This window comes from Pelodiscus sinensis, chromosome 13, assembly GCF_052426305.1.
Source record: "Pelodiscus sinensis isolate ZL-2025 chromosome 13, ASM5242630v1, whole genome shotgun sequence".
Lineage (NCBI taxonomy): Eukaryota > Metazoa > Chordata > Testudines > Trionychidae > Pelodiscus > Pelodiscus sinensis.
Genome location: NC_143064.1, coordinates 49,511,806 through 49,799,570, shown reverse-complemented (window position 1 = coordinate 49,799,570; position 287,765 = coordinate 49,511,806). Strand labels below are relative to the sequence as shown.

The window sequence follows — 287,765 nt, the reverse complement described above, 5'->3', positions numbered from 1 at the left end:
CCGACACTTATCTCCGTGACAGCGATGGCTGCTCCGCTCCCAGCCGGACGGTTCTCGCCTCGCTTCGACCAAGCTCCCGAGCTCGCTGTTCTCCTTTTCGTTCCATCCCCAGACGGGAGGACATCGGGACGACTGACTTCTTATCGCTTGCTACCGAACCCAGCAAAGAGGGAAAAAACAAACTTAGCCCTTCATTCCGCAAGGACGCGGCATCGCTTTTCCTCCCCTATATCCCACCACAGCCACCCCCTCCTGCTGCAACTGTAGAAACACGGAGAGAAAGGAGGCCTTGAATCTCTATCCACGCTCTGTTGAACCGACTACTGCCCCTTCCCCAGTCCCCAAACCACCAGGCTCCGTGCCCCAGCAGGAAGCTCTCTGCCTCAGAAGAAACCTACTGCCAGGACGCTTGAAGATTTCAAAGCACCCATCTCCTACTCACGCAGAGCCATGGGAAGGCCGAACGCTGAGAACCCCTCCTGTGTCCCAAAAATCACGTCCAGGCAGCTCCAGTCCATCTCGGACGGTCTCTTCTCCGGACACGGACCCGCGCAGATTCGTCTGCAAGCGCGGAAGAAAAACCCCAGCGTGAGCTCTCACTCACTAAGGTCTCTGGCTGCGGGACTTCTATCCTTTAGACCTTGCCCCTCCCTCCCCTCTCTATCGGGACCGCTACAAGAACACTGAGGCAGTCACCCCTGATGCACCACCACTTTCCCTTGCTCTACCTTGCGTACCTGCATGATTCCCGTTGGCTCCGGAGCCCTTAACCCGTGGAGATGCTCACCTGGAATGCCTGCAAGTGTCCCGTAGAAGGACACGGAAGAAGCAGAGCAAGGACAGAGACACAGACAGAAACAGACAGACAGAACGTATTGGCCAATACGGGAGAGCAACAAGAGAGAAACACACGAGAGGCAGCCAGAAACCTTACCACCTTGCGTCTCCCTCCTCGAGCCGAGCGTCTGCTGAGAAGGACGCCGTGGTCCAGAGAAACCAGCACCCCTGACAAACGGGAGACCTCTTTCTCCCACAACCAAGGCAGCACCTCGGAAACCTCCGCTCGGACTCGCTGTCTCAGAAAACGTGACTTCCCTTCCTAGAACCGAGCGGGCCGTAAGCCGAGAGATTTCCAGACCCGAAACTTATCTCCGTGACAGCGATGGCTGCTCCGCTCCCAGCTGGACGGTTCTCGCCTCGCTTCGACCAAGCTCCCGAGCTCGCTGTTCTCCTTTTCGTTCCATCCCCAGACGGGAGGACACCGGGACGACTGACTTCTTATCGCTTGCTACCGAACCCAGCAAAGAGGGAAAAAACAAACCTAGCCCTTCAGTCCGCAAGGACGCGGCATCGCTTTTCCTCCCCTATAGCCCACCGCAGCCACCCCCTCCCGCTGCAACTGTAGAAACACGGAGAGAAAGGAGGCCTTGAATCTCTATCCACGCTCTGTTGAACCGACTACTGCCCCTTCCCCAGTCCCCAAGCCACCAGGCTCCGTGCCCCAGCAGGAAGCTCTCTGCCTCAGAAGAAACCTACTGCCAGGACGCTTGAAGATTTCAAAGCACCCATCTGCTACTCACGCAGAGCCATGGGAAGGCCGAACGCTGAGAACCCCTCCTGTGTCCCAAAAATCACGTCCAGGCAGCTCCAGTCCATCTCGGACGGTCTCTTCTCCGGACACGGCCCCGCGCCGACTCGTCTGCAAGCGCGGAAGAAAAACCCCAGCGTGAGCTCTCACTCACTAAGGTCTCTGGCTGCGGGACTTCTATCCTTTAGACCTTGCCCCTCCCTCCCCTCTCTATCGGGACCGCTACAAGAACACTGAGTCAGTCACCCCTGATGCACCACCACTTTCCCTTGCTCTACCTTGCGTACCTGCATGATTCCCGTTGGCTCCGGAGCCCTTAACCCGTGGAGATGCTCACCTGGAATGCCTGCAAGTGTCCCGTAGAAGGACACGGCAGAAGCAGAGCAAGGACAGAGACACAGACAGAAACAGACAGACAGAACGTATTGGCCAATACGAGAGAGCAACAAGAGAGAAACACACGAGAGGCAGCCAGAAACCTTACCACCTTGCGTCTCCCTCCTCGAGCCGAGCGTCTGCTGACAAGGACACCGTGGTCCAGAGAAACCAGCACCACTGACAAACGGGAGACCTCTTTCTCCCACAACCAAGGCAGCACCTCGGAAACCTCCGCTCGGACTCGCTGTCTCAGAAAACGCGACTTCCCTTCCTAGAACCGAGCGGGCCGTAAGCCGAGAGATTTCCAGACCCGACACTTATCTCCGTGACAGCGATGGCTGCTCCGCTCCCAGCCGGACGGTTCTCGCCTCGCTTCGACCAAGCTCCCGAGCTCGCTGTTCTCCTTTTCGTTCCATCCCCAGATGGGAAGACATCGGGACGACTGACTTCTTATCGCTTGCTACCGAACCCAGCAAAGAGGGAAAAAACAAACCTAGCCCTTCATTCCGCAAGGACGCGGCATCGCTTTTCCTCCCCTATAACCCACCGCAGCCACCCCCTCCCGCTGCAACTGTAGAAACACGGAGAGAAAGGAGGCCTTGAATCTCTATCCACGCTCTGTTGAACCGACTACTGCCCCTTCCCCAGTCCCCAAACCACCAGGCTCCGTGCCCCAGCAGGAAGCTCTCTGCCTCACAAGAAACCTACTGCCAGGACGCTTGAAGATTTCAAAGCACCCATCTCCTACTCACGCAGAGCCATGGGAAGGCCGAACGCTGAGAACCCCTCCTGTGTCCCAAAAATCACGTCCAGGCAGCTCCAGTCCATCTCGGACGGTCTCTTCTCCGGACACGGACCCGCGCAGATTCGTCTGCAAGCGCGGAAGAAAAACCCCAGCGTGAGCTCTCACTCACTAAGGTCTCTGGCTGCGGGACTTCTATCCTTTAGACCTTGCCCCTCCCTCCCCTCTCTATCGGGACCGCTACAAGAACACGGAGGCAGTCACCCCTGATGCACCACCACTTTCCCTTGCTCTACCTTGCGTACCTGCATGATTCCCGTTGGCTCCGGAGCCCTTAACCCGTGGAGATGCTCACCTGGAATGCCTGCAAGTGTCCCGTAGAAGGACACGGAAGAAGCAGAGCAAGGACAGAGACACAGACAGAAACAGACAGACAGAACGTATTGGCCAATACGAGAGAGCAACAAGAGAGAAACACACGAGAGGCAGCCAGAAACCTTACCACCTTGCGTCTCCCTCCTCGAGCCGAGCGTCTGCTGAGAAGGACACCGTGGTCCAGAGAAACCAGCACCACTGACAAACGGGAGACCTCTTTCTCCCACAACCAAGGCAGCACCTCGGAAACCTCCGCTCGGACTCGCTGTCTCAGAAAACGTGACTTCCCTTCCTAGAACCGAGCGGGCCGTAAGCCGAGAGATTTCCAGACCCGACACTTATCTCCGTGACAGCGATGGCTGCTCCGCTCCCAGGCGGACGGTTCTCGCCTCGCTTCGACCAAGCTCCCGAGCTCGCTGTTCTCCTTTTCGTTCCATCCCCAGACGGGAGGACACCGGGACGACTGACTTCTTATCGCTTGCTACCGAACCCAGCAAAGAGGGAAAAAACAAACTTAGCCCTTCAGTCCGCAAGGACGCGGCATCGCTTTTCCTCCCCTATAACCTACCGCAGCCACCCCCTCCCGCTGCAACTGTAGAAACACGGAGAGAAAGGAGGCCTTGAATCTCTATCCACGCTCTGTTGAACCGACTACTGCCCCTTCCCCAGTCCCCAAGCCACCAGGCTCCGGGCCCCAGCAGGAAGCTCTCTGCCTCAGAAGAAACCTACTGCCAGGACGCTTGAAGATTTCAAAGCACCCATCTCCTACTCACGCAGAGCCATGGGAAGGCCGAACGCTGAGAACCCCTCCTGTGTCCCAAAAATCAAGTCCAGGCAGCTCCAGTCCATCTCGGACGGTCTCTTCTCCGGACACGGCCCCGCGCCGATTCGTCTGCAAGCGCGGAAGAAAAACCCCAGCGTGAGCTCTCACTCACTAAGGTCTCTGGCTGCGGGACTTCTATCCTTTAGACCTTACCCCTCCCTCCCCTCTCTATCGGGACCGCTACAAGAACACTGAGTCAGTCACCCCTGATGCACCACCACTTTCCCTTGCTCTACCTTGCGTACCTGAATGATTCCCGTTGGCTCCGGAGCCCTTAACCCGTGGAGATGCTCACCTGGAATGCCTGCAAGTGTCCCGTAGAAGGACACGGAAGAAGCAGAGCAAGGACAGAGACACAGACAGAAACAGACAGACAGAACGTATTGGCCAATACGAGAGAGCAACAAGAGAGAAACACACGAGAGGCAGCCAGAAACCTTACCACCTTGCGTCTCCCTCCTCGAGCCGAGCGTCTGCTGAGAAGGACACCGTGGTCCAGAGAAACCAGCACCACTGACAAACGGGAGACCTCTTTCTCCCACAACCAAGGCAGCACCTCGGAAACCTCCGCTCGGACTCGCTGTCTCAGAAAACGTGACTTCCCTTCCTAGAACCGAGCGGGCCGTAAGCCGAGAGATTTCCAGACCCGACACTTATCTCCGTGACAGCGATGGCTGCTCCGCCCCCAGACGGACGGTTCTCGCCTCGCTTCGACCAAGCTCCCGAGCTCGCTGTTCTCCTTTTCGTTCCATCCCCAGACGGTAGGACATCGGGACGACTGACTTCTTATCGCTTGCTACCGAACCCAGCAAAGAGGGAAAAAACAAACCTAGCCCTTCAGTCCGCAAGGACGCGGCATCGCTTTTCCTCCCCTATAACCCACCGCAGCCACCCCCTCCCGCTGCAACTGTAGAAACACGGAGAGAAAGGAGGCCTTGAATCTCTATCCACGCTCTGTTGAACCGACTACTGCCCCTTCCCCAGTCCCCAAGCCACCAGGCTCCGTGCCCCAGCAGGAAGCTCTCTGCCTCACAAGAAACCTACTGCCAGGACGCTTGAAGATTTCAAAGCACCCATCTCCTACTCACGCAGAGCCATGGGAAGGCCGAACGCTGAGAACCCCTCCTGTGTCCCAAAAATCACGTCCAGGCAGCTCCAGTCCATCTCGGACGGTCTCTTCTCCGGACACGGCCCCGCGCCGAGTCGTCTGCAAGCGCGGAAGAAAAACCCCAGCGTGAGCTCTCACTCACTAAGGTCTCTGGCTGCGGGACTTCTATCCTTTAGACCTTGCCCCTCCCTCCCCTCTCTATCGGGACCGCTACAAGAACACTGAGTCAGTCACCCCTGATGCACCACCACTTTCCCTTGCTCTACCTTGCGTACCTGCATGATTCCCGTTGGCTCCGGAGCCCTTAACCCGTGGAGATGCTCACCTGGAATGCCTGCAAGTGTCCCGTAGAAGGACACGGCAGAAGCAGAGCAAGGACAGAGACACAGACAGAAACAGACAGACAGAATGTATTGGCCAATACGAGAGAGCAACAAGAGAGAAACACACGAGAGGCAGCCAGAAACCTTACCACCTTGCGTCTCCCTCCTCGAGCCGAGCGTCTGCTAACAAGGACACCGTGGTCCAGAGAAACCAGCACCACTGACAAACGGGAGACCTCTTTCTCCCACAACCAAGGCAGCACCTCGGAAACCTCCGCTCGGACTCGCTGTCTCAGAAAACGCGACTTCCCTTCCTAGAACCGAGCGGGCCGTAAGCCGAGAGATTTCCAGACCCGACACTTATCTCCGTGACAGCGATGGCTGCTCCGCTCCCAGCCGGACGGTTCTCGCCTCGCTTCGACCAAGCTCCCGAGCTCGCTGTTCTCCTTTTCGTTCCATCCCCAGACGGGAGGACATCGGGACGACTGACTTCTTATCGCTTGCTACCGAACCCAGCAAAGAGGGAAAAAACAAACTTAGCCCTTCATTCCGCAAGGACGCGGCATCGCTTTTCCTCCCCTATATCCCACCACAGCCACCCCCTCCTGCTGCAACTGTAGAAACACGGAGAGAAAGGAGGCCTTGAATCTCTATCCACGCTCTGTTGAACCGACTACTGCCCCTTCCCCAGTCCCCAAGCCACCAGGCTCCGTGCCCCAGCAGGAAGCTCTCTGCCTCAGAAGAAACCTACTGCCAGGACGCTTTAAGATTTCAAAGCACCCATCTGCTACTCACGCAGAGCCATGGGAAGGCCGAACGCTGAGAACCCCTCCTGTGTCCCAAAAATCACGTCCAGGCAGCTCCAGTCCATCTCGGACGGTCTCTTCTCCGGACACGGCCCCGCGCCGACTCGTCTGCAAGCGCGGAAGAAAAACCCCAGCGTGAGCTCTCACTCACTAAGGTCTCTGGCTGCGGGACTTCTATCCTTTAGACCTTGCCCCTCCCTCCCCTCTCTATCGGGACCGCTACAAGAACACTGAGTCAGTCACCCCTGATGCACCACCACTTTCCCTTGCTCTACCTTGCGTACCTGCATGATTCCCGTTGGCTCCGGAGCCCTTAACCCGTGGAGATGCTCACCTGGAATGCCTGCAAGTGTCCCGTAGAAGGACACGGCAGAAGCAGAGCAAGGACAGAGACACAGACAGAAACAGACAGACAGAACGTATTGGCCAATACGAGAGAGCAACAAGAGAGAAACACACGAGAGGCAGCCAGAAACCTTACCACCTTGCGTCTCCTTCCTCGAGCCGAGCGTCTGCTGAGAAGGACACCGTGGTCCAGAGAAACCAGCACCACTGACAAACGGGAGACCTCTTTCTCCCACAACCAAGGCAGCACCTCGGAAACCTCCGCTCGGACTCGCTGTCTCAGAAAACGCGACTTCCCTTCCTAGAACCGAGCGGGCCGTAAGCCGAGAGATTTCCAGACCCGACACTTATCTCCGTGACAGCGATGGCTGCTCCGCTCCCAGCCGGACGGTTCTCGCCTCGCTTCGACCAAGCTCCCGAGCTCGCTGTTCTCCTTTTCGTTCCATCCCCAGACGGGAGGACATCGGGACGACTGACTTCTTATCGCTTGCTACCGAACCCAGCAAAGAGGGAAAAAACAAACCTAGCCCTTCATTCCGCAAGGACGCGGCATCGCTTTTCCTCCCCTATAGCCCACCGCAGCCACCCCCTCCCGCTGCAACTGTAGAAACACGGAGAGAAAGGAGGCCTTGAATCTCTATCCACGCTCTGTTGAACCGACTACTGCCCCTTCCCCAGTCCCCAAACCACCAGGCTCCGTGCCCCAGCAGGAAGCTCTCTGCCTCACAAGAAACCTACTGCCAGGACGCTTGAAGATTTCAAAGCACCCATCTCCTACTCACGCAGAGCCATGGGAAGGGCGAACGCTGAGAACCCCTCCTGTGTCCCAAAAATCACGTCCAGGCAGCTCCAGTCCATCTCGGACGGTCTCTTCTCCGGACACGGCCCCGCGCCGACTCGTCTGCAAGCGCGGAAGAAAAACCCCAGCGTGAGCTCTCACTCACTAAGGTCTCTGGCTGCGGGACTTCTATCCTTTAGACCTTGCCCCTCCCTCCCCTCTCTATCGGGACCGCTACAAGAACACTGAGTCAGTCACCCCTGATGCACCACCACTTTCCCTTGCTCTACCTTGCGTACCTGCATGATTCCCGTTGGCTCCGGAGCCCTTAACCCGTGGAGATGCTCACCTGGAATGCCTGCAAGTGTCCCGTAGAAGGACACGGAAGAAGCAGAGCAAGGACAGAGACACAGACAGAAACAGACAGACAGAACGTATTGGCCAATACGAGAGAGCAACAAGAGAGAAACACACGAGAGGCAGCCAGAAACCTTACCACCTTGCGTTTCCCTCCTCGAGCCGAGCGTCTGCTGAGAAGGACACCGTGGTCCAGAGAAACCAGCACCACTGACAAACGGGAGACCTCTTTCTCCCACAACCAAGGCAGCACCTCGGAAACCTCCGCTCGGACTCGCTGTCTCAGAAAACGTGACTTCCCTTCCTAGAACCGAGCGGGCCGTAAGCCGAGAGATTTCCAGACCCGACACTTATCTCCGTGACAGCGATGGCTGCTCCGCTCCCAGCCGGACGGTTCTCGCCTCGCTTCGACCAAGCTCCCGAGCTCGCTGTTCTCCTTTTCGTTCCATCCCCAGACGGGAGGACACCGGGACGACTGACTTCTTATCGCTTGCTACCGAACCCAGCAAAGAGGGAAAAAACAAACTTAGCCCTTCAGTCCGCAAGGACGCGGCATCGCTTTTCCTCCCCTATAACCCACCGCAGCCACCCCCTCCCGCTGCAACTGTAGAAACACGGAGAGAAAGGAGGCCTTGAATCTCTATCCACGCTCTGTTGAACCGACTACTGCCCCTTCCCCAGTCCCCAAGCCACCAGGCTCCGTGCCCCAGCAGGAAGCTCTCTGCCTCAGAAGAAACCTACTGCCAGGACGCTTGAAGATTTCAAAGCACCCATCTCCTACTCACGCAGAGCCATGGGAAGGCCAAACGCTAAGAACCCCTCCTGTGTCCCAAAAATCAAGTCCAGGCAGCTCCAGTCCATCTCGGACGGTCTCTTCTCCGGACACGGCCCCGCGCCGATTCGTCTGCAAGCACGGAAGTAAAACCCCAGCGTGAGCTCTCAGTCACTAAGGTCTCTGGCTGCGGGACTTCTATCCTTTAGACCTTGCCCCTCCCTCCCCTCTCTATCGGGACCGCTACAAGAACACTGAGTCAGTCACCCCTGATGCCCCACCACTTTCCCTTGCTCTACCTTGCGTACCTGCATGATTCCCGTTGGCTCCGGAGCCCTTAACCCGTGGAGATGCTCACCTGGAATGCCTGCAAGTGTCCCGTAGAAGAACACGGCAGAAGCAGAACAAGGACAGAGTCACAGACAGAAACAGACAGACAGAACGTATTGGCCAATACGGGAGAGCAACAAGAGAGAAACACACGAGAGGCAGCCAGAAACCTTACCACCTTGCGTCTCCCTCCTCGAGCCGAGCGTCTGCTGAGAAGGACACCGTGGTCCAGAGAAACCAGCACCACTGACAAACGGGAGACCTCTTTCTCCCACAACCAAGGCAGCACCTCGGAAACCTCCGCTCGGACTCGCTGTCTCAGAAAACGTGACTTCCCTTCCTAGAACCGAGCGGGCCGTAAGCCGAGAGATTTCCAGACCCGACACTTATCTCCGTGACAGCGATGGCTGCTCCGCTCCCAGCCGGACGGTTCTCGCCTCGCTTCGACCAAGCTCCCGAGCTCGCTGTTCTCCTTTTCGTTCCATCCCCAGACGGGAGGACACCGGGACGACTGACTTCTTATCGCTTGCTACCGAACCCAGCAAAGAGGGAAAAAACAAACTTAGCCCTTCAGTCCGCAAGGACGCGGCATCGCTTTTCCTCCCCTATAACCCACCGCAGCCACCCCCTCCCGCTGCAACTGTAGAAACACGGAGAGAAAGGAGGCCTTGAATCTCTATCCACGCTCTGTTGAACCGACTACTGCCCCTTCCCCAGTCCCCAAGCCACCAGGCTCCGGGCCCCAGCAGGAAGCTCTCTGCCTCAGAAGAAACCTACTGCCAGGACGCTTGAAGATTTCAAAGCACCCATCTCCTACTCACGCAGAGCCATGGGAAGGCCGAACGCTGAGAACCCCTCCTGTGTCCCAAAAATCAAGTCCAGGCAGCTCCAGTCCATCTCGGACGGTCTCTTCTCCGGACACGGCCCCGCGCCGATTCGTCTGCAAGCGCGGAAGTAAAACCCCAGCGTGAGCTCTCACTCACTAAGGTCTCTGGCTGCGGGACTTCTATCCTTTAGACCTTGCCCCTCCCTCCCCTCTCTATCGGGACCGCTACAAGAACACTGAGGCAGTCACCCCTGATGCACCACCACTTTCCCTTGCTCTACCTTGCGTACCTGCATGATTCCCGTTGGCTCCGGAGCCCTTAACCCGTGGAGATGCTCACCTGGAATGCCTGCAAGTGTCCCGTAGAAGGACACGGAAGAAGCAGAGCAAGGACAGAGACACAGACAGAAACAGACAGACAGAACGTATTGGCCAATACGGGAGAGCAACAAGAGAGAAACACACGAGAGGCAGCCAGAAACCTTACCACCTTGCGTCTCCCTCCTCGAGCCGAGCGTCTGCTGAGAAGGACGCCGTGGTCCAGAGAAACCAGCACCCCTGACAAACGGGAGACCTCTTTCTCCCACAACCAAGGCAGCACCTCGGAAACCTCCGCTCGGACTCGCTGTCTCAGAAAACGTGACTTCCCTTCCTAGAACCGAGCGGGCCGTAAGCCGAGAGATTTCCAGACCCGAAACTTATCTCCGTGACAGCGATGGCTGCTCCGCTCTCAGCCGGACGGTTCTCGCCTCGCTTCGACCAAGCTCCCGAGCTCGCTGTTCTCCTTTTCGTTCCATCCCCAGACGGGAGGACACCGGGACGACTGACTTCTTATCGTTTGCTACCGAACCCAGCAAAGAGGGAAAAAACAAACTTAGCCCTTCAGTCCGCAAGGACGCGGCATCGCTTTTCCTCCCCTATACCCCACCGCAGCCACCCCCTCCCGCTGCAACTGTAGAAACACGGAGAGAAAGGAGGCCTTGAATCTCTATCCACGCTCTGTTGAACCGACTACTGCCCCTTCCCCAGTCCCCAAGCCACCAGGCTCCGTGCCCCAGCAGGAAGCTCTCTGCCTCAGAAGAAACCTACTGCCAGGACGCTTGAAGATTTCAAAGCACCCATCTCCTACTCACGCAGAGCCATGGGAAGGCCGAACGCTAAGAACCCCTCCTGTGTCCCAAAAATCACGTCCAGGCAGCTCCAGTCCATCTCGGACGGTCTCTTCTCCGGACACGGCCCCGCGCCGACTCGTCTGCAAGCGCGGAAGAAAAACCCCAGCGTGAGCTCTCACTCACTAAGGTCTCTGGCTGCGGGACTTCTATCCTTTAGACCTTACCCCTCCCTCCCCTCTCTATCGGGACCGCTACAAGAACACTGAGTCAGTCACCCCTGATGCACCACCACTTTCCCTTGCTCTACCTTGCGTACCTGCATGATTCCCGTTGGCTCCGGAGCCCTTAACCCGTGGAGATGCTCACCTGGAATGCCTGCAAGTGTCCCGTAGAAGGACACGGCAGAAGCAGAGCAAGGACAGAGACACAGACAGAAACAGACAGACAGAACGTATTGGCCAATACGAGAGAGCAACAAGAGAGAAACACACGAGAGGCAGCCAGAAACCTTACCACCTTGCGTCTCCCTCCTCGAGCCGAGCGTCTGCTGACAAGGACACCGTGGTCCAGAGAAACCAGCACCACTGACAAACGGGAGACCTCTTTCTCCCACAACCAAGGCAGCACCTCGGAAACCTCCGCTCGGACTCGCTGTCTCAGAAAACGCGACTTCCCTTCCTAGAACCGAGCGGGCCGTAAGCCGAGAGATTTCCAGACCCGACACTTATCTCCGTGACAGCGATGGCTGCTCCGCTCCCAGCCGGACGGTTCTCGCCTCGCTTCGACCAAGCTCCCGAGCTCGCTGTTCTCCTTTTCGTTCCATCCCCAGACGGGAGGACATCGGGACGACTGACTTCTTATGGCTTGCTACCGAACCCAGCAAAGAGGGAAAAAACAAACCTAGCCCTTCATTCCGCAAGGACGCGGCATCGCTTTTCCTCCCCTATATCCCACCACAGCCACCCCCTCCTGCTGCAACTGTAGAAACACGGAGAGAAAGGAGGCCTTGAATCTCTATCCACGCTCTGTTGAACCGACTACTGCCCCTTCCCCAGTCCCCAAGCCACCAGGCTCCGGGCCCCAGCAGGAAGCTCTCTGCCTCAGAAGAAACCTACTGCCAGGACGCTTGAAGATTTCAAAGCACCCATCTCCTACTCACGCAGAGCCATGGGAAGGCCGAACACTGAGAACCCCTCCTGTGTCCCAAAAATCAAGTCCAGGCAGCTCCAGTCCATCTCGGACGGTCTCTTCTCCGGACACGGCCCCGCGCCGATTCGTCTGCAAGCGCGGAAGAAAAACCCCAGCGTGAGCTCTCACTCACTAAGGTCTCTGGCTGCGGGACTTCTATCCTTTAGACCTTGCCCCTCCCTCCCCTCTCTATCGGGACCGCTACAAGAACACTGAGTCAGTCACCCCTGATGCACCACCACTTTCCCTTGCTCTACCTTGCGTACCTGCATGATTCCCGTTGGCTCCGGAGCCCTTAACCCGTGGAGATGCTCACCTGGAATGCCTGCAAGTGTCCCGTAGAAGGACACGGAAGAAGCAGAGCAAGGACAGAGACACAGACAGAAACAGACAGACAGAACGTATTGGCCAATACGGGAGAGCAACAAGAGAGAAACACACGAGAGGCAGCCAGAAACCTTACCACCTTGCGTCTCCCTCCTCGAGCCGAGCGTCTGCTGAGAAGGACACCGTGGTCCAGAGAAACCAGCACCACTGACAAACGGGAGACCTCTTTCTCCCACAACCAAGGCAGCACCTCGGAAACCTCCGCTCGGACTCGCTGTCTCAGAAAACGTGACTTCCCTTCCTAGAACCGAGCGGGCCGTAAGCCGAGAGATTTCCAGACCCGACACTTATCTCCGTGACAGCCATGGCTGCTCCGCTCCCAGCCGGACGGTTCTCGCCTCGCTTCGACCAAGCTCCCGAGCTCGCTGTTCTCCTTTTCGTTCCATCCCCAGACGGGAGGACACCGGGACGACTGACTTCTTATCGCTTGCTACCGAACCCAGCAAAGAGGGAAAAAACAAACTTAGCCCTTCAGTCCTTCAGTCCGCGGCATCGCTTTTCCTCCCATATAACCCACCGCAGCCACCCCATCCCACTGCAACTGTAGAAACACGGAGAGAAAGGAGGCCTTGAATCTCTATCCACGCTCTGTTGAACAGACTACTGCCCCTTCCCCAGTCCCCAAGCCACCAGGCTCCGTGCCCCAGCAGGAAGCTCTTGCCTCAGAAGAAACCTACTGCCAGGACGCTTGAAGATTTCAAAGCACCCATCTCCTACTCACGCAGAGCCATGGGAAGGCCGAACGCTGAGAACCCCTCCTGTGTCCCAAAAATCACGTCCAGGCAGCGGCAGTCCATCTCGGACGGTCTCTTCTCCGGACACGGCCCCGCGCCGATTCGTCTGCAAACGCGGAAGAAAAACCCCAGCGTGAGCTCTCACTCACTAAAGTCTCTGGCTGCGGGACTTCTATCCTTTAGACCTTGCCCCTCCCTCCCCTCTCTATCGGGACCGCTACAAGAACACTGAGTCAGTCACCCCTGATGCACCACCACTTTCCCTTGCTCTACCTTGCGTACCTGCATGATTCCCGTTGGCTCCGGAGCCCTTAACCCGTGGAGATGCTCACCTGGAATGCCTGCAAGTGTCCCGTAGAAGGACACGGAAGAAGCAGAGCAAGGACAGAGACACAGACAGAAACAGACAGACAGAACGTATTGGCCAATACGGGAGAGCAACAAGAGAGAAACACACGAGAGGCAGCCAGAAACCTTACCACCTTGTGTCTCCCTCCTCGAGCCGAGCGTCTGCTGAGAAGGACACCGTGGTCCAGACAAACCAGCACCACTGACAAACGGGAGACCTCTTTCTCCCACAACCAAGGCAGCACCTCGGAAACCTCCGCTCGGACTCGCTGTCTCAGAAAACGTGACTTCCCTTCCTAGAACCGAGCGGGCCGTAAGCCGAGAGATTTCCAGACCCGACACTTATCTCCGTGACAGCGATGGCTGCTCCGCTCCCAGCCGGACGGTTCTCGCCTCGCTTCGACCAAGCTCCCGAGCTCGCTGTTCTCCTTTTCGTTCCATCCCCAGACGGGAGGACACCGGGACGACTGACTTCTTATCGCTTGCTACCGAACCCAGCAAAGAGGGAAAAAACAAACCTAGCCCTTCAGTCCGCAAGGACGCGGCATCGCTTTTCCTCCCCTATAGCCCACCGCAGCCACCCCCTCCCGCTGCAACTGTAGAAACACGGAGAGAAAGGAGGCCTTGAATCTCTATCCACGCTCTGTTGAACCGACTACTGCCCCTTCCCCAGTCCCCAAGCCACCAGGCTCCGTGCCCCAGCAGGAAGCTCTCTGCCTCAGAAGAAACCTACTGCCAGGACGCTTGAAGATTTCAAAGCACCCATCTGCTACTCACGCAGAGCCATGGGAAGGCCGAACGCTGAGAACCCCTCCTGTGTCCCAAAAATCACGTCCAGGCAGCTCCAGTCCATCTCGGACGGTCTCTTCTCCGGACACGGCCCCGCGCCGACTCGTCTGCAAGCGCGGAAGAAAAACCCCAGCGTGAGCTCTCACTCACTAAGGTCTCTGGCTGCGGGACTTCTATCCTTTAGACCTTGCCCCTCCCTCCCCTCTCTATCGGGACCGCTACAAGAACACTGAGTCAGTCACCCCTGATGCACCACCACTTTCCCTTGCTCTACCTTGCGTACCTGCATGATTCCCGTTGGCTCCGGAGCCCTTAACCCGTGGAGATGCTCACCTGGAATGCCTGCAAGTGTCCCGTAGAAGGACACGGCAGAAGCAGAGCAAGGACAGAGACACAGACAGAAACAGACAGACAGAACGTATTGGCCAATACGAGAGAGCAACAAGAGAGAAACACACGAGAGGCAGCCAGAAACCTTACCACCTTGCGTCTCCCTCCTCGAGCCGAGCGTCTGCTGAGAAGGACACCGTGGTCCAGAGAAACCAGCACCACTGACAAACGGGAGACCTCTTTCTCCCACAACCAAGGCAGCACCTCGGAAACCTCCGCTCGGACTCGCTGTCTCAGAAAACGTGACTTCCCTTCCTAGAACCGAGCGGGCCGTAAGCCGAGAGATTTCCAGACCCGACACTTATCTCCGTGACAGCGATGGCTGCTCCGCTCCCAGCCGGACGGTTCTCGCCTCGCTTCGACCAAGCTCCCGAGCTCGCTGTTCTCCTTTTCGTTCCATCCCCAGACGGGAGGACACCGGGACGACTGACTTCTTATCGCTTGCTACCGAACCCAGCAAAGAGGGAAAAAAACAAACTTAGCCCTTCAGTCCGCAAGGACGCGGCATCGCTTTTCCTCCCCTATAACCTACCGCAGCCACCCCCTCCCGCTGCAACTGTAGAAACACGGAGAGAAAGGAGGCCTTGAATCTCTATCCATGCTCTGTTGAACCGACTACTGCCCCTTCCCCAGTCCCCAAGCCACCAGGCTCCGGGCCCCAGCAGGAAGCTCTCTGCCTCAGAAGAAACCTACTGCCAGGACGCTTGAAGATTTCAAAGCACCCATCTCCTACTCACGCAGAGCCATGGGAAGGCCGAACACTGAGAACCCCTCCTGTGTCCCAAAAATCAAGTCCAGGCAGCTCCAGTCCATCTCGGACGGTCTCTTCTCCGGACACGGCCCCGCGCCGATTCGTCTGCAAACGCGGAAGAAAAACCCCAGCGTGAGCTCTCACTCACTAAAGTCTCTGGCTGCGGGACTTCTATCCTTTAGACCTTGCCCCTCCCTCCCCTCTCTATCGGGACCGCTACAAGAACACTGAGTCAGTCACCCCTGATGCACCACCACTTTCCCTTGCTCTACCTTGCGTACCTGCATGATTCCCGTTGGCTCCGGAGCCCTTAACCCGTGGAGATGCTCACCTGGAATGCCTGCAAGTGTCCCGTAGAAGGACACGGCAGAAGCAGAGCAAGGACAGAGACACAGACAGAAACAGACAGACAGAACGTATTGGCCAATACGAGAGAGCAACAAGAGAGAAACACACGAGAGGCAGCCAGAAACCTTACCACCTTGCGTCTCCCTCCTCGAGCCGAGCGTCTGCTGAGAAGGACACCGTGGTCCAGAGAAACCAGCACCACTGACAAACGGGAGACCTCTTTCTCCCACAACCAAGGCAGCACCTCGGAAACCTCCGCTCGGACTCGCTGTCTCAGAAAACGTGACTTCCCTTCCTAGAACCGAGCGGGCCGTAAGCCGAGAGATTTCCAGACCCGACACTTATCTCCGTGACAGCGATGGCTGCTCCGCTCCCAGCCGGACGGTTCTCGCCTCGCTTCGACCAAGCTCCCGAGCTCGCTGTTCTCCTTTTCGTTCCATCCCCAGACGGGAGGACACCGGGACGACTGACTTCTTATCGCTTGCTACCGAACCCAGCAAAGAGGGAAAAAACAAACTTAGCCCTTCAGTCCGCAAGGACGCGGCATCGCTTTTCCTCCCCTATAACCTACCGCAGCCACCCTCTCCCGCTGCAACTGTAGAAACATGGAGAGAAAGGAGGCCTTGAATCTCTATCCACGCTCTGTTGAACCGACTACTGCCCCTTCCCCAGTCCCCAAGCCACCAGGTTTCCGGGCCCCAGCAGGAAGCTCTCTGCCTCAGAAGAAACCTACTGCCAGGACGCTTGAAGATTTCAAAGCACCCATCTCCTACTCACGCAGAGCCATGGGAAGGCCGAACGCTGAGAACCCCTCCTGTGTCCCAAAAATCAAGTCCAGGCAGCTCCAGTCCATCTCGGACGGTCTCTTCTCCGGACACGGCCCCGCGCCGATTCGTCTGCAAGCGCGGAAGAAAAACCCCAGCGTGAGCTCTCACTCACTAAGGTCTCTGGCTGCGGGACTTCTATCCTTTAGACCTTGCCCCTCCCTCCCCTCTCTATCGGGACCGCTACAAGAACACTGAGTCAGTCACCCCTGATGCACCACCACTTTCCCTTGCTCTACCTTGCGTACCTGCATGATTCCCGTTGGCTCCGGAGCCCTTAACCCGTGGAGATGCTCACCTGGAATGCCTGCAAGTGTCCCGTAGAAGAACACGGCAGAAGCAGAGCAAGGACAGAGTCACAGACAGAAACAGACAGACAGAACGTATTGGCCAATACGGGAGAGCAACAAGAGAGAAACACACGAGAGGCAGCCAGAAACCTTACCACCTTGCGTCTCCCTCCTCGAGCCGAGCGTCTGCTGAGAAGGACACCGTGGTCCAGAGAAACCAGCACCACTGACAAACGGGAGACCTCTTTCTCCCACAACCAAGGCAGCACCTCGGAAACCTCCGCTCGGACTCGCTGTCTCAGAAAACGTGACTTCCCTTCCTAGAACCGAGCGGGCCGTAAGCCGAGAGATTTCCAGACCCGACACTTATCTCCGTGACAGCGATGGCTGCTCCGCTCCCAGCCGGACGGTTCTCGCCTCGCTTCGACCAAGCTCCCGAACTCGCTGTTCTCCTTTTCGTTCCATCCCCAGACGGGAGGACACCGGGACGACTGACTTCTTATCGCTTGCTACCGAACCCAGCAAAGAGGGAAAAAACAAACTTAGCCCTTCAGTCCGCAAGGACGCGGCATCGCTTTTCCTCCCCTATAACCCACCGCAGCCACCCCCTCCCGCTGCAACTGTAGAAACACGGAGAGAAAGGAGGCCTTGAATCTCTATCCACGCTCTGTTGAACCGACTACTGCCCCTTCCCCAGTCCCCAAGCCACCAGGCTCCGTGCCCCAGCAGGAAGCTCTCTGCCTCAGAAGAAACCTACTGCCAGGACGCTTGAAGATTTCAAAGCACCCATCTCCTACTCACGCAGAGCCATGGGAAGGCCGAACGCTAAGAACCCCTCCTGTGTCCCAAAAATCACGTCCAGGCAGCTCCAGTCCATCTCGGACGGTCTCTTCTCCGGACACGGCCCCGCGCCGACTCGTCTGCAAGCGCGGAAGAAAAACCCCAGCGTGAGCTCTCACTCACTAAGGTCTCTGGCTGCGGGACTTCTATCCTTTAGACCTTGCCCCTCCCTCCCCTCTCTATCGGGACCGCTACAAGAACACTGAGTCAGTCACCCCTGATGCACCACCACTTTCCCTTGCTCTACCTTGCGTACCTGCATGATTCCCGTTGGCTCCGGAGCCCTTAACCCGTGGAGATGCTCACCTGGAATGCCTGCAAGTGTCCCGTAGAAGGACACGGCAGAAGCAGAGCAAGGACAGAGACACAGACAGAAACAGACAGACAGAACGTATTGGCCAATACGAGAGAGCAACAAGAGAGAAACACACGAGAGGCAGCCAGAAACCTTACCACCTTGCGTCTCCCTCCTCGAGCCGAGCGTCTGCTGAGAAGGACGCCGTGGTCCAGAGAAACCAGCACCCCTGACAAACGGGAGACCTCTTTCTCTCACAACCAAGGCAGCACCTCGGAAACCTCCGCTCGGACTCGCTGTCTCAGAAAACGTGACTTCCCTTCCTAGAACCGTGCGGGCCGTAAGCCGAGAGATTTCCAGACCCGAAACTTATCTCCGTGACAGCGATGGCTGCCCCGCTCCCAGCCGGACGGTTCTCGCCTCGCTTCGACCAAGCTCCCGAGCTCGCTGTTCTCCTTTTCGTTCCATCCCCAGACGGGAGGACACCGGGACGACTGACTTCTTATTGCTTGCTACCGAACCCAGCAAAGAGGGAAAAAACAAACCTAGCCCTTCAGTCCGCAAGGACGCGGCATCGCTTTTCCTCCCCTATAGCCCACCGCAGCCACCCCCTCCTGCTGCAACTGTAGAAACACGGAGAGAAAGGAGGCCTTGAATCTCTATCCACGCTCTGTTGAACCGACTACTGCCCCTTCCCCAGTCCCCAAGCCACCAGGCTCCGTGCCCCAGCAGGAAGCTCTCTGCCTCAGAAGAAACCTACTGCCAGGACGCTTGAAGATTTCAAAGCACCCATCTCCTACTCACGCAGAGCCATGGGAAGGCCGAACGCTGAGAACCCCTCCTGTGTCCCAAAAATCACGTCCAGGCAGCTCCAGTCCATCTCGGACGGTCTCTTCTCCGGACACGGCCCCGCGCCGAGTCGTCTGCAAGCGCGGAAGAAAAACCCCAGCGTGAGCTCTCACTCACTAAGGTCTCTGGCTGTGGGACTTCTATCCTTTAGACCTTGCCCCTCCCTCCCCTCTCTATCGGGACCGCTACAAGAACACTGAGTCAGTCACCCCTGATGCACCACCACTTTCCCTTGCTCTACCTTGCGTACCTGCATGATTCCCGTTGGCTCCGGAGCCCTTAACCCGTGGAGATGCTCACCTGGAATGCCTGCAAGTGTCCCGTAGAAGGACACGGCAGAAGCAGAGCAAGGACAGAGACACAGACAGAAACAGACAGACAGAACGTATTGGCCAATACGAGAGAGCAACAAGAGAGAAACACACGAGAGGCAGCCAGAAACCTTACCACCTTGCGTCTCCCTCCTCGAGCCGAGCGTCTGCTGACAAGGACACCGTGGTCCAGAGAAACCAGCACCACTGACAAACGGGAGACCTCTTTCTCCCACAACCAAGGCAGCACCTCGGAAACCTCCGCTCGGACTCGCTGTCTCAGAAAACGCGACTTCCCTTCCTAGAACCGAGCGGGCCGTAAGCCGAGAGATTTCCAGACCCGACACTTATCTCCGTGACAGCGATGGCTGCTCCGCTCCCAGCCGGACGGTTCTCGCCTCGCTTCGACCAAGCTCCCGAGCTCGCTGTTCTCCTTTTCGTTCCATCCCCAGACGGGAGGACATCGGGACGACTGACTTCTTATGGCTTGCTACCGAACCCAGCAAAGAGGGAAAAAACAAACCTAGCCCTTCATTCCGCAAGGACGCGGCATCGCTTTTCCTCCCCTATATCCCACCACAGCCACCCCCTCCTGCTGCAACTGTAGAAACACGGAGAGAAAGGAGGCCTTGAATCTCTATCCACGCTCTGTTGAACCGACTACTGCCCCTTCCCCAGTCCCCAAGCCACCAGGCTCCGTGCCCCAGCAGGAAGCTCTCTGCCTCAGAAGAAACCTACTGCCAGGACGCTTGAAGATTTCAAAGCACCCATCTCCTACTCACGCATAGCCATGGGAAGGCCGAACACTGAGAACCCCTCCTGTGTCCCAAAAATCAAGTCCAGGCAGCTCCAGTCCATCTCGGACGGTCTCTTCTCCGGACACGGCCCCGTGCCGATTCGTCTGCAAGCGCGGAAGAAAAACCCCAGCGTGAGCTCTCACTCACTAAGGTCTCTGGCTGCGGGACTTCTATCCTTTAGACCTTGCCCCTCCCTCCCCTCTCTATCGGGACCGCTACAAGAACACTGAGTCAGTCACCCCTGATGCACCACCACTTTCCCTTGCTCTACCTTGCGTACCTGCATGATTCCCGTTGGCTCCGGAGCCCTTAACCCGTGGAGATGCTCACCTGGAATGCCTGCAAGTGTCCCGTAGAAGGACACGGAAGAAGCAGAGCAAGGACAGAGACACAGACAGAAACAGACAGACAGAACGTATTGGCCAATACGGGAGAGCAACAAGAGAGAAACACACGAGAGGCAGCCAGAAACCTTACCACCTTGCGTCTCCCTCCTCGAGCCGAGCGTCTGCTGAGAAGGACACCGTGGTCCAGAGAAACCAGCACCACTGACAAACGGGAGACCTCTTTCTCCCACAACCAAGGCAGCACCTCGGAAACCTCCGCTCGGACTCGCTGTCTCAGAAAACGTGACTTCCCTTCCTAGAACCGAGCGGGCCGTAAGCCGAGAGATTTCCAGACCCGACACTTATCTCCGTGACAGCCATGGCTGCTCCGCTCCCAGCCGGACGGTTCTCGCCTCGCTTCGACCAAGCTCCCGAGCTCGCTGTTCTCCTTTTCGTTCCATCCCCAGACGGGAGGACACCGGGACGACTGACTTCTTATCGCTTGCTACCGAACCCAGCAAAGAGGGAAAAAACAAACTTAGCCCTTCAGTCCGCAAGGACGCGGCATCGCTTTTCCTCCCCTATAACCTACCGCAGCCACCCCCTCCCGCTGCAACTGTAGAAACACGGAGAGAAAGGAGGCCTTGAATCTCTATCCACGCTCTGTTGAACCGACTACTGCCCCTTCCCCAGTCCCCAAGCCACCAGGTTTCCGGGCCCCAGCAGGAAGCTCTCTGCCTCAGAAGAAACCTACTGCCAGGACGCTTGAAGATTTCAAAGCACCCATCTCCTACTCACGCAGAGCCATGGGAAGGCCGAACGCTGAGAACCCCTCCTGTGTCCCAAAAATCAAGTCCAGGCAGCTCCAGTCCATCTCGGACGGTCTCTTCTCCGGACACGGCCCCGCGCCGATTCGTCTGCAAGCGCGGAAGAAAAACCCCAGCGTGAGCTCTCACTCACTAAGGTCTCTGGCTGCGGGACTTCTATCCTTTAGACCTTGCCCCTCCCTCCCCTCTCTATCGGGACCGCTACAAGAACACTGAGTCAGTCACCCCTGATGCACCACCACTTTCCCTTGCTCTACCTTGCGTACCTGCATGATTCCCGTTGGCTCCGGAGCCCTTAACCCGTGGAGATGCTCACCTGGAATGCCTGCAAGTGTCCCGTAGAAGGACACGGAAGAAGCAGAGCAAGGACAGAGACACAGACAGAAACAGACAGACAGAACGTATTGGCCAATACGGGAGAGCAACAAGAGAGAAACACACGAGAGGCAGCCAGAAACCTTACCACCTTGCGTCTCCCTCCTCGAGCCGAGCGTCTGCTGAGAAGGACACCGTGGTCCAGAGAAACCAGCACCACTGACAAACGGGAGACCTCTTTCTCCCACAACCAAGGCAGCACCTCGGAAACCTCCGCTCGGACTCGCTGTCTCAGAAAACGTGACTTCCCTTCCTAGAACCGAGCGGGCCGTAAGCCGAGAGATTTCCAGACCCGACACTTATCTCTGTGACAGCGATGGCTGCTCCGCTCCCAGCCGGACGGTTCTCGCCTCGCTTCGACCAAGCTCCCGAGCTCGCTGTTCTCCTTTTCGTTCCATCCCCAGACGGGAGGACACCGGGACGACTGACTTCTTATCGCTTGCTACCGAACCCAGCAAAGAGGGAAAAAACAAACTTAGCCCTTCAGTCCGCAAGGACGCGGCATCGCTTTTCCTCCCCTATAACCCACCGCAGCCACCCCCTCCCGCTGCAACTGTAGAAACACGGAGAGAAAGGAGGCCTTGAATCTCTATCCACGCTCTGTTGAACCGACTACTGCCCCTTCCCCAGTCCCCAAGCCACCAGGCTCCGTGCCCCAGCAGGAAGCTCTCTGCCTCAGAAGAAACCTACTGCCAGGACGCTTGAAGATTTCAAAGCACCCATCTCCTACTCACGCAGAGCCATGGGAAGGCCGAACGCTAAGAACCCCTCCTGTGTCCCAAAAATCACGTCCAGGCAGCTCCAGTCCATCTCGGACGGTCTCTTCTCCGGACACGGCCCCGCGCCGACTCGTCTGCAAGCGCGGAAGAAAAACCCCAGCGTGAGCTCTCACTCACTAAGGTCTCTGGCTGCGGGACTTCTATCCTTTAGACCTTGCCCCTCCCTCCCCTCTCTATCGGGACCGCTACGAGAACACTGAGTCAGTCACCCCTGATGCACCACCACTTTCCCTTGCTCTACCTTGCGTACCTGCATGATTCCCGTTGGCTCCGGAGCCCTTAACCCGTGGAGATGCTCACCTGGAATGCCTGCAAGTGTCCCGTAGAAGGACACGGAAGAAGCAGAGCAAGGACAGAGACACAGACAGAAACAGACAGACAGAACGTATTGGCCAATACGGGAGAGCAACAAGAGAGAAACACACGAGAGGCAGCCAGAAACCTTACCACCTTGCGTCTCCCTCCTCGAGCCGAGCGTCTGCTGAGAAGGACACCGTGGTCCAGAGAAACCAGCACCACTGACAAACGGGAGACCTCTTTCTCCCACAACCAAGGCAGCACCTCGGAAACCTCCGCTCGGACTCGCTGTCTCAGAAAACGTGACTTCCCTTCCTAGAACCGAGCGGGCCGTAAGCCGAGAGATTTCCAGACCCGACACTTATCTCCGTGACAGCGATGGCTGCTCCGCTCCCAGCCGGACGGTTCTCGCCTCGCTTCGACCAAGCTCCCGAGCTCGCTGTTCTCCTTTTCGTTCCATCCCCAGGCGGGAGGACATCGGGACGACTGACTTCTTATCGCTTGCTACCGAACCCAGCAAAGAGGGAAAAAACAAACCTAGCCCTTCATTCCGCAAGGACGCGGCATCGCTTTTCCTCCCCTATATCCCACCACAGCGACCCCCTCCTGCTGCAACTGTAGAAACACGGAGAGAAAGGAGGCCTTGAATCTCTATCCACGCTCTGTTGAACCGACTACTGCCCCTTCCCCAGTCCCCAAACCACCAGGCTCCGTGCCCCAGCAGGAAGCTCTCTGCCTCACAAGAAACCTACTGCCAGGACGCTTGAAGATTTCAAAGCACCCATCTCCTACTCACGCAGAGCCATGGGAAGGCCGAACGCTGAGAACCCCTCCTGTGTCCCAAAAATCACGTCCAGGCAGCTCCAGTCCATCTCGGACGGTCTCTTCTCCGGACACGGCCCCGCGCCGATTCGTCTGCAAGCGCGGAAGAAAAACCCCAGCGTGAGCTCTCACTCACTAAGGTCTCTGGCTGCGGGACTTCTATCCTTTAGACCTTGCCCCTCCCTCCCCTCTCTATCGGGACCGCTACAAGAACACTGAGTCAGTCACCCCTGATGCACCACCACTTTCCCTTGCTCTACCTTGCGTACCTGCATGATTCCCGTTGGCTCCGGAGCCCTTAACCCGTGGAGATGCTCACCTGGAATGCCTGCAAGTGTCCCGTAGAAGGACACGGAAGAAGCAGAGCAAGGACAGAGACACAGACAGAAACAGACAGACAGAACGTATTGGCCAATACGGGAGAGCAACAAGAGAGAAACACACGAGAGGCAGCCAGAAACCTTACCACCTTGCGTCTCCCTCCTCGAGCCGAGCGTCTGCTGAGAAGGACGCCGTGGTCCAGAGAAACCAGCACCCCTGACAAACGGGAGACCTCTTTCTCCCACAACCAAGGCAGCACCTCGGAAACCTCCGCTCGGACTCGCTGTCTCAGAAAACGTGACTTCCCTTCCTAGAACCGAGCGGGCCGTAAGCCGAGAGATTTCCAGACCCGAAACTTATCTCCGTGACAGCGATGGCTGCTCCGCTCCCAGCTGGACGGTTCTCGCCTCGCTTCGACCAAGCTCCCGAGCTCGCTGTTCTCCTTTTCGTTCCATCCCCAGACGGGAGGACACCGGGACGACTGACTTCTTATCGCTTGCTACCGAACCCAGCAAAGAGGGAAAAAACAAACCTAGCCCTTCAGTCCGCAAGGACGCGGCATCGCTTTTCCTCCCCTATAGCCCACCGCAGCCACCCCCTCCCGCTGCAACTGTAGAAACACGGAGAGAAAGGAGGCCTTGAATCTCTATCCACGCTCTGTTGAACCGACTACTGCCCCTTCCCCAGTCCCCAAGCCACCAGGCTCCGTGCCCCAGCAGGAAGCTCTCTGCCTCAGAAGAAACCTACTGCCAGGACGCTTGAAGATTTCAAAGCACCCATCTCCTACTCACGCAGAGCCATGGGAAGGCCGAACGCTGAGAACCCCTCCTGTGTCCCAAAAATCACGTCCAGGCAGCGGCAGTTCATCTCGGACGGTCTCTTCTCCGGACACGGCCCCGCGCCGATTCGTCTGCAAACGCGGAAGAAAAACCCCAGCGTGAGCTCTCACTCACTAAAGTCTCTGGCTGCGGGACTTCTATCCTTTAGACCTTGCCCCTCCCTCCCCTCTCTATCGGGACCGCTACAAGAACACTGAGTCAGTCACCCCTGATGCACCACCACTTTCCCTTGCTCTACCTTGCGTACCTGCATGATTCCCGTTGGCTCCGGAGCCCTTAACCCGTGGAGATGCTCACCTGGAATGCCTGCAAGTGTCCCGTAGAAGGACACGGCAGAAGCAGAGCAAGGACAGAGACACAGACAGAAACAGACAGACAGAACGTATTGGCCAATACGGGAGAGCAACAAGAGAGAAACACACGAGAGGCAGCCAGAAACCTTACCACCTTGCGTCTCCCTCCTCGAGCCGAGCGTCTGCTGAGAAGGACACCGTGGTCCAGAGAAACCAGCACCACTGACAAAAGGGAGACCTCTTTCTCCCACAACCAAGGCAGCACCTCGGAAACCTCCGCTCGGACTCGCTGTCTCAGAAAACGTGACTTCCCTTCCTAGAACCGAGCGGGCCGTAAGCCGAGAGATTTCCAGACCCGACACTTATCTCCGTGACAGCGATGGCTGCTCCGCTCCCAGCCGGACGGTTCTCGCCTCGCTTCGACCAAGCTCCCGAGCTCGCTGTTCTCCTTTTCGTTCCATCCCCAGACGGGAGGACACCGGGACGACTGACTTCTTATCGCTTGCTACCGAACCCAGCAAAGAGGGAAAAAACAAACTTAGCCCTTCAGTCCGCAAGGACGCGGCATCGCTTTTCCTCCCCTATAACCCACCGCAGCCACCCCCTCCCGCTGCAACTGTAGAAACACGGAGAGAAAGGAGGCCTTGAATCTCTATCCACGCTCTGTTGAACCGACTACTGCCCCTTCCCCAGTCCCCAAGCCACCAGGCTCCGTGCCCCAGCAGGAAGCTCTCTGCCTCAGAAGAAACCTACTGCCAGGACGCTTGAAGATTTCAAAGCACCCATCTCCTACTCACGCAGAGCCATGGGAAGGCCGAACGCTAAGAACCCCTCCTGTGTCCCAAAAATCACGTCCAGGCAGCTCCAGTCCATCTCGGACGGTCTCTTCTCCGGACACGGCCCCGCGCCGATTCGTCTGCAAGCACGGAAGAAAAACCCCAGCGTGAGCTCTCACTCACTAAGGTCTCTGGCTGCGGGACTTCTATCCTTTAGACCTTGCCCCTCCCTCCCCTCTCTATCGGGACCGCTACAAGAACACTGAGTCAGTCACCCCTGATGCACCACCACTTTCCCTTGCTCTACCTTGCGTACCTGCATGATTCCTGTTGGCTCCGGAGCCCTAAACCCGTGGAGATGCTCACCTGGAATGCCTGCAAGTGTCCCGTAGAAGGACACGGCAGAAGCAGAACAAGGACAGAGTCACAGACAGAAACAGACAGACAGAACGTATTGGCCAATACGGGAGAGCAACAAGAGAGAAACACACGAGAGGCAGCCAGAAACCTTACCACCTTGCGTCTCCCTCCTCGAGCCGAGCGTCTGCTGAGAAGGACACCGTGGTCCAGAGAAACCAGCACCACTGACAAACGGGAGACCTCTTTCTCCCACAACCAAGGCAGCACCTCGGAAACCTCCGCTCGGACTCGCTGTCTCAGAAAACGTGACTTCCCTTCCTAGAACCGAGCGGGCCGTAAGCCGAGAGATTTCCAGACCCGACACTTATCTCCGTGACAGCGATGGCTGCTCCGCTCCCAGCCGGACGGTTCTCGCCTCGCTTCGACCAAGCTCCCGAGCTCGCTGTTCTCCTTTTCGTTCCATCCCCAGACGGGAGGACACCGGGACGACTGACTTCTTATCGCTTGCTACCGAACCCAGCAAAGAGGGAAAAAACAAACTTAGCCCTTCAGTCCGCAAGGACGCGGCATCGCTTTTCCTCCCCTATAACCCACCGCAGCCACCCCCTCCCGCTGCAACTGTAGAAACACGGAGAGAAAGGAGGCCTTGAATCTCTATCCACGCTCTGTTGAACCGACTACTGCCCCTTCCCCAGTCCCCAAGCCACCAGGCTCCGTGCCCCAGCAGGAAGCTCTCTGCCTCAGAAGAAACCTACTGCCAGGACGCTTGAAGATTTCAAAGCACCCATCTCCTACTCACGCAGAGCCATGGGAAGGCCGAACGCTAAGAACCCCTCCTGTGTCCCAAAAATCACGTCCAGGCAGATCCAGTCCATCTCGGACGGTCTCTTCTCCGGACACGGCCCCGCGCCGACTCGTCTGCAAGCGCGGAAGAAAAACCCCAGCGTGAGCTCTCACTCACTAAGGTCTCTGGCTGCGGGACTTCTATCCTTTAGACCTTGCCCCTCCCTCCCCTCTCTATCGGGACCGCTACAAGAACACTGAGTCAGTCACCCCTGATGCACCACCACTTTCCCTTGCTCTACCTTGCGTACCTGCATGATTCCCGTTGGCTCCGGAGCCCTTAACCCGTGGAGATGCTCACCTGGAATGCCTGCAAGTGTCCCGTAGAAGGACACGGAAGAAGCAGAGCAAGGACAGAGACACAGACAGAAACAGACAGACAGAACGTATTGGCCAATACGGGAGAGCAACAAGAGAGAAACACACGAGAGGCAGCCAGAAACCTTACCACCTTGCGTCTCCCTCCTCGAGCCGAGCGTCTGCTGAGAAGGACACCGTGGTCCAGAGAAACCAGCACCACTGACAAACGGGAGACCTCTTTCTCCCACAACCAAGGCAGCACCTCGGAAACCTCCGCTCGGACTCGCTGTCTCAGAAAACGTGACTTCCCTTCCTAGAACCGAGCGGGCCGTAAGCCGAGAGATTTCCAGACCCGACACTTATCTCCGTGACAGCCATGGCTGCTCCGCTCCCAGCCGGACGGTTCTCGCCTCGCTTCGACCAAGCTCCCGAGCTCGCTGTTCTCCTTTTCGTTCCATCCCCAGATGGGAGGACACCGGGACGACTGACTTCTTATCGCTTGCTACCGAACCCAGCAAAGAGGGAAAAAACAAACCTAGCCCTTCAGTCCTTGGCATCGCTTTTCCTCCCCTATAACCCACCGCAGCCACCCCCTCCCGCTGCAACTGTAGAAACACGGAGAGAAAGGAGGCCTTGAATCTCTATCCACGCTCTGTTGAACAGACTACTGCCCCTTCCCCAGTCCCCAAGCCACCAGGCTCCGTGCCCCAGCAGGAAGCTCTTGCCTCAGAAGAAACCTACTGCCAGGACGCTTGAAGATTTCAAAGCACCCATCTCCTACTCACGCAGAGCCATGGGAAGGCCGAACGCTGAGAACCCCTCCTGTGTCCCAAAAATCACGTCCAGGCAGCGGCAGTTCATCTCGGACGGTCTCTTCTCCGGACACGGCCCCGCGCCGATTCGTCTGCAAACGCGGAAGAAAAACCCCAGCGTGAGCTCTCACTCACTAAAGTCTCTGGCTGCGGGACTTCTATCCTTTAGACCTTGCCCCTCCCTCCCCTCTCTATCGGGACCGCTACAAGAACACTGAGTCAGTCACCCCTGATGCACCACCACTTTCCCTTGCTCTACCTTGCGTACCTGCATGATTCCCGTTGGCTCCGGAGCCCTTAACCCGTGGAGATGCTCACCTGGAATGCCTGCAAGTGTCCCGTAGAAGGACACGGAAGAAGCAGAGCAAGGACAGAGACACAGACAGAAACAGACAGACAGAACGTATTGGCCAATACGGGAGAGCAACAAGAGAGAAACACACGAGAGGCAGCCAGAAACCTTACCACCTTGCGTCTCCCTCCTCGAGCCGAGCGTCTGCTGAGAAGGACACCGTGGTCCAGAGAAACCAGCACCACTGACAAACGGGAGACCTCTTTCTCCCACAACCAAGGCAGCACCTCGGAAACCTCCGCTCGGACTCGCTGTCTCAGAAAACGTGACTTCCCTTCCTAGAACCGAGCGGGCCGTAAGCCGAGAGATTTCCAGACCCGACACTTATCTCCGTGACAGCGATGGCTGCTCCGCTCCCAGCTGGACGGTTCTCGCCTCGCTTCGACCAAGCTCCCGAGCTCGCTGTTCTCCTTTTCGTTCCATCCCCAGACGGGAGGACACCGGGACGACTGACTTCTTATCGCTTGCTACCGAACCCAGCAAAGAGGGAAAAAACAAACTTAGCCCTTCAGTCCGCAAGGACGCGGCATCGCTTTTCCTCCCCTATAACCCACCGCAGCCACCCCCTCCCGCTGCAACTGTAGAAACACGGAGAGAAAGGAGGCCTTGAATCTCTATCCACGCTCTGTTGAACAGACTACTGCCCCTTCCCCAGTCCCCAAGCCACCAGGCTCTGTGCCCCAGCAGGAAGCTCTTGCCTCAGAAGAAACCTACTGCCAGGACGCTTGAAGATTTCAAAGCACCCATCTCCTACTCACGCAGAGCCATGGGAAGGCCGAACGCTGAGAACCCCTCCTGTGTCCCAAAAATCACGTCCAGGCAGCGGCAGTTCATCTCGGACGGTCTCTTCTCCGGACACGGCCCCGCGCCGATTCGTCTGCAAACGCGGAAGAAAAACCCCAGCGTGAGCTCTCACTCACTAAAGTCTCTGGCTGCGGGACTTCTATCCTTTAGACCTTGCCCCTCCCTCCCCTCTCTATCGGGACCGCTACAAGAACACTGAGTCAGTCACCCCTGATGCACCACCACTTTCCCTTGCTCTACCTTGCGTACCTGCATGATTCCCGTTGGCTCCGGAGCCCTTAACCCGTGGAGATGCTCACCTGGAATGCCTGCAAGTGTCCCGTAGAAGGACACGGAAGAAGCAGAGCAAGGACAGAGACACAGACAGAAACAGACAGACAGAACGTATTGGCCAATACGGGAGAGCAACAAGAGAGAAACACACGAGAGGCAGCCAGAAACCTTACCACCTTGCGTCTCCCTCCTCGAGCCGAGCGTCTGCTGAGAAGGACACCGTGGTCCAGAGAAACCAGCACCACTGACAAACGGGAGACCTCTTTCTCCCACAACCAAGGCAGCACCTCGGAAACCTCCGCTCGGACTCGCTGTCTCAGAAAACGTGACTTCCCTTCCTAGAACCGAGCGGGCCGTAAGCCGAGAGATTTCCAGACCCGACACTTATCTCCGTGACAGCGATGGCTGCTCCGCTCCCAGCCGGACGGTTCTCGCCTCGCTTCGACCAAGCTCCCGAGCTCGCTGTTCTCCTTTTCGTTCCATCCCCAGACGGGAGGACACCGGGACGACTGACTTCTTATCGCTTGCTACCGAACCCAGCAAAGAGGGAAAAAACAAACTTAGCCCTTCAGTCCGCAAGGACGCGGCATCGCTTTTCCTCCCCTATAACCCACCGCAGCCACCCCCTCCCGCTGCAACTGTAGAAACACGGAGAGAAAGGAGGCCTTGAATCTCTATCCACGCTCTGTTGAACCGACTACTGCCCCTTCCCCAGTCCCCAAGCCACCAGGCTCCGTGCCCCAGCAGGAAGCTCTCTGCCTCAGAAGAAACCTACTGCCAGGACGCTTGAAGATTTCAAAGCACCCATCTCCTACTCACGCAGAGCCATGGGAAGGCCGAACGCTAAGAACCCCTCCTGTGTCCCAAAAATCACGTCCAGGCAGCTCCAGTCCATCTCGGACGGTCTCTTCTCCGGACACGGCCCCGCGCCGACTCGTCTGCAAGCGCGGAAGAAAAACCCCAGCGTGAGCTCTCACTCACTAAGGTCTCTGGCTGCGGGACTTCTATCCTTTAGACCTTGCCCCTCCCTCCCCTCTCTATCGGGACCGCTACAAGAACACTGAGTCAGTCACCCCTGATGCACCACCACTTTCCCTTGCTCTACCTTGCGTACCTGCATGATTCCCGTTGGCTCCGGAGCCCTTAACCCGTGGAGATGCTCACCTGGAATGCCTGCAAGTGTCCCGTAGAAGGACACGGAAGAAGCAGAGCAAGGACAGAGACACAGACAGAAACAGACAGACAGAACGTATTGGCCAATACGGGAGAGCAACAAGAGAGAAACACACGAGAGGCAGCCAGAAACCTTACCACCTTGCGTCTCCCTCCTCGAGCCGAGCGTCTGCTGAGAAGGACACCGTGGTCCAGAGAAACCAGCACCACTGACAAACGGGAGACCTCTTTCTCCCACAACCAAGGCAGCACCTCGGAAACCTCCGCTCGGACTCGCTGTCTCAGAAAACGTGACTTCCCTTCCTAGAACCGAGCGGGCCGTAAGCCGAGAGATTTCCAGACCCGACACTTATCTCCGTGACAGCGATGGCTGCTCCGCTCCCAGCCGGACGGTTCTCGCCTCGCTTCGACCAAGCTCCAGAGCTCGCTGTTCTCCTTTTCGTTCCATCCCCAGACGGGAGGACACCGGGACGACTGACTTCTTATCGCTTGCTACCGAACCCAGCAAAGAGGGAAAAAACAAACCTAGCCCTTCAGTCCGCAAGGACGCGGCATCGCTTTTCCTCCCCTATAGCCCACCGCAGCCACCCCCTCCCGCTGCAACTGTAGAAACACGGAGAGAAAGGAGGCCTTGAATCTCTATCCACGCTCTGTTGAACCGACTACTGCCCCTTCCCCAGTCCCCAAGCCACCAGGCTCCGTGCCCCAGCAGGAAGCTCTCTGCCTCAGAAGAAACCTACTGCCAGGACGCTTGAAGATTTCAAAGCACCCATCTGCTACTCACGCAGAGCCATGGGAAGGCCGAACGCTGAGAACCCCTCCTGTGTCCCAAAAATCACGTCCAGGCAGCTCCAGTCCATCTCGGACGGTCTCTTCTCCGGACACGGCCCCGCGCCGAGTCGTCTGCAAGCGCGGAAGAAAAACCCCAGCGTGAGCTCTCACTCACTAAGGTCTCTGGCTGCGGGACTTCTATCCTTTAGACCTTGCCCCTCCCTCCCCTCTCTATCGGGACCGCTACAAGAACACTGAGTCAGTCACCCCTGATGCACCACCACTTTCCCTTGCTCTACCTTGCGTACCTGCATGATTCCCGTTGGCTCCGGAGCCCTTAACCCGTGGAGATGCTCACCTGGAATGCCTGCAAGTGTCCCGTAGAAGGACACGGCAGAAGCAGAGCAAGGACAGAGACACAGACAGAAACAGACAGACAGAACGTATTGGCCAATACGAGAGAGCAACAAGAGAGAAACACACGAGAGGCAGCCAGAAACCTTACCACCTTGCGTCTCCCTCCTCGAGCCAAGCGTCTGCTGAGAAGGACACCGTGGTCCACAGAAACCAGCACCACTGACAAACGGGAGACCTCTTTCTCCCACAACCAAGGCAGCACCTCGGAAACCTCCGCTCGGACTCGCTGTCTCAGAAAACGTGACTTCCCTTCCTAGAACCGAGCGGGCCGTAAGCCGAGAGATTTCCAGACCCGACACTTATCTCCGTGACAGCCATGGCTGCTCCGCTCCCAGCCGGACGGTTCTCGCCTCGCTTCGACCAAGCTCCCGAGCTCGCTGTTCTCCTTTTCGTTCCATCCCCAGATGGGAGGACACCGGGACGACTGACTTCTTATCGCTTGCTACCGAACCCAGCAAAGAGGGAAAAAACAAACCTAGCCCTTCAGTCCTTCAGTCCGCGGCATCGCTTTTCCTCCCCTATAACCCACCGCAGCCACCCCCTCCCGCTGCAACTGTAGAAACACGGAGAGAAAGGAGGCCTTGAATCTCTATCCACGCTCTGTTGAACAGACTACTGCCCCTTCCCCAGTCCCCAAGCCACCAGGCTCCGTGCCCCAGCAGGAAGCTCTTGCCTCAGAAGAAACCTACTGCCAGGACGCTTGAAGATTTCAAAGCACCCATCTCCTACTCACGCAGAGCCATGGGAAGGCCGAACGCTGAGAACCCCTCCTGTGTCCCAAAAATCACGTCCAGGCAGCGGCAGTTCATCTCGGACGGTCTCTTCTCCGGACACGGCCCCGCGCCGATTCGTCTGCAAACGCGGAAGAAAAACCCCAGCGTGAGCTCTCACTCACTAAAGTCTCTGGCTGCGGGACTTCTATCCTTTAGACCTTGCCCCTCCCTCCCCTCTCTATCGGGACCGCTACAAGAACACTGAGTCAGTCACCCCTGATGCACCACCACTTTCCCTTGCTCTACCTTGCGTACCTGCATGATTCCCGTTGGCTCCGGAGCCCTTAACCCGTGGAGATGCTCACCTGGAATGCCTGCAAGTGTCCCGTAGAAGGACACGGAAGAAGCAGAGCAAGGACAGAGACACAGACAGAAACAGACAGACAGAACGTATTGGCCAATACGGGAGAGCAACAAGAGAGAAACACACGAGAGGCAGCCAGAAACCTTACCACCTTGCGTCTCCCTCCTCGAGCCGAGCGTCTGCTGAGAAGGACACCGTGGTCCAGAGAAACCAGCACCACTGACAAACGGGAGACCTCTTTCTCCCACAACCAAGGCAGCACCTCGGAAACCTCCGCTCGGACTCGCTGTCTCAGAAAACGTGACTTCCCTTCCTAGAACCGAGCGGGCCGTAAGCCGAGAGATTTCCAGACCCGACACTTATCTCCGTGACAGCGATGGCTGCTCCGCTCCCAGCCGGACGGTTCTCGCCTCGCTTCGACCAAGCTCCCGAGCTCGCTGTTCTCCTTTTCGTTCCATCCCCAGACGGGAGGACACCGGGACGACTGACTTCTTATCGCTTGCTACCAAACCCAGCAAAGAGGGAAAAAACAAACTTAGCCCTTCAGTCCGCAAGGACGCGGCATCGCTTTTCCTCCCCTATAACCCACCGCAGCCACCCCCTCCCGCTGCAACTGTAGAAACACGGAGAGAAAGGAGGCCTTGAATCTCTATCCACGCTCTGTTGAACAGACTACTGCCCCTTCCCCAGTCCCCAAGCCACCAGGCTCTGTGCCCCAGCAGGAAGCTCTTGCCTCAGAAGAAACCTACTGCCAGGACGCTTGAAGATTTCAAAGCACCCATCTCCTACTCACGCAGAGCCATGGGAAGGCCGAACGCTGAGAACCCCTCCTGTGTCCCAAAAATCACGTCCAGGCAGCGGCAGTTCATCTCGGACGGTCTCTTCTCCGGACACGGCCCCGCGCCGATTCGTCTGCAAACGCGGAAGAAAAACCCCAGCGTGAGCTCTCACTCACTAAAGTCTCTGGCTGCGGGACTTCTATCCTTTAGACCTTGCCCCTCCCTCCCCTCTCTATCGGGACCGCTACAAGAACACTGAGTCAGTCACCCCTGATGCACCACCACTTTCCCTTGCTCTACCTTGCGTACCTGCATGATTCCCGTTGGCTCCGGAGCCCTTAACCCGTGGAGATGCTCACCTGGAATGCCTGCAAGTGTCCCGTAGAAGGACACGGCAGAAGCAGAGCAAGGACAGAGACACAGACAGAAACAGACAGACAGAACGTATTGGCCAATACGGGAGAGCAACAAGAGAGAAACACACGAGAGGCAGCCAGAAACCTTACCACCTTGCGTCTCCCTCCTCGAGCCGAGCGTCTGCTGAGAAGGACACCGTGGTCCAGAGAAACCAGCACCACTGACAAACGGGAGACCTCTTTCTCCCACAACCAAGGCAGCACCTCGGAAACCTCCGCTCGGACTCGCTGTCTCAGAAAACGTGACTTCCCTTCCTAGAACCGAGCGGGCCGTAAGCCGAGAGATTTCCAGACCCGACACTTATCTCCGTGACAGCGATGGCTGCTCCGCTCCCAGCCGGACGGTTCTCGCCTCGCTTCGACCAAGCTCCCGAGCTCGCTGTTCTCCTTTTCGTTCCATCCCCAGACGGGAGGACACCGGGACGACTGACTTCTTATCGCTTGCTACCGAACCCAGCAAAGAGGGAAAAAACAAACTTAGCCCTTCAGTCCGCAAGGACGCGGCATCGCTTTTCCTCCCCTATAACCCACCGCAGCCACCCCCTCCCGCTGCAACTGTAGAAACACGGAGAGAAAGGAGGCCTTGAATCTCTATCCACGCTCTGTTGAACCGACTACTGCCCCTTCCCCAGTCCCCAAGCCACCAGGCTCCGTGCCCCAGCAGGAAGCTCTCTGCCTCAGAAGAAAACTACTGCCAGGACGCTTGAAGATTTCAAAGCACCCATCTCCTACTCACGCAGAGCCATGGGAAGGCCGAACGCTAAGAACCCCTCCTGTGTCCCAAAAATCACGTCCAGGCAGCTCCAGTCCATCTCGGACGGTCTCTTCTCCGGACACGGCCCCGCGCCGATTCGTCTGCAAGCACGGAAGAAAAACCCCAGCGTGAGCTCTCACTCACTAAGGTCTCTGGCTGCGGGACTTCTATCCTTTAGACCTTGCCCCTCCCTCCCCTCTCTATCGGGACCGCTACAAGAACACTGAGTCAGTCACCCCTGATGCACCACCACTTTCCCTTGCTCTACCTTGCGTACCTGCATGATTCCTGTTGGCTCCGGAGCCCTTAACCCGTGGAGATGCTCACCTGGAATGCCTGCAAGTGTCCCGTAGAAGGACACGGCAGAAGCAGAACAAGGACAGAGTCACAGACAGAAACAGACAGACAGAACGTATTGGCCAATACGGGAGAGCAACAAGAGAGAAACACACGAGAGGCAGCCAGAAACCTTACCACCTTGCGTCTCCCTCCTCGAGCCGAGCGTCTGCTGAGAAGGACACCGTGGTCCAGAGAAACCAGCACCACTGACAAACGGGAGACCTCTTTCTCCCACAACCAAGGCAGCACCTCGGAAACCTCCGCTCGGACTCGCTGTCTCAGAAAACGTGACTTCCCTTCCTAGAACCGAGCGGGCCGTAAGCCGAGAGATTTCCAGACCCGACACTTATCTCCGTGACAGCGATGGCTGCTCCGCTCCCAGCCGGACGGTTCTCGCCTCGCTTCGACCAAGCTCCCGAGCTCGCTGTTCTCCTTTTCGTTCCATCCCCAGACGGGAGGACACCGGGACGACTGACTTCTTATCGCTTGCTACCGAACCCAGCAAAGAGGGAAAAAACAAACTTAGCCCTTCAGTCCGCAAGGACGCGGCATCGCTTTTCCTCCCCTATAACCCACCGCAGCCACCCCCTCCCGCTGCAACTGTAGAAACACGGAGAGAAAGGAGGCCTTGAATCTCTATCCACGCTCTGTTGAACCGACTACTGCCCCTTCCCCAGTCCCCAAACCACCAGGCTCCGTGCCCCAGCAGGAAGCTCTCTGCCTCACAAGAAACCTACTGCCAGGACGCTTGAAGATTTCAAAGCACCCATCTCCTACTCACGCAGAGCCATGGGAAGGCCGAACGCTGAGAACCCCTCCTGTGTCCCAAAAATCACGTCCAGGCAGCTCCAGTCCATCTCGGACGGTCTCTTCTCCAGACACGGCCCCGCGCCGAGTCGTCTGCAAGCGCGGAAGAAAAACCCCAGCGTGAGCTCTCACTCACTAAGGTCTCTGGCTGCGGGACTTCTATCCTTTAGACCTTGCCCCTCCCTCCCCTCTCTATCAGGACCGCTACAAGAACACTGAGTCAGTCACCCCTGATGCACCACCACTTTCCCTTGCTCTACCTTGCGTACCTGCATGATTCCCGTTGGCTCCGGAGCCCTTAACCCGTGGAGATGCTCACCTGGAATGCCTGCAAGTGTCCCGTAGAAGGACACGGCAGAAGCAGAGCAAGGACAGAGACACAGACAGAAACAGACAGACAGAACGTATTGGCCAATACGGGAGAGCAACAAGAGAGAAACACACGAGAGGCAGCCAGAAACCTTACCACCTTGCGTCTCCCTCCTCGAGCCGAGCGTCTGCTGACAAGGACACCGTGGTCCAGAGAAACCAGCACCACTGACAAACGGGAGACCTCTTTCTCCCACAACCAAGGCAGCACCTCGGAAACCTCCGCTCGGACTCGCTGTCTCAGAAAACGTGACTTCCCTTCCTAGAACCGAGCGGGCCGTAAGCCGAGAGATTTCCAGACCCGACACTTATCTCCGTGACAGCGATGGCTGCTCCGCTCCCAGCCGGACGGTTCTCGCCTCGCTTCGACCAAGCTCCCGAGCTCGCTGTTCTCCTTTTCGTTCCATCCCCAGACGGGAGGACACCGGGACGACTGACTTCTTATCGCTTGCTACCGAACCCAGCAAAGAGGGAAAAAACAAACTTAGCCCTTCAGTCCGCAAGGACGCGGCATCGCTTTTCCTCCCCTATAACCCACCGCAGCCACCCCCTCCCGCTGCAACTGTAGAAACATGGAGAGAAAGGAGGCCTTGAATCTCTATCCACGCTCTGTTGAACCGACTACTGCCCCTTCCCCAGTCCCCAAGCCACCAGGCTCCGTGCCCCAGCAGGAAGCTCTCTGCCTCAGAAGAAACCTACTGCCAGGACGCTTGAAGATTTCAAAGCACCCATCTCCTACTCACGCAGAGCCATGGGAAGGCCGAACGCTAAGAACCCCTCCTGTGTCCCAAAAATCACGTCCAGGCAGCTCCAGTCCATCTCGGACGGTCTCTTCTCCGGACACGGCCCCGCGCCGATTCGTCTGCAAGCACGGAAGAAAAACCCCAGCGTGAGCTCTCACTCACTAAGGTCTCTGGCTGCGGGACTTCTATCCTTTAGACCAGGGGTCTCCAAACTTTTCAGCCCGAGGGCCGCATTAACTATCAAACAGCAGTTCGGGGGCCGACTACACACTTGAGGTCCAAATAAAAAACAATCAAAACATGGATGTTGTTTTTAATTATTTATTTAATATTATTTTATTCAGTTATTATTTAATAACACATTGATACACTACACATGAACACCTGTATTAGTGTGAATGGTGAAATTGTTTCCTGGATGCCAAAATAGCAGACATTTCTGGCTTTAGATTTGTTGTCCCTAACATCAACAGTGACCTGAGATTATCATCGGACAAGTTTGTTCTCAAATTGTTCTTCACATATTTCATTCTTGAAAATGTTTGTTCACACAGGTATGTTGTTCCAAAGATTGAAAGGTACCTTGATGCAAAAGTTTTGACATTAGGAAAGTCTTCCTTGGGCAAAAACTGGTAAAAACCCACCAGTCCTATTTTGAACTTGTCCCTAAGGAGGTCATTTGCTTGCAATTCAATGACTTCCAGCTGCAGTTCATCTGGGCAACTGGCCACATCTGCTTCAAATGGGTTTTGAAACAATCTCACTTCTTCTGCCTTTGAATCCAAGTCAGAAAACCGCTGCTGAAACTGCAGCTGGAGGTCTTTGATGATCTCACATGCAAATGACGTGGGGAACTCAGCTGTTGCTTCAGCCATGAAGACCTTGCACTGCTGAAAGTGCGTCAAGTTGTTGGCCTGTACTTGTTCCAAAAACAAGACAAGTTTGGATCTGAAGGCCTTTAGGTGGGTGTATAGATCAGAAACTAGATTTTGCTCTCCTTGTAGTTTTAGGTTCAGAAAATTTAAATGACTAGTTATGTCTGCAGCAAAAGCCAATTTCCATACCCACTCTTCATCAGACAGTAATGGCTGTGGCTTGCCTTTACTTTCCAGGAAGTCACCTATTTCCTTTCTTAACTTAAATACTCTGCTCAGAACTTTCTCACAACTTAGCCATCTTACTGCTGTGTAATATGGTAAATCTTGTGATTCTGTGTCTGTATCTTTCAACATGTCTCTGAACTGTCTATGGTTGAGCCCATGTGACCTTATTAAATTCACCATCTTCACCACAGGATTCAGTACACTGCTAATGTCCACATATTTAGCACACAAAGCTTGCTGGTGAATAATACAGTGCAGGAACATTGGTTGTATAATGTTTTTCTCATTACACATCTGCTTCACTTGTCCAACCAAGCCTTTCTTTATGCCACTCATGTTCTTTCCTCCATCAACAGTCAGGCAACTGAGGTTAGTCCAGTCCAAGTTATAATCAGCAAATGTTTTTTTCAACTCATTGAATATATCCTCTCCGGTAACAGTGCCATACATGCTATGTAGGGAAGCCAGCTCTTGTGTTATGTTCATGTCTTCATCCACACCTCTAATGAACACAAGCAGTTGAGAGGTGGAGCAGCTGTCCAGCGATTCATCCATTGCAATTGAAAAATGGCGAAACTTGCTTGCATTTTTCGCTATTTGAGTCACAATGTTTTCACCCATGTCTGCAACACGGCGGGCAATGGTATTCGCACCCAAAGCTACGTTTTCAAATTGTTTTGACTTTTCTGGGCAAAGTTCCTCAGCCACTTCCAACAAACATTCCTTCACTACTTCACCATCTGTAAAGGGTTTGCCACTTTTAGCCAGGACGTAGGCAACTTTATAACTGGCCTTAGTTAAGGATTCATTTTCATTTGAGGATTTACTGAACAATGTCCTCTGAGATGTGAGTTGATTTTGTAATTTAGAAAAATTTTCGGCACGGACTTTACCCTTCAACTGTACATATTTCTCCTGATGTTTGCTTTGATGATGACGGTGCAGGTTGTATTCTTTCATCACAGCCACGGTTTCGTTGCAAATCACACACAATGCTTTCTCGCCAGATTTGATGAAGAAGTATTTCAAACTCCATTCTTCTTGAAATTGCCGACACTCATCGTCTATTTTTCTTTTCCTCTTCTCGGCCATCGCTGGGCACTAAAATAAAGTGAATTCAACATGAATAAATAATGAAACTGAAAGTATCTTGCACACAATATCGCTCAAAAAACCTGATTATGCGAACTAATTTTGTCGCAATAATAGCTGCAAATGACCCGAAACAATTTTTAAAAATTCTTATGATTTCTTAAGTTAAACTTACCTGAATATAGTGTGCAAATATATCCACTTAAGGTAGAGAGATTGTTGCTTTTAATGTTTCCTCTTCAGAATATTCGCCTGCGAATCCGTTTCTCCTGGAAGGGGGGGGCTTTTCCCCCTGCTCTCCCCTTCCTCTGCACGCTGTCCTCCCCTCCTGCTTGCCACCGCTCACTCCTTCCCCCCCCCGGGCGGAAGGGGTCACCTTTTTAAAGTTCCCGCCGGGGTTCACGTTCCCCCGCACGTCGCCGGGCGGGCGTTACCACCACCGCCCATCCTGCCCCCTGATTGGCCGGCTGCCCTGTCAGTCTGGGCGGGGGAACGCCGCCCGTGCTAACCCCCGCCCCTGCGCCGTTTGCCGCCGCGCGGCCGCTTGTCAGAGGAGCGGCCCGCTTCTCATGCCCCCTGATTGGCCGGCTGCCCTGTCAGTCTGGGCGGGGGAACGCAGCCCGTGCTAACCCCCGCCCCCTGCGCCGTTTGCCGCCGCGCGGCCGCTTGTCAGAGGAGCGGCCCGCTTCTCCTGCCCCCTGATTGGCCGGCTGCCCTGTCAGTCTGGGCGGGGGAACGCAGCCCGTGCTAACCCCCGCCCCCTGCGCCGTTTGCCGCCGCGCGGCCGCTTGTCAGAGGAGCGGCCCGCTTCTCCTGCCCCCTGATTGGCCGGCTGCCCTGTCAGTCTGGGCGGGGGAACGCCGCCCGTGCTAACCCCCGCCCCCTGCGCCGTTTGCCGCCGCGTGGCCGCTTGTCAGCGGAGCGGCCCGCTTCTCCTGCCCCGGCGCGGCGTGAGTACACGCCGCACAACCCCTAACAGGGCAAGAAGGGCCCGTTCGGCGGCACCCCAGGGACGGTCTCCACGGGCCGGATGAGAGGGCCCCGCGGGCCGTAGTTTGGAGACCCCTGCTTTAGACCTTGCCCCTCCCTCCCCTCTCTATCGGGACCGCTACAAGAACACTGAGTCAGTCACCCCTGATGCACCACCACTTTCCCTTGCTCTACCTTGCGTACCTGCATGATTCCCGTTGGCTCCGGAGCCCTTAACCCGTGGAGATGCTCACCTGGAATGCCTGCAAGTGTCCCGTAGAAGGACACGGCAGAAGCAGAACAAGGACAGAGTCACACACAGAAACAGACAGACAGAACGTATTGGCCAATACGGGAGAGCAACAAGAGAGAAACACACGAGAGGCAGCCAGAAACCTTACCACCTTGCGTCTCCCTCCTCGAGCCGAGCGTCTGCTGAGAAGGACACCGTGGTCCAGAGAAACCAGCACCACTGACAAACGGGAGACCTCTTTCTCCCACAACCAAGGCAGCACCTCGGAAACCTCCGCTCGGACTCGCAGTCTCAGAAAACGTGACTTCCCTTCCTAGAACCGAGCGGGCCGTAAGCCGAGAGATTTCCAGACCCGACACTTATCTCCGTGACAGCCATGGCTGCTCCGCTCCCAGCCGGACGGTTCTCGCCTCGCTTCGACCAAGCTCCCGAGCTCGCTGTTCTCCTTTTCGTTCCATCCCCAGACGGGAGGACACCGGGACGACTGACTTCTTATCGCTTGCTACCGAACCCAGCAAAGAGGGAAAAAACAAACTTAGCCCTTCAGTCCGCAAGGACGCGGCATCGCTTTTCCTCCCCTATAACCCACCGCAGCCACCCCCTCCCGCTGCAACTGTAGAAACACGGAGAGAAAGGAGGCCTTGAATCTCTATCCACGCTCTGTTGAACCGACTACTGCCCCTTCCCCAGTCCCCAAGCCACCAGGCTCCGTGCCCCAGCAGGAAGCTCTCTGCCTCACAAGAAACCTACTGCCAGGACGCTTGAAGATTTCAAAGCACCCATCTCCTACTCACGCAGAGCCATGGGAAGGCCGAACGCTAAGAACCCCTCCTGTGTCCCAAAAATCACGTCCAGGCAGCTCCAGTCCATCTCGGATGGTCTCTTCTCCGGACACGGCCCCGCGCCGACTCGTCTGCAAGCGCGGAAGAAAAACCCCAGCGTGAGCTCTCACTCACTAAGGTCTCTGGCTGCGGGACTTCTATCCTTTAGACCTTGCCCCTCCCTCCCCTCTCTATCGGGACCGCTACAAGAACACTGAGTCAGTCACCCCTGATGCACCACCACTTTCCCTTGCTCTACCTTGCGTACCTGCATGATTCCCGTTGGCTCCGGAGCCCTTAACCCGTGGAGATGCTCACCTGGAATGCCTGCAAGTGTCCCGTAGAAGGACACGGAAGAAGCAGAGCAAGGACAGAGACACAGACAGAAACAGACAGACAGAACGTATTGGCCAATACGGGAGAGCAACAAGAGAGAAACACACGAGAGGCAGCCAGAAACCTTACCACCTTGCGTCTCCCTCCTCGAGCCGAGCGTCTGCTGAGAAGGACACCGTGGTCCACAGAAACCAGCACCACTGACAAACGGGAGACCTCTTTCTCCCACAACCAAGGCAGCACCTCGGAAACCTCCGCTCGGACTCGCTGTCTCAGAAAACGTGACTTCCCTTCCTAGAACCGAGCGGGCCGTAAGCCGAGAGATTTCCAGACCCGACACTTATCTCCGTGACAGCGATGGCTGCTCCGCTCCCAGCTGGACGGTTCTCGCCTCGCTTCGACCAAGCTCCCGAGCTCGCTGTTCTCCTTTTCGTTCCATCCCCAGATGGGAGGACACCGGGACGACTGACTTCTTATCGCTTGCTACCGAACCCAGCAAAGAGGGAAAAAACAAACTTAGCCCTTCAGTCCGCAAGGACGCGGCATCGCTTTTCCTCCCCTATAACCCACCGCAGCCACCCCCTCCCGCTGCAACTGTAGAAACACGGAGAGAAAGGAGGCCTTGAATCTCTATCCACGCTCTGTTGAACCGACTACTGCCCCTTCCCCAGTCCCCAAGCCACCAGGCTCCGTGCCCCAGCAGGAAGCTCTCTGCCTCAGAAGAAACCTACTGCCAGGACGCTTGAAGATTTCAAAGCACCCATCTCCTACTCACGCAGAGCCATGGGAAGGCCGAACGCTAAGAACCCCTCCTGTGTCCCAAAAATCACGTCCAGGCAGCTCCAGTCCATCTCGGACGGTCTCTTCTCCGGACACGGCCCCGCGCCGACTCGTCTGCAAGCGCGGAAGAAAAACCCCAGCGTGACCTCTCACTCACTAAGGTCTCTGGCTGCGGGACTTCTATCCTTTAGACCTTGCCCCTCCCTCCCCTCTCTATCGGGACCGCTACAAGAACACTGAGTCAGTCACCCCTGATGCACCACCACTTTCCCTTGCTCTACCTTGCGTACCTGCATGATTCCCGTTGGCTCCGGAGCCCTTAACCCGTGGAGATGCTCACCTGGAATGCCTGCAAGTGTCCCGTAGAAGGACACGGAAGAAGCAGAGCAAGGACAGAGACACAGACAGAAACAGACAGACAGAACGTATTGGCCAATACGGGAGAGCAACAAGAGAGAAACACACGAGAGGCAGCCAGAAACCTTACCACCTTGCGTCTCCCTCCTCGAGCCGAGCGTCTGCTGAGAAGGACGCCGTGGTCCAGAGAAACCAGCACCACTGACAAACGGGAGACCTCTTTCTCCCACAACCAAGGCAGCACCTCGGAAACCTCCGCTCGGACTCGCTGTCTCAGAAAACGTGACTTCCCTTCCTAGAACCGAGCGGGCCGTAAGCCGAGAGATTTCCAGACCCGACACTTATCTCCGTGACAGCCATGGCTGCTCCGCTCCCAGCCGGACGGTTCTCACCTCGCTTCGACCAAGCTCCCGAGCTCGCTGTTCTCCTTTTCGTTCCATCCCCAGATGGGAGGACACCGGGACGACTGACTTCTTATCGCTTGCTACCGAACCCAGCAAAGAGGGAAAAAACAAACCTAGCCCTTCAGTCCTTCAGTCCGCGGCATCGCTTTTCCTCCCCTATAACCCACCGCAGCCACCCCCTCCCGCTGCAACTGTAGAAACACGGAGAGAAAGGAGGCCTTGAATCTCTATCCACGCTCTGTTGAACAGACTACTGCCCCTTCCCCAGTCCCCAAGCCACCAGGCTCCGTGCCCCAGCAGGAAGCTCTTGCCTCAGAAGAAACCTACTGCCAGGACGCTTGAAGATTTCAAAGCACCCATCTCCTACTCACGCAGAGCCATGGGAAGGCCGAACGCTGAGAACCCCTCCTGTGTCCCAAAAATCACGTCCAGGCAGCGGCAGTCCATCTCGGACGGTCTCTTCTCCGGACACGGCCCCGCGCCGATTCGTCTGCAAACGCGGAAGAAAAACCCCAGCGTGAGCTCTCACTCACTAAAGTCTCTGGCTGCGGGACTTCTATCCTTTAGACCTTGCCCCTCCCTCCCCTCTCTATCGGGACCGCTACAAGAACACTGAGTCAGTCACCCCTGATGCACCACCACTTTCCCTTGCTCTACCTTGCGTACCTGAATGATTCCCGTTGGCTCCGGAGCCCTTAACCCGTGGAGATGCTCACCTGGAATGCCTGCAAGTGTCCCGTAGAAGGACACGGAAGAAGCAGAGCAAGGACAGAGACACAGACAGAAACAGACAGACAGAACGTATTGGCCAATACGGGAGAGCAACAAGAGAGAAACACACGAGAGGCAGCCAGAAACCTTACCACCTTGCGTCTCCCTCCTCGAGCCGAGCGTCTGCTGAGAAGGACACCGTGGTCCAGAGAAACCAGCACCACTGACAAACGGGAGACCTCTTTCTCCCACAACCAAGGCAGCACCTCGGAAACCTCCGCTCGGACTCGCTGTCTCAGAAAACGTGACTTCCCTTCCTAGAACCGAGCGGGCCGTAAGCCGAGAGATTTCCAGACCCGACACTTATCTCCGTGACAGCGATGGCTGCTCCGCTCCCAGCTGGACGGTTCTCGCCTCGCTTCGACCAAGCTCCCGAGCTCGCTGTTCTCCTTTTCGTTCCATCCCCAGATGGGAGGACACCGGGACGACTGACTTCTTATCGCTTGCTACCGAACCCAGCAAAGAGGGAAAAAACAAACTTAGCCCTTCAGTCCGCAAGGACGCGGCATCGCTTTTCCTCCCCTATAACCCACCGCAGCCACCCCCTCCCGCTGCAACTGTAGAAACACGGAGAGAAAGGAGGCCTTGAATCTCTATCCACGCTCTGTTGAACCGACTACTGCCCCTTCCCCAGTCCCCAAGCCACCAGGCTCCGTGCCCCAGCAGGAAGCTCTCTGCCTCACAAGAAACCTACTGCCAGGACGCTTGAAGATTTCAAAGCACCCATCTCCTACTCACGCAGAGCCATGGGAAGGCCGAACGCTGAGAACCCCTCCTGTGTCCCAAAAATCACGTCCAGGCAGCTCCAGTCCATCTCGGACGGTCTCTTCTCCGGACACGGCCCCGCGCCGATTCGTCTGCAAGCGCGGAAGAAAAACCCCAGCGTGAGCTCTCACTCACTAAGGTCTCTGGCTGCGGGACTTCTATCCTTTAGACCTTGCCCCTCCCTCCCCTCTCTATTGGGACCGCTACAAGAACACTGAGTCAGTCACCCCTGATGCACCACCACTTTCCCTTGCTCTACCTTGCGTACCTGCATGATTCCCGTTGGCTCCGGAGCCCTTAACCCGTGGAGATGCTCACCTGGAATGCCTGCAAGTGTCCCGTAGAAGGACACGGCAGAAGCAGAACAAGGACAGAGTCACAGACAGAAACAGACAGACAGAACGTATTGGCCAATACGGGAGAGCAACAAGAGAGAAACACACGAGAGGCAGCCAGAAACCTTACCACCTTGCGTCTCCCTCCTCGAGCCGAGCGTCTGCTGAGAAGGACGCCGTGGTCCAGAGAAACCAGCACCACTGACAAACGGGAGACCTCTTTCTCCCACAACCAAGGCAGCACCTCGGAAACCTCCGCTCGGACTCGCTGTCTCAGAAAACGCGACTTCCCTTCCTAGAACCGAGCGGGCCGTAAGCCGAGAGATTTCCAGACCCGACACTTATCTCCGTGACAGCGATGGCTGCTCCGCTCCCAGCCGGACGGTTCTCGCCTCGCTTCGACCAAGCTCCCGAGCTCGCTGTTCTCCTTTTCGTTCCATCCCCAGACGGGAGGACACCGGGACGACTGACTTCTTATCGCTTGCTACCGAACCCAGCAAAGAGGGAAAAAACAAACTTAGCCCTTCAGTCCGCAAGGACGCGGCATCGCTTTTCCTCCCCTATAACCCACCGCAGCCACCCCCTCCCGCTGCAACTGTAGAAACACGGAGAGAAAGGAGGCCTTGAATCTCTATCCACGCTCTGTTGAACCGACTACTGCCCCTTCCCCAGTCCCCAAGCCACCAGGCTCCGTGCCCCAGCAGGAAGCTCTCTGCCTCACAAGAAACCTACTGCCAGGACGCTTGAAGATTTCAAAGCACCCATCTCCTACTCACGCAGAGCCATGGGAAGGCCGAACGCTGAGAACCCCTCCTGTGTCCCAAAAATCACGTCCAGGCAGCTCCAGTCCATCTCGGACGGTCTCTTCTCCGGACACGGCCCCGCGCCGACTCGTCTGCAAGCGCGGATGAAAAACCCCAGCGTGAGCTCTCACTCACTAAGGTCTCTGGCTGCGGGACTTCTATCCTTTAGACCTTGCCCCTCCCTCCCCTCTCTATCGGGACCGCTACAAGAACACTGAGTCAGTCACCCCTGATGCACCACCACTTTCCCTTGCTCTGCCTTGCGTACCTGCATGATTCCCGTTGGCTCCGGAGCCCTTAACCCGTGGAGATGCTCACCTGGAATGCCTGCAAGTGTCCCGTAGAAGGACACGGAAGAAGCAGAGCAAGGACAGAGACACAGACAGAAACAGACAGACAGAACGTATTGGCCAATACGGGAGAGCAACAAGAGAGAAACACACGAGAGGCAGCCAGAAACCTTACCACCTTGCGTCTCCCTCCTCGAGCCGAGCGTCTGCTGAGAAGGACACCGTGGTCCAGAGAAACCAGCACCACTGACAAACGGGAGACCTCTTTCTCCCACAACCAAGGCAGCACCTCGGAAACCTCCGCTCGGACTCGCTGTCTCAGAAAACGTGACTTCCCTTCCTAGAACCGAGCGGGCCGTAAGCCGAGAGATTTCCAGACCCGACACTTATCTCCGTGACAGCGATGGCTGCTCCGCTCCCAGCTGGACGGTTCTCGCCTCGCTTCGACCAAGCTCCCGAGCTCGCTGTTCTCCTTTTCGTTCCATCCCCAGATGGGAGGACACCGGGACGACTGACTTCTTATCGCTTGCTACCGAACCCAGCAAAGAGGGAAAAAACAAACTTAGCCCTTCAGTCCGCAAGGACGCGGCATCGCTTTTCCTCCCCTATAACCCACCGCAGCCACCCCCTCCCGCTGCAACTGTAGAAACACGGAGAGAAAGGAGGCCTTGAATCTCTATCCACGCTCTGTTGAACCGACTACTGCCCCTTCCCCAGTCCCCAAGCCACCAGGCTCCGTGCCCCAGCAGGAAGCTCTCTGCCTCACAAGAAACCTACTGCCAGGACGCTTGAAGATTTCAAAGCACCCATCTCCTACTCACGCAGAGCCATGGGAAGGCCGAACGCTGAGAACCCCTCCTGTGTCCCAAAAATCACGTCCAGGCAGCTCCAGTCCATCTCGGACGGTCTCTTCTCCGGACACGGCCCCGCGCCGATTCGTCTGCAAGCGCGGAAGAAAAACCCCAGCGTGAGCTCTCACTCACTAAGGTCTCTGGCTGCGGGACTTCTATCCTTTAGACCTTGCCCCTCCCTCCCCTCTCTATTGGGACCGCTACAAGAACACTGAGTCAGTCACCCCTGATGCACCACCACTTTCCCTTGCTCTACCTTGCGTACCTGCATGATTCCCGTTGGCTCCGGAGCCCTTAACCCGTGGAGATGCTCACCTGGAATGCCTGCAAGTGTCCCGTAGAAGGACACGGCAGAAGCAGAACAAGGACAGAGTCACAGACAGAAACAGACAGACAGAACGTATTGGCCAATACGGGAGAGCAACAAGAGAGAAACACACGAGAGGCAGCCAGAAACCTTACCACCTTGCGTCTCCCTCCTCGAGCCGAGCGTCTGCTGAGAAGGACGCCGTGGTCCAGAGAAACCAGCACCACTGACAAACGGGAGACCTCTTTCTCCCACAACCAAGGCAGCACCTCGGAAACCTCCGCTCGGACTCGCTGTCTCAGAAAACGCGACTTCCCTTCCTAGAACCGAGCGGGCCGTAAGCCGAGAGATTTCCAGACCCGACACTTATCTCCGTGACAGCGATGGCTGCTCCGCTCCCAGCCGGACGGTTCTCGCCTCGCTTCGACCAAGCTCCCGAGCTCGCTGTTCTCCTTTTCGTTCCATCCCCAGACGGGAGGACACCGGGACGACTGACTTCTTATCGCTTGCTACCGAACCCAGCAAAGAGGGAAAAAACAAACTTAGCCCTTCAGTCCGCAAGGACGCGGCATCGCTTTTCCTCCCCTATAACCCACCGCAGCCACCCCCTCCCGCTGCAACTGTAGAAACACGGAGAGAAAGGAGGCCTTGAATCTCTATCCACGCTCTGTTGAACCGACTACTGCCCCTTCCCCAGTCCCCAAGCCACCAGGCTCCGTGCCCCAGCAGGAAGCTCTCTGCCTCAGAAGAAACCTACTGCCAGGACGCTTGAAGATTTCAAAGCACCCATCTCCTACTCACGCAGAGCCATGGGAAGGCCGAACGCTAAGAACCCCTCCTGTGTCCCAAAAATCACGTCCAGGCAGCTCCAGTCCATCTCGGACGGTCTCTTCTCCGGACACGGCCCCGCGCCGACTCGTCTGCAAGCGCGGAAGAAAAACCCCAGCGTGAGCTCTCACTCACTAAGGTCTCTGGCTGCGGGACTTCTATCCTTTAGACCTTGCCCCTCCCTCCCCTCTCTATCGGGACCGCTACAAGAACACTGAGTCAGTCACCCCTGATGCACCACCACTTTCCCTTGCTCTACCTTGCGTACCTGCATGATTCCCGTTGGCTCCGGAGCCCTTAACCCGTGGAGATGCTCACCTGGAATGCCTGCAAGTGTCCCGTAGAAGGACACGGAAGAAGCAGAGCAAGGACAGAGACACAGACAGAAACAGACAGACAGAACGTATTGGCCAATACGGGAGAGCAACAAGAGAGAAACACACGAGAGGCAGCCAGAAACCTTACCACCTTGCGTCTCCCTCCTCGAGCCGAGCGTCTGCTGAGAAGGACACCGTGGTCCAGAGAAACCAGCACCACTGACAAACGGGAGACCTCTTTCTCCCACAACCAAGGCAGCACCTCGGAAACCTCCGCTCGGACTCGCTGTCTCAGAAAACGTGACTTCCCTTCCTAGAACCGAGCGGGCCGTAAGCCGAGAGATTTCCAGACCCGACACTTATCTCCGTGACAGCGATGGCTGCTCCGCTCCCAGCCGGACGGTTCTCGCCTCGCTTCGACCAAGCTCCAGAGCTCGCTGTTCTCCTTTTCGTTCCATCCCCAGACGGGAGGACACCGGGACGACTGACTTCTTATCGCTTGCTACCGAACCCAGCAAAGAGGGAAAAAACAAACCTAGCCCTTCAGTCCGCAAGGACGCGGCATCGCTTTTCCTCCCCTATAGCCCACCGCAGCCACCCCCTCCCGCTGCAACTGTAGAAACACGGAGAGAAAGGAGGCCTTGAATCTCTATCCACGCTCTGTTGAACCGACTACTGCCCCTTCCCCAGTCCCCAAGCCACCAGGCTCCGTGCCCCAGCAGGAAGCTCTCTGCCTCAGAAGAAACCTACTGCCAGGACGCTTGAAGATTTCAAAGCACCCATCTGCTACTCACGCAGAGCCATGGGAAGGCCGAACGCTGAGAACCCCTCCTGTGTCCCAAAAATCACGTCCAGGCAGCTCCAGTCCATCTCGGACGGTCTCTTCTCCGGACACGGCCCCGCGCCGAGTCGTCTGCAAGCGCGGAAGAAAAACCCCAGCGTGAGCTCTCACTCACTAAGGTCTCTGGCTGCGGGACTTCTATCCTTTAGACCTTGCCCCTCCCTCCCCTCTCTATCGGGACCGCTACAAGAACACTGAGTCAGTCACCCCTGATGCACCACCACTTTCCCTTGCTCTACCTTGCGTACCTGCATGATTCCCGTTGGCTCCGGAGCCCTTAACCCGTGGAGATGCTCACCTGGAATGCCTGCAAGTGTCCCGTAGAAGGACACGGCAGAAGCAGAGCAAGGACAGAGACACAGACAGAAACAGACAGACAGAACGTATTGGCCAATACGAGAGAGCAACAAGAGAGAAACACACGAGAGGCAGCCAGAAACCTTACCACCTTGCGTCTCCCTCCTCGAGCCAAGCGTCTGCTGAGAAGGACACCGTGGTCCACAGAAACCAGCACCACTGACAAACGGGAGACCTCTTTCTCCCACAACCAAGGCAGCACCTCGGAAACCTCCGCTCGGACTCGCTGTCTCAGAAAACGTGACTTCCCTTCCTAGAACCGAGCGGGCCGTAAGCCGAGAGATTTCCAGACCCGACACTTATCTCCGTGACAGCCATGGCTGCTCCGCTCCCAGCCGGATGGTTCTCACCTCGCTTCGACCAAGCTCCCGAGCTCGCTGTTCTCCTTTTCGTTCCATCCCCAGATGGGAGGACACCGGGACGACTGACTTCTTATCGCTTGCTACCGAACCCAGCAAAGAGGGAAAAAACAAACCTAGCCCTTCAGTCCTTCAGTCCGCGGCATCGCTTTTCCTCCCCTATAACCCACCGCAGCCACCCCCTCCCGCTGCAACTGTAGAAACACGGAGAGAAAGGAGGCCTTGAATCTCTATCCACGCTCTGTTGAACAGACTACTGCCCCTTCCCCAGTCCCCAAGCCACCAGGCTCCGTGCCCCAGCAGGAAGCTCTTGCCTCAGAAGAAACCTACTGCCAGGACGCTTGAAGATTTCAAAGCACCCATCTCCTACTCACGCAGAGCCATGGGAAGGCCGAACGCTGAGAACCCCTCCTGTGTCCCAAAAATCACGTCCAGGCAGCGGCAGTTCATCTCGGACGGTCTCTTCTCCGGACACGGCCCCGCGCCGATTCGTCTGCAAACGCGGAAGAAAAACCCCAGCGTGAGCTCTCACTCACTAAAGTCTCTGGCTGCGGGACTTCTATCCTTTAGACCTTGCCCCTCCCTCCCCTCTCTATCGGGACCGCTACAAGAACACTGAGTCAGTCACCCCTGATGCACCACCACTTTCCCTTGCTCTACCTTGCGTACCTGCATGATTCCCGTTGGCTCCGGAGCCCTTAACCCGTGGAGATGCTCACCTGGAATGCCTGCAAGTGTCCCGTAGAAGGACACGGAAGAAGCAGAGCAAGGACAGAGACACAGACAGAAACAGACAGACAGAACGTATTGGCCAATACGGGAGAGCAACAAGAGAGAAACACACGAGAGGCAGCCAGAAACCTTACCACCTTGCGTCTCCCTCCTCGAGCCGAGCGTCTGCTGAGAAGGACACCGTGGTCCAGAGAAACCAGCACCACTGACAAAAGGGAGACCTCTTTCTCCCACAACCAAGGCAGCACCTCGGAAACCTCCGCTCGGACTCGCTGTCTCAGAAAACGTGACTTCCCTTCCTAGAACCGAGCGGGCCGTAAGCCGAGAGATTTCCAGACCCGACACTTATCTCCGTGACAGCGATGGCTGCTCCGCTCCCAGCCGGACGGTTCTCGCCTCGCTTCGACCAAGCTCCCGAGCTCGCTGTTCTCCTTTTCGTTCCATCCCCAGACGGGAGGACACCGGGACGACTGACTTCTTATCGCTTGCTACCGAACCCAGCAAAGAGGGAAAAAACAAACTTAGCCCTTCAGTCCGCAAGGACGCGGCATCGCTTTTCCTCCCCTATAACCCACCGCAGCCACCCCCTCCCGCTGCAACTGTAGAAACACGGAGAGAAAGGAGGCCTTGAATCTCTATCCACGCTCTGTTGAACCGACTACTGCCCCTTCCCCAGTCCCCAAGCCACCAGGCTCCGTGCCCCAGCAGGAAGCTCTCTGCCTCAGAAGAAACCTACTGCCAGGACGCTTGAAGATTTCAAAGCACCCATCTCCTACTCACGCAGAGCCATGGGAAGGCCGAACGCTAAGAACCCCTCCTGTGTCCCAAAAATCACGTCCAGGCAGCTCCAGTCCATCTCGGACGGTCTCTTCTCCGGACACGGCCCCGCGCCGATTCGTCTGCAAGCACGGAAGAAAAACCCCAGCGTGAGCTCTCACTCACTAAGGTCTCTGGCTGCGGGACTTCTATCCTTTAGACCTTGCCCCTCCCTCCCCTCTCTATCGGGACCGCTACAAGAACACTGAGTCAGTCACCCCTGATGCACCACCACTTTCCCTTGCTCTACCTTGCGTACCTGCATGATTCCCGTTGGCTCCGGAGCCCTTAACCCGTGGAGATGCTCACCTGGAATGCCTGCAAGTGTCCCGTAGAAGGACACGGCAGAAGCAGAACAAGGACAGAGACACAGACAGAAACAGACAGACAGAACGTATTGGCCAATACGGGAGAGCAACAAGAGAGAAACACACGAGAGGCAGCCAGAAACCTTACCACCTTGCGTCTCCCTCCTCGAGCCGAGCGTCTGCTGAGAAGGACACCGTGGTCCAGAGAAACCAGCACCCCTGACAAACGGGAGACCTCTTTCTCCCACAACCAAGGCAGCACCTCGGAAACCTCCGCTCGGACTCGCTGTCTCAGAAAACGTGACTTCCCTTCCTAGAACCGAGCGGGCCGTAAGCCGAGAGATTTCCAGACCCGGCACTTATCTCCGTGACAGCGATGGCTGCTCCGCTCCCAGCCGGACGGTTCTCGCCTCGCTTCGACCAAGCTCCCGAGCTCGCTGTTCTCCTTTTCGTTCCATCCCCAGACAGGAGGACACCGGGACGACTGACTTCTTATCGTTTGCTACCGAACCCAGCAAAGAGGGAAAAAACAAACTTAGCCCTTCAGTCCGCAAGGACGCGGCATCGCTTTTCCTCCCCTATAACCCACCGCAGCCACCCCCTCCCGCTGCAACTGTAGAAACACGGAGAGAAAGGAGGCCTTGAATCTCTATCCACGCTCTGTTGAACCGACTACTGCCCCTTCCCCAGTCCCCAAGCCACCAGGCTCCGTGCCCCAGCAGGAAGCTCTCTGCCTCAGAAGAAACCTACTGCCAGGACGCTTGAAGATTTCAAAGCACCCATCTCCTACTCACGCAGAGCCATGGGAAGGCCGAACGCTAAGAACCCCTCTTGTGTCCCAAAAATCACGTCCAGGCAGCTCCAGTCCATCTCGGACGGTCTCTTCTCCGGACACGGCCCCGCGCCGATTCGTCTGCAAGCGCGGAAGAAAAACCCCAGCGTGAGCTCTCACTCACTAAGGTCTCTGGCTGCGGGACTTCTATCCTTGAGACCTTGCCCCTCCCTCCCCTCTCTATCGGGACCGCTACAAGAACACTGAGTCAGTCACCCCTGATGCACCACCACTTTCCCTTGCTCTACCTTGTGTACCTGCATGATTCCCGTTGGCTCCGGAGCCCTTAACCCGTGGAGATGCTCACCTGGAATGCCTGCAAGTGTCCCGTAGAAGGACACGGAAGAAGCAGAGCAAGGACAGAGACACAGACAGAAACAGACAGACAGAACGTATTGGCCAATACGGGAGAGCAACAAGAGAGAAACACACGAGAGGCAGGTAGGACCGGGGGCTGTTAGGGGGTGGAGGGGCATGGACAGCGGTGAGGGAAGGGGTGTGCAGGTTGCGTGGGGGGAGTGTTGACTGGACTGTGGATGGAGAAGGGGGTGGAGGTTGGGCAGGGGATGTTGAATGGACTGGGGGTGGGGGAAGAGGAGTGCAGGTTGGACAAGGGGCGTTGAATGAACTGGGAGTGGGGGAACAGGGTGCAGGTTGGGCGGGGGATGTTGAATGGGCTGGGAGCGGGGGAACGGGGTGCAGGTTGGGCGGGGGGTGTTGAATGGGCTGGGAGCGGGGGAACGGGGTGCAGGTTGGGCGGGGGGTGTTGAATGGGCTGGGAGCGGGGGAACGGGGTGCAGGTTGGGCGGGGGATGTTGAATGGGCTGGGAGCGGGGGAACGGGGTGCAGGTTGTGCGGGGGGTGTTGAATGGGCTGGGAGCGGGGGAACGGGGTGCAGGTTGGGCGGGGGATGTTGAATGGGCTGGGAGCGGGGGAACGGGGTGCAGGTTGTGCGGGGGGTGTTGAATGGGCTGGGAGCGGGGGAACGGGGTGCAGGTCGGGCGGGGGATGTTGAATGGGCTGGGAGCGGGGGAACGGGGTGCAGGTTGGGCGGGGGATGTTGAATGGGCTGGGAGCGGGGGAACGGGGTGCAGGTTGGGCGGGGGATGTTGAATGGGCTGAGAGCGGGGGAACGGGGTGCAGGTTGGGCGGGGGGTGTTGAATGGGCTGGGAGCGGGGGAACGGGGTGCAGGTTGGGCGGGGGATGTTGAATGGGCTGGGAGCGGGGGAACGGGGTGCAGGTTGGGCGGGGGATGTTGAATGGGCTGAGAGCGGGGGAACGGGGTGCAGGTTGGGCGGGGGATGTTGAATGGGCTGGGAGCGGGGGAACGGGGTGCAGGTTGGGCGGGGGGTGTTGAATGGGCTGGGAGCGGGGGAACGGGGTGCAGGTTGGGCAGGGGATGTTGAATGGGCTGGGAGCGGGGGAACGGGGTGCAGGTTGGGCGGGGGGTGTTGAATGGGCTGGGAGCGGGGGAACGGGGTGCAGGTTGGGCAGGGGGTGTTGAATGGGCTGGGAGCGGGGGAACGGGGTGCAGGTTGGGCGGGGGGTGTTGAATGGGCTGGGAGCGGGGGAACGGGGTGCAGGTTGGGCGGGGGATGTTGAATGGGCTGGGAGCGGGGGAACGGGGTGCAGGTTGGGCGGGGATGTTGAATGGGCTGGGAGCGGGGGAACGGGGTGCAGGTTGGGCGGGGGGTGTTGAATGGGCTGGGAGCGGGGGAATGGGGTGCAGGTTGGGCGGGGGATGTTGAATGGGCTGGGAGCGGGGGAACGGGGTGCAGGTTGGGCAGGGGGTGTTGAATGGGCTGGGAGCGGGGGAACGGGGTGCAGGTTGGGCAGGGGATGTTGAATGGGCTGGGAGCGGGGGAACGGGGTGCAGGTTGGGCGGGGGGTGTTGAATGGGCTGGGAGCGGGGGAACGGGGTGCAGGTTGGGCAGGGGGTGTTGAATGGGCTGGGAGCGGGGGAACGGGGTGCAGGTTGGGCAGGGGGTGTTGAATGGGCTGGGAGCGGGGGAACGGGGTGCAGGTCGGGCAGGGGGTGTTGAATGGGCTGGGAGTGGGGGAACGGGGTGCAGGTTGGGCAGGGGGTGTTGAATGGGCTGGGAGAGGGGGAACGGGGTGCAGGTTGGGCAGGGGGTGTTGAATGGGCTGGGAGCGGGGGAACGGGGTGCAGGTCGGGCGGGGGATGTTGAATGGGCTGGGAGCGGGGGAACGGGGTGCAGGTTGGGCGGGGATGTTGAATGGGCTGGGAGCGGGGGAACGGGGTGCAGGTTGGGCGGGGGATGTTGAATGGGCTGGGAGCGGGGGAACGGGGTGCAGGTCGGGCGGGGGATGTTGAATGGGCTGGGAGCGGGGGAACGGGGTGCAGGTTGGGCGGGGGATGTTGAATGGGCTGGGAGCGGGGGAACGGGGTGCAGGTCGGGCGGGGGATGTTGAATGGGCTGGGAGCGGGGGAACGGGGTGCAGGTTGGGCGGGGATGTTGAATGGGCTGGGAGCGGGGGAACGGGGTGCAGGTTGGGCGGGGGATGTTGAATGGGCTGGGAGCGGGGGAACGGGGTGCAGGTCGGGCGGGGGATGTTGAATGGGCTGGGAGCGGGGGAACGGGGTGCAGGTCGGGCGGGGGATGTTGAATGGGCTGGGAGCGGGGGAACGGGGTGCAGGTCGGGCGGGGGATGTTGAATGGGCTGGGAGCGGGGGAACGGGGTGCAGGTTGGGCGGGGATGTTGAATGGGCTGGGAGCGGGGGAACGGGGTGCAGGTTGGGCGGGGGATGTTGAATGGGCTGGGAGCGGGGGAACGGGGTGCAGGTCGGGCGGGGGATGTTGAATGGGCTGGGAGCGGGGGAACGGGGTGCAGGTTGGGCAGGGGGTGTTGAATGGGCTGGGAGCGGGGGAACGGGGTGCAGGTTGGGCAGGGGGTGTTGAATGGGCTGGGAGCGGGGGAACGGGGTGCAGGTTGGGCAGGGGGTGTTGAATGGGCTGGGAGCGGGGGAACGGGGTGCAGGTTGGGCAGGGGGTGTTGAATGGGCTGGGAGCGGGGGAACGGGGTGCAGGTTGGGCGGGGGATGTTGAATGGGCTGGGAGCGGGAGAACGGGGTGCAGGTTGGGCAGGGGGTGTTGCATGGGCTGGGAGCGGGGGAACGGGGTGCAGGTCGGGCGGGGGATGTTGCATGGGCTGGGAGCAGGGGAACGGGGTGCAGGTTGGGCGGGGGGTGTTGAATGGGCTGGGAGCGGGGGAACGGGGTGCAGGTCGGGCGGGGGATGTTGAATGGGCTGGGAGCGGGGGAACGGGGTGCAGGTTGGGCGGGGATGTTGAATGGGCTGGGAGCGGGGGAACGGGGTGCAGGTTGGGCGGGGGATGTTGAATGGGCTGGGAGCGGGGGAACGGGGTGCAGGTCGGGCGGGGGATGTTGAATGGGCTGGGAGCGGGGGAACGGGGTGCAGGTTGGGCGGGGGATGTTGAATGGGCTGGGAGCGGGGGAACGGGGTGCAGGTCGGGCGGGGGATGTTGAATGGGCTGGGAGCGGGGGAACGGGGTGCAGGTCGGGCGGGGGATGTTGAATGGGCTGGGAGCGGGGGAACGGGGTGCAGGTCGGGCGGGGGATGTTGAATGGGCTGGGAGCGGGGGAACGGGGTGCAGGTTGGGCGGGGATGTTGAATGGGCTGGGAGCGGGGGAACGGGGTGCAGGTTGGGCGGGGGATGTTGAATGGGCTGGGAGCGGGGGAACGGGGTGCAGGTCGGGCGGGGGATGTTGAATGGGCTGGGAGCGGGGGAACGGGGTGCAGGTTGGGCAGGGGGTGTTGAATGGGCTGGGAGCGGGGGAACGGGGTGCAGGTTGGGCAGGGGGTGTTGAATGGGCTGGGAGCGGGGGAACGGGGTGCAGGTTGGGCAGGGGGTGTTGAATGGGCTGGGAGCGGGGGAACGGGGTGCAGGTTGGGCAGGGGGTGTTGAATGGGCTGGGAGCGGGGGAACGGGGTGCAGGTTGGGCGGGGGATGTTGAATGGGCTGGGAGCGGGAGAACGGGGTGCAGGTTGGGCAGGGGGTGTTGCATGGGCTGGGAGCGGGGGAACGGGGTGCAGGTCGGGCGGGGGATGTTGCATGGGCTGGGAGCGGGGGAACGGGGTGCAGGTTGGGCGGGGGGTGTTGAATGGGCTGGGAGCGGGGGAACGGGGTGCAGGTCGGGCGGGGGATGTTGAATGGGCTGGGAGCGGGGGAACGGGGTGCAGGTTGGGCGGGGATGTTGAATGGGCTGGGAGCGGGGGAACGGGGTGCAGGTTGGGCGGGGGATGTTGAATGGGCTGGGAGCGGGGGAACGGGGTGCAGGTCGGGCGGGGGATGTTGAATGGGCTGGGAGCGGGGGAACGGGGTGCAGGTTGGGCGGGGGATGTTGAATGGGCTGGGAGCGGGGGAACGGGGTGCAGGTCGGGCGGGGGATGTTGAATGGGCTGGGAGCGGGGGAACGGGGTGCAGGTTGGGCGGGGATGTTGAATGGGCTGGGAGCGGGGGAACGGGGTGCAGGTTGGGCGGGGGATGTTGAATGGGCTGGGAGCGGGGGAACGGGGTGCAGGTCGGGCGGGGGATGTTGAATGGGCTGGGAGCGGGGGAACGGGGTGCAGGTCGGGCGGGGGATGTTGAATGGGCTGGGAGCGGGGGAACGGGGTGCAGGTCGGGCGGGGGATGTTGAATGGGCTGGGAGCGGGGGAACGGGGTGCAGGTTGGGCGGGGGATGTTGAATGGGCTGGGAGCGGGGGAACGGGGTGCAGGTCGGGCGGGGGATGTTGAATGGGCTGGGAGCGGGGGAACGGGGTGCAGGTTGGGCGGGGGGTGTTGAATGGGCTGGGAGCGGGGGAACGGGGTGCAGGTCGGGCGGGGGATGTTGAATGGGCTGGGAGCGGGGGAACGGGGTGCAGGTTGGGCAGGGGGTGTTGAATGGGCTGGGAGCGGGGGAACGGGGTGCAGGTTGGGCGGGGGGTGTTGAATGGGCTGGGAGCGGGGAACTGAGACACGCCCCGGGAGGCAGCACTATGAGAACTACAAGTCCCAGGATGCATCTCTAACTCTGAGCGTGACACACGCGCGAGAGCAAACCCGTCGCCGCCGCGGTCAGTGATGTCACTTCCGCTCCGCCCGCCCGCCCATGCGAACAGCGCCGGCAAGCCCTGGCCCTGCAATGGCCGATGGGAGCGGCGGACTGGGGCACGCAACGTTTCCCACAAGCCACTGCGGCTACTTTCCCTGCTCCCTCTGAGCCCCGGGTAGCTGGGCGGGGCTCCTGCCTCAGAGACGGGAGCGTCCGCCGCTGAAACCCCGCCCCCACTCGGGAGAGGAGACCCCGCGGCAACCCCTCCCCCCCAAACTCCTCCCCGCCCCGTGCAGTCTGATCCCCTCCCCCAAACTCCTCTCCGCCCCGTGCAGTCTGATCCCCTCCCCCAAACTCCTCCCCGCCCCGTGCAGTCTGAACCCCCCCACCAAACTCCTCTCCGCCCCGTGCAGTCTGAACCCCCCCCACCAAACTCCTCTCCGCCCCGTGCAGTCTGAACCCCCCCACCAAACTCCTCCCCGCCCCGTGCAGTCTGCTCCCCTCCCCAAACTCCTCCCCGCCCCGTACAGTCTGATCCCCCCAAACTCCTCCCCGCCCCGTGCAGTCTGATCCCCCCCCAAACTCCTCTCCGCCCCCTGCAGTCTGATCCCCCCAAACTCCTCCCCGCCCCATGCAGTCTGATCCCCACCACCAAACTCCTCCCCGCCCCGTGCAGTCTGATCCCCTCCCCCAAACTCCTCTCCGCCCCGTGCAGTCTGCTCCCCCCCACCAAACTCCTCTCCGCCCCCTGCAGTCTGCTCCCCCCCCACCAAACTCCTCTCCGCCCCCTGCAGTCTGCTCTCCCCCACACCAAACTCCTCTCCGCCCCGTGCAGTCTGCTCTCCCCCCACACCAAACTCCTCTCCGCCCCGTGCAGTCTAATCCCTCCCAAACTCCTCTCCGCCCCGTGCAGTCTGAACCCCCCCACCAAACTCCTCTCCGCCCCGTGCAGTGTGATGCCCCCCCAAACTCCTCTCCGCCCCGTGCAGTCTGAACCCCCCCCCAAACTCCTCTCCGCCCCGTGCAGTCTGATCCCCCCCCACCAAACTCCTCTCCGCCCCGTGCAGTCTGCTCCCCCCCCAAACTCCTCTCCGCCCCGTGCAGTCTGAACCCCCCCCACCAAACCCCTCTCCGCCCCGTGCAGTCTGCTCCCCCCCAAACTCCTCCCCGCCCCGTGCAGTCTGCTCCCCCCCCAAACTCCTCCCCGCCCCGTGCAGTCTGCTCCCCCCCCCAAACTCCTCCCCCCCGTGCAGTCTGATCCCCCCCCCCAAACTCCTCCCCGCCCCATGCAGTCTGATCCCCCACCACCCCCAAACTCCTCCCCCCGTGCAGTCTGATCCCCCCCCCAAACTCCTCCCCGCCCCGTGCAGTCTGCTTCCCCCCAAACTCCTCCCCGCCCCGTGCAGTCTGCTCCCCCCCCCCAAACTCCTCCCCCCCGTGCAGTCTGATCCCCCCCCCCAAACTCCTCCCCGCCCCGTGCAGTCTGCTTCCCCCCCAAACTCCTCCCCGCCCCGTGCAGTCTGCTCCCCCCCCAAACTCCTCCCCCCCGTGCAGTCTGATCCCCCCCCAAACTCCTCCCCGCCCCATGCAGTCTGATCCCCCACCACCCCCAAACTCCTCCCCCCCGTGCAGTCTGCTCCCCCCCCCAAACTCCTCCCCCCCGTGCAGTCTGATCCCCCCCCAAACTCCTCCCCGCCCCATGCAGTCTGATCCCCCACCACCCCCAAACTCCTCTCCCCCCCGTGCAGTCTGCTCCCCCCAACACCAAATTTCCCAGCCGGCTTGTGTGGGGACTGGCAGCGGGACAGGCTGATGCTGCTGTTGCCTTCGAAAGTGCAGCGGGGAGCGTGAGGCGGGTGGGGGGGGAGGGGGGCTGCTGCCTCTGCTGCGTCTCGTTCACAAGCCCAGAAGGGCCGCGCGAGGATTTTCCGGAGACCCCGAGGAGTTTTCTGCCGCTCACTTCTGTGTCCCAGCTGAGTTCCTGCCGGTCGGTGGCCCCGCCCCCAGATCAGGCCCCGCCCCTGCCATTAATGACGGAGCCTGGGTCCCGTCTGTGTGCCCCAGAAACCCACGTGTCACTCGCCCGGGAGCCGATAGAACGTGCCCCGCGTTCCATCATTTGCATGCACCGCGCCAGGGCAATGACGTCACTAGCAGTGCGCTGCTGTTCGTAGCCGGCAGTGGCAGCTTCGCACCGAGCCGGGCCACGAGGCAGCGGGCGCAGCGCTGGGGGCGGAGCTACAGGGGAGCGGCCCGGCCGGGCGGGGCTCAGCGCTGGGGGCGGAGCTACAGGGGAGCGGCCCGGCCGGGCGGGGCGCAGCGCTGGGGGCGGAGCTACAGGGGAGCGGCCCGGCCGGGCGGGGCTCAGCGCTGGGGGCGGAGCTACAGGGGAGCGGCCCGGCCGGGCGGGGCGCAGCGCTGGGGGCGGAGCTACAGGGGAGCGGCCCGGCCGGGCGGGGCTCAGCGCTGGGGGCGGAGCTACAGGGGAGCGGCCCGGCCGGGCGGGGCTCAGCGCTGGGGGCGGAGCTACAGGGGAGCGGCCCGGCTGGGCGGGGTGCTGGGGGCGGAGCTACAGGGGAGCGGCCCGGCCGGGCGGGGTGCTGGGGGCGGAGCTACAGGGGAGCGGCCCGGCTGGGCGGGGTGCTGGGGGCGGAGCTACAGGGGAGCGGCCCGGCTGGGCGGGGTGCACACTGGGGCGCCCAAGGGCCGAGATCCGGGCGGGGCAGCGTCACGCTCTGACCTCGCTGCCGCTCCCTTGGGGCCGGGTGGCGCAGTGGCCGGGGGAGGCTCTCCCGTCTCCCGGCATGCACTGCGTCATCGCTTCTCCTCCGCCCGCCCAGGGTGGGATTTCCTGGGGATCCCGCTCCCTGTGACGTCAGGGCCTGCCCCAGAGGCAGGGCGCCCCCCTCGCAAGGAGCCGAGCCCGGCTGCCAGCTGGTGTCAATAGAAGTATCGGCCCCACGTGACGTGACATCCTATCTGCACTCCCTCCGATTTAGAGCGCACCGGACATTTCTATTGGCTCAATTTGTTTCCTCAAGAAAAAGCTGAAATACGGGACCGTCCAGTTCAAAACCGGACACCTGGCAACCCTAAGCAGAGTGGTGCCTTGTCGGAGCGGTTCCAGTTACGGTCTCTGCTGTCCCTCCTCTGCCCGGCTACCGCTGGAGGGCTACACTGGCTGCACCGCTGCGGGAAGCTCCCGGCCCCAGTCTCTGTACCAGATGGTGCATGAAGATCTTGCAGATGAACCACGCTGATTTCCCTGACATTGATGTGCAGGGAGAGTTCTGCCTAAGACCATGACTGCTGCATACATTACTCGCACCCATGCACTCTCTTACCCATCTGCAAAGTATTCATCTCCACAGGGGGAGGGTGGGGGGCTGGTGAAGGGACTTCCCCCACATCTGCTGGGGCTGCAGCCACCAGTCTAGGGAGCAGAGAACTGATGTGAGGAGAATGACCAGACCATCCAATAGATCCCTGTTGGTCTGTGCACAGTGGTGAACCTGGTCTGAAGAGGCCAGAGGCAAAACTTGGCATGCCATACCATGAATATGCAGGCTGCCATATGCCCCAGGAGCCTCATACAGTTCTTCGCTGTAGTGGTAGGGAACCTTTGAAGACTGCGAATGAGGTCTGAGCGTCCAAAAGTGAGATTTGCAGGGAGACTCTTGCACGTGTAGAGTCTAGGAGTGCCCTAGAGAACTTGATTTGTTAAGCTGGGACCAGTTTTTACTTGGAAACATTGAGAATGAGCCCCAGTGCAGCAAAGGTTGCTTGCACCAGTTCCATGTGCTGGTGGACATGTTCCTGGGACTGGCCCTTGATGAGCCAGTCAAGGTACAGGAAGACCTATACCTGATGTTTGTGTAGAAAGGAAGCCACCACCATGCCTTAGAAAGGCCCAACAGAAAGACGGGTGAATGATAGTGCCAGCTGCTGCTAACAGACCCAAGAAACCCCCTGTGTACGGGAATGATGGAGATACAGCCAAGGAAACCATGCGCAACCTGAACTGTCTTATGAACACGTTCACGTTTCAAAGATCCATGATAAGCCTGAGCCTGCCCTTGGAGATGAGGAAATACCAGAAATAATAATCCCCATCCCTCAAGATCTCCTCTACTTCCCCTAAAACAATAAGGGACCGAACCTCCTGACTTGAGGACTGCTTGTGAGATGGGATCCCTGAAGAGGAACAGGGAAGGCAGAGAGTGAGTGGGTGGAAGGGTAGAGAACTAGATGGAATATCCCACTGCTATTCTGCTCAGGACCCAATGTTCAGCTTGACCTTCTGCTCACAAACAGGGAGGAACTAATAGGGGAAGTAGAGGTGGGTGACAACCTGGGAAGCAGTGATCATGAGATGGTAGATTTCAGGATCCTGACCAAAGGAAGAAAAAAGAGTAGTAAAATACACAACTTGGACTTCAAAAAAGCAGATTGACTCCCTCCGAGACCTGATGGGCAGAATCCCCTGGGATGCTAACATGAAGGGGAAAGGAGTCCAGGACTGCTGGCAGTATTTTAAAGATGACTTATTGAAGGCACAGAAAGAAACCATCCAGACGTGTAGCAAGAGAGGCAAACATGGTAGGAGACCGGATTGGCTTACAGGGGAAATCCTTGGTGAACTTAAGCACAAAAAGGAAGCTTACAGAAAGTGGAAACTTGGACAAATGACCATGGAGGGGTTTAAATGTACAGCCCGTGAGAATGCCAGGAGGTTATCAGGAAGGCAAAAGCGCAAATGGAATTGCGACTGGCTAAGGATGTGAAGGATAACAAGAAAGGTTTCTACAGGCACGTCAACAAGAAGAAGGTGATCAGAGAGGGTGTGCGGCCCCTACTGAATGAAGGAGTAACTTAGTGATAGACAATGCGGGGAAAGCTGAAGTACTCAATGCTTTCTTTGCTTCTGTATTCACGGACAAGGTGGGCTCCCGGACTAATGTGCTAAGTGACGCAAGATGGGATGATGATGGACAGCCCTTGGTGGGTAAATAACAGGTTAGAAACTATTTAGAAAAGCTAAACGTACACAAATCCATGGGTCCGGACTTAATGCATCCGATGGTACTGAGGGAGTTGGCAAATGTCATTGAGGAGTCTTTGGCCATTATCTTTGAAAAGTCGTGGGGATTGGGAGAAATCCCGGATGACTGGAAAAAGGCAAATGTAGTGCCCATCTTCAAAAAAGGGAAGAAGGACGATCCAGGGAACTATAGGCCCGTCAGTCTTACCTCGGTTCCTGGAAAAATCATGGAAGGGATCCTTAAGGAATCCATTTTGAGGCACTTGGAAGAGAGGAAAGTGATTAGGAAAAGTCAGCATGGATTCACAAACGGCAAGTCGTGCCTGACCAATCTGATTAGCTTCTATGATGAGGTAACTGGCTCTGTGAACGTGGGAAAGTCAGTGGATGTGACCTTAGCAAGGCTTTTGATACGGTTTCCCACAATATTCTTGCCAGCAAGTTAAGGGACTGTGGATTGGATAAATGGACGGTAAGATGGATAGAAAGATGGCTAGAAGGCCGGGCCAATCAGGTAGTGATCAATGGCTCGATGTCAGGATGGCAGTTGATTTCTAGCAGAGTGCCCCAAGGTTCGGTTCTAGGACCGGTTTTGTTCAATATCTTTATTAATGACCTGGATGAAGGGATGGATTGCACCCTCAGCAAGTTTGCGGATGACACTAAGCTGGGGGAGAGGTAGATATGCTTGAGGGCAGAGATAGGGTCCAGAGTGACTTAGACAAATTGAAGGATTGGGCCACAAGAAATCTGATGAGGTTCAACAAGGACAAGTGCAGAGTCCTGCACTTGGGACGGAAGAATCCCAAGCATAGTTACAAGCTGGGGACCAACCAGCTAAGTAGTAGTTCTGCAGAAAAGGATTTGAGGGTTACAGTGGATGAGAAGCTGGATATGAATCAACAGTGTGCCCTTGTAGCCAAGAAGGCTAATGGCATATTAGGTTGCAGTAAGAGGAGCATTGCCAGCAGATCCAGAGGTGTCCTTATTCCCCTTGATTTGGCTTTGGTGAGGCCACATCTGGAGTACTGTGTCCAGTTCCGGGCCCCCCACTACAGAAAGGATGTGGACGCACTGGAGAGAGTCCAGCGGAGGGCAACCAAAATGATTAGGGGGCTGGAGCACATGACTTATGAGGAGAGGCTAATGGAGTTGGGTCTGTTTAGCCTGCAGAAGCGAAGAATGAGGGGGGATTTGATAGCAGCCTTCAACTTCCTGAAGGGAGGTTCCAAAGAGGATGGAGAGAGGCTGTTCTCAGTAGTGACAGATGGCAGAACAAGGAGCAATGGTCTCAAGTTGAGGTGGGAGAGGTCCAGGTTGGATATTAGGAAAAACTATTTCACTAGGAGGGCAGTGAAGCACTGGAATGGGTTACCTAGGGAAGCAGTGGAGTCTCCATCCCTAGAGGTGTTTAAGTCTCGGCTTGACAAAGTCCTGGCCGGGTTGATTTAGTTGGGACTGGTCCTGCCTAGAGCAGGGGGCTGGACTTGATGACCTCCTGAGGTCTCTTCCAGCTCTATGGTTCTATGATTCTATGAATACTGACACGGTAGGAGTGGGATACATGATTGCCAAATGAGGGGCGGGGGAGAAGGAAGAGGGAAGAGATCCAGGAACTAAACTGGTGTTCTATTCTTGGCACACCCTCAAAAGTTGTGTTTTGGGCCCATAGGGTAGCTTGGAGTGGCCTTGGCCCTGGCCTGAGGAAGAGTGTGAAGGCAGCTTGTGGTGGTTATTCCTGCCCCACCTGTGGGAGTGGTCCTGGTGGGTAGGACCCAGGAAAAAAGCACAAGGGTGTTGCTGCCTAAACGGTTTGTGCTGAGGTGCTGGCACGTGTATGCTGAGTGACTTGAGGGTTGCTTAGGAGTTCTTGAGATTGTGTGGTTTGGCATCTGTTTTGTCCAAGAACAGACCTGTACAGTCAAAAGGGAGGTCCTGGATGATAGTCTGGGTCTCTGAGGGGAGCCCAGACACCTGGAGCCATGTGATGCACTGCATAGCGATAGCCGGGGCCATCGATCTAGTGGATGAATCAGCTGAGTCTAGTGTCAGGTGGAGGGAGGTCTGGGTCACCATCTTACCCTTTTCTGGGACTGCCATGAATTCCTGGTGCAAATCTGCAGAGAGCAGCTCCTGGAACTAGGTCAATGTGTTCCAGAAATTGTATGCATTGTGGCTCAACAGCACCTGTTAGTTCAATATAGGAAGCTGAAGCCCCCCAGTTGAATAGACCTTATAGCCAAAGAGGTCCAGCTTCTTGGCATACTGGCTCTTAGGGGCAGGTCCTGGCTGGCCCTGCTGCTCCTTGTGACATCAATCACAAGTAATTCTGGTGCGAGGTGAGTAAACAGATGTTCATACCTCTGCTGGGGCCTCTCAACTTCCTTAGCAATTGGTGGGAGGAAGGCCAGGGTTTGCCATAGCACCTTAGTGGTGAACTGCGTAGTTCTGATCAGGGATAATGCCATGGGGTCCACATCCTCTACCACCTCCTCTGTAGTAATATTAAGGCCACCTGCTGCAAAAGGTCCTGATGTGCCTTAGCAACCATCTCTTCAAGAGAGAGGAAGAGGATGCTCTGGGAACAGAGTCCACCTGACCCTCAGGCTTCCTGATGTTCCCAGAGATAATGGGCAGGTGAGACACTGGTGACTCAGAGCAGGTGTGGCACTTGCATTGGAACAGGCTCAAGGTCCCTATAAGGATCTGGAGCAACAATAGTGGCCAAATATGGCTTGTGAGATGAGGTCACAAGAAGCCAACTGTGATGCTGGGCCCTGAGCTTGATGGTAGGCCCAGGGAGTTCAGAATGGCCACTACACAGGAGCATGCCATTGTGGTAGCAAGGATGGCCTGTGATGCTAAGGGAGCATCCCAATGGCAGTGCTGGGAACAGGAGCAGGAGTGGTACTGCCTACTGCAAGAAACAAATGACTCTGTCTCTGACCCCGATGGATACTTGGAATCAGACCACAGAGGTGCAGTGTCTGATGGTGCCAGAGAACAGCAACACTGCAATGGAGTCAGCTTGCTGCAGTGCAACTGGTGCTGGAAGCGTTGGTGCTAGGAGAGGAGGCCGTGCCATTGACAGTGCTATTGGTGGGTTCAGTGCCAAGGTAGGCATTGCTTAATGCCCCACACTTGGTGCCAGTGCTTGCAGTGAGGCCGGAACTGGAGCTGCGTGCTCTATCATCTGAATGAACTTCCTTGTGGCCCCGAAAGTGTCTGGCATGGAAGGAAGGTCCAGGTCCTACTCCAGGATATCCCACACTAGTGAGACTGGACTTGATGGCCTTGCCCTCGAGGCCACCGTTGACAACGTCAGGAGTGCAGTACCATCTTGAAGGTGTGCTGCCAAAGGATACACAGATGCGGTAACCACCCATCTTTTTGGCCAGAGACGAGGCTTTTTTGTGTGGCACAGGAGACAAGTGGTGCTGAGCAGAGGAGCTCACATTATGGATTGGGTACTGGTGCCAGTGGTCCTTAGGCCCCTCTTTATGCAGTGGTGATGAGTCCCAAATCAAAGCTGGCACACTATGCACCTAGGACAGCACACTGCATACAGAAAATGTCAATACCACACCTAGCATTGAGGGTCAAAGTGCCAACTCCATAAATAGGAATTTCAATTATTGGTCTGTCTGTCATTTAGTCCTGGCCTTGAAAATCCTACACATACTGCACTTATCTGTGTTCTTCACCCAAACACCTGAGGCAAGCCATAAGCAGGTCACCTCTGAGCACAGGCTTGCCACAAGCAATGAAGTTCTTAAACTCCCACTGCACACCCTAGGAGAAAAACTAACAAAAATACAAAAGGAACAAAAGGTGGGGGGAATACCCCCAAAATGAGTACTATCAATTAACTACTACTTACCAAACAATAGCTAACTAACTGTAAACAGGAAAAAAGCAGCTAGAGTTGCACTACAACAACCATCACGGATGGTAAGAAGGACATGAAGGGATAGAGGGTCATCTGGGCTCTATATACCATACCATGCAGGCACCACTCCAGGGGCCTCCACAGCCAAGCCCAATGGGTACCGCTAGGGGAAAAGCTTCCTACTATCATGAACACAGCACGCACACACCCACTGGAATGCCTAGGAGCAGTTCTTCGAAAAATCATCTATGAATATATGCTCCTGCAGTTTACCACAGTCACCACACTCTGCCATTAGAGTTGATTCCTATGGTAAGGATAGTAGAGAATGATTCCAGACCCCCGTTGTTAACTCTTCCCTTACAAATAACAAGGATTCATTTGTTTCTCTGAAGTATTTCTGAAAGTAAATGAGCCCTGAGATCTATAAAATTGTCCCTCTCCGCAATCATTTTTATAAAAATACTACCACAAAGTTAATTAATTAAGGCATATCTAGTTTCAGCATCTTAACTTTTTTTTATTAAATTACGATATCAAATCACACTGATGGTTGGAAGAACATCACTGAGCATATTTCAGAAACTAGGATTGGGTCAGTGGCCTCCATAGTTTGCTGAGGACAGGGACACAGTTTCAACAGATTCCTTTGTATGGAAAGAAAAAAAAGGCAGTAGAAAAATGTCTTATACAAAACCAGTAAAAGGCAATTGTTACCAACTGGGAATGAGTAAAGTAGACTATGGCAAGAAGCACCTCAAGTGCAATAATTTCTCCCCAATATACAGTAGTGGTACTGTTTAGAAACAGGGTCACCTGCAGTAGTTTAGTTGACCAATGTTTGGTACTTCCTACCAAAGCTATGGAACACAGCAAATACTGCAATGTGATAGTTTTTAAATAGCACCCACTTAAGTTTGACTGCCTGCTCATATACCCACACAAATATTGTGTACTACTCCTTCATTTGTGAACTTACACTAGGTGACTGCACACACACACTAATACAAAATGTCTTTTTTAACTGTACTACTGAGTTATAAAAAGTTGTTTCATCTTCTAGAACAAATATTAATAAAAAGCATAAGAGAAGAAACACATTCTATACAAGAACAAGTTAAAAAAAATCTTTGAGCTTCAGGCAAAACTTACAGCAGGTGAATTAAAAAAATCCCTAAACTTCATTTTCTAACACCTATACAACTATTTATCTAATCTTCAAATCACTGCTTTGCAGCAAGGAAGCACAGTGGGTTGAAATTTCTTGCTGGCTTAAACACAACCACCCGTGCTCTTCCAAGCGCACTTCCCCATGAACAAATCATATTGAATTTTAGCCAACATCTTTTCCATTAACACACTGCAGGTAGAAGTTTGTACCAGAGATACAAAGGTGAAAGTCAAACAGTCTTCATGTAATGTTTTTCTGACTTTAGTAGTATACTCTGTACAGTAGGAACACAGTAAAGAAAAAATTGTCCATTTCTACTACTAAGAGGCCAATCTCTTGGCAAAATAAATGAAAGCAAGGAGTAATTTGCACTCAAAAGATGCAGAAAACATACAAGTCAATCCTATGTGATGAGTCAGGGGCAAGGTATATTTTAAAATAAAGTTCTCATGCCCAGCCAGCTGGGGTTGAGCGTCATACAGATGTCTGCCAGTTTTATCAGCTTCTTTGGGTTAGCTTAGTAACACCCATCCTTCCAGGAATCATCAGCAGTTGTCTGGTTAGTCTTTGCTGTCTGAGGAAATCTATTTTTAAAAACACAAAAAAGCCAACATATCAGACAAATGGATGCATTAGGATACATTTAAAAACAGAAAGAAATGAAATGTTCATTAAAGCATCTATTGGTAGAAAAACATATTAATGCACCAAGCCTTGAGACTGAATGCCAATATTTTTGCTTTTACCAAATCCATCTGTTACCACAGAATTTCAGCACCTGTCCTACAGTCATGTCTTAGTCAATTCCCTGTTATACTCACATCCAAGAATATGAACTATATTCAAGACAGTCCTGTTTTCTGTGGCTTGCTGATACAGAGAAAGCAAATTTTGCAGCAGTCTCAGGTAATATTGAAAAAAGGATTTAAGTTGGACATAATAAGAATGGTCAAACTGTTTCAGGCCAATAGCTCAGCTAACCAAGTATCTTGTTTTTCAAGAGTGACCAATGCCATATGCTTCAGAGGGAATGAACAGAACAGGCAACCGAGTGAGTCCCCTCTCATCAAGTCCTAACTTCTGAAAGTTAGAGGCTTAGGACAATCAGAACATGGGGCTGCATCTCTAATCATCTTAGCTAACATCAATTGCTGGTTTTATCTTTCATTATTTGTTGATCTTCACAATACCCACAGCAAAGAGTTCCATAGTTTGGCTGCACAAGCAGTGCTTTCTTTTGTTTGTTTAACCTATTGTCTATTAATTTCATTGAGTGACCCCTGGTTCTTCTGTTATATGAAGGGGAAAATAACGCTACCTTATTCATTTTTTCCTTTATCAAAGCCAAAATTCAGACAATTGTGGGTTAAATGTATTACTTGTAACATCCAATATCACTAGTTAAAAGATAGAGAAAAATATTTCTTTCCTATTTTACTCTGTGCATGTGCACATGCATGAGATAATTTTGTGCGTGATTAATTTTTTTTTAAAATCATTGATGGGAATTTCCTCCACAGGAGAAGAAATAAGCCTATTTTTTAGACTTTTCAAAAAAATTGCATGTCTTAATTAGTCAAGAGGGATTTGAGGGCTGGCATAGTACCTAGGAAACTGAGGGGGGGAGGGGAAGGAAGGAGGGGAGGGGCACTTAGCACTGGATACTGTGGAAGAAGAATTAGACCAATAGTAAATTTCCCAAGTGAGCATTTAAGTCTGGTGTGAGGAACCTTTTTTGGGTTGAGGGCAAATGACCCACAAAAAAATTAATTGGGGACAGCACACAAGTGAGAAATGGGAAAAAAAACCCATGCCAATTGAGGAGAAAGACATTCCCCACATTCCCCCCCCACCAGAGCCTGGGGGGCCAGACTAGTAGATTTTGTGCGCTACAGGCCCCAGGAAGGCTCACCAATGCGGGGAGGAGGGGGCGGAAGGAGAAGAACCCTGAGCCTCAGGGGCTATAATCCATGCAAGCTGCATCAGGCCCCCAGGCTTAAGGTACCCCACTCCTGCTTTAAGGATATGCATGAATAATATAATCAGTACAGTATCACCTATAGGGTATGTCTACACTACCACCCTAGTTCGAACTAGGGTGGTTAATGTAAGGCATTCGAAGTTGCAAATGAAGCCCGGGATTTAAATATCCCAGGCTTCATTTGCATCTTGCCGAGCGTCGCCATTTTTAAATCCCCGTTAGTGCGGACTCCGTGACTGCGGCACGGAGTAGGTAGTTCGAATTTGGCTTTCTAATTCGAACTACCTACTCCATGCCGCGTGTAGCCGCGGGCACGGAGTCCGCACTAACGGGGATTTAAAAATGGCAGCGCCCGGCAAGATGCAAATGAAGCCTGGGATATTTAAATCCCGGGCTTCATTTGCAACTTCGAATGCCTACATTAACCACCCTAGTTCGAACTAGGGTGGTAGTGTAGACATACCCAAAGTTATTTATTTTGATAATTTCAGTTTATTTTACTCAGACCCTATATTTTCAATGTGCCACAGATTTACATTGACAAAGCATAACCTACACAGTGGATGACAAGATATGAGGTTTTGGCAACTGTTTTAAGAGGACAATTGAAGATGCAAAGATTTCCTGCTAAAATTATAATCTGTGAGTAGCTGTAACTGTCCTGTTGGCAGTTGTCATAATTAAGTTTCACGACCATCATAAAAGACAGTTACCTATTCTGTAACTGATGTTTCTCAATATATGATATTCATATCCATGCCAAAAGTTTCTCCTGCACAGTTGCTGGGGGGAAGCAGCTCTGGCGACCCCTGAATGGCAATTTCAAGGTCACAGTATAAGGGGTACCGCATGCTCCCCCCACCTTGAGTTTCTTTTTGACCAAAACTCTGACAGTGAAAAAGGAGGGCGGGTTATGGAATGGACATGAGCAACACATCTCTAAAAACACCAGTTATGGAACCAGTAACTCTTTTCTTTGAGTGCTTGCTCATGTCCATTCCACATTATGGGTATGTCTAGACTATATCCCTCTATGGCAGAGGGATGCAGATTAGGCAGGTCGACATTGCAAATGAGGAAGGCATTTAAATATCCCGTGCCTAAGTTGCATAAAATAGGCCACCGTTCTTGCTGACTCAGCACTTTGTTGGCAAAAAGCGGCAGTCTAGAAGGGGATTTGTTGAGAAAAAGCCTTTTCCGACAGATCCTGTAAACCTCCTTGCAGGAGGCATAAGGGATCTGTGGAAAAAGGCTTTCTTCTCCACAGATCCCCCTCTAGACTGCCACTTTTTGCCAGCAAAGTGCTGAGTGGGCAAAATGGCAGCCATTTTTATGCAAATTAAGCACGGGATATTTAAATCCCTGCCTCATTTGCAATGTCGACCTGCCTAATCTGCATCCCTCTGCCGACAGAGGGATGCAGTCTAGACATACCCTAAGGGATTTCAAGCAGTAGCCATGGAGGCAGGTAGGAGTTCACGGCTGTGTCACTTCCAGCCTGCTGAGTCATGTCATAAAGAAATGTGAATGTATGGACGTAGGGTCACGTTGCAGCCCTATAGATGTCCCACGATAAGTGCCAGGAAGACTACTGACAATGCCTGAGCTCTGGTCGAATGGTTTCAGACATTCTGGTAGCAGTGGGACTTTTGCCAGGTTATAACAGTGATCCAGTTGGAAATCCTCTGTGAAGATACCAAAAGGCCCTTCGTCCATTCAGCCCATAGTGACAAAGAGCTGTGTTGACTTACAGAAGGCGCTGATATATTCCAAGTGCAAAAATGCCTGTCCTTTGCCACATTATGTGGCTTGGGACAGAACATAGGCAGGAATATGTCCCAGTTCACGTGGAAAGATGACACCACCTTTGGTAGGAATACTGGATGAGGCTAGACCTCATCCTCATAAAAAACATGCAAAGCAGTTCCAGGACAAGGCCTCCATCTCCAATACTCATCTCACTGGACATCACCAGAAAAGCGACCTCCGGTACAAGTGGAAAACGGAGCAAGAGGCCAGCAGCTCAAAAGGCAGGTCATCAAGCCCAGAGAGAGGACCAAGTCAATTTCCTACTGTGGAATAGAGTCCTGTAACTGGCAGGTAGAGTCTCTTGAGGGCTCTCAGGAACCTGTCATGTTAGGAGAGAGGAATGTCTGACCTTGAATTCGCTGGTGGGATGCAGAGATAGCCACAAAATGAACCTTTATAGAAGAATGCTCTTGAGCTGCAGTAAGTAGTTCAAGATAGCCTACACTGAGGAATGTGAAGGAGATATGCCACGCTCCGACATAAAGCAGGAAAACCTCATCCGCTTGGCCAGATAAGTTTGTCCCAGGAGAATCTGCTGAACTTCCCTCCTTCAAGCAGGTTTGCTCCTCCAGGTTGCTGGGGCAATCTTGATAACCCATTCTCTGTCCCTTTTAATCTTCACCAGGACTCAGCTGAGGAGAGGCTGAGGGAGTTGGGTCTGTGTAGTCTGCAGAAGCGAAGAGTGAGGGGGGATTTGATAGCAGCCTTCAACTTCCTGAAGGGAGGATCCAAAGAGGATGGAGAGAGGCTGTTCTCAGTAGTGACGGACAGCAGAACAAGGAGCAATGGTCTCAAGTTGTGGTGGGAGAGGTCCAGGTTGGATATTAGGAAGAAATTTTTCACTAGGAGAGTGGTGAAGCACTGGAATGGTTATCTAGGGAGGTAGTGGAGTCTCCATCCCTAGAGGTGTTTAAGTCTCGGCTTGACAAAGCCCTGGCTGGGTTGATTTAGTTGGGACTAGTCCTGCCTACAGCAGGGGGCTGGACTTCATGACCTTCTGAGGTCTCTTCCAGCTCTATGGTTCTATGATTCTATAACAAGAGGGACTGGAGGAAACATATACATCAGACCCCCAGCCCATTACAGGAGGAAGGCATCAGAGAGAGAGCCCTCATGCAGTCCCTGCCAAGAGCAAAGCTTATGGCACTTGCTGTTTTACCTAGTGGCACACAGATCTAGTTGGGGATATTCCCACCTCAGGAAGAGCATGGAGGCTCTTCTGGGTAGAACTACTCATGGTGAGAGGAAAAGTCCCTGCTGAGGTAATCAGCCAAAGCAATCCCCATAGTGGGAAGGTGACAACCTTCCAAGATGGATGCCAGGACCAATGCAGAAATCCCAGAGACAGAGGACCAAAGAACATGCTGCCCCTTTCCTGCCATATTGTCCATTGGGACTGTCATGGTCACGAGGGATGGCCAGCAGCCTGGGGACTAAGTGATAACTGTACCTAGCCAGGTAGCAGTCGGCCAATAGAAATGCAGATAGGGATTTCAAACATACAGAGGAATTTTTGGATTTTCCCTCCTCTGTCTCTGGGCCAGTTTGCTCTAGATACTAAGGAAGACGGAACATAACATAAGAACGGCCGTACTGGTTCAGACCAAAGGTCCATCTAGCCCAGTATCCTGTCTGCCGACAGTGGCCAGTACCAGGTGCCCCAGAAAGGGTGCACCAAAGACAATGATCAAGCGATTTGTCTCCTGTCATCCCTCTCCAGCCTCTGACAAACAGAGGCCAGGGACACCATTTCTATCCCCTGGCTAAGAGCCTTTTATGGACCTAACCTCCAAGAAATTATCTAGCTTCTCTTTAAACTGTTATAGTCCTAGCCTTCACAGCCTCTTCTGGCAAGGAGTTCCACAGGTTGACTACACACTGTGTGAAGAAGAACTTTATTTTATTAGTTTTAAACCTGCTACCCATTAATTTCATTTGGTGACCTCTAGTTCTTCTATTATGGGAACTAATAAATAACTTTTCTTTGTCAGCCCTCTCCACACCACTCATGATTTTATAGACCTCTATCATATCCCCCCTCAGTCTCCTCTTTTCTAAACTGAAAACTCCCAGTCGCTTTAACCTCTCTTCATATGGGACCCCTTCGAAACCCCTAATCATTTTAGTTGCCCTTTTCTGAATCCTTTCCAAGGTCAAAATATCTTTTTTGAGGTGAGGAGACCACATCTGTACACAGTATTCAAGATGTGGGCGTACCACGGTTTTATACAGGGGCAGTAAGATATTCTGGGTCTTATTTTCTATCTCTTTCTTAATAATTCCTAGCATCCTATTTGCGTTTTTGACTACCGCTGCACACTGTGTGGAAGTTTTCAGAGAACTATCCACAATAAGTCCAAGATCTCTTTCCTGATTTGTCATAGTCAAATTAGCCCCATCATACTGTACCTATAGGTGGGGTTATTATTCCCCCGATGTGCATTACTTTGCACTTATCCACATTAAATTTCATTTGCCATTTTGTTGCCCAATCGCTCAGTTTGATGGGATCTTGTTGGAATCCCTCACAGTCTGTTTCTGTCTTCACTATCCTAAACAGTTTGGTATCATCTGCAAACTTTACTACCTCACTGCTTACCCCTTTCTCCAGATCATTTATGAATAAGTTGAAAAGGATTGGTCCCAGGACTGACCCTTGGGGGACACCACTAGTTACCCCTCTCCATTCTGAAAATTTACCATTTATTCCTACCCTTCGCTTCCTGTCTTTTAACCAGTTCTCAATCCAAGAAAGGACCTTCCCTCTTATCCCATGGCCATGTAATTTACACCAGAGCCTTTGATGAGGGACCTTGTCAAAGGCTTTCTGAAAATCCAAGTATACTATATCTACTGGATCCCCCTTGTCTGCATGTTTGTTAACCCCTTCAAAGAACTCTAACAGATTAGTAAGACAGGATTTCCCTTTACAGAAACCACGTTGACTTTTGTCCAAAAAATTATGTTCTTCTACATGCCTCACAATTTTATTCTTTACTATTGTTTCGACTAATTTGCCTGGTACTGAGGCTAGACTAACCGGTCTGTAATTGCCAGGATCGCCTCTAGAGCCCTTTTTAAATATTGGTGTCACGTTGGCTACCGTCCAGTCATTAGGTATGGAAGCCGATTTAAAGGATAGGTTACAAACCACAGATAATAGCTCAGCAATTTCCCATTTGAGTTCTTTTAGAACCCTTGGATGAATGCCATCCGGTCCTGGAGATCTGTTAACATTAAGTTTTTCTATTTGTTCCAAAACCTCCTCTAATGACACTTCAATCTGGGACAGTTCCTCAGATTCATCACCCACAAAGGACGGTGCAGATTTGGGAAGACCGAAACAAAGAAATTATTTAGTTTATCCGCAATGGCTTTATCGTCCTTGATTGCTCCTTTTATAGCTCGATCATCTAGGGGACCCACAGGTTTTTTAGCAGGCTTCCTGCTTCTAATGTACTTAAACATTTTGTTGTTCCTTTTTGAGTTTTTGGCTAGCTGTTCCTCAAAATCTTTTTTTGCTTTTCTCATTACATTTTTACACTTGATTTGACAGTGTTTATGTTCCTTTCTATTTAATCTCACTAGGATTGGACTTCCACTTCTTAAAAGATACCTTTTTGTCCCTCACTGCTTCTTTTACATGGTGGTTAAGCCATGGTGACTATTTTTTAGGTCTCTTGCTATGTTTTTTAATTTGGGGTATACATTTAAGTTGGGCCTCTATTATGGTGTCTTTAAAAAGTTTCCATGCAGCTTGCAGGGATTTGGCTCTAGTCACTGTGCCTTTTAATTTCCGTTTAACTAACCCCCTCCTTTTTGTGTAATTCCCTTTTTTGAAATTAAATGCCAGAGTGCTGTACTGCTGGTGTGTTTTTCCCACCACAGGAATGTTAAATGTTATTATATTATGGTCACTATTCCCAAGTGGTCCTGTAACAGTTATCTCCTGGACTTGATCCTGCACTCCACTCCGGACTAAATCGAGAATTGCCTCTCCCCTTGTGGGTTCCTGCACCAGCTGCTCCAAGAAGCAGTCATTTAAGCCATTGAGAAATTTTATCTCTGGTTCTCTTCCTGAGGTGACTGACACGTATCCAGTCAATATGGGGATAATTAAAATCCCCCATTATTATAGAGTTCTTTATTTTGGTAACCTCTCTATTCTCCCTCAGCATTTCAATATCAGTATCGCTGTCCTGGTCAGGTGGTCAGTAATATATCCCTACTGCTAATTTCTTATTATTGGAGCATGGAATTACTATCCATAGCAATTCTACTGAACATGTTGATTCACTTAATATTTTTATTTCATTTGATTCTACATTATCTTTCACATACAGTGCCACTCCGCCACCCACCTGGCCTGCTCTATCCTTTTGATATATTTTATATCCCGGTATGCTTGTGTCCCACAGATTTTCCTCATTCCATCAGGTTTCAGTGATGCCTATTATGTCAATGTCCTCCTTTAATACGAGGTACTCTAGTTCACCCATCTTATTAGTCAGACTCCTAGCATTTGTGTAGAAGCACTTTAAAAATTTGCCACTGCTTATCTGTCTGCCCTTCCCTGATGCACTGGATTCCTTTATATGCAGTTGTTTGTCTGCTCTGGCCCATGGTTTGTCTTCTCCCCTCCTCTCTTTCTGACTAAAGCTTAGAGAATCTCTATCAATGGATTCTTCTCTAAGAATCCACTCTCTCTCTCTATCTAATCCAATCTCTATCAATGGATTCTTCTCTATCCATCCGATTTATGTGCATCTCCGCACCAATTGGCTTTCCCCCAGAAGACATGTCTCTCCAAGAAAGAGAGTCTTCATAATGTGTAAGTAGGGTAAAGTTTATATAAATCTGTTTTGGGACTTTGGATTGGATGTCCGGGCTGTTAGAAATGGGGGTTTCCTCCCATTCGTAACTAAGTCTTGAGCCCATGGGAATATTCCCCATGAGTTTATTAATTGGTGGCTCTTACCATTTAGCCCAGGAGTTCCCAAACTTTTTGACACGGAGACCAGTAAATCCATTCACGAGCTTTTGGAGGACCGGTAACATTCATTTGCATATTCATTAAGCAAATGACGAATATGCAAATAAGTTGTTTCTGGTCCTCCCAAAGCCTCCAGTGCCAGCTTTAGCAAAGCTTTTGATATGGTCACCCACAATATTCTTGCCAGCAAGTTAAGGGAACGTGGATTGGATAAATGGACTGTAAGATGGATAGAAAGCTGGCTAGACCAGCATTTTGCAAACTTTTTACTTTAGTTGGCACCCATTGTTTTCAGTACTGTTTTTGCAGCCCAAAAATATAAACACATATTAAAAAAAATGAAAAATGAATAAATGTTCACTGTTTCACCCAGCTGAATACTCTGCCCAGCCCAGGCCAGGGCTTGGAGGACCTGGTGCCACAAGGGCACTCTGGGAGGCAGGAGCAGGAGCAGATTGGGGGTAGGGTATCTGGCTAGGAGGGAGGGTGCATGGAGGGGACTTGGGTAGGTGTTGGACCTCCCTGGTCTGGCACCCTCTGGACCTGACTGGTTCCAGAAGAGGGATTTTTTTGGACCAGGAGAGATCATTTCAGGGCTCCTGGTTCGCCCTCCCCACTAGGCTTCTTTGCACCTCCCTCCCCTGCAACTGAGCTGAGCTGCCCACCCGTGCTGGTTCCCTGCACCTCCCCCAAAACCATCCCCACAATCCAAGGGAGTGCAGCACCAGTTCCTTGCAGCACCTCACAGCCCAGCTGAGCTGCCTTTTTGTTCCCTATGCCTTCCCACATCCACCTCAGCCCAGTTGAGCCCCACACTGGTTCCTTGCATGCCTCTCCCAGACCACAGCTGAGCCCCGTTTCCCTGCACCTCCCCCCAAACCAGCAAAACTGCTGAGCCTAGCTCTGATTTCCTGCCCCTCGAGTCTAGCCCCGGTTCCCAGCACCTCCCTCCTGCAGCCAAACTGAGCTCCGAGCTCTGCACCTCCCCACTCCCGCAGCCCAGCTCAGCCCAGCACCCTGTACCTCTTCACTCTCGCAGCCCAGCTGAGATCCGTTTCATAAGAACGGCCGTACTGGGTCAGACCAAAGGGCCATCTAGCCCAGTGGCCTGCCTGCCGACAGTGGCCAACACCAGGTGCTCCAGAGGGGGTGGACCGAAGACAATGATCAATCGATTTGTCTCGTGCCATCTGTCTCCAGCCTCTGACAAACAGAGGCCAGGGACACCATTCCTACCCCCTGGCTAAGAGCCTTTTATGGACCTAATCTCCATGAAATTATCTAGCTTCTCTTTAAACTCTGTTACAGTTCTAGCCTTCACAGCCTCCTCTGGCAAGGAGTTCCACAGGTTGACTACGCGCTGTGTGAAGAACTTTTGCTTATTAGTTTTAAACCTGCTACCCATTAATTTTATTTGGTGTCCTCTAGTCCTTATATTATGGGAACTAATGAATATACCTCTATCATATCCCCCCTCAGTCTCCTCTTTTCCAAACTGAAAAGTCCCAGTCGCTTTAGTCTCTCCTCATATGGGACCCGTTCCAAACCCCTGATCATTTTAGTTGCCCTTTTCTGAACCCTTTCCAAGGCCAAAATATCTTTTTTGAGCTGAGGAGGATCACATCTGTACACAGTACTCAAGATGTGGGCGTACCATAGTTTTATACAGGGGCAGTAAGATATTCTGGGTCTTATTTTCTATTCCCTGCACCTCCCCGCAAGCCACACAGACCTACTGAGCCCAGCGCTGATTCCCTGCCCCTCCCTCCCTCTGCTTGAGTCCAGCACCAGGTTCCCAGCACCCCCACCCCCGGCAGTCCAGCCCGGTGCCCCCGCCATCCTTTGCTCTCCCCTCGCTACACCTCTGCCACGAGCCCGGAACACCCAGCTGCATCCTCTGCTTGGGGGACCCTGTGCCGCACGGTCACTCCGGGAGCCCGGAACACCCCGGCATCCATGCAGAGGCCCACAGTTTGGGAAACACTGATCTAGCCAATCCAACTGTGCTTGTAACAGGAGTATTGTTTGGATAATCAAAGTTCTCCTTTTTTTTTTTTTTAATTAACCTGGCATTGGTTAATTTTTGTGTCCTGGTTTTACTTTAGGGCTGAGATTTCCCAAGTGATTTCTTCCCTGGTTTTCTTACCATTTCTTGGGTGGTGGCAGCGGTTTTTATTCTCCAAAGTCTGATATTAAGATTTTGTGGGAAGTTTCTGTACCAAAGCCTGTAGAAATTTGGGTTTTGGGGTGCTTTTGCGGGCCCCCACTTCTGCATTCAGCGTGCCAGAGTGGGGAATCAGCCTTGACAGGGACTCACCATCCTGCCCAACAGCTGAGGCAGGAAGAATCCACACTAGTTAAACTTCCCTTAGGTCTTTGACCTTTACGTGGGGATCACATTCCTTGGAATGAGACCTCTGAGATGCACGCCCCAGTCAAGGTCAGAGGAACCCAATCCCCACACTGCCCAGGTTCCATGTCCCTAAAGCATGGAACTCAAAGTGACTGCCTCAAACTGTCCAATCTATAGGGTGGCTTTGGATGAAGCCATGCATTACTATACTGAGGACCCAGTGGTCTGAAGTTACCTCCAATAATGCAGGAAGGAAATGGGAAAGGTAGTTGCCAAAAACTGGGGAGACTGGGTCCAGGGAATAGTCTGGTATGTCCTTTGTCGTACTCTCAAATTGACTTAGCCCCTTGTTTGAAGCAGGTCAAGTCTAATTGGGCAGAAGTTGAAAGTGGGTGGCTCCACCCTTAGGATTTTTGTGCAGCAGGTCCTGACAGTACACAGTCCTCAAGCATCCCATCAAAAGTCTGGCTTGGAGCCGGACTGAGATTTCTAGGGGGTCTTGAATCTGGCCTAATGACCTGGATGGACTCCTGTGCCTGTTATTTCTGTCCCTGCTCTGGTCGGAGTCCTGACAAGGAGGTGTACACCTTTTGCCCAATGGAGAGGTTATTTTTCTTCACTGTTTTAAACAAATGGGAGGACAACCCTTGACTGCCTCTCCAGAGCCAGAATATTGACCATGGACTCCTCTATCTCTGCCATGGGCTTGGATGCCTATTATGCAGACTATTCGACAAAGTAGGTCCCGATTGGCCCTGTGATCAATAGAAGGAGACCCTGAAAAGGAGGACCATGCCACCGTTTCATCCAGAGATGACGAGGAAACCATCGCAGGGACTGGGTACGCCTGGTCTTCAAATAGGTCTGCTTCCTGCACATTCGTAGGGCCCTGTGGTTGAGGAGGTTGTTGGGGGGCCTTCCCAGACATTGAGTTCCCTGAACTGTGAGGTTTCAATAGCATAGTTTTTGAAGTATGGAGTATTGCTACTGACTATGAGGCCATGGTGGGGGTACCTGTGACCTGGTGGCATGCCCCGGGAATCCAAAAAGGCCACTTTTCATGGCTTCATGAGGAAAACCCACAATAATGAGGGAGATGCTCTCCTTCCCTGGATTGGCACCAAGCTCCATACCGATCTGCCTCGCTGGAGCCCCTACTAGGGATGTTAAAAAAGTAGTGGACTGTCCGAACTGATAAGACTAATCTTGTCAACTACTCGCATTCCTGCCCCTTTGCTGCCTCCTTATTAGAGGCAACAAGTATGCAGGAGGGGGAGAAGCAGGAGCCAGTGCTGGAGTGACCTCTGATAGAGGCAGCAGCACATAAGAACATAACATAACATAAGAACATAAGAACGGCCGTACTGGGTCAGACCAAAGGTCCATCTAGCCCAGTATCCTGTCTACCGACAGTGGCCAGCACCAGGTGCCCCAGAGAGGGTGGACCAAAGACAATGATCAAGCGATTTGTCTCCTGCCATCCCTCTCCAGCCTCTGACAAACAGAGGCCAAGGACACCATTTTATCCCCTGGCTAATAGCCTTTTATGGACCTAACCTCCATGAATTTATCCAGCATCTCTTTAAACTCTATTATAGTCCTAGCCTTCACCGCCTCCTCTGGCAAGGAGATCCACAGGTTGACAACACAGTGTGTGAAGAAAAACTTCCTTTTATTAGTTTTAAACCTGCTACCCATTAATTTCATTTGGTGTCCTCTAGTTCTTCTATTATGGGAACTAATAAATAACTTTTCTTTGTCAGCCCTCTCCACACCACTCATGATTTTATAGACCTCTATCATATCCCCCCTCAGTCTCCTCATGGGGTGGGGGATGCAGCACCATGTAGCTGGAGCTGGGGGGGAACCAGCTTTTAAGCCGGGTCCCTCAGCAACGGCTCCTGCTTCCCCCTCACACTTGCTGCCTCTCATACAGAGGCAGCTGGGGGAAGGGGAGGGGAGGGAAGAAACAGGTTGCAAGTAGTTGATAAGATTAACCAATAAGCCTACTCATGGTCCACTACTCATGGACATCCCTAACAGGGCCTCCAGCGAGACAGATGTGTGTGGCACCTGGTGCCAATCCCGGGAAGAAGAGCATCTTCCTCATTATTGCAGGCTTTCTTCATGAAGTGAATTGTATTGGCTATGCTGGAGATTTTGGTGTCCCAACTAAAACTGAGGTTCTGTGAGCTCAGTGAGGTCTCTGGCAGCCTCAATGGTATTGAGCATTGAAGGCTCAAGCAGGTCCACCACTTTGTGCTTAACTCAATGGTGCCTGGGTTAACGGAGTCAGTGGTACCACTTCCTTCTATTTCAAGGGTCTCTGACTGGAAATCGACTTAGTGTCCCTAAGAGGGGAATGCCTCTTGTGCTTCTTGGGTGCTGGGGAGGTTGTATGGTGCCATGACTGAGTTTCTTGCTATAATGCCAGGGAATTACAATGCTGGGGTTCTTTGATGGAATCTTTTACCTGGACTGTGTCACATTGTGGTGAGGCAGAGTGGCTGCCCACTGACCCAGAGAGGGAAGAGTCCCTCCTTGAGCCCCACTGGGCAGTCTGGCCCCACCCAATCACCTAACCTGAAGTCAGGGGGTGGGTTTAGCAGTATAAAAGGCCAGCCCAGGAGCTCAGTCCGGCCCTTCCTACCAGAGGAACCAGATGCCTGTCCCGTGCTCCCCAAGCTGGGAGGCTGCTAAGAACCTACAGGAGGCTGAGGACTGGCTTGGGCCACTAGGAACCCAGATGGACTTTGACCTGGAGTAACTACAAATCCTGCCAGGTGGTCCAGCCCCCAGTATCCCAGAAGACCTCTCCAATGTCCATGTGGAGCCATGTATGCGCAGAAGGGGAGAATGAAGGAGCCCAGGGATAGCTGACCTTAGTCTGGCTGCACCAGAGCCTGTGAATCAGCATGTTGCGGTCAGGATCCCCGCTGAACCAGCAGCAGACTGATCTACTGCTGTAAGGGCCCTGGGCTGGGACACAGTGGAGTGGGTGGGCCTGCGTGCCCCCTACCACCCAATCTACGATTGGCAGTCTCCCCTCTCTGCTGTTCCGGGCCAATTGCCTGTGCTCGTTGGATCTCTGACAGAATAAGGAGACCCAACTGTTTGTTTGTCTCAATCTGAACTTTCCATGTGTGCTGACAGCCCCACCCTGAACCAGGGCCTGGGCGTACAAACTGCTGCTTAGTCTGGGCATAGGCCTGAGCCCCTAAATTGCCTCAATGTGTGCTCTACACCTGGGCCTAAAGACTGTTACCTGTTTGTCACCCCACCCTGAACCATGGCTTGAACTTATAGACTACTATTTGTTTCTTGCCTAGCCCTGATCCTGGGCCATACCCTATAGAGCATTATTGGCGCAGCCTGAGAATTGGCCCAAATCCCAAGATTAATGTTACCTGCCCTGAGCTTTGACTTTCAACTTGGTCTGACCACAGGCCCAAGAGCAAGGATTACAGGGATTCACTGGACTGAGGTGGAGTGGCTTCCCACTGACTCAGAGGGGAAAAAGCCCCTTCTTAAGCCCTGAAGGGCTACATGCATTGATGCCACAGTTCTACACACTGAAGAGCTCAGGCCCAGACTATCAGATGCTGCTGGTTTGAGCGCTGCCTCTATTAATTGCCTCAAGTCAAAATGTCTCTCTTTTTTTTTTGTTCTTGGCTTGAACGATTTGTAAATTTTGTAATCATCAGCCTGATAAGCTTCTCCCAAACAGTGGAAACAGAAGTCATGAAGGTCACTGTTAGACATAGCTTACAGTACGAATCGCAAGCCTAAACCCTTGGGCTGTTGCTACACTTCAAAGGTGAAGGCATCCTATCGACTAATTGAATAGGTCGATACAAAATGCATCAACTATTCAATTAGTCAGTCAATATTTAACATCCTTAGCCCAACGTGGGCAATAGTAAAACTAACACCCTAATAACTAAATTTAACATAACTACTAACAACGAAGAAAACAGTAGAACAAGCAACAAACAAGAGTAAGCTGGCTACGGCACACTTACATAGCAAGTGAACAGTGTTTCAATACTGCCATGGATGATAAGAAGGAACTGAGGGAGAGGCAGGTTAGCCAGGTCATTTATAGGATGGCATACCAGCACCACTCGAGGGGACTCCCTGGCTGACCTGATGGATGTTGCTAGGGGAAAAAAAAAGTTTTTGATGTCCGTGCATGCACACCTAAGCTGGAACCCACATGAACAAGCACTTGAAGTATTCTTCTAACTCACAAATGAAGCAATCTCCCAGAAAGATTCTTGGAAACTGTGCTGCTGGTGTAGTTCTTGAGGAATCACACAAGACCTGTAGATGGTCAGGATCATTAGAGATCTCAATGCATTTTTTGATAGAGAAGTAGTGTTAACACCAGTGTCTTGGAACAACTTTAAAAATGAAATTTGTTCACCTATCTGAATTCTTTTATTACTGTGTGACTAGATTTTGCCTTTTGGCATGGCCCTGATTAATAGGTGGCACATAAGCAGTCCTACTCCAGTAGCAGTGTTGGACGATACTACTTCTGACAACTCCCTCTCAGCATCCCCCTTGCTAGAGGCATGGGAGGAGCTGGGTATAGATATGATAGTCTATGCCACAAACAAAATTATGGTTCACCATGCTGGCCCAGCTGTGCTGGCCAGTAAGATGAGAGCAGAGGCAAGGTCTTCACTCTTTTCTTTCCAACCTGTAAATGTATGGCTATGTCTAGACTACACAGGTAAGTCGGAAAAAGATATGCAAATTGCAAACTGCAATTTGCGTATCTTTTTCTGCTTTTCTGTCAAAAGAAGCTCTCTCCAAATTTGGTGCAGCTACACGGCGCCAAATTTTGGAAAAACCTGCTCTTTCGATGCAGCTCTTCTTCCTTGTAAAACGAGGTTTACAGGGATGGCAAAAGAGCGCATCCACTTTTTCAAAAAATTTTCAGAAGAGCGGATGCATTCCTTGGACATGGCATTGCTTTTCCGGGATACCTCCGGTATCCTAGAAAAGTCCTACAGTCTAGATGTAGCCTATGAGGGGATTCTTATTTCCCTGCACAGGTACATATGCCTACTCAAAAGCTAGCTATTACCTTTATTCAAATTACCATATTCCTTTGCTTCTTACCTGGCATCAGCTATCTGAGGTACTTTGAGAGCCCCCATTTTCACCCCACAATGTACCTGTGAGTTAAAGCATTCAGGGAAATCAGAAAATAGACATTCTAATTTTAAAAGACGGTGAACTGTGACAAACTTAATGACTTATGAGAGGTTATACAGGAAACCTGTGACAGAACAGGGAATTGAGTCAATGTTTCTCAACTGCCTGGCTTGTCCCTTAACTACTGAACCAATCTCTCCTTGCCAGAGAACTGTATTTTGTGATATTTGAAGCAATTCCTATCTCAAAGGAGTTTGTGACCCTGGAAAAAATCACTTAATCTCACCGGGTCTGTTTTCCCTACTGCTCGCAGTTAAGTGTTTTGCAATTTTGTAGTGCCTTTTACTTAAAGCACTCAAAGTATTAGAACTTAATTCTGTACAGCACTATGATGAGTATCGAAGGCACTATATTCATCAATAAATATATAGGGTTTTTTCCTCCAAGACACAAGTATTTAATGACCAACTTACATATTCCAGCTGTAATTAAATTAAAATGGCTTCAAGGAGAAGCTGTAATTAGTGTTTCTCACTCAGATAATTTTGTTTTCAATTTACAAATGGGAGTTTTTCTAAGCTCAGTCTGGGACTTGGAAGTCAAGCTATGTTTTCTGTTTTTTAAAGTCATTTTGACCCAAATGAGGAGTTTAATAAGTACTGTTAAAATGCAACTGAGGTGAGCACCATTTTAGAGTCTGAAACACTTTAAGCACCATGACATCAGCAGTGTTGGCAAAATCAATTAAAGGTACATTTAAATTGTTTATGCTCATTTCAATGTGTTACCTTTTGGATTGCTGTATCAGCTTGCTCTTCGGAGTAGAGATTCCTCCAACAGATGTTCGTACTTTAACAGATGAATTTTTGGTTCCAGAGGCGATACTATTGCTTCTGGTAGTGGATGAACTGCTACTAAAAGATCCTGGACTGAGAGATGAAGATGGTAGCTTTCGGATTCCACTTGCAGGAGTGCTGTAAGTGGAGGCTTTTAGTGGCTGCCTCAGTGTTAAAAGAGAACTTGTGCATGACCCTGCTTTCACTGGCTGTCTAACTGTTAAGGAGGACTGCCCAGCACTAGAGGAAAACCTGAGCTTATTGGGAGTCAAACCTAAATGTGAAATGGGAGGGGGGGGAGAAGGGGGGAATCAAGCAGGAGGAGAGAGAAAAAAATTAGTTAGTAATAGAGCACCAAGAATATTTTAGGATGCTGGGCCTTTTAAAAGCCTCAGCTACTGTCAGGGAAATTAAATTTAACAAAGAACAAAATATCATCATTTTGTCATTTCAGTTGTAAAATGATAAAGTAAACTGACTTGTCGATGGTTGCTGAATTCTGGAAAGACGGCTGCTGGGCACCTGCAGATCCGATTCCAGACTCCGACTGCTTCTTACTGATTCAAGAGAACGAAGGCTCGTCCTAGCCAGATTAGGCATACTGTGGCGCATTTCCTCTGAAATATGAATTTCAAATAGAATGTAGACTGTACAATAATCAACTTGCCATCACTATTTAGTCTATTCCTAGAAAACTGTACACAATCATTTTAATTCAAGATAACAGAGAAAACAAGCAATGTAACTGACTACAGAAATAGTTTCCATGAAACAGCTACCCTTTCCCTAAATAAATTCTAAGCTATTTTAATACATAATATTAATAAAGTTTATAGCCAGCATACCTTCATTATTTGTGAATTTTAGCTGGTCTTGCATTGGACTTTGCACAGCTCTCCTTGGGGGTCGAATTCGAGAGGTTGTCCTGCCATAATCTGTACCTGAAGAAGGGGACTGGCAACGGGGAGAGCTGAGAGGAGATGGCGAGTACCTGTGAGCACTATGATAGGATAGTGAACAATCATAATCATCCTCATCCTCCAGACTGTATGTATCAAACTCCTGGTCACTATAGGTGCCTCTCCTGAGAGAGTGAAGAGAAGCACTGGAACTGCGACGAGACACTGAAGCAGAACTTGAGGCACAGTCCTGGCGCAGACCTAGAAATGTGACGTGTGTTAGATTCTCAATAGTTTATTACAAACTATTTCCCTGTCAAATGATGGTAGGGATTAACAAGTGCTACTTTGACCACTAATTAATTTGGGTTTGCACATGGAACCATTTTTATGAAAATCAGTCACAACTTAGAATGTACTGCTCTAAGAGAAAAATAATATGATATAGATGAGACACATAATAGTATAGTTAACCAATAAGCAAAAGCTTATAAGGCTAATGCTATAAGACTACATGCATATCCCTTTCCCCCTCACTCTGCCAGTAAATTGTTTAGCAGGCTGGCCAGCAGCCTGGCTCAGTCCTGGCTTGCGACAAGTCCAGGACCTACCCCTTTTGCGGCTCTGCATTTAAAGTGTATTAGGAGGCAGGCAGGCAGCCTGGCTTAGTTCTGGCTCATGCTGGGTCCACGACCTACCCCCATTTCAGCTCGATATTTCAAGTATATTAAGAGCCGGGCAGGAAGGCAGTCCAGCTCAGTTTTGGCTTGCGCCAGGTCCGGGAGCTCAGACCCGCCTAGACAGAGACTGATGCCACTCCACGCTGTTACCTTTCTCTTAGAAGCATGTAGTTGTGATGGCAATTTTTATAATAAGCAGTATAAGTACATATTTAACATGAAGTAAGAGACAACATATTCAACTGCATATTTAAATTAGTTTTCATATGTAATTTTGTACCTATCAGATTTTCCAATAGGTTCAAGGAAAGATTTGTATGCTCTTCATTACTAATCCTCATTTGCAACATTCTCTCCCCCCATTCACTGTAAGTATCTATAAAAGTCTTCTGAACTGAGAAATCTTTTCATATTTTTTGCAATAACATTTTAATTTGGAGCTCTAAGACAACTATGATAAACAGGCATTTGGGAAGGTTACTCACCAGGTGCAGTAACTAGAGTTCTTCACCTTCAGGTTCATCAGTGCCACTGCGCTCTTGATCAAAGATTTGTGATACTAGTGCCCTGTGGCCAGCTGCGTGTGTGGTGTGTGCAATCTGGAGCAGCTACTGAACACGCGCAGCAGGCTACCTCCTCGGTTCCTTCTCTGAGCCAGACGTGCTGGAGTCTGAAGCAGAGGGGAGGGAGGGTGGATGATGGAGCACCTACGGGGACAACCATCTCCAAGAACTTCAGTTACTGCACCTGGTGAGTAATCGTCCCTTCGAGGCGTATACCCATTGGTATGCCACCTTCAGGTGATTACAAAGCAGTAGCTGTAGATGTAGGAGGGAGCTTTGGCAGGTGAAAGTCTGTGACAGAGTATTATGTGGCCAAATCTTGTGTCTGCATCATAATGCTGCGTGAAGGTGTGTGTGGACATGCATGTGGCGGTCTTGCAGATGTGTTCTGTGGGTATACCATGAAGGAAAACAGCAGTAGTTGCCTTTAGCCCTTGTGGAGTGGGCCCTGACACAGGGTGGTGGCTGTCTCCCTGCTAAGGTGTACGCTAGGTGGATGCCGCTAGATAACCATTTTGACATTCTTTCTTTTGATATGGGTAATCCTTGTGACCTCTCCGCGGATTAAACAAACAGTCGTGGTGTTTTGTGAAAGTGATTTGTGTGCTGTAAGTAAAAAGCTAATGCTCTGCAGACATCCAAGGTATGGAGTGTTTCCTCTGTTGTCCTTATGCGGCTTTGGGAAGAAGATGGGTAAGTATATGGGAAGAAGATGGGTAAGTACACTTTTTAAAATGGGGCAAGACAGGCATATCACAGAGAGGAGAGGTTTTTAGTGGAATGGCAGTTAAGAAGGAACTGAGGAGGTGGCCGGCTGCGTATGTGCAGTAGCCACTCCAGATTGCACATGCCGGTGCTCTGCACGCACAGCTGGCCACAGGGTACTATCTCCAATCAAGAGCGCAGCGGCGCTGATGCACTGAAGGTGGAGCATCCAGGGGGACACTCCTTGAAGAAGAATATTAAGTTATTACACTCAGACCTAAAGGCCTGAAGGAATGTTTGTGATCATCTAGTCTGACCTCCTGCATATCACAGGCCACAGAAACTCCTGTAACAAACCCATAACCTCTGGCTGAGTTACTGAAGTACTCAAATCTTGACTTAAAGACTTCCAGGTACACAGAATCTGCCATGTACTGTAGTTCACACTAGCTGCAGAGGAGAGCCAATCCCTCTTTGAGGATCTTTGCCAATCTGATCTGGAGGAAAATTGCTTCCTGACTGCAACCAGTTACACGCTGAGCATATAGGTGAGCCTCATCATCCAGACACCTAGTAAAGAATTCATGATAGTAACTCAGAACTCTTTGTCATCTAGTGTCCCATCCCTGGCCACTGGAAATACTTGTTTCCAGCCGCTGCTGATGGGCCACATGCTATTGTAAGCAGTCTCTTCATACCATCCTTTCCATAAATGTTTCAAACCCAGTCTTGAAAACAGTTAGTTTTTGGCACCCATTGTGTCTCTGGGGATACTGTTTCAGAACTTCAACTCCTCCGACACTTAGAAACCTTCCTCTAACTCTGGGATGGGCCACTCTAACTTCCTCTAACATTTGGTGAGGGGCCACTCCAAGATTTTGAAAAGTGGTCAAGGGCCACACTTTTTGTGAAGGAGGTGTGGGGTCTAGGATGGAAGTTGGGTGCAGAAGGGCACACAGGATAAGGGACTGGAGCTCAGGAGACAGTGTGAGATCTAAGAGGGCTTTTGAGTGAAGGAGGGGGTTGTGACCTGGGGCAGGGGATTGGGGTGCAGGGTCTGAGAGGGGGTATATGGGTGCAGGAGAGGACTCTGGCCTGGAGGAAGGGTGTAGGAAAGGGTATACGGTCTGGGAGTGAATTTTGACTTGGAATAGGAGGATGCAGAGGGTTTGGATGGTGACCTTGGGGGAGGGAGTTAGGCTGTGGGAGGGGCAGGGGTGCCCGAGGCAGGGTTTGGCTGGGAGGTGCTTACCTAAACATCTCCTGGTCAGCAACCCTGCAGCACCCAAATGCGGATGGGGCTCTGCCTGCTATGGCCCCAGATTGCATAAAACAGCAGGCAGCTCCTTCCATATGGCTCTCAACTCTGGGTGTGAGGAAAGGCTCAGCTCCTATTGACTGGTTGTTTTGGGCCAATAGGAACTAAGAGATTGGCTGGGATCAGTTCCTACTGGTCAATTGGTTCCGGCCAATAGGAGCTGAGAATTGAGCTGGGGATGGAGAGATCACATGAAGCCTCCCCCTCTGTCCAGAGCAGGTAGCCACATGGCTGCTGCGTGACTGAGGGTCCTGGCAGGCTGGTTGTGGGCCAGATGCAGCTCACAAGAAGTATCTTGCCTACTCTGCTCTAATTCATACATAAACAAATGGTCATAAACTGGCTAGGTACCAATTAGGGATGTTAAAATGTGTTTGTTTAGGTAAATGTGTATCAGAGGCAGCAGTGTTGGGGGGGGGGGGGAGGAAAGGCAGCTCTGCAGGAGACAGTATGCGTGGGGAGTCTGCCTTTTCCCCCTGCCCATGCTGCTGCCTCTGATTCAGAGGCAGAAGTGCGGGGTAGGGGACTGCATGTAACCATGCACGTTAATCGATGAGCTCAGGCTCATAGGGTTAACCGTGTACACATTCACACTCTTTGTGCCAACAGTGATTCCTAAGTAACTTCTTCCCTGATGCTTATCCCTCTGATGTTTTTACAGAGGGTACGTCTACACTTGCTCCCTAGTTCGAACTAGGGATGCAAATGTAGGCAACCGAAATTGCTAATGAAGCGGGGATTTAAATATTTAAAATTTTTTGAGGAGTAATGTTAGTTCGAACCAAGGCGTTTGGTTTGAACCAACACATCCTGGCATGCACTTTCACTTTTGAATCAGCTGTTGAGTGGAGTAACATGCCAGCGAGATCATGCTAATGAAGCACAGGATATTTAAATCCCCACTTCATTAGCAATTTCAATCGCCTACATTTGCATCCCTAGTCTGAACTAGGGAGGAAGTGTAGACGTACCCAGAGAGCAATCATCTACCCATAGCATTTGTTTAGTTAGGCTAAACAAGCCAAAGTCCTTAAGTCTCCTCTCTTAAGTTGGTTCTCTCTAGGCTGATCATCCTTTAGAACTTCTCAGCACTGGTTCCAGTTTGAATTCATCTCTCAAACATGTTGCACAGAGCATTTCCAATGAGGTCTTAGTGCCCTGTATAATGGGAATAATTTAATCTCTACTGGATATACCATATATGATACATCAGGTTTGTGACAGATTTTGATGCCTTTAATCCCACTGTGGAGCACCTTCCTTCACAAGCATAGAGTTGGAGTATTGTGTCCAGTTCTAGGCACCGCATTCCAAGAAAGATGTGGAGAAATTGGAGAGGATCCAGAGAAGAGCAACGAGAATGATTAAAGGTCTAGAGAACATGACCTATGAGGGAAGGCTGAACGAATTGGGTTTGTTTAGTTTAGAAAAGAGAAGATTGAGGGGGGACATGATAGCAGTTTTCAGCTATCTAAAAGGGTGTCATAAGGAGGAGGAAGAAAACTTGTTCATCTTGGCCTCTGGGGATAGAACAAGAAGCAATGGGCTTAAACTGCAGCAAGGGAGGTTTAGGTTGGACATTAGGAAAAAGTTCCTAACTGTCAGGGTGGTCAAACACTGGAATAAATTGCCCAGGGAGGTTGTGGAATCTCCATCTCTGGTGATATATAAAGAGTAGGTTAGATAAATGTCTATCAGGGATGGTCTAGACAGTATTTGGTCCTGCCATGAGGGTAGGGGACTGGACTGGCAGATGATACCAAACTGTTTAGGATAGTCAAGACAGAAGCAGACTGTGAGGGACTCCAAGAAGATCTCACCAAACTGAGTGATTGGGCAACAAAATGGCAAATGAAATTTAATGTGGATAAGTGTAAAGTAATGTACATCGGGAAAAATAACCCCAACTATACGTACAGTATGAAGGGGGCTAATTTGGCTACGACAAATCAGGAAAGAGATCTTGGAGTTATCGTGGACAGTTCTCTGAAAACTTCCACACAGAGTGCAGCAGCGGTTAAAAAGGCAAATAGGATGCTAGGAATTATTAGGAAAGGGACAGAAAATAAGACCCAGAATATCTTACTGCCCCTGTATAAAACTATGGTACGCCCACATCTTGAATACTGTGTACAGATGTGGTCTCCTCACCTCAAAAAAGATGTTTTGGCCTTGGAAAGGGTTCAGAAAAGGGCAACTAAAATGATTAGGGGTTTGGAACGGGTCCCATATGAGGAGAGGCTAAAGAGACTGGGAGTTTTCAGTTTAGACAAGAGGAGACTGAGGGGGGATATGATAGAGGTCTATAAAATCATGAGTGATGTGGAGAGGGCTGATAAAGAAAAGTTATTTATTAGTTCCCATAATAGAAGAACTAGAGGACACCAAATGAAATTAATGGGTAGCAGGTTTAAAACTAATAAAAGGAAGTTCTTCTTCACACAGCGTGTTGTCAACCTGTGGAACTCCTTGCCAGAGGAGGCTGTGAAGGCTAGGACTATAATAGAGTTTAAAGAGAAGCTGGATAAATTCATGGAGGTTAGGTCCATAAAAGGCTATTAGCCAGGGGATAAAATGGTGTCCTTGGCCTCTGTTTCAGAGGCTGGAGAGGGATGGCAGGAGATAAATCGCTTGATCATTGTCTTCGGTCCACCCTCTCTGGGGCACCTGGTGCTGGCCACTGTCGGTAGACAGGATACTGGGCTAGATGGACCTTTGGTCTGACCCAGTATGGCCGTTCTTATGTTCTTATGACTTGATGACCTCTCAAGGTCCCTTCCAGTCCTAGTATTCTATGATTCTATGAATCAAATACTAATCAATGCAAAGGGATCATATTCTGACCCCTGATTTGTGCTTTTTGATCTCCTGTTCCAATTATTATTTGTTGTTAGTAGTTTTAGCTTTTTAAAACAACAATACAAAGGAAGTAAATATTTTCCAGAAGGTTTACATAAGAACCTAAACATCACCTTGCAGCAATCTGATTTACAGAAAGTGAAAAACTGAATTATTAGATAGCCCAAATGCTACACATTACTTTGCTCCTCCTCTGCAACTCTATTCAAGGGAATGAATAGAATTCTCTCCTAATGAAGTCAATGGAAAAATTGCTATTGACTCCTAAGGAAATCTTTCTATTGACTTCCATGTGAGTTGGTTCAGGTCCTCAAAATCCAAACAAGAGGCAATGGGTATATTTGCCCTCTGCAACATGTGTAGTGGATTGAGCATAAGGCCAGAGCTAGAAATCTGAGTTTTAATTGCAGTCTTTCAATTTGGCACTCTGCTTTTTGACTCAGGCTCTGGTCTACACATGAAATGTTATTGCATGAAAGGTGCAAGCAAATTTTAAAACATGGCTCTCTAGAAAAATGCTAATATGGTTTTAAACCTCAGTGCAGAGATACCCTGTGCCCAAATAAAATTAAGATTTTATGTTTAAATGTCATGAATTGAAAATGTTCTCATTTCCCAGGTTCAGATGGACATCTTAAAGCTGCAGAATTTAAATGCAACATATAAAAGAAAATGTAGTAAATGTATGTCTGGATAGTTGAAATCTATCTGCATTTCCCTACAATGCCAATTGCAAGACTAACATAGAAAGGAAATTGCTGTCACATACTTTCTTCCTGTAGGCGTGCCATAACCTGGACATCAGTCAAGTCCTGCAGCTTGTATCCCATAGAGATGGAGTCATCAGATGTACTAAGCTCACTGTCTACAGAGGACTGAGAACTCAGTGCAGAATGCATGCTCAAGTAACCTTCAAGAAAAAAGAAAAGGAGACAAACAGAACATAAAATGCTTTAGACACCCACACAGAACCAATGATAAACTGCATAATTTTATTCTAATTCCAGTTCCAATCAAGACGCAAAGAGATAAAGTTCAGAGCTGAGGTAGCCCAGCTTATTTGCTAAGAATAATTTACAAGTCAAAAATGGTTGGAAGAGGAAGTTACTCACCTAGGTGCAGTAACGAAGGTTCTTCGAGATGTGTCCCCCCGTGGGCGCTCCATTGTTGAGTGTCAGGTTGTTCTGGCGCCGCAGATCAGAGTTTTCATGAGCAGCTGTCAGCCAGACCGCGCATGCACGGCATGCACCTTGCGCTGTTTGCACCATATGATCTCTCATGCAGTCCAGCTCCTGCCAGTTCCTCAAGTCTGCCCCAGTACCTGCAAGATATAATAAGAGTCTCCAAAGCGGGGAGGAGGGCAGGGAGTGGAGCACCCACAGGGGGACACATCTCGAAGAACTGTTGTTACTGCACCAAGGTTGAGTAACTTCCTCTTCTTCAAATAGTGTCCCCGTGGGTGCTCCACTGTTGGTGACTGTGTAGCAGTACCTGAGTATAAGGAATGCAGGTAATGGAGTCACTGCTTATTGACAATCGAGAGCACTGCAGATGCTACCGCAGTGTCAGCAGATAACTTATGAGAAATTGCATAGTGTTTCATGAAGGTATCGTTAGTGTACCATGTGGCTTCTCGACAAATATCTCTAAGAGGAACTCCATGAAGGAAGACCATGAAAGCTGCTACAGCTCTCATAGAATGAGCTCTTAGCATCTCTTGCAGTGGCTTATTCCGTATAGCATAGCACTTTTTAATACAAGTGACAATAATGTTTGATATCCGTTGTGATGAGAGAGGTTGGCCCCTGCAGTGTTCCACTACTGAAATTAGTAGATGGTCTGTTTTGCAAAAGGTTCAAGTTCTCTCTAAATAGAAGGCAAATGATCGATGCACATCTAGCGAATGAAGCAAAGCCTCACGAGCACTCACATGTGGCTTTGGGTAGAAAGATGGAAGTACTATTGGCTCGTTTATGTGGAAATTTGAGCAAGTCTTTGGAATGAAAGATGGATGTGGACTCAGCGTGACTTTTTCCTTGCTGAAAATGATATATGGTGGCACTGCCATTAGGGCTGCTATTTCTCCAACTCTGTGGGGGGAGGTGATGGCTAGCAGAAATGTAACTTGGAGTATCATCATTGAAAGTGGAGTGGTTGCTGTTGGCACAAAGGGAGCACGGGTTAAGAGTGTCAAGAACCAGCCCCAGGTTCCACGCAGGTGGTGGTAACCTGTGTGGGGGATACAGACTGGAGAAGCGTTTGAGGAACCTCCTGGTGGTAGGATGTGCAAACACTGAAGAACCATCAACTGAGCTGTGGAACGCAGTGATCGCTGCTAAGTATACTTTCAAAGACACTAGGGCTAACCCTGTTTCTTTCAACTGTAGGATATAGTCTAAAATAAGGTGTAAGGGTGCTGTACATGGATCCAGTTCTTTGGCGGAGCACCAAGATAGACTTACCTTCACAAATGGTGCAGATTCCTACCGAGCGGATTGTTTCCTATTATGCAATAGGACATCTCACTTTGTCTGAACAGCGGAGTTCGCCTTCTTGGAACCAACAATGAGCCAGGATATCAACTGTAGTGTATGGGGTTGAGGATGCATTACGGTCCTGTTGTTCTGGGTTAGGAGATTGGGATACGTGGGAAGGTGATAAGGCAGTTGAGGAGACATCTGATAAAGATAGGGAAACCACGTTTGTTGCGCCCAGGATGGGGCTATGAGAATCACTATTGCACCATCTCAGTTGATTTTCTCAAGAATGAGTGGAGTAGGAGGAATGAGTGGTGTAGGAGGAAAGGCATAAAAGAGGGGGCCCCTCCAATGGAGGAGAAAGGCATCCTAGATCCGTGGCCTATGCCAGCCCTGGGACAGTATTGGTGGCATTTTGTAAAGTAAAGAGATCTATTTGTCTGCTGAGACAGTCCGCTAACACGTTGTTGACCCCAGATAAGCAGGAAACTGTCAGGGTAACTGCATTGAGGATGCCCAGTTCCAGTCGAATCGACTTGACACACAGGGAGTGAGAATGCGTGCCGCCCTGTTGATTTATAATACATTGTGGAGACATTGTGGGTAAGTATCCTCACTGTGGTTCCTTGGATGTGTGGCAGAAAATGCCTTCATGCATTTGCAACTGCCCTGAGTTCCAACAGACTGATATGCAAAATAGATTCCTTGGTCATCCATAGACCTTGGATGGACATGTCTCCCACATAGCCTCCACATCTGATGAGGGAGGTGTCGGCAGTAAACTGTATGGTAGGTTGATCCCGAAGGAATGAGACTCCTGCAAGTAAGTTGTTTGGACTGGTCCACCACTTTAGAGACATTATAATGTTGGTAGGTAGGGATACTTGCCAGCGTACATCCCTCTTCTGATGAATGTGAACAGAGGACAGCTAGAGTTGAAGACAGCAAAAATGAAGCCTCACATGAGCAACCACAAGTTGTAGCTGCCATATGACCCATGAGCTGAAGACAGGTAAGTACTGGTGCTCTGGGGCTGTTTGTGAGAGTAAATACGAGGTCTTGGATAACTTTGAATCACTGAAGTGGTACGTACACCCTTGCCATAGTGGAATCTAGGTGGGCTCCAATGAACTCTAAGGTTTTTGTAGGCAGAAGCATTGATTTTTGTTCATTAAGGCCTAAGAGGTCGAATGTGCATCTGATTATGGATATCAAATGGAGAGTGTCCGCATCTATTAGCCCTTTTATTAGACAGTCATCTAGGTAGGGAAAAATCATATTTGGTTGTCGACATAAGTATGCCACCACAACTGCAAGTGTCTTGGAAAACACCCTGGGCACCAATGACAGACCAAAAGGTAGGTCACGGTACTGTTAGTGTTCCAATCTGACCACAAAGCACTGAAATCAACTGTGTGCTGGATGTATGGTAACATGAAAGTAGGTGTCTTGTAGGTCGAGGGCCGCAAACCAGTCTCTCTGATTTAATGCTGGAATAATGGATGCTAGGGTCATCATCTGGAATCATTGCTTTTGTTGGTATCAGTTCAGTCTGCGAAGGTCTAGAATAGGTCTCCAGCCACCTGTCTTTTTTGTTGTGAGAAAGTAATGGGAACAGAAACCCTTGCCCTTGAACTCTTCTGGAACCTTCTCTACTGCTCCAATGTCTAAGAGATGGAGGACCTCCTTTTTGAGCAGATTCTCGTGAGAAGGGTCCCTGAAGAGGGACAGGGATGGTGGGGAGGTGGGACATAGTGTTAGGAAGGGTATGGTGTAGCCTGATGACACAATTTCTAGGACCCAGCGATCTGATGTGATGGCAGCCCAGCGGTGGTAAAATGGTCTCAGCCAATGATGAAAGATTGGGGTAGCTCAATCATGGTGATCCTACAGGGGGAAGTCTTGCAAATCCTCAACCTGGAAGTCAAACTTGCTGTTTGCTTGTCTGCTGAGTCTGGTTACAGTTGTTCTGAGGTCATCGCCTCTGCAGCCGTTGCCTTGGTCTGGGTCGATCAAATCCCCGTTGTTGGTATCTAGAGTATGAAAAGTCTCGGTGCCATTGGTATGGTGTGTATCGTCTGCATCGGTACAGTGGGGTATACATACCCAAGGTACGAAGGGTGGTTCTTGAATCCTTACTGGAACGTAAGGCCTCATCTGTCTTTCCTGAAAATAATTTGTTTTTATCAAAAGGGAGGTCTTCCACTTTTGTCTGCTGTTCACAAGGAACTGCAGCAGTCTGAAGCCAGGAAACCCTTTTCATGACCACGGAAGTTGCCAAAGCGCAGGCTGCTGTGTCGTCCATATCCAAGGCTATTTGGAGAGAGGTTCCCAATTAAGCACAGCCCTCTTGTACTATTGATTTCAGTATAGATAAGGAGGCAAGTTTAGTATAATTATCGAAATTATGGTTGAAAAGCAACGCTTCACAATTAGCTATTTTAAAGAGAAGGGTCGATGATGAGTACATCTTACGCCCAAAGATGTCAAGGCGCTTACTATCCTTACCCATAGAATTATTCTTGTGTTGCAGAAGTTTTGACCTCTGCTGAGCTGCATCTACCACTAACAAATTAGGTTGTGGGTGGGAAAAGAGAAATTCTGCGTCTTTGGATGGGACAAAGTACTTCTTTTCTGCCTGCCTATTGGTTGAAGTTATTGATGTGGGAGTCTGCCAGATCTCGGCCACAGTCTCTATAATAGCCTCATCTATAGGGATTGCTATTTTTGTGTGTTGAGACAGTTGGAGATTTTTAAGGAGTCCGTGTTGTTTGTCTTGGACCTCGGTAAGATGTATCTCTCGGCTGGCAGCCACTCTCTTAAAAAGTTCCTGAAACTGTTGCAGGTCATCAGGTGGCAACTGGTCACCGGGAATAACCACCTCATTGGGAGAAGACGATGACTGATCTGTTGGCAAAACATCAAGTTGCAGTTCCTCTGTCTCAGAAATCTGTCCCTCCTCGGGTTCAGAGTGCTGATGTATTGGTTGGGGGTTTGAAGAGGATGTTGTAGGCTCCGGTCTGTGCGGTGCCAGAGACAGTGAATATCCATGTGCGCGCAGATGTTCCAGGCAGCAGGATGGATGATATATCTGTCGTTGGTAGTGATATTGTGATGACCAATGAGATGAGTAGCCACAGTGATGTGAGTGCCTGTGTTATGGATATTCCCATCTATCAGGAGAGTGATATTGTGGTACGCAAACACTCAATCCGCATTCATGATGGTATGTAGGAGGCAAGAGAGTTGGAGAGTGGAATAATCTGATGGAACTCCTTGAGGATGGAGGTGGTGATAAGGAACTGTATCTTCAGTATGGTTGTGGCTCAGGAGAGAGATTGGCTCCCGGTCTGTAATGTGTGTCATGTGCAAGAATGGGCCTCTGCATCTGCAGTGACCATAGAAAAATGACAGTAATGAAGGAGCAGGTGAAAAGGTGAGAGGCTCTGGGCTAGGATCCTGTGTTCTGTGGGATATAGGAGTTCCCTTTTCCATTCTGCGGGGCTAACAGTCTCCTCCAGTGCCAGGCTAAATCATGCCTCAATGTCGGTGCCGGTGTCTGTACCATTTGGGTTAGTGCTGCTGTCTGCAAGCCATGAGTTGGTGCCGCTGTCTGCACTGCTTGGGGTGCCAAGCATCTTGCTGGTGCCGAAGCTACCAGTTCCGCAGATATTCCGTGCCGAGTTGTCGGCTGAGAGACCACATTAAGCCATGACTTAGCAGCACCAGGTGTTCTCAGCTTCTCCCCATTGCCTAGTCTAGTTGTGTAGGTCAGTGGTAGGAAACGGGCCAGTGACGCCCTTTTATGAGCAGGAGCCACTGTAGAAGAAGCAGCTCTGCGTTATTCTTTTCTCTGCGAGTCTGATTCTGAGGGCTGCAAGGCTCTGTCGAATAAAAACATCTCTCTATTGTGCCATGCTCTCACCATGAGTTTTGCACTGTGCGCGCACTTTTGAGGCACATGGGATTCGCCCAAACATTTTATGCAGTCTCCATGACCATCAGAAACTGGCATAGGGTCCCAACATGTGGTGCAGTTCTTAAATCCCAGCAAACTGGGCATGGTTAGAGAGCCTGTCACTGCAGAGTAGATAAACGGATAAGCAGTCTCTGACTTACTTTTCCAGTCTTTGGTTATTCATTCTCTTTTCTGTTATTATTATTATTATTCCTTCCCTTTCTTCTTTTTTTTTGGGAAGGGGAGCGGGAAGGAAACAGTTAACACAGAAAATCCTGTGTGTTTTTTTTTTTAAACAAATGAAACAGAACTGTAACTATGACCAACAATTGAAAAACTGACTGAACCATACAGAAAAACAAACAAACAAACAAACAAACAAACAAACACCCTTATTCTAAAACTAAAGTCCCTTCTCTGACTAGAGCCGTCTTGCACCGTCTGCAACTTGGGGTGGTGAAGAAGGAACTGGCGGGAGCTGGACCGCATGAGAGATTAAAAGGTGCAAATAGCGCGAGGCGCATGCTGCGTATGTGCGGTCCTGCTGACCCACTGCTCATGAAAACTCCAATCTGCAGCGCCAGGATGACCCAACACCCAACAGAGGAGCACCCACAGGGACACTAGGGCTGTGTCTAGACTGGCCAGTTTTTCCGGAAAATCAGCCGCTTTTCTGGAAAAAACTAGCCAGCTGTCTACACTGGCAGCTTGAATTTCCTCAAAAGCACTGACTTCCTACTGCAAGAGATCAGTGCTTCCTGCAGAAATACTATGCTGCTCCCGTTCAGGCAAAAGTCCTTTTGCGCAAAAGGGCCAGTGTAGACAGCTCAGATTTGTTTTCCGCAAAAAAGCCCCAATTGAGAAAATGGCAATCAGGGCTTTTTTGCGGAAAAGCACATCTAGATTGGCATGGACGCTTTTCCACAAAAAGTGCTTTTGGGGAAAAGCGTCCATGCCTATCTAGACGCTCTTTTCCGCAAATGCTTTTAACGGAAAACTTTTCCGTTAAAAGCATTTGCGGAAAATCATGCAGTGTAGATGTAGCCTACTAGTAGTAGAAGAGTATTCCACATGTATCTATAAATTTTATGAAGTAGAGACTGGCCTATTGCTTTGTGTCCCTCTCATAAAGAGGAAAACAAATACTCATTGTTTATTACAGAATTGAAACCAGAAACAGTTATCAGAAGATCTCTTTCAGTATTTACTGTTTTTGTACTTTTTAGAGAAAGGTAGTGCTAATGGCTCAATATGAAATCCTAGAACTTCTTATGGCATTTATATCTTGCCATAGGAATGCTAATATCTGAATCTCTCAGATTTGCTGATTGAATGAAAAGTCATTCAGTTTAATCTTAGTCACCCAATGGAAGGCAAAAATCCCTCCTGTACAATTCAAATTAAGAGTTACAACAGTTCCACGTGAGACAAGCGGATCACATAATATCATTATGCAATGGTAGTCTTTATCCTAGGTACTTGCTATCTCCATCCTCTGTTTTTCTGTTTCAACCACCTTTTCTGTCTTGTCAAACTAAAACTGTGAAACTCTTTAGGGAAGGGACTGTCCTGTTATCTATTTGTACAATGAAACCTTGGATTGGCACTTTCACATAACTGTAATATAAATAATGAAAATTTACAAGTTCTTACTCTGATTAAAGAGAAAAGTTTCTACAACAGGCACATACATGAATGAAAAAAAATACATAATTTTCGTTAAAATGAAAGCCTTCACACTTTTGAAATTTGAAAGATTGTATAATATTTGTTTAATGATGCAAGTTTGGAAAGTCAGTATTTTCCCATACTACAGGAGGCCCTTTTTGCGACCGCCCGAGTTCCAACACCTCGCACTTACAACCATTTTTGTAAGTGCGCAAGGGGCCGAAAACCCCCAACTTACGTCCTCGGCCCGCATTTACGATGGCGCACGGTGCCTATTGTAAATGAGGGTTCGAGTTATGACACCCCCGACTTGCAACACTTCCCCAGGAACCACTCGTGTCGCAAGTTGGGGGCCTCCTGTACATTTATGAGATATTCCAAAAGTTTACAACAGAATATGATACACGAATACAGAGTAGTTTATTGGAATATATTTGCTGGCAAAAGACATTTTCTTTACCTAACAGGTGTTTTTGGTAAACAGATTACACCAGTATTCATCCTCTGATTTTAGACAAATGGCAGTCAATCCAACACAGAATTTTTTTTGTACTCTGGCCCTTCTTCCCTTCCATTTTCTCTTCCTGCTTAGCAGCAGTTATAACTGCTAAAGATTAGCCTCTTATCTCACTTTATTAACCTAGCAGCTTAATTAGCGTATCTCCAGCCTCTTTTTTCATTTAATAAAAACTGGATAAATATAGCACTAAATACTTTTCAGTTACTTCACTTGAAAAAAGTGTCACCAGAAAATTTTTTTTTGAGGAGTGAAGGAATCCAAAGGTACGTGAAGATATCCACATGGCAGTTGCTTGCCTCCTTACTAATTCACACGACAAATTACCATGGTATGCACAAGAAACAACCAAGTGATAGAATACAGAGATATAGATGGGATATAGATCCCATTACTTGTACAAGCTTCAGAGGGGTAGCCATGTTAGTCTGTATCTGCAAAAACAACAAGGAATCTTGTGGCACCTTAAAGACTAACTGATTTTTTTGGGCATCTGACAAAGTGGTTTTTACTTATGAAAGCTTATGCCCCCAAAAAATCTGTTAATCTTTAAGGTGTCATAGAACTCCTCATTATTACTTATGTGGTTATTTTAGGGCTGAAAAGAGAGAGAAACGAATTCCAAACTAACAATACCTGTCCCTGTATAGTGGTAGAAATGTAGCCATCTTAGTCTGGTGTAGCTGAAACAAAATACAGGACTATGTAGCACTTTAAAGACTAATAAGATGGTTTATTAGATGATGAGCTTTCGTGGGCCAGACCCACTTCCTCAGATCAAATAGTGGAAGAAAATAGTCACAACCACATATACCAAAAGGGTACATAGTCCTGTATTTTGTCCCTATATAATGGTTTGGACTGAGGAAGAAAACCAGCAAAAGAGAAGAGCCTTAAAAATTGCAAATACACATTTGCAAGATTCTATGCCTGCGTTACAGAAATTGGCATCACCGCCATCTAAAGTGGGGTGAAGAGTGCAGCTTCCTGCTCAGAGTTAGGGATTAGAGATCATTAGCTGTAATGGGGAAAACAAAACCATGGGTCCTGAACTCAAACTATTGCCAGACAAGTGAAAATCCAATTACAAGTCTATCATGAGGCTTCTGATACACCATTTGTAGCCTCTCTCACTCTCATATGCCTTGGGACACAGGCCAATCCTCACCTACAGACAACCCCCCAATCTAAAACAAATACTTTCCAACAGCCATACACTACACCTTATATACACTCACCCAGAAACCTATCTGCACAACAAACCCTGTTGCCAATTCTGCCCACATATCGCTACAAAAACAATGAGTAGTCCTATGGCACCTTAGAGGTAAAGATATCTCTACAAGTTACACCACCACAGGACCTAGCCATATAAGCCACAACATCAGGGGCTCATACAATTGCAAGTCCTCTAATGTGATATATGCCATCAAGTGCCAGCAATGCCCCTCTGCCACATCTCTATGACAGTCTCTACAAATCAGACAGTCTCTATGACAAAGGATAAATGGACACAAATCAGACATCAGGAATGGTAACCTAAGCCTGTAGAGGAATATTTTAACCTACCCAGTCACTCACTCATGGATTTAAAGTAGCCATTCTTCTACAAAGGAATTTCACCACCCAATTACAGAGCAAGACTGCAGAACTGGAATTCATCTACAAATTTTATATTGTTACCCTAGGCTTGAATAAAGACATTTACTAGTTGGCTTATTACAAAGCCAATTTCCCCTGCTTTTGACACCTGCATTTTCACATCAAAAGCTATGAAAGGGACACATCCAGCCCACTTAATTAGCTTCATTATCATGGGTCCTACAATTGACAGGTACTACTTCTGCTGGTCCCAGAACCTGCCCCTAATCAGCCAGATATGGGCAAACGTGAACCCCTTGCTTCCTGAGGAAGGCCACCATGAATTTTGTGAATACCCAGGGAGCCATGGAAAGACCACCGTGATAGTAGCAGTCTTTGACAAGAAACCTGAGAAACTGCCTGCGAGATGGAATGATAGAAACATGGAAGTACGTGTCCTTCAAATCCACGGTTCAAGGAGGGTATGATGGCAGCTAGAGAGACCATGCGAAACTTGAGACTCCTAATAAAGGTGTTTAGGTTTCCTAGATCCAGAATGGGCTTGAGCTCACCCTTGGCCTTGGGAATAAGCAAATATTGGGAGTAAAATCCTTTGCCCATGAACTCCTTGGGAACCTCCTCTACAGTGCCCAGAGCTAGGCATGCATTCACCTCCTGCATGAGAAGGGTCTCTGATGAAGGATGGGGAAGGGGGGTGGAGGGGAATGATGTTCTGTCCTTGAGCACACCCTTAAAAGTTGGGTTTTGAGTCCAGGAGTTGCTTAAGGCCTCCCTGGCCCTAGTTTTGTCTTGAGTTGGAATGCGGCTGGCGTGACTTCTGATTCTAGCCTCCGTAGCTGGACAAGTCCTGTCTGTGTTGGCCAGAACAGAAGCGGACATGGACCTGCAGTCTAAAGGATTTACTGGGATGCAGGGGTATGGATCCCCAGGGATCTGAGAGTCACCTAGAGTCCCTCAGGCTGTTCTAGTAATAATCTGCATTCTCTGTGAATAGCCCAGAGCAGTCAAAGAGGAGGTCTTGCAAGGCTGTCTGGAGTAGTGCCAGTGGTCCTTTGGGGCCTCCTTATATGGCACCCGGGCATCCTATACCGAGGTCAGGGAACTGCTCACCTTCAGAGCTAGCATCAACTCCATATAGTTTGAGGATGCAGAGCTGCCTCCGTGAGTAGGAGTCTCAGGTGGTGGTCCCCTTTCTTTTTTAGTGCAAGGCCTATCTGTTTGATAGTACTCACAAGGCAGGAAAAATGTGAATTGCCCTTGGATATAGGATTCCCGTAGTCCTTGCACACCTGAGACTACAGCAAGTTATCAGATACAGATCTTATTGTACAATTAAGAACCCATTTCTCCAGAAACATGTGAAGGGTTTTCTGGAACAAAAAAATCATTTCCCAAACTATTAATTCTAATACTAATAGGTCGCTACAGTAGTCGTTGAAGATATATTGTTAGAAGTGTTTATCACAATAAATACGTCACAGTTTAAAAACACTCGTCTGGTCAAATTACCACTGACTATTTTTAACAACACTAAACACCACTACCCACCTTATAAATTCTCCACCCTATCCAACAATTCTACAAATATTTATTTTTAAGCATGCTAGTAAATGTGTTCCAAGAAGTGAGTAAATCTTGCAAACATTTATGCAAATACGAAGGAAGAAAATAGCAAGAAAGAATAATTTCTGACTGTCCTACTAGGAATGTAATAGTATAGTTGATTCACCGATAAGCAAAAGCTTATCGGTTAATACTATAGACTACACGCATTTCCGCCCCTCCCCAGTAAATTTTTTAGCAGGCTGGCCAGCAGCCCAGCTCAGTCCCAACTTGTGCTGGATCTGGGACCTACCCCCACTGTGGCTCTGCATTTAAAGTGTATTAGGAGCCAGGTGGTCAGGTGAGTTCAGACCCCCCCGTGGACAGGGGCTGCTGCCACCCCACGCTACTGCCTCTGTATCAGAGGCAACAGCACAGAGCGACATGCAGCCAGTCCATGAGGGGGGTCTGAACTGGATCCCCTCACAGACCCGCTCCTGTCTAATACCCCATACTGCTGCCTCTGATAAAGAGGCAGCAGCATGGAGTGGAAGGGGGCTCCTTGGGGCCGGGACCAGAGAGCACTGGCTGCTGACTTCACCCCTGGTGACTACAGAATAGTCGAGTAACCAATAAGAATTCATGAGGTTACTTGACTATGCAGTTAATTGGTATTTAACATCCCTCTGTCCTACTAAATTAGCTGAGTGTGATGTAACTTTTTTTTTAAAACCACAACACAAGTGCTACATATAAAAATATGAGATTTGTTTTCAAAATTTAGTGTAGCATGCTTCATTGTACATCACACAAGTTCGAGGAAGACATTATCTTCAAAAACTGTTGGTTCTTTTGAAACAAAAGTGACAAAAATGTTATTTGCCGATTACTACTTCCAATCATGTGTAGGTGTCACTTTCAAATAGTGCTTGTTTAGTTTATTTAAATTTTAGGAGGCGTGTCAGTCTAAAATTTACATTAAAATTTGAAGTTTATTTTTAAAAAGTTTATTTTTAAGTTAATCCATTTATGCTATTTTAAAAATCAAGCACTTGTTTTTGACAATAAAACATCTACTGGTCACTTTAACACAATACAATTTTCAATATTTTAGTGTTCATGATAGAGGTGTCAGATAATTGGGAAGTTTTATTTCTTAGAAATTAAAAAAGGCAGGCTTATGTTAGTTGACAACATCCATTAAAGATATGTTAGTGCTCATGTAAAGTTATAAGTTTTACATAACTGTAGGCGTAGGTAGGGACACACAGAAAAAGTGCAGTATAAACAGCAATACAAAGTTCTACGCATCAATCACTGCAAGAGTGGACAATTCAGGCTTCTCATTAATTAGTGCTTTATATTTGGCACAGGGATGTAAGCGCCTAGTGGACTATTCGATAAGCAAATGCTTATCGGAGAGTCAACTAGTGACTTGGCTAGTCACCTCGCCCTTCTTTCTCCCCCAGCCGCCTCTATCAGAGAGGGGCAAAAACCGGGGGGGGGGGGGGGGGAAGGGGGCGGGAGAAGAGCAGGATCCAGTGCTGGGGGTAGCTGGCTTAAAAGCTGGTTCCCCTCAGCATGGTCTCTGTGGGGAGACGGAGCAGGGACGCAGCGTGACGGCACTTCCGCCTTTGAAAAGTAGTAAGAGCAGAGCTCATACTACATTTCAAAAGCAAAGCACCTCTGCGAGTGTGGGGCCAGCAGGGGACTCAAACAGTCCACCATGTTAGGCATGCAATTTTTTTAACATGCAAATGAGGATGCAGTAAGTCTGCACAAAAATTAAGCAAAAGAAATTGTTTTGATAGGAAACCAAAGAGCATTGCTGCAACAGCAAACTAGGCATGGGCTGCATCTAGAGGGTTAAATACTATCCCTGAAAGACTGCATGTACAAATTTAATTAAGAGCAGATAATATGCCTGCAAAGAGCAGACTCTCATGTGGAGGTTACTCCCCTTGTGCAGTAATTGGAGATCTTCGAGATGGTGTCCCTGTGGATGCCCCATGTTGGGTCTTGGTGCCATCCCAGTACATAGATTGGAGATTTTGAAGCAGTCCATGCAGGGGCCACACGTGTGCAGCACCAACTGGTGTGTGCTTTCCAGTGGGCACCTCACATGCACGGCCTATGCCCTTCAGTTCCTTCTCTACCCCAGAGGACTTATAGGTCTGAAGCAGAGGAGAGGAGGGCAGGTTGTGGAGCATCCACGGGGACACCATCTCAAAGAACTCCAGTTACTACAGAAGGTGAGTAACCTCCGCTTCTTCTGAGAGAGGTCCCCATGGATGTTCCACACTGGGTGATTAGCAAGCAATATCGACATTCAGCGGCTGGGGCTTTGGAGTATAGCGGAAAGCTGATGATAAAATTGCAGAGCCCATGTAAGTTTCCTGCACCTGTAAGGAGAGCACATAGTGCTTAGTAAAGGTAAGTTGTAACATCCAGGTGGCTCCCGTGCAAATGTCTGAAAGTGGGACATTGCATAGGTATGCAGTGGTAGAGGATATGGCCCTAGGAGAATGAGCCGTCAGAGTTAAGGGTGGTAGTAGGCCCTTAAGGGAGTAAGAAAGCTTTATGCAGTCGGTTATCCATTTGGACAATCTCTGTTTCGATATGGGTTGCCCTTTAACCCATTTGTCAAACACCAAGAAAAGCTGAGGAGATTGCCTAAAGGGTTTAGTTCTCTGCAAGTAGAAAGTTAGCACACACATGATGTCGAGAGTGTGCATGGAAGCCTCAAATGCATTGCCATGTGGTTTTGGAAAGAATACAGGTAAGTTTAGAGGGTCATTTATATGAATCTGTCGTGAGGCAGGTAGGCTCTTACCGCCATGGACTTTAGGCAGGCTCCGATGAATTCAATCATCTGAGAAAGGTGGATAGATGACTTTTCCTAGTTTCTGCGAAAGCCCAACTTTTGAAAACAATGTATAGTTGTTGCTGTGACACGGACTGCCTCAGAGCGTGATGTGGCTTTGAGGAGGCAGTCATCAAGGTAAGGAAATATGATTATTCCCAAAGAGTGAAGGTGTGCTGAGGCAACAGTGAGCACTTTGGAGAAAATGTGAGGGGCCACTGACAGGCCAAACGGAAGGACCCAATATTGGTAGCAATGTGGGCCTACCGTGAACCTTAAGAACCTTCTGAGAGCCGGGTGTATGAGAATATGGAAATGTGGGTCCTGGAGGTCGTCTGAAAACCAGTCCCCTGGTTGCAATGCCGGGATAATCGTGGATAGAGTGACCATGCAAAAGTGTTGCATTTTGACTAACTTGTTGAGGTGGTAGAGCTCTAATATTGGTCTCCATTCCCCAGACTTCTTTTGAGTAAAAAGTAATAGAAATAGAAACCTGATCCCCTGTGTTGTTCTGGGACCGGTTCTATGGCTCCAAGATCTAGCAAATGTATCACCTCTTGATGCAAGAGACTCTCATGACAGGAGTCCCTGAAGAGAGACTGGATGAGAGGGTGGAAAGGGGGCTTGGAGAGGAAGGGAATGGTGGTGTATCCTGATAGGATGATGTCAAGCACTCATCTCTCTGTGGTGCTATCAGCCCATTGGTGATAGAACAGGCAGAGAGGATTTTGGAACATGCACATGGTCACTGGTAGCACTGAAACTTCAAGGAGGTCTTTGAAGCCCTCGACCAAGGCCTCAAATTTGCCTGTTGGCTGGTGGCAGTTAAGGGGCCGAACCCAATGACTGTTAGCGATTCTGGGGCCAAGGTCAGTTTCTTCTTGGATTGGAATCCGAGCGTTGGTTGAGGTAAGCAGGGTAACGAGGTCTTGATAAGGTTGGTAGCAGTACTGCCTAAGTCTGTTAGTGGACGTATGGATGCCGAGGGTGAGGAGGGTGACACGCGAGTCCTTCACTGTATTAAGGACCTCATTGGTTTTCTTGGTAAAGAGATTTTACCCATCAAAAGGGCAAATCCTCAATGGTGGCTTGTATTTTACGAGGAAATGTGGCCAGGGAGAACCATGATGAGCTGTGCATCACAACCGCAGTGGTTCCAGCTGCTGTGTCTGTGGCATATAGCGTGGCCTGGAGAGCTGCCCGTGAAATAACGCATCCCTTAGCCACAATAGCTGTAAATTGGAGTCTCTTTGCCTCAGGGATGTTGTCCTCAAAGTCCAGCAGTTCAGAATAATTCCTAAAATCATATTTTGCCAGCATGGATGAGTAATTCGAGGTCTTAAACTGTAAAGTTGCCAAAGTATAGGTCTTTTGACTCAAGAGGTCTAATCTCTTGCTGTCCTTATCTAGTGGAGTGGTACAGATGCTGTTTGGCTCGATGTGCCACCTCCTCCACTAAAGAGTTCAGTGTTGGACGAGTGAATAAATACTCCAAACTCCTAGTGGGCACTTAATGCATGGTGTATAGGAAGTAGGCAGTTTGTAAGGGCTGGGTTGGGCGCTGTAGTGTCTAGTATAGAAACCCCAAGGGCTCCGGTAAGGCCATTGAGAAAGGTGTGGCACCGGTAGGGGCATCCAGTGGTGGCCATCCAATGGAGGGGGTGCGTATGGGTCATAACATGGCTTGTAGTAATGGCGTGGAGGGCTGCATTGTGGGGAAAAGAATGCCGGTATCCCATCATCTTTATCGCTGGAGAATTGCAATGGTACCGGAGCCAGTGTCTGAGGAATGGCTGGTTTCAGAAATGTATCTGTACCGAACATTGGTGACCGAGGTGCAGATACGACTGCCAGATCCACACTGTGCATATATGGAAGTGGCACTACCAGGATCAGTGCTGGAGTCTGCAGTGTCAGCTTGTACAGTGCCAACAGCATGCTCGGTGTGGATGGTAGTGATCGTCGATATGTTGGCAATACCGAATATATAGTTGGTGCCACAAGTCTGGTCGGTGCCAGCGATGCCAACAAGAAGGCTGGTGCCATCAGTATCGAGACAGATGCCGTTGGTGCCAACATGGCTGATGGTGTCATTTGTATAGAGGCTATGGGTGTTGCTATCAGTGCTGATACCTTGGTTTTCTCGGTCAGTGCTGAATTTGACATCCATGGTTTATCCAATGGTGCCAGGGTATTCATCAATACCGCAGAGGTTACCGGTACGACACTACAGCATTGTTTCAAGCCTTTGTGGTTAGAAGCGGCAATGACCGGTGGTGCCATGATGCCTAGGTACTGGGGTGTAATACGTGCTGACGCAAGACCTGTGAGCCGATTGCCTGGAGGAGGACCATTTCTTACTGGCCCTCTCCTGCTGAGGCACTGAGGAACTTCTCCTCTTTGGTGCCATCATGCCATGAGGAAAGCCTGGAGGTGAATGTACCACCCTAGGTTGAACTCCCAGATCCGAGGCAGAATGTAGGCTCTTTTCCATTAAGATCAGCTTTAGTCAAAGATCTCTCTCTTTGCGTGTCCTGGCCTTAAGATTGGCACAGTGATGGCAACTCTGAGTTAAGTACTGTTCCCTGAGACATCTGACGCATTGCGTGTGACCATCTAAGATGGACATTGCCTCTCTGCAGGAGGCACGACATGTAAAGCCTGGCGAACCCGGCATAATGGAAAGTTTTTTGTTGTTTTTAACTATTAACAACAAACTCACTAAACAATACCAAGAAACTATAAACTATCTAAACTACTGCAGAATCATCAAAAAAGTAGGGAACTGTGGAGCTCTGTCTCAGGCCAAGGGCAGTTGAGAAGGAACAGGAGGGTGTGGGCACTGGTTGGTGCCATGCATGCATGGCCCCCACAGGGACCACTTCAAAATTTCCGATTCACATGCTGGAATGGCACCAAGACCCAGCATGGAGCATCCATGGGGACCTCACAAAGAAGAGCTAAAGTGTTCAGAAGAAACACTAGTAGCTCAACTATGATCATTTGACACAAATTAGAAGTTTTCAGTTCCAAATTCCAATGAGAACAGATATTCTGACAAAAACATGATATATATTTTACATATATATGTATGTGTGTATAAAATTCCTGTTAGAGACCTTGGTCATCTTCCAATTTAAAAGTAATACAAATATTATTCCAACAAATCAACCAAAAGCTTTCCATCAGACTTTACTATTCCATGTTTATTTAGCTACTCAATTAGTTCACCATCTCTTTGAAAGGGGCATCTACAAACAGCTTGGTGTTTAAAAACAATTTGCATAATTTTCAACAGCACCTAAATCATTTACAAGCTTGCAATAAGACTTCCTAAGTCCCTTTAACTTTTTTAGCCAGTATCAATCAAGTGTTTTTTGTATGGCTAACTTTTTATTGTTTTATACTGGGCTATTTAAGGAGCAATGCTATTTTGTTTGAACCTAAACAGCTGTTTCATATTTTTGTTTTACACCACCCCCCCCCCCCCAACTATTTAGGATACAAAGAGGTTCCTTCAAAAGATTCCCAGTGGTTTCATGCATATAGACTAGCAATATAAACCAAATTAAATTACATCCATTGGATATAATTCTCCTTTTCTTCACACCCCAAGATATCTGTTCATGGCTCCCCCCACCAAAAAAATAGTCTGCAACAATCCTTCTTGCATAGCTTTCCAAGCTTCACTCTGCATTATTGACATGCCATACCTGAGCTGCCACATGTTAGTAGTGGTTTGTTAGTTGATTTGAGATGCCCAGGAGAGTTTAGTGCATTGCTACAGGAGCTTGTCTCTGTATTCAAGTTATGTGCACTTGGTGATGCCAGTGGACTGCAATACAGGTTTTTCCACTTACTGGCTAGAAGGAAAATACAAGAAAGCCATATATATTACCAAATTAGCTTTGAAAATGAATGAAATGAGGGAGAAAAAAAGGCAGTAATAAAACAGGAACAAGCATTATCAGCATTTAGAATCATTCATCATGAATGATTACTTCATCATAGTACGTGAAAAGCCACACAATATTTCTTCTCTTCTCTGCCACCTGCCCCCCCTTACCTTACTATCCAAAGAGCAGCTTCTTCACCAAGTCTGAGATTTTCCAATGATGAATGACTCAAGGTGGGCAAAGGGAAGAATCTCAGCCTTGGTCTCCTAAAAAGACTTTAAAATTTTGAAGCAGAACAATGAAAATGTGATGCAGAATTTAACTGATCTTGAAAATAACTTCACTGGTCTTTACACTCAGATATGCACATTCTTTTGGATTTTTATTCTTCATAATGACAAAGTATTAAACTATTTTGATATCAATTTGGCTCAAAACGTCAAACAAAGATGTCTGACATACCTATGTGCGAAATCAATAAACAGAATACTGAAGATTAAAAACAGATATATGATGCTCTATTCAAAATGGTTTGTCGGAAATACAAAACTTGATCAGCGAGAAGCTCACCAAAAGAGAGCACTTTAATGGATAAATCTGAATGAGAAATTGAATGGTTAATAGAATAAGAACACCTTCATCCATTATCTGGGTCACAGAAAGTTCACCAAAACAGATTCAGTTTTTAAACAAACCTACAACCTACATTCAGTTGTCACACACCATCCCTTTCTAAAGACAAAATCATTCTGATAATATATTTTGCTGAGCATACAGTTAACACAAATAAAAATACACCTTCCTATAAGGGCATAGGCCATTGATGGTCAACCTAAGCTAATGAGCAGGCAGCATGAGTGGCCCTCAGAAGGCTACAAGATTGTTGCAACCATGACAGAGTCCCAGGTTAAGGATGTTAAATTTAGACTAATCAGCTAATTGAATAGTTGATGTAATTTGCAACGACTATTCGATTAGTTGATAAGGGCACCTCCACCTTTGAAATGTAGCAAAGGCCAGCTCTTGCTACATTTCAAAGGCGGAAGCCCTGCAGGAAGCACGGCCGAGAGTGGGGAGGACAGGGGACTGTTTGAGTCCCCCACTGGCCCCGCGCTCGCAGCGGCGCTTTGCTTTTGAAATGTACAAGAGCCCTCTCAGGACACTTGTACATTTCAAAAGCAAGGAGGGCGGGGCCAGTGGGGGACTGAATCCCCAGTTTGCCCCAGGCTCCCCACAGCACTTCTGCATTTGAAATGTAGCAAGAGCCTTGCTACATTTCAAAGGCGGAAGCACCACCAGTTGCCCACTGCACCCTTGCCCCTTTTCCCCACAAAGACAGTGCTGGTGGGGGATCCCTTAGCCAGCTCCCCCCAGCACCAGCTCCTGCTTATCGGATCCTGCATTTGCTTATCGGATAGTCGACTAGTTGCTTACATCCCTATCCCAGGATAGGGTAGTTTTGCTAACTGCACTTTCATACCTAGAATTTGTGGGGTGTGCCAACTGACCATAGCAACAACACATACCTCACTTCATGTGCCCTTGTTTTACATGTGTATCAGTTTAATAATACTGGCAGGAAAAAAAACTGTGTGACTGGAAACTAACAGAATTACAACCCCGCACCTAAGCAATGGTAAACAAAATGTTGCAGGTTGCTCACCACTGACATAGGCCCACTATTTCATGGCTGAATCAAGGCAAATGTTACAGTTTTCACACAGAAGAGAATACCATCCAATTTAAAAGTAGACAGTAATGCTGGATTCATATGAAAATTATTAAGTGATTCATTCAACAGGACTATCAACACTATTTTGTGTTTCCAGGACTGTGGTGAACAGAGGTCAGGAAAATGATGGCTAAGGGCTCTACCAGGATATTCATTTGTACCCGAAACATCAATATTAGCTGGCATAAGGGATAAATACTAGCGATGTAAGTATCATATTAAAAGATAACCATTTAAACTATTAAAACGATAGTTTAACCACTTAAAGGGTCAGAGGCTTCAGGTACCTAGTTTGTCCTACTGTGGACTCCGCAGACGCTCCATGCCACCTCAGCAGCTTCTTCCCTTCATAGATCAGTGTGCTGTGTGCCTCCACAGCCACAAGGGAAACTGAGGGGCCACAGCCCCTGCTTCCCTAACCTAAATGAGTTTTCCCCCACCCAGCTGGCTGCCCCCTGTAAAGACCCTGGGGCCCAGAAACTAGGGCCAAAGACAGGAAAAATTATTTGTGGCCTGAATTCAGGCACTTATAGTTAGGGTGGATGGTGGGTTATCAATAAGACTAATATTTAACAATAAATTGCTTAATATTTTATCCCTAAGAAATACGGAAGTACAAATATACCAATGTTACACTAAAGGTCAACTGTGCATCTATTCTTTCAAAAAAATTGTGTATAGGATATTCACAACACTGAATGGTAAGTTCTCTCTCAAACTGCATTAAAAAAATTCTGAATTTAGAAACCAGCATGTGACCACAGAAAGAGAATGTTTCATAAGGTTTTGTGCTTCGGTTCCTTTCTGAGCCAGTTAACTATAAATTGTCAGTTAAAGCACGAAAGTAGAAACCTTTGCTGAAATACTTTAAGTGAAATAATCACCATGGAATTTATCTGGGTAATGTTAAAAATTTAATTTTTTCCTAGAAACTAGGCATACCGCAACTTACAAAGATGGAAGATCAGAAGTTTTCATGCAGTGCAACTAAGTTTTTAGCACTAACCATGACTAGAAATTAGGGATGTTAATTGAAAAAAATCAAATAACCTCATGAATTCTTATCGGTTAGTCAACTATTATATAGTACCTGGGGGTGGGGCCAGCAGACAGTGCACTCCGGTCTTACTCCTGGGGAACCTCCCTGCCATTCTGCACTGCTGTCTCTAATATAGAGGCAGTGGCGTGGGGTGCCAGGCGGGAGCTAGTTTAAAATCCAGCTCCCCTCGCAGACCAGCTGTCTGTTGCCCTATGCTGCTGCCTCTGATAAAGCAGTGCGGGGGTGGCAGCAGCCCCTGTCTAGGGGGGATCTGAGCTCCTAGACCTGGCACAAGCTAGAACTGAGCTGGGCTGCCCGCCCGCCTGGCTCCTAATACACTTTAAACGCAGCGCCATGGTGGGGGTAGGTCCTGGACCTGGCCTGAGCCAGGACTGAGCTAGGCAACTGGCCAGCCTGCTAAAAAATGTACTGGCAAGGGAGGGTGGAGGAAAATGAGTATAGTCTATAACATTAACCTGTAAGCTTTTGCTCATCAGTTAATCGACTACACTATTACATTCCTACTAGAAATAATGCATGAAAGAATCACTAAGGAGGAGGAGGATGAACAGAATTGCTAAGCATTTTTTCCATTGAGAGAAACTACAGAAGAGTTTTATTTTCTAAAAGTACTTTACTTTGATTGTATATTTTAATACAAACATTTAGAGTTATACCTTCCACATAAAAAAGCTTAAATTAACACTTTTGTAAATACAATACAGGCAGTCCCCGGGTTACGTACAAGATAGGGACTGTAGGTTTGTTCTTAAGTTGAATCTGTATGTAAGTCGGAACTGGCGTCAGCCGCTGCTGAAACTGATCAGTTTCAACCGCGGCTGAATCTGGATGCCAGTTCTGACTTACATACAGATTCAACTTAAGAAACCCAGGCATCCCCAAGTCAGCTGCTGCTGAAACTGATCAGCGGCTGATTCCAGGAAGCCTGGGGCAGAGCAACTCTGCCTCGGGCTTCCTGTAGTCAGCCGCTGGTCAGTTTCAGCAGCGGCTGACTTGGGGACGCCTGGGGCAGAGCAGCTGGGGTGCTGCCGGGTTGGTCCGGAGTGGCGCTGCGGGACCAACCCGGCAGCCCCCAGCTCCTCTACCCCAGGGGTAGGCAAGAAAAGCCTGGTCTGCTGGGGGTGAGAGGGGGGGAGGGGCACTAGATGCATGCCCCCACCCCCCACGCAGCAGACCAGGGAGACAGGGGTGGCAGGACTGCCCAAGTCCTCCACGGCTTATTCCGTCTCCCTGGTCTGCTGACCTGGGAGACGCGGAGCAAAGCCGCAGAGCATGCGGGCAGCGGGACAGTCCAGGCGGGCCGCGGCTGTCCCACTGCTGGCGTGTTCCGAGGCTTTGCTCCCCATCTCCCTGGTCTGCTGGTCAGACCAGGGAGACGGGGAGCAAAGCCTTGGAGCACACCCGCAGCGGGACAGACCAGGGAGACGGGGAGCAAAGCCTTGGAGCACATCCGCAGCGGGACAGCCCAGGCACACCCGGGCTGTCCCGCTGCGGGCGTGCTCCGTGGCTTTGCTCCTGTCCCCCTGGTCTGCTGGGGGGGGTCTAGCGGCTTTGCTGGACCCCCCCAGAAGACCAGGCAGACCGGGAGAAGCTTTTCTCACCCCGGAAGACACGGGTGGCGACCCGCCGCCCGTGAGCTCTGGGGCGAGAAAAGCCCCGTTCGTAGTATACAGGCAGTCCCCGGGTTACGTACAAGATAGGGACTGTAGGTTTGTTCTTAAGTTGAATCTGTATGTAAGTTGGAACTGGCGTCCAGATTCAGCTGCTGCTGAAACTGATCAGTTTCAACAGCGGCTGAATCTGGACGCCAGTTCTGACTTACATACAGATTCAACTTAAGAACCCCAGGCATCCCCAAGTCAGCTTCCTGTAGTCAGCCACTGGTCAGTTTCAGCAGCGGCTGACTTGGGGACGCCTGGGGCAGAGCAGCTGGGGTGCTGCTGGGTTGGTCCAGTAGCGCCGCCGCTCCTCGTCGCTACTGGACCAACCCAGCAGCACCCAAGCTGCTCTGCCCCAGGCGTCCTGATTCAGCCGCTGCTGAAACTGACCAGCAGCGGCTGAATCAGGACACCTGGGGAAGAGCAGCTGGGGTGCTGCCGGGTTGGTCCCGTAGCGCCCAGAGCGGTGCTACGGGACCAACCGGCAGCGCCCCAGCTGCTGTACCACAGGCGTCCGGAGCAAAGCCGCGGAGCACGGGGGCAGCGGGATAACCCATTCGCGTCGTGGCTGTCCTGCTCAGGCTCTGCGGCTTTGCTCTGCTTTGCTCCCCGTCCCCCTGGTCTGGAGACCAGGGGGACGGGGGCAAAGCGGCGGAACACGCGGGTAGCAGACAGCCCTGATGCATCTGGGCTGTCCGCTGCCCATGTGTTCCGCCGCTTTGCTTCCTCTCCCTGGTCTGCCGGAGACCAGGGAGAGGTAGGGCCCCGTTCGTAACTGCGGATCCGACATAAGTCGGATCCGCGTAACTCGGGGACTGCCTGTAGTATAGATAAAAATTAATGAGATTATCTACTTAGCACTAGGTCAGAAGCACTTATATTAGTTTTAATCCATTTTAATTAAACAAAATGAATGCAAAAAGTTCTAATGATCAGAGTTAAAGCTAAGTTTGCTTGATCTATTGCTTTTAATCTATATCCAATTTGCAGACATATTTCAATGCCAATTACATTATCTGGTTTACAGGTGTTTTCCTTAAGAAAGCACTTGAGTTTTAAATAATGACAAGTACACTTTAAAAGTGATCTGATATATTTTTGAATATGTTCTTTATTTACTTTAAGATTACAATACATAATATTCCCGTTTCAACTATCACTTCAATAATAATACAAGATATATCTATTTCTAAGTACTCAAGATAGATTTCACATAAATACCTTGGTCAAGTCTATTTATAAGGGCTCGGCAGGCTACTTCTGTTTCAGGACTTGGGTTATCCAACACCTGTCGACACCACTTTATAGGAGATTCTGTTTTTTGATGTGCAGTGGATTTTCTTGGAGAGACATATAGCCTTAAAAAAAGGAATTGAAAAAGTTATTCTGAGTAAATGTTCATTAATTCAAGAAAGAAGAGGAAGAAAGCCATCCAAACAAGATTTATGTATTACATCTTTGATCCCATGTGAGAGGACTAAGCAGAACTACATTTAAGGTTACAATAACTTAGTCTACTTCAGTGAAGATCCACTCAAATACACTGCAGTGCCTACATACAGTAAACTGTATAACTGGAGAGTGTATAAATACATACAGAATATAAGACTAACAGAGGTTTCTAGGTTCAAGTACCATTTCTCCTCCATATTTTCCACAGATGTATTAATTGGTTCGAAGAATCTGAGAGCATCTTTCTAATGTCATGACAGAAAAATGGACTGAATTTGATAAGTGTGACTATACTTCGAGCAAACATGGAGTATCACAAGGCCCAGGAAGCAGTAGAATTCCAGACTCCAGATGCAAAAGTTATGACATTTATTGCACAAATAAGTCATTCAAAATTATATACATGTCCTTTTATATTCACAGCATTTTTTATTAAAACATTTCAGCTTGAAGTCCACATTACCCAATGGATAAAACAAAATTTGCCACGTGGAGAAATTAGTGCTACATCAGGTGTGCATTTATTTAGAGACTGTGTGTGTTCAAGAAAGGTTTAAAATTGATTTGCCAGTAATTTCTTACTTCCAAATCCCATTACAGGCAGACCCCGACTTACGCGGATCCGACTTATGTCGGATCCGCACTTACGAACGGGGCTCTCTCGCCCCGGAGCTCACAGGCAGCAGTCAGCCACCTCGAGCTCCGGGGCGAGAAAAGCTGCTCCCGGTGCCCCTGGTCTGCTGGGGACCCTCTCCAGCAGACCAGGGGCACCGGGAGCAAACCGGTTTGCTCGTGGTGTCCCTGGTCTGCTGAAGACAGTCCCCAGCAGACCAGGGGCACCGGGAGCAGCTTTTCTCGCCCCGGAGCTCGAGGTGGCTGACCGCTGCCTGTGAGCTCCGGGGCGAGAAAGCCCCGTTCGTAAGTGCTCTGGCAAAGCCTCAGAAGCGCGGGGACCCCGCCGCGGCTGCGTGTTTGCTTCCTGTGTCCCTGGTCTGCTGGGGGGGGCGCAGCTAGTGTGCCCCCCCCCCAGCAGACCAGGCTTTTGTTGTGGACCCTGGGGCAGAGCAGCTGGGGCGCTGCCGGTTGGTCCCGCAGTGCCGCTCTGGGCACTACTGGACCAACCCGACAGCATCCCAACTGCTCTGCCCCAGGCGTCCTGATTCAGCCGCTGCTGGTCAGTTTCAGCAGCGGCTGAATCAGGACTCCTGGGGCAGAGCAGCTGGGGTGCTGCTGGGTTGGTCCAGTAGCGCCGAGGAGCGGTGCTACTGGAGCAACCCAGCAGCACCCCAGCTGCTCTGCCCCAGACGTCCCCAAGTCAGCCGTTGCTGAAACTGACCAGCGCTGACTACAGGAAGCCCAAGGCACAGTTGCTCTGCCCCGGGCTTCCTGGAATCAGCTGCTGATCAGTTTCAGCAGCAGCTGACTTGGGGTTCTTAAGTTGAATCTGTATATAAGTCAGAACTGGCAGTCAGTTTCAGCAGCGGCTGAATCTGGACGCCAGTTCCGACTTACATACAGATTCAACTTAAGAACAAACCTACAGTCCCTATCTTGTACGTAACCCGGGGACTGCCTGTATAGTTGAACCAGCTCACTATATCAAAAGCTTGTTTTTTTAAATCTGACTGTGCAACAAGTTAACTTCTTCTCCAGCCCCTAAAATCTGAACACATGGTAATCAGGTGAGCCATAGCTTTCTATATAAACAAAGGAGGATTTTTTATATACAACTTTAGTTACCAATTTTATAAACTGTTTTAGATATCGGTACATGGACACAGGATTTTGCCAACTGTATGTACAAAATAGTGTATTAATATAGGTGTAACAACAGTAAAAGCAGATTTAGTGAGAGACTTTAGTTACAACTGATGAAGGGGTACAATAGCATTCCAATTGTATTTTATGATCAAGTATTTCTTTATTAGGAAAGGACAGAGCATACCAGAATCAATTTAAAAGGGGACACACAGTATTCTTTTTCAGAAATTAAAAATGGATATGGGGGACTTAAGCTACAAATTGGTCCTGAACATGTAAGAAAATATGTAGATATTTAAAATTTATAAATTTGATTAACATTTCCCTTCTGTCCAGAAAACCTCACGAAAAAGGCCAACCATTATTATATAATTTTGAAGTTGAAGACATTTCAAATCCTGTAAATGTTCAATACTGAATGGAAATACATTGGCTTTATACATATATATCCCATTTATTTGTCCATACAGTTATTGATCAATAACTAATGCTTCTCAGAAACAATACTTATTTTAAAAAATTATAAATCTTCATTTATAAAAAGAAAAGGATCAGATGCTTCCTCTTACAGCACACATTTTATGTTTAAAAATTTTAAATGGTAAAAGTCCTTTTTATTTAGAATTCCATCTTCCTGTTATGCTGTTGATATACTCTTTTCAGAAGCCAGTAAATATAGTATTTTGCCTGAAATATTCAAATCTTTACAAATTTAATATAAACACTTTCATCTTATCACACATGTGGTGCCTTTGCTGACTGACATTAGTATTTTTTGAAGGGAAGAGGCTTGAGGATACTGAAAACTCCTTGCAACCATTGTCAACCTCAAATTCTTAATCCGTACTTCTGAAAATTCAGTGAAGACATAACTAAGGCTTTGTCTACAAATGCAATTGATTGACAAAATTTTTTTTGTCATTAATAGGTGTCTCTCTCACACGCTGCCACCACCCCCAAATGGCAAAATATTTTGTAGCGGGCAAGTGCAAATGTTGCCTTGTCAGCAAGAGCACTCTCCGGCTGACAAACTAAAAGCCAATCATGAGGGCTAGAAATATTTTGTTGGGAACAGCATTCACACATGCCAACTTTCAGCAACAGGGCTATGTCAACATAGCCTTGTCACTAAAAGCTGGAATTTAGGGATGTTAAATATCAGTTAATTGAATAGTTGATTAACCTCATGAATTCTTATTGGTTACTCGACTATTCTATAGTTCCTGGGGGTAGGGCCAGGAGCCAGTGCACTCTGGCCCCACTTCGAAGAGCTCCCTGCCACTCCGCGCTGCTATGTTGTGGGAGCTGGTCCGTGAGGGGAGCCAGTTTAAAAACCAGCTCCCCTCACAGACCAACTGCCTGTTGCCCCATGCTGCTGCCTCTGATACATAGTCTTAATGTATAGCACCATTCTGTATAGTCTTCAAGCTAATTCCCAAGAAGACTGCCATTTATAACAGTTGTTTACACTATTGTACATACATTGAGAGAGATTCTGTGCCACACATTCAGGCTATTACAAAAACTTGTATGGGCTACAGTGAAGGGGTAAATTCCTCCAATTAAAAAGTAATTCATTAGGTATCTCATTGGTTTTTTTTTCCCCAGAATTTTTTCCCTCCCTACCTTCACTTTGTCCTCTAAGTCCAGGTCTACACTACAGGAGAAGGTCAAAATTAAGATACACAACTCCAGCTACGTTAATTACATAGCTGTAGTCAACGTACCTTAATTTGAATTTTCACTCTCTCTCCACAATGGAAGTATTCCTTATGAGCAGGAGGCGTATCAGCACCCTATGAGTTTGATTTAGCAGTTCTTATGCTAAATTGAACTCCGGATGATCAAATACGTCAGCCTCAATCTTCTACATAGGTGAAGACAAGCCCCAACAGATTACACTGCAGCTTTTCCCTATGGTATCCCGGTGTTTTGCTTCTTTCTTTCTCCCTACTTCCCATCTACTACCTTCCCCTATAGCCAGCTCACCCACCAACTCTCACACACATTCTCTCGGGGAAAAAAAAGTGCAACAGAAAATTTGCTCCTGGATCTCAAGCTCTGTAGTTTATAAATCAAGTTTCCTGCTTGTTCATTTACCAAATCAGTGATTTAAAACAATTTTTTTATTTTTAAAACTAGATGTAAAATAACAAGGAATGACCAAAAAAGGACTGGATTGAGGGGTTGTGGGAAGAGATACAGAAGATAATGAGCTAAATTCTAGTTACATACACAGCTAGTTAATTTCTTTGTTTGTAAATTGCTTTTTTACATAGCTAAGTACAGAAATGGACTTCTTTGAAGGGCAATCCTTCAACAAGTAAAAGGTAATGACTGTTACTTTATATAGATTTATTTAGAAAGTTTCTTGCAAGTTTGATAAACACACATGGCAGGAAGCCAGGTTTCTCAGACTAATTATTTCTGGTACAAGCAGATAGACCACTTTGAGAAGCTGTTTACGAGAGAGACCCAAAAAAATGAAAACAAAGAGACACGATGCAAACCTCAAAACTATTCAAAGTGAAGACTGTTAAATTTCACATAGTAACTCATCTCTGAGCAGGATGTATAATATGGATCTCTGATCAATGTGATTTTTTTGAGACAATGTAACTGGTTTAGAAGCTGGGTGGAAGAGCTCCCTCAGGACATCAGTGGGTTCCTGTAGAACTAGACCTTTACTAAGAGGATATCTTCAGAAGAGAGTTGAAGTCAAAAATAACTTTAATATTCCATTTCTGTCTAACCAAACTTCATGACTTTTTAGCATTTAAATGTCCAGAAATAACCTTTAACTCTGTCCCTTCATTTCAATCACTCTTTATATTGGCCCTGAGCTTTCAAATATCTACACGTTTAAACTTGTCATTTATACTGACAAGGTTGTAAGTCTCAATTAAAAATGTCTGACAAAATAATCACAAATAATCACAATGTTAGGTCAACAAAATGTTTTAAGAAATGTAAGTCCAAAGCAGAAGCTACCAACCAAAAATCTGATCTCCAAACTCTTACTAATCATGCAGAAGACCAAACTGATGATTTTTTCTGCACATGCAATACAAACTTAAAGGAGGAAACAACTTCTAATTTAACCCATTTTGGTTACTACTTATAGGCAAGGCTGCTCCACACTTTCTATTATAAGACTATTTTAAATGGTTTTAACTGCCCAACTTCAGTTGAAATTTGCATATGTTCAGTAAAGACTGGCTTTTAGCAGCTATTTCCAAAGATTCCATTCGCACTGCATGTTCCATCCCCTCACACTTCTCCACATGTGACTGCACTGCATATGGACCATCTCTAGAGAGTGTCCAAGTAGAAACATGCCCTGGACTACAGGGACTCAAGACTCTTCCCTGTAATAGCTACTCTAAAGTGGGACCAGGCACTTGAACTGAGTTCAGGAACCCAGTATCTTCTATCCTCTCAATAACTTCCCAGCTGGCATACAGGCAGTATGGAGACAGATGCAATCTGATTCAAATGCACAGACGAAAAGCCAATTCAAAGGGGGAGAGAAAGAACAGGCTGGAACAAATTGTCCGATGAGAGTTGGAATTCCACAAAAGGGATGAAGAGAGGGAAATCAACAATGGGAGTTGCAACAGGGCAGGATATAATTGTTTAGGTAACACTCAAGGAAGAGAGGGAGACTAGAACTGAGGCCCAGGTGGGGGAAGAATGAGTTAAGGAGGGGAGGAAAGAAATGACAAGAACTAGGAGGGGAAAAAAAGTCAGGCTGGCTGGGTAAAGAGACGGCACAAGAAGTGGCGAGGAGTCCTGTGGCACCTTATAGACTAACCGAAGTGTTGGAGCATAAGCTTTCGTGGGCAAAGACCCACTTCGTCAGATGCACGTAGTGGAAATTTCCAGAGGCAGGTATAAATATGCAGGCCAGAATCAGGCTAGAGATGACGAGGTGGATCCAATCAGGGATGATGAGGCTCACTTCTAGAAGCTGATCTCAAGGTGTGAATACCAAGAAAGGAGAAGCTGCTTTTGTAGTTAGCTAGCCATTCACAGTCTTTGTTTAACCCTGAGTTGATTGTGCTAAACTTGAAGATGAACTGTATCTCAGCAGTTTCTCTTTGAAGTCTGGTCCTGAAGTTTTTTTTGCTGCAGGATGGCTAACTTTAGATCTGCAATTGTGAGTCCAGGGAGCCTGAAGTGTTCCCCTACAGGTTTTTGTATGTTGCCATTCCTAATATCATATTTGTGTCCATTGATTCTTTTACGTAGGGACTGTCCAGTTTGGCCAATGTATATAGCAGAGGGGCATTGTTGGCACATGATGGCATATATTACGTTAGTAGACGTGCAGGAGAATGAACCAGTGACGGTATGGCTGATCTGGTTAGGCCCTGTGATGGTGTTACTGGTGTATATATGTGGGCAGAGTTGGCACCGAGGTTTGATGCATGGATTGGTTCCTGAGTTAGAGTTATCATGGTGCGGTGTATAGTTGCTGGTGAGAATATGCTTCAGGTTGGCGGGTTGTCTGTGGGCGAGGACTGGCCTGCCTCCCAAGGCCTGTGAAAGTGAGGGATCATTGTCCAGGATGGGTTCTCCTCTCTTGGTATTCACACCTCCAGATCAGCTACTAGAAGTGGGCCTCATCCTCCCTGATTGGATCCACCTCGTCATCTCTAGCCTGATTCTGGCCTGCATATTTATACCTGCCTCTGGAAATTTCCACTACATGCATCTGATGAAGTGGGTCTTTGCCCACAAAAGCTTACACTTTGGTTACTCTATAAGGTGCCACAGGACTCCTCGCTGCTTTTGCGGATTCAGACTAACACGGCTACCCCTCTGATACCTCCACAAGAAGGATATCCCTTTCTCCTCCCACCCAAGATAGGAACCTTGGGCAAAGAGACAGAGGTCTGTGGTGTTGGAGAAGACAGACTGGATGAGGAGCCAGGAGGGCAGTGGAACTGAGACTAGGCAAGCAAGACAGATTGGGATTAGAAGCCTTAGCGATAGAGACTAAGATGGCAAGAATGAGACTGAAACAAGGAACCAGGAGTGGAGAAGACACAGGCCTAGTATAAGGAAAGTTTGGAGTGGACAGGGAAGAAGAATTTGCCCCAATAGAGCACAATCCCTTCCAGATCTTGGACTAGAGCTTGAGCACCACCATTACACCATTGTCAACAACTGTCTGTGAAACCCACCAGCAAAACTGATCATCTTTCTCTAGTGCTTTTCTCCAGAGAGGATGATCACCTACTATTGCTACTTCTTCAGCTCAAGCAGTGGAGAACTGTAGAGCTAAAGGTTCCAACCCTACTAATGAACTATAAGTATGTAAAGATAATGCTAAAAGAACATTACAGTTGCTGAGTCCAGCACTCAAAAGTTTAAAAATATCAGGATTAAAGTTGCCTTTGCAATCTTGATTTGGCCCCCTGGTGTCATAGATTAGAACAGGGTGGCCAACCCATTAAACAAAGAGAGCCGAAACAGTGGCGGAAAAAATGCAAGGAGCCGCACCGGAATTGTTGAGGAAAAAAAGACGCTGCCCCTTTAAAAAACATGGTCTTAGGCTTTTTGGTCATATCAGGCTCCCATTGGCCGCCGCCATCTTGCGGATGCCATTCTGAATCACCACCGGACAGCTCCTCCGCCCTGGTGAGCACAGGATGCTGTGGGTCGTTTGGAGGGGCAGCTTTGCGAGCCACGGGGGAGGCTTTGCAAGCTGCACTTTTTTGGGGGATAGGGGGGAAGATTAGGTTAGGATCTATCTTTAATCACATGATCATGGTTTTTTTCCCCCTCACAGGACCCGTCTCATTCAGTGGAGAAGATGGACAACGTTCATTTAAAAGCCCAAACAGAACCACAGCACTAGTACAATGCAGTAAGACTTGCATCCCAAAACAATTGCAAGGACATTAAATTTCCAACAAAAAAATAAAATCACCGGCAATCTAAGAATTTGCATAGAAATAGCAGTCTTAGATTTTGATAAAACAAGAATTTGAGCAGTTCCGGATGAGGGATTTTGACAGACATGAGGAGGTCATTTCTGGCCCCTGTTACCACCAGCTCCCTCCAGTCCTGGCCCCACCGCCAGCCTCCGAGCCACCTCCCGCCTCTTGCTGGCCGCTGCTGCCCTGCAGCCCCCACCGCCTCCGCGTGCACCGGGCTCTTGCTACTGCACTGGGCTCTCTGCAGCGCCCAGCTACTGTTGTCATGCTGGGCACCCCACAGCCACTACATGCCCACCCTACTGGACAGCCCCACTAAAGATAGTTTCAAACTGTACCACATTATAAAGTTACTATAGAGAAGGCAAATTCATCTCTATAGAAAATTCAGCACACACTCTAGTAAAACAGGTTACTAAAACTGAGAGAGCCTAACATTTTTCTTTTAACTTGTAAAATGTTCGCTATAGATTTAATAGAAATAAGCTTCTACTGAATGACTAAACATCAGACTAGATTAAGAAACTGCTTTATGAAACATTTATTAGCAGAGCTCTACTCTGAATTTACATCTGTTCTACAAATGAACTGGTTAATGAAACAGCCACCTTAAACAGTAGTTTACAGTGTAGTAATACCGATGTTGGTCCCAAAACCTACTTCTCACACCAAAGGAAGTTGATCCAACAAAAAGATACCACTTCACCCATCTTGACTCTCAAAAAGACAGCTTGAAATAACCACAAATAAGTCAAAGTATACAAAAAGTAGCACTACATGACTATATTGTACAAATGCTATTATATTTTTAACTCACCCTGTTGATTTTAAACCAGAGATGATCTAAATCACAGTGTTTTAAATAACTGACCACCAGGCCTTCATTTTTAACCAACTTTTTTATTTATATTTGTAACTCAATGCTTTATAAAACAGTGCGATTCACTAATTATGTTTAGGTCAGCCTGTGAACATTTTAAAATATGCCTCAGTGTAAGCTGGCAAGCACTTAAGTTCATACTCGCTTAAGTCTTTTGAAAATGTATCAGTCTCCTAACTTACTTATGGCACAATAGGGCAGCCTATTTATAAAGCTTGACCTGGAAAGTTAGTCAGGGGAAAAATATCTTTTTTAAACAGAAAAGCAACCTCTAATTCAGTTTTGTATATATATTTAAAGAGTTATTGTAAGTAGTTTAGGCCTTAGCATGCTTTGTGTTCAATTCTGATGTAATTAATATCATTTTTAAAAAGAAAGTTATTTGTTCTTAATTCACCCAGTTTTTGCAAGCGAAGTCAGATCTGTTAAGGGACTTTAGATGTAGTATTGTAATGGTACTTCTTCCTTTATTGTACTTGAAAGAAGCACACTTAATATGCTTTTGAAGACACAATGACACTGTTTACAGACAAAAAGTTAGACACCTCTGTTGTTTAAGTCCATAACCACACATCAAGATGTGCAAGTTAGTTTTGTTTTGAAAATGATGGACTAGGATTCTGGAAGTCTGGTTTCAGTTTATTACAGACAGGGGCGGCCCGTGAGCCTAGGCAAGTTAGGCGGCCCGGGCGCCCGATAATGAAGTCATGGGGCGCCAGGATGCCCCGTGATACGTCATGGTCATTGACGGCCGTGCAGGCAGGGGCGCCACAGTCGGCGCCCCGCCTAGGGCGCCAGCTGCTGCAGCCGGCCTCGGGCCGCTCCTGATTACAGACAATATGCAACCTTGGAAAAGTCATTTAATTCTCTGTTTCTGTTCCCCAATGCTAATAATACTTCCCTCCCTCACAGGAGCACAGGAGGAAAACAATTGTTAAAGTTTGCAAGGCAAGTTCTACAGCAGGGGTCGGCAACCAATGGCTCACAAGCCAGATATGGCTCTCCTGGAGCTCTTACTGCCCTGCAGCAGGGAGCCAGCACTGGCGCTACGGCCTTTATCTCTCCCTCTCCCCTCCACCCAAGGCTGAAGCGTGAGTGCCAGCTTCCTGGAGGGGGCGGTGGGAGGACAGAAGGAGAAAGCACTGAGGCCCTCTGCCAGATCCAACCTGGGGGGAAGAAGCGAAGCAAAAAATGTCTCGGTGAGACAGCTTTTCCTTCCCTCCACATGCATGAAACAAGCAGCCAAAATGGCTCCATGCGCATCACCCTTTTTCGTCCTCCGGGAAACACTTTCCAAGAAGGATTTGCAGGGGACGCTTCCAGGGAACAGGAGCAGAAGGAGGTGTGTTACACAGTGGCTGCCACGTGGCACGCAAACAAGTGCCCCCCCCCCCCACATCCTCATGCTCAGACCCCCATCCGCTCACACACCCCCCACCAGCCAAACAGCCAGCTTCCAGCCCCCTGGCCAAACTCACCACTGCCCAAAATCCCCACGGCTTCCAGCCCCCTGGCCAGATGCCCAGGCCAAAATCCCCCGTCCCAAGCCCCCTGACCAGACACCTCCTGCCTTCCCCCCGACCCCAATCTCCCCCCCCCCCCGCTCTCTGGCCAGAATTCCCCCAGACACACCTGCCCTCTGTCCAGGCAGCCAGCTACCTGCCCCCTTGTCAGGTAGCCTGCCTGCCCCCTGGATAAACCTCCCACCTTCACCACTTCCTACACTCCACCTCCTCCCACCCAGATCCTGCACTCTCACCCCTATCCCATTCACTGGCAGCTCTGTCCCGCACACTTAATCCCTCATTTTTGGCCCCACCCCAGAGCCTAGGGGGGCCCACAAAATCCACTAACCCTGGAACCCCAGAAGAATAAATCTGGCCTGAGGCCTTGAAACTTAGTCTCCTCCCTCCCCCACTATGGGTCTGGAGCACCAGGAGAGTGAGGTATTTCAGTTGGCGGTCACATCAGTGAGGGTCGGGTGGCTTTGGAGGGTTGGTTTTGGGGATTTTTTTGTTTTGTTTTTGCTTCTCACTTGTGTGGCCCCCCAACTGATTTTTCTGTGGGTCAGTGGCTCCCGACCCAAAAAAGTTTCCCCACCTCTGCCATAAATAAAAACAACGTTGAAACCTTTCGTGTTTGACATTATATATTATAAATGAAGCCTGGCCAACAAGCCCCTAACTAGGGCTTAGCCCCCACCATCTGGCCAAAGCATCATAACATTCCTGCACACACCAACCCTGAGTCCATCATATACCTGAACCTCTCATCCTCCCACATCCCCAGACTTCTGCATCCCCAGTCCCATGTCATAACACTCCTGCACCTCCACACTACAACTTTGTGCCGAGTCCATCATACACCACAATCTCCTGCCCTAAGCCCCTCATATTCCAGCCCAGACTCCTGCATCCCCATATCACGAGCCCACTACTATAAGATTGACAGAAGACAGCCTGAATGCGTGCATGAAGTTGGATTTGATCGATTATGATGTAAACTTCAACTAAATGTGCAAAAGATACAGCAGCAGAAATCCTATTAAATAAAGTCTGTGAATACAGATAATCGTCATGTCAATTATCAATAATATTACATTGTATATTTTCAGTCATGCAAATTCCGGGCATTCTTATACAGCTCTTTGTCGACCACTTGCTCTGAATTTTGATGTAGTTTGGCTCTTTGGTTTGAAAAGGTTGCCGACCCACATTTTAGAGTGAGGAGGACAAAAAATATACTAAGTAGAAAAAGGTCATCCACATAATTGCATTTTCCACAGATTGGCAGCATTCCTAAAAATGAATAAAACCCTTCATTTTCAGTTTAATTTGATTTTTACCAAAAAATCTCAGGTCTTATTTTTGCCAATTTTCACTGTACTTTTGTACCACTCAGATATATAAAAAATAAGTTGTTTTATTAGGAAAATACAGTACCAGGCAAGAGATATGTTTTCAGATATAGCATTAGTCTGTGTATGTTAAGCTGCCTGTTGAAGCAAGGCTATGCATTAATCTAGAAAATCAACACAACAAGCTCTGAAATACATGCACATGCTAACAGACTGAAGAGCCTCACTCTCACCAAGTACATATTCCAAGCTATTAGTGGACAATGGTTTAAAGATCTGACACACTAAAATGGGAACAGAATAAAAATCTGTATCAGAATATAGGTTTTAAAACACAAGGAAGTATTGGAGAGAAGGATTAAAAAACAAACTGGAAAAAGGATTAAGTTTAGTATATGCACTGCAAACGCCATGGTCCAATTATTAAATGTAAATATTTATAGACTAATAGATCTAAATCTAACTAGTAAAGTGTGTATTCAAATAGAGTTTATTTGGGAATTAGAGATATATTATTTTCTTAAACTCAGAAGTAACACTATTTTGTGGTTTATTGCAGAACTAAAACCACTCATTAAATTCCATTCAAAGCATTAATCTACTAAATACATTTTCCCCATCCTTCCATCTGCCAAAATGAACCCTGATATTTACCCAGAAAAAATAATAGTTTTTGAACCTATTTTTACCTATTTTTTTTGAAGTAACAAGCATTGATAAATTTCCAGGAAAATTCAGGTTGGATTTCCACCCTCAGAACCTAAGTGGTCCCGAATAAGGGAGTTTGCCAGACCAGGGGAGATCAGGCGTTGGGCTCTCCTGGGCTACGTCTAGACTGCAAGCCTCTTTCAAAAGAGGCTTTTTCAAAAGATACTTTCGAAAAAGCCTCTTTCGAAAAAGAGCGTCTAGACTGCAAGCAGTACTTTCGAAAAAGCAAGCCGCTTTTTCGAAAGAGAACACCCAGGCAGTCTGGATGCTCTCTTTCGAAAAAGCCCTGTTTGCATTCAAGAACACCTTTTTTCGAAAGAGCACTTTCGAAAAAAGGCGTTCTTCCTCGTGAAATGAGGTTTTCCGCCGTCGAAAGAAAAGCCGCATTTTCGATTTAATTTCGAAAGAACGCGGCTGTAGTCTAGATGCAGGTGAAGTTTTTTCGAAAAAAGGCTACTTTTTAAAAAAAAAAAAACTCGAGTCTGGACACAGCCCTGGAGATCTTCTCCTGGCTGTGGCCTGGCCAATGTGCTGCCCCAGACCGCCTGCTGGGCTCTTCTTCTCCCAGCCTGATGATGGCACCCTCCACCGGCCAGCTGCCCCCCAGAATGCCCTCCCCCACAGGCCGCTGGCAACCTCTGCAGCTGGGGGTCTCTGGTCAAGCAACATCCATAATCTAGCACAGGGCTCGTCAACAAACGGCCTGTAGGCCACAAGCGGCCCATTTGTCTGTGGTCCATGGTGCGGTTTTGGTTTATGCGGGGCTCAACACATGGCCCGTGGGTAGGAGCCAAAACAAAAAAGCAGTCAATATAATGGTCTTCTGTTGATATGCGTTTTAGTAGTTAAAATCCTGAACTGTCATTGCTCATTAAAAGTGCTGTCATATGGATGAAAATAAGGTAAATATTGCATTTTATTAATATCAGCAGAACAGACTTAAATGGGGCCTGCGTGTTGTGTAGTCTTTCCCGTCAGTGTCAAAGAAGCTACAGGCAGTCCCCGGGTTACGCGGATCCGACTTATGTAGGATCCGTACTTACGAACGGGGCTTTTCTCGCCCCGGAGGATGCGGGCGGCGGGACCCCCCCGACGCGTTGCGGTCCCGCCACCCGCGTCCTCCGGGGCGAGAAAAGGTGCTCCGCGTCTCCCCGGTCTGCTGAGGGGGGCCCAGGAGACCAGGGAGACACGGAGCAAAGCCGCGGAGGACCCGGGCGGCGGGACCGCGGCGCGTCTCAGTCCCGCTGCCCGCGTCTCCCTGGTCTGCTGGGGGGTCGGGTCTGCATCTGTTTTGGTGAACCTTGATAACACAAATCATCTACTGTACTAAGAAAAAGTGAACATATTTCTCCCAGGCATAACTAACATTATCACTGGACTTCACTAGGTTCATTTATTAAAATTTTAACATTGGCGCATGTATATTAGGGATGTCAATAGTTAACCAGTGGCCCAACCCAGCCAGAACAACCTTCAACCACAGTGGGCCTGGCCTGAGCATCCCTCCCCTGTTTAAGTGGTTAACTGGTTAAACATATAATTTAACCAGTTAACTTATTAAACAGAATTTTACATCCCTAGTATGTACACAGATATCTGTAATGCCTTTTCATTTTGCATGTGGAGCCTGACCTGTATTGTCCAGGTGAAGAAATCAACCAAAATTTTGTATCTCTCACATTTGTCTTGACTTCAAAGTGCCATTGCTATACACGGTCCTTATTAAACACTTGCTGAAAGTGTCACAAAAAACAAACTTTAATAGTTTTATAGTCCAGTAAGTGTTACTCATTTTTAAGCATTCTGAAGGTGCCAACAGTTGCATTTTAAAGCGATAATCAAATCTGGCTCAAAGTTAGGCTTCATAAAATATACTTTTCACAGATGGCAAGAATAAGAAGTAAGAATGACCATAATGAGTCAGACAAAAGGTCCATCTAGCCCAGTAGCCTGCCTTCTAACACTGGCCAATGCCAGATGCCCCAGAGGCAGTGAACAGAAGAGGTAATCATCAGGTGATCCTTCTCCTGTCATCCATTTCCAGCCTTTAGCAAACAGAAGCTAGGGACACCATAACTTCCCATTCTACCAAAAATATTTTCAATGGGGAGATAAACCAGTGGAAACAAATTTTAAAAAATAAAAAAGACATTTTGCTGAAATGTCTGCAAGCAAGATGCTACAAGTACTGCAACTAGTACACATAGTAGGGACGTAAAAGTGTAAATGTGTACACAGTTAACCAATGAGCTGGGTTCATAACCTTCACAGTTACATGCAGTCCTCCCACACTGCTGCCTCTGTATCAGAGGTAACAGTGAGGGGTGGGGGCAGGCAGGAGCCAGTAGGCATGGTAGGGATGTTAAACCTCGGTTAATTGAACAGTCAAGTAACCTCATGAATTCTTATCAATTAGTTGACTATTCTATAGTCCCCGGGGGTGGAGCCAACAGCTAGTGTGCTCTGACTTCACTCTCAAGGAGGCCCCTTCCACTCCGCAATGCTGCCTCTGATACAGACTCAGCAGCATGGGTTACCAGGCAGGAACTGGTCAGCAAGGGGAACCAGTTTAAAAACCAGCTCCCTTTCCAGACAGGCTGCCTGTCGCCCAGTGCTGCTGCCTCTGATAAAAAAGCGGGAGTGAGGGGTGGCAGCAGCTCCTGTCTAGGGGCCATCTGAGGTCCCAGACCCAGCATGAGCTGGAAACGAGCTTGGCTGCCTGCCCATGCGATTCCTAATATACTTCAAATGTAGAGCCACAGTGCAGAAAGGTCCAGGACCCAGCATGAGCCAGGACTGAGTCAGGCTGCCTGCCTGTCTGGCTACTAATACACTTTAAAAGCAGAGCAGCAGCAGAGTAGGTCCCAGACCTGTCACAAGCCAGGAGTGAGCCAGGCTGTTGGCCAGCTTGCTAAAAGATGTACTGGCGGGGGGAGGGAAATGCATGTAGTCTACAGCATTAACCTATAAACTTTTGCTTATCGGTTAATTGACTGAACTTTTACATCCCTAATGTGTGGGGAGCCGAATTAAAAGCTGGCTCCCCACCCTATGTGTAAATGTTTGCCTAAATAAACACATTTTAACACCCCTAACACAGAGACCTTAAACATGCATGAAGAAATTAGATTAGAAGTATTTTTAACTGGATGGAGTCTCATCTGTTCCATAAGCTAACTAGAAGAGACAGTTGCACCATGTCATTTGAAAGATAATTGTTTCCCTGTATATTTATAATACAATCTCAGATTTTAATTGTAACTAATGTCAAAGATATTTGTCCCCATATTAGTGATATGCAAACAAAAATGTTTATCTATTTCTTAAATGCAATATAAACCCAGTTTATAACCCATTTATTTCTAAGGTTTGTTTGTCCAGAGCAATTACTCTGGAATACAGGAAGCCCCCGACTTGCAACATGATCAGTTCCTGGGGAAGCGTCACAAGTCGGGGTGTCATAACTCGAACCCACATTTACAATAGGTGCCGTGTGCCGTCGTAAATGTGGGCCGAGGAGGTGAGTCGGGGGACTCCAAAAATGGTCGTAAGTGCAGGGGGTCACAACTCGGGCTGTTGTAACCCGGGGATTTTCTTTAGATATTTTCACTACCGTACAGGGTTGATGTCTGGTCGATTTGCAGATACATAACTGTAAGAAAACCACATTAAACATATCTAGAAGTCTTTGACTGCAATGACATCTTAAGATACTTACAATGTGCTCTACTTCTAGTCAAGCTACAAGTCTAGTCTAGCCAACGCTACTCCTGAAGAGTTGAAATTAGTTCTCAATGCCATCTTCTTAGCAAGCAAAAGTGAAACTGGTAACACACACACACACACACACACACACACACACACACCACCCCCCCTAGAAGTAGAGCAGAACAATTACCTTTCTAGCCATTACAGAGAACTCTTCTGTAAGTACATCATGTTGTTGACTCAGATTTAATTTGAGATTCATTATATTCCCCAGATCCTTGTGCCCATTACAGTAAAACTCCATTGGTCCGGCATCCAATGCTCCGGCACTCCTGATGGTCCGGCACCATCGGGAACCCGGAAGTGCTCCGGGCAGCCGGACAATTGGAGCTGCTCTGCGCCCGGCTTCCCCGATTCAGCTGTTGCTGAAACTGACCAGCAGCTGAATCAGGGAAGCCGGGGGCAGAGCAGCTGGGGTGCTAATGGGTTGGTCCCGTAGTGCCGCCCCTCAGAGCTGCGGGAACAACACGGCAGCACCCCAGCTGCTCTGCCCCAGGCATCCCCAAGAGCAGCTGGGATGCTGCCGGGTTGCTCTCGCAGCGCTGAGGGGCGGCGCTACCGGACCAACCCAGCAGCACCCCAGCTGCTCTGCCACAGGCTTCCCCAATTCAGCCACTACTGAAACTGACCAGCAGCAGCTGAATCAGGGACGTTTGGGACAGAGCCAGACAATCGGAAGGGGGGGCTATGAAGGGTCTGGGTGGCATCCCACCCCACCCCACCCCAGACCCCTCATAGCCCCCCCTTCCGATAGTCCGGCATATCTGATAATCCGGCACTCCTTGGGTCCTAAAGGTGCCGGATTATCAGAAGTGTACCGTATTTCCCATTTTGTAGCTATGCTTTATTTCCTTCCTAAGTGAAGTATTTTACATTTGTCTTTACTGAATTTCATTTTGTTGATTTCAGACCAATTCTCCAGTTACAGTTAATCTGTTTATCCTCAATCATTTAAACTATTTCTGTCCTAATTTCACAGGACTCTTGTGAACCAATAGTAATATTAACAATTCAATACTTGCTCCAAAATGAAAATAATATACACTGTTCCATGCTACAATGGAATCAGATTGGAGAATGTTTAACATGGAAATTCCCACTGTAGTTTGTATCACAGAATGTTTGTAATACTCAAGAGCACTAACATACATACCAGCTGTCCTCTTCTTCACTGCAGTTCTCAAGTTCTAGCACTTCCACTTCATCCAGACCAGTGTGATTCAAGAGGCTTCCTAAATCTCCACTCTCTTCATTTGGATTCTGTTCACTTGTTTTAAATGATGGGTGAATTCCTATGTTGAGTAAATCTTCTACAAGTTCTGTGCTGCTACTTCTATTCAGATTCAGTATTAATGTCCGCTGTTCTTCATTCTGTATTTCTGCATCATTCATGTGTTTTGAGTTGGGAGAGACTCTCTCAGTAATTCTAGGGCAGCTATAATGTATTTGTGTATCCATACCTTTCTTTAAGCAGTCACTCTCTTTCACCTCTGTTCTTATTTTACTTGGTTTGTCATGTACATCAGCCATTATCTGTAGTTCTTGTTTCTCTGTTATTGTGTTGATGCTATTGTTAATTTCCATTCCATTGAGCTCTAGGTTATTATCCACACCGGTATTTGTCCCTAGAACATTTCTGCGACTCCTAGTTCTCAACTGCTCATTTTGGATCTCAAGTCTTCTCACTAGCTCCTGCAGCTTTCGCACCTCCTCCAATTCTGGATGCACATGATCAGTACCTGGTTGTATCTCAGGTCCCACTGCAGAATTCTCTGTTGAGTCCCGTCCCAAGTCAGGTTCAATGGCATGGTCCTGGTGTATGACAGGAGCACTCCCAGGAATTACCATTTTCAAGACACACTCAGCCTCACTGAAGGACATAAAAAAGAAACAGATGTTTAATTGCATGATGATATGCTAGAGATTAGCTCTGCCACCATCAGTTTAAGTACATTAATCCAACATCGGCTTCAAACATTTTCCAACCACAACACGATATTACTCAATAATTTAATACACTTATATCACAGAGTTTCAGAAGCAATGTCTTTGATAGTTATATTAAGGTGAACTTGTATTTTGAAGAAAGTTTGGTCCCACATGTGTCAGTATATGTATTAAATGTATCCTTTTCAAGTTGTTGGTCTATGCAACCATTTACGGAAATTAAACTATTGTAAATGACTACATGCAAGGAAACTGGTTCAATTTCATGTCTGTTTACATACAACTACACTGGAAAAAATAATCATTGACTGAAGGAAGCCAAGAAACAGCAAGTTGCTCATCTCAGACAATGCAAAACATTAAGAAAAATAGTAAAATATTTTGTGCAATAAATAGAATTAACACTTGGAAAACATTTCAGAAAATATTTCTATTGGCTTTGGTAAAAGGTGATGCACTAACTATATTAAATCAGTAATAATAGCATCTTTATTGTGGAACACCAGTAAGTAATCATTAAGTAATGTTTTTATTAGCATGCTTTTTCTTGCTGCAGAGTTAAAATTTGAGGTAAGCTCTCCGAGCAAGGAATAAATTATCAGACCTCATATTACAGACTCCAATATACAATAATTCCTCATTTAACACGTGCCCGCTTAACACGTTTTTGCAATAGCACAATCTCTTTTTTAGGGAATGTTTTTTGAATTACATGACCGTCCCCAGAATAACACTATTTCTCCAGCTGGCCCATTCCCAGCAGCTGCGCAGGGTTTCCCCTGCCTCGCTGAGAAGTGGCAGAGGGTTTGCCGCTTGCCACACCGTTCCCCGCTGACTCCCCCTCACCAGATGCTTTGCCCCCTCTCCTCCACCCCCACTTGCAGGCCAGTGGCTGGGTTTCCCCAGTCGGCCCATCGCCAGCAGCTGTGCAGGGCTTCCCCCGCCTCCCTGCAAAGCGGCGGAGGGTTTGGTGCTCGCCGCGCTGTTCCCCGGCAACCCCCCCCAGCTGGATGCAGTGCGGGTCCCGGCAGACCCATCAAAGGGGCATACTTCCAACCCAATCCCCCTCCCCTCTTCTCTCCTTCCCTTCCCCAGAGCCAAACACCTCCCCTCCCTGCTGTAACCCAGTCCCCTTTCTCCCCCAACCTTATGTCCCGGTTCCAACAGACACCACCTTTTCCATTATTTTCAATGGGAAAATTGACCCCACATAACACGTTTTCACTTTATACGATCATTTTCTGAAACATATCTATAGTGTTAAATGAGGAATTACTGTATTTTGTCTTCAAGCAATTATGGTGGTTGTATTGACTAAGAAAAGGGTAAGTATATAACCATTTCTCTCAGTCGACACCTAAATTGCACACATGCACACTAGAAAAACATGCATCCTGCACTTTCATTATTCCTATTCACTATCTCATACTTCTTAACCAGTCAATTATAACTGGGTCCCCCACTCCAAAAAGGATGCTTGGAGAGGGTCCAGTGGAGGGCAACCAAAATGATTAGGGGATTGGAACATATGACCTATGAGGAGAGGCTGCGGGAGTTGGGTCTGTTTAGTCTGCAGAAGTGAAGAGTGAGGGGGGATTTGATAGCAGCCTTCAACTTCCTGAAGGGAGGTTCCAAAGAGGATGGAGAAATGCTGTTCTCAGTAGTGACAGATGGAAGAACAAAGAGCAATGGTCTCAAGTTGAGGTGGGAGAGGTCCAGGTTGAATATTAGGAAAAACTATTTCACTAGGAGGGTAGTGAAGCACTGGAATGGGTTACCTAGGGAAGTAGTGGAGTCCCCATCCCTAGAGGTATTTAAGTCTCGGCTTGACAAAGCCCTGGCCGAGTTGATTTAGTTGGGATTGGTCCTGCCTAGAGCAGGGGGCTGGACTTGATGAACTTCTGAGGTCTCTTCCAGCTCTATGGTTTTATGATTCTATGAACTATACAAAAATGATACAAAAAGATATTTGAGCTGCATATTTACTTACAGAGATTATCCAGAAAGACTTCTGATTTTTCCCTACTTAAATAATTTACAGATTTTGAAATATAAAAAGAACAGCCAATTTAGTCCCAAAACTGAACTTTCATTTAGAAGCTTCCCTTGTAATTTCCAATTAGTGTCCCATACAACACATACACAGAGAGGACAATTCTGGCCACATCTATTTTATGATGAAGAAGGGAAAAAACAACAGAAGTTACAAGGACACAGTCCACTTGAATTCCAATTAAAACAGACTGACACCATTTCAGGTACTACACGTTAGAATCCATGCCCGTTTCTGTGGTTTTATAGTCAAGCTCTCGCATCACTCTTCGCGGGGGGGAGGGGGGCGGACACTAACTTGAGAGAGAAAAAGACTGTAGAGGGCTGTCAAACACGTACGTAAAGCTGAAAGAAACGGAATATTGTTTTCCCACTAACATCTCCGTTACCGCATGTTATCTGTAGCGCCAGTACTCAGCCCCCAGGACAAGGGGCGGGTTTAAGCTGCTGGTGCTATCCCCTTGATGAGCAGTCAGACGGAGGCTGTTTGTGAAGGCTTTGAACAGGAGGCGCTGAACTGACCCCACTTCAAGTGGCGCGGAGGCCGGTCCGGCCGGGGAACGCGGACTTGCTGGAGCCACAACCCGTAAGTGCAGCGTCCCCCTCCCTCGACCCCCGGCTCCGAGCAGCGGCCAAGCGATGTGAGGGGCGCGCGGGAGGGTTTCAGGGCTTCGCTCGCGCGGGGCCCCCCCGCAGACACGGGCACTGGAGCGGTTTGTGCGCGCAGGTGAGCCCCGCCCCGCCCCGCCCCGCCCCGAGCTCGGCGGCCGCGGCCGAGGCGCCGGGCGCGGCGCTTCCGAGAAGCGGCCCCGGACTCGCTGCGGGACAAGGGGCCAGGACGCCGCCGCTGCCCAGCCCGCCCCTCCCCCACGGTACCTCCTGCGCCGCCGGCCCCAGCTGCCGCCTTCCCCGGCTGCCGTTGGAGCCTCATTAGCTCCAGGAGGGGGAAGGGCCAGTTGCCGCGCGCGCATTCAAACCCCGCCCCCCACGGCCGATAAGGCCCTACCTTGCCGTGCGCGCGCGCCCCCGGCCGACGAGGCCCTAGCGCCCAGGCGGCGCGCGCGCAGTTCGCTTGGGCTGTTGCTGGAGACGCTTTGCGGCTCGGGATGGCGCCCAGCAAAGCAGCATGCAAATTATGCAAATCAGCCTGCAGATATTATGCAAATCGTGGAGTGAAATTTGCTTACATCATGCATGTCCATGTGCATGCATATGCACTCCAGGGTTGCCAACTTCCTAATTTCAGAAGAGCTAATACCCTTTTGCCCTGCCCCACTCCTGGCCAAGGCCCCGCCCACCGCTCCATCCCATGTGTGAGGCCTCACCCCTGCTCACTCTGTTCTCCTTCCCCTCGCTCATTTTCATTGGAATGGGGCAAGGATTTGGGTTGTAGAAGAGTGTAGGGGCTCCTGCTGGGGGTTTCAGAGGAGGAGTCATGTTAGTCTGTAACTGGAAAAAACTTAAACAGCAAATAGTCATGCAGCACCTTGGAGACTAACAAAACAATGCAGATAGTAGCTGGTTGAGATTAGTTCTGCTTTTGCCAGGGTCGATGACCTCTTGAGGTCTCTTTCAGCCCTATGATTAGCTTTCATGGGCACAACCTACTTCTTCAGGTTGCAACCTGGACCCCTTATCTCAGAGATGTGGAACCTTTTTTTGAGTTGGGGGTTGCTTACCTATAGAGACCTGGGAGTTTGGTCAGAAATGGGAGGGAATATTGGCTAGAATAGAAAAAAAAAGAGAAGGGATTAGGCAGAACTGGGAAGCAAATCAAATCAGTATCTTAGATACCCATACTTCTTGCATTTGTATATAGGCAATAAGCAGGAAGAACTTGAAGTCCTAATAAACACAACTATGACATAGTGGGTATCACAGACACTTGGTGCGATAATACACATGGTATAGAAGGGTAGAGCTTCCTCAGGAAGGATAGGCAAGACGAACAGGCAGGAGATGTTATCTTATATATTAAGAATGTACACACTAGGACTGAGATGGAGAGGGATGTAGGAGACAGATATGTTGAGAGTCTCTGGGTTAGGTAAAATGGAGTAAAAAACAAGGATGATGTCATGTTAGGGGTCTACTATAGCCCACCTACCCAGGTAGAAGAGCTGGATGAGGCTTTTTCTAAACAACAAAATCATCCAAAGCACAGGATTTGGCGGTGATGGGGGACTTCCAACTATCGAGCCAAATGTTGGGAAACTAACACAGCAAGGCACAAACTGTCCAATAAATTCTTGGACTGCATTGGAAACCATTTTTTATTTCAGAAGGTTGAAAAAGCTACTGGAGGGAAGCTGTTCTGTATTTGATTTTAATAGATAGGGAGGAACTGGTTGAGACTTTGAAAGTGGAAGGCAACTTGGGTGAAAGTGTTCATGAAATCATAGAGTTCATCTTTCTAAGGAACGGTAGACGGGAGAACTGGAGAACTGCAAAACAGAGAATAGATTTCAGGAAGGCAGATTTTGGTAATCTGAGTGAACTGGTAGGTAAGGTCCCATTGGAAGTAAGACTAAGAGGAAAAACAACGGACGAGTTGGCAGTTTTTCAATGGGACATTATTAAGGGCTCAAAAGCAAGTTATTCCATTGCATAGGAAAGAAAGTATGGCAAGAGACAACCTACGCTTAAGCAGGAGATCCAAGAGGGGTCATATAAAAAGTGGAAACTAGGTCAAATTACAAAGGATGAATATAAGGAAATAATGCAAGTATGCAGGGCAAGATTAGAAAGGCAAAGGCACAAAAAGAGCCAAATCTGTCTAGAAACATAAAGGATAACAAGAAAACAGTCTACAAATCTATTAAAAACAAGAGGAAGACCAAGGACAGGGTAGGCCCATTGCTCAGTTGAAGAGGCAGAAACAGTAACAGGAAATTTGGAAATGGGAGAGGTGCTTAATGATGTCTTCGTTTTGGTTTTTACCAAGAAGATTGATGGTGACAGGATGCTTATCATGGTGAATGCTAGTGGAAATGGGGTAGGTTTAGAAGTTAAAATAAATAAAAGGATATGTTAAATGTTACTAAGAAAACTAGATGTCTGAAAGTCACCAAGACCAGATTAAATGCATCCTTGAGTACTCCAGGAGCTGACAAAGGAAGTATCTGAGCCTTTAGCTATCATCTTTGAAAAATTCTGAAAAATGGGAGAGATTCCAGAAGACTGGAAAAAGGCAAATATAGTGCCCATCTATAAAAAGGGAAATACAAGCAATCCAGAAAACTACAGACCAGTCAGTTTAACTTCTGTGCCAGGAAAGATAATGAAGCAGGTAATTATGGAATTCATCTGCAAATATCTGGAAAAAAATAAGGTGATAGGTAACAGCCAGCATGGATTTATAAAGAGCAAATCATGTCAAACCAATCTGATAGATTTATTTGATAAGATAACAAGTCTTGTGGACATGGTATACCTAGACCTTAGAAAGGCATTTGATACAGTCTCACATGATCTTCTTATCACTAAACTTGGTAAATACAACTTAGATGAGGCTACTATAAAGTGGGTGCATAACTGGCCGGATAACTATTCTCAGAGAGTAGTTATTAATGGCTCATAATCGCACTGGAAAGACATAACAAGTGGGGTTTTGCAGGAGTCTATTTTCGAACCGGTTCTGTTCAATATCTTCATCAATGATTTAGCTATTGGCATAGAGAGTATGCTTATTAAGTTTGCAGATAATGCCAAGATGGAAAGGGTTGCAAGTGCTTTGGAGGATAAGGTCATAATTCAAAATGATCTGGACAAAATGGAGAAATTGTTTGAGGTAAACAGGACAAAGTTGAATAAGGACAAATGCAAAGTACTCCGCTTTGGAAGGAATAATCAGTTTCACACAGTGTCTACGTCTAGACTGCAAACCTCTTTCAAAAGAGGCTTTTGCGAAAGATATTTTTGAAAAAGCCTCTTTTGAAAAAGAGTATCTAGACTACAACCAGTACTTTCGAAAAAGCAAGTTGCTTTTTTGAAAGAGAGCAGCCAGGCAGTCTAGATGCCCGGTTTTGAAAAAGCACAGTTTGCATTCAATAGTGCCTTTTTTTGAAAGAGCACTTTCGAAAAAAGGTGTTATTCCTTGTAAAACGAGGTTTTCCACAGTCAAAAAAACTGCCACGTATTTTCGAAAGAATGCAGCAGTGGTCTAGGTGCAGGGGAAGTGTTTTCAAAAAAAGGCCTTTTTTTTTTTTCTAAAAAAACCTCTGTAGTCTAGACACATCCATACAGAATGGGAAGTGACTGTCTAGGAAGGTGTACTACAGAAAGGGATCTAAGGGTCATAGTGGACCACAAGCTAAATATGAGGCAACAGTGTGATGCTGTTGCACAAATAGCAAACATAATTCTTGGATGCCTTAATAGGAGTGTTGTAAGCAAGACATGGGAAGGCATTCTTCTACTCTCCTCTGCACGATTAGGCTTCAGTTGGAGTATTGTGTCCCGTTCTAAGCACCACTTTTCTAGAAAGCTGTAGAGAAATTGGAGAAGGTCCAGAGAAGAGCAACAGGAATGATTAAAGAGCTAGAGAACATGGGTATGTCTACACTACAGAGTTTTGTCGGAAAAACAGCCGCTTTTTCCGACAAAACTTGAGTTACGTCCACACTGCAATCGCGTTCTTCCGAAAGTAAATTGAAAGAACAGAGAGGTTTTTCCAGAGTTAGTAATCCTCTTTCTATGAAGAAGAAGCCTTTTTTCTGAAAGAACTCGTTCAGAAAAAGGCATGTGTGGACAGGGACGAGGGAGTTCTTTCAAAAAAGGAAAGGGGAAAAGGCACAGGTGCCCAGGTGGCCACTCTGGCCTTAGTACTCACAGCTTAAATGCGAGATAGCATCCATTCAGTGTGGACACTATCTTTTGAAAAAGCAGATGTGCTTTTGTGTGTGGAAGGTCTCTTTTTGTGTGGAATTTTTTTTAGAAGATCTCTTCCAAAGAAAGGTTTTTCCAAAAGAAGCCTGCAGTCTAAGCAGAGCCCATGAGCTATGAGGGAAGACTGAATGAATTGGGCTTGTTTAGTTTGGAAAAGAGAAGACTGAGAGGGGACATGCTAGCGGTTTTCAAGTATCTAAAAGGGTGTCACAAGGAGGAGGGAGACAAATAGTTCTCCTTTGCCTCTAAGGATAGGACAAGAAGCAATGGGCTTAAACTGCAGCAAAGGAGGTTTAGGTTGGACATTAGGAAAAACTTCCTGTCAGGGTGGTTAGACTCTGGCATAAATTGCCTAGGGAGGCTGTGGAATCTCCAGCTCTGGGGGTATTTAAGAGGTGGTTAGATAGGCATCTATTAGGAATGGTCTAGACCAGGAGTTCCCAACCTGGGGTACGTGTACCCCCAGAGGGTACAAGAAGCTTGTCAAGAGGGTACGGGGAATATTTGGTAAATAACTAGATTATCCTAATTGAAATATTCCAAAAGTAGTAGTGTTAGTGAAAAAAGTTGTGGATTCTAGAGTCTAGAATTTATTTCCTTTCATATTGAATAGGGGGTACGGGAAAATTTACTAAGAGCCAAGGGAGTATGGGGACCAAAAAAGGTTGGGAACCCCTGGTCTAGACAGTGCTTGGTCCTCTATGAAGGCAGGAGCCTGGACTCAATGACCTCTCAAGGTCCCTTCCAGTTCTAGTGTTCTATGATTCATATCTGAGCCCTTGAAAGTGTCAGAGGAAAGCATTTGCTAACATATTCCATGCCGGACTACCTGCATCATGCTGGGCCTGGAGGTAGAAAACGTGGACTTGCGTGCACAAGCATGTCAAGCCCTGCCTTGCCCTCCTTCCTTCATGTCAGAAGTCACCAGTGTGGTGTCCTGACAGATTTTGCTTTGTTGAATGCTGATAATAACCATGCAGACACATGCATTTGCCCCCTATCTGTGCTGCCCTGGCTTTGCACAAGTAGCCAACATAGCAGACCCTGAGAGAACCTCCAATGACCACAAAATCTGGGATGGAGGCAGGTAGTCCAGGACTGGACAATCAATGGGGGCTCTTTAGGGTCAGAAGAACGTTAAAGTTTGACTTAGTATCCGCATGGGAGAGGAGAAATGCACATGCAGAGGGTCTCTTCTGCCTGCAGATCAGGTAGCATGACCCCCAAAACAATCAGAAATAGAATCCAGGTCTTCTAACTCCGATTTCTCCTGCTTTAACTAGAAAGCCTCCTGATCTGTCAGCTGTGTTCCCCACTCCCTCCCTATGTGAAATGCTTCTCTGTAATTTATTCCTGACATGGGGAGTGAATGTACTTTGCTAAATGGACCTCCAGGTCATCCAGATACAATGTCACTTACAACAGTGTCTCTTTGGGTCTTTTGTTTTGGCAAAATGCTTTTTGGTGAGAATTTACAGCAGCTCTCAGTGTATCAATACATAACATGCATTCATGTTTTCAGTTACCACTCCCAAGCAGAGCACACACCAATGAAGAGCTCGGTCCTGCTAACCAGCATGTCCCTGAAAATGCAGAAGCCATATCTGATGGAACATGCTGGGAACTAATGAGTAGAGTTAACTGAAAAAGCAGTTTAAAATAATTTTTTTGACATTTTATACTGTTTTAAAAAATTTTTGATGAATTTTTAGGAAAACAAATTCTATCAGCTATAGTATCTAGTATCTAGCTGGCTGAAAATGTTTTGGTGAAAATAGGTGAGATTTTATTTTTATAAAAAAATTAGGGCAGGGAAATAGAAAAAAAACTAAAACTGGAAAATTCTGAGCAGCTCTACACATAAGCACCATCTCATGGAAAGCTCCCAGGACCACAGAAGCATGCTTGGTTGTGCCCGAGTGTGAGGGCTGAACTGGATGGCTTTTTGAAGTCCCTTAGTGCTCTACACATCTATGATTTATAATTGTCCCAGGCAGGGGTAGTCTGTGGCCAAATCCAGACCACAGACACTTTTGTACAGACTCAGAATATTTTATTTATCATCATCATCATAATCATCTCTGGACCTTGGCAAAAGAAAAAGAAGAAGAAGAAAAAGAGAGAGAGAGAGAGAGAGAGAGAAAGGATCACCGTTGGTCTCAGGGAACTCTTCAGAGAGCAAATAAGCAGTGTCTGCAGGGCCTCATGGAGAACGTCATGTGAGAAGACACATTGGTGCTCATTTCTAAATGCTGGAGAATTTTTCAAATGAAGAATCTCTCACCCTCTTGAAATAACTGGAACAGGAGCTTCTAATTTAGACTCCCTTCTCATATGCAGCAGCAGTTGGTTTGGACAGCAGTAGCCCATCCAGCTTTAAGCTGTTTGCAAGGCTTTTGCCCCCAGTTCTCACCAGTCTGCCTTTTCCCCAAACCCTAATCCATTAGAAAGTATCTAGCGTCTTTACTGATGTTAATAGCCTAAGGCCATCAGGAAAAAACAATCACACAGTCTACCAAACCAAATGACTCCAGTTGGCAATAAGAACATGTTTACAGTATGACACTTGTAATGCCTCGGTATTTATTAGAATTGTACATAGTGGTTAAATAGGTGCTACAGAGCAATCAACAACAATGAAGCAAAAAATATAATGAATTGAAGCTTATTCTGCAATGCTTTGCAAGAGCATATCCAACGGCAGAGAACTATTGAATATAGTTAACAATTATCTGTGTGTATCTTCTGCAAAAGTGCACAAATAGTAGTGTAATGGTGGTGTATTTTAAATAATCCCTTGAGGCTGGGAGTGCCAGACTTGCAACAGCAGTCTTGCAACAAATAGTGCCCCAAAGATATCTATCTTGTCCTAACAAAATACAGGGCTATGTAGCAGTTTAAAGACTAACAAGATGGTTTATTAGATGATGAGCTTTCGTGGGCCAGACCCACTTCCTCAAATCAAATTGTGGAAGAAAAGAGTCACAACCATATATACCAAAGGATACAATTAAAAAAAAGAACACATATGAAAAGGACAAATCAAATTTCGGAACAGAAGGGGGATGCGCGGGGAGAGGAGGGGAGGAGGTAAAGATGATTCTTACCAACAACCGCAGGACACACCACACTAATACCAACCCCGGTACCTTCCCTTGCAACAAACCCCGTTGCCAGCTTTGTCCACATATTCACTCTGCTGATACCATTATTGGACCTAACCAAGAGAGTTATAAGATCAAGAACACATATTCCTGCGCATCCAGAAATATAATTTATGCTATCATGTGCTGAAAGTGTCCGTCTGCTTTGTACACTGGACAAATGTCTCAGACACTTCGCCAAAGGATCAATGCCCACAAAACAGATATTAGACAGGATCACAAAGAAAAAACAGTTTCTTGCCATTTCAACCAGAAAGGACACTGTCAACGACTTAACTACCTGCATCCTGCTTCCGAAGCCTTTTAAATCTGCACTTGAAAGGGAATCCTCTGAACTGTCATTCATGCTAAAATTCGACACTCTACGCCGGGGTCTCAACAAAGACCCCAGTTATCTTACCCATTACAAAGATAGCTTCCCCAATTATCACCTCTAATACCATTAGCTCACAGACATTTACCTTCCTCCCCCCCCCCCCCCGCATCCCCCTTCTGTTCTGAAATTTGATTTGTTCTTTTCATGTGTGTTCTTTTTTTTAACTGTATCCTTTGGTATATATGGTTGTGACTATTTTCCTCCACTATTTGATCTGAGGAAGTGGGTCTGGCCCACGAAAGCTCATCTTCTAATAAACCATCTTGTTAGTCTTTAAAGTGCTACATATTCCTGTATTTTGTTTCAGCTACACCAGACTAACACAGCTACATTTCTATCACTATCTTGTCCTAGCTACTCTTCCAGTGATTCCCAAGGTTCTTCAAGCCAAGATTTTCAAAAGTGATCAGTGATTTGGGGTACCTCAATTTTGAGGTGTCCAACATGAGACACCTCATGTTCAGCTGTGCCTGCTCAAATCCTCATTGTTGCCTTGGTTCCCCAAGCCACAGATACAGCCACAATTTTAAGGTCAGAACTTACATGCGTTCCAGGGGCAGAACTCTTACTGATTTCAATGGGAGTTCTACTTAGGGAGTGCTCCTAGGATCATGCCCTCATGCCTGATTAATAAGCACGACTGCTAGAAGAGGTTGTGAAGCACTGTGCTCTAGAAAAGGTTACGTTGCTGGGCTTTTGCATGCATGTCAGCCCCTATCACAGGGCACATAAAGCGTTTCATAGGTAATTATTGTCTCCGTATTAGCTCTATTGCTTTCTAAGATAATACAATATATTTTCCTCCATACTTGGAGCTATATTTTAAAGTAAGATGGCTAAGTATTCAGGGTTTGCTGATCAACAATTTTAATGGCATAATTCTCAAAGTCTGAATATGGGAGCTAAAAATTACTTGAGATCCCTATTTTTAGTTATGTACAACTCTTGTTACCACCTCAGTTTGTGATTGTGTACATCAGTCACTGCACTCAAAGTTAAACTAGAATTCCAAGTGAAAAAATGTGCAAGTTCTTCAAAACATGCAGCAGACATGTGTGCTGCTAAAGGAAACCCCAAAAGAACAGGAAAAGAAGGGAAACTGAACCTGACATGCAATTAAGGCAAAGCCAGTCTCCAGGTTCTTCAGAAAATCCATTGCAGACAAGAGGGAAGCAATTGTTATTTTCCCTCAGAATATGGAGATGAAGCCTCTCCTACAGCTAGATTCAGCCTGGATACATTTCCATGGCCCTAAGCTTGGGCTTTCACACCTCTATTACCTATTGGCAGCCTGACTGATGGCATCAGATGCAGATGTGTGCCTACTATAAAAATCAAATAAAAGCGAAGATAAAAGAGAATCCTAGCACATCAGCCTCAGAGATATGCTTCTGATTTCCTGGTTGCTGAGTACCCACAAATTCCACTGAAGTTAATGGTAGCTGGAGTACTCAGAAGCTTTGAAAAATCAGGACATTTCTTTTTTGCAGAGGACACTGCCTTTTCTTCTTAATGTTGGCACGTCTCTTGTGTGCTGATGACAAAATAAACTAGTGGATGTTAAACTCATCCATTGTGATGAGATGGTGAGAGGAAAATAACTCCAGGAAAGGGGGAGCAGGAGATTTGGTATCTTAGTCAGCCAGTCATGCACTGCTGGATGCAATCCCATACATATTGCTGAAGAAGTCTTCCAACAGACTGGCTCCTTCAGTTTTTCAAGACCTAAGATCAAAGAAGAGAAGTTGAGTGCAAGAACAGGGTGCTACACAGAAAATGGCTTTACAGAGCTAAAGCAGATATAAGCCTAGGAGGAGTGAGATGCTTAGTTTTATCTAAGCAAAAGTGACAGTACAGCAGTCATGTGTGCAGTGAAGCATGTATACAGATAATCAGAGAGAGAACCATTTCTGAGCTTATTGTAGTGTCAGACGCCACTCGTTTTATCTTATGTTTGCTCCTTTTATTTCAAGCTAGCAACTACCAAACAAAATCAATCTATTTCCTTTAGGGTTGGCAAAAACTATAGCACAGTTTCTTAGATTTAGACTTTTTCATACTATTTTGAACCCCCCCCCCCAAATCTTCACAAGCAGGAATCATTTCACCTACCACTGCAGTGCTGCCACATCTAAGTGGGAATTGGGCAGCTCTTTAACAGTGCACAGCAACACTGCACCCCAGGTTATTACAGGAAAGCAGGAGGAATATTATGTCCAGCTGATACTGAAGAAGAGATCCATGTGCAAATGTCATTTTGTTCACTAATCAAGCCAGGTTTCTGCTTGATTTGGCCACCTGAGATCAAGAATTCTTCATTTCTAGAGAATATGTCTGAAGTGACTTGCCCAGTTATGCAGATCCTTTGAACTAGCAATATATTTCTGTAAATCAGGGACTTGCAATAACAATGCAATGGCTGGGGCTTAGTGCCTTCCATCGTGGGTCAAGAAGATTCTTGTGCACATGAGATGTGCAGAACTGTTGACCACCCTATAACTGCCAGTGTACTCGCCATTCTTTATGCTCTCCATGAACTAGTGTCCATCCAGTCATGCCACCACTGGAAAACATGGCACTCACCTAGAAAAGCTTCTCATAGCACTGGTCACAGTGGACAATGTCACGATGAATAAATATTTTATCCAGGAGGTCACCCATTGCCTTATGGCAAATCCCACACTATGGAAACAAAACCAGTGGATTGGATGGTTACTACTATAGAACTCTACTTAGATGCATATATAGGAAGAGAATTGAGAAATGGATGGCAATTTCTGTATTTTTTAAATGAACTTAAAGCTGGTGAAAGTTGCTGGATTAATGGCCCTGGAAACTAAAAACCTCTGCTTCTGTACAGTACAGAACAAGCTATATCACAACAAGCTCCATTTATGCACCTTCCCACCTCAATGTGTGTCAACCCAGAGGAATGCATATCAACTTCAGGAAGAAAGCGACTGTCAGTCTCCATAACACACCCAAAATTCAACCTCTCTCCTTGGGTTGCTAATTGTGGGGATTGACTTTTTGATGCAAACAACAGTCAATTGTGAATTAAGGCCACCAACTAAATTCACATTACTCACCTGATATCAACAAGTTTCAGTCACTATTGGCTATAAAACATTTCGACTGTTATAAACCCTCTGAGCCACCTAGTGCTTGACAATCACTGCTTGTATGGTCAATTTGGTGTTTAATTTCACTGGATTATAAAATCAGTTAAATCACCATGATAACAAAAGGATCTTCTAGTTCAACAATTAGTTTATACAGTGGCTGGAGATAATTTTTGTGAGCACTTTCAAAATCTGCGGTCACATGACTTCCTACTCCAAGATGAAGTATCACTTAATTTTTTTCATATCAAAATTTGAACAAATATTACCCTATGATCCCTTTCCCAGCCCACAATCAGTTTCCCACAAGACTCCCGCTCCAGCTCCATTACATAAAAACATGTAGAGAATGACCTTTAGTAATAATGTCCCTTACCCTAAAGCAGTATTCATGGCAGTAAACATTGAGATGTTCTATCATTATTTTAGGGCAATCTCGGATCTCACGGCCACAGTAAGTGCAGACTCCTTCACATGACCTGTGGGTTGGACAAGAAAGGACCCATGAATCACACCACCTCAAGAACACAAACCGTTCCTGTCCCAGACTACCACACAGTATGAAAGAAGACGACTATCCACATGTCTTGTCTGTGCCAGAAGTCAATACAAACGCATGTGTGAGGTAGCAGGTTTGCCAGAGTTGAAACACAAAGAGTCCTATGTAAATATCCCAACGCAGCATGGCAGCAGGAAGCGGTTTCAACACCACCCCCAGTTACTCTGTGGCTGATGCGCTTTATTCTTCTTGGACATTTCTAACTTTTTTTTACAAAGAAGCCAAACAAAAGAGCCTTATTTTTCTGAACACCTGCATATGATCTAAAAGAGCGTATATAGGAACGCCTGAAAGAACGTTTCTGTATAATGTGCCTTTGGGAACATTCTGCTGCAAGGAATTGTTTTACCTTGGGGCAGCACTGCTGTGCAGGTAGCTGGCATTACTGTAGCTTGCTCTCTCTTTCTCAGACAAATCAACCAGACTGCCACTGCAGAACAGAGGGAGGGAGGGACCATTACTTAGACAGTCATGTATAGGAGTGGAAACATTAATCAGTGCAGAGCATCCAAAAATTCTAACTGGGTCACAGTGCTGCAGACCAACTTCCCAGGTGCCTCTTCTCCAACAGGAGGGTCACCCCTAGCCTATTAAATAACAACTGACATTTTCTGAAAAGTGAGTTCCTACTAAGTATGATAACAAGGCTGCTAACCAAGGTATATGCTTTTGTGAACTGGGCAGAGGGAATGTCTACAGTAGAAGCTGCGCACAGGCTGGCTTACCCAGCTAGCTTGAATCCAACGAGGTGGATAACTATAGAAAAGACTGCACAGTGTGGGCCTCAGAATGGGCAAGCACGAAGGCTGGTGCCAAGCCAATATGACCCACACTGAAGCTCATACTGTGCTGCCTTCACTTCTATTGTTACTTACCGTAACTGGAATCAGCATAGCTCAGACAGGCTGGCTTGGGCACAGTTTTTGCTGGATAGATACATTCTGAGACCACTAACTCATTTGCATAGGCCCTGGGCAGGTGAAATTCTGGCTCCACTGAAGCCCATGAAAAAACTCCCACTGATATCAGTGGAGCCACAATTTCACACATGGCATCCTAATAACACTTTAGGTTAGGATATCATTACTACTGATTATAGTATATCTGCCAATACCAATGCTATGAGATCAGCACTCCACAGACAAAAGATTCAATTCTTGCCCCAGTGACCTTCACATTTGTTTACTTTCTTAAATGCAATTGAATTAGAACTACAAATAGAAATACAGATATTCCAAATATAAAAGCACATCTTGAAGTTACTAAGGCCTGCTTTTGAGATCAGAATAGCTAGAAACTGACAAAAGTAACATTGCTGTGGACAGGGAGTTATACATTCTAGTGCTGTCCTGAGTGAGGACAAAAGCACATAGGAACAGCCGTACTGGGTCAGACCAAAGGTCCAACTAGCCCAGTAGCCTGTCTACTGACAGTGGCCAGCACCAGGTGCCCCAGAGAGGGTGGACCGAAGACAATTATCAAGCAATTTGTCTCCTGCCATTCTTCTCCAGCCTCTGACAAACAGAGGCCAGGGACACCATTTCTATCCCCTGGCTAATAGCCTTTTATGGACCTAACCTCCATGAAATTATCTAGCTTCTCTTTAAACTCTGTTATAGTCCTAGCCTTCACAGCCTCCTCTGGCAAGGAGTTCCACAGATTAACTACATACTGTGTGAAGAACTTTCTTTTATTAGTTTTAAACCTGCTACCCATTAATTTCATTTGGTGTCCTCTAGTTCTTCTATTATGGGAACTAATAAATAACTTTTCTTTATCCGCCCTCTCCACACCACTCTTGATTTTAAATACCTCTATCATGTCCCCCCTCAGTCTCGTCTTTTCTAAACTGAAAAGTCCCAGTCGCTTTAACCTCTCTTCATATGGGACCCGTTCCAAACCCCTAATCATTTTAGTTGCCCTTCTCTGAACCCTTTCCAAGGCCAAAATATCTTTTTTGAGGTGAGCATGGCACGTATGCATTTTAGCAAGGTGTTAATGTTTACCAGATGAACATGAACAGAAAGCAAAGAAAGTCAAATGCTGCTCTCAATTATAGTGGTGAGAATCTGGAATAACTTCACCAACTTTAAACAAAATTTAAAACACACTGGGCTACGTCTAGACTGGAATGATTTTCTGCAAATGCTTTTAATGGAAACGTTTTTCGTTAAAAGCATTTGCAGAAAAGAGCGTCTAGATTGGCACGGACGCTTTTCTGCAAAAGCACTTTTATGGACCATTTTCGCGATCGGGGCTTTTTTGCGCAAAACAAATCTGAGCTGTCTACACTGGCCCCTTTTGCGCAAAAGGGACTTTTGCCCGAACGGGAGCAGCATAGTATTTCCGTAAGAAGCACGGATTTCAGACAGTAGGAAGTCAGTGTTCTTGTGGAAATTCAAGGGGCCAATGTAGACAGCTGGCAAGTTTTTCCACAAAAGCACTTGCTTTTGTGGAAAAACTTGCCAGTCTAGACACAGCCACTGTGAGTTTTGTCTTGAACATAGATAATTTTCAATCAAAATACGCATATTTTTGACAGAAAACCCACAAAAATATTTTCTCACCAAATACAACCACTTTTGCAAACATGCAATGAAGCCCAACAGCATCACACACTGAGGTTTGGGAATTTCAGTGTGACTGTTTCTTTCCTCTAACCCTAATAGACTCAGTTCTGCATCTTCACTGTGGAGTGAGCCATACCTGCTGTAGTGTGGAGTGGAAGATAATTCACGGCTGTTCACATATTCCTTCACAAAGAGGATCCCTTTGCTAGAGAAGGATGGAGACAGTAACAGAAACATTCACATTAGAGGAACTAATGGAAGTGTGGAAAAGTGAGAGAGACTGTTGGTACAGCTACACTGTGGGGTTTTTTCTGAAGAAGGTATGCAAATTGCGCTTGCCCCCTTATTCCTCCTAAAACGATGTTTACAAGCTTTCGAAAGAGGAGTTCCCCCCCCCCCCCCCCCCACATTTTGGAAAATACTCTTCCGGAAAAAAAAAAGAAGGTGGTATGCAAATGCAAGCACAATTTGCATACCTTCTTTGAGCCCCCCTCCCGCAGTGTAGCCGTATCCTCTGTGTGTGTGTGTATATATATGTGTGGGTAGGTGCGCACACACGCATGTGCATTAGAGAGAGAAAGTGGGATGCAAGTGCTATTGGATTATCACTGAATCTTAATTTATATTCAGTTTGACCATTTCCAATAATCTCAGGATGTAATAATCATTACCTATCTCTCATTCTCTTTGTCCTGCAACATTAAAACCCTTCTATAGTGATACTCAGTGACCTTGCCAATTGATTGTTATCCTTTGTGCTGTTTTTCCTTGAAGATCAGGAAGCTGAATCTCCTTGCACTTGTCCCGCCTCCCACTTTGTAATGCTTTCTTCAAAGTGACCTGCCCCCCATCTGTCTGCACCTGTCACAAGCCACCCCTGCACAAGTCACCTTGCTTGCCAGCACACTGTCAGAGCCTGTGAGAACGAGCTCCTCTGAAGCCAAGTTTATGCAACTCTTCTTTCTCCACAATTCATTTTCATAGCTATCTTTGCGGCTATGACTAACCCTTTCTTCGATCATCAAATTAAGCTAAGGAAAGACAAACAGAGCCTTTTTCTTTTTCATAGACTTTCCAGAGCAAGCACCTCAGATGAGCAGTCTCTGCTTGCCCAGCAATTGTCATAGACAGTGTGGCAGTGAGTACAGGGCACTGCCACACTAGTGAACAGACGCCCAATTTGACAACTTAGCAAGGAGCTTGAAAGCTACAGCTAATTTGCATCAAATGGACCAATTACAGCTTTAAGATGCAGCCTGTGGAGACTAAGTGCCAGCATGCAATACCCCATTTATCTGACTAGGGCACCGTGGTCCTTGCAGGCCAACCAGCTTCCACAGTGAAGCTAAGGTGGTCTATATGCTTCAGTGCTCCACTGTGGGTGTATTTTGGTCTTGCCTAGGCTATGCTATGTCTTTTTAGAATTACCCCTCCTCAGAAATGAGTCCAGCTTGTCAGATGGCCTGTGACCCAAATGGAATCAGAGCCTTCCAATCTGGGGCTAAAAGAACAGGGCAGAAAAGTTTGCAAGCTGCATGATGTCATTCCATATTCCAGAGCTCATAAGGTATTCATCAGCTACATGAAACAGAACAGGGGAAGTCTACTCAGTGAGCCAAATTCTAGCTTTATCTTCTGTCTCTATGATGCCTAGCACCACAACACTTAAACACGGTGTATATCCAGAAGGCTCCCATTTCACTGAAGCAGGAGCCATTCACAGGCATCAAGCCCAGGATTCTGCTCTTAGTGAAGATCTGTGCATGAGAACAGGAGAATTACTCAGAACAACAAACAAAAGTAAATTTCCTCCACTCTGTACCTTGCCCTGCTGGCACTGGACTTGTGTCCCATGGTTGATGGACTGGGGTGCTGAGAGCTGGCGACTGACATGGAGACTCTCTCACTTGTAGTTGAGGGAAGCATGTATGAGGGGGAAAAAGGCTACAGACACCTGAAACCTGAATCACAACAGATGCCAGGTCTGCATGCTAGGGGAGAATGGATAAGCACGAAAACAATGACATTGTTTCAAGGATGTGACACACTATGAAGTTCCTCCATTGCATAAAATAACATCCTGATTGATATTTTGTTACAGGTAAGATAGGTGCTTGTTCCTTCCCAAACCTGGCACACACAACAGCTTAGAAAGAGGCAGCGCTTCTCAGAAGATTAATGCTTGGCCAGCACAGCAAATGGAGGGTCTACAAAAGACCAAAGGTCATACAGAATCATGTAGCTTTCTCTGAGATGAGAGCGCCATGGCTAGGTGGACAACTGGCACATAACGTTCTGTACAACAGGAGATGGAAGGGAACTACCTCGCCAGCATCCTTGGCACAAACTTTTATCCATAGAAAAAGAATGCAGTGGAACCAAAAGTGCCCACAGAGAACAGAGTGGACCATGATTGTTAAGATGTTACCAGAAATAGCCATGCCTACCAACCTGTATGGAGCATAACTAATCTGCCTTAGAAGAATCCTGTTTAGTGTCAGACTCTGTAGTTCTAGGATATCTAGGAATTCCACACTTGATGTTCATACCCACAGGAACATAAGAACATCATAAGAACGTAAGAATGGCCATACTGGGTCAGACCAAAGGTCCATTTAGCCTAGTATTGTGTCTGTCAACAATGGCCAATACCAGATGACCCAGAGGGAGGGAACACATGATCATGTGATCCCTCTCCTGTCATCCATTTACAGACAAACAGAGGCTAGGGACACCATTCCTACACATCCTGCCTAATAGCCTTTGATGGACCTAACCTCCATTAATCTATATAGCTCTCTTTTGAACCCTGTTAAAATTCTAGCCTTCAACGTATCCTCTGGCAAGGAGTTCCACAGGTTGACCGTGCTCTGAATGAAGAAGAAATTCCTTTTGTTTGTTTTAAACCTGCTGCCTATTAATTTCATTTGGTAACCACTGGTTCTTATACTATAGGAATAAGTAAATAACTTTTCCCTATTCACTTTTTCCATACCAGTCATGAGTTTATAGACCTCTATCATATCTCCCCTTAGTCTCCTCTTTTCGAAGCGGAAAACTCCCAGTCTTTTTAATCTCTCTTCATATGGGACCCATTCCAAACCTCTAATCATTTTTGTTGCCCTTTTCTGAACTTTTACCAATGCCAATGTATCTTTTTTGAGATGAGACGATGACATCAATACACAGTGTTCAAGATGTGGGCACACCATAGTTTTATATAAAGGCAATAAGATATTCTCTGTCTTGTTCTCTGTCCCCTTTGTAATGATTCCTAACATTTTGTTTGCTTTTTTGACAGCTGCTACACATTGAGTAGATATTTTCAGAGAACTATCCACAATGACTTTAAGATCTCTCTCTTGAGTAGCTGTAGCTAAATTAGTCCCCATCATATTGTATGTATAGTTGGGATTATTTTTTCCATTGTGCATTATTTTACATTTATCAATATTAAATTTCATTTGCCATTTTGTTGCCCAATCATTTCGTTTGGTGAGATCTTTTTGAAGCTCTTCATAGGCTGCTTTGGTCTTAGCTATCTTGAGCAGTTTGTTATCATCTGCAAATTTTGCTACCTCATTGTTTACCCCTTTCGCTAGATCATTTATAAATAAGTTGAATAGGATTGGTCAGAGACAGAACCTTGAGGGACCTCGCTAGTCACCTCTCTCCCCTCTAGAAGTCCCTTCTCAAGACCCACTACTCACAATACATGTCATGCTGTGCTTGTAGGGTCTTAAATGTTGTGAAGTACTGTAGAAAAGTTCACACAGTACCAATATGGGAGCCAATATGACTGATCATGGGTTTTGTAGAGATAGTATAATGTGGATTTTGTGTTGCATATGGGGAGCCCACCAATGGAATAACAAAAAGTTTTCACCAAACATCTTGTAGATGAGGACACATCATAGCCTCATCCTGCTTTGCATCTGCCAGGAACAATTAATCTAGATTAAAGACAGCCGTATGCATCCCAGCAGGTACAAGTGGCTCTAGTAGTGGCAATCATTTTTTTCCAGATCGTGAGTAATCACATCACCTTATGACCTATCTCTGCCTTTGTCAAAATCTCAACTCTGCTTCCTGCCTCCCATTCCAAAGCAGCTGACTGAAGCTTCACCCATGGCCATCAACAGCTCCATCCCTTTACCTATTACTGGGGCAGGAATGGGGGTTGTACAGCCACAATGCAGGAGCTGCTGGCATGGGATGCTGGCACCTAGGAGCTGCAGCCCCATGTTCTACTCCTCTTGCTGACATGGTTCCAGGGAGAGCCCTGCAGTTGTGTGGACAAGGCTCTCTGCACCTCTGGGTATAAATCTGTATCCATTCAGAGCTATAGAAATGAACAGCTCTCTGACTTGGACATGTGATTCCTTTGCTTTGTGCACTGTAACAAGTTCCCCCTGAGTCTCAGTAACATAAGGCAAATTTCCAGAATACCAAACTGACCTACTGACATTGCACTGTGCCAGAGTGGTGAGGAGAAACCCATAATCTGGGGATGTCTCATGCATTTTTTTGTTGCTATTTATTAATGTTACAAAATGCCTGCAGGCTACAACTAAGACCAGGGTCCCATTCTGCTAGACTCTGTGCAATCATAGCCAGAGGCAGTATTGGCCCTAAAGATCTTAGAGCCCAGAGAGACAAAACAGGCACAGGGCAGGAGAAAGGTGATGGGGGTCTTTAACTATCCAGAAGTATGTTGGGAAACTAACACAGCAGGGCACCGGGCACCGATTATCCAGTAAGTTCTTGGATTGCATTGGAGATCATTTTTTATTTCAGGAGGTTGAGAAAGCTACTGAGGGGGGGAAAGCTGTTCTCGATTTGATTATAACAGATAGGGGGGAGGAACTGGTTGAGAATTTGAAAGTGGAAGGCAGCTTGAGTGAAAGTGATCATGAAATCATAGAATTCATTATTCTAAGGAATGGTAGAAGGGAGAACATCAAAACAGAGACAATGGATTCCAGGAAAGCAGATTTTAGTAAACTCAGACAGCTGGTAAGCAAAACTAAGAGGAAAAACAACTGAAGAGAGTTGGCAGTTTTTCCAAAGGGACATTATTAAGGGCCCGAAATCAAACTATTCCACTGCACAGGAAAGATAGAAAGTATGGCAAGAGACAACCCTGTCTTAACCAGGAGATCTTACATGCTCTAAAAATCAAAAAGGGGTCATATAAGAAGTGGAAATTATGTCAAATTACAAAGGATGAATATAAGGAAATAATGCAAGTATGCAGGGCAAGATTAGAAAGACAAAGGCACAAAAAGAACTAAATCTAGCTAGAGACATAAAGGATAACAAGAAAACAGTCTACAAATCTATTAAAAGCAAGAGAAAGACCAAGGACAGGGTACGCCCATTGCTCAGTGAAGAGGCAGAAACAATAACAGGAGACTTGGAAATGAGAGAGGTGCTTAATGACTTCTTTATTTTGCTTTTTACCAAGAAGATTGATGGTGACAGGATGCTTATCATGGTGAATGCTAGTGGAAATGGGGTAGGTTTAGAAGTTAAAATAAAAAAAGGATACGTTAAACATTACTTAGAAAAGCTAGATGTCTGAAAGTCACCAGGGCCAGATGAAATGCATCCTCGAGTACTCCAGGAGCTGACAAAGGAAGTATTTGAGCCTTTAGCTATCATCTTTGAAAAATCCTGGAAAACTGGAGAGATGGAAAACTGGAAAGAGGCAAATATAGTGCCCATCTATAAAAAGGGAAATACGAACAACCCAGGAAACTACAGACCAGTCAGTTTAACTTCTGTGCCAGGAAAGATAATGAAGCAGGTAATTATGGAATTCATCTGCAAATATCTGGAAAAAAATAAGATGATAGGTAACAGCCAGCATGGATTTGTAAAGAATAAATCGTGTCAAACCAATCTGATAGCTTTCTTTGATAGGATAACGAGTCTTGTGGATAAGGGAGAAGCGGTGGATGTGGTATACCTAGTCTTTAGTAAGGCGTTTGATACAGTCTCACATGATATTCTTATCAATAAACTAGGCAAATACAACTTAGATGGGGCTACTATAAGGTGGGCGCATAACTGGCTGGATAACCGTACTCAGAGTAGTTATTAATGGTTCTCAATCCTGATGGAAAGGTATTACAAGTGGGGTTCCGCAGGGGTCTGTTTTGGGACCAGCTCTCTTCAATATCTTCATCAACGATTCAGATATTGGCATTGAAAGTTTGCTTATTAAGTTTGCAGATGATACCAAGCTGGGAGGGGTTGCGATTGCTCTGGAGGATAGGGTCATAATTCAAAATGATCTGGACAAATTGGAGAAATGGTCTGAGGTAAACAGGATGAAGTTTAATAAAGACAAATGTAAAGTGCTCCACTTAGGAAGGAACAATCAGTTTCACACATACAGAATGGGAAGTGAGTGTCTAGAAAGGAGTACTGCAGAAAGGGATCTACGGGTTAGAGTGGACCACAAGCTGAATATGAGTCAGCAGTGTGATGTTGTTGCAAAAAAAGCAAATATGATTCCGGGATGCATTAACAGGTGTGTTGTGAGCAAGACACGAGAAGTCATCCTTCCGCTCTACTCTGCGCTGGTTAGGTCTCAGTTGGAGAATTATGTCCAGTTTTGGGCACCGCATTTCAAGAAAGATGTGGAGAAATTGGAGAGGGTCCAGAGAAGAGCAACGAGAATGATTAAAGGTCTAGAGAACATGACCTATGAAGGAAGGCTGAAATAATTGGGTTTGTTTAGTTTAGAAGAGCGAAGATTGAGGGGGGACATGATAGCCGTTTTCAGGTATCTAAAAAGGTGTCATAAGGAGGAGAGAGAAAACTTGTTCATCTTGGCCTCTGAGGATAAAACAAGAAGCAATGGGCTTAAACTGCAGCAAGGAAGGTTTAGGTTGGACATTAAGAAAAAGTTCCTAACTGTCAGGGTAGTCAAACACTGGAATAAATTGCCCAGGGAGGTTGTGGAATCCCCATCTCTGGAGATATTTAAGAGTAGGTTAGATAAATGTCTATCAGGGATGGTCTAAACAGTATTTGGTCTTGCCATGAGGGCAGGGGACTGGACTCGATGACCTCTCAAGGTCCCTTCCAATCCTAGTATTCTATGATATGCAACATTCAATAGTACTCTTAGTGATGTTCTGACCAAACTGGTGCCAAGAAATTAAACACAATTAAGCACACTAAGAGAATAAAATCCCAGCTCTCTTGTCATTATTAATAGATGTATACAATCATACAGAGTTTTGCCACTGCCACTAGTGAGGTCAGGATTTAATTGAGAGTATGTGTTAGTTCATGGAAACAACAGGGGAAACAAGAAACATCCAAGATAACAAGCATGGGTTTAACTGCACTGGCTCCTTACCTTGCTGAGTTGAGGTCAAGCTCCTTGTGCCTCCTGGCTTGAGGACTCTCCTGACTGGTTTCTCCGCTAGTTGAAGGTCTCTCTTCATAATCTGGGGCAATCCTGACACAGGAAGAAAATGCCTATTAAAGCCTTAAACACTTGCATCTGAACCAGTCAAGAGTCAATTCAGTGCACTGAGAAAGAGGTCAAACCAGGCTATTTAAAGAGTGGTAAGTAGCTGCATGCTAATGTCCTAATAGCCTGACGCCACAGGCTTTGACCCACCTTATTGTAACTCCCTCTCTTTCCACTGGTCAAGAAACAGGCTTTTGCAACAATGTCTTTATTAGAGAACAAACCAAGACTAGAAGAGGATGATACAAGTATGAGGCATAACAGCAAACACTCCCTTGCTCCTTACCTTGTCATGTTCACATTGGGCTCATTGTACTCTGCACATCGTGTAATAATGCTGCTGTCTCTAGATGGGGAGCTTCTAGAAGGTTATTTTGGTTTGCAACATGCCACTGGAATTAACCAGGGGAATTAGAGTGTAAAGAAACACTCTTTGTGAGACTTCTGCATTAGAATATCATGGGGCCCTCGTACAGCAAGAAGCCCATCTCCTCCACAGCTTGTGTGGAAAATGGAGAAAAAATATGCATATCAAAAAAATAGTAATTTAGAGATTGTGTGAACTGGGTCTCAAAACAAGGCAAATGAGCAGCAATGAGAGTAACACCTTCCTTGATCCAAATATCCCAGAGTCTCAACATCTCTTGGCAAAGCTTATTGGAGTGTGTTTCTCTCTGTCTGTTTACACAGTAGATTGCAGTCATGTTGTTGGCTAGTATCAGGACTAACAAGCCCTTGATGTGCAAGCCTTATGAACTGCTCAAAGTTCAAAGACATTGATATGAAGAGCTGCTTTTCATTCTGTCCATAATGCTTTGGTTTGCAAGTCCCCAAGACATGCAGCACACCCTTTCAGAGAGGCATCTGTATTGATTGTCTTGGCTGGAAGAGGGCAAAAAAACAGTACACCTCCACATATGGTGTTCTGGTCCATCCACCAATGTAGGGACCATTAAACCTCTTTGAACTACACTAATAGGGTGAGAGTTGAGAGAGAGGCACAGCTGGTCTGAAATCTCTCATGGGAGAAAAGCCATCACATTCATAGAATTGAGTAGTGACCCAATTAACTTGATTTTCTGTGTTGGGTTTAGTGAGGATTTTCCTTTATTCAGTACGAGTACCATTGAAATGATGGCAGTTCAACTGGTGGAACACTGATGCCTCATGCTAATCAGTCATCTAGGTAAGGGAAGACATGAATTTTCTTTAAGTAGGCTACCTCTATCAAATGCAAATTAGGCCAATGACAGGCCAATGGGAAATATTGTGCATTGATCAGGCTGGACCACTACTATGAATCATAGAACCTTTCTGAGACTTGGCACTAGTGCCACATGCAAGTAGGTATCCTGAATATGGAAGGCAGCAAATGAGGTGCTGAGATCAAAGGAATGAAGAATTGATGTTAGGGAATTGTGAAATCATATGTATTTTGATGAACCTGTTGAAATGTATGAGTTTTAGAAGTCCTCCCTCACTTGGCGATCATGAGTAAAACCCCCTTCTAGTCTCATAGTACTTGGGATGCAGTTGTCTGTCACTATGACTTCCCAAGCATTGAAGAAATGCAACAACTTGTCTCCAAATGGGTGAAGGGTCTTTGCTAGATGATTGCAGAGTACTTCATGGCTGACCCCAGCTCACTGAGGATGAGCCAGCTGATTTAAATGGGAGTCAGAGCATTTTCTGGGACTTGTGCTTCCTCTCAAAATATCATGCTGCTTTGGTGATTATAAAAGCTGTATGTAATATGCTGTAATATTTTTGAGACTGAGCTCTATTATGATTCATTCTGGGAATCTTGGGGTATAAAGCCTCAAAGAGCATAGAATAATGTAAGAGTTAATGAATATGAATTTCATCAATAATGTTGGAAAACAAAAACTGGCCACCAAGAGTGAGTATCCATGGCTATGTCTACACTGTGCTGGTTCTGCACAAGAAATATGCAAATGAGGCTAAGTGTGGAATATCACCAAGCCTCATTTGCATAATTAATAAGCAGTCACTTTTTGCACAAGATGCTTTTGGGCAAAAAGGACCCATCTACACTGCTCCTTCTTGCACAAAAACCCCCTCTTGTGCAAGAGCCGTTTTTCCGCTTTTTTCCCCTGGAAAAACGGCTCTTGTACAAGAGAGGGTTTTTGTGCAAGAAGGAGCAGTGTAGATGGGTCCTTTTTGCGCAAAAGCCTTTTGTGGAAAAAGCAGCCGCTCGTTAATTATGCAAATGAGGCTTGGCGATATTCCACACAGCCTCATTTGCATATTTCTTGTGCAAAACCAGCAAAGTGTAGACATAGCCCATGGTTTTCTGGAAGTCCAAGGTGAAACATGAGTTCTCTCCTCTTCATTGTTGCAGAGGCCGTGACCCTACAAGTGACTACACCAAGTGCAAAGTGGAGCAACATCTTGGCCATCAAGCAGCCTTCTGAAAAGAAACCTCGGAATGCCTTCCTCACACTGCAATAAAACATGCCCAAAAATGTGAATACTGCATTCCAGTTTACAAAGTCATAGCTAGCTAATAGCACTTGCTGGTTCATCATGCACAACTGGAGAGAGGAGGCAGAATATCTTTTTCTCCCTAATGCAGTGGTAGGGAATCTCTAGCCTGCCAAACAATTTAATCCAGCCCTCGGGGGTTCAGCAGCAGTGAAAGGCTGCGGGAAGTTCCGGGGGCCACTTTAAAGAACTCCCTCAGTGTCCACTGCACCGTGGGCCAGGCACTTCCGGCTCCTCTCCTTCATGTAGGGGAGGCTTGTGCAGGAGAACAGGCTGGAGGGGGAAGCTCCTTGTGCTGGAGCCCCTGTGCAAACAGGAGCTCCTCCAGCATTTCTGTGCTTGCCACACTTGCCCCACACTGGGTGGCCACGCAGCAGTGAGGAACAGGCTGGAGCTATTTCCCAGCTTCACGCAGCTGCAGAAGATGCCAGCAACAACTACTCTTGCAGGTAAGGAGGCGTGTGGGATTGAGAGGGAAGGGGGAGGGGAAAATTCATCCCCAGAGTGGGGGGGAAGGGAAGCCCCTCCCCTGCATGGAGTGCTTTTAGGGAGGAAGGGGCAGCCAAATATGGGCAAGCTCCAAAAGCCCTTCCCAAACTCAGCCACCACACTAAAATTCTAAATAAAAAAAAAAAATCACACCACATCAAGGATGTGCGCGTGCCTCACTTTTGGGCAGCCCTGACTGATATCTCTGTGGGCCAGAGGCCCTTGACCCAAAAAGGTTCCCCCGCTCCTGCCCTAATGAATCAAGTCTTCTGGACTTTTTTTCTTTGGGAGTTGAGTTCAACTTCCCCTCACATGTCCTCTCACTGGCAGCAGCAGGAGTTTGAGAAAGGTGGAGGAGGAGGGGAACGCGGTAACTGCCTGAAGCCCTTACAGCAGGGCATGATACCATTTATCGGTGCACTTTGATGCGATCGTGAGGAGGCTGGTTCTCCAGGGTTCATTATGAGATAGGCTACTCTCCCTCCAAAGAACTGGCCTCTGGAGAATGTCCAAAAGCTTGAAATGTTCTCTTGCATGTGCTCAACTTGTATATGCAAAGCCACAATCATTCTCCTCAGCAGCTCTGGGTAAGATTTATAATCCTTTGAAATCAGAGAGGAGGAGTCAGACTACTGAGTCATCAGCGGAGGGAGACTGGAGACAGGCTGACAGGAGCCAATGGAACCACCTGTGGTTAAACTGGTTCCCAGGCAAAGGTTCATCCTACAGAATAGGCTGCTTAGTTGGCTCGGGAAGCTAACCTGATGAGCAATTTGGCACTCTTCCCATTGGCTGGGCTGATGACAGAGACTAGGGGGATGAGGAAACAACCTAGGAGTTCCAAAAGGGCTGCTGGGGGAGTGCATAAAACATGGGTGACCAACAGTTTGCTATGGGGACAATCCTATCCCAGGACTGATGCTTCTTCTGGGGTGCTTAGAAGACTTGCTAGCTTGTGTGTGCCTAGGCAGGGATGAAAATCCTGGAGCACTCCAAATCAAGTCTATGAGGACCCATCCAGAGGAGTGTGCCTGGGGTGCCCCAGGCCCGTTGGGCTGATTAGGCACTTGACTTCTCTGTAGCCCACTGTGAAGAGGCCAGGACTGGTATCGATGTAGGCATGATAGAGCCACAAATGAGTCACAAGTGGTGAGGGAGATTGTGTTGAGACTCAGTACTGGGTGTGGCGTAGAAGGGGGGCAAGGGCTCTGGGTTGGACCCAGGGATGAGGGGTTTGGGATGCAAGAGGGGACACCAGCTTTGAGGAAGGGCTCAGGCCTGGAAATGGGGGGATACAGACTCTGGGCTGGGGGTATGGGCTGGGGATGAAGGTTTTGGGGTGCAGGAGATGGCTCCATGTTTGGGGGGGGTCTCAGAGTGGGACAGGAGGTTGGGCTTATCTGGGCAGCTCCTGGGTAATGGCACCAGGACAGAACTGCACCCTGTAACTGGCCAGTAGGTCTGGATCTGGTGGGGGTGGGGAGAGAACATGAGGCTGTGCATGCTGCTCTCCTCTGCAAGCACCACTCCCCCAGCTCCCATTGGCTAGGAACCAGCTAATGGGAGTGCAGAGCCAGTGCTCAGGTTGGGGGCTCCTTCCTAGGAGCCAGACTTGCTACGGGCAGTTCAGCGCTGCCCCCGCCACGGCAGCTCCCTCTTGGGGATGATGGGGAGGAGCCTCTTTCTCCCAACAGTTCTGTGTTGGTGCTGGGGAAAGGGCGCCTCTTCCTCAGCCACTGCAGCTGAGAGGGGAGCCTTTCTCCTGGCCATGGCAGCTCTGTGCTGGAGCCAGTGACAGGGGCGCCTCTCCCCCAGCTGTGGAATCTTTGTGGCTTGGGGAGAGGCATCTTTTCCCACTGAAGCTCTGAGTCCAGAGTCCCTGTGCCAGTGTGTGGGGCTTAATGGGAAGCTGAGCAGCTGCATGGCGGTGTAGCTTAGAAGTACTTAGGGCATGTCCCTGGGACATGCCCGTTGGCTATATGATATTTGGGTGTCTCAGGTCTAATTAACATGAGAGAGACTGATGTTTTCACCCCCACTCTTGTAGGAAATGTACTGTTACCAGCCAGTGGTGAAGATATCCCATAGATGGCATCACTGCAGGAAAAGATTTTATTAGCCTTGTGTGTGTGTGTGTATAATGTTCAGCACAAAACAGGGCCTGAATTCCCTGGCTCCTTACTGTGCTCTGTTCAGGTGCAGGTCAGTGTGCTTTCTTGTAGGAGGACACTCAGCTCGGGTTGTAGACATGTTCTTCTCAGCATGCTCTGTAATGCCCTCCAAGGCAGAAAGCCTAGGGGAGAAAGCAAAGAGGTGTGCTTAAAAACATATGGAAAATTAATCTATCGGCCTGTGTGGAAATCCATTCCAAAGCTACGAACCATCAGGCTGAAAGCCAGAGAGATATGCTTGAGATTTTCAAAGCTGCCTGGAGATCTGAATGCAAATTCCAGCAGAAACACATGGGTATGATTTGTTTAAATCCCCTAGCAGGCACTCCAAGACAGGCACACAGGCTCCTAATGGAAGTAATCACCACAGATGCCAGCTTCTAATTTTCCCTGTGGGTGCTCAACTCCCCACACTCCTCAGCTCAAGGCCTAGCTTTCACTCCACCCCCTTCTCCCAACACCCCACCCCACCTCTTTCTGCCTCATCCTCAGAACTTCCTTATTGGTCCTGCCCCTCTCTCCTAGAGCCTTCTGCAGACTGCAGAAAAGCTGTTCATCCCAGAGCCTCCTGCATTTGGCAGAAGGGAGAGGAGCTGATCTGCAGAGGTTGCAGGTGGGCAGCAGTGTGAGGGGGGGGAGGGATAGGACTGCCTATGGATGCTAAGCACTTGCACATTTTTCCTCATGGGTACTTCAGTTTAAGGCCAGAAAGGACCAGAAGATCATCTCACAAGCACCACACAACTCCTGGACATCATGCCAACATCCAGATTCAGAGCACACTGCTGTGTGCTACAGACAGAGAGAACAAAGGAGACCAAGGTGCAGCAGTGCCAGAGGCTTGGCACCTGGCATGGGAATTTCAAATTGTGATGTTCTGCAAGGGGACTGGAACATGGCTCACGAATTCCTCAAGTGCAATCTGATGGCTGTGGTAACTCCTTACTTTGCTGCATTCCATTCAGGCTCTCTGTGTTCAGTGCCTCTGGTACCCTCCGATTCAATATCTACTGTGGGGCTTCTCTCCTCATAGCCAGAGACGGATCTGGTAAGGAACAAAAAGCCCATCACTTGCACCTGGAACGTTGTGAAAATCCATTCTACGAGCTGAGGAAAAGGAAATACTCTGTTCAGCTGTTCCCAGGCTCTTTCTATGGCGACTGTTCCATGGCCCCAATTGCACTGCAATGAGCCAAGCTCCTGACTGACTTTCTATACATGTCAGTTGCCCATCACAACCTCTGTTGCTCTTCTAGCACCTTACGGTCACTAGGATGGGAGCAGAGCCCAGCCACATCAATGTGGCAAAAACCAAAGGATTCTAATCGTCGTTCCCTCTAAGCTGTGCAGCCGGGCATATTAAGCCCTGTGCAGGGGCTCAGGGCTGCAGCAGGGAGCGATGCCCCTCCTCAAGCCCCGAAGCTGCCTCAGTCAGGGGAGAGGCATCCCTCCCACTACCCCAGCTCGGAGCCACTGTTGCTGAGGCAGAGGGGTCCCTCCCTGCCAGCCTCAGCATGGAGCTGCCACAGTCAGGGAAGCTCTGTGCTGGGGCCAGCAGAGCAGGTCTGGCTCCTACACGGGAAGCCAAGGGGCTCTGCACGCTGCCCCCATCCTGAGTATTGGCTCTATACACCCATTGGCCAGAAACTGACCAATGGGAGATGGGAGGCAGTGCTTCCAGGTAAAAGCAGTGCACATGGCATGCTGTAAACTCATACACCCCTCCAGGAACTAGACCTGCTGGCTGCTTCTGGGGCATAGCAGGGTGCCCCCAGGACAGACAGGCATAAGACAGCCTGCCTTAGCACCACTGTGATGGGGTGCACAAAACCTGAACTACCTGCTGGAGGCCTTTCAGTGCCCTGGCCAGCAGCAGGAGCAGTGGAGAGGTCTTCCGAGCAGGGTAGAGGGGCAGCCTTCACTGCAGCCAACTAGGATGTGGCAGGCTGCTATATAAGGAGCTGCTAGCTAAGGCCTGTCAATTCCAACCTGGAGCTCAACCCAGGCAGACCTCTGGGCTGACTGGGAACACCAGCACCTTGGACAGCTCCAAGTGGGGCTGGGCCCCTGTAACTAAGCGGAGCTAGATCCTTTGGCAAAAGGCTAGCCAGCGGCAATTCTGAGAAACCCCGGACAAGGGAAACTTTGCAACTAGGTCCTAGAGAAGGGCTGGATGAAATGGCATCCCGGGGAAGTGGCCCAGGGACACGACTCTGATAACTGGCAGGTAACTGCTACCTATAGGGTCCCTGGGCCGGGACCCAGAGGAGTGGGTGGGCCTGGGTCCCCCCCAAATCCCTTACAAACTACACCTGAATGAGGAGGTAAAGAGGAAGCCTGAACTCAGCCATGGATTGGACTGCTGTGCCTTGCCCACAAACAGCCGAGGTAATTATTGCGAGACCCCCCCCCTTCAGCCACTAAAGGTGCTCATAGACAGGACTGAACTTGTTACAACCACTGACCAGAAGCCACCCAGTTAAGCCGAGTCCCAATGTCCCACCCCACCCTAAGTCCCCCACAAACCCAGAGCCCCTCCCCAAACTGGAGTCCCCTCTTCCACTCCAAGCCCCTCATCCCCTGCCCCACTTCAGAGTTTATACCCTCAGATAAGAGCCTTCACTGCCTCCTGCTCACTAACTACCTGCCCCAGCCTGGAACCCCCTTTTATGATCCTCACTCCAATCCCTCAGACCCATCTCCACTACACATTGTCTGTGTGCAGAATGTTTTTTGTTATGTGACACATCACCTACGTGCTGGTACACCTCTCATAACAAAAGCCATTCCACAAATGGATATAGAAAATTAGAGGGAACACTGAGCACATGGCATTGACAAATGAAGAGAGACTGAGTGTCTGAATCTTGTCAGGGAAGGCTGACTAAGAATACACCTAGAGCTCACCCTATGGTCTATGTGAGTGGGCTGCACAAGGCGTCCTCCTTAATCTCAATGGGCTGCTAGATTGTTGTAACCAAGACGGTCTCCTGGGACAGGGCAATTTTCCTAACTGCGCTTGCATACCTAGAATTTGTGGTTTGTGCCAGCTGAACCATAGCAGCACTTGGATTGAATACAGAGGGAGCGCTTGGCTCTCACAGTAAGTGCTGTGTGCAGACAGTATGCACCTCACTTCATATTCCTTGCTTTACATGCATGTCACTTGAGTAATACTGAGAAGGAAAAAACCCTACGCAGATGGAAACCAGAGGAATGTGGCAATCCTGCATGGGGGCAACAGTAAACAAAATGTTTTGTGGGCCACACATCAAACCTCAAGGGGGCACATCAAACAGATGGGCTACAGGCTGCCTACCCCTACCCTAGGTCCCGTGAGCTGGAGTATCTATCTCTTCCACACAGCCCCTTTTCACCACTACACTCCAAGGCTGATTGCTGTAATAAGAGCAATGGACTTCAGATTTTTATTTGCCCTCAAACTTCCGGGAAAATCCCACTAAATGCAACACCTATGTACCTTTTAGGGTCACATTCTGTATCACCCAGGTATCCAGCGGCTATGAATCTGGTATCAGTGGGATGTGTGAAAATGTCTCTGGATTGGGAGTTGGATCTGCCAGAGGAGGAAAGTCATTAAATGCTTCACTGTATTAAAAGTGGCTCCTAGAAGGCACTGTCTAGACCATGGATGGGCAATCATTTTTGATGTGTGGCCACTCCCAGAATTTGGAAAGTGGTCAAGCCTGCACTTTTCCATGATATTAATGGAAGAGAAGATGCAGGGTCTGTGATGGAGATTGGGTGCAGAAGGGAGCTTGGAGTAAGGGAAGGAGTTTGGGTGAAGGAGGCAGTTGTGACCTGGGGCACTGGACTGGAGTGTAGAGGGTTGGATTTAGACCTAATGCAGGTAATGGGGACTGTGATCTGGGCAAGGGATGGGGTGCCAGATCTAGGAAGGGATATGGGTGCAGGAGGTGGCAGAGGATTTGGGTATGTGGATTAGGGGGCAGGAGTGGGGGGCAGAGGGTTGGGGAAGGGAGGGACGAAGGTGCCAGAAGCAGGCCTTGTCCAGGAGGCTTACCAGCGAGCAGACAGTCCTGAATCAGCCTCCCTGCCTGCCAGTATTCCCTCTACACTGTGCGGCAGCACAGCTTCAGAGGCCATTAATCAGCCCTGTCCAGTCAGCTCTGAGCATGGAGTCCCGAGCCTCTGATTGGGCAGGGCTAATTAATCACCTGTGAAGCTGTGCTGCTGCACAGGTTAGAGGGAACACTACTACTTGCCTGCCCCCACAGAGGCAGCAGCCATCCGCTCTGAAGCCTCTTGTGCTTTGTGGCTGCCTGTTATTGAAACAGGCAGCTCCTATTGGCCAGTTTTTAGCCAGAAGCTAGCCAATGGGGTTTTGCTGGGGGCGGGAGCAGCTCCTAAAGCTTTCCCCTTTCCCCTCCAGATTCACAGTTTTTAAAGAAAAAACACCCTGCAGTTGCATTTCTGAGTGGCCTGTGAGTGGGCAAGAGGGGAGCCCATCCGGGGCTCCACACCCACACCTGGTGGCTTGGCAGGCTGGATCCGGCCCATGGGCCTTATTTTGCCCAGGCCTGGACTAGACCAGCAGTTCTCAAAGTGTAGGCCAGGACCCCAAAATCAGTCCCAATCGCGTTTTAATGGGAATGCCACTCTACACTATTAAAGGGACAGAGCAGCCATTCCACCAGTCTCAGCACAAGCCCTGTGGCTCTGCCCTATTAGGGACAAGGGAGCCTGCTTGCAAAGACACTGGCTCAGTCCTGGTTGGCCCCCTGTAGCATCCCAGCCTGACAGCCAAGGGAAGTCTCCGCTACTACACCAGCAGAGGAGCATTTCATTCCATGCAGCCCCAGCTGGGCTGGTGGGAGGCTGGAAGAGACTGGAAGTGAGAGCTGCAGCTTTGCTAAGACAGCTGGTAGAGAGGACAGTCCACCCCAATTTCAGCTCACCTGAAGGGGGACTAGTGGGAGAGACAGAAAGTCTGATGGTCTCCAGCAGCACTGGGCAGCAGGGAGAAGGAGTAGGATTTCCTTTGAGCCCCAGAGGGCTGGGGGAAAGGGGCAAGTTCTGGCTGGACAAGAACTCCAGTAACCAAAGTGTCTTTTTAAAAAGGAATCTAAGTATTTGTAACCTGACGTGTCTGACTGAACCCCAGCTCAGGGGCTGCAGTGACACTGCGACTAGGAGAGTTGTCTATTCCCAATTTCTAGGGGTTCCAGACAAGTGACTGCCATTAGGTTTTACAGTTTGTTTGGGGACAGGGACAGGCTTGGAAAGTCATTAAGGGCAGATGCCTGGCCTTTGTTTTTTAGTGTAGTTTCTTGGTTCTTCAAAATGCCTCAGTGACTCCTAAGTAAAGTAACAAGCACAACTGGGATTAGCATTTGCAAGATAAAGACCTTATTTACATTACAAGGTCTTTCCAGCCAGGAAGCAAACTCCACCAAAATGTGTTCAAGTGCTCGGTTTCCTTTGGGGGGAAGGAAAGGTTACCTAGTAAGCCTAAAACAAAAGGAAAAACTATGGAGCACTTTAAAGACTAACAAGGTTGTTTAATACCTGATGAGCTTTCGTGGGCCAGACCCACTTCCTCAGATCATATTCTGGAAGAGAATTGGCATGACCATATATACCAAAGGAATACAATGAAAAAAGTGAACAAGTTATTAAACTGACAAATCAGATTTAGTACAGAATAGCTATTCCCTCCTTCCCTCTCCCTCACCCCACCATCTGTACTAAATCTGATTTGTCATTTTAATAACTTGTTTACTTTTTTCATTGTATTCCTTTGGCATATATGGTCATGCCAATTCTCTTCCAGAATATGATCTGAGGAAGTGGGTCTGGCCCACGAAAGCCAATTAAACCATTAAACCATCTTGCTAGTCTTTAAAGTGCTACATAGTTTTTCCTTTTGTTTTAGCAAGATCAGACTAACATGACTACCTCTCTATTACTAGTAAGCCTACTGTGTCTTTCTTTGTGAAATACAGTGAACCGAAGAAAGGTTTTCCCCTGTCCCTAATAATGCAGAAGGCAGCGGGGAGAGGGAGGGGGGTTTGTGCTGAGACCCACGGGACCAGCTGCTCTGTCCCTTTAAGAATGCAGAGTGGCAGTGGGGATGTGAGGGGGGAAGGGGGAAGGGGCTTGTGCTGAGACCAGCAAGGATGGCTGCTGTGTCCCTTTAAGAATGTGGAGTGGCAGTGGGGAGAAGGATGGGGGGGGAGGGTTGTGCTGAGGATGGCTGATCTGTCCCTTTCAGAATGCAGAATGGCACCACTGGGAAAGGTTGCCCTGAGACCTGGCAGGGGACCAGAGATTGAGCCAGTATCTTTGCCCGCCTGCTCCTCTCGGTCCCTTTAAGAGTGCAGAGCAGCAGCTGGTAGTTATACTGAGACCCCGAGTGAGCCTGCTGTGAATGCCATCTCTGGCTCTTACCTTGTGAGGTTGGAATTCATGTCCTCCATGTATTCAGGGCCCCTGTACTGATGGCATGTCTCAATCACCGGATCAGATGTATTGTCTCTAAAATACAAGTTAGACCTGCAAGGGGGAGAGAGATGTTGTAAGAGTAGTTTGATGAATGGAGTTAAAGTAACAAAATCATATGATGTGAAGCTTTCCTTTTGGAAAAAGAACTTATTGCCCCCACCTGCTGCTCACTTCAGACCATGAGATGTACCTTCCAGTCAGTTACCATGTACCAGCATACTACACAACATGACAGCTTACTGGTCTAAGTGGCAGACTGGAACCTGTGAGAAACCTTGCCAACATGGGAAAGAAGCAGAAGGACCTCCATGCACTTTTAATGATAGGGTGTTTCTCTTCTCATGGACAGTACATCCCTCACCCCCTCATATACACTGAAGGAGTGCAGTTCCCTTGGTATGTCCTTTGTTAGAATGCTCCGGGGACAGAAAAATAGCCCTCTCTCTCAACACCAAGACAAAATCAGCAGCATGTGATGATGTTTACAGACTCTGCTCTTGCTTTATTGGGTCAAATTTATGGTCAATCTCTAGGGAATCAGGATAGCTAGAAAAAAAAAAGACATCACCCTCAGAAAGCATAGTATCACCCATTTCCTGAATATTTGTGTCTGTGAAAGGACATCATTATTTGGGGATGAACCTCATCATATTTCTTATTGGGAAACTCTCAATTGTTTGGAGAAAATAAATGCAAACTTCCCCATTTCCTGCTTTGTGTATTAAATACAAGAGTAGTAGGGCTAGCCACGACCATCGGGGTGAGTGACAGAGAATGCATGCATGCATATGGGATTCAGGCAAGGCCATTTTCAGGTACATTGTCTGCAGTCCTTACTTCTACCCCACTCACACATGCTCAGAGTGAGCAAGGTGGACCCTTACCCCTTGTGGACTGTTTCCAGGGAGATGATACTGAGGGGAACTTCAGATTTTTGGTCAAACATTGTATTCTGTGTTCTTGTTTCATGGCTGTGAGAAGCAATAAAGTACAAGGTTTTCATTTCCTTCACCCTTGAGCCTCTCTTAGTAATGGTTTCTGGCACACTGGAGTCAAGTAATAACTAATTCTTACCCATATTCTACATTGGGCAGTATTGTATAGCTCTAGGTACTGTAGCACCTGAGACATTAATGGATTTGTCTTCATAACAGTCCTGTATGGCAAGATCATTATCCCTTTTTACAGGAACTGAGCAACAGGTAAAATAAGTGACTTGCCCAGTGTCATTCAAGGAATCAGTGGCAGAGCTGGGACTAGGACCCAGCTTTCCTGAGTGGCAATCCAAGAAGCCATCTTCCCCAGAGGCTATTTAATGTTATTAGCACACAAATCAAGTTCAAAATTGCCCAGCCCTTTGGAAATTCCCTAAGCAAATATCACTTATAAAAACACTAGAGTGCTCACTAGACACAAAGGCTGCGGTGACACAGAGTTTGGAGTCATTACTATGAAGGCTGATTTGCACAAGGGAAGATATTCTATACATTGTTTGCTAATTAAAAGGAGACTGTATATCCCTTGTTACATGAGTCAGAGCCTTCTGCTGCTGTTCAATTTAAGGATCCAGATGCAACATTCTACAAGTCAGCTGAAGATGATATTCCAAAATCAGAGGCATGAAGGGGATGTTACCTCTCCTCAGAAGAAATGGAGTCACACACTGTGGGTTTGAGGGTCCTTTCCTCTTTTTCACTATGGAAATAAGAGAGACAGTGAGTTGAAAGGGTTTAGTGTCTTTGCGCTCTCCAAACCCTTTTTCTATAATTAGATACACCTGCTGTGGGGAACATAGGCAGAAGAGACAGACAACTTTTTCACCAGCTCTTCTGAGCACTGAGCATTTGGTTTGTTTTAACAGTTGCTGGCTTTGCGGCTGGTGGAAGAGGCTGGATTGCCCATCAAGTTAGCCACAACACAGAAGCAAACTTCCATCACACACTGCTTCACCAACCTGCCTCCCTCCTGTGCTGGAGACAACCTCTAGGCACAGCAGGAAAGTGGGATGGGGTACTTGCACCGCATCTCTGGCTGAGCCAGAAAGGGGTTAATCCCCTTTGCTGTGCTGAGAGGAGGAGTCTACTCCTTCACAAGTGTTGGAGCTGCCAGGCCTGGAGAAAAGAGCTGGTTGCTCTGGTTTAGTAGGCTGCTGAAAGCTGGAGCTGGCAGTGGTTTCTCTTAAAGGTGGAAGCTACACAATTGAGTCAAGCCTTCAGAGTTGGAAGTGGAGGGCAGAGGAGGGCAGAGAGAGAGGGGAAGGAAGAGTGGGAAATTCCAGGGTGTGTAATGTTTTAAACACTATCTACTCTCCCTCAGGGAGCAGTCTCATGGTGGCACTAGTGCAGGGGCTTCAATTTGCATCTTCCTCCCCTCTCTTTCTATAGCACACATGAATCAGATCAACAGTCAAACCGGATCAGAGACCCTACTAGATGACTTGAGCTATACAAATGAGAACTAAATCACTGATCTTATGCTAAGTAGGGGCAATGGTGGGCAACTTTATTAGAGACCACCCACAACAGAATATACTCCCAGGGTAGAAGAGGCATTTTGCTACTTAACACGCTATCTTCACATCAGGCTGTCCCATTTTTCTGGTCCCAACACCTTTTACCACATGCCTCCTGGACTAAGCCTGATTTGCTACAACCACCTTTATTCTGAGGGCTCTTGTACTGCAGGCACAAGTGAGCTAAAGTGAACCCCCAACAGATAAAAGCAGACAGCATCTATTTCACTTCAATAGCATGGAAGGTGTTTCTGTCCAACTCTACCTTTTTCCTGTGGAAATGGTAGTGGCTTTGGGAACCGATTCATCCCAGAAGATCAGGTCAGGCTCCTCTTTAACTGGATTGTGACTAGTAAAAAAAAACCCAACCCAACAGTAAGACTCAGTATGCAGTACTTGTACTACAGCCTACAGGGGTGCACAGAGAAAACCAGAGACATATGCTGGATGATATTCCACTCTGCACAACCTAACCATATAAATGAGAGCCACCATGCACCTGTTCAGTTGCTGAGTTTTTTCCTCACTCTGCCTATTGTTCCCTACAGTGTAAACTTTCTTCACTGTTTCCTGCTGAGGTCAAGCGACTGCGATCCCCCCAATCTTTTGAGAGACTCTCACACACTGAATGGTTCCACTGGTAGGCGTGGCCATGCCTGTGCTCTATGATCATGCATTTGCTCCAGTAACAAGACTTGGCCATATATTCATGGACCTTGACTATGGGAACATCAACACAGCCTGAACTCTACCTTTTCTCTGGGGAGGAGGTGGCTCTCAGCTTTACTTCACTCTAAGCCACTGGCTTGGGGATATTCATAACTTTCTTCACATATAAATATAAAAAGAAAGTTGCAATTAATCCGACGTGCTACCACAAACTTATTTGGTATCTCCAAGTCTTCTACAGTTATTGAAGTTCTATACACAAAGGAAGACAGAATTTGAAAGGAAAGGGCAAACAAACAAAAATCTGAATCCTGTTCTGATCCAACCTAAACATAGCAAACCAACTAAGAGTGGTGAACATGATTGGGAAGAGAACTCCACTACAATGGGACATAGTAAGCAAATGACCTTCTGCCCAGGAAAGTCAGTCTGAGGACAGGACAGACAGATCTCTGAAAAGACAAAGGGCATAATCTAGGTCATAGGAGGTTGGTATACAAGGAGGGGTAACAAGCCTTCTCAGCTGGATCCCCATAGAATATGGGGAAGACACCAGCCCCCATTTCTCCTGGGTGCCACAAACTAAGTGCTTCATTGCTTGCTCACTGGGCAGAGCAGCATCTTTCTCAATACTGAGAGGAATCATCTCTTCCTCAGAGGAGTTAGCAAAGGCCAGGGCATAGCAAGTGGCACTATCTGCAACATAAAGTACACATGATTTGGGAGCACTTGCTGGAGTGGAGGCTCATTTCATATAATAAACTCTATAGCGACTCTACCTTCTGCCTGTAGCCAGGGTAGATTTGGATAGTGTTGCTTCACGTTGAGATGTCCCCACAGGCTCCTCCTCATCCCCTTTGTCACTGATAATCACAATAAATAATAATTAATGAAACACGAGATAAAGTGAATACTCCCCTGCTTTCCCACTGCTGCACTGACGTTCCACACTAAGCAGACATCCATGCATAGGGAGTGAATGTCTGTTCCCTGAACTGTTCTTCTGCATCAGACCGCTTCCCCTCTTCCCCGGAATCAGAATGAAGCTCATGCGTTTCTGATATTCCCTGAAAGGGGTCTCAACACTTTGCTTGGGACTCACACACTTACTATGGGAGCTTAGAGTGTGTGCATGACATTAGCTGGAAAGTGCCTTGTCTGGATTCTTAGTTTTGTGCCAGGTTCTAGTGCAGCACTGGAGGGAGCCACACTGGCTTAAACTCAAAGCTTCCCTACCACTGGAATTGGCAGGTGCAGTTTGCTGAGGCAGCTGGGAGCCCACTAGGAAAAGTAAAGACTGGACTGAGAAGCTCCTTTGGGACAGATCCTGTGGGGGCAGGGAAGGACCAATGGAAAACCTGATCACACACAACTCAGGAAGCAGGTGATGTATGTGGAGACTGCCCTATGACCAGACTCTGAAAGTCTGCAAATCACTGACCAACACCCTTTTAAATGAAAAGCAAGGTTGTGCTCTATATCAAACAGCATAAGAACAACCATACGGGGTCAGACTAAAGGTCCATCTAGTCTAGTATCCTGTCTGCTGATGGTAGCCAATACCAGATGCCCCAGAGGGAGAGAACACAACAGGTAATCATCACGTGATCCCTCTCCTGTCATCCTTTTCCAGACAAACAGAGGCTAGGGACACCATTTCTACTCATTTTGGCTAATAGCCTTTGATGGACCTAACCTCCATGAATCTATCTAGCTTTTTTTTGAACCCTGTTAAAGTCCTGACTTCACCACATCCTCTGGCAAGGAGTTCCACAGGTTGACTGTGTGCTGCGTGAAGAAAAAATTCCTTTTGTTTGTTTTAAACCTGCTGCCTATTGATTTCATTTGGTGACTTCTAGTTCTTATATTGTGGGAATAAATAAATAACTCTTCCTTATTCACTTTTTCCACGCCAGTCATGATTTTATAGACCTTTATCATATCCCCCGTTAGTCTCCTCTTTTCTAAGCTGAAAAGTCCAAGTCTTTTTAATCTCTCTTCATATGGGACTTGTTCCAAACCCCTAATCATTTTTGCTGCCCTTTTCTGAACCTTTTCCAACAACAACAAATCTTTTTTGAGATGAAGCAACCACCAAGCAAATGTAGTTCCTATCCAGGGAACTAAAGACCAGTCAGCCGTACCTCAGTCCCTGGAAAAATCATGGAGGGGATCCTCAAGGAATCCATTTTGATGCACTTGGAAGAGGGGAAAGTAATCAGGAATAGTCAACATGGATTCACCAAGAGCAAGTCATGCCTGACCAATCTGATTAGCTTCTAGGATGAGGTAACTGGCTCTCTGGATATGGGAAAGTCAGTGGATGTGTATACCTTGACTTTAGTAAAGTTTTTGATACGGTCTCCCACAATATTCTTGCCAGCAAGTTAAGGAAGTATGGATTGGATAAATGGACTTTAAGATGGATAGAAAGATGGCTAGACTGTTGGACCCAACGGGTAGTGATCAATGGCTCGATGTCAGATTAGCGGTCGGTTTCTAGCGGAGAGCCCCAAGGATCGGTTCTAGGGTAGGTTTTGTTCAACATCTTTACTAATGACCTGGATGAGGGGGTGATTGCACCCTCAGCGAGTTTGCAGATGACACTAAGCTAGAAGGAGAGGTAGATACGTTGGAGGGCAGGGTCCAGAGTGACCTAGAAAGATCAGAAGATTGGGCCAAAAGAAATCTGATGAGGTTCAACAAGGACAAGTGTAGAGTCCTGCCCTTGGGACAGAAGAATCCCAAGCATTGGTACAGGCTGGGGACTGCCTGGCTAAGTAGCAGTTCAATAGAAAAGGACCTGGGGATTACAGTGAATGAGAAGCTGGATATGAGTCAACAGTGTGCCCTTGTAGCCAAGAGGGCTAATGGCATAAAATAGGATGAATTAGAAGGAGCATTGCCAGCAGGTCTAGAGCAGTGATTATTCCCCTTTATTCGGCTTTGGTGAGGCCACATCTGCAGTACTGCGTCCAGTACTGGCCCCCCCCCCACTATAGAAAGGATCTGGACGCATTGGAGAAGGTCCACCAAAGGGCAACCAAAATGATTAAGGGGCTGGAGCACATGACCTATGAGGAGACGCTAAGGGATTTGGGCTTCTTTAGTCTGCAGAAGAGAAGAGTGAGGGGGGATTTGAGAGCAGCCTTCAACTTCCTGAAGGGAAGTTCTAAAGAGGATGGAGAGAGGCTGTTCTCAGTAGTGACAGGTGGCAGAACAAGGAGAAGGATCTCAACTTACAGTGGGGGAGGTCTACGTTGGATATTAAGAAAAACTATTTCACTAGAAGGCTGGTGAAGCACTCGAATGGGTTCCCTAGGAAAGTGGTGGAATCTCCATCCCTAGAGGTTTTAAAGTCTCAGCTTGACAAAGCCCTGGCTGGGTTGATTTAGTTTGGATTGGTCCTGCTTTGGGCAGAAGGCTGGACTCAATGACCTCCTGAGGTCTCTTCCAGCTCTATGATTGTATGACCACATCTGTACGCAATATTCAAGATGTGGGTGTACCATGGATTTACAGAGAGGCAATAAGATATTCTCTTATTCTCTATCCTTTTTTTAATGATTCCTAACATTGTTTGCTTTTTTGACTGCCGCTGCACATTGAGTAGATATTTTCAGAGAACTATCCACAATGACTCCAAGATCTCTCTCTTGAGTAGCTGTAGCTAAATTAGTCCCCATCATATTGTATGTATAGTTGGGATTATTTTTTCCATTGTGCATTACTTTACATTTATCAATATTAAATTTCATTTGCCATTTTGTTGCCCAATCACTTAGTTTGCATAGCCACTCCCTTGTGAATTATTACTCTTCCCATGCTGTGACCTGATTTCAGTCCAGCAGTTGCCACTTGGGGTCTGTCTGACTTCATCCTTTCTGCAGGCAAAATGCAATAAAAATCAGCTGGGTCTGAGTCTTGGGAACAGAAGAGAAATGCTACTGCTGGGGAGGAAGGCAGTGTGGTGCACTGCAATATACACAGTGCAGGGACTTGGTTACAATGAAAGATTGCTCAGGTCAGGAAATTAAGTTTTGCATTTTACACTGCTGACACCCTAGATGTCAGAAGTCTGTTTCTGTTTGCATAGGGGCTGATTATCAGAGGTGCTGGACACTCATGCCCTACTGACTTGGGCATTAGCATCTCTGAAAATCATGTCTGCAGAAGCTGGATGTTGGTAGCCATTTTCCCTTTTTAGAGCCGGAAACCATTTTCTGTCGTAAAATATAAGACCCTTTCTAATCTTTACTTGTAGTGCTGCAGCACCAGTGGGGATTGTCCCATGACTGCATTGCATCCAGGAGTCACATTGGGCTGCAGCTGCAAAAAAATCTACTATCACTCTCGGTATGTTATCAGGAGATCTTGTAAGACATGGGAGGTAACTGTTCTGCTCTATGCAGCACTGGGTATGAACTCAGCTGGAGTACTGGCTCCAGCTTTGGATGACACACTTTAAGAAAGATGTGAACAAATTCTGAAAGCCCAGAGGACAACAAAAAAGATAAACAGTTTTGACCTACAGGGGAAGGTTAAAAACTCAGCATGTCTAGTTGTAATATACAAGATGTACTAGTTGTTCCCAATCACAGAATATTAGAACTGGAAGGGACCTTAAGAGGGTATCAAGTCCCGTCCCCTACCCTCACAGCAGGACCAAGTGCCATCTAGATCATCCCTGATAGATGTCAATCCAACTTACTCTTAAATATCTCCAGTGATGGGGATTCCACAACCTCCCTAGGCAATTTATTCCAGTGTTTAACCACCCTAACAGGCAGGAAGTTTTTCCTAATGTCCAGCCTGAGTCTCCCTTGCTGCAGTTTAAGTCCGTTGCTTCTTATCCTATCATCAGAGGCCAAGAGAATTTTTTTTCTCTCTACTCCTTGTAACACCCTTTTAGATACAAAGTCTGCAGCCAGCGGAGTGTGTGATGCTGAGTCAGGGTTCTCCCAAATCCTGCAGCCCCATAGCAGCAAGAATAGAGAGGGTTTATTGCTCCTCCAGGCTACAGCACAGCATAGACGTGATGTGGCTACAGGAGTCTGGGCCAGGATGCCCCAGATCCTTTCGGTTAGAGAGGTCCATCACCCCCCTAGACCTCCAGCCCTCAGTTTAGGCTGACTCCTTCATGTTTCCCAGCCAGCAACTGACCCTTCCCCCGAAGCCTCCTGTTGGTCTCTGCCTCTCTCCCTTTGTCTCTCCCCCTGGGAATCCTGTTATCTCCTCAGGCTGAGCTTAGGTGTCTGGGTTAATACACATTTGGGGGAGTCAGTGGGAATCACACATCACGGTGCAGGGGGACCCCAGGTTACAGAGCAGACAGCACCCCCACTACACCACAGAGTGTATGTATGGATCTCAGGAAAAGTTTTCTAATCCCAGAGCTGAAAGCTCTGAAACAGGCTTTCAAGAAGGCTGTGGAATCCCCTTCTCCGGAGGTTTTTAAGACCAGGTTGGACAAACACCCAGCAGGGATAGTCTATGTTTACTTGGTCTAGACAGCACTAGATTTACTCGTCTGAGGGCCTGGAGTAAAAGATTTTTGTGGCTCCTGAGTGGGGCCGAAAATGAGTGTTTCCATGTGCAAGAGAGGGCTACAAGGAGCAGGCTGGGAGTGAGGATGCAGGGTCTGGGTGGGAAGTAGGGTGCAGCAAAAACAGCCCCATGGTGATTTGTTTCAGCGCCATATATTATGGCCACCCAAGAGATTTGGGAAGCTTAGAACTCATACACTGTACCTGCTTTCAGTGTAACTAGGGATCTGTGATGTGCTTTTATTCCAGAGTCTGGTGGCTTGGCTCTTACTGTCTGCGTCAAAGCTGCAAAGTGAGCAAAGAAAAACACACTCAATGAGCAAACTAGCGCACTCCTACAAATGGTCATTTTTTTTTTTTAAAGCAAAAAAGGGTATTTTCCCCCCAATTAAAAAACAGCCTCCTCCCCCCAAAAATAATGTTTTCATTAAAATTCTTGATGTAAAAAATGTCCATTATTTGCAGAAAAGTATGTTTGAGAACATCTTCAAAAAATTAGAATTTACAAAAATCAGCATTTACACTTGGGTTTCTACTAATGAAAACTGTCAATAACCATTTTAATAATGTCTTTGATAAAACTCCAGCAATTTTTAAAAACTGTGACCATTTTTGAAAAAAACGAAAACAGCTCCACTTTGCAACAGAGACAAGTACAAAATTTTGAAATTTTTCATTAAACTTTTCAGCTTTTGACCAGTTTTTCTCAGGATACTTCTAAATTCTCACAGTTGTATATTCCAGAGGATAGCAGATTCCCATATTTAATGCTTCCTCCATTGATATGATAAAAGTGCCTCCTGTCAGAGGGACTGTGCTTGGCAAGACTGTTTCACTTGACATTTCAAATAATTTAAGAAGTATCACACGCCAGGGTAGGATAAAAGAACAGATCGTTTTTTCCATAGTACCACTACTCTTACCTTGTGGTGTAATCAGCAGCCATTGGCTTTGGCTTACTCCAGGAAGACTCATTTGGGCTCTTGCTCTCTCCATTTGTACTGACAACAAAAAAGTAATAATGCAATATTCACTTAAGATACTTCTGTGGCTGCCATGACCAAGTACCCATCTCAGAGTTTACTATAATTACCTTCACAACTCCCTGGAAGGCAGGGCAGTCCTATTGGCCACATTTTGTAAATTGGGAACTGAGGCTAAGAGGCAAAGCAATCTGTCTAAAGTCGCAGAACAGGGATTTGAACTTAAGTCTTGTGGGTCCTTCCTGATAGCACCACCACCAGACTCACCCTGTGACAAGCTTATAGCCATGTCAAGGCCTTACGTCTGCAATGCAATGCTCATGGACAGACATCTGCACTCATGCAGAGCTCAACAGATTTACTGACATCAATGGGTTCCTTTCAAGGACTCTTCCACGGTCATGACTGTGAACTCTAGCACATGATGTAATAACTAGCAGGAACACTTTGAACAGCTACCTAATACACGCATGTATACACCTACTGTGCCCTGAGTTAGCATATGCTCTGCCTGGCCCAAAAATGACTTTGTACATAGTGCTGACAGTTTCATTGTGGCCCCTGGGGCTTTCAAAGTTGAGTAGCCCTGATTTATTAGGTAGGGAGGTGTGCACGTAAGTCATAAACAGACCACATTCGTTTAAAGGACAAATATGTATGACGTGACAATCCCATAATCCTTTAGGTTCACTTATACATCACAAGCCCAGAGTTTTAGTTTACCCTGCATAAGAAGTCATAATATTAGGATTTATATGCTATAGTAATGGGCCTCAGAATAAGAGCCAAAATAGACAAAGATAAAGTGTAAATGTCACCATGTTGTGATGTGTCATTAATACACTTGTGATGAATAGGGAAGAGGATGTAATGCCCTTTTTTGGACATTCCAGCCATTCAAGAAACTAAAGTTCTTTCACAGTGGTAAACTCGAGACCTAATCCTAACTGTCTTGCCTGTTAGGGTTAAAACCATAGACAGCAGGTCCTCCAGCAGGGGTGGGCAATAATTTTTGACTGGGGGCCACTTCAAAAATTTCTGAAGGGGCTTCCCCACCCACAGACCATGATTGGTCTAGGGGTGGAGGAGTGTGCGAAGTCTTTGCCTCCCCCCAGAGAGACCCGCCAGCCTTCTAGGTACCCTGCTCCTGTTGGTGGGAGGAGACTTTGTGTGCTCCCCCATGCTGCCCCCAGGTCAATCAGGGCCTGGGGAGGGGAAGCACTTGAAGCCTCTTGCTCTCTGTCCCTGCTCTGCAAGGGAACACCGCACTTAGAGTCAACTGCCAGCTAAGCAGCTGGTGATTGACTTTAAAAGCTGAGCCCATTGCAGGACAGGAAGAAGACGACTTCACACGCTCTCCCCACCCCCAAGCGCTGATTGGCCTGGGTGCAGGGGGAGCAGCAGGGTCTCCGTAGGCCAAATTAACTTGCTTGGTGGGCCGGATCCAGGCCACAGAGGCCCTTTTGCCCACCCCGTCCTAGAGAGTCCCCAAGAATGCTAAGGAAGAAGGAAATGAGTTGGCAGGAGGCCAGGAGAGCCAATGGAAACAAAGTGAATTGGAAGCAGTGACCCCTTCCTGTGCGTCACCAGAAGAGCCTTGGAGGGCACGAAATAAGCCAGGGAGCCAGTGACATCGATGCCTAGTGAAGGACTAAATTTAGAAACTGCAGCTATGTAAGTAGAACAGAGAATGTTTACTCAGATGTGATAAGGATATTTTCTTTATTTTGGGGTTTGTTGAACTTCTCTGTGCGGAACACACATAACTATTCCCTTACACTGTAACTTTCCAAATTGAATCCCTGGGAAGCGATTGTGTGTTTAAATCCTTTTTTTTAGTTGCTCTGTAACACCTAGCAACCAAGTAATGTTTCAATAAGTGTCTTGTTAATTGATTAAAAAACAACCCTTTTAAGACCCTGATCAGATTCCTGCGTACTAGAAAGTGGAAGGTTCTATGTGCATGTGCTTAAGACTCCAAAGCAAAACTACTAAAAGAAATTACAATTTTCAATCTCTCTCTAGAGGGAGGGTTAAAAGAGCTTGTGTGCACCTCACAGAGAGGAATTCCCAAGTGTGCCTTACTGGGTTCTCAAAAGGGCCTTACATTTGGGTGGTGGCAGGAATCTGTGACCTTGGAGAGTTTTAACACAAGCCTTTAGTGGGAAGGTATTTTAAAAAGTTTCTTGTGGGCCCCCACCTTCTGCACACAGAGAGCCAGAGTGGGGAATAGCCTTAACAACACCTGAGTCTTGCTGCTGTGGCTAGGGGTGGTGTGAGGCATAGGACGAGTGCTGGCCAGCACTCAGTGACTAACTGGTTAAACTCAGGTAGGTAGGGGTGTTGGCAGGGAGTCAGAAGAACCAATGGAATACTAGCCAATTAGCCCATCATAAGACAGGATTTTCAGGTCTCTCCTCCGGTCTCTCTCCACCTTCTCCTGCCTCCCCCCCCCCCCCAGGTCTCTTCCACCTCCTGCCTCTCTCTTTCTCTTCTCCTCCCCCTCCTGCCTCTCACTCGGGGCACCACGGAGCCCAAACAGCCATTTGGGCTCCGCACTCCCTGTGCTGCATGGGGAGCGTGGAGCCCAAACGGTCGCTTGTGCCACTTGCTCCCACGCGGTGGCCTGGCTGGCGGCACAGAAGTCAGCCAAGCGCCACATCAAGAGGCAAAGGGGGGGCGGGGCAGAGCAGGGTCGTTCATGGCCAGGGGGCGGGGCCTGGAGCCGCTGTCACGCCGCACATCACCGCCCCGCTCCCCTTCCCCTCCCACCGTGGCACTCGGCTCACTTCTGCACTGCTCAGCCGGGCCACCGCGGGGAAGCAAGCAGAGCAAGCAGTCATTTGGGCCCCACACTTCCTATGGAGCACTGGCCGCCCAGAGGGAACAGCCAGCATTTCAGGCAACAGCGCCCCCCAGAGGGAACAGCCAGCATTTCAGCATTACAGACTCAGACACTGGGCTACTATATATATATATATATATATATACACATATATATATAAAATGAGATATGATATATGATAGTGTTGAAATTCGAATGGTAAAGATTATCTGTTTACCGTTTCTCTTTGTGGGTTAAGCAAGGAGTTGAGAGAAACAGAATGATTTAAATCAAGGCAGGTCTACCATGTCTCCAAAGAATACTGGGCATAGAAATGGACTGGACCGTGAAGGGATCGTGAGTAAATAGGGGGAAATGTGTATTAGTTGTGATCAGGTTATTTTCTTGTTTTGTTGTTTGGTTAACCTTTGCTGTGTGAAATCCATGTGCCTTCCCTTCCCCATTCACTGTATCTAAACTGCATCCCAAAGAGACGACGTTTCTTTGTGTTTTAATCTGTTCTTCTCAGTCGTACTAACACCTAGCAACCAAGTATGTTTTGTTAACTATATCTTTTTGTTTTGTTAACAAAAATTACCTTTTTTCAAGGCAATGATTTGATATTTGTGTCCTGAAAAGTAACAAGAGATCTGTGTATGTGCCTGCCTAGACTGAGAGGGTAGCTATCAGAGACTGAAGTTTGTTTTGTGATTTTTTTTCTTTTTTCAAGCTCTCTTATGGTAAAAGAGCTTAGGGCTACCCCTCAGGAAGAACTTCCAAGTGTTTTGTCCTGTTTTTCAGGGCTTTAGTTCACTTGATGGTGGCAGCCTATCTCCCAGGGCTAGTGAATCTGTGATCTTGGGGAGTTTTTGTAAGCAGAAGCCTATAGAGGCAAGGTATTTTTAAGATCTCTTGCGGACCCCCACCTTCTGTTCTCAGAGTGCCAGAGTGGGGAACAATCCTGACAGATGACAAGAAAGTTTTCTGCCTAACTGTATTAACTGAACATATATTTTTTTGATTCAACAACTTTTCTTCAGGAAAAATATGTGAAATGTCACTCAATTTCTTTGAGGAAGGGGGTCACTGAATAAATAAAAGCAGAAAGTATTTAGATGAAAATCCAATACATTTTAAATAAAATAAATCATTTTCCTGGTGGAAATATTGGGATGGGGATACGAGAGAGAAATATTTCCCAAAGAAACTCCAGTTAGAGTCCTGGATCCTATTGTCATGAGATCAAGTATCAGAGGGGTAGCCGTGTTAGTCTGAATCTGCAAAAGCGACGAGGAGTCCTGTGGCACCTTATAGACTAACTGAAGTGTAGGAGCATAAGCTTATGCTCCTACACTTCAGTTAGTCTATAAGGTGCCACAGGACTCCTCGTCGGTATTGTCATGAGAATACATCATCGCCTAATGATGTAATTACTTCATCCCCGCAGACACAGTCCTCTAACCAGAAAGGCTATAGCTCCTGGATTCTCTGTTGTCCATAGCCACTAGGCTTAAGAACAGCAGAAATGCAAACAACGCTTGTATCTGGAACAACATCCCTGTTAAAGAGAAAGGTACAGCAGCATTCTAAACTGGAAAAGACCATGGGGAAATCACCGTGTTTTTCCCCTCTGAGGACAGACAAGCCTCCCCTTCCACAAGTCTTTTACTCTTTCCCACTTCCTCTGAGGCCCATCAGCATAGCCAACTTTTTTCTACTCAACACAGATTGCAGAAGGCTGACACTGCAGCTCTTTTAAATTGGATGGAGCTGGTCATTGGATCTGAGTACAGTAGCTCATTTACAGTTATAATGACCCTTTTTGTACAATGGTGGACTTTCAGTGCAATGTTTGTCGGATGTTTCAAATTAAAGTATGCAGTGTTGTAACCATGTTGGTCCCGGAGTATTAGAGACACAAAATGGGGGAGGTAATATCTTTACTGGCCCAACTTCTGTTGGTGAGATAGACAAGCTTTTAGCTTATACAGAGCTCTTAAGAAGTTAGGGTGACATTTACTACTACGGTTTAAAAAAAAAGTCAATTGAAAACTAATAAAGAGCTCTAGTCCTGCAGATCAGACCTATGTTATGCTACCATTGTCAGGGTAGATTAATTTACTTTAAAGTTCAACAAAAGGCAGTTGGCTTAGTGGGCTTGAAATAATTAGCTAGAGAACTGACTCAGTTCATCAAGCCAAGGCTGCTAATTAGGAAAACTGTTACCATCTGATGGCTGTTCAAAGGGTTGGTGAGCCCATCAGAACTAGCACTGACTTCTTAGCTTGTCTGTCTCTCTAGAATTTATATCACTTATCACTGTGGTAGATGAGCTCCTCATTGAGATGCCATGAAGACTAAATGGGCCATAGAGATTGAACTCCTCTTTCCCTTTTAGGACCAGAGAGAAATAATGGTGCACTGGGGGAAGTTTGCATTGCCCCAGGAAAAGCCAAGGACATCATAGAGTTTAATGGCCCACTAGATCATCTAGTCCAGGCATGTCCAAAGTCCGGCCCGTGGGCCAATTGTGGCCCGTGTTCCGGTTTAATACGGCCCCACAGGTAATTTGGCAATATCTATCTTTTATGGCCCCCAACGAATCCATATGTATTGAGATGAATACATTGTAAAATCTCAGTTAATGTCAGTTGGTCTAAATCAGTTAAATATATTTGGACACAACATGTATACTTGGTGTTATGTTCCTGTTCATATTTTTTGAACTTAAAAGTTGACAGACAACCTTTATTACCAATAATATGTCATGTACTTTACAATGTTCCTGACATATTTCAGCTTCCTGGATTTTTTTTTCATCTGGCCTTCAGATATGAAAGGCAGAGTGATTTAACACCTGTTTAGATTTGTCAGCCATGTGACGAAATGAAAAGTATGCCGTTTGCAATAAACTTTGCATAAAATAGTTCATTTGCATTTAATTTTAATGGTTCAAAGAATGTCAGGCACAATGGTCGGCCCTCACGCATGTTCACTTCATCAAATCTGGCCCTCTTTGAAAAAAGTTTGGACACCCCTGCTCTAGTCTGACCTCCCATAGAATGCAGGCTACCAGCACCACCCAGCACCCACACACTAAGTCCAGAATGAGAACAAAGTAAGAGACACCCACAAAAAGCTAGACTATTACCTGCAATAAGCAGAGAATAGAAGGGACTGAAGTGCACTGGTGCCCAAGCCCCTGCAGTGGCAGGGAAATGATGAAGTGAGATACCCAGGTAATCCTGGCAAGTGAACTGCATCTTTGCAATGCAAAACACATCCAAGGTCACTGCCAAGCTTAGCTGGGAGAGAATTCCTTCATGACTCCAGATATGCTGACTGGAGGCGGGGGGAGAGGGGAGAAAGAGGTACTGCACTCCTGGTAAGGGTTGGGGTCTTGGGCAGAAGGGCTTGGCGGCTGTCAGCTCGCAGTGCCACTCGGAGCAAACCATAGCATTCCCCTTCCCACCTGTGGCATCCCTCAGCTGCGCAGAGCACATTGCTTTTTTGTATCATTGGGCCCCAAGGTAACTACATCCTCTGACCCCACCCTTGCCCCATTGGCTGGTCTGGTGGTCAGTTAGACCCTGAGCATGTAAGCCAGCCAACTATTTTAGAAATAAAATGCCCAGTGTCACCTCAGAACCCTGGCCCATGCTGCCCAGCATCCCATCTCCAACCATGGCCATCCTTGGTGCTTCTTCTAGTAAAACTCTTCTGGGAACCATTCCTCATCAACTATAGTCAGAAAGACTGTCACCGTTCACCAGCAACTATCTTCAGTGTCAAACAGGAAGACAAGCTTGACAATGGACCCCATCCGAATGCACACAAAGGAATCCAGAGGCAGGGACGCTACCTTTTACCACCAGGACTGAACCGCGACGAAGCTGGAAGGGTCTGACTTTGCATGTGTGGTCCTCCTTCCTCCTCAATCTCAACCCTTTCAGGATGAAAAATAAAGACACATTCTACACGTGTACACACATTTGTTCAAACATTTTATTGTGTCTCCCCTCATGCTGAAGAATTTCTCTCTGCTCATCCTAGGGCCAAACTTTAATTCAGTCCCTGGAGCACTAAGGCTGGACTTCACAATGAATATGTTAACTGAGCCCTTACCCTCACCTGGTAAGCATTTCTCTGTGTGGGACTGACTGCCCTTGGGAATTTAAAAGCCCAATGGTGATGACTGCGGGGACCCATCTCTTCTCAGAGAGGAAAGGAAGTCGCTAATTCCAGGATTCCTGACAATCCACAATTGTCATCTTCCAATTCAATATGTAGGGCTATGTCTTCACTTCACACCTTACAACAGTGCAGCTGTGCCACAGTAACCCATGTACTTAATAGGGAGCTCCCTGTCGGGGAGGGAAGAGGTAGGAGCGAGTTGAGTGTTACTGTTGCTGGGCGGATTCAGCACTCTACCCAGAAGCTTCTGGAGTTGGGCCCAGTAGTTTGGGGTCACACTTCATGAGCAAGCAGGCAGGGCAGATGCTTTTCTAAGGCCTGTGTGAGCTGGAAGAAGCTAAACCAGGAGCAGAGAACTGGCTGCTGCTCCTTACTCTGCAGCAGATAGTGATGTTGTTAACCCTCTGCCAGGGATCAGGGCAATGCTACTTAGAGCTAGGAGGGGAAATAACTTGTGTGTTAATTGTCTGCTTTAAATATTTTTTTGATTTTAGTCAAACTGATCTAGTTCACTTTCTCAGTCCCTGTGATTCTTCCGCTCCTCTGTAAATGTAGCAATGGGGAAGAGTCATTTCTATTTTGTTATTCTCAAATGTGGGGTTTTTTGGTATTTTCTTGTAATAGGGTTTCTTTAAGGCTGTTCACTTGTGAGCTAACCGACTAGTTTATCAGTGAGCTGATTGTCTACCAGTGACCATAGCAGAGGAAGAGTCTGTCTGGACTCCAACTGAGGATTCCCTACAAGCAAGTGGAGAAACACTTCAGACTCAGCATATGGTGCAGATTTGATATCTGAGGCGCACACAGACTTTGGTGAACTAAATCTAAGCTCTTGGGACCTCTCAGCCTTTTCTTACTGTATTTATGTGGATTGAACTGTTCAATTTTCACTTTATGTTTATTGTAATTACTAGCCAATAGCCCATCATAAGATGGGATTTTCGGGTCTCTCCTCCATGTCCATCTCTCTCTCCTCCTCCTGCCGCCTCCCCCCCTCCCGCCATCTCTCTCAGCTCTCCTCTGCCTCCTGCCTCTCTCCCCCTCTTCTCCTCTCCCTCCTGCCTCTCTCTTGGGGGACCGCGGAGCCCAAACGGCCGCTTGCTCCCCCGTGGCAGCCTGGCTTAGCAGCGCAGAAGTCAGCCGAGCAGCACGGTGGGAGGCGAAGGACGTGACTCAGGCAACAGCACCGCCCAGAGGCAACAGCCAGCCTGTCAGCGTTACAGAGTCACAGACATTGGGCTACTGTATGTATATGTATGAGAGACATTATTTGTGGGTTTTAAAATAGCTGTGCTCTGTGTAAGAATTCGATTATTTGTTTCTTCATAACATTTTATCAAGTTATTTAATTAAATTCATTACTTTAGTTTCTTTTGGAACTTGAATGTAGGGAGGCTGACACTGGGCCATCCTTGCTGAAACTCCCTCCAGACTAAACTCTGGGTCTCCAGTACTGCTGTGGAAGTGGGGTTTCCCAGTGAAGTCTAGCCCACCCACGGTTACACCACGAAAGCTGCACCGTGGTGAGGTGCACCATGTAGCCACTATCTCCTGAAGAAAATACAAAGTCACCTCCAACGAGGAGAAGTAGCTTTATGACTGAGCGCCTAGCTTCCGCCAACAAAGCCTTGTCCACACCTGCACTTTTCATTGTTCAAACTCTTGTCGTTCAGAGGGGTGGTTTTCACATCCCTGAACAAAACCAAAATGTACTGCCAAAATGTCAGTGTAGACATAGCCTAAGTCACTTTGTTCATCCCACTAGGAGCTTTCCTGTGCTAGTATAAGTCAGCCCAAATGGATCGGTCCAACCCATCTAGCCATTTTCCCTGCCTCTAACTTCACACCAAATGGAAATTCCAACCCTAGTCCTTAGTAAAAACTCTTACACTGAGATGGTAGCACAGAAGAGGACTCTACTGTAATTTTAGGGGCAGAGATCCATGACTTACCTCTTGGCAATGAAGGGTGATACTTCTTGAGTTGGGCTTCTATAAAGGAGGTGCAAAAGCAAAGATTATATAAAGCCAGTGGACAAACTCAGACCTGGCATGGGGGCAATTCTCATAAGAGGTGGTGAGATAAATGCAACAGACACGAAGAAGTTATTTTACATATAGGGTCACGTAATACAGTTTACACAGATTTAGCAGTGAGCGGGTATGTAAAAATCAATGTGACTTACACACCTAAGCAGTGAAAGCAGCCTCTGATCAGGTGCAAAATAAAGTCACCACCTCTTATTTTACACCTTCCTTTTAGTAGTTTTTTCTTGCTGCACACAAAATCCTTCTTCCTTGGCACATAATATGGCATTTGTTTTGCACACCAGCTGAATTCTAAATCAGTGCAAAGTACACTATCCTATTGCCCTTGTGTGAATTATGCCACTTTATGTCACTGCTGTGACACATTCCTTCCTGGCTTCTCCCATAACCTCACAGGTACTGCTAATCTCCCTGTCACCTCATTGTGTCACCCTGAGTTAGCTTTCTAAGTTGTAAACATTAGTCACTCATCAATGGGAGATCAATGTTGTTTTGATCAGTGGAACTGATCTTTATAACCTTAGGTGAGAGGCGGATAGAGGAGCCTCCTCCACCAGCAGCATCTCTTGCCTAGTTGGACAACTACTGTTACAGGAACTCCAGGTGAGATGAGGGCCTCACAATATATGATAAAAGAAAGTCCATGCCCCAAGGAGCTTATATGAACTGAACACAAATCCTGCTTGGAATCTAATCTCTTCATGAATGATTGGAGTGGCCTATGCTAATGTTTACAAGCTCCTTCGGCCCCCCCCCCCCGCCTTCTTTCCCTGGTTCAATAAAGCTGGGCGGGAGAAAGCAGGTGTTTGGGATGTTCTGAGCAGCCAGGCCCAAAAATACACGTCTTGTGGGCTCTAGGCAGTTAGGAATCATGTTTTTTCAAAGATTTTGGGCTATGTTTCTTTGCTTTGTCTCCTTTTCCTCTTGGATGAGAAACACTTTGAAGGTCCTTCAATGAATGTGCCCAGTTTTGCAAGTCCTTGGACTTCACTCAGAACTTGATTCAAAGCCCATAGAAGCCAATGGAAAGACTCACATTGCATCCAGTGGATCAGACCCATTAAGTCCCAGGAAGACATTTGCTAATAGTTGCCCTTTCTGTTCTCTCCTCCCATGAGACTCACCCATTGCTTTTCTTGGCAGCAGAGAGGACATAAGAGCGCTCCCTGCTCGCTGTGCGCCTCAGTACACTGTTGGCTGCCTCTGCCCTGGAAGGAAAGGAAGAGAGCACATTCCAGTGATGGGGCTGGGAAAAAGGAGGCTGAAATGATAGGGGACTGAAGTGGAACAAGTCACTGAAGGCTTGTATCAGAGACTCACTTGAAAAAAAAAAAAGCATAAATCAAGCAAGAGCCAAGGGTAGAGAGAATGGCCTCTCTGTCCATTCATTCTGTACCCATCCCTTTGGTAGCCAGATATCAAATCCAGGCTTCATACTATTTATACTGTGCCATGTATGTCTATAGCTCTGTGCTATGGGTGAAATATGCCAAACAAACAGAATCCGGGCAAACTAGTTCAAACTATAATAAAAAATACTGTCAGATACATAGATGAACATAAATGACAGGGGAAAATCAACATGTTTTTAGTAAAGGGATATCATGCCTTGCCATTCTACCAGAATCTTAAAAAATAAAAAATCAACAAGCATGTGGACAAGGGGAACCTAGTGGATATAGTGTACTTAGATTTTTAAATAGCCTTTGACAAGGTCCAGCACCAAAGACTCTTAAGCAAAGTAAGCTGCCATGGGATAAGAGGGAAGATCTCTCATGGATTGATACCTAGTTAAAAGACAGGAAACAAAGTACAAATGGCCAGTTTTCAGAATGGAGAAAGCAAACAAGATGCTGGTAATCATTAAGAAAGGGACAGGTAAGACAAAAATATATTGTTTCTTTATAAGACCATGGTACTTTCACATCTTGAATACTACATGCAGATGTGGTCACTCCATCTCAAAAAAGATGTACTGGAATTGGAAAAGCTTCAGAAAAGAGCAGCAAAAATTATTAGAGGTATGGAATAGCATCTGTATGCAGAGAGATTAATACAGGGACTTTTCGACTTGGAAAAGAGATAGCTAAGGGGAGATATGATTGAAATCTATAAATCATGACTGGTATAAATAACTGCAGAGGGGTAGCCAAGTTTGTTGTTTAAGTTTTTCCTGTTACAGACTAATAGTCTAGTAGCATCTTAAAGGCTAACAAAACATGTAGATGGTATCATTAGTTTTCTGGGCACAGCCCACTTCTTCAGATGATCGGAGTGCAGGAAGTCCAGACCCAAGAAATTTCCTTCACTACTGTCATCTGAAGAAGTGGGTTGCGTCCACAAAAGCTCATGATATCATCTATATGTTTTGTAAACCTTTAAGGTGCTACTAGACTGTTTGTTGTTTAAGTTTTTCCTGGTACAGTAATTCCTCATTTAACATGTGCCCACTTAACACGTTTTCACGATAGCACGATTTATTTTAGGGATGTTTTTTTAATTACACGACCGTCCCCGGAATAACACGATTTTTCCCAGCCAGCCCATTGCCAGCAGCTGTGCGGGGCTTTCCCCACCTCCCTGCAAAGCGGTGGAGGGTTCGCCGCTCGCCGCGCCATTCCCCAGCGACCCCTCCCACCTCGCCAGACGCAGTGCGGGTCCCGGCAGACCCGTCACAGGGGCATACTCCCAACCCAATTTCCCTCCCCTCTCCTTCCCTTCGAGAGCCAAACATCTCCCCTCCTTGCTGTAACCCAGTCCCCTTTCTCCCCCAACCTTATGCCCCGGTCCCAACAGACACCACCGCTTGAAACACGACCCCCACCTTTTCCATTATTTTCAATGGGAAAATTGACCCCGCATAACACGTTTTCACTTAACACGATCATTTTCTGAAACATATCTATAGTGTTAAATGAGGAATTACTGTATAAAGAAATTAGATAAAGAAATGCTATTTACTACCTCTCAACACAAGTAGTACGGGTCACCAAATGAAATTAGCAGGCAGCAGGTTTAAAACAACCAAAGGGAAGTATTTTTCACACACCACAGTCCATCTATGGAGCTCTTTGCTAGAGGATGTTGTGAAGGCCAAGATTTTAACAGGGTTCAAAAAAGAACTAGATAAATTCATGGAGCGTAGGTCCATCAATGGCTATTAGCCAGGATGGGTAGGAGTGGTGTCCCAAAAGGCACTTCTGAAAATATTATTTCAAGTATCATGAACTCTGATTGCGGCTTCTGAGGCTGTTTTGCAGCAAGTCCCACATTACAGAGGAAGTGATGTGAAAGCTAAAGCTGGACCTGAGCTATGGAAGTTCAGATCTGAATGTGGATCCAAATGCAAAAATGTTCAGGTTTAGAGTTGTGGAGCTAGTTGCAAAAAGTGAGGTCCTCACTTTATTCCCAGGATATTTCTAGGGTTGCCAGGTGTCCAGAATTGGCTCAGACAGTCCAGTATTTTCGCCTCCTGTCTGGTTAAAAAATTCAGAAAATACTGGACACCTAAAATGTCCGGTATTTTCTGATTTTTTTAACCAGACAGGAGGCGAAAATATCGGACACCTGGCAACCCTATGACACACTCAGCAACCAGGCCCAGCCCAAGCCCTCCTCCCCTTCCCCTGCTTACTTGGTTCCACAAGGAAGCTGCCTTCTGGCTCCAATCAAGAAAACAAGATGGCCACCAGCAGAAAGACTAAGGACTTTTCTTAAAGGGGCCATGCTGTTTTTTTGCTTTCCTTTTATTTTCCTCAACAGAATTTTTTCCCTGGTGTTTCTTTTTTTTGGGGGGGGGGGGGGCGGAAGGAGGGTGTTCGGTATTTTTGGTAAACCACCTGGCAACCCTAGATATTTCTGAATCTTTACACCATTCTTTCCCTCCATTCACATGGACAGAATGTAGCTGATGGGTTCCCCATCTCCTTTCACTAGCCAGGAAATTAGCTGGGCCATGCTGTCATTTTGAATCACATCAGACTTTGTTATATTCCGTTAGGAGCCCTAGACCTGAGGCATTGATGTGCTCTACATAAAAATGCATTTTTGTTCTGACTGCGGTCAGGCTCAATGGCTCAGCTAAAATTTTCATAACCCTGAGACACATGATGCTGGTAGATAAGATGTAAAGGTATTTTCCATTGTATTCATTGAGTCCCTGCATGAAATGATACAGGCTGCAACAGTCTGTACCTCTTTTTATGTTCATCTATGGAAAAAGATTGTTCCTCTTCATCTGACTCCACTGATGTTTGCCTGACATTGAACGGAGCCCTAAATCCAAGAGAAAAGAGGAGAGCTATATTAATCTAAAGCAATGGGCACTGGATAACAGATTTTGAAACAGCCTTAGCCAGGTGAGCACAGATGAAGCAGATGACATGGCTTTGGGATAGATGTCAGTGCAGCATCTAAAGGAGGGCACTAAAAGTCTGTCCTTCAGTCATGTGAGAGGCACTTTCGTTTTCCATGTGCCATGGTGAAAACAAATCTCTGTCCCACTTTTCTGATTTACAACTTGAGCCTCAACTTGTGATACTTCTGAATGCTGAGCGAGAAATGTCAGACCATGTCCAGGCAGCAGACCCTTACATGAGAGTTCTGCATTTCTTGCTTTCAGACAGGCCACAAACACTGCAAAGCAATCATCCCTCGTGGTAGTTTAGAGGCCTCTGGCTCCTGTCTCAAAAGGGATTACCTAGGGGTGAAATTCACCCCATGCAGGCCAGTACCAGGGCGAGGCACCTCTTAAGCCCCAGGGAAATGCCAGGCAGTAATGTCTTTTAAAGTGAAGGGCAAGAGGAATGTTCAGCAAGCTGAGTGATCAGACTGGCTGAGCAGGTGGCTCCAGCATGCAGGCAACTGCACAGATAAGCAGTGAACTTCTTCTCCAGGTACACTCACAGTTTCTTGTAATCCTCAGTTGTCATCTTGTATCCAGAGGAGACGCAGGGGAGACTGGAACTCTGTGCCTGAGCTGCAGCACTGCAGATAACACACAGTTCTGTTCATTAATGCGACACTCATGACCTTGTGACCGTTTACCAGACTCCTTCCCATGCCAATTTGAGAATGTTCCAAAAGAGGAGGGGGAAGTGAATGACCTAATAGATCATGCCAATTACTGTATGGAGAGCACATTGTCTCTTTCAGTTGTCCTGGTCAGAGACTGCAGGGTCCACTCTCTGAAAAAAGCTGATTAAAAGAACCTGAGGGTGTGATTTTACTTGTAAAAAGTTTCTTAGCATATTAAGCTTATCTGTCATGTTTTGTTTTTAATTTTTAGTAACTTACTTTGATCTGTTATCATTTAAAACCTACTTTTTATACTTAATAAAATCCTGGTTGCTTATTAAGCCCAGCGTAAATAATTGTTACCTGGAGGAGGGAAACCAGCTGTGCATCTCACTCTTTCATTGATAAAGGAGACAAACAAATTATGAGCTTGCCCTGTATAAAAGTTTATGCAGAATAAGAAGGATTAATCTGGGGTTCTGGTCCCACCTGGGCTCTGAACCGGGGGGTTGTGTCAGCTCCCTTTGACTGAGTCTTCCCAGAGCTGAATTAATCTTAGTGTCTGTGTTGCTCTGCTGTGAGTTGTGACCCCCAACTCTGTGCCATTGTTCAAGGAGACCAGAGAGTCTGGTTCAGCAGGACAGGGTGGCTGGACACCCCAGGGGACAGGCAAGCGAGCTCTGTGGTATTTCGGCACATCAAGGGACAGTTTCAAAGGGATCTCTGTGACCGAGCCCATCACAACCAGCATGGACATTTTCTCAAGGTTCTTACATACCCCAAAGAGCTCTAATCAGCACCCGATTTCTGGTACAAGCACCCAGAGATAAAAAAAGAAGGGCACTTTTAAAATGCTCCCACTCCAGACAACTTCTGGCAATCTCCTCAAAGGTCAATGGGAGGCCAAAATGAACCTCTCTACTACATGCCACAATGTGTCAGTTTAGACATAGCATTAAACCTCAGAATTGGGATCACAGTTTGCAGTTTTGAATGTACTCGAAATGCAGCCGGTTGTGTCCAAGTCTCTACTTTATTAAAAGCTTAATTGTCTTTGAACTCTGGACTGTGGTTGGAGTGGATCCACCAGAGTTTAATGGAAATCTGTGGGACTCTATGGGCTTTATATGAAATCAAACGTTGGGCACCAGCATATACAGAAGATTCCAAAACCCCAAGCAGGTCTTGTATGAAGAACAAACCTTTTCTGTGTGCCATTGGAGTAGGAGGTCCTCTTGGGTGGAGTCTTGTCGATGGTCCTAGTGAACACCCCCCTATAGGAAGGGAAGAACTGTAGTTACATGCAGGGCCATCTTAGAAGGTAGACTGAAGAAAGGGTGAGAGAGCCATTGAGAAAGATCCTAAAGGAGAGAATCATGCTAACATGAGCCCCAAATTTGTCTCCCCACCTAATCTATTAAGCTGCAAATTTACCACATAGATTGCAGGACTCTCATTGCTTCCAGTACCACTATGACTATGATCTTGGTCTATTACAATGGCTCCTGTATAGCCTGATGGGGAGACACTGCCCAGCTGTGTATTCCATGAATCACGATGGCTCTGTAGATGCTGAATGTATACAGGCTTCGTCCAGCACCCAAAGGATTAGTGGAATTGAGAGAGGAAGCGAATACACCTCACGTTTTGGCTTTGCAAGGGCTGATCTCTCATATTAGGGGCCAGATGTTAGATTAGAAACAGTTGAAAACATTCCATGGTTGTCAACACTTTAAAACCAACTTCCATGGGAACTTGGGAGTGTGGCGATACAGGATCCGTGATTCTGTCAGACCAAGCCCACTGCTGATCAACAGCCAGTGCTGCAATGGAAGGTAAATCCCACAGTGTTCTGCATTTCTAGCGCACTGATGTTTACAAGGGACAGGGGAGGAAATTCCTGATACCCTCACCTACCAAATAACCACCTCTTTGCTCAGGCTAGGAGATCTGATTTCCCATCGCAGCCAGTGCTCTGCTTAGCAAGTACCCAAACATGTCTATCCACAGGGGATCCCACAGTCAGGCACTACCAGAATGGAAACCCAGGTGACATTGCTACTTCCCCCATTTTATCCTCTCCCATTCTAGCCTTTGTCACCTGCAGCCCCAGAATTGCTAACTCAGTGGATGAGGATCTTCAGACTAACCTGATGAGATAACCGGAGGTAGGCTTAGAACCTGGCGACCTACACAGGAAACAGAAATAAAAACTCTTAAGCACGAAACAGGAGCAACAATATCAAGTGTTACAGGGAAATACCCACAGGATGCAAGGTTGTCAGTGGATCAGAGTTTCTGGTGCTGTCCTAAGCCATAACAGTGGCAATCCATGATGCTATTTCACATCCTCCTCTGAAGATCATATAGCCACTATTGTGTACAAATCACTCCAAAAAGGGTTTTTACACTATTTAAGGCTGTGCTAAAAAAGGGTTCTCTCAGGAATCTAATTCTTTTTTTAAAATTGTGCTGATACTCCATTAAACTCCTACCACAAATGTAAGTCCACAGATATAATAGACATGAAGGGATAATGGATCAAGGAAACATTGCCTCTCAGACAACAGCAGAGTCACACTAACACTAACATTTCAATGTCCGTCTGTAGAAAAGGCCCATGGTTCAGCTGGAGAAGGCGTTTGGGGAAACACTCCCTTGGAGGACCCAGAAGGAATTTTGACAGATAGGGTTAGAACCTGAAAATTGTGACATGCTAAAAGGACTGAAGTGGAGATGAACGTAGGAGATAGCTGTGTAGAGAGTCTCTGGGTTAAGCTAAAAGGGGTAAAAAACGAGGGTGATATCATGCTAGGAGTCTACTACAGGCCACCTAGTCAGGTGGGAGAGGTGGATGAGGCCTTTTTTAAACAATTAACAAAACTATCCAAAGCCCAAGATTTGGTGGTGATGGGGGACTTCAACTATCCAGACATATGTTGGGAAACTAACACAGCGGGGCACAGGCTAGCCAATAAGTTTCTGGACTGCATTGGAGACAACTTTCTGTTTCAGAAGGTTGAAAAAGCTACCAGAGGAGAAGCTGTTCTGGATTTGGTTTTAACAAATAGGGAGGAACTAGTTGAGAACTTGAAAGTGGAAGACAGTATAGGGGTCAGTGATCATGAAATAATAGAGTTCATGATCTTAAGGAAAGGTAGAAGGGAGACCAGCACAATTGAGGTAATGGATTTCAGGAAGGCAGATTTTGATAAGCTCAGAGAACTTGTAGGTAAGGTCCCATGGGAAGCAAGACTGAAGGGAAAAACAACTGAGGAGAGTTGGAAGTATTTCAAAGGGATGTTGTTAAGGGCCCAAAAGCAAACAATTCCGCTGTGTAGGAAAGATAGAAAATATGGCAAAAGACCAGCTTGGCTTAACAAGGAGATCTTGCATGATCTCAAAATAAAAAAGGAGTCATATAAAAAATGGAAACTAGGACAAATAACAAAGGATGAATATAGGCAAGCAACACGGGAATGCAGGGGCAAGATTAGAAAGGCAAAGGCACAAAATGAGATCAAACTAGCTACAGGCATAAAGGGAAACAAGAAGACCTTTTATAAATACATTAAAAGCAAGAGGAAGACCAAGGACAGGGTAGGCCCACTGCTTAGTGAGGAGGGAGAAGCAGTAACAGGAAACTTGGAAATGGCGGAGATGCTCAATGACTTCTTTGTTTCGGTCTTCACCGAGAAGTCTGGAGGTGTGACTAACGTAGTGAATACAAGCAGAGAGAAGGTAAGTTTAGAAGATAGGATACACAAAGAACAAGTTAAAAATCACTTAGGAAAGTTAGATGTCAGCAAGTCACCAGATCCTGATGAAATGCATCCCAGGATACTCAAGGAGCTGATAGAGGAGGTATCTGAGCCTTTAGCTATGATTTTTGAAAAATCATGGCAGACAAGGGAGATTCCAGAAGACTGGAAAAGGGCAAATATTGTGCCCATCTATAAAAAGGGGAATAAGAACAACCCAGGAAACTACAGACCGGTCAGTTTAACGTCTGTCCCAGGGAAGATAATGGAGCAGGTAATTAAGGAAATCATATGCAAACACTTGGAAGGTAATAAAGTGATAGGGACTAGCCAGCATGGGTTTGTGAAGAACAAGTCATGCCAAACTAATCTGATAGCTTTCTTTGATAGGATAATGAGCCTTGTGGCTAAGGGAGAAGCGGTGGATGTCATATACCTAGAGGCATTTGATACGGTCTCGCATGATATTCTTATTGATAAACTAGGCAAATATAACTTAGATAGGGCCACGATAAGGTGGGTGCATAATTGGTTGGATAACTGTAGTCAGAGAGTTGTTGTTAACAGTTCTAAATCCTGCTGGAAAGGGATAACAAGTGGAGTTCCTCAAGGGTCTTTTTTGGGACCCGTACTGTTCAATATCTTCATCAATGATGTAGATATTGGGATAGAGAGTATGCTTATTAAGTTTGCAGATGATACCAAACTGGGTGGGGTTGCGACTTCTTTGGAGGATAGGGACATAATTCAAAATGACCTTAGCAAGTTAGAGAAATGGTCAGAGGTAAACAGGATGAGGTTTAATAAAGAGAAATGCAAAGTGCTCCACTTAGGAAGGAACAATCAGTTCCATACATACAAGATGGGAAGCGACTGTCTAGGAAGGAGCATGGTGGAAAGGGATCTAGGGGTCATAGTGGACCACAAGTTGAATATGAGTCAACAGTGTGATGCTGTTGCAAAAAAAGCAAATATGATTCTAGGTTGTATCAACAGGTGTGTTGTAAGCAAAACTCGTGAAGTCATTCTGCCGCTCTACTCTGCACTAGTTAGGCCTCAGCTGGAGTACTGTGTCCAGTTCTGGGCGCCACATTTCAAGAAAGATGTGGAGAAATTGGAAAGGGTACAGAGAAGAGCGACAAGAATGATTAAAGGTTTAGAGAACATGACCTATGAAGCCAGGCTTCATGAACTGGGCTTGTTTAGTTTGGAAAAAAGAAGATTAAGGGGGGACATGATAGCGGTTTTCAAATATCTAAAAGGGTGTCACAAGGAGGAAGGAGAAAATTTGTTCCTCTTGGTTTCTGAGGACAGGACGAGGAGTAATGGGCTTAAAGTGCAGCAGGGGAGGCTTAGATTGGACATTAGGAAAAAATTCCTAACTGTCAGGGTGGTCAAATATTGGAATAAATTGCCAAGGGAGGTGGTGTGTAAAAGCTGTAGAAACCATTTTCATATTTAGCTAGAAGCCATCTTGTATATCAGAAACCATTTCAGCTTTTCTCTCAAGCACGTAGACCAGAGTGAACGTTCTGTCACCCCGTGAGAAGAGGCCTACAAGATGGGCTATTGGTATGTGTTAATTGGACTGGTTGGGACAAGAGATGTACTCCCTCGTACCTGTCCGCCATCTTGTTGATAAGGCTTTGTTTTTCCAAATTTAATTGAGGATTTCTGTAATTGGATGCCCTGACGTCAGACTGTTTGGCTAAGGGTATGAAGATACTAGGATTAATTGTATTAGCAGCCTTACTGGGCCCGGCTCTGCTGTGACCACGTTTGGCTCATGCTGTGCTTTATTAATTAATAAAGCTGTTTGTTAGCTGCCTAAACACAGAGGAGCGTGTTTTTGCTTCGACAGGTGGAATCTCCCTCTCTGGAGATATTTAAGAACAGGTTAGATAGACATCTGTCAGGGATGGTGTAGACGGAGCTTGGTCCTGCCTTGAGGGCGGGGGGCTGGACTCGATGACCTCTTGAGGTCCCTTCCAGTCCTATTATTCTATGATTCTATGACTGACATAAGAACCTGTGAAATACTGAATCAGAAATGTCTGACATTGAAGGGCAGGACTAGAGGACAAGCAGCACAGGGATGGCCACACTGCACTTTCCAAAGCGTCTAGTCATTTGAGGTGCTTCGATGTTTGGGTGCTCAACCTGAGATACCTTAAAGGGTGTGATATGTAGAGGCTGGGGTGCAAGTCCTCGAGGTACTTTAAGTGGGAATTGGAAGCCTAAATACCCTCGAGGATCTGGGCCTCGGTGAAAGCCTCTCCCCTTTTAACATGTCTCAAGTTGGGCAACCAGAATCACTAGACATGCTTGGAAATCTTGACCTATTAATTAGTTGTACTGCAGTAGCAGGTCCGAGTCCTAGTCACAGACCAGGACCTCTGGGCTGGGCACTGTATAAACAGAATAAGACGACAGATAGTGCCCTAGGGAGCTGACAAATGTTATCCACCTACCTGCCAACCAGCCAAGGGACTTCAATCACCCTCATTACCATAGTTCCTGAGCTCTCCCCTAACCTCAACAGCAACAGACTCCATGCCTCCTCCTTCACTTCTAGGTGAACACTGCCAATTTCACAGGAGATCCAAATCCTATGACTGCTGGGACAAAAAGTGAGCTCCACCAGCTATGGGGTTGGGGTGGGAGATCAAGCTCCACTGGCCCTTACAGGGAAAACCAGCTCCAGCTATGGGAGCGCTATAGAGAAACCAGCTCCTTCAGCTGCAGGAAGCACTGAAAATGCCCCTCCCAAAGCAGCCACATGTTTATTCTTGTGTACTCCTTTGCAATGTCAAAGGTAGGTAGCAAGCAAAGGCAGACTCCCTGCCTGCCCTGGCTCAGCACCACTTCTGGATGCTGCCAGCACATTCCTGCAATCCTGGGGAGGGAGGGGAACTACCCCTGCAGCTTCCATTGGCTGCAGTTCCCAGCTACTGGGAGCTGTAGAGTCAGTGTTCAGGATAGGGACACTGCATGGCCATCAACGTCCTCCCACATGGGCCACAGGGCCAAGCAGGGAAAAATGTCCCTGCCAGAGAACCTTCATCATCCAAATGGGGGAAGGGGGGGGGGGGAAATGGAGCAACCTGTGGTCAGGTGCCAGCCTGCTAATGCACACAGGTTTCATCAGCTCTGGCGAGCCTTACCTTTGGAGAAGAGGGAGGGTTTTGTTTGTTTTTCATTAAGCAGCTTAATAAAATACTGGCTCTGTAAGTGACTATGGTTCCAAGCTCCATGCAATAGACTTTGCCCCGGGAACAGCTGGGGGCACTGGAGAGCTAGCTGTGTTGATTTCACACCACTCAGCATCCAGGATTCCCCCACTTGGGACAACCTCCATGTGCCCACTTCAGGCAGCTTTGCAGCTCCTTTTTGCCATGCCAGCAATCAGAGGGCACGAGCATTGGGCAGCAGTGGCTCCATGAATTCAGTTGCTCCTCTCTCATTTGCAGGTGGCCATCTCCTGGAGACAAAAAACTCCTCCAAGCTGCTGGGTTCATGATTCCCTGGCAAGGTCATTCCATTTAACTATCAAACGTGAATACAAGCAAGGTGTCCATTCAATTGTGAGTTCGCTGCCAGTCACAAAGCCTCAGACTACGTTAAGGGAAAGCCTGACTCTGATGGGATTGTCCCATGGCTCCACTGAGTTTGAGAAAGGGACCTTCCCAAAATAGCACAGAATTCAGGTGGGGGGGAAGCGGGAGGGCAGCAAGCTGGGATGGGGGAGTGGTAACTCCACTTACAATGGGCTGTTCTTCATCTCTTCCTCATTGTCTGAGTTTTGAGCGTGGATCCAGCTCTTATCCTCTTTTAGTGTGGTGCGTACCTTCATCTGCCTGATGATCTTCTTGCGATCTTCTTCATTGGGTGGAGTAACGCCTTCTGATACAGAATAAGAGGAGATGGTTTAGGGTATGTTTGGGATGGAGGGAATGGGCTTGTTGAATAAAGGACAGAACTCTCACTACCAACAGACCCCTCCAGAAACCATGTTGGATGGGAACAGAAGCCAGCTGCTATTTGAATTTCTGCTAAATACTGATGGAATCTTTCACCCACTCATGCAGGCTTTGGCGGTTGAAATGTGCCAGCTGGGTTTTTGGTACCACTTTATACTGGACGCCCTGGCCAACAGAAGCCTCTTGGAATTCACAGGGCTCATTTGCTTGCGCTCCTTTAAGAGGAGTACATAGTATGAATGAGTTGTTTTTCTACAACAAAGAACCAAAGATATTCAGGTGACTGAATGTCTAATGGGCAGTAGGTTTGTTTTCACATTCTCCCTCCTTGAATCTATAAATAGAGGCTCAGCTAATGCAAGTGTTAGCTTTGAAAAAAATGTTTCTGGTTGTCATGCCTGGTTTGCCATTTCTGCAACCTGGTAAGTTTCAGAGGGGTAGCTGTGGTAGTCTGTATCCACAAAAAACAACGAAAGAATTCAACTGGTTAATGCATTACAAAGGGAATATTCCATCTCTGGATATGCACATCTCCACACCAAATGCTGTGAATGACCCACTTCCACCCTGACTTGATTCGTTTCATTAACACAAGCAACTTCTTTTTGATCCCATAACTTCCACTCCAGTTCATCGGATGAAGTGGGCTTTTCCCATGAAAGCTTACGCCCTAATGTATCTGTTAGTCTCTAACACTAATGTGCCCAGGACTCCTCATTGTTTTTATAACCTGACAGTAAGACAAGTTTAGGACTTGCTCAATGGGAGGATGGACAGATCTAAAAGAACATATAAGTCCCATTCGCAAATTAGCGTACTAAAGAGACACCCTTGCCTCACTCATTTCTACTTTTCCATTCCCAATTGCTACTTCTTCCTCCATATGCGCATTGCACCTGGCACAATGGGGCTTTCCTTTCGATTGTGGCACAAGCACTAGCCTTCCATCTCTGTAAGACAGCGATGGGCAACCAAGGCTAATGAGTGGGCAGCATTCATCTCAGTGGACTGCCAGATTAAAATCAGGCACGTGCATTAACCATGCCACAAGAAGAAGAATAAATACACTACACTTGGTTCTCCTCCTGTAGCATGTCTTTTCAACACAAGGTCATCCGTTATTAAGGGCAAATTAAATTGCCAGCAAAAGTAACAAAGAAGCATAGGGAGCATCCGGTTCTCTCAATGTTGTGTGCAACACCATGCACCTCACACATGCCCTTAGCTTTAAATGAGTGTCACTTCTCAAGTATGCCAGGGGTTGCTCGATCCTCCCCTTGGCTCCAGGCACTGTCCTTAATTCACCCCTTCCCTCAAACCCCCACCCCGCCTCTACCCTGCCTCCTCCCCAAAGCATGCCCCATCCCCCCTCTTACTCTCTCCCCAGCATCCCCAGAGTGCTGTGAATTGGCTGGTTCAAGCCCCATCCCTGCTTCTCCCCCTCCCTCCAAGAGCTTGAAGGCCAAGAATCAACTGATAAGTGGGGATGGAGCAGGAACCAGCTAATTCACAGTGCTCTGTAAGTGCTGGGAGGGGGAGGGAGAGGAGGAGGAGGTGTAAGAGGCGAGGGGGGGCAGAGGCAGGTGTGCCACATGCGCCTGTGGGCCAGAGATCTCCCATTACTGTTATAAGATCTTTTCCTTCAGTGCTACTCAGTGAAAAATCTCTTTATTTTCCATTGGCTTTTTCCTCTCATCTACCCGGAGTCTTACAATAATCACTGGAATAAGTGCTAACAACATTAATTCAAACATTCCAACAGGAGATGTGAAAATGTCCTGGGTTGGAAAGGCTGCAGCATCAGTGGGAGACCAGGTGAGAGAAAGCGTTTTGGGGTTAGGTATGATAGGCTTGGACAGGGTGTTCCAGAAAGGCTTAGGGAGAAGATAGGGAAAGTGTTAGGTGCTGCAGAAAGCTAGACGGGGGGGGGGGGATATCAAAACATGGGCTGATCTTGCAGATTGCTAAGTACTATTTTCAAGGGGCTGAATACAGCTGGGTGTAAATAGGAATTTTCATGGGGAAAATCCCCTTTCAAAATAGATGCCTCCCCCCCTTGCATGCACACCGTTATCTCAGGAGAAAAAGGTGAAAAATGAGAAGGTGTGAGGAATGCCTGATGCTAATGAGCTGTCATCTTTTCCAGTTGAAAACCAGCAACAAAGTGCCAGAAGGTTCAGCCTACTCCACGCACAATTTTTGCACCAACACCAGTGAAACTGTTAGTTGGGGTGCAAGCGGTGCCACAGTGGTTAAACCAGCACAAACCTGAGTGCAGAGCCGGTTAGGCTTACCCCAGTGCAGATGCCCAAAACAAAGACTCTGCCTGTGGACAAGGGGTACAGTTGGGAGTTTCAGGAAGGCTGTGAGTGTGCTGGGAGGGATATTTGGACAGTGCGAGTACTGGGAGGGATGTGTGTATTATGGGGTTGCATTTGGGAGGGTGCAGAAACTGCACGGGGTATTTGATGCATTCTGGGGAGGGGCATAAGTGTATTGGGGTATTTGTGGGCTGTGGAGAGAGTGCATAGATACTGAGGACAATTTCAGGGATATGGTATGTGTGTGCTGTGGGCATTTGGAGTGCAGCAAGGGGTGTACATACTGAGAGGGGTATTTGGGGAGGTGATGGAGGAATGCATTCATACTGGGGGAGTCTTTGGAAGGGTGCACATGTCCAGGTAGGGGGTATATGAGGAGTGCTAGGTGGTGCATGTGTGCTAGGAGGATTATTTGGGGAATGCTAGTAGGGACATAGGGGGTGGGGGTTTGCGGGAGAAATGTGTGTTTGTACAGGGAGGGATATTTTGGGTATTCAGGAAGGGTGCTTGTGTACTGGGGTAGCTAAAATGTAATATGATGCTGGAGCTAATTTAGCAGAGCAAATAGTATGATTGTAAGGATGGAGAGAGCTACAAAGCAGTTTAGAGATCAACAAAATAAATTACCTTTTCTGGTACCAAGAGACATCATGGTTCTTTCAAATTTCCTTCTACTTCAGTTCCTAATTCAAGGCAATGGGTCCACCTGAAAAACAAAACAAAACAAAAAAAAACAAAAAGGGGGAGGAAGCCAAAATTATTGCTCCACTTATAAATGGTTTCCAGTCAGGATCTGGATTAGAGTGTGAATTACATATCCCAGCAATACCACATGGGCAGAAATGGGAGATGGGATGGTCCACTTGCCCCTCTATTTTATTTCATTCTTTTGACCAACTGAAGACTTTTCCATCACTGTTCTCATGGATTCATGTGAAAAGTCACAGGCTATGTCTACACTATGGCTTTTGCCGAAAGAGGAAATGTAAATGAAGCGTTGATTAGCATTTTGTCATGCTTCATTTGCATAATATATTCTGAACCGTTTTTGCGCAAGGGGTTTTTGCGCAAAAACGTGCAGTGTGAACGTTTCCTTTTTGCACAAAACCCCCTTTTTGTGCAAGATCCTTATGCCTCCCCCTCAAAGTTTGTTTGAGATTCTGACTTTTCATCTTGATTTAAAATAGGAACCAATTTTGAACTCTTGAGTATGTGAGGAAACTGTTTTGTGCCCAGCTCTACCCAACAGTCAGATATGAATCAGAAAGACTTCTGGCTACTGCTGGTCAAAAATACTCTGCCTGATTTGGCAGAACCAACACGTACCAATTCTATCAACAGCTTCAATGAAACCAGATAAACAGATATGTAGGCTCTCACTTCCAGAGAGCTGTCACGGTCCACAAGCTGACTAGATCCTCAGGATGGTCTGCTATCTAGCTTGATGGCTCCCTAGCTGAGAATCCATGCAGTCTATAAGCCCAGTGGGAACCTGGCAGGCTTGCAGCCAACAAGCTAAAAAAAATTATTTTGGTTCTCTTGAAATAGAATTTTCCTGGAAATCCCTCTCTGCAAAAAGTACCAAGTAATTTCTATTTCCTGACCAACTCTAGTGATAGCCTTAAGACAGAAGTGATTTACTGGACTGTTTTTGGGAATCTGGAGTGTAAATGAGAGGCTAAATCAGTCATTTAGTACAAAGAAGCAGAGCTTTCCATGGAATACAAATCAGTTTTAGAAATATGCTAACAGGATGGGATGCACAAAAAGATCCAGCAAGAACTCACAATCCAAGAATTGTGAGGTTCTATGGTGGCTTTATGTCACCTCTGAACCCTTCCAATGCTGGACTGGTCTAGAGGCATCCTCCCTGGACTGCAGAGTTACTTTAAATTCCTCAGCTTTGCCCCATCCTCAGCACATCGCTACCACTATCACACTCCCTATATAAAGAAACCTCCTTAGAGGGCAGTCTTCCCCAACTCTTATGCAGAGGGAGTCTTTTATGGCAAGTACAGAGACCAGAGCAGTGATGAGAATTTCAACCCTAAAATTTTGCTTGGGACTCCTCCCTAGACACAGCCAGCACTATTAGCCTCTTACCCAACTGTATCTGACTTTCACAACACAACCCAAATTTAAAGGAAGGGCTAATGGATGTCAAAAGGTGTGTGAATAAATACATAGGTCTGATGCCTGAAACTGCACATTGACCAACCCTACTACAATTCAGCAAGGTTACCTCTAGACTTCAAGACAAAACTCTGTAGTCTAGACATAGCCTAACAATGCTGATCCTTCAGGCTTCATTGTCCTCCCAGTCATTTCAATATGGGAGAGCCGATCACAAACAATTGTATTCCACTGATATTTCTGGCTCTGCAGACAGGTGTTTGAACATGTTGATGGTGCTCATTAGAATGGCACTGCAAGACTGGTAGTGGTTCCCACACATTGTTTTTCCAATTGTGACTCAACAGCAGCCAGCCAGCCCTGCCCTGTCTTGACAAGCATGTTGTGGCCCAGTAAGTTACAAGCACACTGAGTACAGTGTTTCAGAGTCTGTGGCAGGCCAGTATCTGGGAAAGCTGTCTCTAGAGAGCCTCAGTAAAAGGCTATACACACCAACCATACCTCCTGGATTTTCTGGAATAGTCCCAATTTAAAATACTCTGTCCTGTTATCCTCATAAAGCACTAAAATATCTCAAAAATTCAAATATTTCGGTGGCAAACCGGGAGGAGGGGAGGGAACGGGAGAAGCCCCGAGGCTCCCTGCTGGATCCAGCTCGCAGGGAAGGAGTGGAGCCAGAAACGGCTCCGAGTGCTGCTATTTCCCTTCCCCCGATTGGTGGAACGGCCTCACAATACGCACTCCCTGGAGGCTTTCCCCTTTGCTCCCATCAGCCAGGATCTGGGGAAAGCCTCCAGAGAGTGCGTATTGTGAGGCTGTTCCTCCAGCTGGGGGAAGGGAAGCAGCAGCGCGTAGAATCTGGCCAATGGGAGCAGCGGGAGGCCATGCCTGAAAGCAAGTGCCCCCCCCCCCCACACCTTACACTGAGACCCTGCGCCTCCAGCACACACACTCACCATCCTGCCGACACCCCACATCTCCAGCCTGCTCACTTGCTGCCTCCTCCGAGACCCCACACTCCTCACTCACTGCTCTGCTGCGACTCCGCACTCCCAGCCCAAACGCCTTCTGGTCTGAGGCGGACAATGGTTCGTTGACCACTGAAACACACAAAGAGCCTCCCCAGATAATTCTCAGCTAGTGACTCTAGGCTCTGTGGAGGACAAGTTGACTTTTCTAGTATGGCATTTCTATCCTGGGATGGCTATGCCAAAGCATAACTGGGGTTAAGGGCAAGTGAATCCTCTTTCAGTGACAGCACAGTTGGATCCATGCAGCACCTCAGACACTCGAATTACATAGCATCTGCAGATGTTCTAGTTCCAGCTTGGCCTCCACAAATCATTCCTGGATAGAGTGTCACAGGAGTCCCATGACAAAGCCTGGATCATAATGGCAAGCTCTGCATCGAAGAGGAGGATCCTTCTGTGATGTAGTGGGGTGTACTGTACATGCTGGTTGGGCATTCACTGGTTGGTATGCTTGGACCGTGGGTGACCCCTACTGGCCCACGTCTGTAAGCGCTGCCCAGCAGGGGGGTCGCCCTGAGGGCCTCCATGTCATGTAGACTATGGCCCAACCAGTTCTTACCTGACCAGGGAAGGGTCTGAACAAAGGAAGGGTGTGGCTTGGAGAAGGGGCAGTCTTGGCTGGGAAAACATGGAGAGGAGACTGAACCGAGCGCTGGGGGTTCAGGGGCCTATATACCCCTGCCCCAAGGGTCTAAGGCTGCCTGGCCCTGACTGTATCCTATATCCCTGACTCCTATATCCTAGTGGAGTCTCATCTCGCTGCAGACAGGGTGCAAGGTCGGGGGGTACCCGACGTGCCATCACACCTTCTTCCTTGCTAACTGAGTCCAAGTGGCACTTACAGCTGCTATTTGGAGATCTAGTGCAGAGTTAGTTCAGTAGGCCTTGAAGACGCTGCAGCGTTTTAACAACTGGTCCCAACTCAGGTGCTTATGCACACGAATAGCCCTGTTGATTTCAATGAGTCTACATATGTGCTGAAAGCTAGGCATGTGTTTGAAAAGGGCCCTTGGAGAGCATGTTTGCTTGACTCTGGAGCTTACCATTGCATTGTTGAACATGAGGTGGTGGCTTTTTTCTTAGGTGGAACACTTCAGAGAGAACAACTCTGCTTTTCTACCCAACTTCAGATTTATGGTCAGGTCGACTTGAAGCTGTATCATTTCCAGAGGCCTCTATGGGCTGGGGCAGCAGCTTTCATCTTTCTAGATGACTGTCCTCCTTTCAGGAGTCTAATTTGTCTTGCATTCTCCCAAGTTTCCCCTCACTTAAAAATGACTTACAGAATCAGACATAAAAGTAAAATGCAGTCACTTCTAGGACGGGTGTGAAAACAAATCAGTATGCTGCCTGTTGTACAATGGAGGATGCATTTTCCCATGAGATTACTGACATTCATGCACTGCACACAGGGGGTATGTTTTCAGATCATGTCTGAATGACAAGGATCCCTGTTGGCTGGGTAGCTTTCAGAACCTGTCACACTCTGAAAACTCTTTGTAGCAGATCTTCCTGCTCTCTATTCTCTGTCTATAAAGGCTGGATGCAGTGGGCAGCAGGATAAGAGAGCGCCTGGATCCCTGAAGGCATGTCTATGTAATTGTACAGGAAACTATGAAAGTTGACTTAGCTCAGAACATGTTTCTGAACAAAGGGGTCTGTGGAGCTTGCCAAGAAACCCTGCATGCCCTCACCTGTTTTTCAGCAGAGTTCCTAATCCCGGGACTATTACTTCCTTGACATTTCTTTGTCAATTGCTCTTTCACAATCCCACCAACTATGGAGGATCTCCATGCATTTTATGGGGCTAGACTCCTTACACAGTGTCAGAGAAGAAAGAAAACAGGCAGCTGACCACACATGTTCCTTAAAGATCTCCCAGCAATTGTCATGAGTGGGGTATGAACCCCACTACTCCTTGATGATTCAGTTGAAGTGCAAAATATCAGCATGTGATTCGTAACCATACTAAACCTGCCTCTTATCAGCAGTATTTAGCAACACACATGCCCTTCTCCAGCTCAATACTCTGGGTAGGCATATAGAGCCAGAGGGCTGGGATCTCTTCCATTGGGAGCAGCAGTGACTGAATGGCTTGATAAATTCCAATTAGTTACACCTGTGCAACCCTTCTGACAGCAAGGGGGCTCTGCAGGCATATCTGAGGCAGGGCATCTCTTGAAGACTGCCGCTAACACAAGTACAGGCAGTCCCTGGGTTACGTACAAGATAGGGACTATAGGTTTGTTCTTAAGATGAATTTGTATGCAAGTCGGAACTGGCTCCAGATTCAGCCGCTGCTGAAACTGATCAGCGGCTGACTACAGGAAGTCCTAGGCAGAGTTGCTCTGCCCCCGGCTTTCTGGAATCAGCCGCTGATCAGTTTCAACAGCGGCTGAATCTGGACTCCTGGGACAGAACAGCTGGGGCACTGCCGGGTAGGTCCCCGCAGGACCAACCCGGCAGCACCCCAGCTGCTCTACCCAGGCGTCCCGCAACAAAAGCCTGGTCTGCTGGGGGGGGCGCACTAGCTGCGCCCCCTCCCCCACAGCAGACCAGGGAGACCCGAGCAAAGCCGCACAGGCGGCGGGACCCCGCTGCCCGTGCGGCTTTGCTCCTTTGCCCCTGTCTCCCTGCACAGGAGCAAAGGAGCAAAGCCGCACGGGCAGCGGGGTCCCGCCGCCTGTGCGGCTTTGCTCGGGTCTCCCTGATGGGCTGGGGAGTCCCCCCCAGCTCACCAGGAGCAGCTTTTCTCACCCCGGAGGACGCGGTGGCGGGACCACTGCGCTCTGGGCGGTCCCACCGCCCGCAAGCTCCGGGGCGAGAAAAGCCCTGTTTGTAAGTGCGGATCCGACATAAGTCGGATCCGCGTAAGTCGGGGACTGCCTGTATCCTCAATAGCATACATTTGCTTGGAGATATTTACTGAAATGATTCCTGGGAACAAAAACCCTCAGTTCAACTCTCAGATCCCAGGGGAGTTTGCAGGGCGAGCAGCCGGAAACAGGGTTTTTGATATGGGGTCAAAAGGAGACAGGAAATGCAGGATCCCAACTGCCATTTTCATAGTTGCTTATCCCAAAAGTGGAATCGCACTTTAGATTTAAACAGGGTCCAACAGGTTTGCTAGGCCCTTGGGCAATGAGGGCGGTGCCCATGCTTCCGGAAGGAGTAGGGCCTTGGGAGGAAGGAGCAAGGCTAGGGCAGCCAGGCCCCAGCATCACTCAAATGGCACGGTGCCCCCTCCCGCTGGCCCAACCATGCTTCACGGTGCTCCACTGGCTATTTTAAAGAGGCCAGGACTCCAGCCACTGCTGCAGCAGAGCTGGTGACTGGGAACCCTGGCCCCTTTAGATTCCCTGGGGCAACTGCCCTCTTCCTTTCCCCCTCCTCTTGGTGAGCCTGGAATTAAGCCTCCCATCCTTCATGTGAGGCAAATGGAGGCAGAGAACTAATCCAGGGGTTAATTAACCAATTAGTTTGTTATTTGCAAGTAAAGGTCCTTTTTCCATTTTATCTACGTAGCCTAAGGTCCAATGTGCTTCAACAGCAGCCTGGGAACTATGAGTTGTGGACTACAAACTGCAGCATGTTGGGAGAACTTCCTGCTAGGATGTACCCTCTGCCCACAGCAGGCTCTGCTTCTCCCTTGTCGATAGGCATGGAGACATACTAACGGGCACCAGAATCTCTGCTGTCTTCCCTCTGAGCAGCTGGCTGGTGTTGGTCAAGAGCTCCCTTCTGAGGTCCTTCCCCTCCAGCAGTCAGCCAAGACCGAGCATCTCCCCAGGCCTTTATACTTGGGCTACAAACTGAGCATGCCCAGCAGGGTTGCGGGGGCAGGGCTCCTTTAGCCAGGGTAACCTGGCTAAACGCTGTGAGTTCAGCGCAGGGCTGGCTCGCCCGGTCACAAGCACCCTGAGAGGAGTTTAAGTGATACAAAGGGAGAACATGGACTTGGCTGTTGTGGGGCTTAAGTTACTGTGGGAGTTGGAACATGTTGTCAGGGGGCTGTGTTATATGCTGCAACCTCTGCCCAGAGCAGGGTCTGAGCAGGGACTGAGCTAGAAGCAGCATGCAAGTTGCATGCAGAGAGGAGGGTCTGCTGAATTGTGATCCTGTTCTATGTTTTTTCAGAATAAAGCTGAATAACCTCACACTGGGCTAGTGAGCAGGAGGGGTTACATCTACATAATTCACTAGGGAGAGCTGGCCAATCAGTTAGTGCCAGGATCTGACTGCCCATGCTTCTTATTTTGTAACCATTTAAATAGGTTTTCTTTATTGCCAAGTCTGTCTTCATAAAATCACATGCTCACTGCTTGTGAAAGAGCATACACTGCAGAAAGCATGGAGGCTGCTTTTAGCTATGGCATAGATTCATTACTTGGGCCAACTCCTTTTTCATTCTCCTTAAGGGTTTGTGCGAGAGATTACTCAATGGCTCCCTGCAGACAAATCATATGTAATCTCTTGATACAACCCCATGACTACCTAAAACTTCAGTTGTCTTTATACCAACTAGTCAATCAGAACTTCCAGGCAATGGTGGGGTTAGAATTCAGATCCTCTTGCTCCTTCACATGAATCTCTCCCTCTTGAGCCAAAAGAGAAGCTGCCTTAGCTTTTGAAGTGTAGAGTATATGATATATAAAGCTGTTCAGTTTTGCCCCATACTCCACAAGCCAGTTCATTACAATGGCTTATGGCTCACATATACTATAGTTTATATACGCAAATTAATGGATCAAAGACAGTTATTGTTCCTCATTAGCTGTATACTGAAACAACCATCATACTCTCTGTCCTGTCAAGATTTTTCTTTTTCTCCGGAGTGAGCCTAGCTACCTCTATTTTGTGCATCAGCACATTTATGCAAAGTAGGAAATACACAGGTTTTAAAATATTGCTGCCCCAAGGAATGATCAGAATGTTCCTAGACACACACACCTTTCAGCTTTCCAACAGACTTTGCTTACTGAAGGAGTTTCTTCTTCAACTGTAAGAACCAACAGGAGGAAAATAAAATCAAGGGAGGCTGTAGTCTCCATCATTCCTTGACTAGAGAAAACTAAATTTCTTCTTACCCAGCACGGTCAATAGTTGTAAAGAAGCATGAGCCACTCATGTATCTTAGCTGGTTAAACACTGGAATAAACTGCCTGGAATAAGTTTCCTAGGGAAGTGGTGGAATCTTCCTCCCTGGAGATATTTAAGAGCAGGTTAGATAGTCTGATAGATGTCTATGGGTTCCCAAACTGGAGGGGGGGGCCCCTTTGGGTTTGTGTGAAGAAATTCCAGGGGGAGTGCGAGGCAACCCAGCTTCCCCCTCCCCATCAAGTTTTACTGCCCCAGTCAGTTCCTTTTTGGTTTTTTGCTCAACAAGTTTTGCTATTTTGGGGGGGGGGGAGGGGAGAGGGGAGGGTGCATGAAGGTTTTTCAAAAATCAGAAAGGGGGCGTGATGCTAAAAAGTTTGGGAACCACTGATCTAGATGGTGCTGGGTCCTGCCGCGAGGGCAGGGGACTGGACTGGACGACCTCTCGAGGTCCCTTTCAGGTCTACTGTTCTATGACTCTGGGCATTGGATAAAAAGATTTTAAAACCCAAGAAGTCACCTACCATCAGCTCAATTGCACTAAAAGGAAGCATTGGACATGTCAGGGGCATGTACCCTGAATATCAATGCAGAGTCCCACATGCAGCTATCAAATGGAAATCAGATGGTGTGAGCAAGTGAGGGCACGCAAGAGAAAGCTTAAGAATCTCTCTCGGCAAGCAGGGTAGAACAGATGGAACTAGCAGCAAGGGACGGGGAGGGAAGGAAGACAGTTTTTGCCATATAGTTCAAAACCGGTACAAGAAAGATGTAAAAAGCATCAGGCTTCATAGATTCAATCCCCAGTGGCGAGCATAAAAATTATTAAACACTTAAGAACTTTAATGGTTATCCAAAGCCAGGCCCTCATGCAAACACTGCAAATTACCCCAAGCAAAATCCTGCTGAATGGAGGTGCCTGTTTTTTAAATTCTGACCCAAATTTTTCAGTCTAGATCCTTTTTGTGTTTGCCACCAAAAGGAATCAGCAAGCAGATCATATTACAAAAGTATTTTCGCTCTACCCTCAGACAGAAATTGTTGCACACAAGGGTCATAAGAACAGCTACGTCACAGGGCTCAAAAGGAAGTTAGTGGAATAAAAGATCATCATCTAGCTTTTGTATAGTACGTTTCATCCGTAGATCTCAGAACACTTTCTAATGCAGATCAGGATAACTTCACCCATATTATAGATGAGGAAACTGAGGCATGGGGTAGGAAGCAATTGGCCTGAAATCTTCCAGCAAAGCAGGAAATTGAACTGTGGCCTCTTACACCCCAGTTCAGTGCCCTAGAGAATTAGGTGCTTAGGGCAGATGTCTATGCTTTACTGAGCATGACAAAATAATTCCTGTGAAACATCTAGGGAGAGGCCATCAGAAGCTGTGCTTTTTGATCAGTGACTGAGACCCTGATTCTCCTCCCCCTTGCACTGGTGTAATCCCCTTGATGCCAATGGCAGTAACTCTTGATTTACCCCAATGGAAGGAGAAAAACGGGCAGGGCCATAGGCACTTTCCAAGACTGAAATAAAAGGAAGGTAAACAGGACTGTACAGCTAGCTGTTGAAACATCTGAGTCACTGTTCTGAGAAACTGCTGTTTTCAGCACTGGCACCAAAAGGCGGCCCTGCCACGGAAAGACATTGCCTCCCCGAGAACATTAGTGACAATGTAGTACTTGTCTGTCAGACAAACAGCTAATTATTTCTGCTCAGAGCCAACTCAATGCCCTACACAGAGGTAGTTTTAAGAGATTGTTACAGGTGCTTCTTCAGCTACCTGGCACCGGAAAAGGTTCAGAAAAAGGCAACAAACATGATCAGGGTTTTGGAATGGGTCCCACATGAGGAGAAATTAAAAAGACTTGAACTTTTCAGCTTAGAAAACAGAACACTGAGGGGAGAGGGGATAGAATAGAGGTCTATAAAATCATGAGTGATGTGGAAAAAGTGAATAAGAGAAAATTATTTACTTGTTCCCATAATATAAGAACCACATTGAATTAATAGGTAGCAAGTTTAACACAAACAAAAGGACATTTTTCTTCATGCATCAGAGGGGTAGCCATGTTAGTCTGAATCTGCAAAAGCGACGAGGAGTCCTGTGGCACCTTACAGACTAACAGATTTATTGGAGCATAAGATTTCGTGGGCAAAAACCCACTTCGTCAGATGCATGCAATGCACAGTCAGCCTGTGGAACTCCTTGCCAAAGGATGCTGTGAAGACCAGGACTTTAATAGGATTCAAAAAAGAACTAAATAAATTCATGGAGGTTAGATCCACCAATGGCTATAAGCCAGGATGGGTAGGGATGGTCCCTAATCTCTGTTTGTCAGAGGCTGGAAATGGATGACAGGAGAGGGATCATGTGATGATTACCTGTTGTGTTCACTCCCTCTGGGGCATCCGGTATCGGTCACTGTTGGACAACAGGACACTGGGCTAAATGGACCTTTGGTCTGATTCAGTATGGCCGTTCTTATGTTCTTAAGTCTTGTGGATGAGGGGAAAGTAGAAGTTGTGGTATATCTAGACTTTAGTAAGGCATTTGATACAGTCTCACATGATCTTTTCATTAATAAACTAAGGAAATACAACCTAGATGGAGCTACTATAAGGTGAGTGAATAACTTGCTAGATAACATTTCCCAGAGAGTAGTTACCAATGGTTCACAGTCATGCTAGAAGGGCATAACAATTGCAGTTATGCAGAGATCACTTCTGGGTTCAGTTCTGTTCAATATCTTCATCAATTATTTAGATAAAAGAATAGAGAGAACTTTTTAAAAGTTTGCAGATGGTATTAAGCCAGGAGGGGTTTCAAGTGCTTTGGAGGACAGGATTATAATTCAAAATGATCTGGATAAACTGGAGAAATGGTCTGAGGTGAACAGGATGAAATTCAATAAGGTCAATGCAATGTACTCTACTAAGGGAGGGACAATCAGTTTCTCACATTCAGAATGAGGAATGACTACCTAGGAAGGAGTACTGTGAAAAGGGTTGTGGGAGTCATAGTGTGTCACACTGTTGCAAAGCAAACATGCAGGGATGTATGAGCAGGAATGTTGTAGGTAAGACACAAGTAATTATTCCCCTCTACTCTGTGCTAATTAGGCCTCAACTGTAGTGTTGTGTTTAGTTCTGGGTGCCACAGTTCAGGAAAGATGGGAACAAACCCATTGACTAGGGTGGTTGTGGAATCTCCATTATTAGACATTTTTAAGAGCAGTTAGACAAACACCTGTCAGGGATGGTGTAGATAATGTTTGGTCCTGCCATAAATACAGGTGACTGGACTTGAGGACCTCTCAATGGTCCTTCCACAGTTATCATATCATTAGGCCAGCAATTACCAACTAAGTGTTCATGGCTCAGGCTGCCCTTGGCCCCCTCTCACCCCAGCAGCTTAGGGCCACATGAGAGGTGCCTCTCTGTGTCCACATCTGGTGGAGGGACACTTCTTCCACGGGTCCATGCTAGGCTGGGTGGGACCCACGGAAGGAGTGCCTGTCCCCAACTTCAACAGCTGAGGGACAGCTCCGGGTTGGGCACACTTCTCCAGTCCCAGCATGGAGCTGCTGCAGCTAAGGGGGAGATACCCCTTCCCATTAGCCCCAGCATGGAGTTGCCATGGCTGGGGAAGAGGGACCCCTCCAGACACAGAGCTGCTATGGAAAGAGAAGGGTCCTCTCCAGGCCCTGGCATGGAGCTGCTACGGCTCAGAGGAAAAGCATCCCCTCCTGCAGGCCCCAACCCAGGCATAGCAGTTAAATGGTAGGGCCAGCAGACAGAAGTGGTGCTCCATATGGCTGACCAAAGCCTCTGAGCAGGGCTTGTTAGGCAGCTTAGAGGGATCTTAGGTTCAGATAAAATTTAGTTTGCGTTGGCCCTACTTTAGCAGGGGGTTGGATTAGGTGATTTTAGAGGTCTCTTCCAACCCTAATCTTCTATGGATTGGATATAATCAGCAAGAGGGAAACTTCTTGTGAGCAATTTAAAAGGATATATGAGACTCAGCCCTAGTGAAAGGAACTGAATTGTTAAAGAAACAAATGGGAAATGGGGATAGCCTAGAACAGGTTCTGCAGCAAATGACCCCAGAATACTTCCATTGCATACTTGCAGTTACTCATTTCTGGAAAGCCTGCCCCAGATCTTGTCCTTGCATGTTACCTGTGCCCACAGAGAACAGAAGTTTGTAATGGCTATCACCTAGAGGCCTTCAGTCCCTCCTGCTGTTAGCGCTGGAGGTTCCTAGTTCAATGCCTGTCATCAGTCACAATTGTGGGCGGTGGCATTCTTGTAAAGCACTTCCACTGAATGCCTGGCAGAAGCTGGGCTATACTGGCTAGTATTCTAAGAGACTACAGAGCAGAGCCCCCCCTCTAACACCAAGTCCATGCTGTACAGTGGAAGCTCCAGACTTCTCAACAGTGTGTTAATGACAAAAGGCTACCAAATTTGTTTCACTGGGATTCAAAACCCAGCCCTGACGCCAGATCTCTAGAAGCGCAAGACCAATTCCGCAGTTGCAAGGTGCCTCCCAATCTCTTTGCCATACTGACACCTGGGTGTGGTTTAAATGTGAGCTTCCAACAGGCCAGTGCATCAAACATTTATATACCCTGGTCAGCACGTTCACATATGAAATGGGCACTGACTCAGCTCACTTATCATGGATGCACCACCCAAAGCAGCTTGGTCTCGACTATGGGAAGCCAAGCATGGAATATGAAAGTTCTATGTAAGGCATATGAATGTTAAAATTGGGGTCCCAAATACACAATGGCCACAAGCACTGAGGCTAGATCCTCAAAGGTATTGAAATCAGGAGGCGTTAGGCACTGTAGTCGGTTTGCCTGTCCGGAGGGGTTCCTCCTCCTCCGGCTCAGTGGTGGGCCAGTCCGCCCCACTGCGCTGCCCCTTTAAGGCCAGCCCCGTTAGTTCCCCGGGCGCAGTCCAGCCCTTAGTTCAGGGGGTGACAGCCGCAAGCCACCACTGTCAGTTTATAAGGGGTGGCCAGGCCCTTGATGCTGGGTGTGGCAGTAACCCAACACAGTCAGTTTATAACCGGCGGCCAGGCCCTTAGTTCAGGGGGCGACAGCCGCAAGCCACCACTGTCAGTTTATAAGGGGTGGCCAGGCCCTTGATGCTGGGTGTGGCAGTAACCCAACACAGTCAGTTTATAACCGGCGGCCAGGCCCTTAGTTCAGGGGGTGACAGCCGCAAGCCACCACTGTCAGTTTATAAGGGGTGGCCAGGCCCTTGATGCTGGGTGTGGCAGTAACCCAACACAGTCAGTTTATAACCGGCGGCCAGGCCCTTAGTTCAGGGCATGGCAGCAAACACAGGCAGTGTATTAGCAGGGAGCTCCTTGTTCAGGAGGGGTGCAGGCGGATCGCCTGTGGCAGTGGCGAAGGGGGAGGCTGCCACCCAATACGTGGGTGGCAGGGGGGGCGCAGGCCCAGGGCCCTAGGGCAGCAGTGCAGGCTGCTTCGGCTCAGCGGAGGCTCCAGCCCAGGGGCCTTTAACAGCCCCCTCCATCCCTGGGCCACTTCCGTTCTCCCCCTCGGGCGGTACCTGGGGGTCCAGCGGTGGAGGCAGGAGTCCAGGAGAGTCTCGTCCCACCGGGGCGGTCCGGGCCAGTCGGTGGCCGCTTGCAGGTCACTGGGACTCAGCAGGGCTCCCGGTGCGGGCAGGGTCGGGCAGCTGGGCCAGGGCCCGTGGAAATCCCTGGCGGCGCCTCCGGTCGAGGCAGCCGAGGCCGTGGCTGGGGCCGCTTCTCCGGGTCCCGGGGCAGGCGCTGGGGCAGAGGTTCGGGCAGGCCCTGTGGCTCCGCCGTTGCGTCCGGGCGGGTAGGCTGCTGTGCGGGGCCTCCGCTTCCCAGGCAGGGAGCCAGTAGTCTGCCTCTGGGCCCCCGCAGGTAGGAGGCCCAGGCCAGGCCTCAGCCCCCACTCCCCCGGCTGGGAGTCCCGGAGAGGCCTCTGGGCAGGCTCAGCCCTGACTGAGGCTGCTGCCTGGGCTTTTATAGCCCTGGGCCCGCCCCTTGGCTTCCAGTCAGGTGACAGGGCAGGGTTAGCCTCAGCCCAACATGGCGTCCGGAGGGGTTCCTCCTCCTCCGGCTCAGTGGGCGGCCAGTCCGCCCCACTACAGGCACCTTTGAGGATCTGGGGCTGAAACCACATACTTCACATTCACTAGACAGCTGAAGCCAAAGTGGCTTGATTTCTAGAGGTGCTAAGCACTCGTGGCTGCTGTTGAGCTCAGTGGCACGGAGAGCCACAGTCTTTGCTTGGCACATCTCCAATCACTAGTGCGTTATCTGATCAGTGTTAACACTAGCTGCCAGAGCCATCCTTACCCATACACAAAACATGCAGCTGTATAGGGCACCTGAAAAATCTCGAACACCTCTGGGTCCTAATGTCCACGCACCTGCCTCTTCCTATCCCTGCTGCGTGGTCCTGCTTCCTCTGGTGAGGATCTAGTTAACTTAAGAGAAACAAAGCCCGCCAGAGTTATTAGCAAAATGTGGAACCAGTGAAAGAGCAGTTCAACTGGTAATGAAACCATTTCACAGGTACTTGCCAACCACAGGACATGATTGTCATTTTCTAAATGTTCTGTGTTAGTTGACAGGGCCTTAGTTTAAAATTTGCTTAACAAATATTTCATTAGTGTGTTGCTGAAGATTATAAAAACTACATCTCTAAAAAATTGTTCCCCTCCCCCTCAGGCTGCCATTGGGCATAGGGGCACCAGTTTAATAGTATTGCATAGGGGCCCATACATCCCAAGGATGGTCCTGGTAGCTGCCTTGACCAAATTGAACACTTGCTACTAGCTGAGTCCATTAACTTGTTCCCCAACACCTGGGAGCCCATCTCCCAATGGCGAGCCCTTCCAGAGCTTTCCCTTATGCTGAAAATATTACTTCCAAAGATCTCTGCCATGTGAATGAATGCAAGTCCATGCCATTAAATACAAAGATGGTTGAAAATTGTTGCTTTTAGATTTTAACCTCTGGAACGTGTTGGTCTGAAGGAAAAGAGCCTTCCTCTGGTTTCCTATGGAAACCGGTAATGAGAGATGAAACCTTTCACCTCTTCAGCATCCTTCCAGAGCCAGCTTGAGGCACCAGAGAAATGGAATGATAAGAGTTGGAGGACTTAGTTCAGTCGCTTGTGAGCAGGTTTTCACAGCACTAAGTCCACCATCATGGTCAGTGCAGCAGAAGCGTTAAAGGAGGAATGGATCCCACAAATGAACTCCTGTCTCAGCCGGGCTTGAGACACATATATGAGCCAGCACTTGGGGATGAAGATTGCCCTATCTGCCTGTGTAGTACTTATACTTGCAACCAAACAAAAGCTCAGCTGGCTTGAAGCATTTACTGGCTATGCCAGTCTCTGATTCTGCCAGTGCCAGAGGCACAATTCCAAACTTAGGATGAGCCAGGGTGGCACATCTATCCAAAGTTCTATGTCATCAGCAGCTCAAGATCAACCCAGAGCAGGCAAAGTCTTGCACAGAACTGCCTTTTGAATAGGTCGGTGTTTTGTACTACCACAGAGTGGGCAAAATCCCAGCCTAAGAACCCTTCCAAGGCATGCATGGGTGCTATGAGTTCTGACATTTTTGTTGTTTACAATCACAAGGTTAAACAGTTAAGAAGGGAAACATCCCTTGAAATCTCTCCCCCACCCCTGTATGATATAATTGAACACATGAATTATAACAGCACCTATAGCAGTGTTTCTTAAACTGTGTTCTGTGGCACACCGGTGTGCCGTGAGGCAGTCAAGAGGTGTGCTGTGGAGAACAACAAAGTTCAAAATGGTTGCCCTTAAAGGGACAAGTGACTTTTTTTTTTGTCTCAACAAAAAAATCCTTGGTGTTCCTCATTAAAAAAAATTATTTGGTGTTCCTCAGTCTTAAAAAGTTTAAGAAACACTGACTTATAGTCACTCAGTGGACTGGGACCCCATTGTACTACACAAACAGAAACTGACAATCCCATATCCAGTGAGTTTACTATTATCACAGTACCTATTTCTAAAGCACATTTCAACACATTGTGCCCTCCATTTAATTGTCATAATTATGAGACATTAACTGCTAAAGTACATTTTTATAAACAAGGAGAGCAATGGTCACCATATGCCCATCTCTATGAGCCTGAGCTCCGAGTGCAATATATTAAAAAAAAAAGTAACAATACCATCTTCCCTACTATCTAGGGATCAGCCAAACAAGTGCACATTACAGCTATTTTATAGATGAAGCCTCATGAACAGTTCTATTTTTCAACTGCAAATATTCAACTTTTGCAATAGAAAACAGCTTTCTTTTTCATAAGGAAATTATTTTCTGTCCAAAAAATTCATGTTAAAAACCTTCAGTTCATAAAAAAACTGAAATATTGTTGAAAATTGAAAAAGCTTCAGATTTTTTTATTTACTGATAAATAAGTCCAATTTTTGAAGGACACATTTGACAAGCATAATTTTCATTTAGAGTTGTTGTGCAGGCAGAAAAAAATAAAATAAAATAATAGCCCTGAGCAATGTTCCTTTTTTTCCATTCATGGGCAGAATACATTTTATGTATACTGAAATATGTACAGATGTGCGCTGCCAGTAGAAATGCATGCTGCTGGCTATGGGTGCTCTGCTAACTAGCTGGGCAGCATTTGAATCTCTTGAGTGACTACCCAAGGGTATATCTAGACTGCATCCCTCTGTCGGCAGAGGGATGCAGATTAGGCAGGTCGACGTTGCAAATGAGGCAAGGATTTAAATATCCTGTGCCTAATTTGCATAAAATGGCCACCATATTTTCCTGACAGATCTTTGTTGGCAAATAGTGGCAGTCTAGAGGGGGATCTGTCGAGAAAGAAAGTCTTTTTCGACAGATCCCTTATGCCTCCTGCAAGGAGGTTTACAGGAGCTGTAGAAGAAGACTTTCTTTCTCGACAGATCCCCTCTAGACTGCCACTTTTTGCTGACGAAGTGCTGAGTCTGAAAAATGCGGTGGCCATTTTTATGCAAATTAGGCACAGGATATTTAAATCCCTGCCTCATTTGCAATGTCGACCTGCCTAATCTGCATCCCTCTGCCAACAGAGGGATGCAGTCTAGACATACTCCAAGTGCTCAGCTTCCAAGGAACACTGGTCCTGAGGAGTTCTACTCAGGAGCCTTTTGCCTTTGGTGAGCTGGGCCTACAGGGCTGCAGGACTGTGTTACCCACCACATCATCTGTTAGGCAGAGACGTAGAAACAGACTACCAACTCAAGTGCAAAGGATATAACAGGACTGAGGTGCAGTGGAGAAGCGGGGTTTGAAGGAGGTGCCTGCCTACACTAGACTGGCTCTAACATTGTCAGTTCCGTACCTCCCTTCCAACAGCATTAATGTACATACTAATTCAGAGATAAGCCAATAGTCCTCTGCATGAGAAAGGGCAAGCCAGAAATTTCATAAGCCCACCTCCTAGGCATCCATCCACAGTCTTTCACTCTCTCTCCAGCCCATCAAGTCTAATGATCTAATTAGCTTTGCTTTTCATCAGTTAGCTAGAATGTCTATCCATCCCAACAGTCCTCAACTTTTTCTTTCCGAGGACCCTCCAACACGCTGTTGAAAACTCCACAACTGTTTTTCTGCATATAAAAGCTGGCACTGGGGGCAGCAAGCAGGACAACTGCCCAGGTCCTATTCCCCACAAAGCTAAGTTGCTTTGTCTTATGCCATAAGCTTTGACTTATGTGATGGGGCTTAGGCTTTTCTGCCCTGGACTCCAGCAAATCTAATGCCAGTCCTGCTTAGAGAACCCCCTGAAACCTGCTTGCAGCCATAGAGGGGGATCCAGATCCCCCAATGAGAACCACTGCTGTTCATAAAACAAAGGGGAGATATAGCCCTTACTTGGTCTATAGCAATCTTAGGTAGAAGAACAGTGGCTTAAGAGAGGTTAGTGAAAAGGAATGCAATGATCAGCCAATGTGGAGATGCAAATGGATATGGATTAGAACTGACCTGAGCCCTAGCCACAAAGTTTAGATTCAGATCTGATCCCTCCCACCTTTGTGATCCACTCAGTTTCTTATACCATACCCAGCATTTTGGTATCCTGGCAGCATTTGGACCCAGGCTATTTCAGCCTATTATTTAGGGATTTCAGATACGGGCCCTGCATGCTCCACAGCATATTGGAAGCTGGAATTTGATTCAGGTCCATTTCTGTCAACAACAAAAGCCTTTGGCTAGATCCAAGCACAGGCAGGTTATAAACAAATAGCCTTTTTCCTTCAGTGGGGGCAGAGAGGAGGACAGACAGACAAACAGAACAAAGGTATTCTCTCTCTAGGTACCCCACAAAACATGAGTGAGTGGTCCTACCTGTGGCAGCTCTTCAGCTCAGGTTTCCCTCAAAGTCAAACTTGAGACTGGAGTGTGAAGCTGCTGAAACTGTCTCCCTCGGCAGCTGCAATGTTTACCTGGTAGGGCTGACTTCCAAAAGCCAAGCCTTGTTCTGAGGAAGAGTTGTGGGTGTGTCCTGCGTTGCAGGGGAAGATCAAACAAGTTTCTGTATTCAGATGCAGTCTCCCTGCTAGCTGCCTCTCACCAAGGAGGTGCCCGTCTCCTGCTGCATTCCTCACATACCCTTGCTCAGCACTCTGCCCGCACAGGATTTTGAGAAGACCAAACCTCCACTCCAGCTCCTTTCATCCAGTGCTGTCTAGGGATTTATTTACAGGTCTGCAGAAAGAACTGGAGCACCCCTTCCTCCCGCCTCTCCTAGTTGTGTGTCAATTAGAACTGAATCTGGAAGTTCAGTGTGACACTGTGCCCCCACATTTTTTATGGAAAGGTGGTTTTGAATATGAATATGCATAACTCAAACATGCTTTATGCAAAACAGGGCAAGTAACTTATCAAGAGTTAGTACCCTCTGAATATGTATATTTTATTAGTGTGCATGTATCATTCTTATATGTGAAGCTAGGAATATAAAGTTTAAACCTGTTTATTAATCTAAGTCGTCTAGTGAAAAACATTAGTGGTATTTAAGGAACTTAATAGCCCAGCACGCAGGACAAGGATATGTGAATAGTCTTGTTTTTCCTGTAATTCCAGACTGTGGTTGGTCTTACAAAGACATGTAACCATTCCACCTGGTGCTCAGATCCATCTTGAATTTGGAGTTTTTGCACAGCAGTGGAGGAATGGAACAAAGACTTCCCATCCTGGGGAAATTCTACTTAAAGAATGAGAAGCAAACAATGACTGACTGTCTTCAGCTGACTTCACAGACTGCTCCCCATCACAAAAGGACACATGAAAAGACTTGAAACAAAGAAAGGAGGGAGAAGCAGATGGACCAAGGTCAGGAAAGATCTGTTCTGGCCTCAAGAACTGTACCTGAAATAAGGACTAGTGTGAGAAATTACAATTTGTAACAATTTGTTTTAGTGTATTAGGCTTAGCTGGTATATTTTGTTTATTTTAGCTTAGTAACTTACTTTGATTCACTTGTTATCACTTGCAACCACTTAATCTTATTTTGTAATATTCAATAAAATCACTTTTGTTTATTATCAATGTGCATAATTGTTACTGGAGGAACACCACTTGTGCATATCTCTTTCAAATTTAGCAAGCCCTTTCCAGCCCTGGTATTTGAGTTTGTGAACTCCTGCACCAGCGAATTCATCAGGCTGACTACGCACAGCAGAAGAGTGTTTCTTTTTATTTTCTAATCAATAGTCTCCATTTTATTGGGAGTCCCCTAGGCCTTGGCTATTTTGGGTAAAAGGAAGGTGACCAATCAATCCCTCCCTTTGGCTGTATGCCAGGGTGACACAGAACTAAGGCTTGCCTTCTTTAACTGTATTGAAGGATGCTGTGAGTAGTAGAAGGGTGTGTAAACCACACCACTCACTTGCTGCAAGAAAATCAAACTGGTTTTCCCCAGTTATTACCAAGCTCAGCCAAAATGCCCTCCCCACAATAGCATGTGTCAGAACCATGTCTCACACCCTTCCCTGCCCTGCTATTACCACAGAAATCTCAGCAACTCCTGGGAAGCTCATGCTGGTCCAGGCAATTCCTTGCTGGAGTTGGCCAGGAGATCCTGCAAGCCTCCTCCTCCTCCAACGTGAAATAGGACAATGGGCATGAGGGAGGGACCCCAGTCCAGGGGCACTATTAGAGAGGAGCCATTGCAACTGCTTGTCTACAGCCAAAGGGAGCCCAACTCCGGCACTGCTTTGAAGAGTCTAAACACATGAAGTGCCCAGAGGAGACACAAGGGAGCAACAGGTCAGGGGTGAAGGGTACAAAAAAAAATCAGCAACTATTTCAGAACTGTTTTATGGAATGCCCCAACCTGCTACCCACCCCCAGACATGAGACACTCCCCCCCAAATCAGGCTTTTAAAACATGGCCAAACGTCATCACTCCAAACCCAATCAGCCAGAAAAAAGTCACAGTCCACCCCCCTGCCCACACACCTCTCATGGCACCGATATAACCAATATTATGTGTAGTGAGGTTCTCCTCTGTCAAGATCCACACACTACCAAGTTACATTTATGCAACCCCAGGACCTCTAAAGGGTTTGCACAAGTGTAACTGGAACTTGTAAACAATTCTGTTGATGAAGCACAGGAAAAAATATGAATCAGCTCATTCTTTCTCCCTGGTGCTGGACCCCACGGGTAACAGAACACAAGGGAGTAGAAATGTGCTCATCCCTGGAATATGCAGGGATCTGTTGAATTTTTCACATAGTCTCTTTCCAAATAATTGTACTTTACCATTTGGATACTAAAACCAAGATCCTGACATAAGGGACAAGGAAGATAGCATACTTCCAATAGGAGATTCATTGTGTGGGCAGTTCAGGCCCTTAGCTCTCTCTCCTTGAAACCTACCACAACAGAAATTATTCCCCCACACTTCTGGCCTTCCAGAGCATGTGGTTCAGTACTAGACATACCATAGCTGCTTATCTGCTTTGTACTGATTGTTCTTCTCGCCTGCTTCAAACTACTAGACATTCATTCTCTGACAGCAGAGCAATGCTTTTGCCTTTTTGGCATCTAGTCTTCCTGATGCTTGCATACACTGAACACTTCCTTTCCAAGAGAGACAGTCTTTGTTTTAAAGGCACTAATAATCCATAAGGCCATTTGTCTTCCCCTCTATCACCCTTCTGTGTCTCAAATAGTGCTGAGAACTCCTTTAGTGCTGTTCCCATTGCTCTTGAAATCAGAAGTATTCCAGCCCACTTGAGTCTATAAAATTTAGAGCCATGTTGAGCAACCAAGGAGAGAAAGGCAAGGCAAAGGGAGACAGAGACCCCATGTATGAGAGTTCTAGGGGAGGGTCTATGAAAAACTCAAAAGCCTTCACCTGAACAGCAATAATAAAACATTAGAGTCCATAAAGTAAAAAGGAACTTTTGACAGAGAATTAACTGGGGTTTTGTTCATACTGACAGGTCAGGCTATGCCTGCTGCTGTAATGTAGTGCTGTAATGAAAGCAGCTGGCCCCAACCACAGCTTATCAGTCCCATTGTGTTCTAGGTAACCTGGTGTGATATGGTTCATTCATCTCTCATGAGTGTCCCCTGGTCAAGCACATGTGCTTGCGCACTTCATTCTTTTCCTGCTCTGGGATAGTGCAATGCCCTAGAGCTCTCCCCTTTGGGGTTCCTCAGTATCCAGGAACAAAAAACAGGACTATGCAGCACTTTAAAGACTAACAAGATGGTTTATTAGGTGATGAGCTTTCGTGGGCCAGACCCACTTCCTCAAATCAAATAGTGGAAGAAAATTGGCACGACCATATATACCAAAGGATACAATCAAAAAAATGAACACATATGAAAAGGACAAGTCAAATTCCAGAACAGAAGGAGGATGGGGTTGGGAGGTAAATGTCTGTGAGCTAATGATATTAGAGGTGATAATTGGGGAAGCTATCTTTGTAATGGGTAAGGTAATTAATGTCTTTGTTTAGACCTAGGTGTAAAGTGTCAAATATAAGCAAGAATGACAGTTCAGAGGATTCTCTTTCAAGTCTGGTGTTAAAATGTCTGTGAAGCAGGATGCAGGTAATCAAGTCATTGAGACAATGCCCTTTCTGGTTGAAATGGCAAGAAACTGTTTTTTCTTTGTGATCCTGTCTAATATCTGTTTTGTGGGCATTGATTCTTTAGCGAAGTGTCTGAGATGTTTGTCCAATGTACATAGCAGACGGACACTTTCGGCACATGATAGCATAAATTATATTTCTGGACGAGCAGGAATATGTGTTCTTGATCTTATAACTCAATTGGTTAGGTCCAATAATGGTATCAGCAGAGTGAATACATGGACAAAGCTGGCAAAGGGGTTTGTTGCAAGGGAAGGTTCCAGGGTTGGTGGTAGTGTGGTATATCCTGTGGTTGTTGGTAAGAATCATCTTGAGATTAGGTGGTTGTCTACAAGAGACTATGGGTCTGTCTCCCAGGGCCTCTCAGAGTTTAGTATCCTGCTCCAGTATAGGTTGTAGTTTATTGATAATGTGTTGGACAGGTTTAAGTTGGGGGCTGTAGGTGATGACAAGTGGTATTCTATTGTTGGTTTTCTTGGGTCTGTCTTGAAGTAGATGGATTCTAGGTATTCGTCTGGCTCTTTCAATTTGTTTTTTTATTTCTCCGGGTGGGTAATTGAGGTTTATAAATGCTTGGTAGAGATCCTGAAGTTTCTGGTCTCTGTCAATGGGATTAGAGCAGATGCAGTTGTATCGAAGAGCTTGGCTATAGACGATGGATCATATGGTGTGTTCTGGATGGGAGCTGGAGGCATGTAGGTAACTGTATGAGTCAGTGGGTTTTCTGTAGAGAGTGGTGTCTAATTTTCCATTGGTGATTTGTACTGTGGTGTCCAGGAAATGGATCTCTCATGTAGAATGGTCCAGGCTGAGATTGATATTGAGGTGTAGGTTGTTAAAAAACTCTGTGGAATGTCTCCAGTGTTTCTTGGCCATGCATCCAGATCATAAAGATGTCATCGATGTAACGTAAGTAGAGAAGGGGTAAGAGGGGACGGGAGCTGAGGAAACATTGTTCTAAGTCAGCCATAAAGATGTTAGCGTACTGTGGGGCCATGCGTGTACCCATGGCTGTGCCGCTGATCTGGAGGTATAAGTTGTTCTCAAACTGGAAATAATTGTGGGTAAGAACAAAGTTACATAGGTCTGCTGTCAGATTGGAAGTGGTGTCCTCTAGGATAGTGTTTCTAATTGCTTGTAATCCGTCTTCATGTGGGATGTTGGTGTATAGAGCTTCTACGTCCATGGTAGCAAGGATGGTATTATCGGGGAGGTTATCGATGTTTTGTAGTTTCTTTAGGAAGTCAGTAGTATCTTGGAGATAGCTGGGGGTGTTGGTTGTGTAGAGTTTGAGAAGAGAGTCTACGTAGCTGGGTAAACCAGTAGTGAGCGTGCCGATACCTGAGATGATGGGACGTCCGGGGTGTCCAGGTTTATGAATTTTGGGAAGCAGATAGAACAATCCTGGTCAGGGTTCAGAAGGTGTTTCTGTGTGGATTTGTTCCTGAGTAGCTGTAGGGAGGCCTTTAAGGAGACAATGTAGTTTCTTTTGGTATTCTGAGGTGGGATCAGAGGAGAAAGGTTCATAAAATGTGGTTTTGGAGAGTTGTCTGTTTGCCTCCTGATTATAGTCGGCATTATTCACAATGACCACAGCACCCCTTTTGTCAGCTGGTTTGATTATAATGTCCGGGTTGTTTTTGAGACTCTGGATGGCATAGTGTCCAGCGCGGCTGAGATTGTGTGTCACTTGTCATTTGTGAATAATGTCAGTCTGTGCGTTGTTGCAGAAGCTTTGTATATAGAAATCCAGATTGTAATTCCGACCATCAGGGGGAGTCCATATAGAATTATTTTTCCTTTGGTGTTGATAGGGGGGATCTGGTAGGTCAGACTGATGTTCATTGGTGGTTTGGAAATATTCTCGGAGTCAAAGGAGGCGAAAAAAAGCCTCAAGGTCACCACAAAATTGTATCCAGTTTGTGGGGGAGGTGGGGCAGAAAGAGAGACCCCGGGATAAGACAGACTCTTCTGCTGGGTTGAGTTTGTAGCTGGAGAGGTTAACAATATTATCCGGTGGGTTGAGGTAGTTGCTGTTGTAGCCTGTGGTGTGGAGCAGTTTAGAAAGTTTATTGTCTTTTCTTTGTTGTAGAGAATAGAAGTGTGTATAGTAGATTTCTTGTCTGGTGGAACAAAAGTCGGTGTGGATGTTTGTCTTGAGATGAGAATCTTTAAGTTAGAGATGTCATTCTTGATGTTTTTCTGTTTCTTGTATAAGATACTTATCAGGTGGTTTCTTAATTTCTTGGATAGTGTGAGGCAGTGTCTCTCACTGTAGTCAGTACAGTATGTTGATCTTAATGGATTGTTCACTTTCAGTCCTTTGGGTACGATGTCCATCTTCTTGCACTTGGATAGAAAGATGTCTGTCTGTCTGTATCTGTGCACGTTTTTTCATATGGTTGATGGATTTCCATTCCAAACGGCTAAATGTAGTGCTGAGTACCAATCTCCTGGATTCAGGGAAGGGATAATAGAATTTAGCAAGAGCATGCGGAATTTCAACTTTATCATAAGATTGAGTTAGACAGACAGTACACAGCAAAAACAGAAGCTGGCAGACAATTCTTGCTGGCAAGTGACACTTGCAGGCTAGCATCAATATTGCAGGCACATTCCACTGTGGTAGATACAAGTTGATAGTGACCAACACAGACCTTTGGATTGCCGGGGTGGGCAAAGAAGTAGGTAATGGCAAAAAAATTAATTTAGAATTAAGCTTTCAGAAAAGAAGCTTGTTTTCCGATTATGCAGTAGCTTGCAGTACTGCTGTAAGCAATAGCAACTGTGGTTTAGCAGTTTCGTGGCATATTCTGATACAGAAAAACTTAAGATTATTACAGCTAGGGACAGGGCGCAAACTGTCCCTAAAGGATAAGGGAGCTGATGCTCAATCCCATCATAGCCACAAATACACAGAGTGGCTCACTTTAGTATCTAGTTAATGCCAACATCGTGTCATTGTCACACATGAAGAATCAAACCCAGTGCAGCCCATGGATGAGGGTGCCTGGCTCCAACTGAAGCTATGGACCCAAGAGGTTTCAGCAGACACAGTCCTATCTACTCAGAAACCACTCATTGCCAAAAGTTTGTTGCCTAGAATCCAAACTTCAAACTCTTGTGGTTTGCAAAAAAAAAAAAAAAAAAAAGTTACTCACCTTTTGTAATTGTGGTTATTTGAGGTGTGTGTGCGCGCATGGAAGATTTTTGCCTAGGAGCAACAACAGGGTCAACCTAAGTGCCCCTTGGATTGATGCCAATATGGTGCTCAATATATTGCCTTGCTGATCAGGGGCGGACTGGCAATCAAAATAGGCCCGGGAAATGGATTGAGAACAGCCCTCCCCATGACATCACCCCTGTGTGCTGCTCCTCCTTTCCCTGTGTCCAGGGCCAGCTCTAGGTTTTATGCTGCCCCAAGCAAAAAATTTTGTGCCCCCTCCCTTTTTCCTCCGGGGAGGATGCGCGCGCCAATGAAGCTTGCATGACTTGCTCGGGGGTAGGGTGCGTGCTCCAGGGGGAGCCCAAACACCAGGGCATTTTCATCTGCTAGGAGAGCGCCAGGGATTCCCCATGTGAGGACAATGGGAGGGCAGGTTCATCCACAGCAAGTCAGTAAAAGACTTCCAAAGCATGCAGCTGTTCACATCACCTCGTGCTGGAGTCCCGGTCCCACTCCTCACCTGCAAAGGGATTTTATTATTAGATGCCTTATAATCACTCAGACTCCAACCCCAGCACATAAGCTGTCCAGCTCTTGGTGTCCATGGACAATAATCAGCCTCACTATACAATGAGACAGTTCAAAGGGATTAAGAGAACTTTTGTTTCAACTCCCCAGCTCAACTGTCCAGAACAAGACAGGCACCAGACAACAAAACCCCACTAGCCTAGGGCCTATTCCATGAGCACAGCCCTGTGCTTTCTCCTTCAGGGACGGACCAAACAGCCTCTGAAGCAGGGTGGATTGATTTAAATAGCTAATTTTAATCATGATTTAAACCGGCAAGCAGAAAACCTTGGTTTAAATGAGCAATTAATCATTTAAATTATACTTTTAAAATATTTTCCTAAAGGATGGTTGAGTCTTATTGATTAGCAACCATTAAAACGTGTTGATTTACAACTAAATATAACCTTTATGCCAAATTTGGTGCTTCTATTTACTAACCCAGGAGAATACACTCAGTACAGCTACCAACTAAATAAATGCCCAAATAATTGTGTAACTTACATGTAATCAGATTCTTAATTTTTACATTTTTATTCTATTACAAAATGGTGTGTAATAGGAACAGTTGAGACAGGTTTTACCCCCATTTATTATTTGCTAAGTGGTGGATACTTTTTTTTAAAACATATGATTTGCGTCTACTTCTGTCTGGATGGAAATTCAATTTAAAATAAACAAAATCAGCATTTAATTTTTGTATGAAATAAAACTACCTTAAATGTTAAGGACACAACAAAAAAGTATCCAAACACATTCTGCATCTAAAATTCATTTATTAAACAAAGGAAATATCCATAGTGAATTTAACAGATCGATTCTAGTCATCATGTTCTTCAAGATGTTAGAACGCTCTCATAGCCAGTTTTTTACTGAGAGAAGGGGAAAACGAGTTTTTCTGCTTTGTCAACTCTTAGTTTTGCAACGGTGAATGAACTAATCATTGAACTGAACTAGCTGAATAAACTAAAGTGATAAAAACATTCTCTCTTCACCTGCAGAAGAAGCTACTGCTGATGTAAACACTGGTTCCGGGTGCTTACACAGCAACTTACACTAGTGAACTGGTAGAATTTCTTTAAAAGTAGACAAGAGACGTTCTATTTAATTTTTAAAATTAATTCATAAGCTATTTAAATAGGTTATGATAAATTTAGGCCATAACAGTTTTTAATTTAAATTTAAAGGTATATTATTTAAAACAAAACTTATTTAAATGGGATCACAATTCTAATTTTAATAAAGCTCTCCTGCCCCTCTCCTGGGTCCCAGGCAGGGGTGAGGTTGTCAGGACACAGCACAAGGGGGCTGGGTTCTTGGGCAGGTGTGCGTGTGGGAGGGTTCAGAGCCCCGAGAGTAGGGGAGGGGAGAGTGTTTAGAGAGCCAGATGGGAGATGGGGATCCAGGTGGGTAGCAGGGAGGCAGGGTTGGGGGGGGGGGGGAAGAAGAGGAGATGGGGTCCCAGCAGGGTTGCAGTGGGCCAGGAGGTGGGGTGCGGAGTTGCTGGGCAGAGGCTGAGCTGCGGGAGGAAAATAGAGGGGAAAGATAGCAAGGAGTCACAGGACAGTGGGCAGGGGCACACAGGCAGGGGTGGGGGGAACAGCTGGGTCAGGGGGGGTTCACAGGCAGGGGAGAGAACACAGACGGGGGGGTGGCCAGCTGGGGGGGTACATAGGCAGAGGGGGCCCATGGGCAGGAGGTGACAGAGGAGGAGTTGCGGGGGGAGGGGGATGCAAAGGAGGAGGGCTGGTTGGCCAGAGGGGGCACACGGGCAGGGGAGGCCACTCAAAGACAAAGAAGAGGCTGCCAGGCTCAGTGTCACCAGCAGCAGCCACGGCTGTCCCGCACCGCCCTCCAGGAAGCGCCCCAGCAGGGGCTGTGCCTCGGGGCTGCCCGCACAGAGCTCCCAGTGCCCCGGGGCCAGGGCCAGGCGCAGACTCCAAGCAGCCGGGTGCGGGGCTCCCACCTTGGGGCGGCCTCCGCAGGGCTCCCCGCCTGCTCCTCCTGCGGGCCAGATTACCATCTCTGAAAATGTGCTGCCCCAAGCACATTCCTTCCTTCCTACAGCCAGCCCTGCTCCCAGGAGCAGTTTGCCGGGTTTATCCCCCTCCTCCTCCAGCAGCTGTCAGCCAGTCCTTCAGACGACGGCCCACCGGGAAATTCCTGGTATCCTGCCGGGCCAGTCTGCCCCTGTTGCTGAACCACCCATTTCCCAGTTCCTTTTTGTCAGCTATTCCGACAGAGCGAGAAGGTGGGTATTGAAATGGATGTGAACACCACACACATCTCGAAGAACAACAGTTATAAAAGGTGAATAATCATTTTTTCTTCAAGTGCTTGTTCATACACATTTCAATCAGGGGTCACTCAAGCCTGAACTTTAGGAGGCAAGGTTGGAGAGACGAGCTGATTGGAGCACTGCCCTGCCAAAGGCCGCATCATCTCTGACCTGTTGGGTGACTGCATAATGGGCAGCGAATGTGTGAATGGAGGACCATGCTGCCACCCTACATGTCCATAGCATTTCTCACTCCTGTCCCAACTTGACAAGTCCTGCTTCTGGTAGAATATGCTGTAATTGATGGCACCGGAACCCATTCAAGGTTGTAGCATTCAAAGATTCAAGAAACTTTCCAGGAGACAACCCGCTGCAATGACTCAGGATGCTCTTCCATCCTATCTGCTCCAGCTATAAACAACTGAGCCAATTTCCTAAATGGCCTAGACCTCTAAATGTAAAAAGCCAATGCTCTGCATACATCAGGGTGTTCCCTAGTCTCAGAGTGTGGCTTAGAATAAAACACCTGGAGAAATATATCCTGATTGATATGGAACTAAGAAACCACCTGAGACAGTAATGCAGGGTTGCCTCAGCTGCACCTTATCCTTAAAGAACATGGTGTTGGGGGACTCTGACATTAGCAGCCTAAGTTCTGACAGTCTCCTGGCCAAGATTATAGCCACCAGGAAAGCTACCTTATAGGAGAAGTAAAATAACAAGCATGCGGCTAATTGTTCAAATGGAGTCTTGTGAATCTGAGAGTCTTGATAGGACTAAGCTGAGATCCCATGGAGAGACGGTTGACACATCTCTGGATACATCCTGTTTAGGCCTTTTAAGAACTGAATAATCATAGAAGTCACAGAATACCATGCAGCTATGCATCTCAGGGTGGAAGACCAATATGGCAGCCAGATGAACTCTTAAGGATGAAACCAAAATACTTTGTTGCTTTAGATGAAGGAGGTAGTTGAGAACAAGTGGAATCAGTGCTAACATGAGAGATGAGCCAAACTGCAATGCCCAAATGGAGAACCTTTTCCACTTGGCCAGGTAAGGGGCTCTCATGAAGGTTTTCTTGCTGCTCATGAGGACTTGACAAACCTGGTTTCAGCAGAAATGCTTTCTGGGATTCAGCCATGGAGCTTCCAGGCTGTGAGATGTAAGGACTCAAGGTTTGGAAGATGAAGACAACCTTGGTCTTGTATCAGAAGGTCCAGGTAAAGAGAAAGTGTGATTGGCACTTCCACTAAGTTCAGGAGAGATGTGTACCAATGCAGGCTGGTGCTATTACTATGACCTGTGCTCAATCCCTGTTGATTTTTAGGAGTACTCTGTGAACCAATGGAATCTGTGGGAAGGTGTAAAGATGACCCCTCATGGAAGAAGGAATGCACGACTGTAAGATCCCAGGCTATGGCTCTGGAACGAGCAAAACAGGTTACACTTTTTGTTGTGGTGAATAAATCCATTTAGTGAGTGACCCACTTTGGAAGAGTAAGATGGTTGCATCTGGTTGCAGAATCCTCTCGTGTCCATGGAAAGGCCTGTGGAGATAGTCCACTAGTTTGTTCTAAGCTTCAGGAACGTAAGATGCTAGCAGGTGAACTGAATGCTCTAACAGGAGTCCCATAAGGGGCACAGGGGCAAGGAGCAAAGAATGAGCACCCCTTTATTTTTTGATGCAGAATATTGTCATTGTATAATCTGTCATTACAGATACAGGGGTCCACTATTTGTGAACAAAAGGTCCGGCACGTGAGACGTACTGCCTTCAGCTCTCTGACACCGATGTGTAGAACCAAGTTGGCCTAAGACCAGACACTTTGGCTGTGTCTACACTGGCGAGTTCTTGCATGAAAACGGCCACTCTTGCGCAAAAACATGCCGCCTGTCTACACTGGCCGTGCGTTCTTGTGCAAGTAAACTGATGATGTACTGTAGAAAATCAGGGCTTCTTGCATGAGAATTCTGATGCTCCCTCTCAGGAAGAAGCCCTCTTGTGCAAGAGCTTCCAGAAGAGGCCAGTGTAGACAGGCAACAGGAATTTCTTGTGCAAGAAGCCCCTATGGTTAAAATGGCCATCAGAGCTTTCTTTCGTGAGAGAGCGTCTACATTGCCATGGATGCTCTTGCACAAAAGCACATCTCTTGTGTAAAAGCACATGCCAGTGTAGACGCACACGCGTGGAAAACTTTTTGTGCAAGAACTCTTCCACAAAAGAGTTCTTGCGCAAGAAGCTACCAGTGTAGACGTAGCCTTTGAGTCTTGAGATCCCCCAAGTGTGCCTCCCAACTCAAGCTGGAAGCATCTGTCATTTGTAACCTGGATGTCTGAGAAGGTAGGAAGGGTACTCCACAGCGGATGTTGTTGGGGTTCTCACCACTGTAGAGAATCTATTACTGTGCTTGGTGAGGTAACAATCATATCTAGACTGTGTTTGGTTGGTCGATATACTGATGCAAGACACACCTGAAGAGGCATGAGCCTCAGGCCCGGCATACTGAACTGCATAGGTGCAAGCAACCATGCATCTGAGAAGTTTGAGGGCAGTTCCTTGCTGTAGTGTTAGGGAATCACGTGAGGCAGTAGATGTCGTTGCTCAAGGCCTGAAATCTGGACTCTGGTAGAAAATCCCTGGCTTGGACTGAGTCCAAGACCGCTCTTTTTAACTATCTTCTGAACCCGGGACAGAATGGAGTTTTGCCTTGTTCAGAAGTTCTACGCTGCTGAAAGCTGTTCTGATCAGCTAGATGTGTGTCTCAATCTCTGATCTGGAATGGCCTGTGATCAGCCAGTCATTCAGGCACAAACACCTGCATGTTTGTTTGCACAGTAATGCTGCTACACCTGCTGTGCATTTCATGCATTGCCTGGACCTCGACCTATACGAGGATCTCCCTGACCTCACCGACTCTGCCTCTGACTTGGAAGAGTAGTCTGAGGCTGACCATGGAGGGGCAGTTGACATTTGTTCCCTCTGATGTTGAGCCATAGCCATCGGCTTTCCTCTGAGTTGTGAGCGGCGCAGGAGGTAACATAGTCCACACTGGAGCTGCATACATCTGTGTCATACTCTCTATGCCCGGACCCTGTGGTACCAGGGAAGCCAGAATATTAGACGTTCCCTGTGTTGGCCACGTTCTAGTCGGTGCTGGGGTCAGTGCTAGGGTCGATATTGGTGCCGGTACCGGTGATGGTATCGGTGCTAGTGATACCATTGGTGCCGGTAACGGTGCCGACCAGTGTCCAAGTGATCTCACCGGCACCAGGTTGGTTAGGTTTGTCAAAGATGACGGCTCTGACGCTTGCGGTGCTGAGGTCATCGGTTCCGGGAAGGTCAACGCTATTAGCTCCCATGCCACTTTAAAAGTTTCTGGCGTTGACGGCTGAAGGTCCTGGAGGGCTCCTTCAGCTTCTCCCCTCATGGGGTATGTCTGTGCCTAGACGGTGCCCAGGGCTCCCTAGGAGTCTTTGGAGCCAAGTGCCCTTCCTTTGGGCACACTTTTTGGCCTTGTCTGTCCGGGGACCCCCCCCCCCCGGCATCCTTAGGTCTCCTCTGCACTGGAGACTGAGATTGATGCCACGAAGTCTTAGCCATGGTCTTATGCTTAGATGGTGCCGCGGTCGCCTTCCGTAGTGAAGGAATGCTATGCACCGACTGGGCTCCTTCCGGTGCTGGTGGTTGCAGGGTAGACTCCATAAGTAGCCACTTAAGCCTCAAATCTCCTTCTCTTCTTGTCTGCAGCTTAAAACTCTTACAAATCTTACAGATCTGTGTGCAAGGAACTCGCCCAGACGCTTTACGCAGGAGTCATGCTGGTCCCTTCAGGGCATAGGTTTCAAACAGAACACGCACAGCTTGAAGCCGTGAGGCCCTGACATTCCCTCCCCAGCCGGGGAGAGGCGTAGAAGAGAATAATGCTCTCTTATATGTATTCTTCACAGACTAAGTAGCTACTAACTACCACACTTAAGAAATTTAAAAAAATATACACAAGCTAGGGGAAGACTGACAGTCTTGATAATGCTCCAGCTACTGTCACAGGGCGGTAAGAAGGAACTGAGGGGGCGAGGGGCCAGCAGGGGTATATATGCGTGGATATGCCAGGGCCACTCCAGGGGGCTCCCTGGCTGGCCCAACAGATACTGCTAGGGGAAAAAGCTCTGGAATCTGTGCACACAGCATGCATACACCTAATTGGAATGGACATGAGCAAGCACTCAAAAGAACCACCATGAGTTTGCCTTCCTCCAACCAGGGAAGTGAACTCCTGACTGGAGAGTGATGGGAGCAAAGTTCTGTAAATTTGGAAATAGCTGCACAGGTGCTGTGAGCATCCCAGCTGATGAGGACCTGCTGGTTTGAAATTTTAAGTTGTAGGCCTCCTCAGTAGAATAAACCTCTCCCTCCAAATAAGTCCATCTTTCTGGCTTCTCTATTCTTAAGAGGATGTGGAACCCCTAGCAAGCCCTCTGGTTTGCAACATCTACAACCAGGGAATCGGGGAGAAAGGATGGTATTAAAGATATTCATACCACTTAGATGGAACAAAATAGCAGTGGTTCCTTCCTCTTTGCTGAGGCAGGGGCTTGCCAAAGTGACCTGGTATTGTCTGCGATTGTTCTGCTGATCATTAAAACAATAATGCAGGATGGTCCTGAGAAGGTCAGAATGTCCACACTGGGATCTGCATCCTCAGCCACCTCCTCAGCCTGCCATGCGGCATCACAAGAACAGCTGTGTAATCTTGATCCTCTTGAGAGCAGCATCTGTTTTCTTTAAATTGTAATTTGATGTTTCTGCTTAAATATTCATATTGTGTCTGTGTAACAAAACCCTCCCATTTTGTGTGTGTGTAAATGAGGAATGTATATTAGAAGATAAGTGTGAAAGCCATCACCGAATCAGATGTTCTAGGGAGAAGCAGAGGACAAATATAAAAGCATCATGAGATTGCTATATACTCCCTATCAAGATGTGGATGAAGGGCAGGTTAATAACTCTAAAAAATAAGGCAAGCACCTATCAATTCGAACAAAATAGCTGTAATATAAAAACTAAGAAAACAAGTACTCATCAAATGGCAATTAGTTTGTTGTAACTAACTGACTCCAATGAAGGAAAACTGTTATAAAAAGGAACTGCTTAGACATAATTTTTGGGTATGTCCTGCCAGGACTGGGCATTGGTCCGGACCAACATAGCCCCTCTAGTTGGCCACCAGAGAGATACAAACCATGGTCTGGTACAAGGGTGATAAATTTTGATTAATCAGCTAATTGAGTAACTGATACTCATTTAGCTGATATGGGGGGGGGGTGCCGTGCTACCTATCCCGCTGCACCTTTTCCTTTGCCCACAGCTCTTGTACATTTCAAAGGGAGAGAGGCAGCAGTCCCCACTAGTGTAAGTTCCTCTCTGGGCTTCTTCCTTTGAAATGTAGAAGAGCTGCAGGCGGCTCTTATACACTTCAAAGGGAGAGGACCAGCAGTCTGACCGGCCCAAACAGGACTGTTTCAATCCCTGGCTCATGCCATTTCCCCGCTGCCCTCTGCCTCCCTTGCCCCCCGCAGAGATGGTGTTAGGAGGAACTGGCTTTTAAACCTTCCCCCAGCACCAGCTCGGCTCTCCACCCTTGCTGCCTCTCTGATAGAAGCAGTAAATGGGGGGAAATGCATCTAGTTGAGGTCCTATTCAACTACCCAATAAGCATTTGCTTATCGGGTAGTCAACTAGTCGCTCACATCCCTAATCTGGTAAATATAACATCAATTGGTGGCACAGTGCATGTGTGTCTACTGTAAGCATATGCTAATTGACTTTCTATTGTATTCATAAACGCAACATATTGCCTTTTTCTCTATAGAAATCCCATGCGCTTCTTTTAAGCATAACAGGTACCATGAAGGGAAAAATTCTCCAATGATCGTGCACATACCACTTGCACACACCTACTGGAATGCACATGAGCAATCACTTGAAGAACTTTCCATTGCTAAAACTGCTGGCAGCCTTGAAAAATAGCTCTTCTTGTGTGGATCTCAAACTCTAGCAAGGCAAACTGCAGCATTAACTATTACAGGTTGAAACTCTGTAAACTGGGATCTCTGGTCCAGCAACATATGTGCCAGGATCATAGAATCCCAGTGGAGGACTGGCTGCTGGGCTCCTCACAATATGGCTGCCTGGTGGGGCCATACCTTGGTACGCAGCAGCAGGGCTTCCCAGCTTAGCAGGTAAAGGGCAGGGGCAGCAGGGCAGGAGACAAGTTGGGGGGGGGGGGGAAGGGGAGGTGGAGGAGGGCATGCCGGGGGGACAAGCATTAGGGGTGCCAGAAATGCCCTCCCCTGGTCTGGCAAAACCCTCATCTGGGACCAATCAAGTCCTGAGAGTTCTGGACAAGGGAGGGCCAACCTGTACTCACTAACAGCTAGTTAATTTGCTTATCCCACCATCATTTGTGCACCGTTAGCGCCTATGGTCTCCTTATGCTAGAAACTGTACAAACATAACTGAAGGACCCCCATAGCTTTCAAATGACAAAAGTCCCACCCACTAACTCTAGCTTCCTTCCACACCACTTCAACGACTCATTTTAAACTCAAAAGTGGAAAATTAAAGATTACAGTGTAATGTCAAAAGAATGTGATTGTCAAACTAAAGAGCACAAGGAAGAGAATATTATTAGAATATCCATTTTCTCATGGGGGAGTGGGAATTAATTTAGAGACAGAAAGCTGCAGGAGATTCTTTCATCTGTAGCACTGTCAGACTACTAGGGCTCTACTGCTAAATGTACCTAAAACTTGCCATAGAATGTATGTTGCCTTTGTACCACTCACTGACATCATTACAGAGAACAGATACCATATGCTAAGTGACAATGGTCTAGGATATTTTTAAAAGAGTGAATGGGAGTAATTACAACTCCCTCAAGTGTAAACTCTGCTCACACTGACATGTTCATAATGGAGACTGCTTTTTAAAGAGGCAACACTTATGAAGCTGCCATTGCTTTAATTTATTCATGTTATTTCTAAACAAAGTGGGCTCGTCTACATTGGCCCCTTTTCCGGAAGGGGCATGGTAATTTTTGAAATCGCAATAGGGAAATGCGCGGGGGATTTAAATATCCCCCGCGGCATTTAAATAAAAATGTCCGCCGCTTTTTTCCAGCTTTTAGAAAAGCCGAAAAAGAGCGTCTACACTGGCCCCGATCCTCCGGAAAAAAAGCCCTTTGAATAAGTAGGAATAAGATCCTCCGGAAAAGGGCTTTTTTTCCGGAGGATCGGGGCCAGTGTAGACGCTCTTTTCCGGCTTTTCTAAAAGCCGGAAAAAAGCGGCGGACATTTTTATTTAAATGCCGCGGGGGATATTTAAATCCCCCGTGCATTTCCCTATTGCGATTTCAAAAATTACCATGCCCCTTCCGGAAAAGGGGCCAATGTAGACGTAGCCAGTGGGATTCTAGTTCAAAGCTACAAGGATGCCTTAAAAAAAGTGTTTAGAAAGGGCTAGTGAGCCCAGCAGAGGAACTTCACATGGCCACAGTTCAGGTATCTCAGAATTTCCTGCTTTGGCTCATGGCAACAGATCAAATAAACCTAGGGCCATAGAAAGACATACACACCTCAGAGAACTTCCATGGTTTAAAACAGATAGTGGTATAAGCTTTTATAATATTGCATGCTGCTTTAGAGGCAAGTATCAAGATCAGAGAGAGAGAAACCTGTCATGAGAACTCAATCCACAGCCATTAAGAAAGACTGGAAAGACCAGAGCAACAAAATATGACACAAGTAGAACAAGCAAAAGATAGTATGAGGAAGTGCTAGCTTACTATTTTAGGAGGAAATATTAGGGTGTTTATTGAAATCTAGTAGCAATTGGAACAGGTGGTCACATCACAGTAATGACAAGGGAGATATGGACTCTTAGTACAGCAACAGGATGAAATCCTTCAGTCCAGAGAAACACATTATCCCTAGGAGAGGCCCGAGGAAAAGTTTATCTGTCCAGAGAATTAGGGTCTCTTCAAAGTCCTTGTTAAATCTGTTAGCTAGAGGGATTTCTTTGGGTCTCCTTACTTGGCTTGGTGTAGATGGGAATAGCTCTGGATAGTCCTCTCTATTGCTTCATCCAGGCTCACCACCGGCTTGTAGCCCATGTCCCTTTTGGCCCTCTCGCAGCTGTAGTAATGGTATGTTCCAGCTAATGCTACCCGCATGGGAGTGAAGGTAGGTTTAATCTTGATGAGTGGACTCAGCAGCAGCAGCACCAGAGATAGTAAGAGAGCTAAATAATATGCCACCATATAGGGTATTTGGTATTTGGGTGCATCATAATTCAAGCCAGTTAAGATACGGGACATGAATGACCAGAAAGGTACTGGCTCATCGTTTGTGATGTGAAATGCCTGAAAGAAAGAACAAACAAATAAAAAAAACCAGTGTGGTTTTGGATACATTTTTATAAAGCCCCAGTTTTCATTTTACTGCTGAGAAGACTAACACCCCTGGCTTTGCTCTGATAATTCTTAGTACTAGGGAAATGGCTTCTTATGGAGCTACAAGTGCCTCCTTTAGTAAGAGGACCTACTGCTCCCAGCAAACCAGAAGTGAAAAATTCACACTGCCAAGTGGCATAGTTAAAAAGCAACCTAAATCCCCACGTAGACAGCTTTAAGCTTAGAAGAATTCTTCTGCTGATCTCACTACCACCTCTTGAAGTGTGGATTATCTATGCTGATGGGACAACCCTCCTGTTGGCATGGATGTGTCTACACTGAAGCGCTGTAGCTGTGCCACTATAGCATTTAAATTTAGATAAGATCTCAGACTATTAGTGATTGTTTATAGAATTAAACACTGAACAAAGATAACCGTGAGAATTTCTGCTGCTTTAGACTTGATGTTTTGTAACTGCTAAGTTATATTTAAGTGCTTTGAGCTTTAGCTAAGCAGTAAGTTTACGTCTGTCTTTAGCTCCTATAGTTACAAAGGTGCTTTTACAAGATGCACAGACAACTGAATGAATCTGCAGAAAAAAAAAATAGCTAAGAGATGTGAACTACCTCCATTGATCTTCAAAGTTAATTTCCTATTGGAACCAACATTTCAATGTTAGCATTTTATTGCCAATCCTATTCACAGAAACATGCAGCTATTTCAGAAGTGCGGGCAGAACGTGGATAGGGTACCACACTATCTCAACCCCAGATAAATCCTGACCAAGGGGTGCGGCAAAGCAGCACATATGGGACGAGGACATAGAATCTGAAGGAAGCTTACACAGCACTTTTTTATACTAGGCTTTATTCTAGTTAGTGCAGTCACATTCCTCCATGATAAAAATATCCTCCACAGCACTTAAAAAAAAACCCTAGGGGTATAAAGTGTGTGTGAAACAAAGGAGAAACAAAGAAATGAAACCTCTGACATCCAGTTTTGCCATATGCAACAGGGAGACCATCTTACCTTCCCACACAGGGGAGAGTCTTTATGAAGATGCTCTGCAGCTAATAAGTGCCCATGGACCACATTTTCCACAAAGGTAAAGTCTACCAAGTTCTTCCCATCCCTACATATACAAAAGAAAAAAAAGGGTCTCAAATGTACAAGGTAGCTAAAAATCAGCAAGTGACATAGCTCCTAGCTACCTGTTCCCCCAACATCAAGACAAAGTGCTGTTTCAGACCAATCCCTTTCTGAACATGAAATCTCTAAGTTACTGTCTACATTATGGACCTTATAGTGACAAAGCTATACCACTTGTAGCTACATCACTGTAATGTCTTCCCACATAGCTGCTCTATGCTGATGGGAGAGCTCTCCTGCCAGCATAAACCAGCTCCCAATGAGAGGCAGGAACTGTGTCACTGTGAGAGCACCTCCCACCAACATAGCACTGTCCACACCAGTACTTTTGTCAGTGAAATTTTTGTTGGTTGGGCTGCGTGTTTCTCTCACATCCCTGACTGACAAAAGTGCTAGTGTAGACAAAGCGTAAATCATTGATCAGGAGAGCAGAGCAAGCCTGGCACTATCCCAGCTCCTGTTCAGGCAAGCCTTCAAAACCTGCAGTCACGCCTAATTGAAATCTGAAGATTCTGGGACCAGGGGATCATATAACATCAGTGGAACAATCTACAGAAGCAGATAAAATAACCATATTAGTTCTACTACACAAGGAGTCATTTCAAGGACAAACTTTCTGCTCAATTATGAATTTGCTTGGCTCATGAAATTTAAATTTTGTTCATAGTTAGCACTGGCCAAAATGAAGGGGATCTTCACCTGCTTACATCTGAGCTGAATTTAAACCCAATGTGCTCATTTCACTTAAAGACTAATTAAATTAACAATCGGATTGTCAGATATACTCTCCCTCACCTTATCCTTAAAAGCAAGTTGTTGTGAAACAAACTTTATAATTCATAATTTTCAGTGATTGTGGCTCTGATGGGTCATACAAAGATAGAAGAGAAAACAGTCCTGACTTGAAGGAAATATATAAGTGTTTCTAGTTCCACAGAGTCAATACTTTTCTGACTGAAGATAGTCAAGACTATACCAGAATTGTTTTGGTAATGTAAGATAAGGAAGCTTGCATTTATTTGGATTCATAAGATAGCCTGAGAAGGCAAGTTTGACTGATAGCAGATGTTCAAGCTAACACAAAAGCAACACTAGATACTTCTCTCTCTCTCAAATACATCTATCCCGCCCAGTATGTAATTAAATCTATTATAAACTAGATTGCAAAATTATTTTTAAAATCACAATACATGAGTCTTAAACAAAACCTAGTAGGCTAGTCATACTTTTTGCTCTAAATTTTAAATTCCACACTACAAGTTGTGCCACTTGCAATGAGGAAGCAAAGTTTAACTTATTATTATCATCTATATGAATATCAAAGCACAATTTAAGTTTTGAAATCTCAATAAGATGGTTGAATGCAATAATTGTATAACACTAGGTAAGTTATTGTAACAATCCATTCTCTGTTGTATCCTGTTGCATATTACAGATGAACATAACTGAACCATGCTCAATGTGTGACCAGTCAGCTTTGAACTACTGGGCACAGGAAAAAAAATTAGGAGAGAGATTTGTTCTAGATTGTTCATAGACAGCTCAAGTGATGCAGTCTGTTCAAACAGGAGACAAACTCATCTTAAAATCAACATCCCTCACAAAAATGATTTCTTTAAAATGAGTCCTGGGTCAAAGCTGTGGTAGGATAACTAGAAAACCCATTATTTCCTGATTTTTTTTAATGATTCCCGAGTAGATTATCTGCAGAAGTTGATGGACTTACATTACACATTCTGCCTAATTCTTGGGCAAGTTAAAGACTCTGCCTGGAGAGAACAATGGAGAAGTGCCATCCGCATCTTTGATACCATGATTTAATAATATTCTCTTCCAAAAGGAGAGAGTCACTTTTAAATCAAATTTCCATGAGCCATAAGGATGACAGAACCTCTCTCACCCAATCATGAACTTCATTTTGCCACTCTTAGCTGCCTGAATGAGGATAGGAACCAGCTGGAGGTCCCTGGGACCAAATATCCCATGAGGGCGAATGGCAATTGTGAAGAAATTCTCATCTGGATCATTAGCATTTAGCACTTCCTGTGGGAGACAAAAAGAGTTAGTTGAAAAACACTGAAGAGACCAGCAAATGGCTTAGAAATGCCCTCATTGCATCATCCCATTGAACTGCTTTTCATTAGAAAAATGCTGCCTCTGCATCTTTTCGGAAAACCTCTCTCCAGCTTCAATATATGAGCTAATGCCTAACTCTGACTGGGGAGCCTTTTTCCCCTGGATCTCCTTTTTTCCTGGCAGGAAAGGGGCGGAAGGCAGCAGACAAGGCCATATCTAGTTTCACTGTCAGACATACTTCACAGAGCAAAAGGAGAGACCCGAATAGGTTCTTTCAATGAGGACCAAATGAATCATATCCATAGGTGAACAGTGGAATCCTGGAACTGCATTGCTTAATCCATTTTGAGGTAGTGGGGGGAATAGAAGAAGAGATCATATCTCCACTCAAATCCTTTAAGTCTTCAGTAAATGAAAGCTTTCCATCATTAGCTCCCTTAATCCACCCTTTGAGAAAATTTCATTTCACTCCACTGAAAACACAAGGCAACAACATACAGACTTAGTTTAGTTTGAAGTTCCACTAGGAGTTTCCAAACATCACATTTTAGCATATTCCAGCAGCTGGCAGAAATCTAATGTTTTTTGTTACGAAGTACTAAGTTGTGTGTGCAAGTAAGTATGGATATTTCCACTGCTTTGCCCCAAAAAGGCATAATTATGGACACATTGGCGTAGATTTGTCTGATAATGTATTCATAGGCATCCTACTCTATTAGCTCATCAACCTAAAAGGCAGATGAATTTGCAAATGAACAGATGCTCAGATGATATTTTTGGTTAGCAAATACATTCTCTCATTTTTTCCTGATATTTTTCAAAGAATGGAAAAAGGCAAGCCTAACACTTTTGCTTAAGTGGACACTGTCAACTTAAACTGGGATTCAACTGTAAATTCTGCTAAAGACTTTATAAAACTCGAGCATGTTTCCATATTTCCAAAAATTCTAATTACAAGCATTTGGTTTTAATTCATGTAAACAGTTTGTCACCATATTTAACAACCAATTCCTGCAGCACTAAGAACCTGAAAGTGAAATAGACCTCAGATTTTTGATATCCGAAGTGGGAGTGTGACAGGGTGTGCATACCTTGCACTAGGGGAGGAGGGGTAAAAACCCTTTGTGCAGAGGAAGTCCCGCCCCTGTGCAACCAGACTGGGCAGGCTCAAAGTGCTGGGACAGCATAAAAGGCAAGAGAGCAGCTCAGTCTGGACTGGCCAGCGAAGGGGAAGACCTCCAGCCAGAGCTCCCAAGCTGCAACAGCCAACGACCCAGACAGCGGAAATCGAAATTCTAAGAGACTACAGCTACATGGCCCCAGCAGAGCCCCAGGAGAAACCTCTGCCGGGGACCTGGGAGACCCAGCTGCTACGTGGGATGATGCCCCAGCAGCACTGATAGGAAGTAACTGAGGGAGGGTGCAGGAGCGGCCTCTCCCGCCCAGGTACACTCAGAGTGCTTTGGCCAGATTCCCCACCAATGGAGTGGTAGACCGATCTGCTACTCATTGCCTCTGAGTCTGGACCTGGTGGACCCAGGTCCCCCTATTGGGGCACTCAATTAGTCCCCATCATTTTGTATGTATAGTTGGGATTATTTTTTCCAGAGCCTTGACTACACTGTGATTAACTCCAGCAATACACAGTAGGGCACAACTTACTGCTGTAAAAGAAAGGTGTATTGCCATGAGGACTTTGGGTTCATTATGCATCACATTGGAGTTTCCCAAGAAATGCTATGGACTACAAACTAAGTTCCAGCTACAGAACCTTTTGGGGAGGAGGTGTGAGAGAAAGAATGGAAGCACATACTGATTTTAATGCTTAAATTGTACTTTCAATAAATACAGCACACTGCCTTATCCCCTGGAAACAGATTGTGTGTGCTTCTTATAGTAATATAATCAGTAGTTTTCTTGCCCCTGATGTGATCAAAAAGGGTAAGGAAATCCCTGAAAACTACCTGCAGGAGTGGCAAGAAGGGTTGAGAAGGTTCCTGGATCTTGGAGGAGGTGTCAAAAGGGCGGCTGCTTCAATGAACGTTGAGAAGGCTGGAGACAGATGAAGAAGCAGTGGCAAAGTGGCAAGGTTGTTGTGTGCATGGATTGCACTGTGAAGAATTCGGTCAGCACTAAGAATATGGTTAACGGTAAGGCTGGCATGTGACCTTGTAGGCAGGGAAGGGTCAGAAAGAGGACGACTGTTGGCAACAGGCAGGGGTGCAGGAATAAAGGCAAGAGATATTGGCACAGGAGTCCACTTCATAGCTGTACACTCTCCAACAATAAGTTTGTAAGAGTTAAATAAGACAGATGGATAATTGCCACCATGGAGACAGGAATACAGCACGGGCAGGTACTGTCCATATTAATTTATAGACATGTTTTAATCCCTTCTTTCCTGCTTGCTTGGGATAAATAAATACATACCTTAGGATGTAACTTCTAATGAATACTCTGTCTACAACTGCATGTTATCTTCTTCCCTTCCCTCCCACCTGCTTTGAAACATATTCATGGTCACAATTCCTTTCACCCCATTGTAAGTTGCTGATTCAAGAAATTTGTAATGTAAAACTGCTTGCTTCAGCTAAAAAGCTGTAAACAGTAAACAGGAGCAGGCATAATTATATTCGTCACAGAGTTATGGTTGCATGCATAATTCATGCACGTTATGATTATATGGTGTTCACATTACTAAATTAGAATTTATATTAACTAAGATGAAAAGGTGTACCTGTGATTAATTTGTTGCTCACTCAGACCAGAGTTTAGGGTCTGAGGCAGAATGAGTATCTGCAACAAAGAAACCTACTACCCCATCTACCTCTGGGTCATGGTTGTCAAAAGGGAGGTCCTCAAGAAGGGTTTAGATCTCCTTCAGGAAGCCACTGGACTGAAATCAGGAGTGCCAGAGGAAGAGAAGCCAGGATGCTAACAAGCAAAATGCAGTATTGACAGCATCAGCCGTGTCCTGGAGAGCAATGTTGGCCACCAACTTGCCTTCAGCCCCTTGGCATCAGATGCATTGTTGCTTTTCTGGGGGTATGTCTATTCAACACACTGTAACTCGAACTAAGCTACACAATTCAAGCTACATAAATTGCATAGCTTATTTCGAGATTGTCTATTTCTAAATTAAATTTTGAAATAGACTGCTATTTTGACAAGTCGCTTAATCCTCAAGGAACAAGGTTTACGGGGACATCAGAATGGAGAGTCCGTTATTTCAAATATATTTCGAAATAAGCTTGTTGTTAAGATGTAAAAATGTTATTTTGGGATAAAATATCACCGCTCTCTAGAGGTACCCTGGGAGAAGGAAGGCCTGGAAATCTACATACCGGGAATATGACAGGAAGTCATACTTGGCCAAGATGACCTTGTAGCTGGCAATGCAGAATTAATGGCCAGCAAAGGAGCAGACCTTGCAGCTCAGGAGGTCCGACTTACTGGTAGCCTGACATGGGGTGTAGACTGCAGCGTGCAGCAATATGAGCCTCACCAAAAAAACAAATGCAATGTTGGTGTCCATCCCTCACATAAAAGGAGCCCGAGCACAAAGCACAGTATCTGAACCCATCTTGAGGGAAAAGTGATCAGGAACAGTCAACATGGATTCATCAACGGCAAATCCTGCCTGACCAATCTGATTAGCTTCTATGATGAGGTAACTGGATCTATGGATATGGGAAAGTCAGTGGATGTGATATACCTTGATTTTAGTAAAGCTTTTTATACTGTCTCCCACAGTATTCTTGCCAGCAAGTTAAGGAAATATGGATTGGATAGACAGACTGTAAGGTGAATAGAAAGCTGGCTAGATTTGTCAGGCCCAATGGGTAATGATCAACGGCTCAATGTTAGGTTGGCCATCGGTTTCTAGCAGCGTGCCCCAAGGATCGGTTCTTGGGCCAGTTTTGTTTATCTTTATAAATGACCTGGATGAAGGGATGGATTGCACCCTCAGCGAGTTTGCAGATGACACTAACCTAGAAGGAGAAGTAGATACTTGGAGGGCAGGGATGGGTCCAGAGTGACCTAGAAAAATGAGAAGATTGGTCCAAAAGAAATCTGATGAGGTTCAACAACAACAAGTGCAGAGTCCTGCACTTGGGGCAGACAAATCCCAAGCATTGTAACAAGCTGGGGACTGCCTGGCAGAAAAGGACCTAGGGATTACAGTGAATGAGAAGCTGGATATGAGTCAACAGTGTGCCCTTGTAGCCAAGAAGGCTAATGGCATATTAGGGAGTATTATGAGGAGCACTGTAAGCAGATTTAAAGAAGTTATTATTCCCCTTTATTCGGCACTGGTGAGGCCACATTTGGAGTATTACATCCAGGTCTGGGCCCCCCACTATAGAAAGGATGTGGACGCATTGGAGAGGGTCTAGCGGAGGGCAACCAAAATGATGAGGGGGCTGGAGCCCATGACCTATGACGAGAGGCTAAGGGATTTGGGCTTATTTAGACTGCAGAAGAGAAGAGTGAGGAGGGATTTGATAGCTGTCTTCAACTTCCTGAAAGGAGGTTCCAAAATGGATGGAGAGAGGCTGTTCTAAGTAGTGACACACGGCAGAACAAGAAGCAATGGTCCCAAGTTACAGAGGGGGAAGTCTAGGTTGGATATTAGGAAAAACTATTTCACTAGAAGGGTGGTGAAGTACTGGAACAGGTTACCTAGGGAGGTGGTGGAATCTCCATCTCTAGAGGTTTTGGAGTCCCAGCTTGACAAAGCCCTGGCTGGGATGATTTGGTCAGGGTTAATCCTGTTTTGGGAGAGAGGCTGGACTCAATGATCACCTGAAGTCTCTTCCAGCCCTAGAATTCTAAGAAAAGTCCTCAAGCTGGGGAAAAAGTCTCCAGAGGGGAGAAGTCATGGGGAAATAGCTAACTAAATGAACAAACAAGCATACTACAACCAACTAAGAGAGAAAAAAAAACCTATGTACAATGGACAGCAGCAGTTCTCTTAGCAAGCTAAGAGCACTAAGGGACAGGGCTTCGGATTCTGGACAAACAATGGTAAAAGGAAACCGGAGGAGCATCAATTCATGCAATGTTTTAAAGCCTGGGACATGCCATGTGGCCAACATATATGCAAGTCAACTGACACTACTATGAACAGTTTTGATTCTGGTAAATAGCACATGTGCACACCTGCATTTGGAATCCACATGGGGACCACCATTAAAAGGAACACTAGTTTAAGTACAAAGTGTCAGTATTGCAGTACAGTGCTTTGTACCTTCTCCTGTAGGATCTTGGTCTCTGTGTAGTAGTCAACAGGTCTCTTTGCATAAGGAAGGTCTTCTGTTCCATTCTTGATGTCTGTGCCCTCAAAGACTACACTGGCACTGCTGGTTAACACCAGTTTCTGACAATGATTATAGAAGAAATGTGATGTATTAGAGCAGCGATGGGCAATCAAGGCTAGCGAGTGGGCCGCATACGCGGCCTCCTTCAATCTTGCAGCCCACTGAGATGAAATCAGTCATGTGCACTAACCTTGACCCCAAGAATAAGATTAAATATATTAATATATGACATGCTGAATATTTTAAAACATGTAGAAATGCTTTAACTGTCATCAACTTCAAATAATAAAATCACATTTACACATACTTTACAATATCGTATCCCTGCCTGGCCTCTCCCTTGCCTCCTCTCCCAAGCACATTTCAGCCAATTTAGAGTGTTCAAGCTCTGGGACACGGGGAGGAGTAGGTTAAGTACAGGACCCTCAGTGCATAAGAGGCATGGGAGAAGGGGGCAGAAGAAGGGTGCATGGGCCACATGTGAAAACCCCAGTGGGTTGCAGGTTGCCCACCCACGGTATTATAAGATAAATCAAATGATATACAGCTTACAAAGGCTGTAAAAAAGTCCAGATGCAGGAACAATATTAGCCTCTTCTAGGATAGTTCTACAAAGAATGCAGCACTTGATTTTAGCGATGCTTTAATTGAAAGCAATTTGAAAATTACAGGTAATAAAACCCTCAAACTCATAAGTGAACTCCATCAGACACCCTATTGCTGTAAAAACCAGAGGATGTGCCTATTCTAAAACGTATTTATTTCTATGAATTATTTATTTTAATATACATTAAAAGAAAACAATCAGATAATAGGCTCCTACCCAGGCTGCAGGCACCAACTAAGACGTGACAAACTCATAGTTAGAGACCAGCCCAATTCATCTGTATGTTAGTTTTTATAAGAAAATACCTATTTTGAGAGAAGTTATTTAGTACAGAGCCAGGGCCAAAATACAAACCACCAAGCTGCTGGACCCAGTCCAGAGGCTAGCAGGAAGCCTCAAGCATGCTCTCTGACTTCCCAGCCCCTGTATGCCACTCAAAAAAGCTGGCTGTGGAGCCCTACTTGCCTTTGAACAGCTGTAAGCCTGGGGGAAAGAGAGGCTTTGTGTGCTGCCCCCATCCCCAGCACAATCACATTGACTCGATTCCGGCCAATGGGTCCTGCCTGTTTAAAGAACACAGAGTCCATGAAGTACCCCTCCCCCTCAAGCTAGCAGTTATTCACAGACTCTCACAGTGCCTGCCTGAGAAACCTACTGGCCTGCTGACTGGGAGTTACGACCCAGGTACATCACAGAACCATAGAGCTGGAAGAGACCTCAGGAGGTGATCAAGTCCAGCCCCTGCCCAAGGCAGGACCAATCCCAACTAAATCAACCCGGCCAGAGCTTTGTCAAGCTGAGACTTAAAAATCTCTAGGGATGGAAAAGCGATGAGGAGTCCTGTGGCACCTTATAGACTAACTGAAGTGTAGGAGCATAAGCTTTCGTGGGCAAAGACCCACTTCGTCAGATGCATGTACGAAGACTCCACTACTTCCCTACTTCCAGTGCTTCACCACTCTCCTAGTGAAATAGTTTTTCCTAATATCCAACCTGGACCTCTCTCACTGCAACTTGAGATCATTGTTCTGCCATCCGTCACTACTGAGAACAGCCTTTCTCCATCCTCTTTGGAACCTCCCTTCAGGAAGTTGAAAGCTGCTATCAAATCCCCCTCACTCTTCGCTTCTGCAGACTAAACAGACCCAACTCCCTCAGCCTCTCCTTGTAGGTCATATGCTTCAGCCCCCTAATCATTTTGGTTGCCCTCCGCTGGATCTTCTCTAATGTGTCCACATCCTTTTCGTAGTGAGGGGCCCAGAACTGGACACAATACTGTAGATGTGGTCTCACCAGAGCTGAATAAAGGGGAATAATCACATCTCTGGATCTACTGGCAATGCTCCTCCTAATGCTACCTAATATGCCATTAGCCTTCTTGGCTACAAGGGCACACTGTTGACTTATATCCAGCTTCTCATCCACTGTAATCCCCAGGTTCTTTTCTGCAGAACTGCTACTTAGCCGGTTCGTCCCCAGCCTGTAACAATGCTTGGGATTCTTCCGTCCCAAGTGCAGGACTCTGTACTTGTCCTTGTTGAACCTCATCAGATTTCTTGTGGCCCGAACCTCCAATTTGTCTAAGTCACTCTGGACCCTACTTCTGCCCTGGAGCAATCTACCTCTCCCCCTAACTTAGTGTCATCTGCAAACTTGCTGATGGTGCAATCCTCCCACTCATCAGGTCATTAATAAAGATATTGAACGAAACCAGTCCAAGAACCAAATCTTGGGGCACTCCGCTAGAAACCGACCACCATCCTGACGTTGACCCACTGGGCCCGATAGTCTAGCCAGCTTTCTATTCATCTTACCGTCCCATGTCTACAGAGCCAGTTACCTCATCATAGAAGCTAATCAGATTGATCAGGCACGACTTGCCCTTTGTGATACCATGCTGACTATTCTTGATCACTTTCCCCTCTTCCAAGTGCCTCAAAATGGATTCCTTAAGGATCCCTTCCATGATTCTTCCAGGGACAGAGGTAAGACTGACCGGTCTATAGTTCCCTGGATCGTCCTTCTTCCCTTTTTTGAAGATGGGCACTACATTTGCCTTTTTCCAATAATCTGGGATCTCTCCTAATCTCCACGACTTTTCAAAGATAATGACCAAAGATTCCTCAATGACATTTGCCAACTCCCTACACCAAAAAATAAATTCTCTCATTTGTCCAATGCTTGAGAATTTAAATAGGCAGAAATTGACATAAAAAACTCATAATGTTGGAAAGACTAGGGGGAATCAGTGCAGTTGTCTTACAATCACTATTGGAGCAATTAAGTTCACATTTCTTAAGATGTCATTGCTCTATAGCCTTATACACTTACCTGAACCCCAGCTTCTTTACAGGCTTCAATGACTGTTTTGGTCCCCATAAAATTCACTTTGTAAAATAGTTCCCTGTTGTCACTGGAAGGTGCTGGTGAAGCACAGTGAAAAGCCACAGTCACACCTTGTAGAGCAGGGAGCAGGTCCTAGGGAGACAGATGAGACAAGGCACTAATGAAAACACAGGAGCACTTTCCTCATTTGGAAAGTGTGTAGGTTATATGAACACATACTTGCCCTTGTACCTCCAGACCTCTCTGCTATGCAAGCAGCCTTATTTGATCCCTCACCTGCCCCCAAGAAAAAAAATCCAGAGGCTTACTAAGGCTTGGAGACTCGCCATGCCAGCAGCAATTTAACTCAGCTGCAAGCACAAGGCTAAGGGTATCCCAAATAAGAGTTAAAACCTCAGCATGGAACCTTTCCAAGAATTTAACCCCAAATCCCAACATTACTGCCCAGCTTTATGGTACATCCCTTAGAAGGAGTACATTAAGCCCATGGAGGTGTCCTCTTTTAGACATATACAACAATTTATTTCCAAGACACATTGTGTCTGCATCTCTCCATAGTGGAAGACACATATAAGCCTTGTTCTTGTACATATATAAGCTAAAATACTCAAGGATGGTTCATGAAGATGGTTCTCATAGGGATCATTTTGAAAGAGAAGCAAAGGACTGTACTTCCAGGAAATACTGCTGTAGCGTTGACCTTCCCAAGAACACATTACATTATCATAAAAAGGAATCAATGACCTTCGGGAATGTGTTTCTGCAAGATCCTAAGATTGGTCTGCATATTTCACTTTTGTTCCATAACAGAAAGCTAGCTATTCATACTATACCTTTTTACTGCAGAGATCTCCCAGGAAAAACTGCACCTTATCGTTCTCAAAACCTTTTTGGATATCAAACACTCTGACTGTGTAGCCTTTCTCCAGCAGCCTCTCCACCATGTGCTGGCCTAAGAACCCTGAGCCACCTATCACGATGCATTTTTTACAGGCCTGCACAGGCAATAAGGAAAGAGAAGTATCATAAACACATACTGACAGACTTCACAAGTAAACCCAGGCTTGAACTCTACAGGATCTTAGGAATGACAATCTCATTGGAGCCACTACTCAGAGTCAACATGGGGCACTCCTGTTTGAGTACTCACTAAGGATGTAAGGAGCAGTTGACTAACCAATAAGCAAATGCCGATCGGATAGTCGGTTGACTAGTTGATTCCCTCCCCTCCACCCTTGCTGCCTCTATCAGATAGAGGCAGCAGAGGGGGGAGAGTGGAAGAGGGGGTACTTAAAAGCGGCAGCACCGCACAGCTGAGACTGGGATCACCTGTGCGGCGCCACCACCGCTTTGAAATGCCAGCTGACCTCGGATTCTGGGGAAATGCCATGCTGAACCCATGGTCAGCTGGGGAGTCCCTAACCGATGCCGGGTTCCGCGGAAATGCCGCGCGGAGCCTGGGATCAGCTGGCTCCACATTGCATTTCAAATCGGCAGTGCAACACGGAGCCCGGGGACAGTGGGGGACTCAGAGTTCCCCACTGACCCCGGGCTCCATGAGGGCACTTCTGCTTTGAAATGCACAAGAGCCCCCACTGGGAACTCTTGTACATTTCAAAGCTGGCACACTGCCTGCAGCCCACAGTCAGTGGGACTTCTCACTGGCCTGGGCTGCATGCGGAGTTCCACATTTCAAAGGAGGAATGCAGAAGTGCCTATCGACTAGTTGATGGAAATTCCATCAACTATTCAACTAGTAAATTAACCGATATTTAACATCCTTAGTACCCACCTGCCTGAAATAAGACTGGTGGCCTCTCTGCTAAGCAACAACACAGAATGAGCAACTAAGGCTTTGCAGAAAAACTTTGCACAAAGAATCCTCTGTTACAAATAGATTGGCGCCTATTGTTACTACACAAAAACACTCACGTCAGCAAATCTTCTACAGAATTCAAGGGGAAAATTATCCCAGTGAAGTGCTTATGGCAGGTGATTGTTCAAGAGGTTCTAAGTACTTTGTCTTTAGACAAGAGATCTCATTGCACACTATTAGAACAGACATGAGAAAAGTCTACTGGACTTGCTCAGTTACATCAAAGTCCAATAGTTATCTGGAGGGATCTCTGAACTGGTTGTGTATAGCACTGCAATGATATAAATAGAATCATGAAGGTGAACATGCCAGAATTTCCTCTTAAGACAGGTTCAAACACCCAAAAAGTTACATGAGCTAAATCTGATTTTGTCTTTTCCCCATTTTAACTTCCTGCATTTATTCTAAACGTAAGAGTGCCAGAATTACAACAACTCTAGAACAGGGAAAGGCAATAATTTGAGATGGGGGGCACATTCAAAGAATTTGGTAAGTGGTCAAGAGCTGCATTCTTCCATATTAATGGAGGTGGTGGAGAGTCTGGGATGCGGGTTGAGTGCAGAAGGGAGCTTGGGGTAGAGGACTGGGGTGTAGGGAGAGAGGTCAGGGTCCAGGAGACGGTATAGTTGCAGGTAGATCTGGAGGATGGATGTAAGAGGGGGTAAACGGTCTTGGAAGGGGTAGTGACCTAGGACCAGGTGGAGCAGGGGTTTGGGTTGTGACCAGGGACAGGGGTGCAGGGTCTGGAAGTGGGTATGGGTACAGGAGAGGATTATGACAGAGAAGGGATGCAGGAATTTGGGTTGTTACTTGGGGCATGCAATTGGGGTGCAGTGTCTGGGTTAAGGTTATATGGGGTAGGAGTGCAATGGGAGACAGAAAGCTGGGAGGAGGGAAGGGCTGGGGTTCCAGAAGCAGGCTCTGGCCAGGAAGTCCTTACCTAGGCAGCTCCTGTCTAGCAGACCAGCAGATGCCTCAGGCAAGCTACCTGCCTACCCACATGTCAGCAGGGAACCACTGCTTTTCTAAAGTGCCCCCATGAGTGTGTGTGTGTGTGGGGGGGGGAGACTTGTGTGTGCTAACCTCTGCCCCCAGCACAATCATACAGCTCCTACTGGCCAGAAACCAGCCAATGGGAGCTGCCTGCTTGCAGAGCAGGCAGCATGTGAAGCCTCTCCCATCCCTCTGCATTTGCAGTGGCACACAGAAAGCTACATGGCTCCCGCAGCTGGATGCTCTGAGAGGTGTGTGGGGATGGGATGCAGCTTGGCAAGCCGCATCTGGCCTGCGGTGTAGCCTTGTAATTTTGTAGGTAATAAGTTAGTTATAATGAATGTGTGCATGTTATAGCATAAGGTTTGGATTAAACTTAAATACAAGATATAGGGTTCAGACAGGCCAGGCAGCTTTATTTGTTAGTTCCAGCTCTGTTTGATGTTAGCATGTTCTGATGTTAACATCATTCCATCCTTTTGCTTTAATATTAGGTAAGGCCTTGTAATAGATAGAAAGAAGTTTAACGTTGAGAGACTGTAACTTTGTTAAAGTGACTAAAAGTACCCTTTTTCTGTACTGCAACTGTGTAAGTGTATTGTTTATGCGAATGAGAGAGAGAATGTTTTAGGAGAAAGAACTGTGAAGGCCTCTGCATGCCCAAATGGTCAGAGGAGGGGCTGGAGACTGAGAAGCACCAAATAATGATCAACTAAGCTAAAGCACACTGAAGACTCAAACTGGACAGAGGCAGATTGACACACCCTGAAGTTAGTGGCAAGCACCGCTTGATAGGGAACCAAATAAACTTTCGCGGGAAGACATCAACCCTTCAGGGGTCATCAGCATGCTGATATCAGATGACTGCAAGAACAACTTCCAGATTAACATATGTCTCAGAAAGACTGATTGTGATACTGGATAACTGAGTAAGGCCTGACAAGTCAAAATGCATAGAATCGCATGGAAGGAAAATCCTATAAAGGATGGGGTGTCTTGTATGTTTCTTCGGGTTCCATCCTGCTATGACTTGGAGCATCAGTCCAGACTGACAAGGACCCCGCTCCTCCTTCATACTCAACTTAACTGGCCAATAACTTGGGTCAAGCAAAAACTGGTAACTATTCCATCAGCAGGATGTGTGTGTAATTGCATATACTACTTTATTATATTATCAATAAATGCGGTGTGTTGCCTTATCCCCCTGAAAAAGATCCCGTGTGCTTCTTTTAAGTATAACAGTGGGATGTATTTTGTCTACCCCTGCTCTAAAAAGTTCTGGGGACATGGTTTAAAACAAAAAACAAAAAAAAGAGAAAATTACCCATCTGCACAGAAGCTTGGATTACTGTTATCAAGTTACAACTCTACTCTACTTGAATCTCCAAACTCGTGGGTTTTTGTTGTGTAGATGAAGCCTAAATGTGTATTAGGCACATCCCTGAATCTTGTTAAAGCTGCAAGAGCTATTACTTTATAAACAGATCCTGTGATAACTCTAGTTTCCTTTCCCCGATAGTAATATCTGAAGTGATTATTCAAGCAGCGCGGCAAACAGTCCCTAACTTCACTGGACAGATTGCCAATTTTTCTTCCTGTTATCTTCTGAAGAAACTCCACAAAAACAAGTGATACTTACAAAAATTTAGAAAAAATATTTTCTTTGAACTTACTGGTCTGAGTTGAATGGCCATTTCTTGAAGGATTCACTGCGAATCTAATCCCTTTAAAAAAAGATGTTAATATTTTAACATATTACATCTAATTCATCAATTAGAGTGGTGCAAAGAATTTAAATACCTGCCATTTTGTCTGGAAGGCACAGATTTTTCCTGTATAACATTAACCTATGAAGCCAGGCTTCATGAACTGGGCTTGTTTAGTTTGGAAAAAAGAAGATTAAGGGGGGACATGATAGCGGTTTTCAAATATCTAAGAGGGTGTCACAAGGAGGAAGGAGAAAAATTGTTCCTCTTGGTTTCTGAGGACAGGACAAGGAGTAATGGGCTTAAAGTGCAGCAGGGGAGGTTTAGATTGGACATTAGGAAAAAATTCCTAACTGTCAGGGTGGTCAAATATTGGAATAAATTGCCAAGGGAGGTGGTGGAATCTCCCTCTCTGGAGATATTTAAGAACAGGTTAGATAGACATCTGTCAGGGATGGTGTAGGTGGAGCTTGGTCCTGCCTTGAGGGCGGGGGGCTGGACTCGATGGCCTCTTGAGGTCCCTTCCAGTCCTATTATTCTATGATTCTATGATTCTATGAACCTTGCAGATGAGTAACCTGGATCAATCTTGTACATTTTACTTGCTAGCCTGATCCTTGTAGAGACAGCACAGTTTTTGTGTTGGTCCAACAAAAACAAAATGGCTTTTTTTAATAAAACTTCTCAGCAACAAAGTGGCGCTCTAATCAATATTTTAAAATAAGAAATATAAATTAGTTGCAATTCAATTTGATGTAAAGATGACAGTGACAGAACTCCAAAGAGATTTATGTAGATCTCAGGTAATTGAATCTGTGGAAAAAATACCTCTTAATCAGCAAATCATTCTCATTTTAGCCTGTTTAAACTGCCATGCCATCTCCTAATTGGAAACTATAATGCAAACACCTCAGCAACTGTGCAACATAATTTCTTTGAAAATGGGGGAGGAAAGAAAGGACTGAGACTCAGGAGATGGAGTGGAGATTAGGGATGTTAGCCTATAGTCATTTAAAGGACTAACCGATAAAACTGGGCTTATCAGTTAATCCAAATGACTACATGCAGCCAGAGGCAGCAGAAGAGGGGGGAAAGCAGGAGCCAGTGACTGTAAGGAGCCAGTTTTTAAGCCGGCTCTCCATGGGCACTGGATCCCATGAGTTTCCTGGGGGACTGGAGCTGGCACCAGCTGAAAGTAGGGAGAATAAGACAACAGCTGAAATTAGGGAGGTGGACTGGGTCCTCCAGTGGCCTAATGGATAAGGCATTATCCTCATTAAAGGTCGCAGCAGGAGAACTGGGGGTTGTGGAGTGCAGGTGGGTGCTGGTACACGTGGGGAGCCGGCTTAAAAGCCAGCTCCCCAAAAGCACCTGCTCCCCTTGCTGCTGCCATGAGATGCTGGAGCAGCCTCTGTTCATGGGGAGCTTGCTCCCCCTCCCTCCCACACACACACAAAGGATGCCACTGCCTCTGTATCAGAGACAGCAGCGCAAGGCAACAGGTGGGAGCTGGTCTGCAGAGAACCAATTTTTAAACCAGCTCCCCTCATGTAGCTGCTCCACCTGTCACCATGCGCTGCTGCTTCTGTTACAGAGGCAGTAACATGAGATGGGCAAGGGGCTTCCCAAGAGAGGAGTCAGGAGCACAGTAGCTGCTTGTTTCACCCCGGGGGCAGCATTTTAATAACCATGTAACCACTAAAAATTATTGCAGCTACACGATTAGTAAAATAAACTATATCTAACATCCCTACTGCAGATGGATCGCAGGGATCCCTGCCTGCTCCTACCTCTACAGGCCCCATTCTCTGGCCTAACCCCCAAACAATGGAAGCCATTTCAGCATCTCTGACTCCCATTCTTGCCTCTTCTCCCAGATGTGAGTTTATTGTTTGGGTTCTGCCCCTACAATTCTTTCCTTTCAGTTCTACCCAGCCCTGTAGCCACCCCAACACTCTCTCTCAGTCCCACAACCCTCAGTTTCACCACTCTGGGAGAAGTCACACTTTGCTCTTCAATAACTACTGCAGACATGTTGAAGACCATCTGCATATCCAGAGGTAGAGGAACCAATGGCAAGGACAGGACTGAAACATTATAACATAAAAAAATTCTAATACTAAGGGTAGTGCAAACTCCCAAATTAGAATTAAGATCCCACTGTGCTGACAGAAGAAAGACAATTTAAAGACAAAACGAATGAGACAACTGCAGGAGCAAATGAACATAGTAACGAATTGGGCCTGTCATGTAACTAATTAGGAGTTTACCTTATTTGTTTACAAACTGAGGAGGAAAAAATATCAGTTTGTCCCTAGACCAGTTATGATTAACAAACTGAGGTTTGCAGGTGTAACCAAAGACGACTCAAGGGAAAAACTGAAGATAAGGTAGTAGCTATTAGAATTTTATCAAGTAGATTTTTGCAGGTAGCATTGTCAGTCTCCAATCTTCAAAAACTGAAGCATGGGCCTGAAATATTATGAGATTTAGCACATAAAAGAAGTAATGAATTTTAAATCAAAGATTTCTGTGCCTTCACAATTCGCCTAGTGACACCACTTCTCCCACCATGCATAATAAAATGGCGCCTATACAGGACAGACACAGCCCATAAGTCTCCAAACTAGAAACTACCTAAGTCTATCCTGACCCAACTTCAGGAAACCCCACCCACACTCTCCTATAGCTCCCCCACCAACCCTGGCCCCCTCCCAACTCTCCCCATAGCTCCCACCAACCCCGGCCCAACTCTCCCCACAGCTCTCCCACCAACCCCGGCCCAACTCTCCCCACAGCTCTCCCACCAACCCCGGCCCAACACTCCCCACAGCTCTCCCACCAACCCCGGCCCAACACTCCCCACAGCTCCCACCAACCCCGGCCCAACTCTCCCCACAGCTCTCCCACCAACCCCGGCCCAACACTCCCCACAGCTCTCCCACCAACCCCGGCCCAACACTCCCCACAGCTCCCACCAACCCCGGCCCAACTCTCCCCTTAGCTCCCACCAACCCCGGCCCAACTCTCCCCACAGCTCCCACCAACCCCGGCCCAACTCTCCCCACAGCTCCCACCAACCCCGGCCCAACTCTCCCCTTAGCTCCCACCAACCCCGGCCCAACTCTCCCCACAGCTCTCCCACCAACCCCGGCCCAACTCTCCCCTTAGCTCCCACCAACCCCGGCCCAACTCTCCCCACAGCTCCCACCAACCCCGGCCCAACTCTCCCCACAGCTCCCACCAACCCCGGCCCAACACTCCCCACAGCTCCCACCAACCCCGGCCCAACTCTCCCCTTAGCTCCCACCAACCCCGGCCCAACTCTCCCCACAGCTCCCACCAACCCCGGCCCAACTCTCCCCACAGCTCCCACCAACCCCGGCCCAACTCTCCCCTTAGCTCCCACCAACCCCGGCCCAACTCTCCCCACAGCTCTCCCACCAACCCCGGCCCAACTCTCCCCTTAGCTCCCACCAACCCCGGCCCAACTCTCCCCACAGCTCCCACCAACCCCGGCCCAACTCTCCCCACAGCTCCCACCAACCCCGGCCCAACTCTCCCCACAGCTCCCACCAACCCCGGCCCAACACTCCCCACAGCTCCCACCAACCCCGGCCCAACACTCCCCACAGCTCTCCCACCAACCCCGGCCCAACACTCCCCACAGCTCTCCCACCAACCCCGGCCCAACACTCCCCACAGCTCTCCCACCAACCCCGGCCCAACACTCCCCACAGCTCTCCCACCAACCCCGGCCCAACACTCCCCACAGCTCTCCCACCAACCCCGGCCCAACACTCCCCACAGCCCACACCAACCCCGGCCCAACACTCCCCACAGCTCCCACCAACCCCGGCCCAACACTCCCCACAGCTCCCACCAACCCCGGCCCAACACTCCCCACAGCTCCCACCAACCCCGGCCCAACTCTCCCCACAGCTCCCACCAACCCCGGCCCAACTCTCCCCACAGCCCCCACCAACCCCGGCCCAACTCTCCCCACAGCTCTCCCACCAACCCCGGCCCAACTCTCCCCACAGCTCTCCCACCAACCCCGGCCCAACTCTCCCCACAGCTCTCCCACCAACCCCGGCCCAACTCTCCCCACAGCCCCCACCAACCCCGGCCCAACTCTCCCCACAGCTCTCCCACCAACCCCGGCCCAACTCTCCCCACAGCTCTCCCACCAACCCCGGCCCAACACTCCCCACAGCTCTCCCACCAACCCCGGCCCAACTCTCCCCACAGCTCTCCCACCAACCCCGGCCCAACTCTCCCCACAGCTCTCCCACCAACCCCGGCCCAACTCTCCCCACAGCCCCCACCAACCCCGGCCCAACTCTCCCCACAGCTCCCACCAACCCCGGCCCAACGCTCCCCACAGCCCCCACCAACCCCGGCCCAACTCTCCCCTTAGCTCCCACCAACCCCGGCCCAACACTCCCCACAGCTCTCCCACCAACCCCGGCCCAACTCTCCCCTTAGCTCCCACCAACCCCGGCCCAACTCTCCCCACAGCTCTCCCACCAACCCCGGCCCAACACTCCCCACAGCTCTCCCACCAACCCCGGCCCAACTCTCCCCACAGCCCCCACCAACCCCGGCCCAACTCTCCCCACAGCTCTCCCACCAACCCCGGCCCAACTCTCCCCACAGCTCCCACCAACCCCGGCCCAACTCTCCCCACAGCTCCCACCAACCCCGGCCCAACTCTCCCCACAGCTCTCCCACCAACCCCGGCCCAACTCTCCCCACAGCTCTCCCACCAACCCCGGCCCAACTCTCCCCACAGCCCCCACCAACCCCGGCCCAACTCTCCCCACAGCTCTCCCACCAACCCCGGCCCAACTCTCCCCACAGCTCTCCCACCAACCCCGGCCCAACACTCCCCACAGCTCTCCCACCAACCCCGGCCCAACTCTCCCCACAGCTCTCCCACCAACCCCGGCCCAACTCTCCCCACAGCTCTCCCACCAACCCCGGCCCAACTCTCCCCACAGCCCCCACCAACCCCGGCCCAACTCTCCCCACAGCTCCCACCAACCCCGGCCCAACGCTCCCCACAGCCCCCACCAACCCCGGCCCAACTCTCCCCTTAGCTCCCACCAACCCCGGCCCAACACTCCCCACAGCTCTCCCACCAACCCCGGCCCAACTCTCCCCTTAGCTCCCACCAACCCCGGCCCAACTCTCCCCACAGCTCTCCCACCAACCCCGGCCCAACACTCCCCACAGCTCTCCCACCAACCCCGGCCCAACTCTCCCCACAGCTCTCCCACCAACCCCGGCCCAACTCTCCCCACAGCCCCCACCAACCCCGGCCCAACTCTCCCCACAGCTCTCCCACCAACCCCGGCCCAACTCTCCCCACAGCTCCCACCAACCCCGGCCCAACTCTCCCCACAGCTCCCACCAACCCCGGCCCAACTCTCCCCACAGCTCCCACCAACCCCGGCCCAACTCTCCCCACAGCTCCCACCAACCCCGGCCCAACTCTCCCCACAGCTCTCCCACCAACCCCGGCCCAACTCTCCCCACAGCTCTCCCACCAACCCCGGCCCAACTCTCCCCACAGCTCTCCCACCAACCCCGGCCCAACTCTCCCCACAGCTCCCACCAACCCCGGCCCAACTCTCCCCACAGCTCTCCCACCAACCCCGGCCCAACTCTCCCCACAGCTCTCCCACCAACCCCGGCCCAACACTCCCCACAGCTCTCCCACCAACCCCGGCCCAACACTCCCCACAGCTCTCCCACCAACCCCGGCCCAACACTCCCCACAGCTCTCCCACCAACCCCGGCCCAACTCTCCCCACAGCTCTCCCACCAACCCCGGCCCAACTCTCCCCACAGCTCTCCCACCAACCCCGGCCCAACTCTCCCCACAGCTCTCCCACCAACCCCGGCCCAACTCTCCCCACAGCTCTCCCACCAACCCCGGCCCAACTCTCCCCACAGCTCCCACCAACCCCGGCCCAACTCTCCCCACAGCTCCCACCAACCCCGGCCCAACTCTCCCCTTAGCTCCCACCAACCCCGGCCCAACTCTCCCCACAGCTCTCCCACCAACCCCGGCCCAACACTCCCCACAGCTCTCCCACCAACCCCGGCCCAACACTCCCCACAGCTCTCCCACCAACCCCGGCCCAACTCTCCCCACAGCCCCCACCAACCCCGGCCCAACTCTCCCCACAGCTCCCACCAACCCCGGCCCAACTCTCCCCTTAGCTCCCACCAACCCCGGCCCAACTCTCCCCACAGCCCCCACCAACCCCGGCCCAACTCTCCCCACAGCTCCCACCAACCCCGGCCCAACTCTCCCCACAGCTCCCACCAACCCCGGCCCAACTCTCCCCACAGCTCTCCCACCAACCCCGGCCCAACTCTCCCCACAGCTCTCCCACCAACCCCGGCCCAACTCTCCCCACAGCTCTCCCACCAACCCCGGCCCAACTCTCCCCACAGCTCTCCCACCAACCCCGGCCCAACTCTCCCCACAGCTCTCCCACCAACCCCGGCCCAACTCTCCCCACAGCTCTCCCACCAACCCCGGCCCAACTCTCCCCACAGCTCTCCCACCAACCCCGGCCCAACACTCCCCACAGCTCTCCCACCAACCCCGGCCCAACTCTCCCCACAGCTCTCCCACCAACCCCGGCCCAACTCTCCCCACAGCTCTCCCACCAACCCCGGCCCAACTCTCCCCACAGCTCTCCCACCAACCCCGGCCCAACTCTCCCCACAGCTCTCCCACCAACCCCGGCCCAACTCTCCCCACAGCTCCCACCAACCCCGGCCCAACTCTCCCCACAGCTCTCCCACCAACCCCGGCCCAACTCTCCCCACAGCTCTCCCACCAACCCCGGCCCAACACTCCCCACAGCTCTCCCACCAACCCCGGCCCAACTCTCCCCACAGCTCTCCCACCAACCCCGGCCCAACTCTCCCCACAGCTCTCCCACCAACCCCGGCCCAACTCTCCCCACAGCTCCCACCAACCCCGGCCCAACACTCCCCACAGCTCCCACCAACCCCGGCCCAACTCTCCCCACAGCCCCCACCAACCCCGGCCCAACTCTCCCCACAGCTCCCACCAACCCCGGCCCAACACTCCCCACAGCTCCCACCAACCCCGGCCCAACACTCCCCACAGCTCCCACCAACCCCGGCCCAACACTCCCCACAGCTCTCCCACCAACCCCGGCCCAACTCTCCCCACAGCCCCCACCAACCCCGGCCCAACACTCCCCACAGCTCCCACCAACCCCGGCCCAACTCTCCCCACAGCCCCCACCAACCCCGGCCCAACTCTCCCCACAGCCCCCACCAACCCCGGCCCAACTCTCCCCACAGCCCCCACCAACCCCGGCCCAACACTCCCCACAGCTCTCCCACCAACCCCGGCCCAACTCTCCCCACAGCTCTCCCACCAACCCCGGCCCAACTCTCCCCACAGCTCTCCCACCAACCCCGGCCCAACACTCCCCACAGCCCCCACCAACCCCGGCCCAACTCTCCCCACAGCTCTCCCACCAACCCCGGCCCAACACTCCCCACAGCTCTCCCACCAACCCCGGCCCAACTCTCCCCACAGCTCTCCCACCAACCCCGGCCCAACTCTCCCCACAGCTCTCCCACCAACCCCGGCCCAACTCTCCCCACAGCTCTCCCACCAACCCCGGCCCAACACTCCCCACAGCCCCCACCAACCCCGGCCCAACTCTCCCCACAGCTCTCCCACCAACCCCGGCCCAACACTCCCCACAGCCCCCACCAACCCCGGCCCAACTCTCCCCACAGCTCTCCCACCAACCCCGGCCCAACTCTCCCCACAGCTCTCCCACCAACCCCGGCCCAACTCTCCCCACAGCTCCCACCAACCCCGGCCCAACTCTCCCCACAGCCCCCACCAACCCCGGCCCAACTCTCCCCACAGCTCTCCCACCAACCCCGGCCCAACACTCCCCACAGCCCCCACCAACCCCGGCCCAACTCTCCCCACAGCTCTCCCACCAACCCCGGCCCAACTCTCCCCACAGCTCTCCCACCAACCCCGGCCCAACTCTCCCCACAGCTCCCACCAACCCCGGCCCAACTCTCCCCACAGCTCCCACCAACCCCGGCCCAACTCTCCCCTTAGCTCCCACCAACCCCGGCCCAACTCTCCCCACAGCTCTCCCACCAACCCCGGCCCAACACTCCCCACAGCTCTCCCACCAACCCCGGCCCAACACTCCCCACAGCTCTCCCACCAACCCCGGCCCAACTCTCCCCACAGCCCCCACCAACCCCGGCCCAACTCTCCCCACAGCTCCCACCAACCCCGGCCCAACTCTCCCCTTAGCTCCCACCAACCCCGGCCCAACTCTCCCCACAGCCCCCACCAACCCCGGCCCAACTCTCCCCACAGCCCCCACCAACCCCGGCCCAACTCTCCCCACAGCTCCCACCAACCCCGGCCCAACTCTCCCCACAGCTCTCCCACCAACCCCGGCCCAACTCTCCCCACAGCTCTCCCACCAACCCCGGCCCAACTCTCCCCACAGCTCTCCCACCAACCCCGGCCCAACTCTCCCCACAGCTCTCCCACCAACCCCGGCCCAACTCTCCCCACAGCTCTCCCACCAACCCCGGCCCAACTCTCCCCACAGCTCTCCCACCAACCCCGGCCCAACTCTCCCCACAGCTCTCCCACCAACCCCGGCCCAACTCTCCCCACAGCTCTCCCACCAACCCCGGCCCAACTCTCCCCACAGCTCTCCCACCAACCCCGGCCCAACTCTCCCCACAGCTCTCCCACCAACCCCGGCCCAACACTCCCCACAGCTCTCCCACCAACCCCGGCCCAACACTCCCCACAGCTCTCCCACCAACCCCGGCCCAACTCTCCCCACAGCTCTCCCACCAACCCCGGCCCAACTCTCCCCACAGCTCTCCCACCAACCCCGGCCCAACTCTCCCCACAGCTCTCCCACCAACCCCGGCCCAACTCTCCCCACAGCTCTCCCACCAACCCCGGCCCAACTCTCCCCACAGCTCTCCCACCAACCCCGGCCCAACTCTCCCCACAGCTCTCCCACCAACCCCGGCCCAACTCTCCCCACAGCTCTCCCACCAACCCCGGCCCAACTCTCCCCACAGCTCTCCCACCAACCCCGGCCCAACTCTCCCCACAGCTCTCCCACCAACCCCGGCCCAACTCTCCCCACAGCTCTCCCACCAACCCCGGCCCAACACTCCCCACAGCTCTCCCACCAACCCCGGCCCAACACTCCCCACAGCTCTCCCACCAACCCCGGCCCAACTCTCCCCACAGCTCTCCCACCAACCCCGGCCCAACACTCCCCACAGCTCTCCCACCAACCCCGGCCCAACTCTCCCCACAGCCCCCACCAACCCCGGCCCAACTCTCCCCACAGCTCCCACCAACCCCGGCCCAACACTCCCCACAGCTCCCACCAACCCCGGCCCAACTCTCCCCACAGCCCCCACCAACCCCGGCCCAACTCTCCCCACAGCCCCCACCAACCCCGGCCCAACACTCCCCACAGCTCCCACCAACCCCGGCCCAACTCTCCCCACAGCCCCCACCAACCCCGGCCCAACTCTCCCCACAGCTCCCACCAACCCCGGCCCAACTCTCCCCACAGCTCCCACCAACCCCGGCCCAACTCTCCCCACAGCTCCCACCAACCCCGGCCCAACTCTCCCCACAGCTCCCACCAACCCCGGCCCAACACTCCCCACAGCTCCCACCAACCCCGGCCCAACTCTCCCCACAGCCCCCACCAACCCCGGCCCAACTCTCCCCACAGCTCCCACCAACCCCGGCCCAACTCTCCCCACAGCTCCCACCAACCCCGGCCCAACACTCCCCACAGCTCCCACCAACCCCGGCCCAACACTCCCCACAGCTCCCACCAACCCCGGCCCAACTCTCCCCACAGCTCTCCCACCAACCCCGGCCCAACTCTCCCCACAGCTCTCCCACCAACCCCGGCCCAACTCTCCCCACAGCTCTCCCACCAACCCCGGCCCAACTCTCCCCACAGCTCTCCCACCAACCCCGGCCCAACACTCCCCACAGCTCTCCCACCAACCCCGGCCCAACACTCCCCACAGCTCTCCCACCAACCCCGGCCCAACTCTCCCCACAGCTCCCACCAACCCCGGCCCAACTCTCCCCACAGCTCCCACCAACCCCGGCCCAACTCTCCCCACAGCTCCCACCAACCCCGGCCCAACACTCCCCACAGCTCCCACCAACCCCGGCCCAACTCTCCCCACAGCTCCCACCAACCCCGGCCCAACTCTCCCCACAGCCCCCACCAACCCCGGCCCAACTCTCCCCACAGCTCCCACCAACCCCGGCCCAACACTCCCCACAGCTCCCACCAACCCCGGCCCAACTCTCCCCACAGCTCTCCCACCAACCCCGGCCCAACTCTCCCCACAGCTCTCCCACCAACCCCGGCCCAACTCTCCCCACAGCTCTCCCACCAACCCCGGCCCAACACTCCCCACAGCCCCCACCAACCCCGGCCCAACTCTCCCCACAGCTCTCCCACCAACCCCGGCCCAACTCTCCCCACAGCTCTCCCACCAACCCCGGCCCAACACTCCCCACAGCTCCCACCAACCCCGGCCCAACTCTCCCCACAGCTCCCACCAACCCCGGCCCAACTCTCCCCACAGCTCTCCCACCAACCCCGGCCCAACACTCCCCACAGCTCCCACCAACCCCGGCCCAACACTCCCCACAGCTCTCCTACCAACCCCGGCCCAACTCTCCCCACAGCTCTCCCACCAACCCCGGCCCAACTCTCCCCACAGCTCCCACCAACCCCGGCCCAACTCTCCCCACAGCTCTCCCACCAACCCCGGCCCAACACTCCCCACAGCTCTCCCACCAACCCCGGCCCAACTCTCCCCACAGCTCTCCCACCAACCCCGGCCCAACACTCCCCACAGCTCCCACCAACCCCGGCCCAACTCTCCCCACAGCTCTCCTACCAACCCCGGCCCAACTCTCCCCACAGCTCTCCCACCAACCCCGGCCCAACACTCCCCACAGCTCCCACCAACCCCGGCCCAACTCTCCCCACAGCTCTCCCACCAACCCCGGCCCAACACTCCCCACAGCTCCCACCAACCCCGGCCCAACTCTCCCCACAGCTCTCCCACCAACCCCGGCCCAACTCTCCCCACAGCTCTCCCACCAACCCCGGCCCAACTCTCCCCACAGCTCTCCCACCAACCCCGGCCCAACTCTCCCCACAGCTCCCACCAACCCCGGCCCAACTCTCCCCACAGCTCCCACCAACCCCGGCCCAACACTCCCCACAGCTCTCCCACCAACCCCGGCCCAACACTCCCCACAGCTCCCACCAACCCCGGCCCAACTCTCCCCACAGCTCTCCCACCAACCCCGGCCCCTCCCAACGCTCCCCACAGCCCCCACCAACCCCGGCCCCTCCCAACGCTCCCCACAGCTCTCCCACCAACCCCGGCCCCTCCCAACGCTCCCCACAGCTCCCACCAACCCCGGCCCCTCCCAACGCTCCCCACAGCCCCCACCAACCCCGGCCCCTCCCAACGCTCCCCACAGCCCCCCCACCAACCCCGGCCCCTCCCAACGCTCCCCACAGCCCCCCTTAGCCCTTTCCCGCCCCTACCTTGCGCCTAACAGGCCACCAGACGCCCCTTTCACCGGTCCCACTCCAGACCCAGCTCTTCCGCCCCGGACACGCCCACATCCTTCGAGCTGTCCAATTGGCAACAGCCTTTGGCGTTAGCCCCTCCTTCTCGCCGCACGGCTCGTGGGCCGAGAATCAGCCGAGCCCCAGCGAGCTCTCTGATTGGTTTTCTGGTTACATCGCTTCAGCCAATTAACTCGATGGAAGGCTGAATAGGTCCCGTTTCTTCCGGATCCGCTTACTAGGCATCTTGACCAATCGGCACACAGAACGGGTCTCCCGCGCAAGGCCTTTAACCAATAGGAAAGATGGTTGCCATGGCATCAGATAGACTTGTTGGTCCTTGGCAAAGGGTGCCGTTTATCGCGGCCCCGCCCCTTTTTTCCTGTCAGGACCCGGCGGAGGGGCTGAGCCCCGGATTGCGGGATGGTAAGTGGGGCCGAGCCGGGAGCACGGGCGAAGCAGCCGCTCGAGGGAGCCGCCGCAGTGTGCTGCAGCAGCCTAGGCCCCGCGGCCTGTCACAGAGACGCGCCGACCTCACCCCACACCGCGGCTGGGGGAGGGGGGGGCGGACAGGGCTCCCCGCTCGCCTTGCCCCGGGGCGCTGCGCCTTGCCGGTCGAGCCCGGGGGTGGCCCGTAGCGTTGTGAAATGCCCGGGGGGAGGGGCGTTACAAAGCTGAGACGAGTCCGGGCTGCCCTGCCTCCGTGTTCCGCTCCCGTCGGGCCAGGGGGCCTGGTCACTTGGGCCCAGGGCGTGGTCACTTGGGCGAGGGGGCGTGGTCACTTGGGCCCAGGGCCTGGTCACTTGGGCGAGGGGGCGTGGTCACTTGGGCCCAGGGCGTGGTCACTTGGGCGAGGGGGCCTGGTCACTTGGGCCAGGGTGGGCTCCAGGCTGCTGCTTCCTGCTGCCTGGCTTGCAGAGGTGAGATCTCGCTGCGCACTCTGGCGCCTTGCACCATGTGCTGGGTCTGTGCTCTGAGCTGCAAGTAGAGATGCAGCATAGTATTCCGGGACCAGTGTTCCCTGTCAGCTGTGCGCTGATGGGCCACTCAGGAGCGATTTCAGTGCTGCCCAGCTGACTAGCAAAGAGCCCACAGCCAGGTTTTTTTGTGCACTATGCATAGAAACATTAGGGATGTGAAAGTGTAACCATGTCCACAGTTAACCAATGAGCCTGGGTTGGTCAGTTCACATGTACAGTTACATGCAGCTCCCCCCCTTTTGCGTGGGGAGGGGGGCAGCCTTTTAAACCAGTTCATTGCATGTACCAACTCCCATGAAACCACTTGTCCCTCCTCCCATGCTGGTGCTGCAGGAAGGAGTTGCTTCGTCATCGCCCCCTCCCCCATGTAGAACTGCTGAAATTTTTTGCAGTTACATGATTACATAATTAAATGCATTTTAACATTCCTAGTGCACATTCGCACATGCTTCTATGCCTGTAAAAAAATTTGCATGGGCTGTAAAAGATTAAAAGGAACATTGGCAGGGACCTGTTATCTCTGCAAGATATAACTTTTAGCTAGAAATTTCTGTCTTCACAAGCCATACTTCTGTCCTGCTGCTTGTTATATTTTTGTGTGGCCACATCTCTTGCTCACTGGAAATCACAAGGCTTGCTGAGGCTTCTGGTTCCATTCAGGATTGTTCTCCCCAAGTGCTGAGAGTCCTGTTTGCCTTGCTTTGGGAATCTAATTCTAGTCTCTGCTCTTCTGTTAATATTTCAAGGCTTCCAGCTTCAAGAAATCTACATTAGGGGCAGCAACCCAGAGGAAGAAGACAGGTCCTAAACTTGAACTAACTGAAGACCAGAAGCAGGAGATCCGAGAGGCTTTTGATTTGTTTGATACCGATGGCAGTGGGAGCATAGATGTTAAGGAGCTCAAGGCAAGATTAAACTCCATGTTAAAGAGAAAAAGGACCTTGATATATAGAGATCTCATCTAATTTATGTTGCAGCTGGGGAGGGTTGATTTCTTCATGGCACAAAACTGCTGCAATCCCCACACAGTTGCTGTATGTCTCTCTTTGTGGCTGTCTCTTACTCCCATGGGGCTCTTGTAGCTGGGTTGACAAACACATTCTGGAATGTAGTTCTAGGATATCATGAATTTTGTATATGTTGGTAGGAAGTCAAAGGTTTTTGGTCATTACATAAGCCAAGTTAGGACCGTACCATTCTGAAAGCCATTGTTAAAAACATGCCAGTGTCATTCATTTCTGTATCTGACAGAGCAGATATGAGTACCTGATTCTTTCCATTAGGGAAATGAGTACCTGATTCATTCCATTAGGGAAATGATGACTAATCCTGTCAACAATTTTCCTGCTTTCCTGATCTCGCTCTTCTGCTGCCGCACTCAGAGGATCATGAAGAAAAGCAAACTTCATTACTGCTATTTGTCTCTTCACCAGTAAACACAAAAGCCAAATATGTGGAGGAGTGGGAAAACCTCTCATATATGCTTCTTGCTAAATAGTGCTTTCCTGGGGGCATTCTAGGGGGAGTGGATTTCTGTACTCATTGAGAGAAATCATCATGATGTTAGTGAAATTTGATGGGAGGCTGAAATACCTTCTATATGTATGATAGACAAAAACGACTGTTCAGCTCTTTGAAGGAGCTTTATTGAGAAACCAGAATCCCAGCTGTTTTATACCTTCTGCTGAAGATTTATATCAAGGCATAGGCCTTAACTCCCACTAGGCATTAAGTGATGGTTGAACTGAGGCGCACTAGATACCGTAGTTCACATCTTATCTTCTCCTTAACCCTAAGCTTCTTGAAGGTTGTGACCTTTCTTTGCTGTCCAGTTACTGCCCTAATGACTCCAGGAAGTCTGAACCAGGCTTTTTCAGTAGATCTGAGATTCCTCATTGAAGGTAGTGTCCACATAGTTGTGTAGTATTCCTTTTACCAATAAAATAGGAGAGCTCTCTGCATTTCCTATTACCTCATCCACACCTAATTTTTGATAGAGAAAAGGTGGTCTGTTAGAGCTGTACTATTTGTTTATTCAAACCTTTCACCTAACTAGGATACTTACCTCTGAATGGGTTATGAGTGTCCTAAGCAAGAAAGGAGGAAAACCCAGTCCTCAAAGTAGGGGTGGGCAATAATATTTATGGGGGGAGGGCGGAACTTAATGAATGTTGCGATGTGGTCATGGGTTGGCTACACCTCTGGAAGGGGTGGGGCCTGGGGATTAGCCTCCCCCCAGAGTTGCCATGCTGCAGGCTTTGAATTAAACACAGCAAATGGCCTGGTAGCCGCCAGGTAGCAAACGGCCAAGGATTGCTGTGGCTATTTAAAAGGTTTACAGCTCCGACTCCTGCCAGAAAGCACCACAACTGAGAGCTGTGAACCCATTTAAATAGGATCCTACTGCCTGAGCCACTGCCTGGAAATTTGGTGGCATGGGCAGTAGGATATAAATAGAAAGCAACCAGATGCAGCCCACAGGCCGGATCAAACTGTTAATTGGGCTGGATCTGGCCCCCAGGCTGCATCTTGCCCAGCCTTGTCTCAAAGTGTGCTTAAGTAGATAACCTTCTTAAGAATGGCTCTTTTTTTCTCAAGCCTGGGTTTTGCTACATGACACACACACAAAGGAAAAGAATATTTAATTTGCATGGTTTCCAAATGGAACTGGCACCAGAGTTTTGGGCAGTGTCATTCATAGCTGCCTTCAAACTTGATGTTTTGTTTTAGAAAGTTAAAGATCAAATGAATAAGGTTAAAGACCTCAGGATCAGATGGAACAATTCCTTAGGCAGCATGGGTGATGAGTCTTAAATCTGCTGGGGTTTTATCTTATGGAAGAAAGAGGGTCTATACAGAATACCAAGAACTTCTGTTTTCCATTAATTTCACCCTTTACTGAGTTCACTTCCTTGCCAGTTGACCAGAGAAGGCTGGACACAACATTCTCCAGAGTATGTCTAGAGAGTTTCTATACTAGCCAAAGGGGTTGCTGTAAAGATATTCAGTTCTCTCCAGCTGGCTAAGTGTTACGCTGAAGCTGAGTGCACTTAGGAGACTTGGGAGAACCTATTTTAAAAGCATGGCATAGTTTTTTCTTTTTTCTTCTCTTGTTCTATTTCCAATGCCCACAGAGAGGCTAATTTCATTTCCCTGTTTGCAGGTGGCCATGAGAGCACTAGGATTTGAACCCAAAAAAGAAGAGATCAAGAAAATGATATCTGACATTGATAAGGAAGGAACAGGAAAGATAAGCTTCAGTGACTTTCTGGTGGTGATGACTCAGAAGATGGTATGTAAATTGGGACAGTCAATGAAACCAATTTTACAATCTGTTCAGTGCATTTCAGTTCCTGTTAAATTCAGTGGGAATTGAAAGGACTCAAAACTTTCCAACCTAATCTTAGGAACCAAGTATGTAGAATTTATGGCTATAAACAGGAACAATCCCATCACAGTTAGTGGTGTCTTTAAGATTTGTTTCTGATACGACTGCTTAAAAAGAAGGGAATGGAAAGAAATTAATATAATCAAAACCACACTAGAGAGGAAAAACAACTTTAACCCCCAAGAAAAGCTGTGATGTTGATAAGTTGCAAGGATGACAGTGATAGTTGTTGTACTAGTTCAGTATTTTTCCAAATTTAAGATAACAACTATGATCTGTGTACCAAAAAAATCTTAGAAAACCTCCCTGATAACAAAATAACATTTTTGACAGTTTAGAACAGCAGTAGGCAACCTAGGTGAGTGAGTGGGCCATATGAGTGGTCATCCTTATCTCAATGGGCCGCAAGACCATCATAACCAAGATGGTCTCCTGGGATAAGGTAGTTTTGCTAATTGTGGCTATGTCTAAGTGACTGGGCAACAAAATGGCAATGAAATTTAATGTCGATAAATATAAAGTAATGCACATTAGAAAAAATAACCCCAAATATACATATACTATGATGGGGGTCTAATTTAGCTACAACCAATCAGGAAAGAGATCTTGGAGTCATCGTGGATAGTCCTCTGAAAATGTCCATGCAGTGTGCAGCGGCAGTCAAAAAAGCAAACAGGATGTTGGGAATCATAAAAAGGGATAGAGAATAAGATGGAGAATATCGTATTGCCCTTATATAAATCCATGGTACATCCACATCTTGAATCCTGTATAGAGATGTGGTCTCCTCATCTCAAAAAAGATATACTGGCATTGGAAAAGGTTCGGAAAAGGGCAACTAAAATTATTAGGGGTTTGGAACGGGTCCCATAATGAGGAGAGATTAAAGAGACTGGGACTTTTCAGCTTGGAAAAGAGGAGACTAAGGGGGATATGATAGAGGTCTATACAATCATGAGTGGTATGAAGAAAGTGAATCAGGAAAAGTTATTTACTTGTTCCCATAATGTAAGAACTAGGGGCCACCAAATGAAACTAATGGGCAGCAGGTTTAAAACAAATAAAAGGAAGTTCTTCACACAACGCATAATCAATTGGTGGAATTTCTTGCCTGAGGAGGTTGTGAAGGCTAGGACTATAACAGGGTTTAAAAGAGAACTAGATACATTCATGGAGGTTAAGTCCATAAATGGCTATTAGCCAGTATGGGTCAGGAATGGTGTCCCTAGCCTCTGTTCGTCAAAGGGTAGAGATGGATGGCAGGAGAGAGATTGCTTAATCATTACCTGTTCGATTCATTCCCTCTGGGACACTTGGCATTGGCCACTGTTGGCAGACAGGGTACTGGGCTGGATGGACCTTTGGTCTGACCCAGTATGGCCATTCTTATGTTCTTATGACTACAGAGTTTTGTCAGAAAAACAGCTGTTTTTCCGACAAAACTTGAGTTACATTCACACTGCAAGCACACTCTTTTGACAGTAAATCGAAAGAACAGAGGGCTTTTTGCGCAACTGGTAAGCCTCATTCTATGTGGAAGAAGTCTTTATGCGAAAGAACTCTCTTGGAAAAAGGCATGTGTGGACAGGGAAGAGGAAGTTCTTTCAAAAGAAGAGGAAAGAGGAAAAAGCACAGGTGCCCTGGTGGCCATTCTGTCCATAGCAATCACTGTTTACATGTGAGAGAGTGTCCAGGCAGTCTGGATGCTATCTTTTGAAAAAGCACATTGCTTTTTCGATGCACTTTTGCAGTGTGGACGCTCTCTTTTGCAAGTAATTTTTTTGGAAGATCTCTTCCGAAAAAAGCTTCTTGCGCAAAAAGTCTAGTCTAGACCTAGCCTGTGCTTGCATACTTAGATTTTGCAGTGTGTGCCAATTAAACTGTAGCAGCACTTTGATTGGATGGAGAAGGAGCGGATGGTTCTCTCAGTCTACATTTTGTGCAATCGGCATGCACCTGATTTAATTTGTCCCTGCTTCATGTGTGTGTCACTTTAGTAATACCAGTATGAATAAAACTGTGCAGATGGAAACCAGCAGAATCTGAAACTCTGCACATGAGCATGGTAAACAAAATGTCTTGCAGGCTACACACAGAACCCTTATGGGCCACAGGTTGCCCACCTGTGTAGGAGTTTGATGCTGCAAAACTTTAATCTGGTCCTAGATATGAAAGGAACAGAAAAATGACATTTGAAAAACATCATTACTTTGGCAAAATTAAGGTTTGTTGAGTGCTTTCCTCACTATTTGCATAATTTCAAATAATTGAGTTTATTTTAAATGGAATGTTAACTGAGTTTCTTGTATTTCTAAGGTTTGTTTTGATAACTACAATTTTTACACAAATTCCTGAGATGTACTCTTAGACTTAACTACAAAGTTAAAAATTTTTGTCTACGAACTGGTATGTTGTATTTCTTTAAGGCCGAAAAAGATTCTAAAGAGGAGATTCTGAAGGCTTTCAAACTCTTTGATGATGATGAAACTGGCAAAATCTCATTCAAAAACCTTAAACGTGTGGCCAAGGAACTTGGGGAAAATCTCACAGATGAGGAGCTACAGGTTTGTGCCTTGTATGAATTTGCCTATGTCTATAGTGTACATTGTAGTCCATGACTGTATTTCATGTGAGATTTAATTAACATACACTTTTAACATAGGTGACATTGCTCTGGAATCACCAGTCTGGTGCACTAAAATGCCACAGAATCCAGAAATGTTGCAGCAGTGTTCTGAATTAGTTTACAACGCGTACATAGGTCCTTGAATAAGCTCTTTTTAAAAGATGTTTGATACTCAAGAGATCTTTTGTTCTTTTACACTCCATAGTATGTCCTGTTTGCACTGCAGTAGCAGTGCAAAAGGGCCCTAAAACTGCCCTAACCAAGTACTTGAGGATTTTTTCCTGTGGGGGGCAATTCCTTGGTGGAACAACTGGATTGCTATGTCTAGACTGGCATGATTTTCCGTTAAAAGCATTTCAGAAAAGAGCGTCTAGATTGGCACGGATGCTTTTCCGCTAAAGCTCTTTTTGCGGAAAAGCGTCCGTGCCAATCTAGACACTCTTTTGTGCAAAAAAGCGCCAATCTGAGCTGTCTACACTGGCCCTTTTGCCAGAACGGGAACAGCATAGTATATCTGCAAGAAGCACTGATTTCAGACAGTAGAAAGTCAGTGTTCTTGCAGAAATTCAAGCGGCCAGTGTAGACATCTGGCAAGTTTTTCTGCAAAAGCACTTGCTTTTGCGGAAAAACTTGCTAGTCTAGACACAGCCGATCTGTGTTAAAACCTGCTTAGTCTTCAGGGCAGGAGGATGATAGGGCAAGAGAATGTGTTCAGAGCATTGCTGTGTGCCTGTGAATTCTGGTTGGCAGGGCTTGCCGAACTGCAGCGAGCCCCACTTGCCAACCACGCTGTCCAGCGATCTGCGCATGCACAGATCGCCCAAACCCGGCTCTTCAAGGTTACAATCTGCTCGCCATGGGCGAGTAGATTGTATTATTTATTGAGCCCTGCTGGTTGGTATAATGGCTCCATGGTGGCTAATGTCAACCAGCACAATCCCGTGGTTGCTCTGGCTTATGTGGAAGGGGCACACAATGGGCACTAGGATCAGGAGTGGGGATGTAAAGGTTGTTTAAACTTACTCTTGATCTTCCCTGTCCCATCAAGTCCTGTGCTACATGCAGCTCATCCTGATGCAAGCAGGTATATGTGTATGTTTGTAATAATAGAAAGTGCTAAGCTTTACTTAAATTATCTCAATTTCCTGCTGCCTTTTTCCTTCTCACTCTCTCTACTGTTTTCTCTACTCTGGGAGCGTCATCCTGGCTCAAATGGCGGTATTCTGGGACTAAGATCCACACCCCAGAAGGAGCTTTTGCCCAATGCAGACACAGCAACGTATTCCTCAAGTGAATCTTGTGCTGTCCTTTTAGAATCTTAACACAAAGTTCTTTCCATGTGTGCTACTACAAAAAATACAAGTTTTTTTTGTTGGTTTGTTTGGTCTAAAATAGGCTCCGTGGACCCAGACTACATTGAGCATATATGGCCAGATAGATCCTTCTCATAATTATACTTTTGTAACACCAGTGACTGCAGTAAAATTCCAGTAATGAGCAGTTACAAAGATACAATACAGCAGGATCTCTTGGGTTTTTTTGTTCCTTCCAGCATAGTTCCTGTATCACACAATGTATATAGTAGAATAATAAGTACTTTTGACTAGATTGGATGTGAAATTTGCTGTCAAAGTCCTGGGTTCTTTCCGTTTCTCTCTTCCTTAATATACTTCAGTGGGCTCATCTAATCTGGTCTCTGACTCCTTAATATCATGCAGGAAATGATTGATGAAGCAGATCGAGATGGAGATGGGGAAGTGAATGAACAGGAATTCCTGAGGATCATGAAGAAGACCAGTCTTTACTGATATGTTTGTGGATTTTCTTTTTATACATTTGGAAATATATTTGGTAGGCGCATCAGATTTCTCCAGCCTCTGTCATTTCTTAGGGTTAAAAGAAAAGTTGGGTCACTCTGTTCTGTTTGGCTGATCTTTAAACTTCATTTGTGAAATGTTCCAACTTCAAGCTGAGACTATTTTCATGGAGGAAAAACTTTCATGCATTTATTCTTGTTGGTTTTCCACACCGTTTGTTTCAAACATACAATTCATATTTTCAGAATCTTCTTAGCCAAATTAGAACCAGAAAAAGATTGTGCGCGCTTACAGATTTGTTAATGCAAGAGAGCTCAAAGCCAGAGATGTCTAATACAAACTTCCCCACATTTCAGGGTGTGTTTGGATCCAAAGTCTTGGTTTGGGCTCAGTAATATTAAATGCTGCATTTGATAGAATGGCAGGAAGTAGCTTTTTAACCTGTGTCCAAAGAACACCATGCTTTTATGGCAAAGAATGAGCCTTTTCCTTCTTTTAGTATACTTTTGAAAAACATATAAGTGAGCAGATTGCTACAACTTAATGTATTGCTCTCTGAGAAGTTCATCTTTATGCAATCTATTCTTAATGGTGGGGGAAAGGAAGATGTTACAACAGTTTAAAAAACAGACTGTTGTGGGGATTACTCAATGGCTCCTAATTGTATAATTTTGCTTTAAATAAATTACTGGATTTTTTTAGTCATCATGGTTGACACAGTTGACTTCTTGATTTTGCAAACAACAAAGTAAATGCACCAAATTCTCTTATTAGACTGATAATATGTAAATAGTATTTATGCAAAACCCTAAGAAAATTCCCCATTTCATCACCCCTAGAAATGACTCTGTGCTGAATGTTTAATGAGGTGATGGGAGAGGGTGTTTGTTGTTGCAGAGGACCTGGTGTGACCATGCCGAGCAGCCTGGAGCCCAGACAGTGGGGCAACCACAAATAGTGAATGGGCTACATGAGCCCACAGACCCCTGTCTATCCCTTTCCCTCGTAGACCTCTTGTCCAGTGGGGCACTGGAGCCCTGCATTTCCTACTCCTCCCCCGCTCTGGGTTGCAGCTGCTCAAGCTGTGGGAGGGAAGAGGATGGAGCACATATTAGGGGATTTGTGGTGCTCCAAAAGTGTTGTGAGGGAGGAGCAGGAAGTGCATGTGGGAGGGGAGCCAATGGGGCTGCAGACCACATGCAGGTTGAAGATTGCCCATCAGTGGCCTGGATGCGGTGGAACTTAGCAACACTACGGCTACGTCTACATTGGCATGATCTTACGCAAATACTCTAACGCAACAGTTCTTGCATTAAAGTATTTGCACAAGAGAGCAAAGTAAAAGGTCACAAGTACCAATAAAGCGCCCTTATTCTCGTAAAGTTATAGCTCACTCGCCCATAAAAGTGGTAAAAAACTAGCTATAACCGGTTCCCCTAACAAATCTTAGGCAATATTTAAGTTATAAGCAGCCACCCCAACAAAAGTAAAAATGTTTTCTTGTCTTTCAAATCATCAAAAAGCGCTAATGCCAGCTAAAAAAACAACAACCAACAACAACAAAACATAGAACATAAACTTATTATGTTATGACAGAACTGTCCAAGTTTGTCTTGTGTGTCTTAATTGTAATACATATTACAAATATTGTTGTATATAAAATATTGTTTTAATAAAAAAATAATTTAAATAAAGCAAAAGCGTTAATTTAAACCAACAAAATTAATAATTAAGCCCAATCAGTTAGCAACTCTAAACTTAGTCAATTGGCAACTTTAACATTTAATAAAAAAATAATTAATAATTGTTTAAGCTAAAAAAATGTTAACAATGTCTCCACAGGTAAACAAAAAACAAACAAAAAAAGCAAAAAAATGCATCACGTAAACAAAAAAACTAAAAGTAGGGTACCAACCCTTTCCCCCCAAATTGGTTTTGCTTTAATGGCTACACAAATAAAATATTTAGCTTCTATAAATATGCACACCAACCATAAAGTAGTTTAGCCAAAAATAATAAAAAAAATCTATAAAAAACAACACGGGCACGTAAAACATCAGCATATTTAAGTAAAAATGCCCACAACAATAAAAAAACTAATAACCTCACCATTGCAATAACAGCTACTTGCCTTGCTACTCATTAGTGCCTAATGCCTTAAAAAGCCTAAAAAATTATAAAATTGCATAGGTTCCTATTAACAATTAAACATCTGTAAACCATGCTTAGTCCTATAAAAAAAAAACAGTAACTAGTCAATATAACCTCCTTCAAATCACATACATAAAACAAATACACACTAATAGCAATAAAAAATACACAGCCTTAGGCCTCCCCTCATTCACACATAATTATTTTGTTTATTGTAACAACAAACACTAAAAAAACAAAAAATACACAGTCCTCCAAGTTAAAGTTTATATAAAATATTATAAAAAAAGCTAAATACTAACATTAAGCTACTAAAGTTAAACCTACTAACTCCCACTAGGGCTTACCACTTAAAGCCCAAACAAAGGTAACCCCTAAAGCATAGCTGTCATTTGTTAAACAATAGCCATTGCTAACTTGCCCTCATTTAAATATTATTAACCAAATCCTTAAAAACAAAATAAAGCCTCCCAATTATGCATCATGTCCTAAACAAACCTGTCCCAAAACCAAAACAACTATCACTAGTCCTTACGTTAATAATGTTCCACACTGGTATAAACCAGCTGTGTGCTAAACTGGCTAATCAAATTAGCAAGTGCCTAATTAGGCAACAAAAAAGCTTAGCAAATACCATCACAAATTAGTTTAGGCCTAAAAACTCTATCAGCAACACTTATGTCATAGTCCAAAAATTATATAAAATCCAAGCTAATAAATGCAGTAATATCCAATGCTCGTAAAGGCCTAAACACCAGCCAAGCCAACCAATTAATCCTAAATAGTTTAAAAAATCTGTCCAGCTCTGTATCCATTTCACTAAACCTAACCAAATATTTAAACCAAAAATTAAATTGTTAATTAATAAAACTAAATTAAATTAAAGCCAATATTAAAAAATAAAATAGCTTTAACCACCCAGCCCTTACAATAATAAATCCCCATCTCCCCTGTGCCTACCATAAAAATAAAAAATCCATAAAAACCCAAAAGCCCACCTAAACAAGGCATAATATAACAGTTTGTTTTTAGCCCCTCTAAAAATTCCTCACTCAAATCAAATCAAAATAACAACCTCCCTGCCTATACCAAAGCAAAAGCATATAAATAAATCAAAAGCATTGCTTATTCTTGAGCAAGAGCATCATAGTTCTTGCGCAATAGACATAGAGCATCATAGTTCTTGCGCAAGAACTCCCCGCCAGTGTAGACAGGCAGCATGTTTTTGCACAAAAGCGGCCGCTTTTGCACAAAATCATGCCAATGTAGATACAGCCTTAGGCTATGTCTACACTCGCAGCTTCTTGCGCAAGAAAACGTCCACACTGCTACGTGCGAGCTGTGCTTGTGCGAGCTGTGCTTTTGCACAAGAGCTCCCATGGCAGTGTGGACGCTCTCTTGCGCAAGAAAGCTCTGGTGGCCATTTTAGTCATAGGGCTTTCTTGCGGAAGAAATCCTTGCCGAGCGGCCACACTGCCCGCTTGCGCAAGAGCTCCTGCGCGAGAGGGCTTACACCTGTTAAAAAAGAGTATAGCTCTTGCACAAGAAGCCCTCTCTTACTATGACATACTGTACATTTCCTTGCACAAGAGCGGGCGGGCAGTGTGGACGCGCTGCAGATTCTTGTGCAAGAATAGCCATACGTGTGCAAGAAGCCGTGAGTGTAGACATAGCCTTTGTGATCTGGAGGCCCACTCCATGTTTGGAGGCAGCTGGTTCTGGCCAGTGGGAATGAAGGACAGAAGGGAGAAGGTCCAGGTGATCTGTTTGCCCAGAAACAAAGGGGGGGAAAAAACCAGAGGGGATTTCTGGAAGGTGATACATGATTTTTGGCTGGAAGGATGTAACTTCTGGACTGTAGACAAAGGGTAGCCTGAGCCATCTTGATGCAAGATAGATTGTTCTGAGACTTTTGAGGCCAGAGGCCCCTGAGAATTTCCTGTCATGTTCTGATGTACAATAAACTGTTTCACCCTGGCTGAGAATCACTCCAGGCTAGAGATTGGTATTGTATTATTCCCTCCTCTTGGAAGCAGCAGCTCTTGCCCACTGGGCTCCCAGGCTTTGCTGCCTTGCCTCAGTGAAGATGCCTCCCTGGAAGCCAGCTGAATTTAACCAATCAGCATCAGCTGGGGCATGATATGCAGGAGGCACTTAGTAAAAGGTGTAGGGCTTGGTGAGCTGTGGAATGTTCAAGTGCCTTCTCTCTATTGCAGAAACATAACCCCGTGCAAGGTAGGTCCTTGCAGCATAGGTCAGCTCTAGCCTCAGCCCTGAATTGTATTGAGAAGGACCCTTTGTGATACCCAGCCCACAAATGGGCAGCACTAGTTCTATCCCCTCAGCAGAACAGGCACCCCTAGCAAAGGGGCAGCTACCACGTCATCCCTGCTTCTTTGCTGCCCCCATGGCCTTTTGCGGAGCTGCCATCAAGCACCAGAGTCTATGTGCCAGGAGTTGAAGCAAATTCAGCGCATGGCCATCAGAGCTCATGCTGTGATTATGGACGCAGGTGCCCTTGGTGCACAGGTGCCAGACAAGGGCAAGGCAAGCCCCCTCCTGGAGCAGATTGCTGAGTGGCTGCTGGTGCAGAAGGCAATGGGAAGGGTAGGGCTGGGATTACTGCCTGAGACCCTATTACAGGGTGTCCTGGAGCAAAGGACTGGGCCAGGGGCTGCAGCCTATAACACAACAGGCTGCCAGCAAGGGCACCATGACTGGCTATGCCCTGAGCAGGCATTGTCACCATAGGCCAGTGTTTCCCAATTTTATTTGGCCACAGAACCCTTTTAAACTCAAAAGAATTTTGCAGAACCACTAATAAGTCTTAGAATCATAGAACTGGGAGAGACCTCAGAAGGTCAAGTCCAGCCCCCTGCTCTAGGCAGGACCAATTCCAACTAAAATCAACCCGGCCAGGGCTGTGTCAAGCCGAGACTTAAACACCTCTAGGGATGGAGACTCCACCTCCTCCCTAGGGAACCCATCCCAGTGCTTCACCACCCTCCTAGGGAAATAGTTTTTCCTAATATCTTGTACAAGGAGCTGAAAAAGTAGACCACAAATAAGTAAGGGTAATAAGAAACAAATGCTAAACTTTGTCTGCTGCGGTGCTAGTATATTTGTATTAGGGAGTGTGGCTCACGTGGGTGACAGAGCGAGTATGTGGATTCATGGTGGTATGTAACAGGAGATCGCATGCAGCACTCAGTACTGACATCATCCCCACTCTGGCTACGCTGGCATTACACAGGGACACGGAGGCAAACAAACATGAAAATTGATTTCAATAAAATTCATAAATGCTTAAATATTAATGTTTTTACATCATAAAATGTTATTGTAATGGAATTCTCACTTCCCTGGAACTCCAGGCTTTCAGGAATACCATTTGGAAAACACTGCCATAGGTAAAGGCTGGAGGGGCAGGAAACATGCCGGCTGCCATTAGGAGATGCTCACTGCACCGTGCAAAATCAGAACAACCTGCAGCTGCTTCTCCCATTGAGACAGTGACCCCTGACAGCTTGAAATGAGCACTTGCAGAGCAGTGTCAGGAGCCTCTTGTTGGCGAATGGGACTGTGAAGTGGGTTTGCCAGGCACAGGAAGAGACCAGAGGCCAGCTAAGGCAGTGCAATCCAAACCACCCACTTACCCCTCACCCTACTCCCCAGGGCACCCACCTTCAAACCCTATGGAGTCTTGGGTCAGTGGAGGGGCCTCCAAACAGGAGGGGAAATCCTGGTGCCATAAACTGTCACTAGGCTAAGGCTACCCCTGCTAAGAGAAGGGGTCAGGGTGGAGAAGAAGCTTGTTCATGCTTATAAATCTCAAGCAGAACTAGCTCATATTTCAATAGCATCCACTGGGGAGGTTTTTAAGTGGCTAAATAGGTCTGTTAAATCCACAGGCTGCACCTGTGAAGCCAGGAGCCTAGCAACACACCGAGGCTGGCTCCTTAGCAAGAGGGAGGATTTTCAGAAGGATGTATTCTGGTGTTTGATGGTGGTTGTTTGTGAGTGTGGCTGCAGAGTGTGCATTCTAGCAACTAGAATACCAACACACCTTTGTTTAACAGTGCCACTTACTCTGCAATATAGAAAAAGATCTGTTTCTTCATCTGTACTGTCACAGGAGTGGGGGGTTTTGTTTTTTTAAGATCTAATATTACTAACCCTGTGGGAAGAGAGGGGGCAGGTTACTCCCCTTTCCCTTCACTAGAAACTATGTATCCCCCTCCTGCAGGGGCAATATCCCAGGATCTTGGTACAGAGATATCAGAACGGGGCAAAGAACTAAGGGCACTAAGCAAGTGGCTAGATCCAAGAGAAAAAGGGGCTTGGTGAGAAATGTAGGGTATCAGTCTTCACTGCTTAGGGTTAGGGTCCTATCATGAAGTGAGGAGCATGGAATTTCTAGCTGCCAAGGAGTGGTGGGAAGTGCAAGCTGCCATGAGACCCATCAGAGGGTGAGCATCCCTGAGCTGTGCTGCCATTGGTAGCAGCCAGTGTCACAGTGAGGGGGATAGGTGACTCATCTCAGGACTGGGGGAACAGTAGGTTACAATGGGGCACTTTAGCCACCACCCGCATCAACTCTGCTTCCCTGGCTGATATCTGTGCCTCAGTTTCCTCCTCAGAAATTACTTCAATTTGCAGAGTGGGTCAGGAAGGAAAAGAACTTGGGATGTTTTTGCCCCTGATTTCTACAGCTCAATCAGCTTTTGTAAAGCATTTTCCAAACATTTGCCTTAGGTAAAATTCTGTCTTGCTGAGAGCAAGGAGACTAGCTAGGCTGTGTCTACACAGCCCCGTGTTCTTGTTCAAGTAAACTGACGTTCTAATGTATGAAATCAGGGATTCTTGCGCCAGAACGCTGACATTCTCAGGAATAAACCCTTTTGCGCAACTGTTCTTGCGCAAGAGGCCAGTATAGACAGGCAACATGAATTTCTTGCGCAAGAAAGCCCTATGGTTAAAATGGCCATCGGAGCTCTCTTGTGCAAGAGAGCGTCTACACTGGCATGGATGCTCTTGCGCAAAAGCACATACCAGTTTAAACGCTCTCTTCTGGAAGAATTTTTGCATGAGAACGCACCACTGTAGATGTAGTCATGGAGTTTGGTGGAGGAAGGAGGCTCTGTGCTGTTTTTCACCTGTGTATGCTGAAATGCTTCTTTCTTCCCCTCGGCTGCATCTAGACTGGCACAATTTTGCACAAATACTTTTAATGGAAAAGTTTTTCCATTAAAAGTATTTGTGCAAGAGAGTGTCTATACTGGCATGTGCCTTTGCGCAAAAGATTTGCTTTTGCGCAAAAGCATCCACGCCAGTGTAGATGCTCTCTTGTGCAAGAAAGCGCAGATGGCCATTTTAGCCATCAGGCTTTCTTGCTCAAGAAATTAACTTGGCTGTCTACACTGGCCCACTTGTGCAAGAGGGCTTACCCCTAAGCGGGAGCATCAGAGTATTTGCGCAAGAACCACTGATTTTGTACAGTACAAAGTCAGTGTTCTTGCGCAAATACTCGTGGCCAGTGTAGACAGGCGGCAAAATCTTGCCAGTCTAGACGCACCCCTCTTGTCCTCCAAGGGGTTTGTTTATAGCTGATATGCGCACTGAGGCAAACAAACCCTTTCTTCAGGGCAGGCCTACTTGACTAGTTCCATCTAATTATGTGAATGGGAACTTGTGCCTTTAACACCCTACGTGGGGAATTCCATAACTTTAGACTGTTACCACATCTACTTTACCATGACAGCATCTGAAAAGTAGTAACTTGGTGATCAATACTATCTCACAAGGCATATTTTGTCCAAAGATTGTTACAGTTGTGCGTAGGATGTGACTTCAGGGGTTTATTGGGTCACAGAGGGCTGAGGTATTTGTGCAGGGCTGTCTAGTCTTGCACTTCCCTGGAAATGCCCAGATGACGAACAGGCAGGGAATGGGGAGAATTCTTGCACCAATCCCAAACTCTGGGAATCCCAGGCTGGCTGGAGATGGTTTGATTTCCCAGGAGAATCCAGTTTTTCTCCCTGGGGGATTGTGATTTTCCCCAGTGCAGTTAGTTGCACTTCATCTGCTTACTCAAATCCTCTCACTAGGTTATTTAGGTGGCATCTCATTGCTTCACATTAAAGCTCCTTCCTTTCGGTTCTGTATGTTCTGGGGGGTTTGCTGTCGTCAGTCATTGTGGCAGCTCAGGCAGGTGGCTGTCATTGTGGAGGTTGTAAGTTTCTGAGGAGTGCTCTACGTTAAGTAAATTAATGCTGTGATGAACATCCACAGACTCTTTTCTCAAAATGTCAGATAGCCACCCCGGGTCACTGTGGAAATGGGGAGGCTGATGGACACACACACGTCATTACCCCTCCTGGCAGCACTTCACGTGCACAAACACAGGCACACGAGCCGAATTGGTGACTTAAGTGAGGCCGTATCCTTCAGTTATTCCCTCACCTACTCATAGGAAGCAGAAATCCCTGCTGGCTCGCTAGGGCACTACCTTGTGCACATTTCCACCAATTGTTCCAGTGATTTCTCCCTTATCCCACCTAAGGAAGCCATGGGGACTGTTCCCTATTTCTACCACTAGATCACGACTACAGCAGCAGTGACCCCTGGAGCCCAGGAGAGGCAGAACTCTGCATGGATTCTCCCCTCCATACTCTATTATTGTCACTCTCTTGTGGCCACTTAGGGTAGAGCCCTTACATGCTCAGTGCCCTGAAGCAGTGTCCACTATCCACTTGCCCTCCACGGCTAGGTGTGGCAGTAGCCCTGACCATGCCTACACCCTTTCCTTGTGCCAGTGACTGCATAAGGACCCCAGCAGGGCATTCCCTACCCCGGACCCTTAAGGATCCTCTTTGTGGCTGCTTTGGGCAATGCCCTGTAGATCATTGCCCACCATGCCCTTTGCAGCAGTAGCCCCTGGTGGCCAGGTAATACAGTATACACTGCCCCTTAGGGCAATATCCTGTGTGTCTTCCCACCATTGTAAGTGGGACCCCCCGATGGGCAGTTTGGGAGGGGTCTCTCTTTGGGGCAGTGACCTCATGTGGACAGATGGGGGGGGGGGACAGGTGATACTTGTACCTAGCCACTCCCCGAAATAGAAGTGACTGCTAGTGGCCAGCTAAGACAGCACCCTCTGTGAGACCCCTGTTGGCCAATGAGGTAATGAAAAGTTTGCTTCACTTTGGAACCCCATGGCCAGTTGAGGCTCCTGCACAAAGTGTTTCCCAGGAGCAGCAGTAACACCCGCTGGCCAGTTGTGAGTGCCAGTCTTTTTGGTGGAGGGGGGGGGCGCGCAGCTGAGATGAGCGAGACAAAAAGCGGGGGGATTGCGTACACACACACACACACACACACACACACACACACACACACACCCACCCCCTATCACCTGGACCCACCCATCACAGGGGCCATACCTCTGTTCCTTCTCAGTCAAAGGGCAGGCACCTCTCCCCCACCTGGTCAGGGTTTAAAATTAAACAGTAAATAGACTTTACTCCAAATCCATCAAAACAAAGTCAACAATCCTTTTAAAGATCCAACCAAAAATTAAAACGTACACCACAGCTTACATCTGAAAGTGCAAACAAAGTGCACTTACTTTGAAAGAGCAAACAATGCTTAATTTGAAATCCAAACAAAGAATAGTTTTTAAAAATAAAACTTAACAAATGCCATAAATTAATACATTTCGGCTATGTCTACACTCGCGGCTTCTTGTGTAAGAAGTATGCAAATGAGGTTAAGTGTGGAATATCGCCAAGCCTCATTTGCATACCTAATGAGCCGCCATTTTTGCAGAAGAGGCTCTTGTGCCAAGAGCTGTCTACACTGCCCCTTCTTGCGCAAGAAAATCCCTCTTGCACAATGCCGTTATTCCCAAAAATAATTGACGTAACAGCATTGCACAAGAGGGGTTTTCTTGCATAAGAAGGGACAGTGTAGACAGCTCCTTCTGGCGCAAGAGCCTCTTCTGCAAAAATCGCGGCTCATTAGGTATGCAAATGAGGCTTGACAATATTCCACGCTTAGCCTCATTTGCATACTTCCGACAAAAGAAGCCGTGAGTGTAGACAACCTTCTTGTGCAACAGCAGGATAATAAAATACCATAAAATAAAAAAACCCTGCTATTAAAACCATCTAAAACCTTAGAGCAATTTGAAAACTGGCCAAATCTGTAGAAAAATGTGCAGAAATAATGCATGAGACACACACTAATCCAGCAAACATCAATAAAATCTCCATTTCAATTTAAAAAATAAAA

At 48.7% G+C, this 287,765-nt stretch overlaps 4 protein-coding genes across 27 annotated transcripts; 1 reads left to right on the top strand and 3 right to left on the bottom strand.

The window, feature by feature from the left end:
• Positions 1-66,982: 66,982 nt before the first annotated feature.
• Positions 66,983-137,283, bottom strand: LOC102447375 (SLAIN motif-containing protein-like). 6 transcript variants are annotated; one of them, XM_075941207.2, is made up of 9 exons: positions 137,166-137,283; positions 133,314-134,030; positions 116,011-116,147; positions 110,157-110,306; positions 92,586-92,726; positions 85,638-85,952; positions 85,272-85,409; positions 84,745-85,066; positions 66,983-68,238 (listed from the first exon to the last, which is right to left on the bottom strand). In XM_075941207.2, exons 2-9 carry the CDS (start codon positions 134,006-134,008, stop codon positions 68,172-68,174), a joined length of 1,965 nt encoding a protein of 654 aa, XP_075797322.2. In that variant the 5' UTR covers positions 134,009-134,030; positions 137,166-137,283; the 3' UTR covers positions 66,983-68,171. The 6 variants fall into 6 exon arrangements, with proteins under 6 accessions (XP_075797322.2, XP_075797321.2, XP_089637834.1 ...); XM_075941206.2 differs by lacking the exon at positions 137,166-137,283 and adding an exon at positions 137,036-137,157; XM_089781708.1 differs by lacking the exon at positions 137,166-137,283 and adding an exon at positions 136,682-136,781.
• Positions 137,284-144,778: 7,495 nt separating this feature from the next.
• On the bottom strand, positions 144,779-222,884 carry ZNF185 (zinc finger protein 185 with LIM domain). Of its 10 annotated transcripts, none has more exons than XM_075941213.2 (26): positions 222,510-222,879; positions 206,924-207,067; positions 204,462-204,540; positions 201,298-201,433; positions 195,923-195,961; positions 194,975-195,046; positions 193,662-193,742; positions 192,951-193,031; positions 189,881-189,964; positions 188,661-188,699; positions 186,377-186,460; positions 179,631-179,708; positions 178,912-178,992; positions 173,941-174,024; positions 172,758-172,841; positions 171,616-171,675; positions 169,927-170,031; positions 166,976-167,071; positions 164,441-164,539; positions 163,506-163,616; positions 158,213-158,314; positions 150,974-151,042; positions 148,617-148,697; positions 148,085-148,187; positions 147,170-147,268; positions 144,779-146,311 (listed from the first exon to the last, which is right to left on the bottom strand). In XM_075941213.2, exons 3-25 carry the CDS (start codon positions 204,484-204,486, stop codon positions 147,170-147,172), a joined length of 1,893 nt encoding a protein of 630 aa, XP_075797328.2. In that variant the 5' UTR covers positions 204,487-204,540; positions 206,924-207,067; positions 222,510-222,879; the 3' UTR covers positions 144,779-146,311. The 10 variants fall into 10 exon arrangements, with proteins under 10 accessions (XP_075797328.2, XP_075797329.2, XP_006111391.3 ...); XM_075941209.2 differs by having other exon boundaries at positions 144,780-146,311; positions 201,298-201,436; positions 222,510-222,874; XM_075941214.2 differs by lacking the exons at positions 206,924-207,067; positions 222,510-222,879 and adding an exon at positions 217,686-218,131.
• Positions 222,885-225,850: 2,966 nt separating this feature from the next.
• Positions 225,851-268,772, bottom strand: NSDHL (NAD(P) dependent 3-beta-hydroxysteroid dehydrogenase NSDHL). 9 transcript variants are annotated; one of them, XM_075941224.2, is made up of 10 exons: positions 268,491-268,584; positions 259,083-259,284; positions 256,780-256,830; positions 253,071-253,232; positions 252,223-252,369; positions 249,215-249,343; positions 243,788-243,930; positions 241,768-241,870; positions 240,379-240,707; positions 236,876-237,204 (listed from the first exon to the last, which is right to left on the bottom strand). In XM_075941224.2, the coding sequence occupies exons 3-10, from the start codon at positions 256,798-256,800 to the stop codon at positions 237,165-237,167; spliced, it is 1,074 nt and encodes a 357-aa protein (XP_075797339.1). In that variant the 5' UTR covers positions 256,801-256,830; positions 259,083-259,284; positions 268,491-268,584; the 3' UTR covers positions 236,876-237,164. The 9 variants fall into 9 exon arrangements, with proteins under 9 accessions (XP_075797336.2, XP_075797341.2, XP_075797333.2 ...); XM_075941221.2 differs by lacking the exons at positions 236,876-237,204; positions 256,780-256,830; positions 259,083-259,284 and adding exons at positions 225,851-228,726; positions 229,929-229,959 and having other exon boundaries at positions 268,491-268,715; XM_006111331.5 differs by lacking the exon at positions 268,491-268,584 and having other exon boundaries at positions 259,083-259,487.
• Positions 268,773-268,813: 41 nt separating this feature from the next.
• CETN2 (centrin 2) lies at positions 268,814-278,031 on the top strand. Of its 2 annotated transcripts, none has more exons than XM_006111335.5 (5): positions 268,814-268,940; positions 270,241-270,399; positions 272,658-272,786; positions 275,309-275,446; positions 277,227-278,031. In XM_006111335.5, the coding sequence occupies exons 1-5, from the start codon at positions 268,938-268,940 to the stop codon at positions 277,314-277,316; spliced, it is 519 nt and encodes a 172-aa protein (XP_006111397.1). In that variant the 5' UTR covers positions 268,814-268,937; the 3' UTR covers positions 277,317-278,031. The 2 variants fall into 2 exon arrangements, with proteins under 2 accessions (XP_006111397.1, XP_089637836.1); XM_089781710.1 differs by lacking the exon at positions 268,814-268,940 and adding an exon at positions 268,995-269,434.
• Positions 278,032-287,765: the final 9,734 nt, after the last annotated feature.

What these genes read in the sequence shown, in the direction of transcription:
- LOC102447375 (XM_075941206.2), bottom strand. Translation starts at nt 137,130, where the DNA reads ATGCGCGCGCGGCAACTGGCCCTTCCCCCTCCTGGAGCTAATGAGGCT. An exon ending in AGTGAAGAAGAGGACAGCTG is followed by an intron (nt 116,148 to 133,313) that starts GTATGTATGTTA and finishes CCTTTTTTTAAG; the next exon opens with GCTATATGTCTCTCCAAGAA. An exon ending in AATTCAGCAACCATCGACAA is followed by an intron (nt 85,067 to 85,271) that starts GTCAGTTTACTT and finishes TTTCACATTTAG; the next exon opens with GTTTGACTCCCAATAAGCTC.
- ZNF185 (XM_075941209.2), bottom strand. Translation starts at nt 204,486, where the DNA reads ATGATGTCTCTTGGTACCAGAAAAG. An exon ending in GCTGCCAAGAAAAGCAATGG is followed by an intron (nt 188,700 to 189,880) that starts GTGAGTCTCATG and finishes CCTCCTTTATAG; the next exon opens with AAGCCCAACTCAAGAAGTAT. An exon ending in ACAGAATGTGACCCTAAAAG is followed by an intron (nt 164,540 to 166,975) that starts GTACATAGGTGT and finishes GTTCCTTACCAG; the next exon opens with ATCCGTCTCTGGCTATGAGG.
- NSDHL (XM_075941218.2), bottom strand. Translation starts at nt 268,571, where the DNA reads ATGTGGGCGTGTCCGGGGCGGAAGAGCTGGGTCTGGAGTGGGACCGGT. An exon ending in GAGATCTCTGCAGTAAAAAG is followed by an intron (nt 252,370 to 253,070) that starts GTATAGTATGAA and finishes CTGTCTCCCTAG; the next exon opens with GACCTGCTCCCTGCTCTACA. An exon ending in CCAAGATCCTACAGGAGAAG is followed by an intron (nt 243,931 to 249,214) that starts GTACAAAGCACT and finishes TGTCTCCCACAG; the next exon opens with GAAGTGCTAAATGCTAATGA.
- CETN2 (XM_089781710.1), top strand. Translation starts at nt 269,162, where the DNA reads ATGCCCGGGGGGAGGGGCGTTACAAAGCTGAGACGAGTCCGGGCTGCC. An exon ending in CTGCTGCCTGGCTTGCAGAG is followed by an intron (nt 269,435 to 270,240) that starts GTGAGATCTCGC and finishes TAATATTTCAAG; the next exon opens with GCTTCCAGCTTCAAGAAATC. An exon ending in TAGATGTTAAGGAGCTCAAG is followed by an intron (nt 270,400 to 272,657) that starts GCAAGATTAAAC and finishes CCCTGTTTGCAG; the next exon opens with GTGGCCATGAGAGCACTAGG.